Genomic DNA, 288,358 nt, shown 5'->3' with positions numbered 1-288,358 from the left:
GGGGTATTTTAGAATTGAATTATAATACTTTAGGGGTAATTAAAAAATAAAATTATGGAGTCCTAGGATTTTAAAAATTTAGGGATAACTTAGAGATATTTTAAATATCAATATTAAACCTAGAGATATTTTACTAATCTACATTCGAGTTCAGGGAATTATATACAAAACCCGTCCCCGCCCCGTACTTGATTCAGGGAAAAGTTATTTTCCCCGTCCCTGCCCCGTCCTTGTTTAGGGTCTGGGAAAACCCGCCCCATTCGGGGTGGGATGGGGTGGCGCCCCGGTTGTACAAGGAGAAATTGCCATCCCTATCCCTTATGCAAAATTACAATGCGTAAGTAAATGATCCACAATTTCCAAGTATCCATTGCAAAATACACAGTTTGTGCTATTCATATACGTTCCTATCTTCATTAGGTTTTCTCTGGTGAGGATTTTGTTCAAGAATGAAGTCCACACACAAAGAATACAACTTTGAAAGGGACGCTCTCTACTATATTAAAGTCAAACCACAACAAAAAATGCTTTTATTAGAGAGATACCATTGTATGAACTAAGTTCAACTAAGTTAATCAAAACCCATCTAGGATGAGCTACAAGGACCAAACAATCTGTTGGATTATATGCTCTAAAGTCTTTTAGCACATGCATCAACTTCCATACTGGCTTACCCCATGTTCTTTTTAGGAAAGGCCCACTATATTCTCTTCGAAGCCCTTAAATCAAATAAGAGAAAGATGTCAATCAACCTTTGATAGTATGAATATATTTCTCCATTGTCACATAGTATGCCATCTAAGAGCTAGGTCATTTGGACTATTTCTTCAAATAGAGAGCTCAACACCCCTGAATTATGTTTTTAGAAGATGTTTATGACTGTTTTAACTCAAAACAGTCTTAACCAAATAGAAAATTCACATTTAAACTCAAAACACCTAGGTGAGTAGGTGGTACTGATGTGGCAATGTTTCAAGTAGAAACAATCATGCTGCCAAAAATCACCTACATCTTCAAAGTGGAAAACAAATTTCATTATATTGATTCCAAAACCTTCATGCATCAAACAGGACTTACCAAAATTTTTGGAACCACAGTACTCCACATTCTCAGGGAAGTGAAAAAAATGCAACAAATATCATCCCATTTCACTAGATTGGTTCTCCAAATTTCATACACAAGCAATAGAAGATCACACACCACACTATCATTTTCAGGAAAGAAATAAGATGCAACAAACATCATCTTGTTTCATTCAAACTCAAATTAATGGAAAAGCCCAAACTTGCAACAGAAACTAAACTGGGAATCTTCAACAAAAATGTTGATAAAAAACAGGAAAGCAAGAGAATAACTGAGTACCTCTTTGGTCGTTCAAGTAATTGACTAATATTCTTGAAAGTATAAGAGAATAAAAACTTATTCAGGGACTTCACCTAACAACTTAAGCTTAAGTAGAAGACTCCTGTTATAGTCTTCAAAAAACCAAGGAAAAATCATATTCTTTTCTCTTCATAGAAAAAATTAAAGTGAAAATTCCAATTTGTTTACTTGGGATGCAAGTCTAGGTTACATAAAAAAAAAAAAAACGCAAGTCTGGATTAGTAATCAAGCGAGAGAACGAGTGAGAGTGACTGTGTTGAGTAGACAAGGGATGGAATCGAAAGGAAAGTGAGAATTGATGCAGGAATGGACAAAGAAATTAAGCAAAGAAAGTGCTTGAGTATGAATTGAAAAAAAAAGAAGAAGAAGAATAACAAAGTGCTTGACTCACTACTGACTTTGCATACTTGAATCTTGATTATGAAGTAAGTGTTAACTGTAATTCGTTAACCTTTATGGTGGCTCTTGCAGTAGCAGAAAGAACGGGAAAACCTCCACACAGACTTGGCTATTTTAAGCTCTCTTGTAAATGACACTTTACTTAGGGTCTGTTTGGTTCGTGATCGAAATTAGAACCACAATTGGCATTAGAATTGAATTCAGAATTCATTTTCAATAAATAACAGGAAATAAGTTACTGTTTTTGTTTACTATGATTTCATAGAAACATTTATGGCAATTGACACAGGCTTCAACTGAAAAAACAAATTATCTTTCTTTTTCAGATTTTGATATTTTTAATCAATACATTTTCAGCTTTTAATCAGAACAATGCATCCCCTGAAGGGTTACAATCTTGCATCCAATGGATTAAATCCAACCCAAGTACATCACAAAAGCAAAGGATTGATCTTTCTACTGTAGTTTGCCCATCTTGTGAGTTCTAGGATTAGGTTAACGAAGATTCTAAAGGGACCTAGTTGGACAACTCACATCTTACTCATTTTCCTTTAATTGCTAGATCTTGATAACATTCATTTCATTCCTATTAGTTTCTTGGTTATTCAAGTCTACTGTTCAATCAAGCTATGCAAAATTTGGGAAGCCTCAGAAATCATTCCACTAGGTAGGTACCGATCTAATATCAACGAGTACTTGAGAGCAATTTGAAGGTCCTATTGACTAAGAGTACTTGCCTTCTTCTTATGGATCTTTAATAATATTTTGCATTCATCTCCCAATTATTCAATATTAAGTTTTATCATCTTGAAAGGATCATTTCCTCATTAAATTATATTCTTCTCATTTCCACAAAATATCCCTGACAAAACGCTTCTGCCTTCATCGCTGATAATTACCAAGAGGTGGAGTGCTCATGACTTTTCCTTTTTTTTACTCCATAAAGTTGAGAATATCTACTCTCAAGATGAATGTTGATGTCCTTAAACTGTGTTCCAAAGAACTTTGTTTACTTCATATTCTTACTTACCTTCTTTCCAAGTGTAATTTATTTATTTTAAGAGGAAAGAAATGGAATTTTTATTGACAAATTAGTATTTCTCTGCATTCTTTGTGTTTATGACCTATTCATCCTATTGACCTTCATTAGTTTATGTTTTACATGGACATAGTTCAAGTAATATGTTATTGGTAAAAAAATGCTTATGGTATACCTTTTGCTTTTTTTGTTCCAGTAATATCTTATTCATCCTTTGACTATTCAGCTTCCTTATTTAAATTCTTCTACATGTGTCTTTTGTTATCTTCTCTCCTACCTCCACTTGTGACCCAACCCACCATCTTACCATCATCTTCAACCTTGGACCTTCCTTCCTACTATGTGCTTCTACTTTAGGCGCTACTAACATGTTGTACAAATACGATCTAAGAAGAGATCAATACAACTAGCGAAGAACTTTTGGCTTCGCTACTAAAATCCTCAAACTCGCAGCATGCATATCAAGAGCATTATAAGCTTCAAGAACACCTCCGAAGGAGAAGTAGTGAAGGTGAAAATTTCAAGCCAGCCAAGGGATACTTTAGGTGTAGGCAGGCATGTGAAGCCAAGATTTGAAAGGTAGGGAAACCTGGTTCAGGTAAGTAGGTGTAGACAGGCTTACCTAGGCCAGCATTAGAGAATCAAGCTATTCATTTAAATAAAAAAAAAATAACAATATATAACTTTGAAAGTTATACTTGAATATACAACATATTTTTCCACCTTGGGACTTTTAGAGCTTTGAACTTGGAAAACTAGACCATTCCAACAAATTCAAGAATTCATCTTCAAAGCATTTCCCATCAACTTGTTACCTACTTTTGCAGCTCATCCATATCTGCACCATGTTGGTATATCTGTCAATGTGTCCGTGTATTCAGAAACATTGATAGCTGGACGTACTTGGCCTTAGATGTGTAGGCTATTGTATTTATTTAAGTCTTTTGGAGGGATTAGTGTATTTTCATGTCATTTGAAGTCCACACACAAAGAATGCAAATTTGGAATGGATTCTCTTATTGTAGATTATTTTGCTAGGAACTTCTTGATTATTGGATCTAGCTAGATAACTGCACGCAGAGCTAACTGACTATTTGTCAGTTTGTTCCCAAGCCCATACTCATTTGTGTCTGCTATGTTAAAGTCAACCTGCACTACAAGAACAGACATATAGCTACAGACAAAACCGTAGCTATAGGTCAATAGCTATGGCCTAGCTACGGTCGAAAAATAGTAGCAATAGCTATGGTGGCTATAGGCAATAGCTACGGATGCTAGAATCCGTAGCTAAAACTAACCTATAGCTACGGTTTTGATCGTAGCTAAATGTCAATACAAATATGAATCTATAGCTACAGTTTAATGTGATTGTAGCTAAAAATATAAACCTATAACTGCGGATTCTGCTTACCCGTAGCTAAAAAATAAAAACTATAGCTACGCTTTCAGCAATCTGTAGCAAAAAATATAAATCTATAGCTACGATTTTTAATTGTCCGTAATTAAAATTGTTAATCTATGGTTAATGGCTAGATCTTGAAATTTTATTCATTACTTTTTTGAAGCATTTTTCCATGTATCGCATGCAAACACAACTTATTTCATTCATAATATACGATGAAACTTGAACGCAAATTTCCATTAAAAGATTATATAATGAAAAAAATGAATTGTATCTCAAGGTTCTTTAATACATCCATGGGTTTAAAATCTATTACAATTTAAGGTTCTAAAAACCAAAAAAAAAATTACAATTTATGGATCTTGAATACATAAAACTAAATCCATAAAAAACTTGTCGTATATAATTTGATCAAATATATCTCGCTCCATCCACCTGTGAGTATATCTTAGCAAACATAATTCTAGAGATATAAAATCATGTATAAAAATCTAATTATTAATTGTGCAATATAAACTTGATGTTATTCTGCAAATCCCCTCAATTGATGAATTCTTTTAATATTAGCACATGATCTGATATTACATATGGATTTGTTTTTATCCTTTAAGAATTCTATATTGAATGTTAAAATTGTTAATTGTTTTTCTTTTTCTTTTCTTTTATTTCTTCAAGTGTTAGGTATTCAAGGAATAAACTTAACTTGTTGAATGTTCCTGACAAAAAATGTGGAGACACTTATGTAAGTCTTGACAACTTATCTATATTATTCCAATTAAATGTGTGCTTTTTGTGGCTCCACTTGGTTGCCAAGGAAATATAAAAAAGTAAAACAATATTAGGAAAGATAGAAAATGAAAGAAAATAATTTTTCAAAAATAATTTAAAAATCAATTGTTGTTGGGCCCTACTTACCCATGTTGCAATCTGCACTAAATTTTGTTTTAATTAAAGATAGTTCTTGAGGGAAACATAAACATCATTTAAAGGAAAATTTTAGGAGCAAAGAAAATCCTATAATGGGCCAGACCTGCATTGTTAGACCAACTAAACACTTGTTTCAAAAGTTTCTTCACATACTTTCTGGGAAAACAAATGGAGCCTTTTTGTTTGACCCAATAAAGGTCCTACAATATGCATGTAGATCCTTCTTTTTTAAACCATCAAGGACTGAGATCACAAATAGTAGTAGCTTCAGTAGAACTCCCAAGTTTTATTTCTCGTACTTGCTTTCTTGTAAATATGTTGGTTAGTTTCGGAGTGACCACCACACCAAAATAGGAGTAGATTTAGTCGCATACTAGTAGTTCCCCTATTTTGTTCTTGCATAGAGTGATGGGTTATAGAAATCCAGTTTAAAATGGTTAAATTATCAAACTAACCAGCTTGAAAAATTTCCAACCTGTTAATATAATGCAATCAAACAGCCATTGTTTCATGCAATGGAAAAACCATAAGCTGACAAATATGAGAACATGAGTTTGAGACAGAGAGCAGACACTTCTTGTAGAAGAAATGTTGGAAGTTAGATGCATATCTAATCCACTCCTCACCCAGATAGGTGGGACCAGCATTGGATAACGTATTTAATGCAATTTACACAACTGACTAGTTTAGATACTTCTCATATCAGATGACATGAGCACAATTCAATGTTTAATTCAATCTTATATGACCATTAAAAATATACAACCGTCCACAAAACTCACTAATAAGACTACTATGAACTTGTCCTTGTTGCCAGCCATTCAAATGCATGCTTATAAAATGGATAAAAACAGAGAAATTAACTAGTAAATTGAAAATATAGTCAACTTCTAGAAACAAAGAAGACCAACTTTAAAGTAACAAGTAGAAAATTAATTGACAAATAAAATGGAATGTCACAACATACAAAATCTAAAATACAAAAGGTTCCTTTCTTAAAAGCTAAATACAAGAGTTTAACTATGTTAAGCTTGGTGGCAAAGGTAAATACATCTCAACTTAATAAACACTACCAGCACCATATTATTGCTAAACCACATAGGACAACCAAATGAATCAAAGAACTAGGTTATTTATCGGAAAAAACACTGATAGAAAAATCAAAGAACCCAACAGTATGAACATCAATTTACGACCAAATAATAAAAGGATCAGTATCTTTTATTTGTTTCTTATTGAGTTCAAATTTCTTCCATTGGTTGATATGTATAGTGATATTTCCATCAAGTAAAACCAATTCAACCGAACTAATTAACTAGTTGTTTTCTAACTCAAATAGATCATTAATCAAGCTTAGATTGTTAGGGAGGCCCCTCACCCATGCATTGAATATTCAAGCATCAGATCAAATAGTAAATATGTTTTTCTAACCTACTAAATGGTATGAAGGGACAAACACACAAACATCTAGGACCCAACAAATAAATAACTGAAATGGAGTTGATAAGTTATAGGAAGTTCAAGGTCAAGGTGTTCAATCTAGCGGGAATCATTTTCATAATGTCATTATTATGTTTAAGAATAGACAAATCCAAGTAGAAACCATGTGCAAAAAGAAGGTTGTGATAAAATTAAATTGTTAAATATTTGATTGCCTCTATAAATCACTCTTGAATTAAAGGATAGTGTGATGGTCCGAATTTAATCCGAACAAAAGTTGGAAGCCATCAAACTGCTATCTTCGCATCGATCTCCTTCTCCATGATCTCCGGAAAGTCCTTTGAAGTAAATAAAATAGAAAAACCCTAATTTCTAATGCTTACATCAGAAAATACTAATACATTCTTTATAGAAAAGTAAAAAAAAAATAATTATGGACCAAATAATCAAATAATCGCATGGTGGGTATACATCTTACAACTATCAAAGAATTTGATATCCATCACACATTCAGACCAAGAATTCAAGAATTCAGTATAGAAAATTCTAAATAATGTCAAGAAAAATAAAGATTAATTTTCAGATCATAGGCCCCAAATATGAGAACCAAATTCTCAGTTTTTCATGTTGATTATGTCAAATCAGCTAGATTAGTTCTTGCCGATTTGAACTTTCTTTCAAATCTGATTGGCTTCAATTCAAGAACTGAATCAAGTTCTCTGATACCATTGTTGGAAGGGTGTAGAATCCATCATATGGATGGCCAAACCATGCTAGATGGTTGGAAAAATTTTCAAAAAAAATTCTAACCCTTTTAGGAACCAATTTCTCAATAAATTTGAAAACTGAATTTTCAAGATTGATTTTCCACTGAAACAGACCAGATTTGAAACCAAACTGAAAGGGAATTATAGCTAATACAGAGACCACATGTTGAAGCTACCAAGGTGGAAATTCACACCCAATATTAGTTCCAAAATCGGCCTTCAACTAAAGTTGGCATAGTGTACAGGAGAAACTGATTCAACAACTCTAATTTTGACAAGTCTGCTATCCAACTAGATTGGATCCAAATCTGATTTGGATCAGATCCATACCTGGTTTTGACCCAAATCACATGACAAACTTGTCATGTGACAACTTAACTAATCATATTAGTAATGGGCCTTAGGCCCATTTCTCTTAAAGGCTCACGTCCCTAAGTGTTGTATGGCCACTTTGGGCCTGATATTGTATAGCATAGGACCCTACAAAGGTCTCACGTAAGTCCATAAGGGTTTGGTCCTATCCCTGAAAAAGGTTAGGCTGAATTCATTGCTTAGGGAAGTGAACCCCTGAGCCAATCAGTATGGGCTCAGTCTGGGCGCAACATTTATATCTAAATGATCATTGCTCCTTGTATTCAACCACCCTATGAAGACCCAAGGATAATGGACTTATGGGAAATAAAGTCCATCAGGTAATCAACCCAATAATGGTCTTTTACACTTAACCTTTTGGCCCATAATGATCAAAACATTGTCTGATAGGAAATGACCTCTCCCTTGGCTACAAAGCACAGTGTCACACTCTCTGCTTAGATAGATACTCGGGATTAAAACCTTTTTTATAAAATAATAGTATATAATATATAAATAAATTTTGTAAAACCAAATTTCAGACATAGCTGAAATCCATTGCTAGCATTTTAGTTTCCATCAGGGAGAGTATAAACCATGATATTTACTTTGTCCGACAAAGGGAATGATCCTATCACTATGATCAACCACTTAGGTGAATTCTTATACTACCCCAACATACCTTAGTATTTAATCCTTGATGGATCTCACTGGTTGGCATATCAAAGACAACCCAGTCCAATCCATAATGTCATACTATAATCAAGTCTAGGATTATGTGTAACTTTATACTTTTACCCATCTATCTCCAAGGTTCAAGGCATAAACAGAAATTGGTTCGAGTTCAATGCTTTTGATAAACACCCACTAGCTATGCATAGGGTCTAACCCTAGCAGCTAAGACATGTTGCTTATGAGCATCGGGAAAATGACTCACTTGGGTTGGATTGGAGTCGCACCCATCAAGTAAGTGAAATGGAGGTGATGGGACCAATAGGTGGGGCCTACATGGAATTTGAAACATGGGCAATCACAAATATAAATAAGTATTCAATAATGAACTTACCCTAATAATATTTTTGTTTATTTTATTTTCTTATATTTTTATATTTTATTTTTTATCCCCTTTCTTCTCTAGTGGATGGAGGGATGAATCTTCGATTCTACTTTTCTTCTCCTCTTTTATTTATTTTGCTTATTGTGCTAATTCTCTTTAATCAAGGAGTTATCATCTCCAAATCTGATTTTGTTAGATAACAAATCAAAATGCCTACCCCTATCCCTGACTCGAAGGCTTTGCACTTTCGAGTCTTTGCCGCTGGTTCTATAGATCAAAGGCGATGAACAGTAGAAAATAGCGATTAGAAAGTTTCAATGGAAGAAGAAGATAGAAGGAAGAAGAAGAAGATAGAGGGGGAGAGAGATTGGAGAGAAGAGGAGAGGCCGGAGGGAGGTTGTTGTCGGGTTTAGATCCGTTGTAGTGGCGGTGGTAGAATAGAGGAAGGAAAAAAAATGGGGGAGCAACAACGAGGAAGAAGAAGAAGAAGGAGGAGAAGGAGGGAGAAGGAGGGAGAAAGAGGGAGATCGGAAAGAAGATGAGAGGCCAGAGGGAGGTTATTGTTTCCATTCTGATCCGAAATTGTGCATCTTCGTTCAAACGCAAAAGAAGAGAAACCTCCCTCCTTCGAATTAGAAAGTTAGGCTTTTTTAAATACTAGGGTGCAATGGCAGTTTCATAAGTTTTGGGAAATGCAGGGGTATTTTGGTAATTTTTGGACAAGGGTCAAACTGGGGTCCTGGTTCAATGATGGGTGTTTTAGGTCAAGAAAGTTGAGGGTTGAGATGGGTCTGACCACAGAGAGAGTGGGTTTGTATGTGTGGACCCACGAGATTGTTCAAAACGAAATCATTCTAGCTTGAAGGGTAAATGAAGGTATTTTTGGCTAAAATTTCATAGGGTTGGGTTTTCGGACATTCTAAGTTGATTGGTAGGGTTGGATTGGCCCAACTGGGCCTAAATTGGGCAAATCTGGAAAGGGCTTGATTCGATTAATCTAAGGCTTTGAAATGAAATATTTGTGGGATCGAGGGACAAACAATGTCTGTTTTGGATGAAATTTCACAAGGTAGGATTTTTGGGTAGTCTGAGGTGATTGGTAAAATTAGATTGAGCCAACTAGGCCTGGATCGGGCATGTTTGTATTCTAATCAATCTGGAACCTTGAAATGGAATCTTAGTGCAATTGAAGGGTAAACGGAGATATTTTGGGCTAATGTTTCACAGGTGGGTATTTGGGGATGTCTAGAATATTATGAAGTGGTTTGATCTATCTTTGTTTGATAGATGGAAAAACGGGGGAATCTAGGGCTGAAACTTTATGGGCAGGTGTTTTGATGTGTCTAGAGTTTAATGATGTGGTTTGATCGGTTCGATGTGTCCAAATCAAGGGAATCTGGGTTCTAAGTGTTTAAGCTAACGAGAGGGGTCAAAATGGAATATTCGTTTGATGAAGGGGTAAACGGGGGAATTGTGATTTGAAATTTTATGGTTAGGTGTTTTGGGAGGTCCTAAGTCTGAGGGTGGGGTTAGTGGTTGAGGTGTAAGTGGGGGTTGATCGGGGCCATCGTATTGGTATCAGACAGGTTTAACGGTGGACTTGAGGGCTTTTGGGCTGAAAGTTGGGTTTTTCAGTTTTGGGGTGTTCTGGAAGAATCAAAAGGGTTTGATTGGGAATTTAATAGTAAATTAGAGGTTAAAGTGGCAGACCAAGCAAAAATCGGGTGCTGACAATTAACCCTCTTTGTTGTAAGGTAGGAGACTATGAAACAATAAAGACTAAAAGAAGCACATAGAGATTTTTGTGAAGGACAGGCTTGGAAGAGGGGAAGAAGGGGAAGGAGGATTGAGAACCTTTGGAATCAGGGTATATTTGCTGTAAAGAAAAACATTAAAAACAAGTAGAAAACAATGATAAAAGCAACTCAATGTATAAAATTTATTTAATTTTGGTAATAGTGAACTTTTCAATAAGTATTAGATAATCTTGTGGCATGAGGTCAGCTATTTATTGTGAGGTGAGAAAGCATAAGATTGACATCAATAATGTGCCATGCGGCAATGAAAGCAACGATAAAGCCATGGTTAAAATTGTGACGTGTTAGTGTAGCAGAAAATACCCATGTGCTATAAAGCGAAGAAATCAGTGATTTATGATGTGCCAAAGTGGTGAAAGAAAACTATATGCTATGCAGCGGAACTCATGTGCTATAAAGCAGAAAATCAGGTGCCATAGTGAAGAAAGAAAAACATATGCTATAAAGCGAAAATACTCATGTGATAGAGAGCGAAAAAACCCATGTGCAATAGCAGAAACAACTCATGTGCTAGAGGGTGGAAAGTGTCGTGTGCTAGGAAATGGAAAATGTCATGTGCTAGAGAGCGAAAAAACTTGTGTGTAATAGTGGAAACAATTCATGTTTTAGAGAGCGAAAAAATTCATGTGCAATGACGGAAGAATAATTGTGCGCTAGTGGAAAACTTACTATGCAATAGTGGACAATCTCATGTGCAATGACGGAAAACTGATGTGTAATAGCGGAGAATTTCAGGTGCAATAGCGGAAATTCATGTGCAATGGTGCAAAAGTTATTGTGCAATAGCAGAAAACTCATGTGCAATAGTGGAAAATCCTGATCTATTCTATGGTAGAGGCGAAAAACTTATGTGTAATAGCAAAAAATTTCATTTGCAATAGTGGAAAACTTAATGTGCAATAGCAGAAAATCTTGATGTATTCTATGCTAGAGGTAGAAAACTCATCTACAATAGTGGACAATTTCAATTGCAATGGCGAAAAACTCATGTGAATAGCGAAAAACCTTAATTTATTCTTTGTTAGAGATAGAAAATTCATGTGCAATGGCGGAAAATATTGATTTATTCTATGCTAAAGACAAAAAATTAATGTGCAATAGCGGAAAAATTCAGGTGCAATGGCGGAAAACTCATGTGCAATAGCAGAAAATCTTGATTTATTTTACGCTAGAGGCAGAAAACTCATGTGTAATGGCAAAAAAATAATTGTGCAATAGTGGAAAGCTCATGTGCAATAGCAGAAAATCTTGATTTATTCTATGCTAGAGGCGAAAAAAAATCATATGCAATGGCAGAAAACTTATTGTGCAATAACGGAAAATCTTGATTTATTTTGTGCTAGAGGTGGAAAATTCCTATGCAATTGTGGAAAATATTGATTTATTTTGTGTTAGAGGTAGAAAATTCATGTGCATTGGCGAAAAACTTATTATGCAATAGTGGAAAAATATGTGTAATAACAGAGAAATTATTGTGCAAAATGATGAAAATAATGACAAGACTGAAAATTCGAAAATGCCAATAACATGCAAAATGCGATAAAAAATCAGGAAATATCATCTCAACAAATTTGGTTTAGCTTAATTCTCATTTCTCACTTGTTCATTCTCCTTGTTGGGAATCATTTTCTTTGCATTTTTACCACACTTTGCATTTTCTTTTTATTACTTATGTTTTTTTATTTTGTTTTTTATTATTTTTCTTCTTTTTTTATTATATTTTTTTGGTGCACAATGAACAACTAAATTCACTTTTGAAATACTTTCGCAATGGTGCGGCTTGACATTCTTCTTTGAGACATATCTATGCTCGATTTAGGTGTCAAATGCTATAGGTTGCCCTCATTTTATCTCTCTTTTTTTTCTTTTTCTACTTCTTTCTTTTCCTTTTTTTTTGTTTTACTTCTCTTTTTTTTTGTCACTTTTGGAGTAGAAAGATAATACAACTCAAACATAAGGAGATGGAAATTTCTATTTACTTTTTTATTTTACATTCTTCTAGGGAGCTCTGAGATTAAAATAGGAGATGTCACTAGCATTGATTCATGACTGAACAATTATGTTCAAAGGGACCCATGTCACGCCTTAGGAAAAGAAAACTATTTTGCCCCTCTTCAAAAAGAAGCTAATCAAAACCATAGCAATTATAAAGGCATGTGCATCAAAAATGCGAATGAGACAATCATAAATTCACTTTGGGAAACACTCGGGTTTTATGATAAATTAATGCAAATGAGACAATCATAAATTCGCTTTGGGAAACACTCGGGTTTTATGAGAAATTTTCCCAATCTATGGTTAACAAGAAGATTTGTAATGAAAGATACTTGATTGAAGAAGGTTCAAAACAAAATCCTTCATCGCCAGCCAATTAGGCCTATTCTGTATTAAATTACCAATTTTTAATGGATCGAGGACTTAGTGAGTGGAACGAAAGGTGGTTTGGGATAGGGATCTAAAATGAAGGGTGAAAGGCTCAAAAGCATATTTACAATTGGAAATCATATGCTTGACCTTTATGTAGGGCTACTATTTCTCATCATCATTTTTTGTTTATATTCTCTTATTCCTTTTGCTTTTCTCCTTTTCTCTTTCTTACCTTTGCTTTCTTTTCACATACTCTTTACATCTTCAAATATGAGCCATGTTACTTCACTGATCGTGGAGGACTTCACATGTTAGAGAATCGATAAACAAATATTGAACCCAATTGATTCTAAAATGATTGGAACATATATTTGCCCTAGTTTTTTTAACCTTCTGCAAATATTTCTCTATTATTCCCTTTCACTTTTCATCTTCCCCAAATTCCCTACTTTGAATTTCTTTGACTTCCATTTCCTCAGAGTTTTCCAATTTTTCAAACTTCCTTAACCATTCCTCCATTCTATGTTGCCCTAGTTTCTTCTTCATTGCTAATTCCTCTTTCTTCTCTTTTTTTATTTATTTTCTCTCTTTTTTTGGCCCTATAAATGGTGCACCGGGAATTTAACAAGTTCACCAAGGAAAAAATATTTATGCATTGGCTCAATTGTGTTGGCTAGCGGATTTTAAGAATTAATAGGGTCACTTGACAATTAAAAATGACCAAAGCGGCCTCCAGTTCTTTCCTTTACCAATTGGTGAAGCACTAGGTCATGATGATATCCTTACTCTGTGCTAGATCTGGGGAAATTGGTAGAGGATACTTGCTTAAATTGTCAAAACTTCCACAGTTTAGGATATTTGGTTGCTCATGAAAAAAGATTGGGATGTAAGCTTAGGGTTTTTAGCAATGTTCAATGAGGTGGGTATGGGTGGGGTCAGTGCTTTTATTTATTGGGCTATCCCCTTTTGTTAGGTATTTCTAGATGTGAGTCAATGATTGTTAGCTAGCTTTTTACAAAGACATGACTTTGAAATTCATTGCAAATCCCCGATTGTTTTAGGCTTAAATTATGCAACTTTCTTAGAAAGGGGAATCTTCATCTTTTTCTAAGGGTGACGAGACACAATGGGATTTATTGTTCCATCATGAATAAGTGATTCATGGAAAAGCAAATGATAGAAAAGAATTGAGGAAAATGGTAATTTTTTGAAGGAAGAGGCCAGACCCGTGAGATAGGCTGCTCTACATATCCCTATAAGAGGGATCAGGCCAAACATAATTTAGTGTATGTCTTTGAATGATACGGAAACAGAAAGGGATAGGGATTATGGACAATGAAGCAAAGATGCTCTTAATGAATGTGGAAGTAAGGTAGAGAGCATTGTCTCCCTACTCTTGAAGTTACATCTAAACTAACAAAGGTGCCCTAGTATTAGAAGCAGCATTTGAAATAGTCAAGCAAACAGACAAATTATTCTCAACTCTTAGCGAAACATCCAAATCGATCATAGACATGTCTTCCTTAGGTGGGCTCTCAATAGCACATTCTGCAATCCGCACAAAGGTTAAGTCTTCAATTACCGATGATGGTTCAAAATTGGAATTGGTGACTTTGCTCAATCGAGACTGTAACGATATCAATTTTTTCTCCTCATTGTGACGACCTCCCCTAAGAGTTGGCAGAGAATTAACAGCATGCTTTAGTCAAGGCCAAGAGGTCAAACTAGCTGATGTCTTGACTCTAAGAGAATGGGATCAGGCCAAACATAGTTTAGTGTATGTCTTTGAATGATACGGAAACAGAAAGGGATAGGGATTATGGACAATGAAGCAAAAATGCTCTTAATGAATGTGGAAGTAAGGTAGAGAGCATTGTCTCCCTACTCCTGAAGTTACATCTAAACTAACAAAGGTGCCCTATTATTAGAAGCAACATTTGAAATAATCGAGCAAACAGACAAATTATTCTCAACTCTTGGCAAAACATCCAAATCAATCACAGACATGTCTTCCTTAGGTGGGCTCTCAATAGCACATTCTGCAATCCGCACAAAGGTTAAGTCTTCAATTACCGATGATGGCTCAAAATTGGAATTGGTGACTTTGCTCAATCGAGGCTGTAATGACATCAATTTTTTCTCCTCATTGTGACTACCTCCCCTAAGAGTTGACAGAGAATTAACAGCATGCTTTTGTCAAGGCCAAGAGATCAAACTAGCTGATGTCTTGACTCTAAATGGAGTATTAAGAATGCTAGGATCTTAAAAATGCTAGAAGTGTCAAATTTTTCCCTTGAATCAAGCAGTAGGTTTTGGGGGACTTGGTGTTGTTGGATTTGTGATTTGGGGCTTTATGTGCCTATGGCGCTTGACTTATGACTTAATTTGACATGTATTTTAAAATCAAAGTGATCCTGATTGGATGATCATGATCAGTCTCGACTTTGAGTCTTAAGATGAAGGGGTAACCGATGTTAGATTTGGGTGATCTTTGTATCGTAGGATTTGGACTTTTAGGCTCTCCATACTTATGGTGTTCAATTTATGATGTGATGTGAGATGAGGTTTAGGATCAAAATGATCACAATCAGACAATTGGAATTTGATTCATCTTCGGGTCCTAAGATGAAGGGGTAAATAATGTCAGATTTGGGTGATGTTCATATTATCGGATTTGGAATTTCGGGCTGTACATACCTATGGTGTCAAATCCTAGAGGTCTTAAATTTTGTAAAATTCTAATGAAGGTTGACAATTAAAGTATGTTATCCAATGCCTCATTGATGATGGCCAATACAACTTTAAGCTCAAGTTTATGGACATGTTGCCACCTAAAGCACCTTCGCATTGAACTTTGTTTCATTTGTACTCAGTTTTTTTTACTTAACAAATGTTTGTTTTTTTCTGTCTTTTGTTAATCTATGTTTGTGTCCCAATATTTACTCCCTACAAAACAATAAATTTAACTAGGACCCATTTATCCTTCTAATATATCTAGATTTGATGATTGAAACTGAATTTAATTAAGGACTTGCAACAAGTCCTGTGGATGTGTTCTAGTGAATAGTTGGTTATTTATTGGAAATTCAAAGAAGGAAATATTCAAAGAAGGGGACAATCCAAGTAGCATAGGCACTAAAGGTATAAGGAATATCGGTGCCAATTGTTGATTGATCAAAGAAAGGACTGGAGGCCTTTCCAGCCAATCATTTCCCCTTGGTCCCTCATCATTCATCCAAATGATAGTTAGTCCATTTGAGCCTTTCGTCAAAATCCTCCTTTGACAAAACCTATTAGTTTACAAGGTTGTATAAATCAAAGGGCAAGAAAAAAAACCAAAAAACAAGAAGGAACATGGAAAGAATACACATGAAGAAGAAACTAGGGGCAGGCTCACTAAAGAACCCCTAACATTTTCAAGAGTAATAATTATTTCATCCCATGAATCATGCGTACAATCAAGAGATAAAGGGAGGACACCTATTGGTCGTTTGTCTCACCGTGTCTATTCTAACACCTTTATTTAATCCACTAGTGAACCCTTTGAGCCTTTATGTTATTTATTTGTCTTTGATTAAACCCTTTTTCAAAGTGATGGATGTCAAATGTTTGAATGCCCTTACATCAAACCAAAAAAGGAAATAAAGTCAAAAGTAAAAAATTAGGGAAATAAAGTACGATTTTGAAAGCAAAAAGAAAAAAAGACAAAAAAAGCAAAAACTGAGGTAGTGAAGTTAGCAATGTTGAACATTTATTCTCTGATTTCATTTTAATCCCACATTGTGAACATCCCATTGAATTTGGGTGCCACTTCATGGCTATGAAAGGAGCCGCCACCCATCAACAACTAACATAAGGGAGTGGTGGGCCTCCCAAGTTAAAAAACAAAAGACAAGAAAGAATAAAGAATCTCCCTAAACCATTGCAAAGGCATGATTCTAAGCACCAAAGGGAGGGAAAGGAAAGGTTTTAGGCACCCCTCTCCCCTTCATCTTGTGAATGCCAATCCAAAGCCCCAGTGATGAAATACAAAACCAAATCAATAGACAAATGGCTTCCTCTGATTCAATGAGGATGTTAATTAGCATAGAGGAAATGTTCTCTTACATGGTGTCTACAAATCAATAGACAAATGTTCTCTTAGGAAACCCTTAGAGGATCAAAAGGGCGGGTGTCCACAAACCCTACCCCCTCTTTATCCAATGCCTCCCACATTCCTACTTGATGTAGAGAGAGAGAGAGGGGACCATGAGGAGCAGAAAACCCCACGAGCTTCCCTCCAAATTAGATTGATAAAACTAAAGAGGATGAGATCCGAATATGCTACATGCATTTTTATGAGACATATTCAACAACACATGATAAGAATGAAGAAAAAAATAAAGACAATGATCTGATTACTTAAACCAAAACAAACAATTACTACCTACAAGAAACCTAATGAAAGACATTTGATTTCAAGGAAATATGCTAAGATAAATTGACTAAACATATTGTCCAAAAGTAACATCCCAGAAGGGAGTAGAGTAAGGGCCCAATATGCATTAGTCTAATACCAAAAGGAAAAAAAAGAAAAAAAAAAGAAAAAGAGAAAAATGAGTAGACCATCATGGTAGAACCGAATTCAAACTGTTATTTCCATTCATCCTCCAAACGAAATGAACGATAAGAAACATTAAAATACATACAACATAAATATAAATTCAATCTAGGCATTTTATCTATGAGAAAACATGGAAAATAAAAAAACAAAGTGCAGAAAATACTGTTGGAAATTCGGTCGGAGAGGTGAAGGCCGAATACTTTTGCTTGTGGCTTTCCTTTCAAAGCTCGGGAGGTAATGGATGAATGTTGATGGTCCGAACTAATGGAGGCTGTTATGATGCTTTTGAACCTTTGACAACACTAAGTATCATGGGAAATGTGAGGGCAGATTCTCCAAACTTTAAATTGGACCATGTTGTCTTCCTCCTCTTCCTATCTCTTTTCTCCTTTCTCTTCTTCTCACTATCAATCTTTTAACCGCTGGTCGAACTCTACTTTTTTTTTATTTTGTAAAAGTGCAACAATGGTGAAGAAGAGGGGAGAAGGGTGGTATTGGCGTTAATGGGGAATATGGAGGAGAATGAAGAAACTAGGAGGGGAGAGAGAGACAGAGAGAGATTCTGGTGGTTAGAAGCAAAGAGGAAGAAGAGAGGGAGATGGAGCTGTGAGTAGGGTTCAGTTCTTTAATGGGGGAGGGAGGGAGAAGAGATGAAAATGAGTTAGAAGGGAGGGTCTAGTGGCTAGCAATGGGAGATGTTAGGGTTGAGATTGAGTTATGTGTAACGTGTAAGGGAGATTGGAGGAAGAAGATGGTTCATGGAGATGGGAGTGAGCTAGGATTCAGTTCGGTCATGGGGGAAGAAGAGATTGTTGGTTTGATGGTGGGTGAAGAAGGGAGAGGGGAGAAGGAAGAGAATGAGTTGTTAGGGTTCAGTGCTGTATTCAAGTGTTGGAGACCTTTTTTTTTGTGTGGGAGAAGAGAATATGGAGAAGAAGAGTTTAGTTGATAAGTTTAGATCAAGTTTGGTTCTATGTTGGCATAGATTTAGGCTTAAGCCTACTTGGTCTCAACCTAGCTTGGCCTAGGTTTGATTTTAGGATAGGGGAAAGTTGAGCATAAGTCTACATGCATGGTCTTGGTCCAAATTTGGTTCTAGGCTAGGATAGGGTTGGGCCTATGTCTACTTAGAATTGAATCAAGTTGAATTCTAAGTTAGTGTAGGCTTCAGTCATAGCTAGGTTGAAATCAAGTTGCTTGGGTCTAGGCTTGCCTCAATGCTAGGTTGAAATTGGCTAGGGTCTAAACTTGTTTGGATTTGGGATTGAGTTGGTCCCTAGGTTTGGATGGGCTTGGGTCTAAGCTTGCTTGATTGCTAGGTTAAGATGGGCTTAGATGTAAACGTGATTGGTTTGGGATTAGGTTGGGCCTAGGCCTAGATGGGCTTAGGTCTAAGCTTGCATAGAAGCTTGGTTGAGATGGGCTTGGATCTAAACTTGTTTGAATTTGTGATTAAGTTGAGCTGTAGGTTAGGATGGGCTCGGGTCTAAGCTTGCTTGGGATCAGGATTAGGTTGGGCCCTAGGTTAGGATGGACTTGGATGCTAGGTTGAAATCGGCTTGGATTTAAACTTGCTGGTTGTACTATGACTGGATGGGCTCGGGGTAGGACGTGTGACCGCCTTAGAGAAACTATGACTGGTTGTACTTGATGTTCATGCGGACATGAGTCACTCCTTTAGTGTCTCCCAAGAATGTGGTTTAATAGCTTTGTGGTCCCTAGGACACGTCTTCAGGAAGGAAAAAGTGGGATCTTCTTCTCGTATGTTTGTTAAAGTTGAAGAAGATTCTGGAATGTACAACCAATGCATGTAGTATGATTCCCTGACTGTATAAATAGAAAACCATAACCTTGAAGGGTACGAGGTCTCAGACTAAGTTGTTTTGCCCTAATTGTGAAAACTTAATCACTTTTCTCATCTAAGATCTTCCCATCCTTAGACCTTTCCATTTTCCAACTTCAAAACCAACAAACAATCCTCATCCGGTAGAATAGGCTTACAATAGGAACTAGCTGAACATTCCAATGAGGATAATTTGTATTAGTAAGTTTAATCGATAAGTAATGTTGATGTTGAATATTGATGCAATAGAGGTGTATATATTACTCATGGAGTCAATGGTTGAGCTAGGAAGGTTAACGACAGAGGAAGGATGGTTTATGTTCCATCGTCAATAGGATTCCATTGAATCTAATACCGTGTGGTGAACATCTATGATAATTAAAACCTGTTTAAATGAGTATTCAATGGTTGAATTCACCTCAATACTTTACATTTATATTGCTGGCTATTTGTTCCCTAAATTTTTATTTGTGGCCTGCTCCATGACCTAACCCAACATTTGTGGAGAAAACCCTAAGGGCCCATTCCTCTTTTGGATTTTGAGAGGGGGTAAATTGGTTAATGAGATTTTGGTTCTTATTGACAAAGATACCCATGTTCTTTTTCCAGATTAATGTGGGGTTCATGGAAAATTTATTTTCTCTCAGTATCACTTACCTGGCCTTCCAGGTGGGTAAGTAACTTTCCCACTTAAGGGGAAAATTGCCAACACTTGCATGGAACAAAATTTTTCATTCTATTAATGGAATTTTATGGCTAAAGCAATCCATGCCTTATTTACTTGGGAAATAAAATAACATCGATAAATGCACTTATTCAGGTAAGTATTTCCCAAGAAACACTTACCTAGATAAGTGCATTTACCTAGGTAAGTAACTTCCTAGAAAGCAAATGGGGCCTAAGGGAAAATTGGTATGTGGTGCATGAGTCCGTCACAGCGGTATGGACTTGATCAGCCTGTTTCTATTTATGGATCCAACCCAAACATAATTGTGAGCATCAGAAAACGGCTCACTTGCCACTTGGGCTGGATTTGGAATCGCCACCCATCAGTTATACAAATGGAGGTGATGGGACCTCCGAGAATTATATCAAAATCATTTTGGTTTAATAGTTGCCCCAGTAGCCCAAGGCACCAGTAAAACCTGTCTGGGTAAAAGTCAGATGGGAGAGGGAAGGGGTTAGGCACCCCTCTCTTGGGTCCAATAGGTGGGGCCCACAAGAGGTCTCAAACGAACAAACACAAATAAACAATTATGTAATTAACTAAGAACAAAAGATAGTAAGGCAAATAAAGAATAAAACTTCCACAAAATATTCTCCACCAATTATTTATTTTTTTATACTTTTATATTTACATATTTTTTCTATGTTCTTATGGAACCCTATTTGTCTATTGAATTTTATCTTTATATCATACTAGTAGGGACCCGTGCGATGCACGGGAAAATCTAAAAGATTTAATAATTTTATTTTTCATTTAATATTGATTAATAATGCACGGGAAAATCTGAAAGATTTAATAATTTTATTTTTCATTTAATATTGATTAATAAAAAATAATTATTGTTAATTGAATATGAACAAATATTTTTTAATAAATTTAGTTTTTTTTAATAATTTTTATTCTTTTTATTATTTTTAAATGAAATTTTAATTAACTTTAAATAAATAAAAATAATTATAAAAGCTAAAATTTTTATTAATTCCACTAATAATTAATAATTATATAGGAATGACAATGGGGTGGGTTTAGGGTAGGGCACCCCATCCCTTTCCCTACCCCATAGTCAAGACACTCTACTCCATCCCTACATCATCCCCAATGTCATGTGGGTTCAGGCAAGGTAACCACTCCTCAATGTTTGGCGAGTTCAGGGGCAAGGCACCCCACTCCTCATCAACGATGGAGAATCCTGGAATTTTCTTGTCCTGTCTACAGTATTGGGTGGGTTCAAGTAGAGGTGTAAATTGGGTCATGCTGGCTTGGAACGACATGACCCGCATGTGTTCCGCACAAAATTTATTGTACTCATGTAATTTTGAAAATTTATTCAAATTCATTTAAATTTTTATTAAATAATTTATTTTCTTTTGAAATGGTTTACTTACAAAATTATACTAATTTATCTTATAATTTCTAATATAAACTAACGAATAATTTCCTTTTTCCAATATTATACTAATTTATCTTAATAATTTGTGTAATTATTTGTTCAAATTATAATTTTCCATTTCCCATAGTCATTTATCTTTAATAATTTTGAATAGTTTGCAATGAAAATTACATGATTTTTTAATGGTTTTCCAAAATCTATCAAATGTAATAAATTTTCCTAAAATTTCCAAAACATTCTAATAATTTTCAATAATTATTTAATGCATTTTAAATAAGCTTTCAAATACTTTATATATTTTAATTTCAAAAATTTTATTTTATGAAAATGTAGTTTTATGAAAATTTTTGAAAAATTTATTACATTTGTGTAACTATGGGGATTTATTGAATTTTTTTAAATTGTTATTAAATATATATTTTTACTTTTTAGTTTACTAACAAAATTACACTAATTTTTCTTTTATTTTTCAATATAAATTAATTAATAATTTCATTTTCTAACATTATAATATTTTGTTCCCCCATTTGTATTTGGTTATTAATCATAATAATAACAATAACTAAAATTTTATACTTTTGATATTTGTTAAATATAATTAATATAATTCTCAATTTTATAGAAATTAGTTAAAGAGTTTTCAATTTCTATAAAATGTTGTTAATGGGTTAATTAATAACATTATTTATTAATTTTTGATAATTTACTAACCTTATTTATTAACTTTTGATAATAACACTATTTAGTACTCATTGAATATGGGTGGGATTGAATATTAACTGTATTTAACTATTTATTAATTAATATGAATGTTTTAAATGGGGCAACATGATTAGGGGGATGCATTTTAGGAATTGATTAGGGAGTCGGGCAAAATGATACTTTCCTATTGGTTTAATTGAGATACCTTAGGAGAGAGGTTATAGGGATAGTTTTAGGTAGTTGGGTGACATGGCTTAATGGGAGTGGTGTGAAGGGGAGAGGAGAGAAAGTCAAAGAGAATGTAGGGTGGGGATAATGGAGCAAGGAGAGGCATGGTGACGGAGACCTCGTAGGGCTTTGTTAAGCAAAACTTAAACAATAAAAATACATAAGAGTATATAATTGTTTTATATTTTAACTTTTTAATAAACAATCCGATCAAACTACACCCGAGTTGGTCGGTTTTCTACTATTTCAGATCGGCTTTGGTTTATTAAATATATATTAATATTATATATTTTAAATTTAATTTTTTAATACAGGAAAGTAGGAAAAATCCCATATTTCTTAGTCTAAAATATTTTATATCATAGATTTAATTTTTGTAATTTATTTTTTAATAATATAATTGTAATTTATGAAATTTAAAATTAATTTTTAAGTCTAAATCTTTTGAACAAACAAACTAAACCGAAAATAGAGCCAAATCAATACAACTCGAGATTGTGGATTTTCACTAATGGTCAATCGGTTTCGAGTGACAAACTGTGGATTTGACCAGATCGATTTGGTTGGCAAAACAACCTTGAACTGAACTACACCAATCATTGAACAATCATAATTTCAACTAAATTTATAGTCTAATATCTAATAAATAACAATAATTTAATCTCCAATAATTATTGAAAATTTACAGCAAATGTACACAATCATTGAAACTAATTTTATAATGAAAATATAATAAATACATAATAAAAATATAATAAATACTGAAAATATACTAAATTAGTCAAAAAATAGTTTAATATCAAATAATAATTTAATCTCTAATAAGTATTAATCTATAAATTATAAAAAATATATAATTACTAAAAATAAATTTATAACAAAAATACAATAAATACGATAAATTAAATTTCAAAAGTTAAACAATAGTTGTTTAATCTCCAATAGTTATTGATAATTTTCTATTAAATAACAAAATAAAATTGATTTATAAATAATTACTGAAAACATGCTTATAATAAACAATAAATAATTACTGAAAATAAAATAAATATTAATTATAGTATATATAAATATATAATGAATATACACTATTATTGTAAAATTATTACTAATAAATATAATTTTGTTGATAGTTATTTTCTATAATTATTAATTGATATACATGAAATTATTTATTTACAATATTATTTGGTTATTGAAATAATATTGTTATTTAAATTATTAAAATACTAATTATTTATTGAATTTAATAATCCATAAAATTATAATTGTACTATTATTACACAATTCGTTATTAATTTTGTAAAATATTAAATTACTAGCAGAGACCTGTGCGATGCACGAGATTTATTAAGCAAAAGATAAATAATAGAAAGGGTCATTTACTAAAATACCCTTATAGTTTCATGGATTTACTAAAATTGACCCTATAGTTAGCATTTTACTAAAACACCACTTATAATTTGAAACGGATTTAATCAACCTTCCATTAAATGATAACGAAAAATGATAGTGTTGACCCTAATGTTCATTTAAATAAATTTATTAAAAGAAAATAAAAATAAAAATACCATTTTTGCCCTTAATAAGACACATTGGCTATATTTGGTCAATTTTGTTTTTTATACAAAAAAAGTGTTAAGGGTATTTTTGGAATAAAAAAGGGCCTAATGGCAAAACAAGCACTCCTTAATGAAAGGTTGATTAAGTGAAATTGCTATCCCTAAAGGTGTGTTCTAGTAAATGACCCTAATAGAAACACATAAGAGTATACAATTGTTTCATATTTTCAGTTTTTTAAAATAATTAATAATTAATCATTTTTTATATACTACTTTTAATATAATTTTATAATACAAAAATAACAATAATTAATATCAGTTAGGTTTTGATGTGGCGCGATCCGGACACTCCTAGCTGGCGGCTGACTGTCTCCTCGCTGGCAACGACCGGCACCTGAGAAGACGAAAGGAAGGATTCCCGGGGACTTGCCTGATGGGAATACTCCAATGCTTAAGTTAGTACTGTGTATGGGGAGAAAAGAGAGAAACGAAAGCTAAGAGTGGAGGTCGCGCTTTATCACTATGTTCCCGAGATTAGAGGTCTCAAGAGAGCCTTTCTCTTCTGCCCTGGGGGGCTCTTATAGGAGTGCTCTTGCGAGATCGGGCATAACCGCCACTGGGTCCCTGCCACAGCCGTTACCTGCCAGGGCTGCGCAGGTGGCCGTTGGGACGTACTCCTTACCCGGGCGAGTGACACGTTCCCAAAGTGACAGGCACGCCTCCGCCTACTGAGAGATGTGGGCGCAGACTGTCGAAAGGACAGGGACTACGCCGTCAGTTAAGGACGTGGCCCAGTCTGACTGGTACGGCCTATTAAATAGAAGCTTCTTGTGGAATGCTCGTGCGGCCCATTCACGAGCTACTTTGCAACGAGCTTCAAATACTTCAGAAGTACCCTTAGTAGAATTGGTCCTCGGTTGACTTGCCTTGTTCGGGAGCTCGGGCGAGCTGGCTTTCTTAGCTCGCAAGTTAAATTTTGCCTCGGAATATCCCTTGAGGTAGCTCGGGGAACCTAGAGCTCGCATTGTGGCGAGCCCCTCCTTTACCCCGCTACCATGTAGTGAGCTGCTTTATGGGCCTATCACTTAGCCGTACTGGACCACAATGCTGAGATGTCGCTTACGTCGAGTCAGCGTCCACATGTCACCGTTTTATAGGTCGGGCCAAATCATCCTTCATCAATTGCCCCCCACTCCTCGGGCTAAGAGTGCTGCCTTAGCGCGGGGAGTTTATGAAGCGCGATGGACTGATTTGACCGAAATTCAAACTTGATTGACTGTCTTCAATAAATGCATTTGTGGGAATCATGAGATCTTCTGACTTCTCTGACTTTTCGGATTCCAAAAATGTTCTGAGGTGGCCTTTAATTCCGAATGTTGTGCGAAGGCGACTACCTTAATCGTGGAAGATGTGCCGCCAATCACCTTCGATTTTCAGAAGGCGTGCAGTCAGGGCGTCCGTGGACCATTGGATTTGCTTTGATCCGGGCCATCGGTTTGAGAGGGCGAGGGCTATAAATGGGGAGCCCCCCTCGGCCCTATCTCCGTCCACGCCGTCTTAATTTGGACTCTGAGGTCGCGTACTTCGCCTAGTCTACTCGAGTTCCTCAGTCTGCTCCATTCCGTCTACTCTGGTGAGTCCCAATCGCCGTCAGCCATGTCTAGGTACCCACGCCATACCTACCACAGGGGCGATAGCCAAGATGATGATGCTCCCTCGAGCTCGGGGGGAGCCTGGGAGCATATCCCGGAGGCTCGGGAGGCCTCTGGCAACATGGCGTCCACTTCTAGGGGGAGGGAGCCTGATACCTTTGGCCCTTCCTTAATGATAGCGGAGAGACTCAGGTCTCTGATCCGCTACCTTCGCCTTCCTGGGGACCTGGTTTACAGCTTCCCTATTGGCAACTTCCCTTGGGAGCATGGTCCCAATGACATAGTGATCTTTCAGGAACAGCTCGAGGCTGGCCTGCGTCTTCCCTTACACCCCTTGATAGTGGAGGTGCTGAACCATTTCAACATCACCATTGACCAGCTTCACCCTAACGCTGTTCGAAACATGGTTGGGACTATATCCCTATGTCACGAGTACTGCCTCCCCTTGGACCTTGATGTTTTCGCCTCTATCCTTTGTATAAAGAATGCTGCTCCTGGGGTTCCTCCAGAGAGGCGCTTTTACTACCTCTCCCCCCGTTGCAGCTACAAGCTCTTATACGAGCTACCGAATAAGATTCCCGCCTGGAAGCGGGACTACTTTGTGGTCCGTAACCCTGAGGGGTGGCCCTTTCCCACCTCTTGGAGGTGTGCTATCCAGGACCCGGGGGCCGAGCTGAACCCTGAGATTCGGAAAACGATGTTGTCTTGGGCGTCGGTAGGCTTCCTCTGCTCGGACTACTTGGCTGAGGAGAAGCTCGTGCAGGTAGGCTTGAGCCCGGGTAGGTCGGTCTTTTAAGTCGCGTAGCGTCTTGTGACTTGTGTTAACATGCATTTTGCTTCTTGTTGGACTAATATCTTGTGGTCTTTGGGCAGCCATCATGTCTAGTGCCGATTCGCGCCGCCTACTCTCGGGCAGCCAGAGGCGCCAGGTTAAGAGGACGCGCCCCGACCGGACTCCTCCTTTAGGAAGCACTGAGTTCAGGTCTACCGAGCCGGTCCTGCCTTCTCCACTCGAGGTCCCGACGCCCCCTCCTGAGGGGACTAGTGGGATCAACCCTAGGGGAAGCGAACTCCCTCAGCCGGGGGAGGTGCCCTTTAACCCCCTTCAGCCCCGACCTTACCCTCGATTCCCAGTGGGGAGCTGGGAGGGGGTAAATGATTATCTGGTAGCTCGTCGGAGGAGTCAGAAGGCAATCACCAATGATGAAATTGCTTAGTGGGGAATATGGAGCCCGGGGATCTCTCCGCATTCGCCTCTGCTCACTGCATGGTGGTAAGTGGCCGTTTTTCTCCTTTTTTCTCTCTTGTTTTGCCCTTTTCCGCGGTCTTCTGATCTTTCATTTTCGCTGATAGGTAAACTCTGCCATCCATGCCATGGCTCTCTAGACACGCATCCATCGCGTCGACGCCCTCGACCAGCGTGCAACCAACCAGAAGCTCCAGGTCGAGCTCGACTGGATCCGGGGCGAGCTCCATCACACCCACAAGGGGAGCGAGTCTCAGGAGCTGCTCGTTCATGACCAGGAGGCTCAAATCGCTCGGCTTACTGAAGAGAGTGCACGCTATAGGGAGGAATCGTCGAGGATGGCGGGAGAGAGGGAGCTCCTCAGGCAATAGGTGCGGGAACTGGAGTCTACTCTTCTGAATCGGACCCAAAACTTTGACCAGATGGTGGAGGCTGAGCGAGAGAAGCAGTCTAGGATTTTAAAGACTCCCAGGAGTTCCATGACCTCCAGGCGGAGTATGGCTCGGGTTCGTACCGCTCAGGGTTCAAGCTTTGCCAGTGGCTGGTTCGAAAGAAGTTCTCCGGACTTAACCTCGACGGCATTACCATGAGGGGTCTGTCCCCTGAGACAGCAGACCAAGCGGACAAAGAGGAGCCCGATTCTCCGGAGGATGAGGAGGCAGATCCTTGAGGTGGCGTTTCTCTGGGCTTCTGTGGCTTCCGGGTGCCGTAAACCCGGTCTTTCACCAGTTTCTTCCTGTTGGGCAGTTGTGCCCCATGATGACCAAACCTTTCCCGAGTTGTTTAGCTCGGTTGCTGCACTTGTTATTTTCCTTTACTGCATTTGTTTGTTGTTTATTGTTTTTCTTTTTTTTTTTGACAATGAAAGTCTCTCCCCTCTTCTAAGTATGATGAACTCCTTTTATTTTGCTAAAGCGGTCTCATCATTTGGGTTATTGAAGTTACCTACCCAAAGTAGGGCTCTTCGGTAGGCGTTCTCCCTATTGGTCGCGTTTAGGGCCTCCGTGGCATACCGCGAAGTGATTACTACGTACGCCCGAACTAAGCATTGGTTGGTTATCCCTTAGTTCGACCGACGTATCGAGACGAGCTATGCTTCGTAGGGTTTGAACCCGAGCTGCTTACGCCTTTAATATTTCATACTTTGCCTTCGCTATTGAGGTCGCTATCTTTCTTCATGCCGAGGTCTTTGTAGCTCAATGTTTTGGCCCTTAGGCTTAGGGAGGGACCCGTAGTCCGCTCTTGGATTCTCCCAAGCCGAAGTGGCGATTGGGGTCTTCTTGTGCCGAGGTCATGTTCGCTCGGTGTTTTGGCCCTTAAGCTTTGGGAGTAGCTCGCGGCCTACTCGCTTCTTATAGATAATATTGCCTCAAATTGACTATTCCATGCTCGAGGTACTTGTATCCCTTCGAGGGCCTCGAGCTCGTATGTTCCTTCCCCGAGCACTCGTTTCACTCTGTAAGGACCTTCGCAGTTGGACCCGAGTTTGCCAGTGTCGAGTTCAGGTACCATAACTTTACGAAGGGTCTAGGTCGCCAACGCGGAGGTTCTGCTTCTTGACCCTGGCATTGTAGTACCGAGCTACTCTCTGTTGGTAGGCTGCAATCCTAATGTACGCAAGGTCCCTCACTTCATCGAGTAGGTCGAGGTTGGTGCGTAGCTCATCTTCATTTGTTTGGTCGCTGTATGCTTCCAAGCGCAACGTAGGTACTTCGATCTCCGCGGGGATCACTGCTTCGGTGCCGTAGGTGAGATTGAAAGGTGTTTCTCCCGTGGCGGTTTTCTCCGTGGTCTGGTAGGCCCATAGAACACTGGGTAGTTCATCTGCCCACAATCCTTTAGCTCGATCCAGCTGTGCCTTTAGTCCGCGGAGGATGGCTCTATTCGTAACATCTGCCTGACCATTTTTCTAAGGGTGCACGATTGAAGTAAAGTTTTGCTGAATCCCCATGTCTCGGTTTGTCGTTGTCGGAGATCAATACCCGAGGTAATCCGAAGCGGCATACGATGTTCTTCCAAAAGAAGTTTTAGACGTTTTGGGCTGTTATTGCTGCGAGGGGTTCGGCTTCTACCTATTTAGTAAAATAGTCCACTGCTACCACTAAGAACTTTCTTCCACCCGTTGCTGGCGGGAATGGCCCGAGTAGATCAATGCCCCACTGTGCAAAAGGCCACGGACTGGTGAGGTATTTGAGGTCGGCAGCGGGTTGGTGGTGAACATTGGCGTGTCTCTAGCATTTATCACATTTTCTAACGAGTTCAATGGTATCTGCCTTCATTGTTGGCCAGTAATACCCTTGTCGAAGCGCTTTCTGGGCAAGGACCCTGCCCCCCAAGTGTCCGCCACACAGACCTTCATGAATGTCGCGGAGTATGAGTTCAGCTTCGTTAAGTCGCAAGCAACGCAGGTAGGGGAGCGTGTAGGATCTCCTGTATAGCTGCTCGTCTATTATGACATATTTGGCTGCTTGACATTGCACCCTTCTGGCTGCATTGCGCTCTACAGGGAGGGTCCCGTGCAACAAGAAGTTCATGAGTGGGTCAATCCAGCTTGGCTCTGCTTGAACGACGGGAGCGACCTCCTCTGCCCCCCCCCCCAAGAATGCTAGGCCGAGACAGGTCCTCTATGTATATGGTTCTCGTGGTGATGTCGCTAGTGCTGACTAACTTGGACAGGGCATCGGCCTCGGCGTTCTCTGACCTAGGGATCTATCTGATAAAGTGTGACTGGAAGTTGAGCAGGGCCTCTCTGACTTTGGCTAAGTAGGCGACCATGGTCGGCTTGCGAGCTTCATACTCGCCCGTGACCTGGTTGACCACGAGCTGTGAGTCACTACAGATAATGATGTGCTTGGCTTTTACTTCTCTGGCTAAGGCTAGTCCGGCTATCAACGCCTCGTACTCTGCTTCATTGTTAGATGCCTTGAACTCGAAGCGTAGCGCGTACTCTAGTTTCATGTCGCTTGGGCCGTGCAGAACTATTCCTACACCGCTGCCCTGTTGGTTCGAGGAGCCATCTACGTGAAGGATCCAGGGCTCCTCATCCCAGCTCGCGGTTGGCCGAGCTAGGAGAGGTGCCACACTGGCTACTACTTCGCGGGGTTCGGACTCGACCGACCTGGGAGCTTCGGGCTCACCCGAGGTGGGAGACTCACGCTCAACCGGCCTGGGAACCTCGGAGCTGAATGTGCATTCGGCTATGAAATCTGCTAAGCCTTGGGCCTTAATGGCAGTTCGCGGCTTGTACTGGAGGTCGAACTCGCTGAGCTCAATGGCCCACTTCATCAACCAACCGGAGATCTCAGGCTTAAGCAATACTTGCCTCAGAGGTTTGTCGGTAACGACGATAACAGTATGAGCTTGGAAGTACGGGCGGAGCTTCCGAGCTGCAATTATCAATGCATATGCTAGCTTTTCCATCTCCGGGTATCTTGTTTCTGCTCCCTGCAATACTTTACTAACATAATAGATGGGTCGTTGGACCCGATCTACTTCCTTTATTAGTACCGAACTGACCACCTCGTCGCCTACCGAGAGGTAGAGTTCTAAAACATCGCCCTCGTCGGGCCGGGTTAGGGTCGGCACGCTAGTAAGGTATTCCTTGAGCTCGTTGAACGCGAGCTGGCAATTTTGGGTCCACTCGAACCCTTTGCCCTTTATTTCCTTGAAGAACGGCAGACAGCGGCCTGCCGACTTAGACATGAAACGGTTTAAGGCGGCTATGCGGCTGTTCAACCTCTGAACCTCCTTCTATTTCCTGGGTGGTTTCATGTCTAAGATGGCCTTAACCTTATCCGGGTTGGCTTCAATGCCGCGTCGGTTAACAATGTATCCTAGGAACTTACCCGAGGTTACAACGAACACACACTTGTTTGGATTCAATCTCATATTAACTTACGCAAAATTTCAAAAACAGAATGCAAGTCTTGTATTAATTCATGTGAGAATTGAGTTTTGACGACCATATCATCTACATAGCATTCTACTTTTCTGTCGATTAACGGCGTAAACAATTTATTTGCAAGCCTTTGAAAGGTTGCCCCTGCATTTTTCAACCCGAAGGGCATAACCTTGTAACAGTACAGACCGAATTCACTGATGAAGGTAGTCTTTTCTTCGTCTCCCGGGTCCATCTTGATCTGGTTATAGCCCGAGCAGGCGTCCAAGAAACTTAGCAACTCATGCCCTGAGGTCGCGTCCACCAAACGGTCGATTCTGGGGAGCGGGAAGCAATCTTTTGGGCAAGCCCGGTTTAGGTCGGTGTAGTCGACGCACATGTGCCACTTGCCGTTGGTCTTCTTTACCAAGACGGGGTTGGCTACCTAGCTCGGGTATTGGACTTCTCTTATGAAGTCCGCTGCGAGAAGCTTCTCGACTTCCTCATCGACCGCTTTCCATCGTTTCAAGGCTAGGTTGCGTTTCTTCTGTCTAATGGGCCAGTTCGGATCGTAGGGGCTCCTGGACGGAAGCGCCAATCTGGAGTGTCCGAGCTGGGTCTGCTGTTGAGGTCGGGACCGCGACTGTTTCTTCCGTGGGCGCAGCTCATTCTTCGCCTTGCTCTGTGGGTCGTTCCAGTTCAAGATCACCAGCCACCTTAGTCTTCCCCTTTAGAGTGGCAACGTAGCACTTGCGGGACTCGAGCTGGTCGCCCCGCGCTACCCCCACACCGAAGTCTGTTGGGAACTTCATAGCCAAGTGGTAGGTGGAGACCACCGCCCGTAGGACGTGAGTGATGGGTCGACCTACTATGGCGTTGTAGGGAGAGGGGGTCGCTACCACTAGGAAGTTGTGTTCGAACCTGACCACGCAAGGCCATGTGCCGATCTCTACAGGTACTGTTATTTTCCCAAGGGGCCGGACTTCTTCTCCGCTGAAGCCTACCAAAGGAGTGTCTACGGGCTTCAGGTCGCTTCTCTGCAACTGGAGCTGGTCAAACGCAGCTTTGAAGAGTATGTTGGCAGAGCTGCCCGAATCGATGAGTATACGCCTAACCTCAAAGTCGTTGATTCTTAGCTTTATTACGAGTGCATCGTCGTGGGGGTAATGGACTCCTCGCGCATCGTCCTCTGTGAAGAAAATTGGCTCTTCTGTTCTCGGCCACTTCGGGGGGTTCTGCTCCCTAGAGTTACCCATTTCTATGCTTCGTCTGACGTTGATAGGGGAAGCCATGAGCGCTGAGTTGTGTTTAAGGAAGAAGTAATTGAGAATTTAACGGGGAAGGCCTTTTGAAGCGTATCCCACAGACGGCGCCAAATGATGTGGCACGATCCGGGCACTCCTAGCTGGCGGCTGACTGGCTCCTTGCTGGCAACGACCGGCACCTGAGAAGACGAAATGAAGGATTCCCGGGGACTTGCCCGATGGGAATACTCCGATGCTTAAGTTAGTACTGTGTATGGGGAGTAAAGAGAGAAACGAAAGCTAAGAGTGGAGGTCGCGCTTTATCACTATGTTCCCGAGATTAGAGGTCTCAAGAGAGCCTTTCTCTTCTGCCCTGGGGGGTTCTTATAGGAGTGCTCTTGCGAGATCGGGCATAACCGCCACTGGGTCCCTACCACAGCTGTTACCTGCCAGGGCTGCACAGGTGGCCGTTGGGACGTACTCCTTACCCGGGCAAGTGACACGTCCCCAAAGTGACAGGCACGCCTCCGCCTACTGAGAGATGTGGGCGCAGACTGTCAAAAGGACAGGGACTGCACCGTCAGTTAAGGACGTGGCCCAGTCTGACTAGTACGGCCTATTAAATAGAAGCTTCTTGAGGAATGCTCGTGCGGCCCATTCGCGAGCTACTTTGCAACGAGTTTCGAATACTTCAGAAGTACCCTTAGTAGAATTGGTCCTCGGTTGACTTGCCTTGTTCGAGAGCTCGGGCGAGCTGACTTTCTTAGCTCGCAAGTTAAATTTTGCCTCGGAATATCCCTTGAGGTAGCTCGGGTGACCTAGAGCTCGCATTGTGGTGAGCCCCTCCTTTACCCCGCTACCATGTAGCGAGCTGCTTTATGGGCCTATCACTTAGCCATACTGGACCACAATGCTGAGTTGTCGCTTACGTCAAGTCAGCGTCCACGTGTCGCCGTTTTATAGGTCGGGCCAAATCATCATTAGGTTTATTCATCAAACTAATGAAACCGACCAACCCGATTAACTCGACCCAAGTTGGTCGGCATTTTCTAGTATTTCAAGTTGGCTTTGGTTAAAAAATTTCCCAATACATCCAAGTTGGATCAATTTCACTTTGGCCATTTATAAACCGACCAAAATCGAATGACCTAACCATGGATATATATTAATATTCTATATTTTAAATATAATTTTTAATTTGGAAAAGTGGGAATTTTCCCATATTTCTAGGTCTAAAATGTTTTAAATCATAAATTTAAATTTAAATTTTAAATTTAAATCGGTTCAAGTTTAAATCTTTTGAACCGATTGATCAAACCAAAAAATTGACCCAAACCGATACAACTTGAGTGGGTTGGTTTTCACAAAACATTAGTCGGTTTCAGCAAAACAACCCCCTATCCTCACCAGGTCAATTTGGTTGGCCAAATAGCTTACAACCGAACCGAACCAACTCATGAACACTCATAATTTCAGATATCTCTAATAAATAACAATAGTTTAATCTCCAATAATGATGGAAAATTTATAGCGAAAATACAGAATTATTGAAAATATATTGTTAATGAAAAATACAATAATTATAGAAATTAAAAAAATACAATAAGTACTACAAATATATTAACTTAGTCAATAAATAGTATAATTTCAAATAATAGTTTATTATCTAATAAATATTAAACAATAACTTATAACAAAAATACAATAAATTAAATTTAAGAATTTCAATAATAGTAATTTAATCTCCAATAATTATTGAATTTTTTCTGTTAAATAACAAAAATAAAAAAAAATTTATACATAATCATTTCAAATACATTTACTACAAAAAAATAATAAATATAAATTTTAGTATATATAATTATATAATAAACACAGATTAAGAGTTTAAAATTATTATTAATAAATATTAATTTTTTGAAAGTTATTTTCTCGAATTATTACTTAATATAAGTGGAATTAATTATTTATAATATTATGTAAAAATATTAAACTATTATACATTTCAATATTATGTTATAATTATTTTTCTACTTTTTAGATTTTTTAAATTTATTATATAATTTCTTTAATTTAACTATTTACAATCTAGTTATGTTAAATATTTTGCTATTTAAAATATTTAGTTATTTAAATACTGAAATAATTTGTAAAATATTTAAATTTCAGATATTAATTATTTATTGAATTTAATTATCCATAAAATTATAATTTATACTATTATTACATAATTTCATCGTTAATTTTGTAATATAATAAATTATTATTAATTTAAATATTATGTTATAATTATTTTTATACTTTGAAGATTTTTTTTAAATTTATTACATAATTTCGTTATTTTAACTATTTAAAATCTATTATGATAAATATTTAGTTATTTGAATATTTAAATAATCTATAAAATGTTTAAATTTTTTATTTTAATTTCATTTATTTAAAGCTATTACATATTAATAAATATTACGAAAAAAACATTTAAATTGATAATCCAAAAATAATAATTTAAATTGTTAGTACATAAATTCGTGATATATTTTGTAAAAATATAAAATTATTTTTTTTGTGTTTTTAATAAATATTTTAAAGTTATTATATAATTTTGTTAGAATATTTAATTGATTCTTAAATTTTTTAATCCAAACTTTCTTTAGATAAATATAGATGAAAAGTAGGGGAGAGGATAAATAGGAATTAGAGATAATTTAGGAGAGAAATTATCTGCTAAATTGAAGATAATTTTGGAGATAAATAGGAATTAGAGATAATTTAGAAGATAAATAGGAATTAGAGATAATTTTGGAGAAGTGGGGGAGGTAGTTTAGGATAAATTTTAGGATTTGTTCCAAAAATAACATGGAATAAAAAAAAATTCAAAAAAAGGAGAAAATTTCTTGACTGCATTGTTTTAATATATGTATATATATATATATATATATATATATATATATATATATATATATATATATATATATATATTATTAATATGAATATTATGAATTCTATTACAATTATTTTTCTACTTTTAAGATTTTGTTTTTAATTTATTACATAATTTCGTTATTTTAACTATTTAAAATTTTGTCATGTTAAATATTTTTTTATTTAAATATTTAAATAATAAGTAAAATATTTCAAAATTTTCATTATTTAAACTTTATTTATTTTAATGCTATTACATAATATTAAATATTTTGTTATATTATTTAGCTACTTTTAATGTTTTTTATTTATTATTTTTAGTTATTAAAATATTTAAATAATATTTTATTTTTAATGTTAAATTTTTATTATTTGAATAACATTTAAATTGAATAATTCTTAAAATTATAATTTATATTGTTACTACAAAATTTCATGATGAGTTTTGTAAAAATATTGAATTATTAATAATATTAATATTATTAAATCTATTAATTTTTTGTGCTTTGAATAAATATTTTAAATTTAGTATACATTTTGGTTATAACATTTAAATAGTTCTGATTTTTTTTTTAATTGAAGCTATCTTTTGATAGATATAGATAAAAAGTGGGTGAAAGGATAAATACGAATTAGAGATAGTTTAGGAGAGAATTTCTCTACTAAATTAGAGATAATTTAAGAGATAAATAGGAGTTAGAGATAATTTAGGAGATAAACAGGAATTAGAGAGAATTTAGGAGGAAGTGAGGGAAAGTGGTGCCACTTGGCTAAACATTAGAAAAGCAAATCCCTCTTTCTTTATGGTTGTTAGAAATAGTTAAGCATTTGTGATTTCCTTATTCCTTTTTATTTTTACATTTTATTTTATTTACTTTTATTACTATTTCCTCTTTTTGTAGCTTAATCTCCCACAAGCATATCCTACTTCTCAAGCTAAAACCGAGATTTGTTGATCAAGTCCATTATTGTAAATCTTTAACCTTTTTTATATATTTTTTTCTTTTCTTATTATTTTTTAAGGGGTTTCATTTTCTGTAAACGGCATCCTCCCCTTTTATTTCCCTAATTTATTTAATGTTATTATATTTTTAACCTTTATTTTTTTTTTGTTTTCCCTTTGCTCCCCACCAATTGCTCTCTTATTCTATTCTATTAACACTTCATTCCCTACCATCCATTCTCTCTTTCACTCTAACCTGCATATTTCTCTCTCACTAGGTGACATATAATTTCTCTCTTCATTTCAGTCTTAAGAGGGATAACCCGACAACCAATCAATGTTGAAAGGAATAAGCATGTAATGCATACACCTTAAACATGGCAAGATAACAGACACTAGCTGTAGAGCAATCGAAAGACTAGGACTGAGAACAATTTCTATTCTATTTGAACCGACTTAGAATTTCAACAATGAAACCAACTATAGCCTTGTTAGACAGTGTATGCCCTTAGCTCTAATCAAATTGATGTACATTTGACATTTATTGTAAATGAATAAAAGTACATAATTGATTTATGTTATATCTGGTATGTTTTTGCATAATTACCCTTAAACTGGACACTTATGAGACTCGTGCTAGTTTAGAATGTTCTCAGCCGTTGGATAGACCTTGGGAGGTTTATCCTGCCAAAGCTGACACTAATGTGCTGCCAAGTCGGTTAGGGTGGTTTGTCTCAGCTGCCAGGGTTAGACCCGAAGCACATGTAGTGTGTGTTTGTTAGAAACACTGAACCAGACCAATTTTCGGTTGTTCCCTAGACCTTGGAGACCGATGGGCAAAACTGGAAAGTTACACCCAACCCCTAGACTTGATTATGGTATTACACTAGGTGTCTTTGAGATGTCAATCAGTGAGATCCTTAGCGGGGGTCAAAACTTGGGTATGTTGGGGCAGTCTAAGAATTCACTTGAGTGGGTGATCATAGTGACAGAATCAGCCCCTTTGTCGGACAAAGTGAATGATCGGGGATAATACTCTCTCTAATGAAAATCTAAACTGTCAGCAATTGATTTCAAACTTGTTTGAGATTTTTTTTGCAAAATATATATATATATATATATATATATATATATATATATATTATGTTTTATGAAAAAGGTTTTCAAAGGTTTTAATTCTCGGGATCCATCCGGGTAGAGAGTGCAACACTATACCTTGTAGCCGAGGGATAAGTCCTCTCTTGTCGGGTAGTGTTTGATCATTATGGGCTGAGAGGTTAAGTGTAAGACCATTTAGGGCTTATATACCTGATGGGCTAATCTCACTTAAGGCCCTAGTCCTTAGACCTTCATAAGGTGGTTGGACTCAAGGACCTTTTAGTGTAAATGTTGGGCCTGTTAAGAGCTCATACTGATGGGCTCAGGGGTTCATTATGTTTAGAAGTGAATTCGACCAAGCCATGTAACAAAGGATAGGCTGAACCCATATGGCTTTTGTGAATATCAATGTTAGGGTCCCACGCCATACAAAGAAAGCCAAGTTAGCCAACAGTTAAAAGGGAAGTGAGCCTGCAAGTTTAATGGGCCTAAAGCCCATAACGAATTGGACTAATTAAGAAAGCAATCATGTGACTTGGGCGAATTTGGGTTTAGATCTGGGTTTGGATCAGCAAGAGGATAAGATAAGTCTTATCCACTTAAGAGTTTAGATCCAAATAAAGATTTGGATCAAAGAACTCCTCCTAATAGGATTAGGAGAGCTGATCTTGAAGGCTTATAAATAGAGGGGGCGAACTGTTTTATTTCTCACATTTCTACTCACAATTCTCTCCCTCTGCTCTTGCCACCCTACCCAATTCAATCTCCAATTTCTTGAACTAATCAAGATTGGATCTTGATTCTGATTTTTGCTAGAAAAATTAGATTTAATTCGTGCTCACCATCCCTTGCTTTATCCTTACTGAAGGATTGTAGTTCTTGCTGAAGGACTGCACTACTGAACCTGTTTCATCTCAAGCTGCACCATCTTCAGTGAATGCAGGTTTTGGTACCCTCTTTGGGTGTGAACACCTATTTTGGGAGCTACACATGTGGATTCTGTATCGGGTATAACCCTCCATTTATTTTGGTCCCAAATCTGGTCCGATTTGTTTCAAGAATGATCCTTGAAAAATGTAGTTTTTCTAAAACTGGGAATACGATTCCCGGAAGGGAGAAAATAAATTTTTGAAATTTCGCCCAGCCACCTTGCATGGTTCGGCCATTCATATGATGGATCTCCCTTCCCTTCAGTAGTATTAGAGTTAGGTTCAAGTCTTGAACCAAATTTAGACCAGATCTGAAGCAGCACAAATCGGTAGAAATAGTTCTACCTGATTTGCGCAAATTTGCAGTTTTTCTAAGAATTCGGTTCTCAGATTTGGGCATTTGATCTGAAATTAATTGTTTATTATTCTACAATAATTATGGAATGGTTCTGTGATTATTTGTGCACCCTGCAATTTCATTCTATTCAATTTTGGTCTATAAATAATTTTTTTTTAGACAAATGTATAGGACCTGCTGGAGTGCGTGGAGGAGAAGAAGAAATTTTGCAAAAAAGAGATTTGTAATCTGCGATTTGCAAAAAGCAATTCTGCTATCTGCGATTAACCCTTTTCTTGCAAGTTTGTAGTCTGTCCATATCATCACACTTACAACCCCATGATTATGTTTTCTTGCTGCTCTTGATTGTCAATTTCGGCTGTAATTAATTTCAGGTCATAATCTTGAAACTTGGATCATGTATTGGACACTAAACCCTAGGCCGACTTTGTTCTTAGTTTGGTCCAAATTGATTGGACCAAACCCATGGTTTGATGGGGTTTGTTCTCAGCCCCATGGGTCACATTTTAGGTGATCCAAATTCAGTTATGGGCCAAGGGTTTGATGGCCCATCACATGATGCAATTCAGCCAACCCCTATAAATCCCTGTTTTGCTAAGTTAAAGCAACATCAACCCATTTTCAACATAACAACTATATGGAACGAACTACTTTTTGCAGTTTAGCCCATATACCTAGATGGTATTATTTGATGATACAAGAGCCTTAATAGACTGATAATATGTTAACTTTAATTAATTAGGGTTTTACAGATTATTTAATTGATTGGATCAATTTATTCATGTGAATGTGTATGATGTGCTGAATGTAATTCGTACATGGGCCATAAGCACTTGGCCCATGTTTAACCGTATGTGGCTCTCTACCTACATCATGGCTGAATGCACACAATTGCCATGATGCCCTTAAGATCATTGGATGATCTCCCTTCTCAATGGGCCCCAGATCAGCTTCCTTCCCAAGAGGGATCGTGCGGAACCCTAGCTCGTTTTGGGCCCATTTGGTACCTTGGGGTCCACGATATAATGGGTCAACAGTTACTGGATAAAAAGGTTTAGCCTAAAATGGCAATGAACCTTGTTTGGCAAAGGCCAAAGGGAAAGCTCATTTGATGAGTGGATAAGATCCTTCACAGAAAGTGGTGGGTTTTGTAGCTGAAACAGTTGGCTCCATGCACCTATGTGATTTCCCACATTTCTAGAGACATAACCACGTCTTCGTCACTGAGATAGGAGGAAAATCATAGAGTTGAAGAAATGAAAATGGAACATAGACAAAAGACCTTTATATGTAATTTGTGTTGCCTTTTATCAGAAATGACAAACGGACAATTCACCAAACTGTTGGATGATAACAAGCTTAAGGGACCCAATTATTCTAACTGGTTCCGTAACCTTATGTTGGTTCTAACGTCCGAGAAATTGGACAAGGTAAGCCAAAAACCCTGCACTGCAACGTCCGGGTGACAGGGCTTTTGAGGCCTATAAGAAAGAGTATCAAGAATGGGAGGAGAATAACTCTTTTGCCCGTGTTACATCATAGCATCCTTGGACAATCCGATACAGAGACAATTCGATAAGATTGAAATGTCCAAGGATATCTTGGATCGTCTGAGAACAATGTACGAAGAGCAGAATCGTTTTATTCGATAGAAGGTCCTCAAATTGTTGATGACCACACAGATGTCTAAGAGCCAACAGGTTCATGACCATTGTCTTAAGATGATGGGCTACATTAACGAACTGGAGGCTCTCGGCTCTAGGCTAGATGATGACACTAAAATTGATGTCGTCTTAAACTCTCTGCCTCCGTTCTTCAATCAGTTTATTATGAACTATAACATGAACAAGATAAAGGTTAGTCTTTAGGAACTCAACAATATGTTGTAGAGGGCCGAAGAACTAATTAATAAGGAGAAGCTGATAGCCATGCTTGTTGAAGCTGGCAAGTCAGGCGAGAAAAAGAAGGCTAAGAAGAAGCCTCAGAAGAAAGCTGACAAGCCTAAAAGGCATAAGAAAGACAAAGCATCAGATGCATGTCACTTTTACAAACAGACCGGACACTGTAAGAGGAACTGTCCTCTGTATCTGGAGACCAAGAAGAAAGAAGGTAATTTCGAATCTTTTGTCATAGAGACCAATATGTTGGTCACTTCTGCTTCCTGGTGTATTGATTTTGGGGCTTCTACTCATGCATGTAACACATTGCAAATGTTCAAAAGAAGCAGAAGGTTGAGTGACGATGAAGTGACACTTTACTTGGGGACTTCTGCAATAGTTGCAGCTACAGCCATAGGAACTATAGATTTGTATTTCAGAAAGGAACTGTTAGGCTTAAAGATTATCTTTATGTACCTACTTTGAGAAGAAATCTAATTTCTATTTCAAAATTGTGCAAGGATAGTTAATCTATTTTGTTTAGTAATATGCTTACTATTAAATTAAATAACAAATTCCTCACTTACGGAGAACTTGAGAATAGTCTCTATGTCCTCCGTCCTTCTCTAGAAACAAACATAACCAAAACTACATTGGAAATTATCCCCAAGAAAAGATCACGTGATACGGTTAATCCCATGTGCCTGTGGCATTACCGACTTGGCCACATTAATATAGATTGTATCACAATGTTGGTACAGGATGGTCCTTTGGATTTTCTAACTGTAGAAGATCTTCCAACTTGTGAATCTTTCCTTTAGGGTAACATGACAAAATGGCCATTTTCGGGAAAGCCTGAAAGATCTATGGGCACACTTGACCTGATACAGACTGATATATGGGGTCCCATGAATGTAAAGACACGTAACTAGCACGTTTATTTTATAACCTTTACCGATGATTTCTCTCGGTATTACGTGTACCTAATGAGACATAAGTCTAAATCCTTTGAAAAGTTCAAAGAGTTCAGACAAGAAGTCGAGAAACAGTTAGGGAGACAAATCAAGGCCCTTTAATCAGATCGAGGAGGCAAATATCTCTTCGACGAATTCAAGGACTACTTAAAGGACAATGGGATTGTATCATAGTTAGCTCCTCCTGTTACACCACAATTAAACAGTGTATCGGAGAGGAGAAATTGGACTCTATTGGATATGGTCTGTTCACTTCTCGTCCACTCAGAACTACCTATATCCTTTTGGGGAAACGCATTGGAGACTACGATATATGTGCTAAACCGGGTTCCAACCAAATCCGTTCCTAAGACTCCGTATGAGCTTTAGACCGATAAGAAACCAAGTGTAAGACACTTAAAGATTTGGAGTTGTCTAGCACATGTTCAAAGAATAAGTACTAACAAATTGGATTCCAAGACCAATCGTTGCCTATTTGAAGGTTACCCCAAAAGCTCTATAGGTTATTTATTCTATGACCCAAAAGAGCAAAAGGTGTTTTGCAGTCGAAATGCCTACTTCTTTGAAGATGATTACATCCTAGACAATCATCATTAGGAAATCGTTCTTGATGAGGAGAGTTCAGGACTAGTGGGAGATGTTCCACAAGCTCCAAATCATACCCAACTTAGAAGATCTACCCAGGTTTCTAGGCCTCCAGTTCATTACGACTATGATCAAGAAAGTTACTTGATAGAAGCCACAATCAGTGAGGAATATCCCATGACTTATACAAAAGTTATGTTGGACATAGATTCCTTGAAGTGGGTAGATGCTATGAAAGCCGAGAATGACTCAATGGAAACCAACAAGGTCTGGACTCTTGTAGACCCACTCCCTAGGGTGAAAGCATTTGGTTACAAATGGATATACAAGAGGAAGAAGAGCCCTGATGTGAAGATTGAGACCTATAAAGCTCGTCTTGTAACGAAGGGGTATACTCAGAAAGAGGGAATCGATTATGAGGAAACATTTTTGCTAGTGGTCATGCTTAAATCCATAAGGATCCTACTAGCTGTAGCAGCATACTATGACTATGAGATTTGGCAAATAGATGTTATATGACTATGAGATTTGACAAATGGATGTTAAAACCGCGTTCCTGAATGGAGATCTTACTGAACATATCTATATGCAACAACCACAAGGTTTCATTGCTGCAGGTCAGGAATACATGGTGTGTAAACTTAACCGATCCATCTATGGACATAAGCAAGATTCTAGAAGTTGGAACATCCTATTTGACTCTACCATTAAACAATTTAACTTTGAGTAGAATCTGGATGAGTCCTGTGTTTATAGGAAGGTAGTGGGAGATATGGTTACGTTCTTGGTTCTATATGTAGATGACATTATACTCATTGGGAATGATGTAGGAATGTTATGGTGAAGGCATGGCTTTCGTAGTAATCCTCCATAAAAGATTTTGGAAAAGCCTCCTATATCTTGGGATTTCGACTCTATAGAGATAGATTGAAAAAGATAATAGGATTATCACAGTCTACTTACATTGACAAGATTGTCAAAAGATACAGCATGGAGAACTCCAAGAAGGGATTTGTCCTTTTCAGATGCGAAGTCACTCTCTCCAAGGGTATGCCTCCCAAGACTCACGAGGAGATTGAGGGCATGAGAGAGGTTCCCTATGCCTCGGCTATAGGGAGCATCATGTATGCCATATTGTGCACTCGACCAGACATTGCGTAGGCTATGAGTGTAGTAAGTAGATACCAATCTAACCCAGGACAGGAGTACTGGACAATTGTGAAGAACATACTTAAATATCTTCAAATGACAAAAGAGTTTTGTCTGGTATTTGATGGTAATTCACTACAGATCCTAGGGTATACCGATGTCGAATTATAGTCAGACCCAGATGATAGAAAGTCTACATTTGGTTACATCTTTACGATGGGGTCCTGTGCAATTAATTGGAAAAGTAGCAAACAAGGGTCCACAACAAATTCCACGACCGAGGCCGAGTACATTACCGCAAGTGAAGCTGCCAAGGAAGAAGTATGGATGAAGAAGTTCATTCAAGAATTAGGAGTAGTTCCATCCAATACATCACTCATTCCACTGTTGTGTGACAACACTGGAGCTATTGCTCAGGCTAAGGAGCCTTGAGCCCACTCGAAGTTAAAGCACATCGAGAGAAAGTACCATGTACTGCGGGAGATTGTTGGTAGAGGGGACATCCAAATTTAGAAGGTAGCATCAAGGAGAATGTGGAAAACCCATTGAAAAAGCCATTGACACAGAAAGTGTTTGAGAAACACGTGGATAGTATGAGACTCTGGTTTGTACCCAATTTGACCTAACGGCAAGTGGGAACTGTTAGACAATGTATGCCCTTAGCTCCAATCAGATTGATGTACATTTGACATTTATTGTAAATAAACAAAAGTACATAATGATTCATGTTATATCTAGTATGTTTCTGTGTAATTGCCCTTAAAATGGACACTTATGAGACTCGTGTTAGTTTAGAATGTTCTCAGCCGTTGGATAGACCTGGGGAGGTTTATCCTGCCAAGACTGACACTAATGTACTGCCAAGTCGGTTGGGGTGGCTTTTCTCAGCTGCCAGGGTTAGACCTGAAGCACATGTAGTGTGTGTTTGTTAGAAACACTAAACCAGACCAATTTCCAGTTGTGCCCTGGACCTTGGAAACTGATGGACAAAACTGGAAAATTACACTTAACTCTTAGACTCGATTATGGTACTACATTATGGTAGTACATAAGTCTTATCCACTTAAGAGTTTAGATCCAAATAAAGATTTGGATCAAAGAACTCCTCCTAATAGGATTAGGAGAGCTGATCTTGAAGGCTTATAAATAGAGGGGGCAAATTGCTTTATTTCTCACATTTCTACTCACAATTCTCTCCCTCTGTTCTTGCCACCCTACCCAATTCAATCTCCAATTTCTTGAACTGATCAAGATTGGATCTTGATTCTGATTTTTGCTAGAAAAATCAAATTTAATTCGTGCTCACCATCCCTTGCTTGACCCTTGCTGAAGAATTGCAGTTCTTGCTGAAGGACTGCACTATGGAACCTACTTCATCTCAAGCTACGCCATCTTCAGTGGAGGCGGGTTTTAGTACCCTCTTTAGGCGTGAACCCCTACTTTGGGAGCTATACGTGTGGATTCCGTATTAGGTATAGCCCTCCCTTTATTTTGGTTCCAAATCTAGTCTGGTTTGTTTCAAGAACGGTCCTTGAAAAATGCAATTTTTCTAAAACTGGGAATACGATTCTCAGAAGGGAGAAAAGAAATTTTTGAAATTTCACCCACCCACCCTGCATGGTTCGGCCATCCATATGATGGATCTCCCTTCCCTTCAAACCTCACCAGTTCGATAACATATATTCAGTGAGAATGAAATTATCAATAAACTAAGAGAGGCTGATTTCATATCTATAGACAACAAAGCAATGCATGCACAACACGAAAATAAGCTATTCAAAATTGTGAGGATGTCCAACATTTTGTAGGAATTAATTTGATGGCTCTAGACTGGATATTGACCTGAATTCGGTTGATGCTGCAAGTGATAACTCGACTAATTCTGTTTCTGTCGTTTGTTTTCAGATAGTGGCTAACTCTGGAAACAGGATGAGAGAAACGTAGAAAGGTTGGTTGGGATCGGAAGAACAGTTCGGTAAACTCAAATCATTGTTGCCAATAACCGCGTCGTGTTGGTGAAGAATAGGGGCTCCCACTACGTTTAAGGAATCAACACTAACGAAGAAGGCCGATGAGGAGTTCTAAAGTATAATGCGCCCTGGAAAATGATAGCTAACCGCCGGAATCCGACTAGTAACTATTGAGATCACCCCTAGCGCTACTCTGTTCTTCGTCTCAAGGTGGGAGACGATGAACAATATTTCTTTGTCCCTCTCTATTTATTTCATTAGGAAAATGGGAGAACGGTGGAAGGAGATATGGAAAGATGATCGATGGTGAAAGGATCAGAGGTGTGGGTTCTTGAAGAACTGCGACCGAGGCTCGATAGAGGAAGAGGAGAAGAAAGAAGCGGAAGAAGAGAGGGAGAAAAGAGATAGAAACAATGAGAAGAGAGTTCAACGGAGGAGAATTAAGAATGTCCGTCGTTGGTTCACCTTCGGATGGAGAAGACGATGAACAGTAGTCTTCTCTAAGAAGTCCCCCAACAGTGATCCCTTCCGATTAGGTTAAAATGAAACAATCATTTTCTTTTAAAGAATGCAAGTGGTTTTTTTGTAATTTTATAAAAAATGAGGGTAATTTTGTAATTTAGGAAAAGGTTGGTTAAACCGGGTCTAAGGGAGCTCAAACCAAGATTCGGGATGGATGTCTGAGATTTTGGGGCCAAAGATGGAGGTTTGAGATAGGTTTGACTGCGGAGTGAGGTTGTGCAAGTGCGGGCCAATGAAATTGGTCGAAATAGAATCTTTTCAGATGAATGGGTAAATGATGGTCGTTTTGACTGATATTTGATAGGGCGGGGTTCTTGGGTAGTTTGAGGTGATTGTTGGGGTCAGATTGGCCCAACTGGGCCCGGATTGGGCAGATCTGGAAAGTGTTCGATTCGATTAATCTAAGGTCTCAAAATGGAATCTGTGTGATCGAAGGACAAACAAGGTCTATTTCTGATGAAATTTCAAAGGGTAGGATTTTTGGGTAGTCTGACGTGATTGGTAAGGATAGGTTGAACCAAATGGGCCTAGATGGGCAGATTTGTAATCTGGTCAATCTAGGACCTTGAAATGGAATTTTGGTGCTATTGAAGGGAAAACAGAGGTATTTTGGATTGAGATTTCACAGGTTGGTATTTTGGGACGTCTTGGGTCTGATGGTTGATTTCACAGAACTCCCTTGTAACCCCTCGAATGTATTTCCATTGCTGATCTGTTCGTGTTTGATTGGGTAGGTTGCATATGTACAGAAAAGATCTACATCTACAGAACCTCCACATTCGGCCAGTGGGAGAGAGAGAAATTAACATACTGTTTTTTTTTTTCAAATCTTAAATTGGTTTTTTCATTAATGTAAAAGATACAGAAGAACCAAAGTTTTGCTCAAGAAAAGTTAGAGTGGGACTGTGGGTCTGGGGGAGTACAGACGATACCAATTACTTTCACAGGTGAGGTGACATTTTGATTTAGATCGTTTTGTTCACGCAAAGCCTTGATCCGATTCCTTCAAGAAATTACGGATTCCATCTGATTATTTAATTTCCGGTTGATTATTGGTCCAGTATTCCACATTAATGGCAAAGTCAAGAAGATGCGAGTTAATGAACAATAAGAATAAATGCCAAATATGAATAAATAAATTGGTTCAACTTTCAAGCTTTCATTTGAATATTTAGGGGAAACAGAGTACATGAAAGTTGCACCATACTTAGATAGTTACTGCATTTTATTTTCTCGTCATCTCTTTTCCTCTTTTCTTTTACAAATCCTCCATTTTAGAATTTAACCCATTAGAATTCAGCCCAGGATGAGAAAAATCCCATTGCAAGGGCAAAGAATGCAGAAAATGCAACGCGAGTAGCAGAAGAAGCTGAAGGGCCTTCAGGGCCTGGTGCATCAGCGTCCCCTGTGGAATCACCAGCTGGTCCATCTGCAACGGGTGAAGGAGGAGAACTCGCCGGAGTGTCCGCATCACGAGATGGACCTTCAACAGGTGCTTTAGCATCGGATGGGGAGTCTGATGCTGGTGCGGGAGCCTTGGCGGGGCTTAGAGATTTTCTCGGTGCATTTGCGCGTGGGGGTGGCGGAGTGGGCGTGAACTTAATGTCTTCAATGCCCGTAGGGTAGATGACACTGCTGACTTGCAGAACTGAAAGGTTGTAGGGCTGAGCTGCAACCTTCTTGATGAGCTGTGCATCCAGGCTTGAACCTTTGACGGCAGACCCGAACCTCACCTCTCCTGAAGCAAAACGTGTGACATTCAAGAACCCTTGCTTGTTAACAGCTACGCCTGTGGACTGGAATAAGGTGGTGAGAATGGTCGACTTGTTTGATAGCTTCTTGATCTTATCAATGTCGTAGTAGTCGAGTATGACATGCAAGCTCAGGACCTTCTTGATCAGGTCAGGGGACTTTCCCGAAAGAGACGATACGGCGCCATTATCGACAGCGAGGACGGTAATGGTTTGTCGCCGGTTGATCGAATCGGCCAATTTGGTTTGAGTCAGATAGTCATTGAAGTTGCTGAAATCAGAGTACTGACTCAGAAGCCTGGTGATGTTAAACGCTTCCGTGGAAGCGAAAGCGAGGAAAAGAGAGAGGACGAGGATGGCAGCAGTGGCCATGGAGGATTTGGGATTCATCTTTGCAAATGAGTCATCGGTAAACGGGGACCTCATTGGCTTATATACGGATAATTAGGTCTAAATCTGGCTTCTCTCTAAACTGAATGTCCCATTTGGTGGGGTGGAGACGAGCCAAATTTGGCGGGGCTGTTGCTTTGTCAAAAACAGTTGGAAGTTCCTCTAAATTTGGAGGGACGGTTGCCAGTGCCAAGTATATTTGTTGTTTCTCTTATATTTGGGGTTACACCCGTCCGGATTTTTTCGTTAATTATGACCAAACCATCACTGAACGCTATTTTTATTTTGACAAGTAAAAGATAAACACAATGTTAATATAAATTATGGGAAAATGCAGCGGGAAAGAAAGCAACAAAAACTCCTTCAAACCATGGCCAACAATTGGACAGACGCATAAGCCTAGTGCGCAAGGAGCATTCGGTTTAACCGAATTTATAAAATATAAAACCGAATCGAAACTAAATTACTAAAAAGTTGAAAATATTGAAGCCAAATTTTTTGTTCCGGCTTTCGTTGTTTTTCGTTAAAATCGAATTTTGTTAATATTATACAAATGCATATTATATTATAATAATATATTTATATATATTATAATATATGTATATGTTAATGTTTTTATATTTTAATATTTTATATACATATTATAATATGTGTTACATATTAATAATATATATTATGTTATTTATATAATAAATTTTGGTTAATTTGGTTTTTTCGGTTAACCGAATTTCCAATCCTGAAAACCGAAATCGAGATGTTCTAAATCCAAATTAACCGAACCAAACAAACCGAAACCGAAAATTTTGGTTCAGTTTTTCGGTTTTAACCGAACAATGCTCAGCCCTAGCAAGTATCCATCTAAATGAAAATAAAAAAGGATAAATTGCTCAAATCTCCTTAAAGTTTTTGATCATTGCTGAAAATTCCCTTAAGTTTGATAATTGCAATCACCTTCTCTAAACTTTCTTTCTAAAACAGTTGCAAATTGACCCACTCCCTTAGAATCCTCCTCTAACAAGAGGCATGAAAATGCCCAAAATGCCCATAGTTAATTTTGACCAAAATGTTTATTTTCCAAATTTTCTTTTCATATCAATCTCTAACTCAAACCCTTCTCTTTTTCTAAATTGTTTTATTTTTCAAATTATCCCTTCATATCAAACACTCAAGGTAAAGTTCTAACTGTAAAATTTCTTTTTTTGATGATCATAACGTATTGTTTTTTTTTTAGTAGAAACCAGCCTCAATAGTAACTGTATGGGTATTTAATTTGGGCACTTTCATCCCTCTTATTAAAGAATTCTAACAAAGGGGGTCTACTTGCAACTGTGTTAGAAAGCTTAGAAGAGGTGATTGCAATTACCGAGCTTCATGGGAGGTTTCAGCAACGGTCAAAAACTTTAAGGGATGTTTTAGAAACTTACCTAAGAAAAGAAAAGGATGATCCTTTGTGTCAATAGAAAGGCTCTCACAAAACTTGGAAGGGTAGTGTAGCTTTTTCCTATTTTCAACTTATACCCTCCCATATTAAGGGTTATGATTTTTTATCTTGCTATATATATATATATATATATATATATATATGAAGACCCTAATGTCAATTTCATTCCACAAATAAGTTGAGTTACAAATCAATAAAGAACCTATGCCTCAACAAAGAGGAAGTGACATCACAAACATAGTGTACATGGGTGTGGATCGACACTCATAAGAATATGTGCTTGAAGGATAGTGAAAATGATAAACCTCGAAAGGGTGGTCACCTGAGATCCTAAGGAAAAGGGGATCTCATATTTGAGATGAGAGACAGAGAGATCTAGAGAGTATGTGTGTATAGGGGGGAGTGGAGTCTTTGGATACTAGAAGAATTGTAACCACTTGGGGACTCACGAGGGAAGAATTAGGAATGACAATGGAGTGGGTTTGCGGCAGGGATCATATTCTCCATCCCCGACCCTGATTTTGAAATAAATCCCCATCCCCGGCCCTGATCCCTGCTATGAGCTCTGAGAAGCGCATGGCCAGCTCAAAGAAGACGAAGTTGCCGCCCATTTTTCAAAGGAAATGGGCCCTCATTTCAGCTTCGAAATTTTGATTTTATTTCCTCAATAGTGACTCCATTCTCCAAGGGCAAGGCACTTAACTGGGGGGATTCCAAATTTGATAGTATTAGGGAGAGGGAAAAGTGTTAGGCACCCCTTTCTCCAAGTTGTAAATGAGAGCTTGATATGGGAGTTGTTTAGGCTCAATTTGTAGCGAAAAACTAATAAATTAGTAGCTAGGAATCCTTGAAATTTGGTGAAAATGCTATCATTTTCACCCAAATAGATTTGATGTGATGTTATTGGGCCTTAAGTATTGTTTTCACTTAGACCTTTGCATCTCTACCTCTTTATCTCAACTTAGAAGAAGAGGGAATGCAAGTTTCCCAAATTTTTGGGACTTCAAGCAACCCAAAAACAAAATAAACTTTCCTCTCATATATAACCTTGTCAATGAAATTTCAGCAGTTGAATTGGACAAAAAGAGTGCTTGAACGATCTCAAGAGAGGTTTGAAAAATGTCAAGGGCTTGAAGGTTTCATGCAAATCTTAGATGTAAAACATAGTGGGTAGTTTTGAAGTTTAAGGTTCAAATGCTTGGTGGTTTTTCACGAATGGGGCACTCATAGGGGTTGGGAATCCTTATTGGCTCTCTCCTCTTTTTGTCTCTTCTCACCCCATTCTCTTAGAGATGGAGTTAGTCTTTATTTATAGACAAAAGAAGGGAAACCATTCTAAAATTCGCCCAATCACAAAGCATGTGCTTAAAGGGAGTTTTTTGTGAAAAAAGGATAAAGATTTCAAAGAAAATTTTTTTCGGTCAAGTATTCTTTCTTAGTGAAATGATCCTCCTCGATTTGGGGTTGATTTTCATGGGTTTTGTGCATTCCATGAAGTTTGGGGTGTGTCTACCATTGCAGTTTCATATTTAGGGCTACCAGTGGCATAAAACATAAATTTAACTTACTAATGAATGTTATTTTTTCTTTTTTTTAGCTTTTGGTATATGTATCTTTGGGTATTTAGGCATTTTAAATCTATTAGGCTCAATTTTATTGGTCTAGATGTTTTAACAGTTCAACTAAGGGGCTGGCATCATCCCCCACCCTCTTGAGGTCTCAGGTTAGGATAGCTGATGTGGCAAATTAATATATTGCATTAAAATGAAATTTTTCTAGGTTAGCGTTCAAATGGGTGAATTAGACTGTGAAAATTGATGTATAAGGGTGTTTTAGGTCTCTAAACAAGGTGTCATGCTCTTATTGGTCAAATAAAACTTGGATGATGGAGATCCACTATTGGTATGCTCTAATCAATGAGATTTGTTGAAATAGAACCTTGGCTTGATAGAGGGGCAAACAAACAGATTTTGGAATGAAATTTGGTGGAAAGGCATTTTTAACATCCTAAATCTGATGGAAGAGATGAATTTGTGATCATAAATGTGGATTAAATGATTTAGTTCAGATCAAGGTCTTAGCTTATGGTTTATCAATTAACGAGAATGCCTAAAATGATATTTTTCTTGTTTGACGGTTAAACGAAGGAATTAAGTCATGAAATTTGACATACAAGGGATTTTGGAAAATCCTAATATGATAATGGGTTATGATTGATTAAATAAAGCTTGGATGATGATTGATAAGCTCTAAGCAATAAAATTTGTTGAAAGATAATCTTGACTTGATGATGTGTCAAACAAGGGAACTTTGAGTTGAAATTTTGTGTAGGGGTGGATTGAGGTGAGGAAATAGGTTTAGGGTTTGTATTTTAGAAAGAATTTATCGATCTTGATTGACTAGCTCTATTAATTTAGGGTCATTGAAATAGAATCTTGGTATTTTCAAGGTTGATCATCGTAAATTTGAGGTGAATTTGGTAGTTGATCGTATCTTAACGACCTTGAGGCAATGAAGGTGTTGGATTTGGTTTTAAGGAGTAATGGTTTGAGCATTGTGTAGATCGAGACCATTAGAAAAGAAGCTGGTGTGGTGAACAATGAATCTTTCAATTTTGGTCATAAAATTTAACGTATAACTATATTATAGTTTCCTAAGCCTTTGTGATGTTAAATGTTGATATCAATGTCCTCGTTAATTGAGTGTTTGGTTTATTAGTTAAGTGATTGATGTATAGATTATACCAATAGAGACAAGTTCCTCATGGGGACAGATTCCTAAAAGTTTTTAATTAGTAATATATTTTGAAAAGTTTATTTACTTAAAATAAAGAAAAAAAATTCAAATATAAAATTTTAAGGACTTCATTCCCCATCCCCAACTTAATTAGGTTGGGCACCTGATTAGGATGGGCAAAATTGTCATCCTAAAGGAGAATAAGGATTCGACTATACCTCTTCTCCTTAATGGATCCCTATTTATAGTTTTCTTCCTAATGACCTTTTTCCTTCCATGAAGTTCTTTCTAAGCTCCTTTCTAAAAGATTGGCTCAATCTATGACATTTGGACTAATTAGGGAGTTACCACGTTTCCTTACTTTCTCACCCTTTCCCATCGCATATGCGGGATGGCATGGGTTACAACACCGGTACCCAAGTATTTGATGTTTGCATGTTCTAATTGTCTACAATCTCTCTTAATGTTGGCCTTGGGATTTGTGATATGGACACATTAAGTGCTTTGCAAATAGTTAAGTATGCGATTGTGATGTGGTACATGAGTCATATCCCACTTTGGATTGTTATTCGTTATTGCTTAAGATTCTAACTCTACATTGCACTCCTTATGATGTGTGATTAGTGGTTACGAATCACATGTTCTTACATTAGGTCATACTTACTAATAGAATATTGTAGTTGATGTTTTCTTGAATAGAGTTTGTTATTTTGGACTACTCTCTTAACCCTTGCTTACTGAGAGAATTTTTTAATTAGTAAGCATATACTTTGAATTGGGATTAGTGTTATTAATTTGGAATTCTCCCTCTATGGTAGCCCCTCATTACAATAGGTAGGAAAAAGACTAAAAAAATGTTGTGGAGTTAATAAATTTGTGATAAAATCTTAGTTTCATAGGTTTCTATGTGATGGGAATGATGCATGAAAGATCAACCCCGAAATTATTAAAGAATATTTGAAAGATTAACCCACAAAATTTTGATGAAAGTTTATTATAGATTAGCCACCAAAATTTTGTAGAATTTTCTGAATAATTATCCCCAAATTACTAAAGCTTTTTCAAAATATCCCCAAAATTTTGAATAAATAGTTTGAAAGATTAGGTCACAAAATTATAAGGAAATTTCATGAAATATCAACTCCTAAACTATTGAAGATTTTTTAAAAGATTAGCCCCAAACTATAAAGAAATTTTGTGAAATATTAGCAACCAAAATTCTATAGAAATTTCATTAAAGATCAACTCCCATATCGCTATATGTAAAATTCCTAGCAATTAGAAAAGGTATAATTCATTTTTTTTGGTACCCTAATGTTGAAATCACATAACATGAAAATAAATCTCTCTTTAATTGTTTAGGCCTGTTGGAGAATGCAAGATCAAATCTTTGGATATGTAATGAGTATAGTGCTTGATCTTTGATGTCCACAACTGTAAAGATTGAAGTGGTAACTCAAATCCGATCTTTACTGCTCCTAAGAAAGTCAACACCAGCTCAAAGATGGCACAACACGAGGGTTTGCACTTCCAAACAATCTCTCAACAATAATGATGTACTGTGTACCACGATTTGGGTGGCTTTTATCACTCAAACAGTTCTAGAACAAAGCTATAACAAATACACAATAGGTCTGGTCAAATGGGGTTTTAGAACCTTAGGTAAGTCTCTTACAATGGATGGTTAAATTCAACTATGTAGAGAGAAAGAAAGCCTAGTTTGATTGTTGTTGGATGCTTGACTGGAGCACACCAATCTCTTTATAACATGCCAAAATCCTAAGAAATCAAATTTTAGCCCAAATGCCCATAAATTTACCGTTAAATCTACATGATTCTGTTTTAATAATCTTGATTATGCCACATCACCATACTCAATCCCCGATCAAAGTTCATCACAAGAAAAAAAAAATCCTTAAAAAACAAATCACACAAAATTTCAGCCCTAAATTCCTTGATTTAACCTATCAACAATCAAAGATTCCATTTCAACGTTCCTAACACTACGATGCTACTCGAGCCTAAAACCTGTGATCTATACGTATCTGACACAATCAAACCATCCCAACATCCTCATAATCTCAATCCACACCTACTCAGCAAATTTCATCTCAAAATTCCCTCATTTGACCCATCATCAAATCTTATATCTGTTTTGACGAATCTTATTGATCAAAAGCTTACCTGGCATAAATCTCCATCATCCAAGCCTTATTTGGACAATCGGATCCCACCAACATGTTCAAAAATCCAAAAAACCCCAACACGTCAAATTTCACATCTTAATTTTCTCGTTTGACCATTAAATTAAGAAGACGTCATTTCAATGTCCTAGAATGAATCACCACATCAAATGTCCAACTTAGGATTTCAGGAGAGTGGGGATTGATGTCGGATCCTTACTTTACCCCATTAAAACACTTGGACCAATGAATTTGAGCCTACTAGGATTAAAAAGCTCAAAATACCAAACATACCCCCACTTGAAACTAAGAAATGACAAAATCATATTCAAAAGTTCATCAAATTTATGTTTTTTGCCAATGTCAGCCCCAAATACGGGGCTGCAACATCTGGCACGCCCCAAACTCTCATTGGATGCACAAAATCCATAAAAAAAACCTTCCAAACTCAAGAAAATCTGTTGCTCAAAGAAGGAAGGGTCAATTGAAGGCCCTTTCATCTAAAAAACCTTACCTATTTCGGTGAAAGAGTTCTAGTGAACTCCAGACATTGTAGACAGACAAATTGTAGACCCATTTCTCTCTCTTTTCCTCTATAAATAAATGCCCAAATCGAGCCTGAAAAGGGGAGAGGAGCAGTTTCCCAACTTCTATAATACTCTCATTCTACCTAAAATCTCAAAATCCCTGAAGCCAAGCTCAAGCCTCAGATTTGTTTCCCCTGTTTTCCAAACTTAACACTAGAAACGTTCAGCCCAGCTTCGTACCTTGCTCAAGCTTCGCTTTAAGTCTTTTTACCTTCAAGAAAGTTTGTTTCAAGGTCGCACAATAGAGGTAAGTCTCTCATTCCACTATCTCACTGCTTTTAGTTTAGTTTCAGATTGCTTAAAGTCCTAAAACCATGGGAGACTTTCATTCCCAACTTCCTCCAAGTTAAGAAAAAGAGGTAGAGAGGCAAGGGTCTTAGGGAAACCAATACCTAAGACCCGATGACATCACCTCAAATCATTTCTAGGCGAAGTTGGGAACATTTACATCGGATTTCAGAAGCTTTGAGCAATCCTGTTAATTCGTGTTGCACAAGAATTTGAGCCTAAATTACCCCCATAATGGGCTGCTATACCAGCTTGGAGAGAGGGTGCCTAACACCTTCCCTCTCCCAACCTTTGGGGCTCAAAACCTTTTGGTTTAGTGCCTTCCCCACGAGGAATAGAGTCACTATCAAAGAGCTAAAGTTGAACTTTCGGCCAATTTCCTCTAAAAAATGGGTGGCAGCTCCATCTCTTTGATTCAGCCATGAGCTTTCCGGAGCTCACAACTGGTGACTCCACTAAGTGTTTTAAGGCCTTTATAGGGAGATGTTTGGGCTCAAGTTCACACTCAGTTGTTGTGCGTTGTAAGGCTTAAAGACTAAAAGTTGTTGGGTTACAATTCAGAATCGCACCTCAAGAAGGTTGGGCATGATAGACCTTCCCAGTGCAATCACCCGAAACCATTCCTATGCCAAAACCGCAGTTGAAACTACATCCAAATCCATTCCCATGCCAAAATCGCACCTGAAACTTAACCTAGAACTGTACCTTTGTCGAAATCACAACATAGTTCAGTCCCATAACAATCCAGAAACCCAAAATCGCAACTCAATTTAGTCCCATTGCAACCTAGAAGCCCAAAATCGCAACTCAGTTCAGTCTCATCGTAATCAAAAAGCCCAAAATCACAACTCATATCAGTTCCATCACAACCTAGAAGCCCAAAATCACAACTCAATTCAGTACCATTGGAACCCAGAAGCCCCAAATTGCAACTCAGTTCAGTCCCATTATAGAAAAGAGCTACAAAATTGCACTTGAGTTTAGTCCCATCACAGACCACAACATCAAAATTGCTTCCCCTTCAGAGCTTCATCACACCTCAAAATATATTCATCACACCTTCCTTCTTGATCATCACACTTCAGAATCTATTCGTTGCACCTTCGTTCATGCTCATCGCCTAGAACTTGTTCATCGCACCTTACTTCTTGCTCATTGCACCTTAGAACCTACCCATCGCATCTTATTTCAATCTTATCTCACTTAAATCACACCCATATACCTTTCCAATGCCCTGTTTTCGCATCAAACCCTCCATCACATGCATCCTGGGTCTTTATCATGAGTATTTTTTCCTTTTTTTTGTTTTTTTAGAGTTTTTTTGACTCCCCCCTCTTCTCCTGTGGTGTCCTCTTAAGAGGAAACTTTTTTTTAACTTCTCTATTTCTATTGACTTTGCTTAGCCTTATCTGTGAATAGTTGCAAGTTATAGTTGTTTGCCTTATGTTCTTTCCATCTTTAGTTTCTTATTTTGCTTCCTTTGGCAAGTATCAAAATAACTTATCTTCTCTTAGATCCCCAAATGTGGCCACCTAGAAACTTATAGGAATGTTTGCAAACTTAAACATGTGGCTACATTCTTCCTTTGTTCTTTGTTTCTTTTATATTCATTTCTCTTGCATACTTCACAAACACTCTCATGTAAATAGAATTAAATTTCATTTCACCTATTAGAGGAAGAATAGTAGGTGTGTGCCCCTAAATTTTTGTTGTTGAAAGCTCCACCAAAAACCTTCAAACTAGCCACCAACTAGAGAAGCCCATTTGTCTATAGGTGGAGGTTTGAAGGCTAATAACTTTGTTGGAACCTCAGAGTCTAGAACTCCCCTAACAACTTCATACATTGCACCTACATTACCCATATATAGGATAGAAGAATCTCACCATAATTAGGAGTAGGAAACTAAGACTGTTGCACCATGCAGTTTCCATCCTTAGAAGTAAGATCAAAATAAACCTTAAATCTCTTAAGAGAAAAAACCTATTCTAAAAACATCAAAGTACCTTTTAAGCTATCAATGTTACACCTAAGATTAAAGTTTAGTGATAGTAAAAATAATGAAAAAAATCAAATATGAAATCAAGATCAAAATCCAGTAAATTCTCCAAATCTAAAGCTCCCATTTGAAAGACTTAAAGAAGCCTATCTTGCCACTCAAAGTTGTTGTTCTCAAGGCTAAGTAAATGCATGCCCTTATGAGATTAGTTCTTGGGAAGTAGCATAAAAAGGTCAATTTTGACCTTTTATGTGCTTCATCTTGTGCCCATCTCAAGGCTAAGTAGATGCATGCCCTTATGATATCAACTCTTGAGAAGTAGCATCAAAAGGCCAATTTTGACATCTTTTATGCTTCATCCTATGCCCATCTTAAGGCTAAGTAAATGCATAACTCTAAGAGTTCAATTATTGAGAAGCTTATCTTGGTGGGCAATAGAGCATTCCAAACTAACTTGTACCAATCCACCGTAGGATGAGCATCCCTATAGAAGGACCAAGTTGTTTTAACAAAGAACTCTCTTTTCATTTCAGGAAGCCAAACTATCTTCTCTTGGCTGTTAGAGAGCTTCACACCTGACCTCTGAATCTGTCGGAGGGCCTCATCCTCAAAAAGCCCCCTAACCTGATCCAGACTCCAAATTCCTGCCTCATCAACAACATCACAAACTCTCAACTACAAATTAAGACCATCTAGCTGAATGACTTTCTCAATTAAAGAACCATACATGGTCCAATTATCCAACCAGAAGCTGATTTCGCCCCTTTCCACTAACCACCTCGAGAGAAGGACTAAATCACCTCTTAGTTCCATGTTCACCTTCCAAGTACGAGAAGTATAGCACAGAGGGATGGTTGTATAGAAATGACCACCCTTCAGCATCTTCAGCAATTTGGTCTGTAAATAATTTTTATTTTTTATTTTTAATCAAATTGTATAAGATATCGATTTGCAGATATCGATTCTGCAATCTGCGATTAACTATTCTTTGCAGGTTTGCAGGATATCCAAGAAAATCACAGTGTAGCCTCTGATTTTAGTTTCTTGATTATCTTGAATTAATTTATTTTCATATCATTATTCTTGAATTAAATCTTGAACTGGACACCAAAACTTGGGCCAATTTACACCAGATTTGGTCCAAACTGGTTGGACTGAATTGTTCGTTCGATGAGGTTGACTTTTCTAACCCTAATTCGATTTATGCCAAAGAGTTGATAGCCCACTTCATTCTTTAATTCGGCCCACCTCTATGAAACCTAATTTTAATATGATAATGACTGAATCAGCCCTAAATTAGCTACATGGGCCGAACTGCTTTTTGCAATACAGCCCATGTACCTAGATAATGTTATATAATAACATTATGGGCTCTGTTGGGCTGATACTGATTTAATCTAATTAATTAAGGTTTTTAATATTCTAATTGATTGGATCAATTTATTTCATGCATGTGATGTATAGATGTGTGATGTGCTACGTACATGGACCATAAGTACTTGGCCCATGATTATTTCGATAATGGCTCTTACGCACACCATGGCTGAATGCACATCATTTCCATGGTGTCCATAACATCATTGGATGATCTCCCCATTTGGTGGGCCCCACATCAGCTTCTTCCCCAAGGGGAACTGATGAGACTAAAATGTACCCTACTTTTATCCCCTAATATTTACTCTTTTACATCAATTTAGCACTTAAATGGACTCATTACTCTTGTATTTCGATTCAGGGCAAGAAAGAAGGCAATTGGAAGAAAACAGGGCAATTCGAATGATTTTGCACAGTTTCGGCAACAGTCAGTAATATGGGCATAACTCTCAATTCCGGACTCCGAATTGGACAATTCAAGAGGCATTAGAAAGATGAAAGGAAACCGATTCGGTCCGCATCGAATACGAAACCGAGACCGAAACCTCTTCCATCTAAGTCTTACCTGGACTGGTTGGACGGTGCCTCGGGTTTTGGAGTCACTATCAAACAAAAATGATTTTGAAAATAACTCTTGGAGGTCCCATCACCTCTATTTCACTTGAATGATGGATGGCGATTCCAAATCAATCCAAGCTAGCCATTTTCCGATTCTCACATGTGCCTAACACCTTACCTCTCTCATTCGAGTCTTGTCTAAACTAGTTCAACCCAAGTGAGCCATTTTCCGATGCTCACAAATTGGCAACCATACTAGAGAGTTCTTAGACCATGGGTGAAACCCACACGAGGGTTGTTTGTTTTGGATTTTTCTTTTTGTATATAAACATTCTTTTATTTTATTTTATATTTTAAACCCCAAACTTTACTTCAGATGGAGGGGCCCACCTTAAATTTTATTAATAAAGATCACTATAATAGTAATTAGTAGGGAGCACGTAGCCCACCTTGCCCCAAGCCCAAATACAAAGGCACTCATCACTCCAACCTATGAATTTTACATCAAAAAAAGTAACCAAGATGTATCTTAGGTAAATATAATAAATCATCAAAAATGAATGCTCTAATCGGACATGGTAGAGAGACAATAGAGTCAAATGCAGTTTACATTTTCCATTGAAGTAAATGAGATGCTAAAGCATCAACAACTGCATTCCCTTCCTTGGAGTGTGTAAGTACTATATGCTCATGGAATCCGAATTAATACTCCATAATCTCATCGAACCATGCTAAAATTTTCCAAGGTGCTTGGGCCTAATCATTGAGAATGTTAATCATATCATAGAATCACTTTCTACAAGCAATGAAGAGAATCCTAGAGCTGCAACAAATTTTAATGCATCCAACCAATGAATGAACCTAACCTTCTGTGAATGTACTTAGAGAATAGAGAGGATGATTATTTGTTGCTTTTCTTCAATGAAGCTTCATTTGTTGGTGAACTCCATTTAATCTCTTCTATCCATATAAGCATGCTTTTATGTTATCTCTTTGTTTTATTATACTAATCACTTATTTCATGATACTTATTGGATAATTATTTGTTGCTTTTCTTTTTCATTGTCTATCTTCTTACACACATTATCTGTCGCTAAAATTAGAATCCCATTGTCCTATAAGAGAAGACTATAAGCTTAAGTCATAGGATCAATGTACCTGTTGGCCAAGCTGAAAGATTTTAACTAGCCACCAATTTGAGAAGCCCATTTGTCCGATGGATGAAGGTTTAAAGGTTGGCAACCTTGTTAGAGCTATTGAGTCTATATGTCAAAGCATCCCCTCATGCATTACACTCTACATGCTAGCCTAGTCACCTAGGGTGTCAGTTACCTTAGCTTTGCTTTCTTGTGCATTCTCTATAGGGTCATCTTTACAATAAAGAAATAAAATAAAAAACAGAAAAAGGGTAAGAAAATAAAAAATAAAAAAATCAAATTCAAAAAAAGAGGAACAAGCGAAAAAAGAAAAATGATAAAAATAATAAAAAATAAATAAAATATATAAAAGTATAAAAAGTAGGTGAAAAAAGAAGGAAAATCAAATATAAAAAGGAGAAACGTGAGAAGATAATAATGAAAATAGGAAGCACTTATAGTTATAATAATGGATAAATGAAATCAAGTAAAAAAGAAATAAAAAAGGACAAGAGAAATTTTTCATAAAAAGATATAATAAAATAAATAAATAAAGTGAAGAAGCGATGAAAGAAAAGAAGGCAAAAAATTAAAGAAGTTAGAGAATGTTATGAAATTGAAAAATATAATAGTAAAAAACAAGAAAAAGGAAAGAAAAGATAAAAAGTGAAATAAAAGAATAGGGGAATTAATACCCTAAGAAAAGTTAGAAAAAGAGAAAAAGATATACAAAAAAGAATAAAACAAAAAACAAAAAAAAGGAATGTAAAAACAAAAAAAAAAATGAAGAAAGAAGACTATAATGACTATAATGTAAAAACTTTACAAATGCCCCTTTTGTAAAGTTTGAATTGGAAAACAAGTAAAGACAAAATTGTTATTTTACATATTCATTTAATATTGCCTATTTGATAAAAAGACATAAAAGTATTTCTTTTGTTCAATAATTGGGAAACAAGCTATAAAAAATGTCATTTTACATTTTTCATTTAATTTTTATCTATATACTATTATTAAAAGTGTGAACAATGGTGTGAAAATTTTGTTTGACTAAATTACCCAAATTTCTAAATTTAGTCATTGTCTAATTTTAAGGATGAAAATGTAATTTGAAAAACCACTTTTCTCTTCATTCAAATCACTTTCATTAAGTCTCATATTTAAAGTGGTAACTTCCATTAATATTCATTGAATCATTTTCTTGACTAGAATACCTTTGTTTTTGAATTTGGCTCCTTTCTAATTGTGAGACCACAAAATGTAATTTGAACTACTACATTTCTCTTCCTTCAATTCCCTCTCATTAAGTCTTATCTTAGGGTATTAACTCTCATTGAATTCTACATTTAAAATATTATTTTTATAAAATAAAAACAAATAAATTCTATCAATTAGATTTACATGCAACACTTTTAACGATATAAATACATGCTTTTTAAAATTTACCCAAAAATGGAACCATTTTTCTGTCTTGGTGGCAAATAAGCAATTCAACCATCTAGATCAAGTGGACTAATCCATGATGACATAAATAATTAAAGATATAAATAAATACAAATATAGAAAAAGTGGCCACATCTCTAATTTCTTATGCTTATTAATATTATTAAAGAAAAATAAGTGTGATAAATAATAATTATTCTTATTGATGTTGGAATGATATATAAATTTAAAACCAATCCAAAAATAAAAATTTCTTTTGTGGTGGTGGGTCAATAGTTTCATTAGATAGAAACTATCTAATATTTTAGATAGTCTATACTATCTATCATTTTTACTTTTTTTGTTTTCCTGGTGGTATGTCAATAGTTCAACATTTTGGTCATATGTGTCAACCATTGATTTTATAATTAAATAATAAAAATAAAAAAATCTAAACATACAAAAAAAGTAAAAATGATAAAAACTCTATAGGAAACATTTAAACACATCTCTAACATTTTATATTAATCATATTAAAAATTAGACAGGATAAGCAAACATTGTTTTTAACTTTTTTATTGATGATATAGATAAAATACAAAATTTAGAACTAACCCAAAAGTGAAATTATTTCTTGTTTAATGGTAAATCAATTCAACAATTTAGGTCAAATGTGTCAACCTGTGAAGTTACAATTAAATAATAAAATTTCAAAAAGGCAAAAACACAAAAATATATAAATTATGTAGAAAACATTTAGGCATATATAAATTATGTAGAAAACATTTAGGCATATATACCTTTTATATTTTGTAGACATCAAAATATAAAAAATTGTAAAAACTTTTGAAAACATATTTTATACTATCACCATCATCATCACATAATTTAATTTGCCATGTGCAAAGAACATACATGCACATACTAGTGTTAATAAAAGGAGAAAAGAGAAAGGAGAATAAATGAAAGAAAAAAAAAGAATGTTTTTGTTTTAATAGGGTTTAATTAGAGAGAAAGAGAGAGAGAAGGAGGAATCAGAAATAAACAAAATTGTATAATGAAAAAATATATAAAATAAACAAATAAAAAATAAGAAAAATAAAAGGAAAAAAAGAAAAAAGAGAAAGGGAAACCAAAAGGAGGGTGGAGTTTTGATAAGAATAATGATAGTAAAATGATAATATATATATATATATATATATATATATACAAAAATGTAAATTGAACAAATAAATATAAGAGATATAGTACTAGTGTTAAGAAATTGGAAAAATCAAAAGAAAATCTGGAAAGCAATTCAACAGAATTCAAATTCAAAAATCACCAAAAAACATTCTATGGGAAATTTGAAAGGTATTTGCCTATCTTTACCATTTAGGGGTTATACACTAAAGTATGGGGACCAATGAACCCTATGACTGCGCAGAAGGTTCTATAACCAATTACCATTCGAGGGTTATACACTAAACCTTGGAGATCAATGAACCTTGTGGCTACATTGAAGGTTCTTTAACCATTTACCATTCGAGGGTTGTATGCCAAAGCCCAGGGATCAATGAACCCTACGGCTACGCTAAAGGTTCTCTAACTATTTACCATCCGAGGGTTGTAGACCAAAGCATGGGGATTAATGAACCCTATGGCTGCACTAAAGGTTCTCTAACCACTTACCATCTAAGGGGTGTACATCTAAAGCTCGAAGAATAATGAACCCTTTGGTTGTGTTAAAGGTTCTCTAACCACTTAGCATCTAAGGATTGTATCTAAAGCTTGATGATCAATGAACCCTATAGCTACGTTGAAGTTTCTCTAACTGCTTACCATTTGAGGGATGCGCGTCAAAGCCCAGAGACCAATGAACCTTGTGGTTACACTAATGGTTCTCTAACCATTTTCTATTTGAGGGTTAGTTGCTTGAGTGTTGACCGCCTACTAGTTTCCTCAGAGTGCATACTTCGTTGGCTAGAAGCACGACCCTATTATTCACTTTATTCAACAAAGGGATGATCCTACCACAATGATTATCCATTTAGGTAATATCCTAAATTGCTCCAACATACTTTGGTATTTAACCCTAAAAGGATCTCATTTGTTGGCATATAAAAAACAATTCAATTTAAGACCTAATGTAGTATGATTATTAAGTTTGGTGTTAATTGCAACTTCCCACTTTGTTCATCTATTTACAAGGTCTAAGGCATAGTTGGAAATTAGTCAATGTCCAATGTTTCTTACAAATACCCACTAACTGTACTTAGGGTTTAAACCCATCAACTAAGACAAATTTTTCTACCAATTTGATAGCACATCAGTATTAGCCTTGTCAAAATAAACTCTCCAAGTTTATCCAATGGTTGGAACCTTTTAAATTAATATTAGTCACAAGGTATCCAATTTAGGGTATAAATAATAGAAATATATATATACTTATTTGAACATAAAACAATAATGTATTGATATTATTAATACATAAAACTCAATATACATCAATTTATTTGGAACTAAGGGCATACACTGTCTAACAACTATTACATGAATTGATTGGTATCTTTTTTGACTCAACTACCAAGCACGTAATTGGATGAGACACCGTTAGGATCTAATGTTTGGTGGAGCCTAATAATAATTGTATCAATCATTTACCTTTATTTGGTTGTAACTAATGAAGAAGTTTATATAATTACAGAATTGATAGCAATAAAGGGCACCAAACATTTTGAATCTTCTTTTCTTTTCTCTGTAATTCCTCCCTTGTGAGTGGTGAGTTTCCACTATAGGTTGGGGAAATCCCAAACTGTTCTCTCAAGAACAGGAGCTATCTAACACAAACCTAAGTAAGCAATATTGGATTGTGTAGAAAATGGTAAAAGCCTCCAAAAGGGGAATGGTGATTCAAGTAATTAAAGCATTTGTAATTCTCTTCTTTATTACTGCCATTTGTAATTTTTGCGGAAAAAATTGAGCGTAACTATGGTCCTCCATCCAAGTTATAATCTCTCTCTTCTCTCTTTCGTGTGCATGCACGTGCTCACTTGCTCTCTCGTTTGCTTGCTCTCATAGTTGGAAAAGACAAAAGCAAGCAAAACCAAAGGGTGGTGGCTTCTATGGTTTAGTATTTTTTTTGAAATATCTATTCTTTTGTAAGTTTTTTCTTTTATAATTTTTATAATTTCCTGTCATTTTTTATTTGTTTACAAATTTGTGTTGTTTTATAATTTTTGCTGTTTTTTTTTTATAATTTCTGTTGATCTACCTTTTTTGTTTTTATTCAATTTTTTTATTTTTCTACAATTTGTGTTTTTTTTGTAATTTGTGTTTTTTGTGCATTTTATGTGTTTTTCTTTTTTTATTTTTACATTTTCTAGAACTTTATTATATTTTCTGTAATTTTTACTGTTTACATGAAATATACAGTTTTTATGATTTTTTTGAATTTGTCATTTTTAAGCTTTTTTAATTGAAGTATATTTCTATGTTTTTATGCATTTGAAATACTGAATAGGTTAAAAAATCCCATTAATATTAATGGATCATATGGGTGCAAATTAATTAGGGTGAATCAGGGTCAGGGTGGGTTATGACCCACTTAACATGTAATAATATCGGTGGCAAATGGGGTGATGAATTATTGTGGGTGGGTTGGTAGTTGACCCTTATTCAATAGTGGGTGTAAGTAGATATCAGTATATCACATCAGCGCCCCACAGGTGGGATGTCCCCTCATGGGGCGCTGATGTAAACTCCGGAGGGTAGCCCATCCCCTAACCCAGGTGCATATAGAATTCGATCCCAAATCTCCACTAAGACCAGTAGAGGACCTTACCAACCAACTAGTTAGTACCATGCACTTAAACATAATATTGATAGTAGTGTTCACCCTTTTTTTTTAAGCCATCTTAGTGTTCACGTTAAATCCCATAACTATGCTTAGGCTTTATTTTGGTCTTGATTAGTCTAAGCTACAAGCCCGGATAAAATGCTTAACCCATGTATAAGCTCATTATAACAATCCGAGACAGTCTAAAGAACCGATTTAACTCATTTCTGAATTCTTTCTGATAAAAAATGACCATGGGAGGAGAAAAAGAATTTTTCAGATAAATTATTTCAGCTATATTCAACACATGAGAATTAATAATTTTTCTCACTATGTACAATTATTGAAGTAGTTCACCCATTACTCCACGCGCTTCTACGTTCAACTTAATTATTGCCAAAACAGCAATAAATTAGATGTAATCCTTTAATTTTTTATTTATATTTTAGAATATTGCTTAACAATAAAACAAAAGGTTCAATTCTTTATTCAGTTCCTCTAGATTTACCGAACCATCCAAATTCCCATTTAGTTCTCCCATTAGACATCATTTAACAACAAACTAATGCTTAATCTAAACAATAGACCCCCAAATCATACCAAGTGGAGTATTAAAACCTTACCAACAATAGACAAAATCAGAAGTTTTCTTTTACTTTTTTTTTATTTTTTTTCTTTTCACCCACCTCAGATGTTACCCATTTATAGTACCATTAAATAATAAACTATTCATGATATAATGATCTACCCCAACTTCAGCTTCAACCATCAAGGAAAGCCCCCTCTTTATTTAAAAGCTTATTTACTATAATAGACAATAGAATAGAATAAGTTGTTCAGTTCAGGCGTTCAGCTATATAAGCTGCAATTAAAACTACTGATCAAACCAAATGATGGTCCCATTAAATAATAAAATATTATTCATGAGTACACTGATGTATCCAACTTCAATTTCAGCAATTAGAGAGTCCATAACCTCTTTAAAAGCTTATATTCATTGAAAGACAAAACAATAAGCTGTTAAATTCAGCCACTTCCACCTGCTAGCAAAACTGATCACACCCAGTTACGGTACCGTTTTTTACGGTAGGTACCAGTTGTGGTACCATTAACTCTCACAAAAGTGACGTACAGTAGGATAAAAAACTGGGACTATTATTTATCATTAAAAACTTGTGTGGAAAATTTTGCACTGATGCACCACGTAACTTCAATCGTAACAGACACGTGGTTTGAATAATTATATCCAAGAGATCCACCTGTCTGCTGCAGTCACGTAGGCATGTGATCTGCCCATAAGCAGAATCTAATCCCTGGACGGTAGCACCAACGTTAATTGATAGCCCCCCCCAGCCCCACTTCTCTTCATGCAGCAGCCAAGCATTTAAAAAACACTCAAACGCCTCTGCCTCTGCCTCTGCCTCTGCCAGCCACTAATCCTCGACCACACAGCTTAGCTCTAATTACATACTAAAATGTCTCATTAGAGTGTGTTATATTTCGACTCATGGCAACCATGCAGATGACCTAGATCTATTTGATTCCCATTCCTCACAACATTTGCCACGTGGCAAAGCTTGTATAAATGAGGTTGGAAAATCAAGGTACGTCCAAACAAGGAAATCCCTACAAAGAACAATATAACACGTGGCGCTCTATGCATGCGTTTTGAAATGATTTCAGCCCATTTGTATGGGTCCTCGTGTCCCCTTCTTTGCTCTCTTGTTTCCCCTACACACATCTCTCTCTCCCTTTGATTCACGCTCTCTCTCTCTCTAGACTTAGAGTCTATACCTTCTCACTAAACACATTCGGTCAAGGAAGAAAGACCAAACGAAGAGAGAGGACCGCCGAGTCGTCCCATAAAAGCTTCCACTTGCAGCTCTCTACGAACATTATTTTTTATTGATAATTAGCAGAAAATAGAAAACAATTTCTTCTTTTTCTGTAACCTTCTCGATGATCGTGCAGGGCTTCAAATGAATCCCCCTTTTTTTTCTTACCACCTCTATATCTGTGTCCTCCCTTCTCACTGCTACTCGTTCACCTTCACCATTTCCTCGCCTCCTTGTAACTTTCAAATCTCTGTTTTATGCCTCTCTTCCCTTCTATTTCCCAAACTACCCCTCTCATTGTCACACGCACCAACACAACCAGCATGGACTCGTCTCAAAACTGGCTCGGCTTCTCTCTTTCCAACCAACAGCAGTTACAGCACCCTTCAGATTCGTCTCAGCTCTGTCTCTTTGAAGCTTTCGACACTAATCACAGTCAGTACTCAACGATTTTTGTATTTTTTTGTTTATTTTTCTTTGATCCCCGAAGATAAAAGAAAGAAAAAATGACAAGAAAACGCATCTGGGTTTTGGTTTTTAGTCTTGGTTTCTGATTCTCTTTTGTTTTTGAATGTCTTGGTGATCTCCCGTAGAGAGAGTAGATAGAGTGGAGGAAGATGGGGGTAGTGCAACAGCAAACCTGTCGATGTTCCCAGTTGGTCCAAAGCTTGAAGATTTCCTTGGCGTTTGCGGCAGTTCCGGTGCCGGTGCCGGAACTGCAACTGGGGCTTCAATGGGTCAGTTTCCCTGTGAGAACCCAGCGTCGGAGCCTGAAAATGGCATTTATGATTCCGAGCTAAAGACGATTGCTGCTAGCTTTTTGCGTGGGTACTCTACTGAACAGACCGAAACTGAGAAGCCGGTTGTTCCGGTGGAGTCGGCCTCAAAGAAGGCGGTTGATACGTTCGGACAAAGAACTTCAATCTATCGAGGAGTTACCAGGTAACTTTCCTTGGTTTTCGTTACAAAAACAATTTTTTTTTTGTGTGAATTTACAATAAAGGGTTTGCTTTTTGGTTGGTAGGCATCGATGGACCGGGAGATATGAAGCTCATTTGTGGGACAACAGTTGCAGAAGAGAAGGACAAAGTCGGAAAGGAAGACAAGGTAACTTTTTCATTAGGGTTTTCTTCTTTTCTCAATAAGAAAAAAAATAAAAAATAAAAGCAGAAAAGAAAAATGGTATCCTGCTAGAGTGCAAAGCCTTAACCGGAGCATGCGATCTGTTACTGAGGGGTCCTGATTGAAAGACCGGGATGATGGGCAAAAATGGAAAAGAACTTCAAGGGTACAAATCCCAACATGAATGGGTAGTGACACTGATCCAACGGTTTACGATTCAGATCATCTGGCTACCGATGATATTGCAATCACTGAAGACGCTCATTATATCTGACGTCGCTGTTTTGCTACCATCATACTCTTTTAATGTATCTGTTCTGTGACTTCGGTTCCTGATCTATAGTTTCTCTCGTTGTGGATGCATGTAAACGACGAATGATTGCTGCCATGGCTGGAAATCATCATCAGTTTATTTGGGTGAGTTTTCTCGGCGGTCTTCTCATGAAATAATCATTATTTTATTTTTAAGGTTTCAGTCTTTCAGATAATCGATACTGATGAAAAAGGGTTTTCAGATAATCGATTGCCTTCTTACTTGTTTTTTTTTTTTTTAATATATTTTAGGAGGTTATGATAAGGAAGAGAAAGCTGCCAGAGCATACGACCTTGCAGCTCTCAAATACTGGGGTCCAACAACTACCACAAATTTTCCGGTAAGTTGGTGTCAGATTCCGGCGAGTCAGAACTTATCTGGTTCTGATTAGTATTTAACGCGTTGTTACTTTCTTTAAGGTTTCAAACTATGAGAAGGAGCTGGAGGAGATGAAGAACATGACCAGGCAGGAGTTCGTTGCTTCACTTAGAAGGTATAGACTAGAGAATCCATATTTCCTGTTTCTTCATTAAAGTATTGGTTGATGCTGTTATTTAATGGGTTTTCTACTCTACAGGAAAAGCAGTGGGTTTTCAAGAGGAGCCTCTATTTATCGAGGAGTCACAAGGTTTGTTCATTGGACTCACTGTGTTCTCTTAATCATGGATGTTGGAATAGTTATTGTGTAGTTATAAAGATTGAACGGTTGTTATCATTAGATTTTTTCAATCTGTTTTACGAGCTAAAAACAAATATGGTTTTCTTCCTTCTGGGTTTTTCAGACACCATCAACATGGAAGATGGCAAGCAAGAATAGGGAGAGTTGCAGGCAACAAAGATCTCTACTTGGGAACCTTCAGTTAGTATTTCTATCGTTTTATAAAGATGAATATTGTTCTGTCGTTTGTGGGGTTGTGAACTGTGTACTAACGTATGGTTGAATTAAATTTCTGTCAATCAGGCACCCAAGAAGAAGCAGCAGAAGCTTATGATATTGCAGCTATCAAGTTTAGAGGAGTGAATGCAGTGACCAACTTCGATATGAGCCGATATGATGTGAAAAGCATTGCCAATAGCAATCTTCCTATAGGAAGCATCACGAGCAAAAGCAAAGCTTCTTTAGAATCAGTTTCTGATAACAAGAGTAATGAGGGAAGTAAGTCGGACGATTCGTCAGTTTCGTTTGCATCTCAGCCTTCATCATCTACTCTCAGTTTTGCCATTCCCATTAAGCCAGACCCCGCAGATTATTGGTCTATTATTGGCTTTCAAAACCCTTCAACATCATCCTCTCAGAACAATGTAAAGAACCTTGGGGTAGAATCAACAGCAGCAACCTTGTTTCAACCTTCAACAACAAATGGTGCTTCTGCATTTCAGAATCTGTCACCCAGCTTCAACATGGATTTCTCCACAACTTCATCTATTAATGAAACCAACGATGGGTTCTTTAATGGTGGGTTTCTTCAACAACAACATCAGAGCAATTCTATCCCATTGGCTACTCCCATTACTGTAACTGGGGGCAACAGTTATGATGGTTCTGGTTATGGTAGCTGGGTTACGCCTCTTCATGCATACCAATCTGGAAAGCCCAATCTTTCAGTGTTTCAGACACCGATTTTTGGTATGGAATGATCTCAGTAGTGGAAGGGAGGAGAATCTGTGACATCAAGGGCAGCAACATTGCTAACGTACGCAGCATAGCCAACTTGAACAGATGAGATGAACTGACAAATCCTTTCAGAGATAGCAGAGCTGACAGAAGACTAAACTAACAGAAATCTAAGTTACGGTTATGTTCCTTTTTTTTTTCTTCTCTTTTTTCCCTCTCGGGTTTCTTTTCCCTTTTGCTTTATTTTTTTCTTTACTGACATTATTCATATATGGGTATAAGGGGAAAGAGATCCTTTTGTATCTTTTATCCATCCTATTGGTATTTAACTATCTATGATATGAAGAGAGTCCAAATATTATTAGTTCCCATGCTTGTTTCTTTAATTATTATTATTATTATTATTATTATTATTATTATTATTATTATTATTATCTAACCTTCTATTCAGAGTTTCAGGCTAGGATCTATTAATAGATTTTACCCCTTTGCAATCAGAAAGTCTTGATTGGAATCGCTTTACATCTATGCAATGTCTGTCTTCATTCTCCCCATAACTTGGCTTCTAAATATCTAAGGCTCGCATCTATATATTATTTTTAGTTGCAGTTATATTTATAAGGCAATCTATGTAGCCTAAAAGAAAATATAGTTTAATTTGCTATATGTTGGAGTTGGACAAGCAAAGAAGAATTAAAGTGGAGATATTCTATTCGGCTATTGCTAACGCAAATGGAAAGAATTAAATATATGAAAGATGCAAATGCTATCTGCTTGTTTTTTTGTTTGTATGAAACTTTTGGGTGTCTTTATCTTTTCATTTATTTTCTTTTCTGAGATTCAATTCAAATCCCGTCTGTCTCTACCCCGCTTAGATGATGGCTGTCTTGCACCTTTCGGCGCTAATTTAGAATTAGAACAACACCTTCTCGTCCCTTTTCCCCACCTACACCAATTGCCTTTCTTTGACCATTCTTTGACTGATTAATCTAGTACTAACTCTCTCCAGCTCTACCTCATTAACTCAACTGATGATGACCCACTCTAATGGGTTCACACAAGACCAATTAATCTCCAGATCTTCCTCATTAATTGATCTACTGATGACCCTTCTCTAATAGGTTCACGTAATAACCAAATATATCAAGGCAAAGGCAATCTATGAAGACCTGCCTAATACAGTCAATCTCTCCTAGTTAAAATATTCTATGGTGATTGTTTAATCTGGTGTAGATTGTAACATCTAAATCCGATCCGATTACATAAATACATCATCCGGGCCTCAGATCATTGACAGGGCATAGCTGTGAAGATAGGGTTTGGGTTGGAGTTGGTAATAACACTGGTGATGACAACACAGAAAACAGACCTGCTCTTTTTGCCAGACCATTCACACTTAGTTTTCATCACTCAACCAAAAGAATTGCGATGGATCGATGAGATGGTTGAGCTTACATTTTGTATTGATAAACCTAGAGTATCATTAGCTGGGACCCATTAGAAAGGTGTGAATCCTGATTATGTGCTTGACCCTTAGGAATATTTACCCATCTTTTATGAATAGTTTTGGCCATTAATAAAACTTACTGTAAATCACAAGCTCCCTGCACATGCCATATCCTGGTCCTGCAAAGGCCAAGTTTTCAATGGCACGAGAAGTATTAGTCAAATATGAGACTGTAAAAGATCTTCCTTTTTTATTCTCTCTTTTAAAACAAAACCTGTGGGGACCCTCCTTTGTTTGAGCTTAGTCCCTATCAGTGTCTCGCTTTTGTTTGTTGATGAAGAAGAGATGTCGGCCACCCCATCTGCCCTCCTCCATTCTTTATATTATTATTTCTTCCTTTCATCTTCGTTCATATGTTGTTGCTTTGACTGAAGATTTCAAAATCCAAGTATCTTAGCAACCAAAGCTACTATTTGTTTACTTTGTTTCTTAATTATTTAGGGTTTAGCATAGCCTTCTATCAAGTAAACAATTCATCGTGAATCGAGGACATGGAGGGTTGTCTTCCAAGACTCATCTCTACTCTTTGTTTTCTTCTGTTATTTTAAGCTAGCTTAGAATAATAATATGGTAATAGTCGACCATATAATAATGAAGCCACACGTGCTCCTCTGACGAGGGTGCTCGGCGGAGCGTGCGCTCGGAGGAATCACGCCATTACCTCCCTGACGAAGAGGTGTCTTTAGCGAGAATGGAGGATGAGAGTTTTTTGTGCCATGGAGTGTCTGAGAAGGCAATTTGATTAGAAAATTGTTAAGCTTGACGTGGTTTTGTGTCCTTGGAAGTAGTAATTAAACTTGACGCGTTGGACCACATGCAGGTGCAAGGAGTGTTAACAAGAATTTCTCTTCATCAGTCTGGCTTACAAGAATTTTCTCTTCATGGTTTCATCCACAAAAAAAGGCAAGTTCATAGGCAAAATGATGATATGGGGTTGTCAGTAAAACGCGTCCCTATTGTCTTTCTAACATAACCAATGATAAAGAAAGAAAAAGGGTGAAGAAACAATGATGTTTGATGTATTTCTATTAATCTCTGTGCTCTGTGAAACCATATTGAAATCAATCAGAGAGATTCTATTTTCATTCGTTTTTTTTTTGGTTCTTTTTATACTTTGTTCTTCTAAAATTTGAATATGTTTAGGAAACCAAATTGAACATGGCTAATGATGAACTTCAATCGTTGATATCTAATGGCATTTCATGGATACAAATTGAATATGTCAACATTTACCTTTCTTTCTTTCTTTCTTTCTTTCTTTTTTTATCTATTTATTTATTTATTTTGAAACCCTCAGGCAAATTCATTTCATTCAAATTGAATACTACATCTCATCCAAAGTTAATGACCCAGAAAATTGGATACATCAGACCAGGTGATTGGTTGATCTTGCCTTCTAACTGATTTAGTAACATTTCAATAGGAAAAACTTATGACCAATCAACCTGTGTCATAAAAGTTGTTACCAATCAGGTATTCATCAAAATATAAACATGGTGGACAAGTAATGAAAGATTAAAAACAGATAATTAAAAGGAGTTCTAAAACTTCTATTTTTTTTTTTCTTTTGATATAACCAAAAGGGTCTACACAAGACGGCATAACACGTCCCCAAACATCAGCAAAACAAATAGAAAAAAGAGGGGAAGGAAGAGAAGCTAAACTAAGATTTACGGACTCTGAAGGAGCAGAAAGAGCTTCTATACTTTCATGTAATCCTAACTCCATTACAATGTTTATGTTGTCCAAACATATAACCAAAATAACCCATCTGATCAATAAGACATGTACGAAGTAAAACTTAATTATTTATTTTCATTTTCGTTTGTAAGATTGCCTTTAGTTTCTAAACCTTTTTCGTTTAAAACATTTTCAAATAAACTACCAAATTACACTTGGAAATGACTTATAAAGCGGGCATTACCCAATGTTGGTCCAGCTATCTGGGGTTGGGAGCGGTGGACTGGATATGGTTATAATCTTTAACAATTTCTTGAACAAAGTGTCCACTTCAAATTTTAACCTGCTTTTTCATTCGTCTGTCCATGATTTTACCTTTATGATAATTTCTATGCTATAAATAATATAATATGACTTAAATAATGAAGATAATATAAAACGTTCTTACAAAATTTTTCCACTTTGTTGTCTCAACTACAAATGCTTATACTTAATAATGGTAATTAATTATCTCATTTAGGCTGCATTTGGCATTCCTTATAGGGATTTATCTCTTTTTTGCTATTAAAAACTAAGTGTTCATAGGGGCATTTTAACTGCAAAAAATAAATAAATCCTTTAAGTAAGGAATGCCAAATGCAATATATATATAGAGAGAACAAAAAAGGAGATAATAGGAGGAGCTACACAAGACGGGTAAATCGGCCACAAATATCATATATTCGACAAAGCTTTATGCACCAGCTAATTTGCATCTTGTTTTGCTTCCCCTAAACAAATGCTAGTACTCCACACCGAGATCCAAAGTCTTGACTAACCTCGAACGTTCCTCCACGGTGGTCTTTAATCTTCACAGGGTCTAACATTAATTCCTGAGACACGAGATCATCAGCAAAGGGTCACCTTCAATGCAAACTAGATGATCCTTGAAACTGAGAGCAATACTATGGGCTTCCCAAGCTTCAAGATTAATAGAGTTAACCCCAATAAAGTAGGCTTTTACATCTACTAATTCCCTAAAATAATTTCTATAGCAATGCAAGCAATTGAGCAAGCCCCATCCTCATTCCAGGAAGCATCAAAATTTATTTTGAATCCCCCACTTTTGGGCATTTCCACCTAATATCTCTCCAACATTTAGGCATAGAAGGAATCAATTGAGGACTAACAACCTAATTAATCACATAAAAAAAAATTTAAAACACGTTTGACCAAAATAGGTGGAGAGGGACAATTTTTGTTGAAAATTTTATTATTTCCACTTTTCCAAATCATCAAAAGAATAATGCAACATTTTTCAAGTAAATTTGGTTTACCATTTTAATAAAACATTTCCACCATTGTAAAATATAAGCAACATACTCTTTATTTCAAAAAATTGTAGGGTTGGTGATTGACCATAATTCTTCCCTCCAAACCATTCTATCATGATTAATAATTTCACTCACTTTAAAATGATGCTCAACAAAAGAAGGGTCACAATTAATTATTTCAGAAATAGATGAGGCATCCACCCATTTGTCCTTCCAGAAATTTATAGATTTTCCATCTCCAACAATCCATCCAATACCACAATTTATCAAAGGTCTAGCATTGTAAATCCCTTTCCAAGCCCAAGAAATGCCTTTCGTAGGTTTTGCACTCCAAAAAATTATCCTTCTTTAAGTATTTATTTGATACAACTTGAACCCACAAATTATTTTTATCATTTAAAAATTTTCACCCAAGTTTAGCAAGATTTTCATCATTCACCCAATACAATTTTTTTAATCATAAACCACCCCATCTTTTAGGCATACAAACTTTACTCAAACTCATAAAATGTATGGGTTTCTTATTATTATTACTTGACCATAGGAAATTTCTCTGAGGCCCTATTTGCATTTCAGCAAGTTACTTATCCGGGTAAATAAACTTATCCAGCTAATTGTTCTCCAGGAAAGATTTACTCGGGTAAGTGCATTTACCCATGTTCTTTTATTTTCCATGTAAATAAGGCAATGACCATTTTATACACAAAAACCCATTATTACAAGGGGCATTTTTGTCCCTTTCAAGTGTTGGCAACTTTCCCTCAAGGTGGGAAAGTTATTAGTTATTTACCCACCTAGGAGATGGGTATCACTTACCCGGGTAAGTGATACCCAAGAAAATAAACTTTCTCTGGTCCCCACATAAATCTGAAAAAAGAACATGAAATTTTTGGTCAATGGAAATTAAAATCCCATTGACCAACTTTCCCTCCTTTCAAAATCCAGAAAAGGAACGCCCCCTGAGATTTATTTATGTCCTCAATAATATTGTTTGGGATTTTGAAGGATCTCATAATAAATTGGGGCATCATACTAGAAGTTTAGTTAATCAAGGTGGCTATTCTAGAAATAGAAAGAGAGTTTTATTTTTCCAACCCTTAGCTTACTATTAATTTTTTTTCCTTTAGGTCCTTAAATATTATCTTGGAAACACAACCATTAATGATAGGGACACCCAAATATGAGTGATCTCTGACCTGAAGATTTGGACTTTGACCTGAAGATTTGGAGAAATTGTGGAGAATTTTCAGGAAAGCTGGAATAGATGATTTTGCAAAGATTAAACAATCATCAACAAATTGAAGAATGGGAATATAGAGCCCACCCCTTAAAGCAGAACACACAATAGGGATCTCGGGATTATTTTCCTTAACTTCAAAGTTTTTAGCATGAACCTCAGTATATTACACAAAATATATAGGAGGAGAGAAGGTTACCTTGCCTAATTCCCCTAGTAGGACTGAAACTACTCAAAGGGGGGGGGGGGGGGGGCATCTATTAAGATTTTATGTGATACCGATCTATTACAAGCCATCACCTAATCAATCCATTTTTTCTGAAAACCAAATTTTATGAGGACATTTTCAATGAAATCCCACTTAAGCCAATCATAGGCCTTTTCAATGTCTACTTTGCAAGTTATAATATCCGAGTTACCCTTTCTTTTTCATTGAATGCATCATTTCATGTGCAATAAGAATATTATCATTTATTTCTCTATTAGTGATGAAAGCACTCTAGAAAGGAGAGATAATGGAGCCCAAGAAGGGTTTAATCCTATTAACAAGATTTTTTTTCAATAATTTTGTAAATAAAATTGCACAAACTTATAGGCCTATAGTTTTTAACCGATTCAGGGTTTTTTGATTTAGGGATCAAGGTAATAAAGGTTTCATTGAAAATCTTATTAATTTTACCTGAATGAGAAAGGCTTTCATTGCCTTACAAACAATACCTCCAATAATTGCCCAGGATATTTTGAAAAACAAAACATTTAGGCCATCTAGGCCAAGGGCTTTTAAATCTTTAATGGACTTATGTGCATTCGAGATTTCCTCATTTGTAACATCCTTGAAAATAGCTTTATTTTGGCACTGCATTGATATTACAAATACATTTATCAATATCTCTAGTCCCCTCATTCTTGAATCTCTCCTCAAAATTTTCAACAAAAAAGTTTTTTTTTTTTTTCATTTTGGTCATAAATCCAATCACCATTATCATTTTTTACTTTATATATTTTATTCGTATTTCTCCTAATATTGGTCATTGTATGAAAGAATTTATTATTATTATCACCAAATTTAATCCAATCAATTCTAACTTTTTGAGCCCAAAATATTTATTCTCTCTTGAGAATTTTATCAAATTAAATTTGAAGAGCACCTTCAAGATTGGTAAGAGCTATGCTATTTGGATTAACCACCAAATTTCTTTGAACCTCCCCTAACTGATTTATAATATCTTATTTTTTTCTTAAAAATTGTTTCCAAAATGCTCTTTATTCCATTTCCTCAGGTTTTGGATTAACAAATTTCTTTTTTGAATCAATTACATTGCCCTAGAACCTTTACAATTAAAGTTCTGCGAGTTAGTCACCACATTAGAAATAGTTGGGTCATCACACCACATAGCTTCAAATCTAAAAGGTCAGTGGCCCATAAATTGGATCTGGTCAGTAGAAAGGAATATAGGAGAGTGGTGAGAAGCAAGGAAGGGAAGATTGACCAACAAAGCATCCTAAAACACTCCCCTCCATTTATCATTTGTAAACACCCAATCCAGACTTTCCCATGTAGAGCTACTTTTCCAAGTAAAATGGTTAACCATCATGTGAATTCAAACAATAGCCATTTAAAAGTTCATTAAGTCTCTAATATATCGAGTTCAAATCAGCCCCCCGCAAGATTGCACCCCCCAACATCCCACAGCACATTCCCATCATGTATTGGGAGCATCTCCCGATGATGACATCATCGTTTATGGTATTACCATCGGGAGATGTTAGATGTTCCCAATACACAGTAGTGATGTGTTGTGGGATGTTGTGGGGGGCTGCTTTGATCTCTGATGTATCTATGCTGAATAGGACTTTCCCCCATCTTATTTTTATTTGAGTGCATTTCCTTAAAAACCCCCATCACACACCACACTCCATTAGTGTTGGGAGCTATATCCTTAATCCAATCCCAAACCATCTTTTGTTCAAGTTTCTTAGGGGGCATGCACAAAAGTACAGAACCAATGGTAAAAGCATGAACTAGTCTATCATTAGACAAAATCACATTCACATTACATATACTGTCCCACAAAATCCAAGGATCTCCAGCAAACCAATAGACTCAACAATAAAATATTCATAAAAATACATGTATAAAAAATAATACAAAATACAAGATTTTACACACTATACATGTTTGTATTTGTACTCCTTCCAAACTGAGCCATAGCTCCAATAGAGTTCACACGAGTTTCCATCAAAAAACACAAACCAGGTTTATGAGAATGAACTATTTCCATAATCGAACAACGAAATAGATGCCTACCAACCCTCTAACAAGAGTTCAAATCAGCCCCCCACAATGTCCCACAGCACATCCCTGCTGTTTATTGTGAACATCTCTCGATGATGACATCATCATCTCTGGTATCATCATTGAGAGATGTTCCCAATACACGGCGGAGATGTGTTGCGAGACGTTGTGGGGGGCTGATTTGATCTCCTCTAACAATATTCCAATTGAGCATCTTTATCTTGATTTTTATTAAAATTATCAGGACTGATGTTGTCCTCATCCACTTTCACATCAGCATTTTGTTCATCCATGAAATCATCAATCTTAAGATTCTCATCTTCATCTTCATGTCCATTCTGACCATCCCAATCTTCTTCAAATTCATCATCCCCTTCTACTTTCTCATCGTTATAATTTTCATCGTTTCCTTCACAATTAATCTCACTGTTACAAGGATTACAGTTTTGAATATTATTCTACTTGGTAATCACTATAGAGTCTGAGTTTGCAAAGGATCAAGACCCTTATTTTGGGGTTTTTCTAGGTCTAGGTTCTCGGCCAACTGACGCTTCGTACCAAGGCGTACAATGAAGCCGAGTACAATGAAGAACTTAGAACAAATCTACATCTACTGGAGGAAGTCCAAGAATAGGCGCAAATCAGAGTAGTAGCCTATCAATAGAGAGTGGCTCTTTACTACAACTCAAGGGTAAAAGAAAGACACTATAGGAAAGGAGACCTCGTCCTTAGGAAAGTCATGGTGCCCAAGCTCGGTGTAGGCAAGCTTAACCCCAACTGGGAAGGTCCCTAAAAAGTTAAGCAAGTCATTAGCCCTAGCACATTTTGGCTCGAACACTTAAATGGATGATTAGTCCCTCAGATATGGAACTTGGAGAATCTCCGAATGTATTACTAGTGAATGTAATCCCTATTGGCTGAACAGTGAATGCTAGTGCAAAGTTCCTCCCCCTTCGACTTAGTGTTTTAGTGTATAAGTTCCTATTTTTTATAAGTGGTCAGGAACCCTCGGCCACATGACTGGTCGACACGTACAACCTCCTCAAAGCCCCACGCTCAGACTAGCCTGTGGTTGGGACACATGGTTCTTCATGAATTGAACGTTCGCCTTGCCTTCGCGCTAAGGAAAGGAGTAATAGGGGCCTCGGCTGCAAGCGTTGGCTAATAACCTCGGCCTATAATGAACAAACACACTACCAATAGTCTAAGTACATCGCCGAGCAGGAAAAGATAAGCCAAGTTGACCAAGGTATAATACCCTTTGCCCCCATCCTCGGTGGCAACGGGCCACCTAGAATTCAAGCACTTAGCATGACAAAGGTCAGGTGGAACACAACCTTGAGCACCACGATGACTCACTCCAACCTCACCCAACCAATTTCTAAGGGGACAAGGAGCAGGCCAGGAGAGCCGAGGCAACTCCCTTCCCTCCCCGCTAAGGGAAAGGGTCCTGGCCACCTCGGCAACATAGCTGGGCCTCGGCCAACACCCTTTCATTTCCTAGGCGAGCGACGAAGTAATAGGCCACCCAGACATCAACTTTTTGCTACTTATGACCTCTCAGAAGGGAGCATAGGCCTCCGAGCAAAAAAAAAAAAAAAAAAAAACAAGAAGAAGAAAAAGAAAGCAAGCACAAGAAGCAACAAAGGCATAAGATATGCAAAAAGAATTTTCCATGTTTCATTATACGCATTCAGCCCTTACAAAAGAAGGCCTTTGCTGGGGAGACCAGGCCTTTTACAAAAAGAAGTAAGAAAGATAGACAAAATAGCAGAAAGGTATGTGGCCTACGCATTGCCATTGGCAAGTGGGACGACCGAGTCCTCAGCAACAATAGGAATGATGGGGACCTTAGGAGGAAGAGTCTCGACAGCCAAGGGGACCTTTAGCTCGTTCATCGGGAAGTTCGGAGCCAACCGCAACACCTCAAGCTTTGTGTCCTCGATCCCCTCTAAGTAGGAGTCGACCCCATAACTGGCAAAGGCTCGTTGATACTCCTCTGACGTCTTCTAGACGAGGACAACGTTCTTAGCATCCTCTCGGGCCTCCGCCATGACCTCGTCAAGACAGATGCACTCGAGCTCGAACTTCTTCAACTGCTCCTGAAGCTCAGTGACCCAAGCCTTCTTTGTCTTTAAGTCGTCCTCCAGTATCTTCTGTAGTTGTTTTTCATCCTCCATAGCTCAAAGGGTGTTGTCCCGGCTGTTCTCAGCCGAAGCAACCCACACCCCGAGCTGCTCATTCTTCTCCTCGGCCCTCTTCAGACGATCGAGGAGGAGCCCAACTTGATCACCCAAGCCGACGTAGTGCCGGCAGACCTGCAACGAAAGCATCTCCTTCAGCAAAATTAACTAAAGAAGCGAAAAAGACAACCAACAAAGCGATGGAAAGGAAAACATACCTCGACCAAAAAGTCCAAACCCAGGTCCCGAACGGCGAGGGGGTTTGCATTCATCATGGCGAGACGATTTCCCTGAGGAATCATCCCCTTGATCAAAGATCTACCGACCCCCTCGACATCAATAGAATCCCCGTCTTGGATGTTCCACCGAGGGTAGAACACTCGTCGTGCGACGAGCTCACCCTCTTCCAGAGTCTCCGTTGAAGAAGAAGGTCTGGTCATGGGCCCCTTTGTTGAAGGTTCCCTCAGGGTGGTAGCGGCCTCCCTCTCTTGGTCACCGCCTTTGGCCGGGCGGTTTTTGTGTGCCAACCTCTTCCCCGGAGGGGGATGAGGTACATCAGCTGGCCTCTTTTGGTCAATCACCCTCTGTCGGCTTCTTGCCTCGGTCATCCCCTCTGCCAACAACAGCTTGAGGCCAAGGTATCCTCTCGGCGGGAGTAGGAGCAGACCTCCTCGGCATCTGCCTCCCGAACGTGCCCTCGCCTGGGGCACTCTTCTTCACTTGGGCCCTCTCTAGCAAGAACCTCTTCGTGTTAACTGGCATCTTTGCAAGAAGGCAAAGTAAGAGTTAGTACCTCCAAGTAAAACAAAAATCGATGTGTTAAAAGCCGACAGCATGACTTCTCTTGGTCACTGCCTTTGGCTGGGCGGTTTTTGTGTGCCAACCTCTTCCCCGGAGGGGGATGAGGTACATCAGCTGGCCTCTTTTGGCCAATCACCCTCTGCCGGCTTCTTGCCTCGGTCATCCCCTTTGCCAATAGCAGCTTGAGGCCAAGGTATCCTCTCGGCGGGAGTAGGAGCAGACCTCCTCGGCGTCTGCCTCCCGAACGTGCCCTCGCCTGGGGCACTCTTCTTCACTTGGGCCCTCTCTAGCAAGAACCTCTTCGTGTTAACTGGCATCTCTGCAAGAAGGCAAAGTAAGAGTTAGTACCTCCAAGTAAAACAAAAATCGATGTGTTAAAAGTCAACAGCATGACTTCTCCTACCGAGGCGGGCTGGGCTAAGCCCGACAAAAGCTAAGGAAAAACTCCTCTGTCACTAGGGGCTTGGCCCAGATCATCCCCAACACCAGAATGTGGGTCACCATTGTGGCTTCACCATCCCGAAGAAGAGGTGTGGCCTTCTTGGCAGCTAGGTCCATCTCCCCCAGCCCGTCCTAAACGACTAACCCTTAGGGTAGGAGATGAAGAAGAACTTGCTCTTCTAGTTGTGCATCAACAAGGGGTTGTCTACAGATCGGCCTCTTCGGGGCTGGAAGTAGTATATACCACCCTCAATAGGGTGTGGCCTTGGCACGAACAAGGCATAGAAACGTTTTTGAGCCAGCTTCATGTCTCAAAGCCAAGCTACCACCAGCTAGTCAAGGATGGTCCTAAGGGCATTTGGGGCTAATTGGCTGATCATAATGCCGTACCACTTTAGCAGCTCAGCGATTAGAGGATGGAGGGGAAATCTGAGGCCAAAGTCCAAAAAATGTTGGTAAACGCAAATCTCCCCCTCCTCCAGCTTCCACGGCGAATCCCTAGTGTCGGGAACTCTAAGCCTATAGGACTGGAGGATGTGGTATCTCCTAGTCAGGAACTTCACTTGGTCAAAGTCAAGGACGTTGTCATGCTCTGAACGCAATAGACACCCTATCGACACCCCTCGGGCATTGTATTCAACCACCGTCCTCAGACTAGGCTTAGGGACCTCCTCCTCCTCTACCACTTCTAGGGATCCCTCGGCCTCCCTTGGCATCGCCGACATGGCACTCTCACAGGGAGAGTCATCACCCCTTTGGCTGCACTCTCACGTGGCTTGGACCTTGACCACCAAAGAATCTCGGCTAGGGCTGGCAGGTGACGGGGTATGGTAGGAGCTCACCCTCGAGGAGTTTGGGAACTCATAGCATTTAGGGTCAGAATTGGAATAAGACATGGCGGTGAGGTGTTTACCTAAATGAAGACGAAGGCTGGAAAGTTCTAAGAAGGGCAAGTAAGCCAAGGGCTCTAGGAAGCAAAGGTAACTCGAAGGCAAGGACACTTGGATGCAAATGGTAGGACGTGACTAAGGCCCCTATTTTAAGGAAAACGGATAGCCCAGATTGCCCCCAATCAAATAGCTGCACAACGTTTGCCTTTACGACCCTATTCACCGACTGACATGCATCACTCGCCTCAGGAAGATGAAATGACGCCGAGCGAGCTAACCGGTCCTCTCGCCACACTCACTGGTTTGACTCACGACGCTGAACTAGAAAGCACGTGCAACCTAACTCGCCTGACTCCCGTTCCACCCACGAACATAGTGCTACGACCCATCATTGGCACGTCCATGGTCAACTAGTTCAAAAACCTGTGTCGTGCACAGTCCGCATCCGTTGTCAAAACCTGTCTCCTTCACGGCTCGTAGACTGGCAGTGGTGATTTTTATCCTACAAACAACTAAGTCACAAGTGCGGGCCTCCTAGTGCCATGATCTCAGCACCCTTAGCTGAGGCCGAGACCTCCATGGACTTGTCTCTACACTAGCAAGAAAATCGGGTAGGGGGCAGAATTCCCTCTCGTCCATCTCTAGCACGGACACCAAAACCGAGGCTGAGGACTCCTAGCAGCAAGAGCCTCCATGGCATCCCTTAGGGAAGGAAACAAAGATCAAGTCGACGCCATCGCAGGCCACATCATGCTCATCCCGGACCAGCTGAGGCCGAAACCCTTAGAAGGCCCAACAACGCTTCCTAGTACAACCGACACACTCTCTTTGGCCGAAGCTTATGTCCTTAGCTTAGACCTCCACCACGGCCTCGAGAGTGGGGGAAAATGATGTAGACGCATGTCGCCTTCCCAATAATGGGCCTACATGTGTTAGGAGGTTGTGTTCAGAGTGGACTCAATTAGGGCGTGTATAGAACAAAGTTTGGCAGGCTTTCTAGAACTAGTAGCACAGAGTTACTTGGCGACCTCAGATGACTGCACTCCTCGCATACGGACCGCATCCGGACCGTCCGAGCCCACCTATCACCAGGCGGCCTCAAGTATAAATAGGGGGCAACCCCCTCAAGGTAAACATCTACATTTACTAGACTGGAACTTAGACTCAAGAACAAGCACTTGAGAACCCTTAGCTTCCTCTGTGGCTTCGTCTAAGTGTTCACACCTCAGGCCTTGTTCACCTTGCACCTCTCCTAGTACTAAATTAACCATCGGAGTCTCCGCCTTTGGTATCAACCCAGGGCCTCTAGCATTCTCCTTCCTTTACTCCGTGCAAGACCGGCCTACCAGTCCTCGAACCACTCAACAAGACCTTAGCTTGGGAGTAAATTTACAGTGTTGCCGTCAGCCCATTTTGATCGGCAACCATCAAGCATCAGCTCCATACACTCTTTTCCTTTCATCCATACGAGCTATCAATGAAGTATTCAAATGTGTCTCCTACATCATTTCACTGGTTGGAAAGATAGAGACACCCTAGAAAACATCAAATAGTGGCCTCCAAGTTTTACATGATTCTGCTTATATTTAAAGTGCTTAAAGATTTACATCTCACATCGGAAACCATACAATTCAAATCTAACAAATATAGAGGCTCATATATTCCACATAGAAACCCTTAGTTGTTTAATTATTAATTTAATATTTTCATACATATGTGATGCAACTATTTTCATTCCTAAAATTTCAAATTTTTTTAATGATAGGATATTTCTATTGTTTGATCAGTCTTTAAAATTTAATAAATGTGCACGTGATAATTTAAGATGATGGTGATGATGATAATAACAACAACAATAATAACAATAACAATAATAATAATAATAATAACAATAATAATAATAATAATATAATAATAATAATAATAATAATAACAATAATAATAATAATAATAATAATAATAATAATAATAATAACAATAATAATAATAATAATAATAATAATAATTGCAATGGCTTTATTAGGACCATAATAATGAAGGCAAGGAATCGAAGCATGGTGTAGTGGTACATTTGTTGTGTTTCAACCAAGATATATACCCGGTTTCAAATCTTCCTACTTATATTTGATATCAACACAGAGAGATGTCAATGGGCAAGTTTGCTACAGGTTTTCCTTCACCCTCCAAATATCCCACCACCTAAGGCTTCAATCAAATCAAGCGATGCCAAACTTCAACATATCTTAGCTCGGTTCAAGTAAAATACTCCTATACTCGATTTCAAGTTTGAGTATTATTTCGACTTGAACTCTACTTTCTTCATCATGTTTGGTTTAACTAAACATTCAAAAAGTTCAAGTTGAACTCTATGCTCGGTCTGTTACCTGAACCTCCAAGGTACCCCAAATACCTGATCAGATCCTTTTGATCCCTCTGAAACACCCAAAAAACCTAAAAATCCTGACTTTCACCCCGATCCCTTAGGTCCACCGTTAAACCTACCCAATACCTATTCGATGACTCTGATCGACCCACACTTACACCTCAACCATCAGATCAGACACAACCATCAATTCTCGGACACCCCCAAATACCCACCTATGAAATCTCAACCCAAACTACCTCCATTGGCCCTTTAATCGCACCAAGATTCCATTTCAAGGTTCCAAATTAGCCGAATCAAGCCCTTTCCAAATTTGCTTGATCTGGGCCCAATTGGGCCAATCTGACCCCACTAATCAACCCTGAATCCCCGAAAACCCCACCTTGCCAAATTTTAGCCAAAAGTACCCACATTTACCCTTCCATCTAAAATGATTCCATTTCGACCAATCTCGTTAGTCCATGGACACAAAACCCCCTCTGAAGTCAGACGCATCTCAACCTTCTAGGTTCTGACCCAAAAATCCCCACCATTGAACCAGAAACCCGACTTGACTCCCTTAAACCTGGTTTGACCCATCTTCCCAAAATTACAAAAATACCCTTCCAACCAAATTATCCAAATTACCCCTACCAAAATTACCAAAATACCCTTCCTACCAAAACTACCAAAGTATTCCATTTCCCAAAATTCCCAGAATACCCTTCCTACCAAAATTACCAAAATACCCCATTTCCCAAAATTCCCAAAATACCCTTCTCTCCAAATGCCCAAAAATACCCTTAACCAATTTACAAAAATACCATTCCTATGAAATGCCCAATATACCCTCTAATCAAATTCCCACACCACCTCTGATCAAATTCCAAAAAATACCCTAGACCAAAATTACCCGAACTACCCTTTAAATAATTCCTAAATTACCCCCGAGTCCTTGATTTAAATCCCAAAAATGTCCCTCTAAAATTACAAAAACACCCTTGATCATAATTACCCGAATGATCTCTGTAGCTAATTATCAAAATACCCTTGACCGAATTCCCAATCTCTTCAAGATTACCTAAAATCCCCCCTACCCAAATATGGCCCTAAATACACCTTCTCAAACCCTAAAGTACCGAGAATATCCCATGTATCTTGAAGTTTTTGGCAGAAACCACCCTGCCCTCTCCTTATAAATAGGGAGCATCATTCCCAAGAAGGGGGGTCGAGAGGGAAAAGCTTGAGAAGAAAAGGGGGTCTTTTAGAATAGAAAAGATGGAGCTCTCAGCGTTTGTTTCTGGCAGCTACCAAATTTGAGAGTTGGGAAGAGAGCTCTGAAAGAAGAGGGGTTTGAAGAGAATAGAGGGAAAAAGGTGAGATTAGGAGTAATGGTTGGTCGAGACTCGAGAGCCAAGAGCTTCGAGAGAGAGAGAGAGGCGGAAAGACCGAATAAAAGGAGGGGCGGCACTGTTGATCGTCTCCTCCCTTCGAACCCAAAACCGGAATAGTAGCGGCACCATTAATTGTCTTCTCACGTAAAAAGTAGCAGCAGCGGCAAACCTACCCGAAGCTCTCTCCTCTATCTTTATTCCTTCTTCTCCCACCCTTCTTCTTCTTCTTCATCCCAATTTCTCTGTCTTTGTTATGGATTGCCGCTACGACTCTTAGCAGCGGCGACCTGCCTAACAAACCCTCCTGTCCTCCGTTCTCTATATTAGCCCAGTAGAAATCATGCCAATACCCGTTGCTTGCGGCTGCCTTCTTCCCAGTCTCCGACCAAACCCCGCCCAAGCGATAGTTGCTTCATGCTGAAATTCTGCTTACTTGGCATCAATAGTGACCAAAACATCTCCATCGAAAAGCCATTTTTGACAAAAGTGGAACCTAGAGCTCTATTATAGCACCATCAACCTGACTCACAGACCACAAGAGGTAAAATCCGTTACCTCATCTTCTTTTATCCTTTTATCTACTTTATTTATTTGCTTATTTATTTCTTTTATTGTCGATTTGCTTGTTTCTGTGAGTGTCTTGCTGGTTTGGTTCTAGAATTGGATTGTTCTCCCGTAACCGAGAAGCTTAACTTGCTTCTTCACTGATAGAAAAGGGGTGAGGATCCCTCATCCTTTTGCTTAGGCCCCTGCATCTAAAAGGGACTGGCCTGCAAGAGAAAAAGAAACACTATGCTCCTTTGACTTGCTAGAGATCCTGATTCTTAGATATTTTATAAGCCAAAGAGGGAATTACAATATTCACACGACCAGAGAGAGGGGTGCCTAACCCCTTCCCTCTCTCTTTCTCAATTTACTTGGAATAGCCTTGTCTCGGACCGGCAGTCTATATATGCATATAATTTCTAAGTTGAGCTTATTAGGGGTTATTTAGCTTGGATCCCATTCACTAAAGTCATCATTGAACTCCAAAAGTTTAATACCCAATTAGACTTTGAATCTAATTATCTCTGATAATGTATGGGCATGGTGCGTACCTCAACTAGACCTAACTCAAAAGAAAATAGTTGCTTGAGCATGCAAATTTATAGATCTAATAGTTGCTTAAGTTATAAACGATTTGTTACTTTTTATTATTAATTATTAAAATATTACAATTATTAAATTATTATATTCATTTAAAATACAGTAATTTCTAAAAATTATCATATTTTCAGAAATATTGCTAATTTCTTGGTTAAAACTAATTAAATGTAATTTTTTGGTAATTAAATATAACTTTTTGTTAATTAAATGTAATTTTCTACTATTTATAGCTTAAATTATAATTATTGTTCATTATAGTTTAAAAATAATTACTGTTAATTATATTATTATTAATAATTAACTGCATTATTTTTTCATTATTATTTAGTATTTTTTGCAATAAATTACAATTAATTTATTTTTATTATTTTATTTAAGATTTAGGTTTTTCAGAATTTTTGGATTTTTAATTAATTTTTGGTGTTTTCTCATTATTATTCAGTAATTTTTTCATATGAGTATTTTTCAACAATTTTCAGCATTTATTTTTGTATATTAGTCACTACAAAACTAATTTGTATTTGCTTTTAGTAAAAATAAATTAAATAACTAAATAAATACCGTAGTTAATAAAGAACACAACTAATTTTCAATATTTTTCAATAATTTCTAGCTTGGGTGCTTTTTTTTAATATTTTTTGGTATTTTTATTAATAAAATACTATCAATTGTACTTTTTAATTATTTTTAGTAAATACCTTTATTAATATAAAATATTGTTAATTTTCAATATTTTTTAATTATTTTTAGTATTTTAATTCTGCTTAAGATTTTCAGAATTTTCTGGATTTTTAATTAATTGTTGGTATGTTTTCATTATTATTCAGTAAGTTTTGCAATTAAACACTATTAATAAAGGTCTCAACTCAATTGAGCATTTAATTAAAAAATATCTGCATTTTAAATTTTCATTACTTTTTATCATTTTTAATGAGTTCATTATGCACAATAAATGTCCCAACTCATAAGTTATCTAATAATATTATTAAAAGTTTAAAACTATCTATTAATATTTTTATATTTAAAATTTTTATTTTTATTAGCATTTATTAAGTTTGATTTTTAAGTGGAATTGAAACACATTTTTAATATTTACTAAGTTTTGTTAATATTTATTTTTAATGAAAGTTAGGTGGATTTTTAAATTAATATTTTTTGATTGTTTAACCTCAACCTATTTATATTATATTATTACTATTCTCTCTCTCTCTCTCCCTCTCTCTTGAATGTAATAATAACATGCGCTAAAATAAGAGGCCTTAGAAAACTCAAAGGTCTCTCTCTAATAGTGTACAACTTTATTAATTTAGTCAAGATAAGCAATGATTATTGTTTTATATATTTAAAACAAAAGAAAATAAGAAAAATTACAAGAAATAGAAAAAATAGATAAATAATTTCTCTCAAAGAAGAGACATGTTGACATAGACAGACCAATTTTAATATATATTAGGTTGTCGAGAATGGGTGGGATGAGAAACGAAAATTTCTTTTTGGTTGTTGAGGCCAAATATGTGAAAAAATTCATTTTTCAATGTTTGATTGCTGGGAAAATTGAACAAGATACATTAATTGATTGTATTTGGAGCCTTTGACACACCTACCAATATCCACGTCACTTAATGACCTTTAACTAGCTGACATGGCATATGTCCTGAGATGCACATAAAGATTGCCATATGGCAATTATAATTGGCCAATATTCCATAATTTTTTTCCACAATAATACTCATAGCATTTCATTGTTGATGATGCGGCATGCTTCAAGATATTTGTGATAGATTAAAATGCCACATGTCAAAATTTCCTTGTGGCAATCATGCTTGATAAACATGCAATCGTTTGGCATGCCACTTGTCGAAAAGTGAGTAGAGTATTTTTCATGTTTACGTGGTGGTCATATTAAGCTTAGAATCTTATTTTCATTTTTACCAATAATATAAAATATGCATAGCTACTAAGCTAATTAACCACAAGATAACTAATGATCATCCAACTTCCTTTGTGCATCAACATCTTTCATCAAATTTTGGTTGATGAATGGGAGGCTACCTTAGAAATTGATATATGGTTTCTTTGTATGTGTTATAGGAGCAATGGATATCTCCACTAAACCTATGTACTTGTGCATTACAATTTGCCCATGTGGATTCCAGGCTGATGACCTTTGAAAACAAGAAAACTAACTTCTAGCAGCGGAAATCTAGCAACAAACAACAAAAACCGATGCTTGAGGGTGGTTCATAGCAATAGATTTATTTATCTGTTGCAATTTGTCCAACCTTTTAATTTAGGATATGGCCACAGATACAAACCGTAGCCACGGCATCACAAACCGGAGCTAATACTGTGGCAATATATTATCTACAGACCCAAACCATGGCATAGAAGCTATGGTCAAAGGGTCAGGGCCATGAACAAAATACTGAATCGTATTGGTAGGGGTGTAAACAGATTGAATTTTAATTAAATTAGGTAATATCCAAGTTCGAATTCAGATATCGGATTAGAAAATCCAATATCTGAATTCGATTGGACATTTGACGGATATTGAAAAGTAATATTTGAATTCGAATTCTAACTTGATTAAATATTTGAATGTTAATTCGACCAGTTAATTATTTTAGGTAATTAATAAATATATAAAATAAATATTTTATTTATATAAAGTATATAAATATATAAGTTATTTATATAATTTATTTATTATATATATAAATTATATAAAGCATTTAAATATTATATACATATATATATATATTATATAATAATTAAATAATCAGTCAAATTCAGATATTTATCGAATCGAATCAAGTCATATCCAAATTCGAATCCGATCAGCTATACAATATGAATAGGATATTCAAATTTGACTAATTAGATATTCAAATTATTCAAATTTGATTCAATTATGTCAAATCTCGAATTTGAAATCGAATTTTTGAATACTATTCACACCCCTACTTATTGGGTCCCTCTTTTATTCAAAATAGAAAAAATCAAATGACATAGGTCTCAAATTTTTCCCATTCCCTTTTTGGTTGTTCCCTCCCTGCTCTTTCTCCCTCTCTCTCTCTCTCTATCGATCTTGGCATACCCCTATTTTGATTTCCCTTGCTCCGTACTCTATCCTTTTCTTATAAAACACTTGTTGCTGCTGGAACTTGCCTAAAATCGTAGTGGGAGACATTTGTTGTTGGTTTTCTAGTTGCTGTTGGTAAGGGTTTTCTAGTGGCATCACCACAGCACCACTGCCGCGAATCCTTTTAGGTAAGAGCTCGATTGAATCTTGCTTCAAATCACTTCAGTTTTCTTTTCTTTTCCTTTTTTTTTTTTTTTTGAGATACAAATTGTGCCAATGGTTCATGTACAATCGTACATATCAGCATGCATTAACTTCCTTTCTAATATCAATCTCAATATTCCAATGGGTGTTGCTTGCAATGTATTTGATAAAATACTCAAAAAAAGTGTGTTGTCTTGGACTGCAATGATTTCGGATAATGTAATGTTGAAAGGGTGTTTGGGTTTGTTGCAGTTCTTTTGAATGGGAAGAAATGGAATGTTGAAAGGAAGCGAGAGGGGATCTCGAGAATTCCAACCATCGAAAGTTTTCTTTTCTACTTGTTTATTAGTATTTGAAAAAAAAAAATTGTATATGGTGTAAACTTTTCGAATCTTCTTCCTAAATCCTACTTGGATTATTGATGATACCAAAAGGAAAATTGTAAATTATGTTCTCTCAGATGGCATCTTGAGTCTAGACCATCTGATTTCTTATTTCACAAAACAAGTCTACAGTTCCAATGATAAAATTATAAGGAAATTTTATTTCTGACAACATGGTTTTCTCACTTAGTCTTCTATACAAGGAGGAGGTGGGACTATGTTCCAACTTCCAAGTAATAAACTGAAATTCTTGATACAACATGATACAACTTCTATAGAAGGTGGATTGACTTTGCATTTCCAGTTGCTGATTAACATTTCACCAAATTCTGTGTAACATGATACAACAACAACAACAAGAGGGTTCCAGGTTCTGGGGTTAATGTGTGCATCTGTGAATGTTGGGTTTTAACTTTAATGGTCATTAATAAATTATGTTTTTTAATCATCCCAATTTAGGGTTGATGGTATGTTTCATTCTTTCATTAGTAAGTAGTAATTGGAATTTTTAATTAATTATATGGCACTTGTTAGAGTCAGATCAAAAGTCAGAAAAAGAGAGAGAGAGAGAGAGAGTGAGAGGAGAATATAGCCGAATGGTGGGTGTGACACCTTTTGTCAATCGACACCCTAAAAGATATATTTATATTAAAAGGTAAAAGGACAAATCTACCCTTAATGTACAAGAGAAAGAGAGTACAAAGAATAGTTATATAACAAAGAAGAGTAAAAGTAAAAAAGTAGCCCTACGGCTAGATTTCATAGTCTCTATACTCCCCCTCAATCTAATGCCTAGGAATAAGAATTAGTTTGTCCATGAGAAATAGATGTCGAGTTCGTGTCATTGCTTTAGTCAACAGGTCTGCTAGTTAGAGCCCGAAGGAGACATGAGGAAGAGATATGGTACCCTCGAGAAGGAGATTGTGGATAAAGTGGCAATTAACTTCTATGTGTTTGGTGCGCTCATGGAAGACGGGGTTAGAAGCAATTTTTATTGCACTGATATTGTCTACATAGAGAGAGACAAACAATGATGGCTCATTAAGTATTTCAAATAAAAGAGCCTGAAGCCATATGATCTCAGTACACACGGAAGACAGCCCTGTATTTAGCTTCAGTGGAAGATTTGGACACAATAGCTTGTTTCTTGCACTTCCATGAGATAAGAGAGTTGCCTAAGAAAACACACCATCCAATAATGGATTGTTAGGTATCAGGGCATCTAGCCCAATCAATATCCGAATAGGCCATAAGGTTAATAAGGGATGAGGAAGAGAAGAATATCCCATGTGACAAGGTGCCTCACACATATCTAATGATTTGATGAACTACAGATACACGAACTGGCTTACTATCTGAACTTCATAAGATATATCTAGCTGAGTCATGGTGAAATATATTAAATTGCCCACTAGTTGATGATAAAGGGTAGGATCTTCAAGAAGAGAACCGTAATGTTTACTGAGTTTTAGGTTTAGTTCTAGTGGGGTGTCCACAATCTTAGAGTCACTAAGATTTGCCAGTTTAACAAGATCAGTCGCATACTTCTATTGATTAACAAAGTAGCCCCGAGAGTTTCTGCTCACTTCAAGTCCTAAGAAATATGTCAAAGGCCCCAAGTCCTTTATTTTAAAGAACTCACTGAGTAACTGATGTAGCCTAGAAATTCCTTCTATGCCATCCCCTATAATGAGTATATCATCAACATAAAGGAGTATTAAGATGAATAACGAATAATTAGAAGAACTATGAGTAAAGCCAGCATCAGTGATGATGGATCTGGACTTCTCAAACCAGGCCCTAGGAGCTTGCTTCAGGCCATTGAGTGACTTCTTTAGACGACAAACAAGTTGCGGGTCTGTACAATATCCTAGAGGGGGCTTCATATAGACTGTCTCTTTCAACTCCCCATGGAGAAAAGCATTCTTGACATCCATTTGATGGATTGTCCACTGTTTGGATGTAGATACAGCCACCAGAAGTTGTAGAGTGGTCATTTTAGCTAAAGAAAAAAAGGTCTCTTCATAGTCTATCCCATATTCCTATTTATAGCCCTATGCAACAAGCCTAGCTTTATATTTGTTTAGGCTTTCATTGGATTTTAGTTTCACAGAATAGACCCATCGAATTCCTATGAGAGATGTCTTAGGTGGAGCTTTGATCAGGTCCCAAGTGTCATTCTTAAGAAGGGCTCGAATCTCAAAATCCATGGCATCTTTCCAATGTGCTTTTGCTATGACCCGCTGGTAAGATATGAAAATGTCTATGGTAGATAAAACAACAGAAAATGAGCTATGGTCTAGTGAATAACTATAACGGTTAAGTGGATGAGAAATTCTAGAGGAATGGCGTAAAGTGGGAGTAGTGGGTTCAGGAGGAAGGTTAGGTACACTTACTGAGGTAGTTGGAGTGACCGAATTAGTAAATGGAGGTAGAGCAGAGGGGGGGGTGGAGATTGAAGAAGGTTATTGCTTCCTAAATTAGGTCTGAAGTTGTTATAGAGGTCACAATGGAATATCTGAGGTATTTGTAGAATCAAAATTGTGCAGCAAGGAAATAGAAGGAGTTGGGAAATTCACAATATGTTCAAAAAAGGAAAAACTTTTAAGAAAAACTACATTATGAGAAATTGTAAGATGATGAACAAAAGGATCATAGCAAAGGAGCCCTTTATGTTTAGAACTATACCCCATAAAGGTACACAAAGTTGCTTGTGTAGTTAACTTTATGCATTCATGAGGTGGAAGGTGGACAAAACAAGTACAACCAAAAACTCTAAGCATGGATAAGTCTAGGGGTTTGTGAAAGAGAGATTGAGAAGGAGAGGAGTTATTCAAAACATATGATGGAAGACGATTTATGAGATACACAGTAGTGCTGACTGGCTCCATCCAAAACCAAGAGGGTACATGGGAATCCTATAGAAGTGTTCTGACTACACTCAAGGTATGTCCATTCTTCCTTTCTACTATCCCGTTTTGTTGTAGGGTGCTCATGCAGGATTTCTGTGGTTGAATTCCATGTTGTTTAGGTAATTTTGGAACTCCCCATCAATATACTCTCCCCTGGAATTCGATGATAGCACACTGATTCGAGCATCAAAGACCCTTAGCTTCGACATGGAACTAAAAATTATACTTCCATAATGCGTAGTTCGTACCATTGAACTTAATAGGAACAACCTCCATCCTTTCTGATGCCATTGGAAGACAAAAGGCAACAACACACACTTCCAGAAACCAAAAAAAAAAAAAAAAATTGAATCAGAGAAAGAAAAGGAGAATACCTTTTTGTTTATGTCCAAAAAAGGCAACTGTATAGTTCTGCCGAACTGAAGTGTGGATCAAAACCCCTTAAAGACAAAACTGATCCAAACCAAACCAAAGGGATTCAGTAGATTTGTTCTAGGCGACACCAGATCTAAAATTTTAGGCTAATCTAAGGTCTCTACGGGGAGATCTGAGAAGAAAGGTGAATCCGATGGCGTAACAGTCCAGGAAACAGATCTATAAAGTTCATATTTGTAGCCAATCCAGGAAGAGTATTAAAAGACACTGAAGAACTTCCAAATACTGTTAGGGAGTTCTTGAATCAGTAGTAGTCGGGATGTTAAGTGAAGTTCAGGTCGTGATCTGCTTTGATACCATGTTAGAGTCGGATCGAAAAGTTAGAAAGAGAGAGAGAGAGAGAGAAAAGAAGAGAACACAGCTGAATGGTGGGTGTGACACCTTGTGTCAGTCGACACCCTAAAAGATATATTTATATTAAAAGGTAAAAGGACAAACTTGCCCTTTAATGTACAAGAGAAAGAGAATACAAAGAATAGTTATACAATAACGAAGAGTAAAAGTACAAAAATAACCCTACATCTAGATTTCATAGTCTTTACATGACAATATAGTGATATCATACATTCATTTCTTTTTTACAAGAACATAGATTTCAAGTTACTTTCTATACATATACTTCCTATATAATCTAAGATTCCCTTGCCTTTGACTTCTACTTATGATCTTGAACTAAACTCTTTTTTTCTTATTATGGTTGCCCTTCTAGGTTGGAAGCTAGGAGGTTGTGTTAAGGGGTGACAAAGGGGTTGTTACTTAATGTTTTTCATTATAGTGGACCAAGAGGTGGATCTAATTAAAAGAATAATGAAGTAGAAATATCTTGTTGCTTTATTGTAGTATGAGGTTATGAACCTTGAGAGATTGTAGATTGTTGTTTTGTTGATAGTTGGTCTTAAGGACATGAAGCTAAGTTGTAGCAAATATCACCCATGTGTTAGACAGTGTATGCCCTTAGCTCCAATCAGATTGATGCACATAAATATTTATCAATAAATGAATAAAGTACATTATTATTCCATGTTCTTATTGGTGTTTTTTTTTTTGTGAATTACTCCTTAAACTAGACATTTATGAGACTCGTGTTAGTTTAAATATTCTCAGCCATTGGATAAAGTTAGAGAATTTTCTTGACAAGACTAACACTAATATGCTACCAAACTGGTGGAGTAGTTAGTCTTAACTGCTAGGGTTAGACCTTAAGCACAACCAATGGGTGTTTAGAAGAAACATTAAAACTAAACCAATTTCTATTTATGCCCTAGACCTTGGAGATAAGTGGGCAAAACTGAAAAGTTGCACTTAACCATAGACTTGATTATGATACTGCACTAGGTTTTGGACTAATCTGTCTTTGATATGCCAATTAGTGAGATCCATCAAGGGTCAAATATATGGGTATGTTGGGGTAGTTAAGGAAATTACCCAAGTGGATGATCGTAGTGATAGGATCGGATCCTTTATCAGACAATGTGAATATCATGGCTTACACTTTCTTTGATGGAAACTTAAACTACTAACAATGGATTTCAATTGTATTTGAAGTCTGATTTACAAAATGTATTTATATGCTATATTACTATTTTATAAAAAAAATGTTTACAAAAGGTTTTAATCTCGGGATCCATCTGAGTAGAGAGTGTGACATTGCATTTTCCAGTCGGAGAAGAGGTCCTCCCTTGGGTTTTCATAGGATGGTTGAATCCAATGATCATTTATGTAAATGTTGGGCCCAAATTGAGCCTAAGTTGATTGGGTCAGGGGTTTACTGTCCCAAAGTTTTGAATTTGTCCTAACCTTTACTAAAGGTGGGGCTGAAGCCTTATGGATTTATGTGAAACGTATGTGAGTTCCATGACATACAATATTTAGGCCTAAAATGTCGATGCGACACCTTTGGACGTGAAACATTAAAGAAAATGAGCCTAAGGTCCACTATTAATATGATTAGTTAAGTGATTACCTCATGTGATTTGCGTTGAAAATGGGCATGGATCTGGATATGGAGCACCTATTCTCTTAAGAAGAGAGTTCTTATCAATTAAAGATAAAGTCCTAATCCAAATTTGATTTGGATTAGCTCCTAATTCAGTTAGGAGACTGCTTTGTATAAGGGACTAAGAAGGGAGGGGTGAATTCATCAATCCTCTCCATTTCTCATTTTGCATCTCAGAAACCCTTATTCGACCCAATTGTGATAGAAGTTTATTTTCATCATTCATCTATTGTGTTTTTGCAAGAAAGACATCAGAGCATATCAGGTTCACATACCCACTTTGATCCAAGCAAGTTGAGACTGGTTTTTGTTGTAGTAGTGTTATAAAGTCGACTTCAAGTACACACAACGCCATCTCTAGTTAGATGTCAATTTTGAGACTAATATTGGGCATGAACTACCTGTTAGATAGTATATGCTCTTAGCTTTAATCAAATTAATGTACAGATACATTTATTATAAATGAATAAAAGTACATTATTGTTTCATATTGATATTGGAATGTTTCTGTGTAATTACCCCTTAAAATGGACACTTATGAGACTTGTGTTAGTTTATAATGTTCTCAACTACTAGAAAAGCTTGGAGATTTTATCCTACCAAGGCTGACACTAGTGTGCTGCCAAAGAAGTTGGGGCAGCTTGTCTCAACTGCTAGGGTTAGACTCGGAGTACATGCAGTGTGTGTTTGGATGAAACATTAAAGCTAGACCATTTTCTAATTATATCCTGGACCTTGGATATTGATGAGAAAAATTAGAAAATTACATATAATACATATACTTGATTATGGTACTGCACTAGGTGTTAGATTGGGCTTCTTTGATATGCTAATCAGTGATATCCATCAAGGGTCAAAACTTGGGTATCACTACAAGAAAATCCGCTTTTAGTAATGAATGAAAACCGTCACTATAGATCAGAAATCTGTCACTAAAAGGCTATAGTGACGAACAATCAACGAAATTACGCCTGCCACTATAGGCGGTGCCATTATAACATATAGTGATGAATTTAAAATCTGTCACTAATTTAGTGACAAACATTTTGATGCCTTAATGGGCATCACTAATTTAGTGATGGTTTTGTACATCACTATTATGTTTTACTTTAGTGACAAACATTTTCTGTTCATCACAAAAAATTATATATAGTGACAAATATGTTCATCACTATTATATTCTGCTTTTTTTATGACTATTTTGTGTTTGTCACTAAAATTTATGAAAAACTTTAGCTGTTAGAGATCAACAATCTCTACTGTTGAGAGAATTTTTGGGAATGCCGTGTTATTCTAAGAATGGGCAAATTAGTGATTACATGTTAATTTATTTTTATTAAATACCAAAGCATGGGCATGAATAGGTGAACTGCCTAGAACGTGCCCAGTGATAACTTTGTATTTTGATGCCTTAACGGGCATCAATTTAGGGTTACTTAGGCCTTAGAATAGTCAAAATGTGCCCTTTTCCCAGTTAAATTCAACATTGTGACCTCTGAGGGTCCCTATGAAAATCTTGGGGAAAACTGGAAAAGTTTCAGTGCTGAAATGCAATTTTTGAGAAGATGGTGTGAATTCCAACTGAGAGAGGGGGTGTTTCTATGAAAAAATGAGCATAGAAGGGCGCCTCCTATCTGCCAAACCAAGATAGGAACCCCTCCCACTAAATTAGCAGAACTCTATCTCCTCATTGAAACCCTTGGCACCTCCCCCTCATCTTTTTCTCCCTTGGCCGCCCTAGGCTATCAAATCTCCACCCTTCACTCTCTCCTAACCTCTAATCTCAACCATCCAAGCCTTAGCAACCTCTTGTACACTTAGATCTCTCCCTAAACATCATCCTAGCCTTACACATCACATCTTAAACCTCAACCAATCACCTTTGGGCACCACATCACATAGACCAATCACCTTTCTCCAGTTGTAGGTGCCCAAATCTGCACCCACCATTCTAGGCACCCAAATTTCAGCCCTACATAATATTGGGCACCCTCTCCTCCTCTTTTCAACCTTAGGATCTCATTAGAAAAATCCTAACCCTCCATTTTCAAACCCAAGGGCGCCCATATTTGTGCGTAAACCCAAGAGCTGCCCATCTCTTCCTCTCTAATCCCAATTATGTCCACCATTCTTTATAAAAAGGACCCAAGGGGCCCTTGAGAAGGGGTTGGTCAATTCACCCAATTTACAAGGCTAAGGTTTCTTGAGGAGTTCAAGAGTTGTAGAAAGGAAGGACGCACAAATCTTGTCAGGAGGGGTTCCTACAAGTAGTCTAGCCAATCTACAACTACCGCCACTGGATTTGATCAAACATCCATTTCGTTTTCTTTATTTTCTTTTATGTTATTTTTATTCTGGCAATCATCTAGATTTAATTTTGGTTGGATTATACCCCCAGGTGAGACGGAAGGCTATTCTTGAGAAGTTTAAGGGTAAAGGAAGAGGAGAACGCCCAAGCAAGAGGAGGGGTTCCTGCTTGTAGTTCGCCTAGCCACTACTGCCACCTCTGGATCCGGTTCCCAACTAGTTTCCCATAGTTTTAGATTTACTTTTTACACGTGTTTTTATTTTCCGTTCTTTAATTTCCTGTTTTTATTTTATTTCTACAATTTCTTTTTATCAAATTTAATTTTTGTCTTCCTTTCTGTAGATCTAAAATTTTGTCAGGTAAGATGGAAGGCCTAGCTCGAGGAGTTCGAGGGTCAAAGGATAGATCCAGAGCTTGTTACCTTTGACCAAGTTGCAGATTTTTTATTTTGTTTTTTTATTTCTGTTATTTATTTATTTTTCTACAATTTTTACTTTTAGCATTGTTAGAATTTTATTTTAATGGATTCTTGTTTAGTTAATTAAATTTTGTGTTTCTATAATCTCAAGTCTTGTTATTTTTTCCTGATTGAAGTACGTAACAATTTTTCCCTCGCTTCCCTGTGGATACGACCCCTTTCTCACCACTAACTGCATTTTGTAGTTATTTTGAGAATCAAAAATTTTATAAATATTGAAACTGGTGTTCTGAAGTGGTTAGCGATACGATTCTGGCACACCAAGTTTTTTACGCTGTTGCTGGAGAAGCAACGGAGAAAAAAATTTTATTTGCTTTGTTCGGATCTATTTCATTATTTTTTTTTTATTTTTGTTTGATTACTTGATTTGTAATCTCATTTTAATTCATGTTTCTCTTTGATTTTGCAGGACATAATAGCAAAAGAAGGGGTATCGGAGTGTCGCTAGACTGTTGAAGAAAATAGAAGACAAGAGAAATTGGGATTGCGATTCCGGTGTAGTCGTCCAATTTAATCTTGTTTTTTTTTTGTTTTTATTTTTGAAATCTTTTTGGTAAAGTAGTGTTTTTGAATTCTTAGTTTATTATTTTTATTTCTTGATAGATCCGATTTATTTTTTTCAAGATTATTTTTTTTCTTTCTTTTGTTCCGTCCTTGGATCTAATTAGTTATTTAATTGAGTAATTAATTGTTAATTAGGGAATTATTCAAAATTTCGAATTTGAGTTTAAATTTCAAAATTTGAATTTTAATTTGAATCTGAATTTGAATTTAAATTTAAATTTTTCAAATTTCAAAAATAAATTGTTTTTAATTGTTTGCATTTGCATTCCAACATTTAGGGTTAGATATGTTCTAGAGCATGCATCATATAGGATTATTTAATTGCTGAAATCTTCTTGTTAGTTGTTAATGTGTTAGGGTTTTTCATTTTTTAATTGCTCTCTTTGCTGAATTAATTTGTTTTATTATTTTATTGTTGAATTGCATATTAGAAATAATTGTTCATGCATTGTAATTAGTTGCATTTGTTTTGTTTTTTGTGCTTTTCCGTTAATCCATTTAAGGGCAATCCAATTTAAATAAGATAAGGTGAGGATTTCATCACCCTTCCTTGTTCCAAAAACCACCACCCTTTCATGTGTGGTTCACCCTAAACCTTAACTTAAAATTTGGATAGGAAGATGCTTTAGGGGGCCCCACACATTTGGTTCAAAAGTGTGCTATATTTTAGGAAAGCTTGTAATTACTTTCCATAACCGGCGGTTGGTGTCTTAGGAAAGAGGTTAACCGGCTAAGTCTAAGCGGGTTTTGTTGTTACTTAATTAAGTCCTTATGAGAGTAAGGGGAGCCTCCCACATCCCCACCTCTAACTTGGCTAACCAAAGGAAGTGGTGTAATTCCAAGTGAACCTAACAGGGTTCACATTGGTTGAACCACTAGTTTAGGAAACCTTAGTTTAGCCCCTAGGTCGTGTGTTTTACTTGTTTCTGCTTAATGAAAAAAAATTTAAAACAAAATAAAATGATTTCAATGGCTGGAGTTTGTGAAATAAGAAACTACTTCCAACCTAAGCCATGGATAGATTGGAACCATGTGTCTCAACAACTGGATAAGATTAATGAGATGGCCCAAAGACTTGATTAAGTCCTTGCATTTCGTCAACAAATTGGCCCATACCCAACCTTGTTATCCTACCCAACATGTTCTATTTGTGCTAACCCGGCCCACCAAGTTGGTGATTGTCCAACAGCATCCTAGTTTCTGCCATTTATGCAAGAACAGGTTCAAGCAGCCCAGAGTTTCTCGAGGCCTAATAATGACCCATTTTCAAATACTTACAACCCTGGTTGGAGAAATCACCCTAACTTTTCTTGGAGAACACACCAACCTAACACACATCCCGATTGTACCATCTATCTAACTCCATGGCCCAACAATTTCAGAGGCCACAAGTGTAGAGCCAATTCTAGCAGACTTACCCTATGAACTAGCCAGTCCAACCTTACCAGGTTTACCCACAACCTCCTTAGACCAGTACATTTGATGACAAAGTCATGTAGCTTTAGTAGCTAATTCTAACTTAGCAGCAGTCCATCACTATATTAGAGAGCCAAATAGGACAGTTAGCTGAAGCCAATGCAAGGAGAGAAGTAGGACAACTACTGAGTCAACTAGTTGCGAATCCTAGAAACCATCCACCGGATTTTCCTCCACAGCAAGTTCAACAACCTCCTAAGAACCCTCAGTTTGAAAATACCAAGGCTATTACGACCTTAAGGAACGGGAAGATTTTAGGGGACCCATATGGGAAAATGAAATTTGAAAACATCAGTGAAGAAGAAAAGGAGCAAGAAGACCATAAGTTGGGGGGGGGGGAAAGGAAAGGAAAATTTAGAAGAATAACCTATAGTGAACCAACCTGTAGTTTCCTTTCCAACTACACTTACAGCTAGAGGAGATCTGGGAGTTATTCGAGCAAGTCCATATTAACATCCCTCTCCTCGACGCGATCCAACATGTCCCGGCCTACGCCAAGTTCTTGAAAGAGCTATGTACTCAAAAGAGGGAGCCATGATCAACCCCACAAAAAGTGATGCTCTCAGCAGATGTTAGTGTGGTTCTCCTAAATCAACTCCCCTAGAAAATGAAAGACCCTGGTGCTCCACTAATAAGTTGTGTCATCTTTGGAATCAATTTCGATCGGGCCCTATTGGATCTTGGGGCCAATGTAAATCTGCACCCCTCTATTATTTATGAAAGGTTTAGGGTTGACGAGTTAAAACCTACCCCAATAATTCTATAACTCGTTGATCGGTTAGTCAAGACTCCTCGAGGTGTTATTGAGGATGTGATTGTTAGAGTAGAGGATTGTTTCATAGTGGATTTTATCATTCTAGGCATGACCCCAACCGAGGAACTAAACCATAACCCAATAAACTTAGGGCACCCGTTTCTAGCAACTGCCAATGCAAACATCAACTATAAATTGGGAGAAATGAACATTTCATTTGGGGAGCAGAAAGTCTGATTAAATGTATTTAGTGCTACTAAGTATCCAAACCTAGGGGAAGATGAGTTTAAGGTAGAGGTAGTGGACACCCTTGTAGATGCCCTGTCTACCCTTTGGTTAGCCCAATCTGAGCCTTGTCTATGTAAAGAAGAAAGCGAGTCTGGAAATGTAGATGCGAGAAGTAAGTGAATGTGTCTAGCTGAAAACGTTAAACTTAGCGTTGGTTGGGAGGCAACCCAACATAGTTGGCAGACCTTAAACCCCTTGGGGAAAACCCTATTGATTGTTCCCTTTGGCCCAAGTCCCTTTTGCATCATTCTAGTCATGCCATTGGAGACAATGGCATTTAAGTTGGAGGATAAGGAAAGAGAAAATTTTGAAAAATTGAGAGAAAAATTGAGAAGCTAAGCCTTTAAATATATAGAATTAAAATTTTCACTAAAAAATTAACAATTTTTTCTATTAAAAGAGATTCCCAAATAGAAAAAGTTGAGGAAACTGATAGAAGAATATTGAATTTTGTAGAAATTGGTAGCTAGTGATAGGAGTCAAAATTGGTCTTATTTGAATATTGTCAAAACCGTTTAGAAATTGGAAAATACTCCCAAGTTTGCCCCTAGTAGGATAAGAAGAGAAAGATTGAGAAATTAGACAAAAATTCTTCAAGTCATTAGAGATAGTGGAGTACCCTGAACAGTGTTTCCACAAAAAAAAAAAAGGTCAATGAACACCCTGGACTTGGTAACCGGGTCTCTTCACCTAAGTCAAGTGTCGAAATTCACGTCAAATGGAAAAGGGAATGCCAAAGTCAATCACCTAACACTTAGTAATCGGGTCTCTTCACCTAAGGCAAGTGTCGAGATTCACGTCAAACGGTGGAAGGTAGCAATAAAAATAAGTGTGCATCTCAAAATTCAAGGGTAGAAATTCATTGTTAGAAGTGGTAAGAAGAATACCTATCCGATTTTGAAATCAATCTCAGATTTTCTTGACAAACTGCAAATGGAAGAGTATACAAGATTTTTAAGCTAAGTTTCTTAAATATTCAAAGCAAGACAGGTTTACCCCTTAAGCCCAGTACTAATCTATACAACGTTTGAGAATTCTGGAATCAGGATACTGGGCTAATTTTGTCAAGGATGATCTTGCAATGAGAATTATCTTTTTATTCAGTGTAATTTTAAGACTGCCTTGCTAAGGAACTAGCAATGGTTAAGTTGGGGGGTGTGATAACTCTGTATTTTGATGCCTTAACAGGCATCATTTTAGGGTTACCTAGGCCTTAGAATAGTCAAAATATGCCATTTTCCCAGTTAAATTCAATATTGTGACATCTGAGGGTCCCTATGCAAATCCTAGGAAAACTAGAGAAGTTTTAGGGCTGAAATGCTGTTTTGGGGAAGATAGTGTGAATTCCAACTGAGAGAGGGGTGTTTCTATGAAAAACTGAGCATAGGAGGGCGCCTCCTATCTGCCAAACCCAAATAGGTGCCCCTCCCACTAAATTAGCAGAATTCTCTCTCCTCATTGAAACCCTAAGAGCCTCCCCCTCATCTATTTCTCTCTTCGCCGCCCTAGGCTATCAAATCTCCACCCTCCACTTGTTAGACAGTGTATGCCCTTAGCTCCAATCAGAATGATGTACCTTATGACATTTAATGTAAATGAATAAAGTACATATTTAATTCATGTTATTATGGTGTATTTCTGTGTAATACCCTTAAACTGGACACATATGAGACTCGTGTTAGTTTAGAATCTTCACAGCCATTGGATAGATTTGGGAAAATTTATCCTGCCAAGGCTTACACTAATGTGCCGCCAAGTTGGTTGGGGTGGCTTGTCTTAGTTGCTAGGGTGAGACTTGAGGTACATGCAGTGTGGGTTTTCTTGAAACCCTGAACCGAACCATAATTCCAGTATTGCCCTGGACCTTGGAGATAGATGGGCAAAACTATAATATTACACCTGACCCCTAGACGCGATTATGATACTACACTAGGGGTTGGATTGGGTTGTCTTTGATATGCTAATCAGTGAGATCCTTAGAGGGGGTCAAAAGCTGGGTATGTTGGGACAGTCAAAGAATTCATCTGAGTGGGTGATCATAGTGATAGGATCAGCCCCTTTGTCGGGCAAAGTGAATGATCAGGGATGCACTCTCTATGATGGAAACCAAAACTGCCGGCAGTCGATTTCAACCGTTGAAATTTGTTTTGCAAAATATATTTATATAGAGATATATATATTATGGTTTCAAAAAGTTTGTAAAACGTTTTAATTCCCGGGATCCATGTGAGTAGAGAGTGCAGCACTGTACCTTGCAACCGAGGAAGAGATCATTTCTTGTTGAGCATTGTTTGATCATTATGGGCTGAGAGGTTAAGTGTAAGACCATTGAGGGTAATACCTGATGGGCTAATCTTGCATCCGCCCACAGTCCTTGGGTTATTATAAGGTGGTTTGACCCAAGGACCATTCAGTGTAAATGTTAGGCCCATTAAGAGCCCATGGTGATGGACTCAGGGGTTCACTGTCTCCTATAGTGAATTCGGCCAGGCCTTGTAATAGAGGTTGGGTTGAACCCATGTGGCTGATGTGAAGATCAATTTTTGGGTCCCACGCCATACAAGGATATCCAAATGGGAAACAGTTTGGAGGATAAGTGAGCACATGGACTTAATGGGCCTAAAGCCCAATTCAAACTGGCTTAATGAGATTAATTAAAGAGGGGTGGTTCTAGGATTTAGATCAGCAGATAAGATAAGGGATTATCCCTATCCACTCAGAGAGTCCAGATCCAAATAGATATTTGGATCAGAAAACTCCTAATTGGATTAGAATGGTTGATCTTTATCTACAGACAAGATAAGGGATTATCTTATCTCTTAAAGAGTCCAGATTCAAATACAAGATTTGAATTAGGAAACTCCTAATGGGATTAGGAGAACCTCTCTTTAAGGCTATAAATAGAAGAGAAGGGTGAACCCCAAATCATCCTTCAGTCTTACTAATTTAAGAGAGAAGACAACATATAGTTGGACTGATGCCATCTTCTACTCTTGCCTTCTCCTGCTATTGCCACCATTACCAGTTCGATCTCCACCTGTAGGAGCGATCAAGAAGAGTTCTTGATATTATCTTTTGGGAGAAAATATAATCAGAAGTCATTTTCACCTACCCTCCATCGAGTTCTTGCTGAAGAATTTGGTTCTACGCTGTGTCATCTTCAGTGAGAGCAGTCTTTGGTATTCTCCTTGGCCATGAACACCTTCGTTGGGGGTTACTACTACTCCGTATCAGGTATATCCCTCTCCTACCTCTTGGTTTCAGATCTGATTCTGGTTTAGGTTCAAGATTGATTCTTAAAAATGCAGTTTTCTAAAATAGGGAATGTGACTCCCACATGGGACAGAGAGAAATTTTTTAAATTTCGCCCAATCTACCTATAGGGTTCGGCCATCCATATGATGGATGTCTCATCCCTTCACCACTCTCTCCTAACCTCTAATCTCAACCATCCAAGCCTTAGCAACCTCTCGTACCCTTAGATCTCTTCCTAAACCGCATCGTAACCTTACACCTCACTCCTTAAACCCCACCAATCACCTTAGGGCGCCACATTACACAGACCAATCACCTTTCTCCAGGTATAGGTGCCCAAACCTCAACCCTACATAATATTGGTCACCCTCTCCTCCTCTTTTTAGCCTTAGGATCTCCTTAGAACAATCCTAACCCTCCATTCTCAAATCCTAAGGCGCCCATATTTATGCATAAACCCATGATCTGTCAATCTCTTCCTCTCTAATCTCAGTTATGTCCACCCTTCTTTATGAAAAGAACCCAATGGGCCCTTGAGAAGGGGCTGGTCAATTCACTGAGTTCACAAGGCTAAGGTTTCTTAAGGAGTTTAAGGGTTGTAGAAAGGAATGACGCCTAGATCTTGTCAGGAGGGGTTCCTACAAGCAGTTCAGCCAATCTATAACTACCGCCACTAGATTTGATCAACCATCCCTTTTGTTTTCTTTATTTTCTTTTATGTTATTTTTATTCTAGCAATCTTTTAGATTTAATTTTGGTTGGATTCTGTCCCCAAGTAAGAAGGAAGACTGTTCTTGAGAAGTTCTTGATTGCAGTTCGCCTAGCCACTACTGCCACCTCTGGATCTAGATTCCAACCAGTTTCCCATAGTTTTAGATTTACTTTTTACGTGTGTTTTTATTTTCCGTTCTTTAATTTTCAGTTTTTATTTTATCTTTGCAATTTATTTTTATCAAATTTAATTTTTGTCTTCCTTTCCGCAGATCTAAAATTCGACCAAGTAAGACGGAAGGCCTAGTTCGAGGAGTTCGAGGGTCAAAAGATAGATCCGGAGACTGTTACCTCTAACCAAGTTGTAGATTTTTTATTTAGTTTTTTATTTCTGTTATTTATTTATTTTTCTGCAATTTTTACTTTCAACATTGTTAGAATTTTATTTTAATGGATTAGATCAATTAATTAAATTTTGTGTTTTTGCAATCTCAAGTGTTGTTATTTTGTCCGGATTGAAGTACGTAACAATTTTCCCTCGCTTCCCTATGGATACAACCCCTTTCTGACCACTAACTACATTTTGTAGTTATTTTGAGAATTAGAAAATTTATAAATATTGAAACTGCTGTTCCGAAGTGGTTAGCGACACACTTCCGAACACACCACCCAGCCTAGAAAATTGTCTCAATAGCCAAAGTTAACCCGAAATTTATATATAGTGACAGATATGTTCGTCACTATTGCTATATGTTTTAGTGACAAACATTTTGTACCCGTTACCAAAATATGTAATAGCGACGAATATGCTTGTGACTATAGATAACTATATAGTGACAAAGTTATTAATATTAGTCACTAATATAGTGGTAGTAATCCATCACGATTGCCACTAAATCTCTATTTTTTATACCTACCAAAATAACTTGTAATTTAATTGTAATTGGTTACAAATTTCAAATTATTAAAGAAACTTATAATTTTATTCATCCAAATTAAAATTAAGTGCAAAATAACTTGTTTCTTTTCTTGATAACCTTTGGAACTTGTCTTACAAGAGAAAAAAGAAAGAATTTATTCTGATTAGTCTACATGCACAATACACTGTATTTTCGAACTTTCTTCCTCTTCTCATCTTCTCATCTTGTGCCTCAATAATATAAGCACTACGTAAAGGTTTTTGAGGCTTGTTCAGGTTCTTCTGTTGGAAGTGAAGGAATCATGCTCTCCTTTTCTTCTTTCAGTTGTTCTTGAAACTTTTTGAGGGGCTGAGTAGTAACCTCCCAATTATACAAATTTTCCCAAGATATCTGATTATGTATCAAAAAGGTATCCAATCTACAAGCATTAAAATGAGAGAAGAACAAAAGACTTCTGGTTAAAATAAATCTATTAACACTAAAAACTTGTGAACCATGGCAGAAGTTCATGGTTTCCATATAGATTTAATGCCAGGAAACCTGTGGTTTGTGATGCAATTACATACATCAATGGAACTAAGTGGCGGAACCAGAAGGCTCTTTTCCAGCTCCCTAGGAAAACATATCTGCTGAAATACACTACAAGAGAATGACGCATTAGTATAAGGTAAGGCCCTGGATGTGGGGTTTGGATAATGCATAAAGAGGAGGAAATTCAGACAATAACATTGGCATTAATTTTACTAAAGTTGATGATTAGCACAATAGAGAATACAGTAAAAAACTGGTGGCTCCCTTAATGTAACCAGTAGATATGTTTTGGTTGTTAAAACAAAACACAACTAAAATCCTTAGATTGACTAAGAAGCAACTACAAAGAGATGTTTATGTCTTGTATCATCAAATTCACTTGGAAACATAAAATATTACATATAAATCATTCCAACACCAATGTGAAAATTCCAAATCCGACTGAAGAAATCATTCTAGTTTAAAGGATAATGGATCACTCCAACCACAAGGTGATGTCCAATTACGCACATGTTAACAAAAATTTGAGAGACCTCTTGAATGGTGTATTTCATCATTGAGCAGGTGTCAATGGCTTGGAAAAGGAGGAATGGTGCAGGAAGGTGCAATCTCATTGTCTCTTTCACACAAGGATTCAAGAATGTTAATTAGCACAAATCGAATCAAATTCACATAGGCTCAATCCTCTAGATCATAAATATAATAAAATGTGCAAGAATAGCAGAAAAGTGTCTTTATATTGGATGCTTAGAAATTAAACTCATTTGTTCATTGTTGCTCTCCCATGAAAGCCACTTAAAATGTGGCATATCTGTCAATGGGAAAAAACAGGATCAGCAAGCTCTCAAGCTTGAATTTCCGCAAGAACTTCTGGGCAACAATTATTAGTAAGCAACAAAGGACAAGATTAGAGGGACCTAAATATATTCTCAAGCCTGATAAAATCCCAATCCAAGAACAGGCTTATGGATGGAAAACAAAATGAACTGCCAAACTCAAGTGCATGTATATTTTGCGTAAGTCCCATTTGAGTAGAGGGTATGGGCATGAACTAATCATGTTAAGCCCATCACAGGCTTAGGATAAGGTGTATCATGCAATCGTATTTGTGTGATTAGGTATTTTAACATTTTGAAAGCCCCTAATATAGGTACATAGTGGTCGTTAAGACCATCAAAGTATAAAAGTTGTCAAACCAATGCTATACGGATGCCTGCGATAAATTTATAACCCATCGCACGTTTGTGATGAATTCATAGCTCATCGCAAATATGTGATGAACTCATACACAGGACAGGTCACAATGAACTTCGGTTAGCGCGAATCTGCGATAAGGCTTAGACACATGCGAACCTACGATGATCTATAAAATGTGTGCGGATTTGCGATGAACCCAAGATCATTACAAAACCATGGAATCACAGAAGATCGAGAATAAATGTCGATTACATGTGTGCCTTTAAATTACGCATGCAAGTTTAATGAAAGTATGCCTGCTAAATGATGATGTCACCTGTGCCATGTCAGTTTGATAGGGTTGCATACAGAGAGAATCCGAAAGGGATAGGATTCTCTAATAATGATCCTTTAATAGTCAAACGAAAGGAAATGTCTCATTTCCTAAAAGGAGAGATCCTCTTTCCTAACAAGAAAGAACTTCCTAATAATCTTAAATCTCTCTATAAAAGGGAGAGAGCAATTCTTCCCCAATGGGAGACAACACAATAATAACCTTGACCTAGGGTTTCTCACAAAGAGGAATTTCTCTCTCCTCTCTTCCTCTCTCTTCCTCTCTCTTCCCCGCTACCATCTCCGGACCTTCGAAGAACTGATCAACCTCCACCTTACCATGGTGCTTACACCTAGGGCCCATTCTGAGCTATGTGCTTGATGTTTTCAATGGCATATTTATCCTTGTAGTCTAAAGTGTTTTCAAAACTTTAGGAGGAAAAAATGTGCTAAAAGATTATTCTCGAGTCAATCATCTGTAACATGCCATTAAGTTATTGAACACGAGATGCTTCAAAATCATCTCCTTTTTCCAGTAATAGTTAAGGACCATACCTGACCTTCCCATCGATGGCTCATTTGCTTGCATGGAACATAGCAGAAAGAGTTACAAACACTTTCAGTATTAATCATTACTAGGACATTAGACCTAGTTTATAGGAAAACAAGCTATTTCCTAGTTATTTTATGTAAACCAAACATCTAGAAATTGCTTTTCCAAAAGCAATGAATATTTTCTGAAAATGATCTAGCTTTAATTTTTCACATCCATTTTTTTCTCTCCTCTGTACAGAAAAATGTAGCATAATATGGTTCAGTAGACTCATAAGTAATCACGTTGATGTATAGAATGTGGGTCCTTTCCAATCTAATAGAACATTTTAAATTAAATATATTCTCTAGATTAAATTCAATATCTAACTCAATAGAAAATAGAGGATGATTTATTAATAAAATAAAAGTGACCAAGGCTTCAAATTTTTCGATCCCAATATTAATTTAGACCACTCCTTACCTTTGTATAAAAGTCTAGATGGGAGTAGGAATCAAAATGTGCTTTCTTGAAATCCACATGCCACCCATCACCCATGCACCTGTTTTGTGACATGTTAGTTTTAATTATAGTTCATTTAGCAACAAAAATTAAATGTGATTTCAAACAATTCACTCACCTTCAATGTTTTCTTAACTGGAGACTTTACTTTAGGATCATACTCTCCATCCATCATATAATTAGGTTTTTTCACATAACCACACTCTCCATTGGCCCCGAACATCTTGTGCATTAACCACACTGATTTCCCATATCCCTGTCAAAGTAAGGCTAACAGATTGATTCTAGACATTGCAAATGTCAGAAAATAGTTTCTAAGTTAAACCTTAGAGAAGGATGCTGGAAAGTACAATTTCCAACGAAACAAAAGGTGAAAATTAAAATGCTAAGTGTATCATCTGATTTAACAGAGGTAACTAAAGCATATCAGTTCAAGAACAGATAAACAATGCCTCAAGAACAATAAAAAGTTTAACTGTTCTTGATTATAGTCATGTTAAAGCATTCATGCATGATGCATTACCACTTTCACTTGTTAGGCTTAAAATAGCTGGATATTGATTATAGATTCTAAACCATCCCAAGGCATTTGAAACACTTTTGACATGCTCAACCTAGAATGGATGGATTCTAAACATCCACCTTTAAATCTAACCATCTCTTTAAGATATGCTTTTGTATGAAAGGTAGCAAAGCAAAAAATGATTTCCGTGATTTTGTTCATGGAATGGACAAGTAGATTGCATGCATTTTGACCTAAGAATGCCATAACACATGCCATAATCCAGTACCTATGGCATCTAGTGCCGATGGTTGGTACCAGCTAGCAATGTCATGCATCAAATCACTTACATTCATGGTTCAGAGTATCAATACCTTGGATAGGCAAAAATTGCAATCCAGAGTTTTTCAATACTTGATTTTTAATTTTTCCCACTGTAGACTATATCCTTGTCAACCCCACTTCACATATCCTCTCACCTTTCTTCAGTCAAATCTACAACATGAAAATTCCTACAAACAATCCATTGAAATACTTACTTAACCCAAGTCCAACCCTACTTATTTGATCCAATCCAAGGATCAGATTGATTGAGGAGTCTCATGAAAGAGCCTTTGACTGATCTGGACTGTCCATCAAGTAGGCAACGCTATGGTTCAACCATGTATAGTAATTGCATATAAATAGATAACAGAAATTAAGTAGAATACAAAGTAACTAATTAGATTATGAGAATTAAGACATTTTTGAAGAAAGAAAAGAAAATTTATTTTACACAAGGAATTCATATGTTCATATGAACTAAATAACATGTTAACAATGTTATATATAACAATAAGTTTTAAGAAATGCACATCCTTCTACGTAAAGATAATAGTAATCTTTCAATTGGAACCTGAACCGAAACTCATTAATCTGAACCCAAGCTCACTAAATTGAAGAAAAGAATTACTGACACTACAATCGAATTCATTTCAGATTTTTGGTCTGTTGTTGATTGATTCGAAGCCAGTTGATCTTGATATTAGAGTTGGGTGTTGCTCATCTTTCTTTCTTGTGTTTCTCATGGAGCAAGGTGAGGTCTTATTCCATTTTAAGAAACTAGGGGAGGTTGTAGTATTCAGGGGAAGCCTCAAGGGAATTGTGTCAAGGCTTAGTCCATTTGTCTATGTGTCATAAGAATTGTGTCAAGGCTTGAAGTTTTGAGCAGTGAAGAGAATTCCACTCAACCTACAAGTTTCTTCAATAATAAGACTGAAGCATTGGAAGTAGGTCAGCTCTTTGAAAAAAAAAACTTGGTGTTATTTCAGAAACACGCTTGGATGGGAATCAATATTTATAAGAAGGTAAGGAACTAAATGCTGAACTTAGAGAACATTGGCATGTTTCAAAAACAGAGATGGTGATGTGTGACTCAATTCTGGAGAACCTTACAAGTTACAAGACAGAAATTAGTTTATTTATGTTTTACCAGACAGAATGCTTAGGATCCAAAAAAAATAACATACAGAGTAATCATGGTTGAGATGAGGATGTTGAAATGCCTGACTAATAAGACCTTTATGTATTGGACAAAAAATTGAGTTCATCCAGAGAGAAATCGGTCTGGTGTTTTGAATTTAAGTCGTCAAATGAACCTCGGTGTTTCTTTTGGGTTGGGAGGGGTTGCAAGAAAGTAAGAAACCATTACTTGACAATCAAGTAATTAATTTCGATAAGATCAAACCACTATAAGTAAGAAATATTACTTGATAAAATACCAATCAAGAACCACCCCAACACAAAAATAACAATAAAAGAAAATAGTGACAAACAAAATTGATAAAATACCTTGACCGACGCTGCTCTTAATGGTTGCAAAGCTGGGATTAAGTCACTCGAGATTCGTGGTTGATCTAGAAAACATAAAAACGAGTAAGAAGAAGAAGAAGAAGAAGGAGAGAGAGAGAGAGAGGGAGAGAGAGCTGAACACTTTGATACCTGGTTTTAGCAGCGACGACATAGGAAGACGAAGAGGGAGGGAGGGAGGCATAATAGGGAGAGGGAGAGCTATCACCCATGATTGGTGGTGACATACCTTGCCGGAGGTTGGTTCTTCAGCTGTTGGAAGAGGGGCACTAATCTAATTATATATATATATATATGTATATATATATATAATAAAGGAAGGCTTTCAGGCTACAGCCCCCACCATTCAAACACCTAACTTTTCCAAATTTAAACACGACATTTTCTGAGAAGTTGTTGTTGAAGCCCACCGACCACTACCACCATTCAAACAAGTGGCCTTCTCATTTTCTAGAAAGTTAGACATGTGGCAAAGCTAGACATTGCCTTCCTGCTAAAGCCCACAACCCACTACCAGGCTACAACATTGCCTTCTCATTTTTCAAACACCATTCAAACACATTGCCTTCTCATTTTTCTACAAAGCTAAATACATGGCATTTTTTGAGAAGTTGTTGCTAAAGCCCACAACCCACTACCAACATTTTCAATCCATATTCTAATAATTATTGAAAAGTTATTTTTTGAAATAAATATTTCTTGAAATTTTAATAATTATTAAAAATATTAATAAATATAAATTTAACATTACTAATTCCCCGTACTTAGTACGGGATCATTCACTAGTTCTTGATTGACAAGAGAGTGAGGGAGAGGGAAGGCCAAATTTGAGTTTTGGAGTGCAAGTTTTGGGAGCTTTCCAAATGTTTTTTCTTAGGGGTAGGACCGAACTCGGTTATAGTTCGGCTGGTTCGCATACGAATCGAACGGTTGTATGTTTTTATAATTTTATTACTTATTTATTAATAAATATTAAATATTTATAAATGATTAATCTGTAGGGATGGAGGATCCACCATATGGATGGCTGAACCCTGTAGGAAGGTTGGGCAAAATTTCAAAAATTTATTCTCCCATCCGAGAATCCTATTCCTAATTTAGAAAACTACACTTTCAAGGTTCATTCTTGTAACCAAACCGGACCAAATCTAAAACCAAATTAAGAGAGGGATATACTTGATATGGAATCAACACAAGAATGCTCCTCCCAAGTAGGTGTTCACGCCCAAAGAGTGTAAAAATCTTCCCTCCACTGAAGATGACACAGCTTGGGACGAGGTAGGATCAACAGGTAGTTCTTCACCAAGAACTAGTGATTCTTCAGCAAGAATCGAATGGGATAGTAAGAACAACTTCTAAATTGTTTCTTTTGGCAAGAAACAATATCAAGATCAAATTTTGATCAAATCCAAGAACTAGAGATCGAATAGGGTAGGGCGGCAAGAGCAGGAAGAAAAAGAGCTAAAGGCAAGATCAATCTAACTGAGTTGTCTTCTCTCTGTATTGAGTGAGTGTGTCTTCAAGGTTCGCCTTGCTCTCTTATTTATAGCCTTAAAGAGACAACTTCCTAATCTCATTAGGAGTTTCCTTATCCAAATCTTTTATTTGGATCTGGACTCTTTAAGTGATAAGGATAATCCATTATCTTATCTATAGATAAAGGTCAGCCTTCATAATCAAATTAGGAGTTCCTTTGATCCAAATCTTTATTTGGATCTAGACTCTTTAAGTGGATAAAGATAATCTCTTATCTTATCTATTAATCAAAATCCCAGATCCGCCCCTATTTAATTAATCTAATTAACCCAGTTCGAAATGGGCTTTTAGGCCCATTAAGCTTTCAGGCTCACTTCCTCTTTAATGCTGATTAACTTAGCTCTCTTTGTATGGCGTGGAACCCTATCATTGATCTACACATCAGCCATAAGGGTTCAGCCTAGCCGAATTCACTGCTGAATACAATAAACCCTTGAGTCCATCACTGTGGGCTCTTAATGGGCCCAACATTTACACAAAATGGTCCTTGGGTCCAGCCATCTTATGAAGGCCCAAGGACTGTGGGCAGATGCAAGATTATCCCATTAGGTATAACCCTCAATGGTCTTACACTTAACCTCTCAGTCCATAATGATCAAACACTGCCCGACAAGAGAGAACCTCTCCCTCGGTTACAAGGTGCAATGTTGCACTCTCTATTCACATGGATCCCAGGAATTAAAACATTTTGCAAACATTTTGAAACCATATATATGTATATCTCTATATAAATATAAATTTCAACGGTTGAAATCAACTGCTGGTAGTTTAGGTTTCCATCAGAGAGAGTGCATCCCTGATCATTCACTTTGTCCAACAAAGGGGTTGATCCTGTCACTATGATCACCCACTTAGATGAATTCTCAGATTGTCCCAACATACCCAGGTTTTGACCCCCTCTAAGGTTCTCACTAATTGGCATATCAAAGACAGCTCAATCCGACACCTAGTGTAGTATCATAATCGAGTTTAGGGGTCAGGTGTAACATTCCAATTTTTCCCATCTATCTCCAAAGTCCAGGGCAATACTGGAATTTTGGTCCGGTTCAGGGTTTCAAGAAAACCCACACTGCATGTACATCAGGTCTCACCTTGGCAGCTGAGACAAGCCACCCCAACCAACTTGGTGGTACATCAGTGTTAGCCTTGGTAAGATAAATCTTCCCAGATTTATCCAACGGCTGTAAAGATTCTAAACTAACACGAGTCTCATATGTGTCCAGTTTAAGGATATTACACAGAAACAAACCATAATAACATGAATCAAATATGTACTTTATTCATTTACAATAAATGTCATAATGTACATCATGTTAATTGGAGCTAAGGGCATACACTATCTAACATAATCAACTATTTATTATTAGTACCATACCAATGTTATTTATTAATATTAATTAATAATATATTAAGAATCTATAATTGTTAATTAATAATAAACTATATAATATACTAACAGGCCATTGTGCGATGCACGATAAAAAGGTGTTAGGGTTTATTGGGATTAAATTTTATTGCTCTATGGGGCTACACAACCTGGGGTGGTGGAGATGGCAATTTTCCCGATCCTCATCGAGTACCCAGTCTCCTTGATCAGGCGGGGATGGGAACAGAGGCTACCTTAGCAGGGACTTGGTAGGGATGCTATTAATAGGAATACTCGATTAGGGACAGGGATCGAGATGGGGAGTGAAGTCCACATGGACAAGACCCCACCACGATCCCGATTGTATACATACACAGATATATATATATATATTGAATATTTATATATTATATTAAATATATAATATTATTTACGCTATTTATAATATTATTTATATTATATATATATATATCAAAATATATTTAAAATATTATTATTTAATTTTTACTTTATTTTAAATAAACACCTTTCTGAAAACAAACATTTAATTAAAAAAGTTTGGGGATTCAAGTCCCCGATGGGGGACCCATCTCCGTTGAGGACTAAGGATTTTAAATTAAATGGAATTTTAAATGTTATTTTTATTATTAGAAAAATATATATTTTAAATTAAAACCATGTTATAAATATGCATTTTCAAATGAAAATTGTTTTATTATTATAGTGTTATTAATGTTTAAACTTTTTTAAAAACTTAAAAATTACTATTATTAATTAGTTATAATATTATTTTATTTTATTGTATCTACATAAAATTTTAAAATCTTTTAGTAATCAACTTCAAATTTGAAATCTTTTACTAGAAACAATGTCATTTTTGACCAAATCTATTTAAAGTTGTGAGTTGTTGATTCTCTAATTACATATTCAACTGACTCATACCTTGAACTTGCAGGCAATAATTATTAGATTATTGGAATCAATGGTACTTGATCTTTAGAGAATGGAGTAGTTGAGAGCAATGTTTTAAAAATCAACCTAGAGGTCTAATAGTTGCTGCCTTTGAGTTGTACTCACCAATTTGATCGTTCATGTTGAATGGGTAAGTTTTTTATTTTTTATTTGTAAAAATGTTAATATTGCAATTTGAGGCTATAATAAGGGTATTTTTGGAAGAAAATAACAGGGCAAGGTGCCTTTAGCATCTTGGGGCACATAGATCTCGAAAATGTACCCAGAATAAAACATAAATCTCCCAAATTGGGTTTATCTAATCACAAAGTAATGGCCTTCGGAAGTTTGCACATATATTAAGTGTGGTGCAACCCATGACATAGTGATCAAGTCAAATGGGTCAACAATTTAGTCGTTTGGGTTAAAAGGGTTTTTAACCATGTCAAGGGGTTTTGACTGTATCCTAGGATTAGCTAAACCAAACCCGGAACCAATGCCAAGTGACGATTCAAACAATTCTTCAGTCTGGGAAAATGATGGATTGAAAGTGTTGGTTGGGATACAAAGATAGAACTAAAGATGATCATTTAGTACTGATTTAAGCCAAGCAAACCCTTAAGTGAAGGAAGGGTTAGGATCCATCATATGGATGGCCGAACCATGCTAGATGGTTGGGAAAATTTTCAAAAATTTCCTAATCCTTCAAGGAATCGAATTCCCTATGTTTTGAAAAACTTCATTTTTCAAAATCAGTCTTGCACTGAATCGGACCAAATTTGGAACCAACCAAAGAGGGAGATGTATACCTGATACAAATACCACAAACATAGATCCCAAGGTGGAAATTCACACCCAAATTAGTCCTAAAACTAGCTTCCACTGAAAATGGCACAGTGTACTCCTGAAGTCGGTTCAGCAACACAGTTTTCAGCAAAACTGCAATTCAACTGCTTGGATCGAACTAGGGAGGTGAATACAAAATTACTCTGGATTTTTTTTTTGCAAAAATCAGAGAAAAACTGATCTCTATCAGTCCCAAATAAGTTGTAGTCAAACTAGGGTTTCTTGGAAGACAAAAGAAGAAGAGAGAGAGCAGAACTGAGAGGTGTTTTAGTCTAGTTCACCCTCTTCTTCTTTTATCTCTTTATGGAGTACTTCTCCTAATCAAATTAGGAGATTATCCAAATCTAATTTGGATTTGGACTCTATTAAGAGATAAGCCTTATCCTCTTAAGAGGATAGGTGCTCCATACCCATTTCCAAACCCAGATTCGCCCCATGTCACATGATAACTTAAGTTGTCATGTGATAGCTTAATTAATCATATTAATTATGGGCTTTAGGCCCATCAGCTATAAGGCTCATGACCCAAGGGTGTTCCATGGCCAACCTAGGCCTGATTTGTATGGTGTGGGTCCCCATAATGACCTCACATAAGTCTACATGGGTTCGGCCCAGCCTCTATGAAAAGGCCTGGTCGAATTCACTACTAAACACAGTGAATCCCTAAGCACATCATTATGGGCTCAAAATGGGCCCAACATTTATACTTAAATGATCATTGAGTTCAGTCATCCTATGAAAAACCAAGGATAATGGACTTAAGTAAGATAAATCCCATCAGGTAATCAACCCTGTAATGGTCCCTTACACTTAACCTCTCGGCCCATAATGATTAAACACTACCCAACAGGGAATGACCTCTCCCTTGGATGCAAGGTGCAGTGTCACACTCTTTGCTCAGATGGATCCCAGGAATTAAAACCTTTTGCAAACATTTTTCTTAAAACATAATATATATATATATAATATAAATATATATTTTGCAAAACCAAATCTCAAGCACAGTTGAAATCAACTGCCGATAGTTTAAGTTTCCATCAAAGAAAGTGCAAACCCTATCATTCACCTTATTTGACAAAGGGGCCGATCCTATCACTATGATCACCCACTTAATTGAATTCTCAGAATGCCCCAACATACCCAGGTTTTGACCCTCAATGGATTTCATTGATCGGCATATCAAAGAATCTGACACCTAGCACAGTACCATAATCAAGACTAGGGGTTACGTGTAACCTTCTAGTTTTGCCCATCAATCTCTAAGGTCCAGGGCATAACTAGAAAATGGTTCAGGTTTAGTGTTTCAACCAAACACACACTGTGTGTGCTTTGGGTCTAACCCTAGAAGCTAAGACAAGTTGCCCCAACTTCTTTGGCAGCCCATCAGTGTCAACCTTGGAAGGATAAACTCTCTAAGTCTATCAAACTGCTAAGAATATTCTAAACTAACACGAGTCTTATAAGCATCCAATTTAAGGGGTAGTTTCACAGAAACATACCAATATCAGCATAAACAATAATGTATTTTTGTTCATTTATAATAAATGTATCCATACATCTATTTGATTGGAGATAAGGACATGCATACACTGTCTAACATTAAGTAGGTCAATGGTTGAACCACCTGGTGGGGTTTGCTCAAGTAAGTCAATAATTTTTAAAGTAATGGTGAAATTAAGGTTAACCTAAACTATAATTGTGGTTGGGTCACCATTTTATTAGTTTAACTAACCAGTTCAAGGACATATAGTTTGAAAAACATTGTATATACATATATACATACATATTTGTATATATATATATATATATATATATATATATATATATAAAGAGAGAGAGAGAGAGAAAAGGAAAGATATAAATATATAGTATAATATATTTGTGAACATACAAAATTTTACATATTTTTCTATATTTTTATTATAAAATTAAATTAACATTTTAATTTTTTTATACACAAGCTACCTAGCTTGAATACCAAACCCTAGACATATATTATCAAGCCAAATGTATGAACCAATCAAGCCTCAACAACATTCAAAGCTATAAATGGTTTATAAAAACTTGACCTAAGAGTATCCTTAGCTAGGGCTTAAATAAAATTTTACAAAAACTTTCTTTAAATATTTGAATGTATAACATATTGCCCATTGTTCAAATATATCAATTCAAATTCAAATATCCAATTCATTAGATTATTTTAAATGTACCAACCTTTAATTAAAAAGTATGAGAAAATGTCACTAGAAAAAAATGTCCCAAAAATAAAGATATTATGATTTTAATTTGTAAAAGACATTAAATTGTTCATTATTAAAGATCAAGATTTTGTAACAAATACTTAATCACTCATCATTATAAATAAAGATTTTGTGACAAAGATTAAACTATTCATCACTATAAATCAACTTTTATGATTTTGTGACAGACATTTAATTGTTTGTCACTATAATTAACCATTTAGTAGCATTGATTCAATTGTCTGCCACTATAGCTCAATATTTAGTGATGATGATTAAGTTGTACGCCACTATAAGTCAATTAGTTGTGACAGATGACAATTATTCGTCACTATCAAGATTGCATCCTTTGGTGATGGACAATTAAATGTCTATCACTATAAATCACAATTTGGTGATAGACCTTCAACCATCCGTTGCTATAATTTTTTATAGTGACATAAAATCTCTCTATCACTTTTTCGTCACTAAATATTGTATTTTTAGTGAAGGAGCTTTAAATTTGTCACTATAAATAATTTAGTGACAGACATCATTGTCCATCACTAAAACCCATTTTTATTGTAATGTATGTTGTGACAATCTGAGAATTCACTTGAGTGGGGGATTATAGTGATAGAATCGGCCCCTTTGTTGGACAAAGTGAATGATAGAATTTACACTATCTCTGATGGAAAGCTAAACTATTGGCAATGAATTTCAACCGTGTTTGAAATCTGATTCTGCAAAATATATTTATGATATACATATATACATGCATACATACGTACATACATATATATATATATATATATATATCTTACCAGGGGAGAGGTACTTCTTTGTCGGGTAATGTTTGGCTATTATTGGCCGAGAGCTAAGTGTAAGAGATCATTATAGGGATGATTACCTAATAGGTTATCTTACTTAAGTCCATTATCATTGGATCTTCATAGGATGGCAGAATTCAATGATCATTTAAATGTTGGGGTCATATTGAGCCCATAGTGATGTGCTCAGGGGTTCACTGCGTTTAGTAGTGAGTTTGGCCAAGCCTTTACACAGAGGCTGGGCCGAAACCATGTGGACTTATGTGAGGTCATTTTGGGGTCCCACGTCATACAAATTAAGCCTAAGATGGCCATGAAAAACCCTTGGGTCGTGAGCCTTATAGTTGATGGGCCTTAATTAATATGATTAATTAAGCTAGCAAGTTGTCATGTGCCATGGGGTGAATCTGGATTTCGGGCACTTAATCTCATATGGCGGTAAGGTATATCTCTAATTATAGTCCAGATCTAATTTAAATATGGATTATCTCCTAATTAGATTAGGAGATAGCTTCATAAGAGATATAAAAGACGAGGGGCAAACTAGTCCAAGACAACTTCATATTTTTGCTGCTTCTGATTCTCTCTGTACCCTTTTATCTCCTAGTTTTTCTCAGTTCGACATCAGCTATCTAGGACTGATATGGAACAGTTTTTCCTCTGGTTTTTGCAAGAAAAATCAGAGGATATCAGGCTCCTCATCCTCAGTTCGATTCTACAATTTAGATCTCAATTTTGTAGAAAACTGTATTGTTGAACTGACATCAGGAATACACTGCATCATCTTCAGTGGAGGTTGGTTTTGGAACTAATTTAAGCATAAACTTCCGTCTTGGGATCTACATTTATTGTATTCATATCAGGTATACATCTCCATCTTTGTTTAGTTACAAACCTAGTCTGGTTCAGTGCAAGACCGATCTTGGAAAATGTAGTTTTTCAAAACATAGAGAATTCGATTCCCAAAAAGATAAAGAAATTTTTGAAATTTTGCCCATCCGTCTGGCATGGTTCAGCCAACCATATGGTGGATCCTAACCCTTCCAATAGTGGTATCAGAGCACTAGGTTCAGCCCTTGGGCTAAACCAAACTCAAATCGGCCAGAATTAATCTGACTAATTTGAGGAGTGGGCAGAAATCTCTAAAAATTTGGTTCTCAGAGTGGGCCAATGATTTGAAATTTATATTTATATATATATATATATATATATATATATATAACTGATATATTATAAAATTTTTCATTTACGGATTCTTGAATTCTAGGGTTGAAAGTGTGATGAAGATTGAACTCTTGATAGTGGCAAGATCTGTGCACATCAAATTTATTAATTTGATTATTTGGTCAGTAATTAATTATTTTTATTTTCTATAAAGAACGTATTGGGTTTTCTTATGTAAGCAATAGAAGTTAAGGTTTTTCTATTTTTTACATCGGAGAAATCGCCAAAGCTGGTAGAGAAGACAAAGATTGGCACATGGAGATCGATTTGCAGATTACAGTTTTGTAGAGAAGCAATTTTTGTTTGGATTGGATTCGGACCATCGTACTATCATCCCTACTCATTTATTTTTGATTATTTGTTATTTATTTTCTGATATGATTGTGAATCATAACTGAGAATTTCATATTATTACCTATGTGAATTGATGCATATTTTGGACACCAAACCTAGGCCGATCTGACTTAGCTTTTGTTCAATCTTATTGGACTGAACCTATGGTTCTTTGAAATATGATCACAACCCATTAGATCATTGTTAAAGTGACCCAAAATCGATCTAGGCCAGGGGTTTGATGGCTCATTGCATGGACCAGTTCGGCCCATACTTGGAAATCATTTTATGTTAGATTAAAGCAAGATTAGCCTATTTCACCATGAACTACTATATAGGCCAAATTACTTTTTATAGTTTATCCCATATACCATGACAAAATTTTTAGATAATTTGGTCCATTGATAGGTTGATCATGTGTTAATATAAATGGATCTAGGTTTTACAAATTTTAAATTGATATGGATCAATTATGTATGTGTATGTGATATGCTAAATGGATGTTATTCATTCAAGCCATAAGTGCTTGGCCCATGTATTGACTTATGTGGCTTTCTACGAATATCATGGCTGAATCCACATCATTGCCATGATGCTCATGGATCGTTGCATGATTTCCTTACCTAATGGGCCCCCTTAATAGCTTCTCCCCAAGAGGAACCTCGCAGGAACCCTAACCCATTAAGGGCTCATTTGAATTTGACTTTATAAAAGTCGGTGTGATCCACTATGGTATGACCTAAATCTGACCTAGGGACTGAATTACACGTACCCTCATGATTAATATAACTGCAATGAGATAAGGAATTCCATAAGATAATATTTCTAAAGGCCTTCTATTATTAGCATGAAAGCGGGTTGAATTGGGAGGGTGGAAAAGCACCATACAATTGGGCCATCCATTTCACTGAGACAGATAGTGGGATTGTTTCATGAGATGATGAGGAATCATAGACTAGTGGGAGGGGCCTGTCTTAAAGTGGAAGACTCTTCCATGGTACCTTGGGGCTCCCGATAAGATAGGTTTGCACCTATCAGTTAGAAAGGTTTAACCTAAAATGGAAATGAACATAGATGGAGACCAAAGGGAAAGCTCATTGGATGGGTGGATTTGTGATCCTTCATAGAAAGTGATAGGGTTATGCAGCTAAAACCGTTAGTCCTATACACCTATGTGATTTCCCACATTTTCAAGGACATGAACTGTGTCCTCATCATTGAGATAGGAGGGAAATCCCAGAGGTGAACAAATGCAAATGGGACATAAATAAAAGTCCATTCTATGAAAGATAACTTCAAATAATATTAAGGTTGTGGACTAATTAATCGTGTCTTTTATCAAAAATGGCACATGGACAGTTCGTTGAATTGTTAGAGGACAATAAATTGAAAGGACCCAACTATATAGACTAGTTTCATAACCTAAATTTGGACCCAACTATGTAGAGGACAATATTAAGGTTGTGCTCACATCCTCGAAATTGGACAAGTTTATTGAAAACTTTGCACCGGAACATTCGAATGATAGGGCTTCTGAGGCAAGAAGGAAAGAATATCAGGAATGGAAAGAGAAAACTTCTCTTGCCTAGTGTTATATCATAGCCTCATTGGATAATTCTATCTAGAGGCAATTGGATAAAATTGATATCTACAAAGATATCCTAGATAGTTTAAAACCCATGTATGAGGAGCAGAATCATTCTACAAGACAAAAGGTCCTCAAACTGTTGATAACCACGAGAATAACCGAGAGCCAACCAATTCATGACTATATCATGCGGATGATAGGTTATATAAATGAACTGGAGGGTCTTGGCTCCTAACTTGATGATGACACCAAGATTGATGTCGTCCTGAACTCTCTACCCTTGTCCTTCAATCAGTTTGTCATGAACTTCAGCATGAACAAGTTAATAGTTTGCTTGCAAGATCTCAACAATATGTTGCAAAGAGTTGAAGAACTGATTAAGAAGGATAAGCCAATATCCATGCTTGTTGAAGGTGAAAAATCTAGCAAGAAGAAAAGAAAGGGTAAGAAGAAACCTTAAAAAAAAGGGAGGCAAATTAAAGAAGCAGGAGAAAATCAAGTCATCTGGTGAATGTCACTTCTACAAACAGATTAGGCACTAGAAGAGGAATTATCCCTCGTATCTGGAATCTCGCAAAAACAAAAAAGGTAATTTTGAATCTCTTGTTGTGAGTATGGTGATAAGGCTACGTACGGGTGTTTCCTTGAAAGAAAAAGGAAGGCAGAGGGCAAAGGGTAGGCTAAAGGCTTTGATTGACAACATGTTGTGTTTGTTATGAGTCAAATCTCCTTTTATAGGGAAAGATCTTGAAATCTTGGAAGGAATAAGCTAAAAGAGTTTGATTTCCACTTGGAAAGGGAATCTTTGATTTGGTGTCAGTTGTCAAGGGGACACCGCTAAGGTTCCACCATGTGTCTTACGAGATCTCTCAAGGATGAGGTTTCCTTTCGTTTGAAGATTCTCATAATACACATATGCTACTTCCTTTTGCAAGTCTCTTAAACTGACGTAGCATGAATGACTTCAATACTAATCTTACGTGTCTTTCTTAATCCTATTGGGCATCCTGTCATGAGTGACATTGGTCAATCGTCGAGTTCGTTTGTTCATCACTAATATTTGTGATGGTTGTTAGCTCATCACAGATTTGTTATAGTTCTGAGCTCATCACAGGCTCACGATGGCTTTACGCTCATCGCAGATTCACAATATCTCTTAGCTCATCGTAGGCTTGCGATGGCTTCGTACTCATCGCAGATTCCTAGCAGCCTCGGATTCATCCTCGGTGCTATAGCTTTGAATCTATTGTAGGCATGTGGTAGCCTTGAGCTCATTGCAAGCTTGTTTTAGGCTTTAAGCTCATTACAAGTCTGTGTAGGCTCAAAGCTCATTGCAGATTTGTGGCAGGTCATGAATTCATCACGAGTGTGTCTGTGGCATCGGTTTAGCACCTTCTATGCTATTACAGTTTTGATAATCAACATGCACCTACACTTGTCATAGAGACCAATATGTTGGTCACTTCTGCATCTTAGTATATTGGCTTTGGGCTTCCACTAATGCATGTAATACATTGCAAGGGTTCAAGGAAAGCAGAAGACTAAATGATGACGATGTTGTGCTTTACTTTGATATAAATGTAACTATTGTAGTTGTTGCTATATAGTAGATTTAATTTTTAGAGAATGAATAGTTACATTAAAATATTATCTTTATGTACCTTTACTTAGAAGGAATTTGATTTCAATTTCTAAGTTATGTAAGGATGGTTATTCTATTTTATTTAGTAATAAGATTATAATTAAATTAAATAACAAATTCCTTACTCTCCATCATTCTCTAGAAACAAATGTAATCGAAACCGTAATAGAACACATCCCTAAGAAAAAAATACATGATACAAATAATCTCACATGTCTATAACATTATCGACTTGGCCATATTAATATAGAATATATCATAAGATGGGTGAAAGATGGTCCTCTAGATTTTTTCACTATAGAAGATCTACCACATTATGAGCCTTGCCTCCAAGGCAAGATGGAAAAAAGTCCATTTAAAGGTAAGCTTGAAAGAAGTACGGGCACACTTGACCTCATACATACTGATGCATGTGGTCCCATGAATGTTAGGACACAAAACTAATATTGTTATTTTAGAACTTTCACTGATGATTATTCTCGGTATGGTTATGTGTACCTAATGAGACATAAGTTTGAATCCTTTGAAAAATTCAAGGAGTTTAGACAATAAATTGAGAAACGGATGGAGAAATAGATCAAAACCCTTCAATTAGATCGATGAGGTGAATATCTCTCCTACGAATTCAAAAACTAGTTAAAGGACAATGAGATTATATCATAGTTGTCTCCACCTTCTACTTAAACGGTGTGACAAAGAAAAGATATCAGACTCTATTAGATATGGTCCGACCACTCCTTGTCCATTCAGAGTTACATATATCCTTTTAGGGGCATGCATTGGGAATTGTAATTTGCATGTTGAATCGGGTTCCAACCGAGTTGGTTCCTAAGACTCCTTTCGAGCTATGGACCGATAGAAACTAAGTGTAAGACACTTAAAAATATGGGGTTGTCCAGCACATGTCAAAAAGACAAGGGCGAACAAATTGGAATCCAAAACTAATTGTTGCCTATGTGTAATCTACCCCAAGGATCCTATAAGGTATCTGATCTATGACCTATGAGAACAAAAATTGTTTTTTAATTAAAATGCCTACTTTTGGAGGAGGACTACATCCTGTGAACAATCATCATTAGGTAGTTATTCTTGATGAAGATAGCTCAGGAGTAGTGGGAGATAAGCTTAGAAGATCTATCCAAGTTTCCAGACCACCACTACGTTACTGTTATGATCAAGAAAGTTGATGGAAACTACAAATAGTGAGAAAGATCTCGTGACTTATATGGAAGCTATATTGGACATAGACTCCCTAAAGTGGGTAGATATCATGAAAGTTGAGATAGACTCAATGAAAATCAATAGAGTTTGGACTCTCATAGACAAGCCCCTTGGTGTGAAAGTGATCGGTTACAAATGGATCTACAAGAGAAAGAAGGGCCTTGATGAAAAAGTTGAGACCTATAAAGCTCGACTTGTAGCGAAAGGGTACACTCAAAAAGGAGTCGATTACACGGAGACCTTATTGCTGATGGCCATGATCAAATCCAAAAGGATACTATTAGACATAGCTGCACACTATGATTATGATATTTGGCATATGGATGTCAAGACTACGTTCCTGAATGGAGATCTTACTGAAGAACATATGATGTGTAAGCTGAATAAATCCATTTACGGGTTTAAGCAAGCTTCTAGAATCTGGAACATCTAATTTAACTCAATAGTCAAATAGTTTGATTTTGAATAAAATCCAAATAAACCCTGTGTTTACAAAAAGATAGTGAAAGATAAGGTTAAATTTATGGTTCTGTAAGTAGGCGATATTCTACTCATTAAGAATGATGTAGGAATGTTGACTACGGTAAAGGTATGTCTTTTACAGCAGTTCTCCAAGAAAGATCTTGGAGAAGCCTCTTATATCTTAAAACTTTGACTCTATAGAGATAGATCGAAGAGGATAATTGGACTATCCCAATCTAGTTATATTGGCAAGATTGTCAAAATATACAACATGCAGAACTCCAAGAAGGGATTCTTTCCTTTTAGGCATGGAGTCACTCTCTCTAAAGGAATGTCACCTAAGACCCTTAAGGAGATAGAGGACATGAGAGAGGTTCCCTATGCCTTAGCCATAGGGAGTATCATGTATTATATGTTGTACATACGGCCAAACATTGCTCAGCCTGCCAATGTTGTACGTAGATACCAATCTAAACTAGGATAAGAGCATCGGATAGTTATGGAAAATATACTAAAGTACAGATGGAGAATTAAATAATATTATATTGTCTTTGATGTGTGCGCACGCTGCACATCATTTTTATTGCTTTATACAGGGTTTTGATGATGATTTTCAATTATTTTTACTCTAATTGAGAAAGATTTCAGAAACCAAGAGTTTGGAACAATCTAGGGTGAAGAGAGCATGAAGACATGTTGATATGGCGAAAAGGGAGGCAGTTCAGCCCACCAAGAAGAGAGGCCCAACTGCAGCCCAACCGAAACCCTATGCGAGAACAGTAGTTCGGCACACCAAGGAGAAGTGCTGGTGAAGGAGAGCAGCCCAACAACAGTTCGACCCATCAAGAAAAAAGACCCAACTGAAAATCAAAAGGAGAGCACTTCGGCCCACCAAGTAGAGAGGCCCAAAGGCAGCCCAGCCGCAGCCCTAGGGGAGGCTCCAAAAAGGCAGCTGACTTTAGAGAAGAGGGAGGCTGAAAGGAAGAGTATAAAAAGAAAAGAAAAAGAAGGAATTAGGGTTCAGACCCCTGAAGACAAAACAGAAGAGAATAAGTGCTGGTGAAGGAGAGAAGAGGGAGAAAGGTTGTTGAATGCGAATTGAAGAGGAAATCGAAGGTTGATGCAGAAATATTAGGTTGTCTTCTTCTTTGATTCTCCAAATTCGGTAACCTAGATTCGATTAGGGTTTCTTGGTTTTCTTTATTGAATCTTTCTTCTCTTCTTTCTATTATGCGAACCATGATGGATTTTAATTCTGATATGTAATTAATATTTTAAGCAGATCTGATTGTTTGTGATTCATTCTTGTGATTTCTTGATTAGGGTTTTCGATTAGTAGAATAATCTTGGCCGAATTATTTTTGTTTCTTGGATTGCTTGAATTGCTTGAGAAAGGGTTTAGGTAATCAAATCAATTAATCAAGAAAACGGATTTAATGCATCTTAAAGATAATATGCATGGTTCGTTTGGCATCCATTCATTCCCGAATTGATGACCTTCGAATTCTTTGTTCTTAATGCATCTATGGCGATTAAATTTCTGATAGAGATATAGGAATTATTGCTCATAGATAGGCTGGGTTGTGCTCGAGAGAGGCTTCTCATACAATTAGGGTTTCGCCAACCCAAGACTGAATTCACTTTGGTTGGATAGCTTAATGATTTAATTGCTAAAATCGGTTCTAGTAGTTCTTGCATGCAGTAATTCTTCTTATCATTAAAGGTGGTCTGATCCGAAACTGCTTAGGGTAGTTTGCTAATTAGGAGTTAGGGTTTTCTTTGTTTAATCTTTCGGTTTATCAGATAACTAAAGGTTGATTCAGTACTAGTAATTGTTGGATCAATCCCCATGGGAACGATACTCTACTCATCATTATATTACTTGATCGACTAGTGCACTTGCTAGTGTAATCTCTACGCATCAAGTTTTTGGCATCGTTGCCGGAGATTATCACAACAATATTAGGAACCATCTGTCATTGTTAACCTGATTTTGTACATTATGTTTTTTATATTTGTGTATTAGTCTCTTTATGACTTTGACTGGTACAGTTTATGACACGTAAAAATGAAAATGAGAGCATCACCTACGATCCCGAGATTGAACGAACTTTCCGTCACCACCTTAGAGCTTCTAAGCAAGGGAGAGCTGAAAGTGCAGAGATGGCCGAACAAAAGACCATGATGGGTTATGCCAAACCGACCCTCACTGGGGCAGCCTTGAGCATTGTAAGACCAGCAATAACTGCCAACAACTTTGAAATCAAACCAACAATCATTCAGGTGATTCAGAATACAGTTCAGTTCTGCAGCTTGGCTCATGAAGATGTGAACACTCACATCGCCAACTTCTTGGAAATATGTGACATTCAAGCACAATGGGGTTAGTGATGATGCAGTGAGGCTCTGATTGTTTCCGTTCTCATTGAAGGACAAGGCTAAGACTTGGCTGAAATCTCTACCAGCTGGATCGATCTCTACTTGGGATGAAATGGCCAGCCGTTTCCTATCCAAGTATTTCCCTCCGTCCAAGATAGCAAAGTTGAGGAATGATATCACCACCTTCTCTCAACAGGATGGGGAGTCATTGTATGAGTCATGGGAGCGTTACAAAGAATTACTAAGGAAGGTCCCTCATCATGGACTTCCCGTATGGCTGCAAATTCAGACATTTTATAATGGGTTGACTGAAGCAAACAAGACTGTTATGGACGCTACAGCTGGGGGATCCATTAATAACAACACCCCTGAAGTTGCCCATGCACTCATTGAGGAGATGGCTGCAAACAACTATCAGTGGCATTCCGAGAGAGCCCAAGTTAGGAGACAGCCCAAACTTCATAATGTAGACACCTATACAACACTATCTGCACAAATCGGTGCCCTCAGCAAGAAGATAGATGAAATGTAGTTGGGAGCCATGCATGTTCAGATCGTAGTTTGTGAATGGTGTGGGGGAGGTCATATCAGCACCGAATGTTAAGTTGGAAATCAGTTCATGCAGTCCCCCGAGCAAGTAGATTTTGTTGGTAATTTGCAAAGGCAGCAAGACAATCAGTACCCTCGTGCATTTAACCCTAAATGGAGGAATCACCCCAATCTGTCTTGGCAAAATCAAAATGCGGTGAAACCATTCCCTCAAAATTTCACACGGCCGAAAAAGAAATCTAATCTAGAGGAACTGATGACCAATTTCATATCAAGTGCGGAAATAAAATTTCAGAACCAAGAAGCATCGATCAAGAACTTGGAGACTCAAGTGGGACAGTTGGCACAGATGATATCTTCTAGAGTACAAGGCACTTTACCCAACAATACCAAAGAAAAATCCAAGAACAGGTGCAGGCCATTACCTTGAGAAGTGGTAAGGAGCTGTAAGAGGTGGAGAAGAAGGCAAGGTGAGTGCAACCCTAGAAACCGAAAAGGAGGAAGATCAATCTAATTCAAAGAAAGAGAAAAGTCAACAGCCGCAAGTACCATTTCCGAAAAGCTAAAGCAACACAAATTGGGAAAGAAATTCGGTAAGTTTCTTGAAATTTTTAAGAATTCACATATTAACATTCCTTTTGCAAATGCCTTAGCCCAGATGTCACACTATACAAAGTTCCTGAAGGAAATCTTGTCGAACAAAAGGAAACTGGGAGATGTGGCTACAATTGCACTAAATAAAGAATGCTCGGCAATCCTCCTCAACAAGTTGCCTCAGAAATTGAAAGATCCAAGGAGTTTTACTATTCTTTGCACTATAGGCAATTTGAAAATTAACAAGGCATTATGTGATTTAGGAGCTAGTATAAATCTGATGTCCTATTCGGTACCCCAACCCACTAGAGTTGCATTGCAGTTAGCTGATAGGTCCATAAAGCATCCTAGGGGAATCATAGAAGATGTTCTTGTTAAGGTTGATAAATTCATTTTTCTTGTGGACTTCATAGTGTTAGACATGGAAGAGGATGTTGATGTCCCACTTATCCTAGGGCGACCCTTCCTAGATACAAGAAAGGCAAGGGTTGATGTCCAACAAGGACAACTCAGCCTTAGGATTCAAGATGAGGAAGTAATTTTTAAAATGTTTGATGCTATGAAACATGCACCCTGTAGTGATGACACATGTTATATGATAGGTGTCATTGATTATGTGGCTGGTGATGACTTCATAGTGTTAGACATGGAAGATGATGTTGATGTCCCACTTATCCTAGGGTGACCCTTCGTAGCTACAGGAAAGGCAATGGTTGATGTCCAATAAGGACAACTCAGCCTTAGGATTCAAGATGAGGAAGTAATTTTTAAAATGTCTGATGCTATGAAACATGCACCCTCTAGTGATGACTCATGTTATATGATAGGTGTCATTGATTATGTGGTTGGTGGGTGTTTTCAAGTCAACGGGCAGTGCCTCAAACCATATGTAGCGGATGGAGCATTGCCTATCCCATCAACTGTATACCTAGATATTCATTGATTACATTGTAATGTCGAGCTTCGGACAGAAAACAAGCGCTTATTGGGAAGCAACCCAATGCTGATGAGTAGTTTCTTTATTTTATTTGTTTTTCTGTCGAGCTTCGGACAGAAAACAAGTGCTTATTGGGAAGCAACCCAATGCTGATGAATAGTTTCTTTATTTTATTTGTTTTTCTGCTTTTCTTTTTCCATACCATTCGATGTTTTCTTTTCTAGGATCTTAATTTTGTAGATTGTTGATCTCTCTTAGTGTTTCTCATTCTCTCCTTCTAGTTTATTTTGACCTTAGCAGCTAGAGGGTCCAACGGAAGAGCCAATTCAGAATTTAGCACTTTCTTCAGGGAAGTTCTCTAAACCCCTTCAAATGCTTGAAGTCCCATTGCTCACATTGCTGAATTCATCTTAGCACTTTCTCTATATGAACATTGAGGGCAATGTTCATGATAAGTGTGGGGGAGGCTGTAGCTATGCACCTCAATCACCCCAATACATAAATGCATTGATAGGCTGCATAAACTGAAAATTCCCTCAACATTATTGTCGTCTATAGGGTGAATTTTAGGAAGGAATACGATGAAGTCGAAGGAAATCACTATAAGTGCTAGAATGTGTTACTGTGAAGTATCCAATTTTATCACAATACATGAGGATGAGGAAGTCAAATAGGACTTTCATCATGACCAGCACTAACTCTACTCATGTGTATAGTACACTTGATTGAAATCTTAATGATCATTCGAGTTATTAGTGCATCATGGACTGTTAATGCATGAACTTCAACAATTGGTTCAGGAAAAAAAAAAGACAAGAGAAGAAGAAAGGACAAAGTCCGAATTACTCCACTATCATGAACTGAATAGTAAAACTAGTGGTTCATGATATGAGTTCAGTTCCAACTCCGCTATTCCAAGTTGAATAGTAAAACTAACAACTTGGAATATGAGTATTGTTATCTGCCTCTAGCTTGTGACCCGTGTGAGATGGAGCATAAAATGCACTCACACCAAAAAATAAGAAGAAAAAAAAAAAGAGAAAATAATTCAATGACAGTTGAGGTTCAAGGGGACAAAAACATAGTTGGAAATTCAATTGAGTGCATTGACAGGATTTGAGACCAAGCTCGAGGTGGTGGTTAATTATAGCGGTCAAGGAGATGCTATACACATTGAACGGAATTGAGTGCTAGAGCATGAAGAATCTCATGTTCTCCTTTCCTTTGTTCTCATGTATGTGGTAAGAGTGACTAATCATGGGGATGAATAAGAATGTTTATGCAGCATTCCCGACCACTTAATGCATTCTTATCCTACAATTCATTCGGTAGATGGTAATAATCTAAGGAATGATTAGTTTATGGGTAATATATTTGCTTGAGGACAAGCAAAAGCTTAAGTGTGGGGGTGTTTGATGTGTGCGCATGCTACACATCATTTTTATTGCTTTATACATGGTTTTGATGATGATTTTCAATGATTTTTACTCTAATTGAGAAAGATTTCAGGAAACCAAGAGTTTGGGACAAACTAAGGTGAAGAGAGCATGAAGACATGTTGATATGGCGAAAAGGGAAGCAGTTCGGCCTACCAAGAAGAGAGGCCCACCGGTAGCCCAACTGAAACCCTATGGGAGAACAGTAGTTCGGCCCACCACGGAGAAGTGCTGGTGAAGGAGAGCAGCCCAACAGTAGTTCGGCCCAAAGGCAGCCCAGTTGTAGCCTTAGGGGAGGCTCCAAAAAGGCGGCTGACTTTAGAGAAGAGGGAGGCTGAAAGGAAGAGTATAAAAAGAAAAGAAAAAGAATGAATTAGGGTTCGGACCCCTGAAGACAAAACAGAAGAGAAGAAGTGCTAGTGAAGGAGAGAAGAGGGAAAAGGCTGTTGAATGCGAATTGAAGAGGAAATTGAAGGTTGATGCAGAAATCTTAGGTTGTCTTCTTCTTTGATTCTGCAAATTCGGTAACCTAGATTCGATTAGGGTTTCTTGATTTTTTTTATTGAATCTTTCTTCTCTTCTTTCTATTATGCGAACCATGATGGATTTTAATTCTGATATGTAATTAATATTTTAAGCAGATCTGATTGTTTGTGACTCATTCTTGGGATTTCTTGATTAGGGTTTTTGATTAGTAGAATAATCTTGGCCGAATTATTCTTGTTTCTTGGATTTCTTGAATTGCTTGAGAAAGGGTTTAGGTAATCAGATCAATTAATCAAGAAAACGGATTTAATGCATCTTAGAGATAATATGCATGGTTCGTTTGGCATCCATTCATTCTTGAATTGATGACCTTTGAATTCTTTGTTCTTAATGCATCTATGGCGATTAAATTTCTGATAGAGATATAAGAATTATTGCTCATAGATAGAGTGGGTTGTGCTCGAGAGAAGCTGCTCATATAATTAGGGTTTCGCCAACCCAAGACTGAATTCACTTCGGTTGGATAACTTAATGATTTAATTGCTAAAACCGGTTCTGCTAGTTCTTGCATGCAGTAATTCTTCTTATTATTAAAGGTGGTCTTATCTGAAACTGCTTAGGGTAGTTTGCTAATTAGGAGTTAGGGTTTTCTTTGTTTAATCTTTCGGTTTATCAGATAACTAAAGGTTGATTCAGTACTAGTAGTTGTTTGATCAATCCCTGTGGGAACGATACTCTACTCATCATTATATTACTTGATCGGCTAGTGCACTTGCTAGTGTGATCTCTACACGTCAGTTTTCGATAGTAGTTCACTACAAATGGTTGGATATACTGATGCCGAATTTCAGTCTGACCTAGATAATAGAAAGTCTACATGTAGATACATCTTTACAATAGTCTTGTGTAGTTAGTTAGAAAAGAAGCAAACAAGGGTCCACAATAGATTCAATGACCGAAGCCAAACACATTACTAGAAATGAGACTACCACATAAGTACTATGTATAAAGAAATTCGTTTAGGAATTTAGAGTCATACCACATCACCCATTCCACTGTTGTGTGATTTCAGCGCAACGTCCAGGTACGGGTACATTGGTCTCGAAACAAATGGGCTTCTCAAGTAGGTGGTTGATTGAGGGATTTCAGTGCAGCGTATGGGTACATTGGTCCTGAGGTTTAAGCATACAACCCTCTCATATAGGACAATAGAATGTTAAATCTAATGCAGGATGATGAGTAGAGTGTGCATAAGCAAATAAAGAATAATAGAAATAAAGTAATAAACAACTATCTAATAATTAACAAGAAATAAGCAGCTATTATTCTAATAAAATAAAAGCAACATAGAGGCATGCATATATACAAGAAAAGGCTATCAAGCCAAATGGGCCCCATGTAAGCCTCACCTATGGTTCAAGAACTCTCCGGTGGAGTCGCCAGTCTATGAATGTCGGGAAAACGGCTCACTTGGGCTAGATTTGGAGTCACCACCGACTAGTTTTAGAATTAGAGATGATGGGACCTCTAAGAATGGCATCAAAATCATTTTTATCCAAATAGTGACTCCAAATCCCAAGGCACCGGCTAACCAGTACGGGTAAGACTTGGATGGGAGAGGGAAGGGGTTAGGCACCCCTCTCCCGGGTCGAATAGGTGGAGCCCACATGAGGTCTCAAGCAAACAAACACAAATAGGCAATTATGCAATTAACTGAGAACATAAGATAAACAAATAAAGAACAAAACTCCACAAAACATCCTCCACTAATTATTTAATTTTTTGTATTTTTATTTTTATATATTTTTTATGTTCTTATGAAACCCTATTTCTCTATTGGATTTTATCTTTTTATTATATTTTTTATTTTTTTGAATCCTTTATTTATTTTATCTTTATCCTTTTTTTTATTCTTAGATTTTTTTACTTTTTATTTTTTTATTTTCATCACTATTTCCCCTTTTTGCAAACATATCCATCTCCATTCCTCTAATTTACAAAAAGGTCGAATTACCCCTATTTCCCCCCCTTTCTCATTGCAAGTATACCCATCTTTGGATCTATCATCTCTAATCCCAGCATCAAGGAAGCATTGAATAACTAGAACAAAAAAAAAAAGAAGACGAACAAAGAGGGCCTCAGATCTCGATCTTAAGAGGTCGAATTTAGTAACTATTCATCCTGAAGCATATGAATGAAGAATATCAGGCAAATAAATCATGCGGATTAATAACCAACTAAAATTAACCGCATATAGTTGATATCGATTGGATTCAAGAATAGAAATCATATGCGATGTCAAAATCAGATAGGAAATCATCAGCTAAATCATATGGATTCAAGAATAGAGTAAATGATAGGGAACACACCAATCAAATTATTTCAATCCCCAGTCTGAAATAGGAAAGAGAAAAAAAAAGTAAATAAAAAAAAGGTTGGAGAAGGTGCCGAATATTTCAGGAACTGATTTCTCTAGTTCTGTCGACCTTCTCCCCCTTTCCTGAGTCCCTATTGAAGCAAGGTTAGAGAAAAAAGGGATGAGAAGAAACAAAGAGAAAAAGAAGAAGAAAAGTGAAGAATCCAATCATGGAGAGGTAATAGTAGAACCTACCTGAGATGTTTCGGCCTAATTCGATCAAGAGAATAGGGGAGCTTCGGCTAGATTATGGTTTGAAGTAGATGGCTGCAACTAGGGAACAACTTCTGTTCAAGGGAAGCCAAAGCAATGCTGACTGATGTCCGACTAATGTGTTGAAGACGGTGATCTTGCCGGCGACGGTGAAGAATGGGAGGCATCGTTGCTGAACTACTTTGGGAAACTATAGACGAAGACATCAAAACAAGGCAGCCCTGCTGAAGTGTTCGTGAGGGAAGCAATCTGGAGAATAGGGAGGAGGTGATTTGATGGAGGGTAGGTTTAGTGTAAAGAAGGGGTTTGGTGGATTAGAGGAAGAAGAAAAAGAGAAGTGGAGAAGGAAGTCGGGCGTGGGTGGTTTGTCTCTGCCACCGTCGCCCCTATTCGGTGCGAATGAAGGAGAATGTGAACAGTATACTCTGAGTGATTTTTCAAGTTTCAGTTCGATGGAGAGAAAAAGAGAGGGGAATGCGGTGGGGTTGGAGAAAACAGTGATAGAGAGAGGGCGAAATGAGAGAAAGAGAAAGAGAAAGAGAAAGAGAGGGGCCGAACCGCTGCTGCCAAGAGTTGCAGTGGCAGTGACAGAGAAAAAACGGAGAGAGAAGAAGAAACAGATGGAAAAGGATAGAGAGATATCGGGAGAGAACGGTGACAGAGAACTCGGTCGCTGGTTCGCCGCCGCTGCAACTCTATTCGAACGAAGGGGAAGAGGAATAGTGTCTTCCTTCGAATTCTTCTGCATAGGGACGATGAAGAGCCTAGGTTGAATTTATAATGAGCAACATGGGCATTTTCATCACTTTGGATAATTTGGGGGGCATTTTGGTAATTTTCGATAAATTGGGCAAACTGGGTCCAGGGGTTGAACCGGGGTTATAGTCCAATGGTGGGTGGTTTTGAGTCTAAAAAAGTGGAGGGTTGAGATTGGTTCGACCACAAAGCGGGGTCTTGTGTCTGTGGGCTAGGGAGATTGGCCGAAACAGAATCGTTTTATATGGAAGGGCAAATGATGATATATTTGGCTGAAATTTTATAGGGTGGGGTTTTCGGACATTCTGAGTTGATTGGAAGGATTGGATTGGCCCAAATGGGCCCATATTGGAAAGATCGGGAAAAGACTCGATTTGGTTAATCTGAAGTCTCGAAACAGAATCTATGTGTGATTGAGGGGCAAACAATGTCTTTTTTGGATCAAATTGCACAGGGAATGATTTTTGGGTAGTTTGACGTAATTGGTAAAGTTAGATTGAGCCAATTGGGCTTGGATCAGGTAAATTTGTAACTCGGTCAATCTAGAACCTCAAAATGGAACCTTGGTGCGATTGAAGGATAAACAAAGGTATTTTGGGCTGAGATTTCACAGGTGGGTATTTGGGGGTGTCCGGGATTGATGATGAGGTCTGATCAATCTTAGAGGGTCAAGATCGTAGGAATTTGAATTAATAGGATAGGATGTTTTGGAATGAAATATTGGTTTGATGAACAGGCAAACGGGGGAATCTAGGGTTAAAACTTTATGGGTAGGTGGTCAAAATAAAATCTTTGCTTGATTGATGGGTGAACAAAGGAATCTTGAATTCAAATTTCATGGGTAGGTGTCCTTGGGAGATTCTGGGTCTAATGATTGTGTTTGATCTAATGGTTGAGGTGTAGGTGGGGGTCGATTAAGGCCATCGGATAAGTATTAGGTTGGTTTAACGGTTGATTTGAGGGTTTTGGGGTTGAAAGTTGTGTTTTTTTTTGGGTTTTTAGGTGTTTTGAAAGAATCAAAAGGATCTGATTAGGTGTTTAAGGTAAATTAGAGGTTCAGGAGGCGAACTGAGCAAAAATTGGATGTTGACACTAACGTTGATCCTTCATCCTACCTTTCACTCATTAATGTCTGTTGGTTGTCAAATCAAGACTCATTGATAGGTGGTATAACAATCCCACTTATTCTCTCTGCAAACAAGACCATTAGTAGGTGTTGGTATGTGGTACAGCAATCAAGACTCATCCTATAGTCAAGTTGTCTTCTCAAAAAATCTTACAAATGAGTGTAGTTTATTCATAATTTCACATAGACCCATAGCATATACCAAGTGGCCACCTCATTTGGATGGCAACCAAGAATTTGGGCCATAAGTAAAAATAAAAAAAAAAAAGATAATTGAAAAAAAAATAGTTATTCAAACTAAGAGAAGGAAGAAGGTACAAAAGAGAAATAAATAAATAGTATATAATAAATGAAAAATTGAAAATTGAAAATAGTTAGTGGACAATGAATCCATTTTTCTTGTTCTTTTTTTAATTTTCTGCTCTTGTGTGATGATTTCCAAACTACCCATACTCTTCTCTCTTTTCTCTGCATCTAATTCAGTTGCATGGTAAATTCAACAACCATCCTCCGGCCCTCCCAAGTCTAAACCTACCTGACTTTGCTGTTTTGCTTGCTAACTTCGGTCCATGCGCAAGCCACCATTTGATGTGGCTTGCTAACTTCATCCAAAAAGGTAGTGATGTGGGCTAGCCAGGCCCAGCCCACTAACGCCTGATAGCGCTAGCCACAGCAGAGGGGAGTCCTATTACTTTCGTACAAAGCCAACTATGGAGCAGTTAGGCATACTCATAAGGACTTGTCGCTTGATTTCGTACGACTCTCATCTGGTGCGTTAATCTCCACTTGCCTTCAGTTCGCTCGAGTATAAATATAAGATAACTCTCCCTTGACAAGGGATCTAGTTCTCGCATTTACTTCCAGTGCCTTGAATTAAATTCTTGCACCTACCTTGCTTTATTAGTATTTACTCCTGGGGATCCAGTGCATCCGAGGACTACCACCGAGACCTTGTCTGCACCTTCCCCCACCTGGCACCTTGTACTAATGTGAGCGTCGGATCTCCACCCGAGGCCTCTGACATCTCTTGTTTTGCAGTACTTCGGATCTCCAGGGACCTCATCACCAAGCCGACGATCTGCAGTCCTCAGCTTCTACCTTACTCAGAAGGGAGCATCTCGCCTTGGCCTACAGTCCTCGGCCTCAGCTCACCCTCCTCTGTCTGAATCCTCAAAGCCTTTGGCCTGCCTTCAAAAGTTGGGAACAAAATTCCCTTATTGCCCTCGGCTAATACAGGCAGCTAACAGGTAAGAACGACGGTTGCCCTCTACTCAAATCTTCGTTGCATGTCACAACCACTTCCTCACTGTTTTTTCAATTTCTATACCCTCTCTCTCTAGATCTCTCGTGCGTGCCTTTCTTGTAGAAAATCGTGTCCGTTATCGGTTTCCATCAATTGCATGACGGAGAGAAAAACCACAAACCATCTTCCACAAATTTACTCCAAATACCAACATATACCTATCTACCAGAGATAATACAACATATACCTGTCTACCAGAGATAATACAATATATACCTGTCCAACAACAAAAAAATGTCACAATAACAATGGAACATAACCAATTCAGCCTTGAATCAAAACCCCAACTCACAACAAATGAAAGTCAAATAAGAACATAATGAATCAAAACCCACAGTCGACGGTTACAAGGTATTTTACTTGAAATTACTTAGGAAGATAGTGATCAAGCAAGCACCTAGTGGAAGGATGCAAGTTGTTTAGCTTAAAAAATAAGAATCAAAGTTATAAAAAACAAATCGTATTTATTAACTTTTTATAATTTACATTAAAATTTCATGAGTTAATTAATAATAATATTCATTAATTTTTTGTAATTTACTAATCGTATTTATTAACTTTTGGTAATAACACTATTTAATACTTATTGGATATGGGTTGGATTAAATATTAATAGTATTTAACTATTTATTAAGTAATATGAATATTTTAAATGAGAGAGTAGATATAGATTGGAGGGGAGATTTTAGGAATTGATTGGGGAGTGGGGTAACAGTTTCTAATGGCTTAAAAGAGATACCTTTAGGAGAGAGATTCTAGGAATATTTTTAGGTAGTTGGGTTGGGAATGGTGATATGGCTTAATGGGGGTGGTGGGAAGGAGAGAGGAGAGAGAGTAAAGAAGAATGAGTAGGGGGTAATGAAGCAAGGAGAGGCATGCTGACATTGATTGTCTTGCTATATATATAGATAGATAGCGGAGACCCGTGCAATGCACATGCTTTGTTAAGAGAACAAAATTATAGAAAGCACAAAATTACATAATTGACCAATCTCACCCACTAATTTTAATAATTTTTTACAATACAAAAATAACAATAATTAATTTCATGTAGGGTTGTTCATGAAATTGAAGAAACTGATTAATCTGACATAATTTAACATGAGCTGGCCGGTTTCTAATATTTCAGATCGGCTTTGGTCGGTTGGATCAGTTTCGGTTTGGCTATTTGTAAATCGACCAAAACCGAACTAGCATGACCATATATTTGATATTTTAAATATATTTTTTAATAGGGGCAAGTCTGAAACTCACATATTCCTTTGTCTAAAATATTTTATATCTTAAATTTAAATTTTTAAATTTATTTTTTTTAAATACCACTATAATTATTTAAATTTAAATTTAAATTTTAAATTTAAGTTTAAAAGTTTAAGTTTAATTTTTAAGTTTATCTTTTTAACAACCAACCAAACTAAAAATTGACCCAAACCGTTACAACCCAAGTTGGCTAGTATTCACTTTTCACTAACAGTTAGTTTTGGGTGACCAACTCCCCAACCTGACCAAGTTGATTTGGTTGGTCAATCAGCTTACAAACCAAACAGAACCAACCAATGAACACTCCTAATTTCAGCTAAATTATTAGTCTAATCTCTAATAAATAACAAAAGTTTAATCTCCAATAATTATTAAAAACTTATAGCGAAAGTACACAATTATTGGAAAAAAATTTACAATGAAAATACAATACAGAAATAATAAAAATACAATAATTACAAAAATATAATAAATACTAAAGATATATTAATTAGTCAATAAATAGTGTAATCTCAAATAATAGTTTGATCTCTAATAAATGTTAATCAATAAATTATAACTAAAATACATAATTACTAACAATAAATTTATAAAAAATCTACAATAAATTGAATTTAAAAAGTTAAATAGTAGTAGTTTAGTCTCTAACAATTATTGAAAATTTTCTGTTAAATAGCTTGTCAAAAATAGATTTATACATAATTATTAAAAATATGTTTATCCAAAGAATGTTTGAATTAACAAATTTAAAAATTATAAAAATTATAAATTACTTTAAAATATTTATTAAAAACACCAAAAATAATTATAGTAGATTTAATAATATTCATATTATTAATAATTTTACATTTTTACAAAATTCATCACGAAATTATGTAACTAAAATAATATATTTTAATTTTACAGATTATTCAATTTAAATGTTATTTAAATGATTAAAATTTAACAATAAAAACAAAATATTATTTAAATATTTTAATAAATAAATTTCTTAAATAACAACATATTAAGAATAGCTAAATTATTATATAACAAAATATATAACATTATGCAATAACTTTAAAATAAATAAAATTCAAATAACAAAAACTTTTAAATATTTCACATATTATTTAAATATTTAGATAATAAAATATGGGAGGAGATGATAAATAGGAATTAAAGATAATTTAGGAGAAAATGAGGGATAGTGGTGCCACTTGGCTAGACATAAGAAAATCAAATCTCTATTTCTTTATCTAGTGGTTGTTATAGATAATTTAGCCTATATTGTTTTCTTATTGGTTTAACAGACAATTATGCAGAATTAAAAAAATAAGAAAAATAAAAAAAAAATAGAAAATTAGAATGGGGGGTTTCCTGCAAGGAGAGCTATGCTGACATGGCAGGACCGAGTTTAATATATATATATATATATATAGATGCCATATATATGGATAATGGGTAATGTGCTGCATAGAATGACTGATAAGGTGGGTCGGTGTATGAAACTATTCCAAACAAGGGCATTGAGTTGGGTCAGTAGGGTTTAAGGTAAGCATGCCCAAGTTTCAGCCCTAATTTAGTGGAACTCTGCTTCAATCAGTGTAAGGCCCCGTTCAGACAGTCTTTATGGCCTTGCATTGGGAATATCTCCCCATTAAATAAAGTATATAGGTAGGGAGATGTTCTCAATGCAAGGCTATAAAAGTTGTTAGAACGAGCCCGAAGCCAATCTCAATTTAGTGCATCCATTGCAGAATCCATAATCAAGCTCTACATTGAAATTTACAATTATCATCCAATTAATTTTTGGATAAAAGACTTAAACCTCCCTTGAGATTTCTCCTAAATATTGAAACTATCCTTGTCGGGTGATTTATCAACAAAGACCTCCCCTCCTCTGGGCAATCTGTCAAAAGTCCGTTTGCACTTGTTGTTAACGATCTAAAACCAACAATTGCGATTGAGGATTTATTGAAGTAAGTCAAACTTGCCTCCTGATCTACATATACAAAACGGTAGGTGCCATTGATATCTTGCCGCTATGCTCGAGAACGGGCCAAATTTGGTTCAGGATACAAATTTACTTAACATCCGTCTCCTTTTCATTCTGTTATTGTCCTCTAGGTAGGGGTATTCACGGTTTGATCAACTGAATTAGTATACCGGTTTCTGAAATTCCCTGAATCAAAATTAAATCGATACGGTTCTTTGGTTTTTTATATTTATAATATGTAAGTTATAAATAAATATATGAATAGTCTAAAGATTTTATTCTCATTACGAAGACCCCAATGTATTATGGGTTCAGTGACAAATACCCCCTATACTTCAATTTACAATAAAGTGTTAAATTATCAAAATACCCCCGTAACCTTTCTCTATTCTCTTTTTTTTGCCATATTCTCTTGAAACCTAATTGACCCAAAAATATCTTCATTGCTTCTCATCGGAAAATATTTTTGTCATCTCACCAATGCATTTAAAAGGATTATTCCTTTAAGAGATCATAAAACTAGGGATGGCAATATTAGAGGAAGTTTCGGGTATCCTACCCGTCCCGACCCTAGTAGGACCCATTTATCAAAACCCTATAGGGTTTGGGATTTTAGATAAAAATCCTATCAGGTTTGGCTTTTGACTTTAGGGTATCTGATAACTGATACCCGGGATGCATAAATACAAACCTATTATATTATATATCATGCACAAATTTATAAATTTTAAGTATTAAGATAATTACTCTATTACTAGTATTTTATTTGTATAATTTTTTGGGGATTAAAATCATCATTTGATGTAAATTTGGATTTGATAGATTGCTTATTTCATTTAGTTATAAAATGCTAATTTTAAATATTGTTTCTTTTAATTTTTTGTTGGAATTGTTAATCATATACATGTATTGATTGTTTTGATGAACACAAAAGCTAACAAAATCTATTTTATCTCATCAAATAACACAAAAGGTGAGATCAAGGTTCAAAGTATCGACACGTATTGGCCCATATCAGACAATATGTATCATTCCGAGACCTCTCCAATACACCCCTATAGTGGGTGTATCAGGGGTCTGACCGGTTCAGGGGATGGAGGAGACCTAAACCGGCCCCCCTGAACTAGTTGCGAAAAAAGCAAAATAAAAAGTATAAAAATGCGGTATTGATTCGCTCGATACGCTCCTACTGACGTATCAGGTGTATCGATATTTTGAACCTTTGATGAGATGGCTTAATGGCTTAAAGTAGTATTAAGAGATTTAGCACTATCATTAATTAATCTAGGTTCAAGTCACACTAGAAGCATTAAGAAACTTTTTTTATTAGAAAATGTTTGGTCAAGGGGTTTAACAGGTGGGACGAGTTGGGATGGGTTTAACAGTTTAAGGATAGGACGGGTTTGGAAAATTGAGAGAAAAAGTTAGATGAATCAGGGATACATAGGCGGGTTCAGGAATGGGTAGGGTAATTTGCATGGGTACCCTACCCGTTGCCATTCCTACATAAAACGAAACCGATAAATACATACATACATACATACATATATAAATACATACATACATACATACATACATACATATACATACATATCTATCTATCTATATATATATATATATATTCGTTTTCCCCCCTTCAGAGGTCCAACTGGTTCTATCCCCTTCTTTCCATTTTCCCCTGTTCTAGACCATGTTGGGAACTGGGGTCACTAAAACTTGGAGGAGAAGCTCTGAGGTGTGTTTGAAGACACTATCTTTAGAACGTTATTTGCCCCCACTCAGTTTCGCTGAGTTTACTATTGGGTTATAGGCAAATCCGTTCACAGGATACAACAGAGCCTTAGGCGAGAATCTACAACCAGCAAAGTTGAAGAGTCTTCGAAGAAACCTTCTATGAGACTGTAGTAGACTGGATTGAGAGAGAGAGAGAGAGACAAAGTGATTTTCAAAAATGTTGTGTGTGAAAGCTTGATTCACACTCCTTAAATAGTTTCTAAAGAGTTATGTAAAAGAGGAAGGTGTTGATTCAGAGAAAGGCACCTTGAACAGTCACAATTTCAAACATTGTGACTGTTTAAAAGGTAGTTAACAATTAATGACTATTAACTTTGAATTGTGTCTCTTGGTCACACCCGATCGAATCATGGCTGTTGATCACATCAATGGTCAACATTGCAACAAAAAATGCTCCTCTAAAGTGCCTCACTGTGCCGCACACACACGCGCATGCATGTGCACACGTTGCGCAGTCACAAGCCTCCATGTTCTCCTATTCTATTTCTAAGGAGTGTAAATCAGCTCCTATTAAAAAATTCAAAACAAAACTTGTAATTTTCCAATGTGGGACAAGTTCAAAACTGGTTTTAGAAGAGAAAAACTATTTTCCAAAGCAAGTATTCAAGTGTAATTTCTCATGTAATTGACCAGTCAAACCCATTGGATTTAATCTCTAATGAGATTAGAACCCAATAATCCCCCACATTGATTGATCAATTACATAGGTCTCTTTCGATCCAAACTACTATGACATAGTTATGAATACAAAGGGTGTTTAATAACTTAAACATTTTATTAGTATAGATATCTCAAAGCCTTGTCAAAGTTATTGGTGGTAAGACCTTAAACCAATTACTCTCAAGACAGATCAGAGATACCTATACACATAAAATATCCAGTCTCTGCAAGAGTTTCAAGTTTTGCTCAACACTATTATGGCCATATGCTTCTTTTCTGGTTTTCACAAACAATCCTAAGAGCAAATCCAAACTCTCATGAGAAGCGGCACCACTTCTATGTTCACATAGGTAAAGTTCCACTATGTGTTCCGTTATTTGACACATTTTAGAATTTCATAAAAGTTTAACTCAACCTTTCATCATAACGAACAACACTGTTTATGTTGTGATGGAAAATTTCTCAATGTCAATGCTAACAATCACATTGCTATAACTTGTTGTTACCCATTAAACCCAATACCAATTTTCTAGCCAAACCCTTGGTAATAGGATCAACAAAGTTTTTACTAGACCTCACATAAATTATAGTGATGACTTCATCTTGAATCAATTGCCTAACAAATTCGTATTTCAGACTTATATGTCTAAACTTACCATTGTAGGTACTACTATAGGCTATTGACAAAGTTGTCTCACTAAATGGAAATTGGAGGCATAGGACTAGGCCAAAGTTTTTTGTGGTAGAAAGCCTCCATATTCTCCTCTTCTATTTCTATGGAGTGTAAATCAGCTCGTATTAAAAAACTCAAAACAAAACTTGTAATTTTCTAATGTGGGACAAGTTCAAAACTGATTTTAGTAAGAGAAAAGCTATTTTCTAAAACAAGTGTGCAGGTGTAATTTCTCATGTAATTAATCAATCAAACCCATTGGATTTAATCTCTAATGAGATTAAAATCCAACAGACCATAACCATTTCCTCAAACTTTTTGAGTCAAACCATCAATGCCCTATCCGTCAACTTACATAGAATATTTAATTTTGATCCTTGATCCCTAGAGGGGATGACACTTCAGAGGTTGCTTTTTGCAGGGATATTAAGGCCCTGTTTGAGAACACTTTTAATAAGCACTTCTTTTAAGAAGTACTTTTAAGACATGGGACCACACATTAAGTGGTTTTTAAGTACTTATGGGTGTGGTAAAAAAGTGGGGAAAAAATACTTTTTAAGAAGTACTTCTTTTAAGACATGGGACCACACATTAAGTGGTTTTTAAGTACTTATGGGTGTGGTAAAAAAGTGGGGAAAAAGTACTTTTTTAAAGTACTTTGAAAAAGTGACTTCAAGTTGGCTTTTTTTTAATTACTTCTTGAAGAAGTACTTCTCCAAAATATTGGGACGAACCAGTCCCTAAAAAATTTGTATAATGACTAAAATACCCCCACGAGGTTATACCTCCCCCTTCTCCACTCATTCAATCCTCAAACCCTAGCAACAACGGTGCATCAGTTGCAGGTCCACCGGCGACGATCGACGGTAGGGAACCGTGGTCGGTGGACATGCTGTTTGGCCTCTTTCCTCTACGCTTTGAAGTTAGATCTCTAAAACATAGCTCGTAGCTTGATCTCAGATCTCTGAAACAGAGCTCGTAGCTCGATCTCAGATCTCTGAAACAGAGCTCATAGCTCGATCTCAGATCTTTGAAACAGAGCTCGATCTAGTTGCCGCCACCGTTCGGGTGTCAAAGAACCGAAAGAGAGACGTTCAGCCGCCGTTGGTTCTCTTTTGAAGAGGAAGATGAACAGTGTCTTGTTCGTGGTTCAGTGGTTATAGAAGAACAAAAACAAAGGAGAAGAAGAAGAAAAGGAGAGAGAGAGAGAGGGAGAGAAAGACTAAGGAGAGGTTGTTGACGCTCTCTGTCGCTCGAAGGGAGAATAGGGGAGTTGTAGCGGCGACAACCTTCCCTCTATTCATCGTCTTATTATTATTATTATTATTATTATTATTATTATTATTATTATTATTATTATTATTATTATTATTATTATTATTTATAATCATTATTTATATTATTATTATGATTATTTATTATTATTATTATTATGATTATGATTATGATTATGATTATGATTATGATTATGATTATTATTATTATTATTATTATGATTATGATTATTATTATTATTATTATTACTATTATTATTATTATTAATATTATTATTACTATTATTATTATTATTATTATTATTATTATTATTATTATTATTATTATTATTATTGAAAAGTATTGTATATATGTATGAGAGAAGTGAGGGTAAAATTGTCATTTAAATAATATAAGCACTTATGGGAAAAATAGCTTATCAAACATTCCCACCCCAATAAGTACTTAAAAACATAATAAGTGATTTGAAAATGTGGGTTACCAAACAGCCTAAAAGATTGTTAAAACAAGTACTTCTAAGAAGTACTTGTGAAAAAAGTACTTTTAACAAGTATTTAATCATCAAACAGGGCCTAAGGATCCACTGATGACACCATAGCCGACATCAAAGATTCAGTAACCGCATTATTACTGGCATCACGCAAATCCGCTAATGGCAAAAAACTCTTGTTTATATCTACCAATAATATTATCAATCCATCGATAATGATCCTTCTTACAACCAAATCAGAAATCACCGGGAATCAATGGGTGAGCCGAGACAACAGATCTCCTCTACCACAATTGCTAGCCATGATCACTTGACCTCAATCTCTTGGCCTCATCGAAAATGTCTTTCTTTTCATCTTTCTCTCTGTTCTTCTTGTTTTGTCATGATTTTCTCTACTTTCCACCGTCTTCATTAGCATAATTTCCACACGAGAAGCAATGTTTTCTTTTCTTCTACTGATCCTGCATCAAGATTCCATTCGGGTATTTTGACAGGGAAGGCCAATAGAATCGACTGATCAAGTAATCATAGTCACATGAAGTCCTTATCAAGTATTCAAGTGGTCATAGTCACATGATCAGTCAGCTTCAGTTCAATAATCTAAGTTAAATGTGTATGGCTTTTCCATGAAAAATTAATTCAGAACTTGTTTTTGGCTGGCTTGTTCCAACATGCGTTTTTCTTCCTAAATTATGTTTAGCCTAAGGCTCAGTTTGGAAGCAGTATAAGGTTTTGCACTCTACATATTTACATTTCTACTCCTCCCAAACTCAGCCTAAGGAGCAAATGTTCGTCGAAGATTTGAAGCTCTGGTCTTGTTGCACTGGCATCGGAGTCAGGCTTGTCTATGAATTCCATCATGGCACCATCAACCAGCTTGACTATGGACTATGTCGTTGCATTTCGATCGAGAGATGTTGGAGATCCGAAACTCTACTCTTGTTTCTAGAACAAAGGTTGAAAGAAAGAACAAGAAAGTTTTACCTGAATGAAACAATCATGAAAGACAGACGTAATAGGGCCAATGCAACATTGGATGAGAAAGGGGTAATTTGGGCATTTAGAAAACTTTAAACAATCGGATGAGAATCTTTTTCAAAGTTAACTGACAGAACGCTAACAAAAGGGGTCTTTGTCTAATGGCTAAAGTTTAGAAGGGTCTTTGTTGTAAATTAGAGTATAGGGGTCTTTGTCACTACAGGGGGACTTTGTAATTTACCCTATTTTCTTCTCAATTGACATAGAACCACCACAACAAATCCACCTCTAGTTTTGAGAGAATGAAGAAAAAGAAAAAAAAAATGCACACAATGGATTTTTAGAAAGAAACAGGGGAAAGGAAGAGAATAAAATTACCTGTAACAGAGAGAGAAACCGGTGATGGTAGAGTTGGAGAGATTAGTGACATCAAGCAAATGGTGTCATCAATGCTATTTCTTCTCTGAAAAAGGAGTCATTAACCTATATAGTTACTTACAGTATCATATAACCAAGTCGAATTTTTCTAGGTTAACAAAAAACCAAATCACCAATTTGGTTAGCTGGAATTCAGTTTGATTTCATCAGTTGATTCGGTTTGTTTTTTGGTTTTTGATGATCACCTCCACCTCTAGTTCCAGCTAATAGAGGCATGCTATCGTCATCAAAGAAAGTTGGCAGATTTTAAGCATAAGGGAAGGACAGACCTTCACCTTATAGTTCCAACTTCCCATCCCCATCCCCAGGTTTTTGTCATTTAAATGCATGGTTTTCAAAACCGGACCGGTCGGACCAGAAAAATCGGGAATCGGTCAGGTGACTGGTTCCATTTTACTCCAAAACTGTTATTTCCCCAAAAACTGTTGATTTGGCCAGTAAACCGCTGATCCGGGTGTTTGAAACATTCAAACTGTCCAACGGTTTGGTGGTTTTTTATTTTTTTGGTCAGAATGGGCCGTCTGTTTGGTCCAAATGGTCAAACCAGAAAAACCAGGAACCGGTCTAGTGACCAGTTCCATTTTACCCCAGAACTGTTATTTCCCCAAAATGTTGATTTGGTCAGTAAACCGCTCACACAGGTGTTTGAATCATTCGAACCATCCAACGGTTCAACAATTTTTTATTTTTTTATTTTTTTGTCAGAATGGGCCATTCATTCAGTTTGAACGGTCGAACCGTTCAACCTAGAAACCGGACCCCTGACTGGTCCATTGGTCGTTCAGTTTTAAAACACTTGTTTAAATGTACTTCTACTGGAAGCATTTCTTTTCTTTCGTTAACTACACTATTTCAAGGTTTCAAAATCGATGGCAGTGAAGCAGGTCTTGGGGAGAAAAAATTTGAAAATACGCACATAGGTGAAGATTAATATGGGAACAAATGGATCCATGAAAAGAAATGCTGCATAAAAGTGTTAAACAGAGACTGAAACTAAGTTTTAAGATTAAAATGATAAAACCTCATTGTCATTGATTCCCATAGATTTATGCAAGATGGTCATCGTGAATTCAATGGGTTTACACAAGACGACGCATAGGCAACCAAAGCATGTTAACAGATGATGAATATACAATGAAAAAATCACCGACACTAGAACAAAGTTTCATAGGTGGATTTCTTTGGGTAGGCAACACAAGAACCATCAACACACGCCCAGATAGCAACAACTAGCTTGGGCGAAACTGAAGAAGAGGGGCAGGTTAATGGTTCCGATCACAAGCACAGAGCCCATCAACACATGCCATCGAAACACCACTCATGCGCATCGCATACACCTTCAAGCAACCACCCCCCAAACCAACGACGCATCAATGACATGTAGAATGGCCGAGAAAAGCAGCACCCAAAGGCCCCACTAAGCACAGAAAGCAACCACCAACATTTACATCCGAAAAGGGTCACCAAGAGATAACAAGAAATGCGAGAGATACAGAGCCCATCAACACATGCCATCGAAACACCACTCATGCGCATCGCATACACCTTCAGGCAACCACCCCCCAAACCAACGACGCATCAATGACACGTAGAATGGCCGAGAAAAGCAGCACCCAAAGGCCCCACTAAGCACGAAAAGCAACCACCAACATTTACATCCAAAAAGGGTCACCAGGAGATCACAAGAAATGCGAGAGATGCCAATCGTGTTGCACCATTCCCACTCATGTGAGGTCCCCATGGGGGCCTATTATTTTGAGAATTTGAAGAATCAACAAGGATAAAAGAGACATTTTATTGATTCTGTTAAGCATAACTCTGAGAGGGGAGGTTAAAATCCAATTCATGGTTTTCAAAACTGGGCCGAATCAGATGGTTGGACTGGAAAAACAGGGAACCGGTCAGGTGACCATTTCTGTTTTTCCCGAAAACCAGATTTTTTCCAAAAATCGTTAATTTGGTCAACAAATTGCTAACCCGGGCGGTTGAACCATTCAATAGTTTTGACCTTTTTAATTTTTTTATTTTTTTGGCAGAACAGGCCGACCGTTCGGTTCAAATGGTTAGACCATTCAACCTGAAAACTAGACCCCTGACCAAAGTTCAAAGTATCAACACATATTGGCCCGTATCGGCTAATACGTATCATTCCGGGACCTCCATGATACACCTCTACAATGGGTGTATCGGGGTTCTGACCAGTTCAGGGGGTGGAAGAGCCTTAAACCGGCCCCCTGAACCAGTTTTGAAAAAAAAAAAAACTATAAAAAACAATATCCAGGCATATCGATATTTTGAACCTTGCCCCTAACCAGTTCATTGTCCGGATAGATTTTAAAAACCTTGGTCCAAGGGACCAGTATCCATGATTGAAAAGCATAAGGGAGGTTTAAGTCTTTTAGCCTTAATTTTTATTGTGTCCCCCAAAGCCTTGCGACTACAGTCTTAGGGATCTAAGGTCATACACTAATACCCTTAGCTTAAGAGTTAGCTCCAGACTTATTGGGCAGTTTCAACTGTTAGCATCATCATCATAGGGACTATAATATATTATATGCAATATAAACAAAATGTACTACATTTATCCAAGTAGAATGTGACAAACAGCATATAATTGAAACATCAAGAAAAAAATAAATGAATAAATGAAACCATGATTTCCAATGGGAGTTTATGTAGTGTTTCCTATGGCTCAAGAAAAAAATGTCACATTTATTTCCAATGCACTAAGTCAGCTTCCTCCATATAGAGCCTTTGAGAGTAGTAGTAGTAGTAAGGGACTTCACCCTTGGGAAGACAAAACCTGCCTTTGGAGGGTTTCCATCAACAAGTGAGTTCTCATATATTTCCTTGCACTCTTGTACAACCTACACATATAAGGTTACCAATAAGTCAAATGTAAACCTCGGAATCCTCACTGCCTCTTAAGAAGCAAGGACAAATTAAGAATACCTTCATACTTAATGAGATAATTATAAGTTTTGAATTTAATCAATAATATAACATCTCTTAAACTTCTCAAGGAACAGAAAACCATAAATTCTTTAAGACCCTCTCTTAATTACGTCAATTGTAATCAACTAACCGCAACCCTGTAATTTATACAGCAGCTTAAAAAGACGCTATTAACACATAAGGCATAAAAGTCCACTTAACTAGTCCAATAGAATTATAGAGAGATAATGCAGTCATTCTACCGAGCAAATTTGCAGATGATAAAGTTGTTATTACCTCTTTGGCATCCTTTCGTGGTATGCCCTCTCGCAATCCCACAAGCTTCTCTACAACATCAGGCTGCAATCCAGGGTACAAACCGAGAATGAAAACAAGCAAAAAAAGTGCAAATATGTAAGTCCTGATTCAGTGTAATAAAGTATCCTCATGTGGCAATATTTCACAAATACAAATCACAGAATCCAAATGAGCAAAAAGATAGATAAGTGCAAGTACGCGAGTCCTCGTATGGTTTAATATACTATTCTCATACCACACATTTTAAGGTGACAAAAAGTACATAGTAACTAGGGCCACACTGAAAATGATAGGATTTAATCTAACTCAAATTTGAATTGAATCGTTTAGGTTGGAATCCAGATATCCAATATAACCATAATAGGAAAGTATCAGGATCTGAAAAGGCGATATTTTTATTAATTGAATTAAACCAGATATTGCTTCCTCCAATCATGTAGGATCTGATATATAATGATATAATTTGTATACATGTATATAATTTAAATTTAAGCTTCTTTAGGATTAAGTGGGAATTCAGGTTTAGATAAACCTATTTTTGTCTATTAACTAACGTTGCAAGTCAGGTTGCTAAAGAATTTCAACTACATTGGGCTCAGGTAAGGGTTTGGGCCCATTGAAAATTTGATAAATTTCCAACGTACTTGACTTGAAGAGTTTACACATATACGGGCCAGGCCCTTTCAAATTTTGACAAATGGTCAACCAGAACCCGTCCAAGTTGCAGCCATACTGTTTATGATATATAGTTTTTGTCTTATATTTAATTTTATGGAATTATGTTAGTTTTATACAGGTTTACCGAGTTTCGAACTAAACCAGATTGAATTGGATATGCGGATATATCAGTGAATCAAATTTGAAAATATGTTTTACATATCCGTTGGATTTCAAATTGAATATATATATATATATATATATATATATACCCATATCTGAATTCAATCAGATCTGTTTGTAGCCTTCTAAGCCAGTTTTCTTAGTGCAACAGTGTTACAAGCTGCATCTTTGTTGAATACCAAGAAGTATGACGGGCAATTTCCAAAACAGATACAAGTTGTACTAGTCATTACTACTTACAGGGCAGTCAGGATGATGCTCGAGAATATTTGTGTAAATGAGTGTGAAGCTATCCAGGCTTTCAGCTGAAGCAAGCTCTCTTAGGTCACTCAGGATTTGGATTCTATTTTCAACTTTCTGTATCAAAAATAATAATATTCAGAAAGAGGAGGCATCTGATCCAAAAGGATAGATAAATAAACATTCTAACCATAGATAAAGAAATTATACAAACAGAAAATGCACATCAGCGGAAAGAATTCCCTTGATCACTAGGTGATTTCCAAGGGCAAAAATGTTAAGTTAAAAGATGTTCTAAGAAATTTTAGTTATGGGGTTACGGTATGGTATTTGCATTCCACCAGGTACCATTCAGAAAGTAGGGTGAGAAATGTACATTTGACTCTTCCACACAAAGTTTAGGCTATGTTTGGTTTGAAGGAAAATGTAGGGAAAGGCAGGGAAACCTGTACAAAGTTCGTATAGATTTCCCTACCTTTCCCTTCCTTTCCCTACATTTTTCTTCAAACCAAACACGGCCTAAGGGAATGGCAGTATGGATATGAGAAATTGGAATTCCAGGGAGCCATTGCTTGGTGTAATGATAAATGTCAGGCTGACAAGAATGAGAACACAAGTTTGAATAGGAAAGCAGCAATCCCAAGGCCCCAGATAGCTGGTACCAACATTGGCTAATGTTAACAGTTCGGTTAACACTGGTTTCAGAGAGAGAGAGAGAGAATTCAGTATAAGCTAGAGAGAATTCACTCTACCTCTCAGCTGACCAAATCTTATTTATAGGTTCGTGAACAATATACAAAGACACTTATGCGCCTAATTAAGTATGAGACACTACTTAAACTGAAACAAAATAGATTAAACACCTTTTTAATAAAACAAGCTACAAAGACTAGCATACCCTTGACTGCCAACTCTAACACTCCCCCTCAAGCTGGTGAGTATATGTCATAAAGTCCCAACTTGTTACATATCCACTCTTCCCAGACGCAACCCTTTTGTAAACAAATGTTACAAATCTATCCACTGACTCCCTGAGTTTACATATTCTGTACTTATCACTCCATTACGCAGTTTCTCTCTTATAAAGTGACAATCAACCTCTATGTGCTTTGTTCTCTCATGGAAGACTGGATTAGCTGAGATGTGAACTGCAGCTTGGTTGTCATAGTACAACTTCATGAAACAGTTAACTGAGTACCTGATCTACTATAGGAGGTTCTTCAACCACACTAGCTCACAAGCAGTATGTGACATGGCTCTATATTTAGCTTCAACACTACTTCTAGCTACCATTATCTATTTCTTGCTCTTCCATGTCACTAAATTCCCTCTAAGAAAGGTACAATACCCTATAGTGGATCTTCTGTCAGATATTGAACTAGCCCAATTTGCATCTATATAACCTTCTATTATAAGACTTCCTCCAAGCTTGTACAAGAACCCACAGCCTAGAGTTCCCTTCGAATACCGCACAATTCTTAGGACTGCATTATAATGAGGAACCCAAGGGTTCTGTATAAACTAGCTAACAGCACTAACTACAAAAGAGATATCTGGCTGGGTGATAGTCAAATAGTTCAGCTTACCTACTCTTCTTTACCTTCTAGGATCATCAAATTCTTTACCCACATTAGTACTTAATTTGATTCAGCTAATTTGGCACCCAACAATCCTGTCTCCTTTAACAAGTCAAGCATATAGTTCATTTGGCACAAATTGATGTTGTTCTTTGACCTTGCAACTTCTATTCCCAAAAAAAAATAAAATAAATTGATGTTGTTCTTTTGCCAAGATCTTTTGATTGGAAGTGATCATGTAGGAAGGCCTTAAATCTGTAAATCCCCAACCTATCACTGCTAGTTATAACAATGTCATCTACATATACCACCAACAAAATCTTCCTAGCTTTAGAATCTTAGTTGAATACTGAGAGATCAACTTGACATTGCCTCGTACCAAAGTCTTTTACTCGGTGTTTGTCGATAAGTATATACTTGCTTCACTAGTGGTCATTTAATAATAACTTGCATTGGAGGAGGTGAAACTTTGAACACAACTAGAACTATAGGAATGGGGTCATCAATCAGAACTGAAAGAGAAAGCATGGGGGGTGAAGGAGGAGCATCAAGACCAGTGAAGAAAGAAATAGATTCAAAGAAAGTGACATTTGGACAAACAAATGAAGGTTGAAAACTACGATTATAGCATTTATACCCTTTTTGGGTGCTAGAATAGCCAAGAAAGATACACTTTGTAGAATGTGCATCCAACTTGTCCATCCCAGGTCCTAGATTATTAACAAAACACACAATAAAAAATTCTGGGAGTAAGAGGAAAATGAGACAGAGTGGAAAACAAAACTAAGAAAGGAGAATGACCTTCAAGGATAGACATGGGCACCCAATTAATGAAAATAGGATGTAAGTACAACATCACTCCAAAACCATTTGGGAACATTCATATTATGCAAAAGGGACCAAGTAGACTTGAGTAAATGGTGGTTCTTCCATTTAGTCACCCCATTTTGTTGGATGATGTAATTTTGATTTGATTGGTAGAAGTGACTGAAAATGAGTTCATAGCATTAGTGTTACTTCAATGCTTAAATGTGCAAGAATCTTAAAGCACATACTGCAATAGTGGAGGGAGACTAGTTAACAACATTGATTGGGACATCTGGTAAAAAATGGAAAAGAAAAAGAAGGCTTTGGATAATGTCATATGATAAAGGAAATCCACTTCTTTCCAGTTTCTTTAAACATCTCACTCATTAGCCCAAAGATAATGGAAAGGATGATCCTTTAAAGACATAACAGGATCACCTCATTTTTCTAAAACAAATGGCTGTTACTTACAGATACATTTATAAAATCCCTAAAGAAATCCGTAATAAGCTCCTCATCTAGCCTCATACGTTCAATAGTTTCTTCCTTGATGTAGTTCCTCTGCCAAAAGAAATGCCATTGAGGAGCCAAGTAACACAAAAAAGAATGCAAGAAAAATCCACAATGAATATCTTTCTCAAAAGAGACATTGTAAAGCATATTTTCAATGAAAACCTGTGTAAGGAGATGATCAACATAGACAACCACAGTTTCCTCCAAACAGGCTTCAACAAACCTCCTGAATGATCTTTCTTCAATGTACCTAATGAAAACAGCAAATGTTAGAAATTAGCCATGGTATTTAAATTCAAAAGGATGAGTAAATCTTAGTTTCAACTGGAAGAAGCATTATATAACACATTATTTCTCCCTTCTTTGTTTCTCCAGGTGAGATTTATGACATTCCAGTTTTAAATTTTATTGATCGGTTACTATTAAAAATTTTATTGATTAATGAGAAAACTAAGTGTAATTACAAGTAAGAAAGGTAATTAGCCTCAGCTAGCCACCTTTTAGAATTCTCAATTATAATGTCCCCATTGAGGTAGGAGACCCCAAAACATCTCTCTTGCTGCCCCCTGCTTTGCTAGTCCATCTTCTAGGTGTTGTCTTGAGGAGGATGAATCATCAAAGGCTTTGGCTCTGATTGATTTTCTAGAGGGGGTGTTCATTGATCACACCAACATGAATCCAGGTTTTGGACTCTTATCTCCTTGGGTTCATATTCTTGTGCATCTTTCTTTTAAGGGATTTCATTTGGCCCTACCCACACCTTTGACTTTTTCCTGTTAATGCCATTTGCCCCTTCTTGACATTCCATGGGTGTCATTGCCTACCCAATGCATTTCCAAGTATTCTTCTTACTGACAGTAATAAATTTGTTCACTGCATCTCAGGTCAATCTAAATGTTTGGATGTGCCATGCATGGATAAGTATTGCACCTACAACAATCTAAACTAGGTTTGGGTACCTATTATTCCTGATGCAACCAGCTAATGGAAACCAGCAATTTAAATGAAATTAAAGTAATCTTGTTGCAGTATTTCCCATCTGAGAACATTACTAGTGTCTCTCTTTGTTCTCAGGCAAAAAAGAAACAAATCCCCACCTAACTCTCTAACAGCAACTTTATATCCTAAAACCCATTCCTGCGACATCCATTTGGAAACAAACAACTCCTCTGGATCTGCATTTATAAACCTTCCCACCAAACAACTATCCAGTAGTTTGAATCTCTACTCTAGACAACCCACTTCTTTTATGTCAATAACTTGCACAGCTTCCATCATTTGAAACTAACTTCCTACACTTCAATGACTTATATTGAGACACGTGAATATTATGCTAATATGATAATAAGAAGGCAAAAGTAAATTCTTTGAAATGAAATCAACAAGCAAAGTCTATTGTAATTTCGCATTCCACCTTGACAAATACTAGTATTGAGATGATAGAAAACTCTCAACATTTCAACTATGAAGGTAATATCAATTCTATCAACAAAAACACAGATCGATGTCTCATGTTGTGTCAAAATGGATGCAAACATAAACTGAAGGAATAAATTAACATATTTAGACTTAATATAGATTCCTTTAGCAGAAGCCATCTCTTTGTGGGATTAGCACTGCATACTAAAAGAGGAAAACTTACATCTTCACATCCGTAAAGTAATCACCAAATGTAGCAACAAGATATTCAGTCACCATTGCTTCCAACCATTCTGAAATTTATAGAAGAGAAAGACACACTGAGAAGTCAATAAAACATTTCTAGAAAAGATAACGATTTGGGAAAACATAATTTATTTGATATCAATGTTTTAAAGGTGACAAGCACAATTTACATGCAACAGGTTCTTCGAGCCTGAGGTGCAAGGTGCTAGGCACAAGCCTAGATGAAGTGAAGCGCCAATTATGAAAAAAAAAGTAAAAGAAAACATAAATATATAACAATATGCAAAACTAAGTTCACAGAGAAATAAAATCTTGTTAGCTCAATTGGTTAGAGTATTGTCTTAATAACAAGAAGGCAGTAGCCTTGGAAGTTCAAGTCCTATATGGGCTAAACTGTTTAAACTCTAACTTATCTGAAGTCTGAATCACTTTCTAACCAGTTCCCTTCTTTGCTTAATCTTTTCCTAACATTCTTTTAGAGTTCATCACAGAAACCATTACAGTGGCATCCAATCTGAGCTGCTTGTTCAGAACTTCAGATGGACATTTCAACTCACAAACTCAATAGCTGATGCTTTGGCTAAGACATGTGACTAAGGAACAACTTATATGGGAGATTCCTGGTCAGGGCACTAACTATTGTGTGTATTCTTGTTATTAAATCTTTGTACCCTAATGGCCTAATCTGTTTGAGTTTGTTGCAGTGTCAAGTCTATAGTAAGCAAATTGTTAATTGGCTAAGCATTGCGAATATTCTCATTGCCCAATTAAGAAAACATGTAATTTTTCATTTGATATTGTGCATACCAATGTGTGTGAACCATATCATATTTCTTTTATGGGTTGACACAATACTCGTTGCTATTTGTTGATGATTTTATTTTATTTCTCCTTTGTACATTTGATGTATTCTTAGGATAATGTTCTTAATTTGGTAATATTGACTTCATGAAATTTTTTTAACATAGTTTAGTGTATTAACCAAAGTATTTTATTTACTAATGCTAAAGGGCATTTTGACAAGCACCTTGCTTCTTATCTTTTAGACTACAGCATTATTTGCTAGAGTTCTAATGCTTATACTCCATAGAAAAATGGGTGGCAGAAAGAAAAAATCTTCATATCCTTAAGGTGTCCAGGGACATTATATTTAATATCCATGTTCCTTTTCAGTGATGCAATCAATGCAGGTACTTATCAACAAGGCACCATCTCAAGTTTTGGAATTTAAAACTCTATTTAATTTTTGCATCCTATTGATACTTGTTCCTTTAAGAGTTTTTAGTTGTACATGTTTTTCCCAAGTTCATGGTCCATAAAAGGTCTACATTTGATCAAGATGTACTTAAGTATTTTTTTTCTTGGATATGCATAAAAAAAAAGGATTGTTTGCTTCACCCTGTTTTAGAGATGGGATTTGTTCTATGGATGTTAGTTTCTTTGAGAATACTTCCTTTTAATTTTGTGTTTCTTTTAGGGGAGAAAAGAAGTGAAGAGAGTTTTCTTGTTTTTCTTGTGCCTCTTTAATTGTTGATGCTATGTCACTTCATGTTCCTGAATCAATTCTAGTTTCAATTCCTTTTCCTTCTCCTCTTGATGTTGGCAGTAGTCGGGAAAATGAATGCTAGGTTCTTCAAAGAAGGAAGAGTGCACTTGCTGCCTCACTTCAGCCACTTCTATTTGACTTTGAAGAAGAATGTCTCAGCCTCTTATGTCAGGTCTTGACATTCCTATTGTTCCACATAAGGGTAAGCATCTCTACTTCACACGGTATCTCAAAGTTTCATTCATATGATCATTTATCTCTTGCATATTGGTTTTTTCTTTCCATTTCACTTGAATATATTCCTAGGAGTATGGCAGAGGCCATGGCCAAACATGAGTAAAAAGAAACAATGCTAGTAGAGATGGATGCCCTTTCAAAGAATAAGATGTTAGACATTGTTAACTTACCTAGAAGGAAGGCATTAGTAGGTTGTAAAATAGTTTTTTTTTTTCAATGAAATACAAGGTTGATAAAAGATGTAAGGTTATTTACAAAAGGTCATAATCAAACTAATGGTCTAGATGATGAAAAACACATTCTCCACAATTGCTAAGATGACTTCAGTCAAGGTACTATAGTCCATCGTTGTTCACTATTTCTATTTATTATCAGTTTGATGTGAAAAATGCATTCTTGAATAATGATTTGCATGAAGTATATACAGTATTTCCCCTTGGTTTTTATTGCAAAATTGAAAAGGGTTAGGTATGTTGGCTCAAGAAGTCCTTGTATGGAGAAAATTATCACCCTAAGCTTGATTTGATCATTTAAGAGGTGAACTATGGAAACTTAGGTTCACTCACTTTCAATCTAATCATACATTATTCATTTGAAATGGTGAGTTAGTGACATTTGTTGATGACACAATCTTATTCAGGGAAGGAGGAGATAGAAGGTAGGTTAGGAGTTTGAAATTAGCAATAGAACTCTTTGAGCAAATGTCAAATCTGAAAGTGATTTTTGATAAGAGTTGTTTAGTGGGAATTAACTTGGAGGAAAGGGAGTTGGCAGAAAGTGCAAGCATTTTAGGGTCTGTGGTGTCTCAATGGCCTTTAAAATATTTGGGTTTACCTTTGGGAGACAATCCAAAGAGGAGTATATTTTGGGACCCTATTGTAGAAAGGTTTGCTAAAAGACTTGCCTCGTGGAAGAAAAGTTACCTTTCCTTGGGAGGCAGGATTACTTTGATTAGGTCCATCCTAACTAACCCGTCTGTGTATTATATGTATGTCTTTAAGATGCCAGAGGGGGTGGGAAAGAAACTGGAAAAGATGATGCCGGATTTCTTATGGGATCCAGATGGGGAGAAAAGGGATCATAGAGTTAGATGGGAGGTAGTTAGTTGAAGCAAAGAATAGGGGGATCTAAGGTTAGGAAATTTGCAAAAGAGAAATGTGGCTTTATTAGGCAAATGGCTTTAGAGACTACCTGATAAGCAGGGCAAATTATGGGCAAAGATAATTGTAAGCATTCATGGGATTGCAATGGATGGTTGGGATACTCTAGTACTAATTAAGGCCATAAGAGCTTCTCCTTGAAAGGCCATCCATGCTGTTCTACCTTCTTTCTTGCTATGTATCAGGTATGATCCATGCTTTGATAATTTGATAAGATTTTGGGAACATGTCTAGGTTGGGGATCTTGCTTTGAAAGATCAATATCAATTCCCTTCTTTGTTTGCCCTCTCAAGATACAAAGATGAGACTATTTCCACTTTCCTTGTTTCGTCTAGTTCAATAATTGGTTTTGATTGGAATTTGAGCTTAGAAGGGATCTAAGGGATTCGGAATTAAATAGTGTCTTGGCTTTGCTTCATATCCTTGAAGGGGTTCTCTTGGATCCATCCAAACCTTCTCTTGTGCTTCCTTCTTCAAGGTCTTAACTCAACCCTCTAATAGCTTGGAGCAATCTTTCCTATGAAGGGGGTTTGGAGTAACCTATCTCTCCTAGAATTGGAGGTTTCCCTGTTGCGATGTGTTCCCAAAAAGAATAAATACTTGCGATTTGCTCCAAAGAAAAAGACCCAATTGGTGCTTATCCCCAGTCCCCACATTGGTGTGTTCCCTATAAGGCTAATGGAGAATCTTGCTAGCACTTGTTAATCTCCTACCCTCTTGTAAATTCCATATGGGAATAGTTTGCTCCTTGTTTGGGTGTAGGTAGAACTCCTCACCAAATGTGCAAAGCTTGTTTGCCTCAACATTTTTAAGTTGGCCAAAGAAGAGGGGAAAATTATTTAACTAAAACCACTCTGTAAAGCAAAAAGAACCTGCAGCATTGCTTGGTATAATGAATATACCTTTCTGGTAAAGCTTAGCCAGTAAATCCTGCACTCCTGGATCTTCAAAGATAACACTAACAGTTTGGCGCACAGCTTCCTGCCATCAACAAGCAAACTAGTGGTTAGAAAAGTTCTCATGACACAAAGTAGGCGGTGCCTTTAGATTTCAGAACACAAAATTTGATTAGAAATGCATGTTAAATGCAATATCAAAATCAAGTTCAACTTACACACATGAGGACATAAATTTGAACTTCAAGATTCAGAACACCATGGGGACAAACAACACCCCTCATCTAAATATTTGTTACTTTCAATCTAATGGAAGCTATTTGAGAAACAACTTTCAATTGTTAATAGGAAGAATCATTTGGAAAAAGTAATAAAATAAAATAAAACTATAGAATGACCCTCCAAACTAAGTACGGGGCCAGTATTCTGATATTTTTTTATTTCTGTATTCTTATAAATTTTGTTTGACACCCATTTTTTATGCTGTAAATTTAGGTTATTATTTCATTTGACTTTTTATGTAATAGATTTTTTATTTAATTTAAGAGATTAAATGAAGCTTTATTTCTAAATAATAACTCACTTCATGGATCCTACATCATTTGAAATGAGTTTTTCCTTTTTTCTTCTTTTTCTTTAGTGGATGTAACTACCACTTTTGTAGTCATTAGAGGCAGATCATTTACCACAGCTTCTTCACCATCTAGAGATTATCCTCATCAGTTCTGGTCTCCCCATCTCAAGGGGTAATGAAGCTGAATATTTATGCTTACTCAGAAATCAGGGCCCCTGAGGAGCAGATGGAATCTTCAGAACTCAGAGGGGGAGCTACTATAAGTGATTCAGGCCCCATAGGACAAGGTGATTCTATTTGCGCATAGACACACTCCCTTCTAAAAGAGCTGTTTTCCCTACGATTATATAAGAGTAGATGGTGATTGGCTGAATGAGGGACAGGATAGAAGGAACTTAGCATCTTGAACAAGCAAATACAGATGTTAGATCTTTGTCATCCAGTGTGAATATCTCATTCCAGTGGATCATAAGATCTACTACTAAAACCATAAGATTCTTTAGCAAGGGATAGTGTTACTGAAGTGAGATGTATTGGGCATCCAATCTAGATAAAGATCTACTAGTAATGTAAGATTCTTTAGCAAGGAGAGAAGGAACTTGACATCTTGAACATGCAAATACAGATGTTAGATCTTTACCATCCAGTGTGAATATCTCATTCCAGTGAATCAGAAGATCAACTACTAAAACCATAAGATTCTTTGGCAAGGGATAGTGATGGCGAACTGAGATGTATTGGGCATCCAATCTAGATAAAGATACAAAAACTTCTCCAGTCACCTGAGGACAACTCCACTCTTTTATTACTTCGTTTAGCAAAGGGCATTTGGGGACAAAATAACCTCCTCTCAACTTCAAAGCAAAGGCCAACAAATTTTCTTATTTTAATCAAAATAACTTTGAGAACAAACATACAGTTGCCCAATTCTACATCAGTAAAAAGGCCATCAGCCAATGGTGGTCCCATCTATCTGGATACAGACCTAATCTTTGACTTTTTTTTTGCATGAAGTGGCTGCTCTCAGATTTGAACTGCTTTCTCAAACTTGAACTGTATTCTCCCAAAGGTTAGTTCACCTTCTCCATATTATGCACCACACCACCACAAAGCATGATAATAGAAAATCTAAATGGAACTTCATGGTTCCCTTCTAAAGACACTGCATAAGTGAACTACACCCCTTACCCAGCCAAAACGAGCCACCCTGTGAAATCACACCATGTACCACCACCCTTCGCCAAAGAGCATCATTCTCCTATTAATGCCTGATGCCTTCATAAATGCTTCCCCAGCAAGCACTAGCGAAAAAGGATGCCTAAATGGAGAAGAGAACTCTTTGAAAGCTGAAACATTAGCACTTCTCCATGGTCTCAGACTCTCAGGCTGAGTAGAGAAGTTGGCTGGACTGATTTATCCATTGAAGGTGACTGCCAAGTTGTGATTGGATGGCTTGCATCAGAATATCAATGCCCTTGGAATCTAAGGCATTTGATAAGAGAAATCAAGCAACTGGTATCGACAATGAACAACTCGCGCAAATGGACTCCCCGATCTGCAAACAACCTAGCAAATCTTCTAGACAGGGAGAAAACAAAGTTTTAATGGACTGAGGTTTGCCTAGTCTTGACAGGGACTTGTACCAAATCATCTTTAAATGCATACAATCCTCTTGTCAGCACCAAGCTGTTTGTACAGGTCCTTTATCCTACATTATTCTCCGGGATGTATGGTTCTTTTACATATTAATAAAATTTCTTGTTACTTTTTTAAAAAAAAAACTCTTCCCAAAAATAAAGCCTATTTCAATTTTTTCATACACATACTATACAAGACATCATAGGAGCAAATTAAGAAATTTCAAATTGTTAGAATGCTCGAGTCAGGGGTATTTTGGTCATTCTGGTTTATCTTCTTGAAAGTGAAAGGTCTATTGTATCTGAGTTTAAGTTATGTGTCCCATCTTATATGAGGGACAAAACTGTCTTTCTTGTAACTCTAAATTTTATGAATAAAATTCAAGTGGGTCGGCTAGGAGAGTGATTTTTTCACATTCTCTCTTCTAGTCTGGCTGAAGACTCTTCTTCTTCTTTCTCTTTTCTTTCTTCTTCTTTCTTACTTTGACCTAGAATCAACTAGGGTTTATTCACATGGTATCAGAGCTGTAAGGTCGTATCCTTATTTCTTTCTTGTTGCTGTTCTCTTTCTGGGTTCGCCGCCAACTTTCACAGTCATCTTCTTCTTTTTCGACTGACCTGAGTGGAGGTTCGATAAGGGGCTGAAAAGGAGCTGTCGTTTTGTGGGCCTGGAGGTGAGAATGCCTCCGGTCGTTGCTGTGGTGGTCGTTGAAGTGGTATACTAAACCCTCTATTCAGTATCGAAGAGGGCTGAATGTGGACAGGTATGAACACTATTGTTGTTTGTCCAAATAAGGGACTGTGAATGTTTTCTTTTTGCTTCAAAAGTTGGTTGTGGTGATGCTCGGTGTGACTGATATGCATTTCAGTCGTGTTTCTCTGCATTTCTGTTCATATGTATGCTGAAAGAAGAGTTGTCGATTGCTGAAGTTCACAACAGCAGTAGATTGGTGGAGGTTGTGTCGTGGTGATTGGTGGTGGTGGTGGTGGTTGTGTCCTAGACTTTGTGTGCAATCAGTTATGCAGTGTGCAGCCCAAGTGTTTGATGTGAAGACTGAGTGATTTCAGTCTTAGTGTGTTGATGGTGAATGGTTCTGCAGTGTGCAGCCCAGGTGTTTGATGTGAAGACTGAGTGAATTCAGCCTTAGTGTGTGGTGTGTAATGTGTATTTAAAGAAGCTAGGGTTGGTGGTGTTATAAGTGAGATAAGCCTTGTGAAAGAGTGTGAGGTTGTGTTGTATATTTGAAGGTGAAATAATTGAGATGGATTCTTTCGTAGATGGGAATGACAACAAAACCAGCATCATGCTTTCTTCAGATTATATAAGTGTTCAAATGACATCCATCAAGTTGAATGGTGAGAACTATGTACCATGGGCAAAATCTATGGAGGTGTTCTTGAAGGCCAAGAGGAAAGTAAAACATGTGAGGGAGGAGAAACCTTCCTCTAATTCCCCAGGGTTCAGTGATTGGGAACAAGATGATGCACAGATAATGACATGGCTTTGGAACAGCATGGAACCAAAGATTAGTGTGAACTTCATGTTCCTAGATACAGCCAAAGAGATCTGGGATCATGCTAAAAAGTTCTACTCTGGACAAGACAATACAACTAGGGTATATCAGTTATACCAAGAGTACTTCAATTTGAAGCAAGGAAGTCAAAGCTTAGAGGAGTATTATGCAAGTTTGAGGAACATCCGTAATGAGCTAAATGTGTATCACCCTCTAACATGAGATGTCCAGATCCAACAAAAGCAACGTGAACAGCTTGATGTGACTAGGTTTCTTGTGGGCTTGAAGGTTGAGTATGAGCTTGTCAGAGCACAGATATTGGGGGGATCAGCTCTCCCTTCACTTGAAGAAGTTTTTGCCCGTCTTAAAAGGACATCCATTGAGTCAGTGGAACATTCTTCCTTCTCTGATAGATCTGGTTTGGTAGTGACTAAAGGGAGTGGCCGTGGAAGAAGAAGTGGTGGTGGCAGCAGTGGCCCTCCAAGCAACCATGGTGGACACATGTTTAACCAAGCTAGTGGCCGGACTGGAGGCCGAGAGTCAGGGGGAGGTCGTGGAAGAGGAAGGAGTAATGCTCAGAGAAAATGTACACATTGTGGCTTAGAGGGGCACACAGTTAATTTCTGCTATGATTTGCGTGGTCCACCCAACACTTGGGCTAACCATGCTACATCTAAGAGTAGTAGCACAATTACTGAAAGCCAGCAAACTGCCTCAACCCCCTCCACACCCTCTTGTGCTTCCAGGCAGGAAATGGTGAGTGTACCATGGGTAGTATATGAGCAGTTCCTTCAAACATCTCAGTAGAACACAACTACACTTGCACATTCAGGTATGACTTGCTTAGCTTCCAAAGCCTCACCCTGGATCATTGACTCCGGAGCCTCGGACCATATGTCTGGGACTCTTGATGTATTTTCTTCCCTTTCTCGCTCCTCCACATCTCAGTCAGTTACTCTTGCTAATGGCTCTACATCTCCTATTTGTGGTGTTGGTGATGTTGATTTCTCCTCCTTGTCTTTAGCATCTGTTTTATATGTTCCTAAGTTTCCATTTAACCTTATGTCTGTTAGCAGATTAACCAAGTCTCTTAATTGTTCTGTAACCTTCTATCCTTCTTCTTGTGTGTTTCAGGATCTCAAGACGGGGAAGAAGATTGGTGGAGGGCATGAAGCAGGTGGTTTCTCTTAATTGTTCTGTAACCTTCTATCCTTCTTCTTGTGTGTTTCAGGATCTCAAGACGGGGAAGAAGATTGGTGGAGGGCATGAAGCAAGTGGTTTCTCTTAATTGTTCTGTAACCTTCTATCCTTCTTCTTGTGTGTTTCAGGATCTCAAGACGGGGAAGAAGATTGGTGGAGGGCATGAAGCAGGTGGTTTGTATTACCTTGATGGTGGTGGCCCCCCCAGAGGCTTTTCAGTCATCTCTTACTCCTCTCCAATGGCACTGCAGACTCGGTCATCCCTCTCTCAAGGCTTTGAAGCTGCTAATTCCTTCTTTGAGTCATCTTTCATCATTAGATTGCGAGTCATGTCAGTTGGGAAAACATCATCGAGTCTCATTTAGTCCAAGAATTGATAGTCGTGTCTCAAGTCCTTTTGCTTTAGTTCATTCTGATGTATGGGGTCCAGTTAAAGTTGTGTCATACAATGGGTTTAAGTACTTTGTAATCTTTGTTGATGACTTTTCAAGGATGACATGGATCTATCTTATGAAAGACCGTAGTGAATTGTTCTCTATTTTTCAGAAATTTCATGCTGAAATATGCACACAATTTGGTGTTCATATGAAAATACTTCGCTCAGATAATGCCAAAGAATACATCTCTTCACCATTTCAGCAATACCTAGAACATCATGGAATAATTCATCAAACTTCTTGTGCCTACACCCTGCAACAAAATGGTGTAGCTGAACGGAAAAATAGACATCTTCTTGAAACTGCACGGTCCTTGATGATCAATATGCATGTACCAAAGCATTTTTGGAGTGATGTTGTTCTTACATCCTGTTTTTTGATAAATCGGATGCCCATGTCAATCCTTGGAAGCCAATCCCCTTTCTCCGTGTTGTTTCCCACTTTGTCTCCATTTCCTCTCACCCCAAGAGTCTTTGGCTGTGTTTGTTTTGTTCAACACTTGGGGCCTGGAGTAGACAAGCTAGATGCTCGAGCTACAAAATGTATTTTTCTTGGCTACTCGAGGACTCAGAAAGGGTATAAGTGTTATAACCCAAAATTTCATAAATCGCTTGTGTGCTTTGATGTCACCTTCTTTGAATCAATTCCATTTTTCTCAGATACCGGGGTCTCTTCTTCTCCCTATGTGGTTCCTCTTCCTGTACCGATTATGGACCCTCTCCCCGTAGCTCCCATTCCTACTGCAGATGCACATCATATGCCTGTTACTACAGAGAGGCCGCCAATTACTCAAGTGTATACCCGCAGAAGTGCTTCGGCCCCTCCTCTACTTCAGCACCTGTCGATAGATCCTACTACTGATCCTTCTCCCTCAGATCTTAATCTTCCTATTGCTTTGCGGAAAGGTAAACGTACTTGTACTTCTCATCCCATTTCAGACTATGTTTCCACTGCTCACCTTTCTGCTTCTCATTGCAAGTTTTTATCATAACTCTAATCGGTTCCCATTCCCAAGATTGTACAGGAAGCCCTTACCTCCCCAGGGTGGCGGCAAGCCATGGAAGAAGAACTCACCACCCTTCCTCCTGCTAAGCACACTGTTGGGTGTAAATGGGTTTATACAGTGAAGCATCTTCCTAATGGCAGTGTGGAACGATTGAAGGCACGGTTAGTGGCCAAGGGCTATTCTCAGTTATATGGTGTGGACTATATGGAGACATTCTCTCCTATGGCTAAAATTGGTTCAGTTCGGGTGTTGATCTCATTAGCTGCTATGTATGATTGGCCTCTCGTGCAACTTGACATCAAAAATGCCTTCCTACATGGTGATCTTGTTGAGGAGGTGTATATGGAGCAACCACCAGGGTTTGTTGCTTAGGGGGAGGCTGGTAAGGTGTGCAAGCTCAAAAAGGCAATCTATGGACTGAAACAATCTCCATGTGCATGGTTTGGCAGGTTCAATGAAGTGGTGAAGGCCTTTGGGATGAAACAGTGTCAGGTTGATCATTCTGTGTTCAGCTACAACTCAAAGGATGGGACAATCTTGCTAGTCGTGTATGTGGATGATATTGTCATAACTGGAAGTGACAGCAATGGCATTGACAGGCTGAAAAAATTCTTACAGGACCACTTCAATACGAAAGATCTGGGGAAGCTAAAGTATTTCCTAGGAATTGAGGTTGCGAGGTCAAAACAGGGGATCAACCTATGTCAGAGAAAATATGTTCTTGATCTACTTGAAGAAGCTGGGTTGTTAGGTGCTAAACCAGCAGAGACTCCTATGGAACTCAATGCCAAGTTAAGTGTGGATGCAGGTGAAGAGTTTGATGATCCTAGAAGATACAGAAGGTTGGTGGGAAAGTTGAACTATCTGACCATTACCCGACCAGATATATCATTTGCTGTGAGTGTGGTGAGTCAGTTTATGCAACATCCCCGGGTTCCTCACTGGGAAGCTGTTCTGAGAATTGTTAGGTACCTAAAGGGTGCTCCAGGTCGTGGTTTGTTATACCAAAAGGGGGGAACTCTTGAGTTAGTAGGGTACACAGATGCTGACTGGGCTGGCTCTATATCAGACAGGAGGTCAACCACAGGGTATTGTACCTTCCTGGGTGGCAATCTTGTAACTTGGAAGAGCAAGAAGCAAACAGTGGTGGCAAGAAGTAGTGTAGAAGCAGAGTACAGGGCTATGGCCCATACCACATGTGAACTAGTATGGCTGAAGAACTTACTACAGGAGATGGGGTTCTCAATTGACAAATCCATGAAACTATACTGTGATAACCAAGCTGTTGTTCACATCTCATCCAATCTCGTCTTCCATGAAAGAACTAAACATATTGAGGTGGATTGTCACTTTGTGAGAGAGAAAGTGATAAGTGGGGTAATAACTACATCTCATGTGAGCGAGGGAAATCAGTGGGCAGATCTCTTCACAAAGGGATTGTCTCAGGGAAGAATAGATTACATTTGTAACAAGCTGGGACTATATGATATATACTCCCAGCTTGAGGGGGAGTGTTAGAATGCTCGAGTCAGGGGTATTTTGGTCATTCTGGTTTATCTTCTTGAAAGTGAAAGGTCTATTGTATCTGAGCTTAAGTTATGTGTCCCATCTTATATGAGGGACAAAACTGTCTTTCTTGTAACTCTAAGTTTTATGAATAAAATTCAAGTGGGTCGGCTAGGAGAGTGATTTTTTCACATTCTCTCTTCTAGTCTGGCTGAAGACTCTTCTTCTTTCTCTTTTCTTTCTTCTTCCTTCTCTACTTTGACCTAGAATCAACTAGGGTTTATTCACACAAATGAATAATGAAAACTAGTAGCAAAAAAAGAACAATGGATAAACCATCTACCTTCTATGCATTAAAAGCAGCAATAAACCAACTAGAAACAGAAACACAGAAGACAACTGGAATGAAAAACTTCTAAATTCACAGGAAAAAAGTAAAATATAGGGATCAAGAACCAATCTGATAAAAGAATAAAAATGAAATTAACAGTTGGAGCATTATTTTGATGAAAGAGAAAAAAAGGTTCAAAATTTTGCCATGAAATAGAAAACAAGGTTCAAAATAGAAAGCATTATTTTGGCGCACACAAAGACAACATATAATTAAAAAATTCCAGTAGTAGTAAAACTAAGATGAAGGAAACTTAAACAAACCTTTGCAACCTCAAGGAAACCTTTGCAAGTGTCCTCAAAATTAACCTGCAAAAGAAGCAAGGAAAACAAAAATCTAAAAATTAAGGATACATGCATGTCTTTATTATATGAACTCAAATCCCCTATTCATCTCAAAGACAAAAGAAATAAGCCAGATTCTAGAACTGTTTAACTTCATTACTTGGTAATAAGGATCTAACACATTACAATTAGATCTGGGGGATAAGTGTTTACCCTTTTTACAAGTTATTCTCTTTACCGATAAATGTACATGTGCATTCATGTGGCAATTTCAGATAACAACAACAATAATTTTAGTATTTTTATCAAAACCCATGTAACAAAGACAAGTTCTTAAAACATGTTTGTAATGGTAGATTTGTTGCTTTTTTACCTAAAGACCTTGCATTAAGTCTTCTTAGTTTATATCAATGTTTTCAACTAAAATTTGACTCATCCAGTCAGACTAATTGGCGTATCATCCAAACAAACTTCTGAGTCTATCTCAACCCAAATCACTTTATTGCAAAAAACCATTTGGCTTGGTCAACAACTAGATGACCTAACTAATTGAATTGTTAACCTATTTGCTAATCATCATTTTTTTTTGTATTTTTAAACATTTTCATAATTAATAATAATTCACATTTTCACACATTTTTGCTTAATATGATGAACATATGATATTATGGAAATTATATATCTCCATAATATATAATTTCAATAATAACAAGTTCAAATCTTCTACAAAATTCATGAAAATTTCTATATTGTCTTTTTTCAATTTTTTATTCAATTTAGAGATGTGCATAAATTGCAAAAGTTTCTGTATTTTTATATTTTCTATGTTTTTATTTTTACTATTTAACTATGAAATCATGGGTTGACCCATTTGACCTAGATGGTTGAACTGTTGACCCATTTCCCCATCCAGGCGGTGGGTCAACAGTTCAACCATCTAGGTCAAATGGGTCAACCCATGATTTCATAGTTAAATAGTAAAAATAAAAACATATAAAATATAAAAATACAGAAACTTGGGTCAACCCATGATTTGCACAAGTTTCTGTATTTTTATATTTTCTATGTTTTTATTTTTACTATTTAACTATGAAATCATGGGTTGACCCATTTGACCTAGATGGTTGAACTGTTGACCCACCGCCTGGATGGGGAAATGGTTTCATTTCATAGTAAATTTTAAATATTGCATTCATTTCCATCATTTATAAAATATATTTCTTATTTGTCATACTTAATTTTTGTTTAATATGATAAATAGAAGAATAAAACCTTATATTAAAAGGAGAACTTTATAAAACAGTTGTAAGGCTGACTATGTTGTGTGGAGCAGTGTTGGGCAGTCAAGAAACATGTCAAAGAAAAAACAAGTGTGGCAGAAATGCATATGCTAAGATGGATGAGTAGAAAAAATAGAAAGGAAAAGGTTAGAAATGAAATCATTCTAAGGAACCTAGGAGTAGCTCCCACCTCCAATAGGTGATAAAATGAGAGGAAGTAGACTAAGATGATCTGGTCACCTGCATAGAAGACCTTTGACAACACACATAAGAAGAGGTGATTTGTTGCAAGTTGAAAGGGCTAGAAGGGGTAAGGGTAGACGAGGACATGGGTCAAAGTAGTAAGAAATGATTTAAGTGCTAACAATTTAATAATGGATGTGGATGGAAAAGGTGTGGGATCTTGTAGACTAGGCATTTTTAATTGAAATTTTGAGAAATTGTGGTTTTGGGGAGATATGGTGCAAGTGGATTAGAGATTATTATAGACCTGTCATTACCAATGATTGTTAATGGAGTTGTGAAGAATTCTTTTGGGGCCATTAGAAGCTTGAGACAAGGAGATCCACGATCCTCCTTTCTTTTCACTCTTGTAGCAGATGTACACCTAGCAATCGGGTCAGGTCAGGTTGGATCAGATCAAAGCATTTTCGAGTCATTTTAGGTCAGGTCAGCTTTCGGGTTTGGTCAACAAAGGCTAGACCCTAACCCTAAATATTCAGGTTAGGGTGCCCCATGGGTCAAACAGGTCAATGTTGCAACCACTTGGGCCAATTGGTCTTCAACCAAACCAACAGTTTTTACCAAAAATATGAGTTTAACTGTCTGGTTCAAACAATTTAAACAGTTCGACTGTTTGGATCAACAGCGATTTAAAAACTGGTTTGAACATAGGTGACTTAGTGATGATCGGGCCACCTTCTACCTCGGGTCACTACATAGGGGATCCTAACCTAATGTATTAAGCAGACTCATCTGAAGGGTGGAAAGAATGCATTTGGATAGAGGGTAGAGAGTATGAAGGGATAGAGCTGTAGTGACACATTTGCAATTTACAGATGATATGATTCTGGTTTTAAAGCTTGTGGTAAAGTTAAATGGGACTAAAAGCATGATAGAAAGTTTAAACATAGGGGGAAATGAATTAGAGTCTTGGGCAGCAGCCTTGGGGTGCATATGTAGTGAGTGGCCAGTGAATTACTTAGGGCTCCCCTTGGGTGCAAACCCTAAATTTGTTAGCTTCTACAACTCAATAGATGAGAAAGTGGAAAAGATATTAAAAGAAACTATATCTCTTAGGGATAGGTTAACTTTGATAGTCCACCATGGATAATCTGCCTCTATACTCTCTCTCTCTATGTTCAAGATGCTTCAAGCGGTTGTGAAAAGAATAAAGAAATTGATGAGAAACTTCCTTTGAGAACCAAGAGAGGGGAAGAAGAACAATTTGGTTAGGTGGGAGATAGTGGCTAGAAGAAAATAGGATGAAGGCCTGGGAATAGGGAACATTAGCATGAAGAAGTGAGCTCTCCATGGGAAATGGTTGTGGAGGTTTTCGTTTGAGATTGATAAGTTGTGGCATAAGGTTGTGACTAGTATTCATGGGCTCTCACATAATGGATGTCAGATAATGGCTTATGGCATAGAGCTACCCTTGCTTCTCCTTGGGAAGATTTGCGGATTGGGGAGTCTCCTTTGAAAGGTTTGTTTCCCTCTGTCTTTACCATCTCTAGCCTTAAAGGTAAACCCATATATGACTTTGTCATCCCTTCTTCCTTACCGCTTGGACTTGACTAGAGTTTGGGCTTCAAGAGAAAACAAAGAAAATCTGAAATCCACTCCGTTTCTTGCCTTCTGAAATTGTTAGATGGAGTGGTTCTTGAAAATTCTAAGGGGGACAAATGTCTTTGGGCTCCAAATCCTGAAGGAAGTTTTCCTTGTGCATCATTCTTCAATTCATTGGTCTTGACTAATTCCCCTATTGGGTCCTTTCCTATTAAGTTTGTGAGCCCCTATTCCACCTAAAGTCAGAACCTTTTTTTGGGAAGTCTTCCATGGAAGCATCAATACTTGTCACATATTGCAAAAAATGAGACCCGATCAGCCCCTTCTCCCCCTAAGTGGTGTATATGTGCAAATTGAATGGTGAGACTTCCTACCACCTACTTATATCATGTCCTTTGGCATGTTGTATTTGGAATTGGTTTACTGCTCTTTTTGGATGTAAGTGGACTCCTCCTACTACCTTGGGTGGATTTTTTTATGCTTCCTTGATGAGGTGCACAAAGAAAAGGGGACAGTAAATGTGGAAGAGAACAAGGGCTGCAGTGATATGGACTCTATGGGAGGAAAGGAATGCAAGAATTTTTGAAGAAAAAGAAAGGAGTATAGAAGTGCTGATAGAAAACATTACTATAAGTGTAGCACATTGGAATTGTTTTCAGATTTCACACTTGATGACATACTCAACAATTGGGGGGCGGTTGCAACTTCTTCCAAAAAACAAAAATTGTTAGAGTAGACAGCACCAGGTAGAAGTTGGTGGAAGTTAAATTTTGATGGGAGCAGTGTGGGCAACCCAGGTCATCTGGTGTTGGGGGAGTAAATAGGGATGAGAATGGTAGTATTCTTGCAATGCATTTAAGTCCAATAGGTGAAGGGGATTCAGTAAGGACAGAGATGAAGGTAACAACCATTGGGGTGCAAAAGGCCAAGGAGATGGGAGAACAAAGATTGATTGTAGAAGGCAATTCTAAAGTGGTTACTGGTTGGCTATTAGATGGGATGGAGACAGCTTGTTGTTTCAAAAATGAAATTAAGCGGTTTAAATGGTTTTCAAAGGATATGCAGATTGAGGTCCATTGGGTGCAAAGATCAGAAAATGGCTGATGGTTTGGCAAAACAGGAAGTTAATAGGCAACAGTTCTTTTGGGAAATGCTGTAAAATGTTGTAAAATGCAAAGGATGAGTGGGATAGCAGAGGCTATATTTGACTTCTCTTTGATAGTTATCACAACCACTTGTATCTCTGTCTAATTAATGAATGAATCTCTTCTATTGTTGCCAATCAAAAAAATTACTTATGGATACAGCATTAGAAAGATGGAATGACAAAACATGATTCATGTAGCCAACCCCAAATAGTTGGGATAAGGCTTGGATGATGATGATGATGATGATTTATCATACTTTTGTTTAATATGATGAATATATAATTTTAGGGGATGGGAATAGGGTTGGATTCTCAACTGATGCTTGGTCTGATGACAGATCCTCGAAGGATAGTTTTCCTTAGCTGTTCAACGTTTCTCAGAACATAAATTGGTTAATGATGGAGAACCATTAAATCTTCAAAGGCAGAACTGATTGGAAGCCCTTGTTTAGAAGGCACTTGAATGACTGGGAACCTTTGGTGGTCTTCTCCAGAAGTTGGAGTTTTTTTTCAGATAAATCTTCCAACAATCAGATTGCAAGGTTGAATTCTGGTCATTTTAGTGCTCCACAGATTTGGTATTCAATAGCTCCTTCCAAGGTATCATTTCTTGTTTGACTTATCAATCTGGTCAATCGGTATGCTGTTACTTTATTATACTAAAGTAAATTAGTACTTCAAAAAGAACAAAGCATGGAGTTTATTCAAACATAGCCTTAATCTTCTTCAAAAACATATATAATATTAAAGGTCTGCCAAAATTTTATTTTCAGCAAACCTTCTGTATTTTCTGTATCTATTTTAAATTTTTACTATTTAATTATGGCATCATGCATAGATCCATTTGACCTGGATGATTAAACTGCTTACCTGCCATGTAGATGGAAAAACAGTGTCGTTTCCAGGTCAGTTTAAAAAATATAGGTTTAATATTATTGAAATTATTGGGTACAGATTTGAGTAGTGGAATTTAATGGTGAGAAACCAAAATACCTTAGATTTAGGATTTAATGAGAGAGATGGGAGTTAATATCAGTGACAAAGTAGTGCAAATTATCTTTTCTACCATTGCAAGAGACTGAATCAGCCCCCCACAAGACTGCCCCCCACAATGTCCCACAGCACATCCCCGCCATGTATTAGGATCATCTCCCGATGATGGCATCATCATTATTGGTATTATAATCGGGAGATATTCCCAATATACGGTGGGGATGTGATGTGGGATGTTGTGGGGGGCAGTCTTGTGAGTGGCTGATTTGAACTCCCATTGCAATAGATAAGGACCAAATTCAAAAATATGGTCTTTTAGTCAAGATAAAAGTCCAGAAACACAAGGTCCATTCCCACTTTTTGTATTAGTATAGATATATATTTTTTTACTAAATGGAATACTTTTAAGCTTGGAGATCTTTTATTAATAAATAGTGAACTTATTAATGATAAAAAAAGTGGAATACAAGGATGAAAAGAGCCTAAAAGGACCCCATAAGAATGGAACCCAACCCAACCCAAACAAACAACAAAACAATAGCTAGTCCAAAATCCCCAAATGTATCTTGTAGAGAGACTGGGCTGAATGGGTCTTAGTTTTATTTAGTTGTTTCCCCTCTTTATTTTTGCTGTAGTGGGCTGGCTCTATGGGTCTTCAACCTTTTTATTTCTTAAGTTCTTTGGGTTAGCCACCTAACTAGGGGCACCCATGTAATTTTTTCTTTAATTTCATTTCAGCATATATATGTATATATATATATATATATTGATTAAAGGAGTGAGAGAGGGACGATTCACGATATTGTTGGATTGATTTTCTACTTCGTATCAGAGCAGGTTTCCACTTCTGCTTTTCTTCCCTTGGTTCCATACACAGTGTGTATGGACAAGTAAGCTGCTGATCGATTGAAATTTGATGTTGCCCAGTCGGGGGAGATGTTTAGAGAAGATTTATCACTTAGATTGAGGCCCAAGGCAGGTTCTTGAAGATTTTTCCCAAAAACCCTACCTGACTGGAGAAAGCATACTAAAGGGTTTAAAGTTATTTTGAAGCTGGCGCTTGGTGGTTAAAAGGGAGTTTGCTGACCTATTTGGAGGATCGACTCTAGCTGTAGAAGATTAGGTTGGTGTCGGGTGCTGTGAAACCTTAGTTTTTTGCTGCAAAGAAGCTCAGGTTAGTGTTTTTCTATTGGTATCTTAATTTATTTTTTTTGTTTGACTCCGTTTGATCAATGGGGCCAATGTTTTAAAACGTGGAGGCATCATGCGAGGCATTCCACAACCTAGTTTCTGGGCCAATGTGTTTTTTTTCTTTTTTTTTGTCTTTTTATATGAGGTGTGCATGACGCACAAAAAAGCATATAAGGTGTATGCCTCTTGCACCTAAGGCATACGCATCAGAGGTGTTAGCGCCTCTGGCCTATGCCACAGAGTGTTTTGGGGGCACCTCACCTAGAGGTACACCTCAAGGTGTATGCCTCCTACAAACTTCTGATGTGACCAAGGGTCTACAAAGAATCTTTGTGGGACACTGACTACTGTGAAGTTAGATGGGACAAACTATTTGGCATGGTCTCAATTAATAAAAGTTCATGTTTGTAGTAGAGAACAATGGGGGTATATCACTGGGTGTAAGGCAAAACCCAAGGTGGATGATCCTACCTATGAGAAGTGGATGCAGGAAAATTACACTATTGTAGGCTTGTAGGTGAATTCTATGCAACCTCATATCAGCCAAAACTACTTGTGGATGGAGACTACTAAGAAGGTATGAGATATTGTTAAAGAGACCTACTCATATAAGCTAAATGTTGCTAGGGCCTATAAATAGAAGAACGATGTAAATAATTTGAGATAGGGGGAGAAGCCCTTAGCTTTCTATTTCTCAATATTGAAGTCAATGTGGCAGGAAATTGATTTGATGGAGATAGTTCAATGTAGATGCACAAAAGATGTTGAAACCCATATGAAATTGGTGGAGAGGATCTGGGTGTTTGTGTTTGTAAATGGGCTCAATCTTGAGTATGATATAATCAGATAGAATGTGTTAACTAAGGATGATGTGACCCTTTCCCAAGCTTATGCTATGGTCAGTAGTGAGGAAAGCAGGAGACAGGAACAGATTGTGAAGGTCCTAGTAGAACACTTATGCTAATGTTGGGACGAAGCTGAAGACGATTATTGAGAGAGAGGAGGTTGTGTGTGAATACTGCAAAAGTCGAAGAACACAAAAGACACTTGTTGGAAGTTGCATCTAGAGATCCTACCTCCCAGATTCAAGAATAATAATAATGACAGAAAGTGTGGGAATGGGAAAGGAGGCAAGGCTAATTTTGTCACCTTCTTTGATGGTGAGAAGGGGCAATGTAATGAGAAGTTTGTAGGGGAACAGCTTGTAGCCATCAAAGCTAAATATGAGAAGTATGGTTGCATCATCAGTCATATTCAATCTACTTCTTCAGCTTCTACTCCACCCAATAACAACTTCAGCTTTGCCTGTGCTCACTTAGGTATTCGTACTCCTACAAATCATGTTTTAGCACAGGTAATTGTAGGATCCCTTGGATAATAGATTCTAGTGCTTCTGACCATATGACCAGTGTTTCCACTTTATTCTCTATTTACCAAATTTTATATGGTTGTGACAGAATATACCTTGTTGATGGCTCTCTTTCCCCCATCTTAGGCAAGGGAGACATCGAACCACAAACTCCCTTACTTTGATAGTTTGACCTATGTTTTTCATGTACCATAGTTGTCAAGGCGACAAGGCACCCTTGGAGTCTCGCCAAGCAGTTTTCTATAGCGTGTTATAACGAACTTTTGTATTCTTAATTTTTTGAGGTTATAATTATAAAATAGACATTTTTAACTAAAATATTCATTTTGTGTGTTTATATACTAATTTCTTTTTGTTATTTTCTTATTTGTTAGGGTTTAATCAACACAAACATTGCTAAATTCTGTATTGAACCCTCAAAGATTTCAAACCTGAACCAATAAGTAAGAAAGAACATAAATTCTTGTCCAGTCAACACATTTTCTTCTTTTCTTTACTAATTTTGTGTTTTTATATACTAATTTCTTCTTCTTCTTCTTCTTCTTCTTCTTCTTCTTCTTCTTCTTCTTCTTCCACCTTTTCTTTTATTCTTTAGCTATAACAGAAATAGGGGTTTGGCCCCTATATTTTTCGAATTTTCTTTTCTTTGTACTTTTTATTAAGGAAATATGATTATGGAACCTAGGGAACTACCCTAGGATACATGTTTTTACTTAAAAAAATCCATCGCCTAGCCTTGCCTTGGCGCCTTGAAAACTATGTCATGTACCTAAACTTAATAACCTTCTTTCAATTAGTAATTTGACTAAATCTCTGAATTGCATGTAACATTTTTCCCTTCTTACTGTGTTTTTCAAGACAAGAAATCTCAGAAGGTGATTGGGAGTGGCTATGAGGCGAATGGGATATATCTGTTAGACATGCCTGAGCAAAGTTGAGTACAACCTTAGAAATCAGCTTTTGGATCTACAGTATCAGAGTCAGCAAATTGTGTCATGTTATGTCACCATCATTTGGGTCATCTTTCCTTTTCTTCAATAAAGCTTTTGTTTCCTACAACATTTGAAGGGGTCAATTTGTCGAGTCTACATTGTGAGTCCTGTTAGTTTTCAAAACATTGTAGAAAACTCTTATAATATAAGTAATATAAGATCCACTTTTCCTTTTAACATTGTTTCCTCTGATGTGTGGGGGCCTTACCATTGATGCGTTCACGTACTGAAGTACCCAGAGTTACATTTTGCTTTAAATCATTTTATCATGAAGCTTTGAATCTTAAGTTTTATAAAGCAACTTCAAAACGTATTCTTTTGTCTATAACCTTAGTTTCTTAGCATTGTTTAATGACTTGGGTCAAGATAATAATTTAAAAAGGTGTGCCTGTGCTTCTTTTATCATTTCATAAAATATCAATCTATATTTTGCATATTTTAAAATGTTTCCACCATGTCTATAACTTTTACAATATTTCCAACATGGTTCTTATATTAGGATGACTGACATCTCCACTAACATTGACATTTTAAACCTTGACCTTTACTAGCTCTAGTTGACTCTTGTGCTAGTTCTTCTTCAACTCCTTTGGCTCCTATTGGCTCTTTTGGATCCCCCATTCCTGCTTCTCCTGCACCTCCTCATAGTCTTCCTATGTTCACTACATCCCCTCTTCTTTAGAGGTGGTACCAACGACAAAGGCCAAGGCATGGACAGCTTGTTCCCCCATCTCTAGGTGAGCCTCTAGCACCTACAAACATTAAAGAGAGGACAACTCCTATAAAACCATCACCAACACCTTCACTCCCAGACCTTGACCTACCCATTGTTGTAAGAAAAGGTAAATGGATATGTACTACACACTGCATTTCGAAACACCCCTCTTACAATTTGTTGTCCCCTTCCTACTATTCCTTTTCAGTGTTTTAAAAGGCGTGGGAGGCATACACCTAGAGGCACACCTCTAGGCAAGGTGCTCCCAAAATGCCCTGAGGCATATGCTAGAGACGCTAACACCTTTGAGGCATACGCCTCAGGTGCAAGAGGCATATGCCTCATGCGCTTTTTTCATGAGGTGTGCTAGAGGCGTACACCTCATGCGCTTTTTTCATGAGGTGTGCTAGAGGCATACACCTCATACGCCTCATGCACATCTTACATAAAAAGATAGATAAGAAAAAGAAAAAAAGGAAAGGAAAGGAAAGGAAAAGAAAAGAAAGGGAAGGGAAGAAAAAGAAAGAGAAGAAAAAAAGAGAAAAGGGACTTAAGCAAGCTCCCAGTGCTTGGTTTGATAGATTCCAGACTGCACTTATTCAATTTGGTTATACTCAAACATAATTAGGCCATACTCTTGTATGACATTGCTGTCATAAGTAGTGATGCACAAGAAATTCATGATCTAAAATGCCCCCTTAACTCTGAATTTGAGATTAAAGATTTGGACGAGTTGAGGCATTTCTTAAGCATTGAGGTTGCTAGATCTAAAGAGGGGCTTTTCATCTTGTAGAGAAAGTATGTGTTGTATCTTCTCACTGAAACCGAGAAACTTGGTGCCAAGCCTACTTCCACTCCTATTGATGTAAATCATAAGCTCTCAACTAATAATAGAAAACTCTTGACCAACAGGGGAGTGTTTCAGAGATTATTGGGGAAGCTTCTATACTTATGTACAACAAATGTAGACATTTCCTATGTTGTGAGTGATTAGTCGGTTTATGCATGCTCCTAGAGACACACATATGGCTGCTGCAGAAAGGGTATTGTGTTAAGCATGGTAATATGAAGTTAGAGGTATATGATATGCTGACCAGATAGGTAGTATAGAGGACAGATGATCCACATCTGGTTATTGTTCCATTGTGTTGGAAATATTGTCTCCTAGAGTAAGAAGTAGTCTGTTGTTTTTTGATCTGCTGAGGCAGAGTATAGGCCTATGGCCCATGGGGTGTCGGAGTTGTTCTGACTCAGATCTATCTTAGAAGAGATGGGACTTCATTATGATAGGCCATTGATGTTGTATTGTGATAATCAGGTTGTCATCAACATTGCTTATAACTCGGTTCAGCATGACAGAACCAAATACATTGAGGTAGACAAACATTTAATACGAGAGAAACTGGCCTCAGGGGAAGTGTGTCTCCCTCTCATCTCTTTAGAGGAACAACTAGAAGCTATCTTGACCAAGGGAGTACCTAAGGTGAAGCTCCAACACTATGTAAGCAAGATGAGCATGATTGACATCTATGCTCAGTTTTAGGGGGAGTGTAGAGAGATTGGGCCGAATAGGCCTTAGTTTTATTTAGTTATTTTCCCTCTTTATTTCTACTGTAATGGGTTGGCTCTATGGGCCTTAAACTTTTTATTTCTTATGGTCTTTGGGTAAGCCGCCTAACTAGGGGCACCCATGTAATTTTCCTATTTATTTTATTTCAAGCAAATATAATGATTAAGGGAATGAGAGAGGGAAGATTCAGCTCTCTTCTCCTCCTTTTTATTTCCACTTCCTTCTTCCTTCTCCTGAACAGCCTTTTCTTATTTTTTCCTTGTTATACATCAAGATATTGTTGGGCTGATCCATCCACCCAGCCAATCTTGGGATCCATCTGAAATAGGGGTGGCAATTTCTGACCCAAGCTACCTTACCGATCCATTTCTTCTCCTTTTTTCTTCCACTTCCTTCTCCTGAACAGCCTTTTCTTATTTTTTCCTTGTTATACATCTAGATATTGTTGGGCTGATCCACCCACCCAGCCAATCTTGGGATCCTGAAATAGGGGTGGCAATTTCTGACCCAAGCTATCTTACCAATCCACCCACCCATTTAGTTGGCAGGTCAGAATGGGCTGTATAAGCAATTGGTAGATTTAAGTCGGTTGGCTTAGGTTGGGTCATCAGTACCTGTTTGGGTCAACCACATCTCTCTCTCTCCACCACCTTTTCTCCCTCTTCAGATTTTCTCTCTCCTCTATCCAACTCTCTCTTCTTTCATTCCCTCCTTCATATTCTCTTTACTCTTTCCTCCCCTCTCTCCTCCCATTCTCTTTTTCTCTTCTGTCTCCTCATAAACACTCTCTACACTACTAGTAATAATCATTGTTCTATATACAGAAACTTTGTGGGGAACAAAAATTCCCTAGTCACTAATAGCAAATACTTCTAGATGGAAACGAAGCATTGTTCATGTTAAAAAAAAACAAAGGTGATTAAATAGGATGACAAAGAGAAGGAAAAAGAATGCAGTTATTGAGATTTTTCTGTTTGTAGAGCAAGTTTTTGGTTGTTGGTGGGGAGGAGTGCATAGTGTCTACATTTCTTTAGTCTCTACCACCTACACCCTTGTTAAACTAAATTTTGATGGGTGTAATTTGGAGTTTGGACAATCTAGAAGCTTCAAGCATTGAGGAGTTTTTAGGGACCATAAAGGGGAAATCCTGGTGATATATTGCAGACCTATTGGCCAAGAATATTGAACCAAGGCTGAATTATATGCACAACTCCATGGTTTGAGATTAGAGAAGGAAATCAACTACAACAATTTCATAGTGGAGGACTCAAAGGTAATTATTTGTCGGATCAAACATAATAACCCAGGACCATTAATGAATAGGCATGCTTTGAGAGAAAAAAGACATATAGCAAAGGAACTGCACACCATTTTCATGTGGACACAAAGGTGGTCATAAACAAAATGGGAGATGCATTAGCAAAACAGGGCATCAACAGGGATCAGTTATATTGGGGGTTATTCATAGGGACCCGATTGTTATATGTAATCAAAGAAAAGGAATCTTTAAGTTATGTAGCCAGTGTTTGTATATCTTGGCAGTGTGGCCGGCCAGAGATAAGAGGAAGAGAAGAGAAGAGAAGAGAAGAAGAAGAGAAGAGAAGAAGAAGAGAAGAGAAGAGAAGAAGAAGAGAAGAGAAGAGAGGAGAGAAAAGAGAAGGTTTTGCAATGTAACAGTACTGACAGCGCCAGTCTTTTATTTTACTATATATAGGGCGACAGAAATAACAAGGGAAAAGACCCTTGTACCCCTGAGTACAATAACAGACATAACAGAAATAAAAAACGAAATAAAAAACACTTTAATTAGCCAAACAGGCCCTAACATCTGCAACTAAGTTATTTTAACATTATTCTAACACTCCCCCTCAAGTTGGAGCATAGATGTCAATCATGCCCAACTTGTCACACAAATCTTTGTGCCGCACATGATGAAGACCTTTGGTGAAGATATCTGCAAGTTGTTCTTCCGAGCTGACATATGGTGTACACACTTCTCCACTTTCAAGTTTCTCTTTGATAAAATGCTTGTCCACTTCAATGTGTTTTGTCCTGTCATGCAGAACTGGATTAGCAGCAATATTGATGGCAGCTTTATTGTCATAGTAGAGTGATGTAGGATTGCTTACTGCGAAACCCAGTTCACCTAACAGATTTCTTATCCACATGATTTCCGCAACCCCATGAGCCATCGCTCTATACTCTGCTTCAGCACTGGATCTAGCCACCACACTTTGTTTTTTGCTTCTCCATGTGACCAGGTTTCCTCCTACAAAGGCACAATACCCACTAGTAGACTTTCGGTCATTGACTGCTCCTGCCCAATCTGCATCAGTATATACTTCAACTTTTAAGTGACTGTGTTTCTGGAACAACAAACCAGCTCCAGGAAACTTCTTGAGATATCTCAAGATCCTCTCTACAGCCTCAAAGTGAGTTGTCCTCGGGCTGTGCATGAATTGACTAAGGACACCCACTGCATAGGCAATATCAGGCCTGGTCATAAACAAATACAAAAGTCTCCCCACGAGTCTCTGGAACATCTTTACATCTTTCAAAAACTCTCCCTGACTGTCTCCCAGATGGTGATTAAGTTCAATAGGTGAATCAGATGGTTTTACCCCCAACTTGCCTGTATCTTCTAGTAGATCTAGTACATACTTCCGTTGGGAAATAAAGATGCCCTTGTGAGATCGGGCAACTTCAATTCCAAGAAAGTATCGTAAGGGGCCTAGATCCTTCACCTCAAATTTAGTGTCTAAGAAGTTTTTTAGTCTCTGGATTTCAGCCTCCCAATCTCCTGTGATCACTATGTCATCCACATACACAATAAGAGCTGCAATTTTACCTTCACCTCTTTTCACAAACAGGGTATGACCTGACTGGCATTGTTTGAATCCCATCTGTTGGACTGCTAAATGGAACTTACTAAACCAAGCCCGAGGTGATTGTTTCAACCCATATAGAGATTTTTTTAACCTGCACACCTTTTGTTCACTGCCTTTGGCACAGAACCCTGGGGGTTGGGTCATGTACACTTCCTCTTCCAAGTCACCATTCAAGAAGGCATTCTTGATGTCCAATTGGTGAAGATCCCAGTCAAGATTTTCTACCAAGGAAAGGAGAATCCAGATAGAGTTCATCTTCGCTACTGGAGAAAAAGTCTCTGCATAGTCCACTCCATATATCTGTGTGAAGCCTCTTGCTACCAGTCTAGCCTTGTACCTTTCAACAGTTCCATCAGCTTTGTGTTTCACTGTGAACACCCACTTGCACCCCACTGGTTCCTTCCCTTCAGGAAGATCTACCAACTCCCAAGTACCATTTTTGTGTAAGGCATCAATTTCTTCCTGCATTGCATCTGTTCATTCAGGTTTTGACAAAGCTTCTGCCACGGTCTTAGGAACGAGGACACTATCCACAAAAGAGAGAAAGGCACGGTACGAAGGTGAAACATGCTCATAGGACACAAAATTAGAGATAGGATGATTAGTGGTACAAGATCTAACACCCTTTCTATTAGCAATAGGAATATTAAGATCATTGGTGACAGGGGAATCAACATTTAAAGGAGCAATGGGAGCAAGTGTACCTGGCTGATGAGACGGATCTGCCTCGGGTGAATCCGATGATGTTGGTTGCATAGTGTCCGGCTCCACGGCTCTTGAACTCTACTGGCTCTTATGGCGACGGTGAAAAACCCGGAACGGAGGAGGATCGAGTAAAGGAGGTAGTTGAATCTGAGTCGTCGCCTGTTTCTCCTCAACCCTACTCTCCCCTTGAGGAGAAACCGAGAAGAACGGTTGACTCTCAAAGAATGAAACATCAATGGAAACATAGTACTTGCGAGCAATGGGATCATAGCAACGATACCCCTTTTGAGATGAAGGGTAACCAAGAAAAACACAAGGAATAGCCCGAGGGTCAAGTTTACCACGAGTAGGTGACAGGTTGTGGTCAAAACAACGACACCCAAAAACACGCATCGGAATGGTGGACAGCGGGGCTGTAGGGAACAAGAGTTGATGTGGGGCCTTATACTCTAGTAGCCGAGAGGGCATGCGATTGATGATATATGTCGCACACAATACTACATCCATCCAGAACTGTCTTGGCACATTCATATGAATCAGCAAGCCACGAGCAACTTCAAGAAGGTGATGGTTTTTTCGTTCAGCCACACCATTTTGTTGGGGTGTCCTGGCACAAGAGCTTCGCTGAAGTGACCCACTCGAAGCAAAGAACTCTGTGAGATCACTATGGAAATATTCCTTTGCATTGTCCGACTAGAAGATATGAATTTCCGTTTGGAATTGAGTGAACACCATGCGTTGAAAATCTTTCACAATTTGTGGCACTTCATCTCGAGATCACATAGGGTAAACTCAAGTGTATCGAGAATAATCATCAATCAAAGTAACAAAATACTTATAGCCAGCCGCAGTAGGTTGAGTAACAGGGCCCCAAACATCAGAATAAACAATATGAAATGGAAATTCAGATCTTTTATTTCGTAAAGGTAAAGAACTTCTACAATGCTTACTCAACTGACAAGTTTGACACTGTAACTGACTCACTGACAAGGACTCAAACAACTTGGGGAACATAACTTTTAATGACTCAAAAGAAAGATGACCTAAACGACTATGCCAAAAATAGGCCTGACTCTCACTTGACGAACTTGTGGACTCAATCGCCACTAATCCAGCATTATTCTCCAACACGTAGAGACCACCCACCATGCTTCCTCTACCAATCGTCTTCGCCGAGGTCAAATCCTAAAACACACATGAAAACGAAAAAAAAGTGACTGAGCAGTTCAAAGAGTGAGTAAGACTACTAATGGACAACAAATTAATAGGTAATTTCGGAACGTGCAGGACATTAGGAAGAGTAAGGCCAAGTGGGAGAGGTATGGTGCCTCGGCCAGCTATGGTAGAAAAAGAACCATCAACCAATCTGACCTTATCTCTCCTAGAGAGAAGGTTATATGTCTGAAACAAATTTGACTTACCGGTCATGTGATTTGAGGCTCCGGAGTCAATAATCCAAGGAGAATCAGTAGTATGAGATGACACATGGAAGGTTGTGGCATTACCTGATGTAGACGCAAATGAGGTAGGAGTAGGCCCAGAATCCACCTGGCGGAGAGTCCTACCATACAATTCCAAATGTTCACGGAAGGAGTTGATAATATCTTCCTTAGGGTCAGAACCGGGATGTCTCTCCTGAGCTACGGAAGGACTAGTCTCTGTCGATGCCATATTAGCTGAGTTATACCTTTTTTTATTCTGCTGGCCTGGTTTCTTGCCCTGATCCAGTGCTGACTTCTTACCCAAATCCTGTGCCCATTTAGGTTTTCCATGGAGATCCCAACATGTATCTTTCGTGTGTCGTGTCTTCTGGCAGTGAGTGCACCAAAGCTTGCTTTTATCTTCTGATTTTTTCTGAGTGTCACCCCTTTTAAAGCCACCTCCAACATTTGTATCTGAATTTCCACGGACAGCTAGGGCAACTGACTCCCCTTCTACACCATTCATCACACTTCTTCTGCTTTCTTTTGACTACACCAAGGCATACACCTCCTGGACTGATGGCAAGTCTTTACTACCCAAGATCTGTACCCCGATGGCCTCATATGACGGATTCAGCCCTAGGAGGAAGGCAAACACTCGTTGTTGTGATACAAGTGACTTATAAACCTTTGCATCTTCATCACACTTCCAATTCACATTCTGATAGTGATCAAGTTCTTTCCATATTGATGTCAAATCAGAATAGTACATCGAGAGACTCCTCTCCCCCTGCTTGCAAGTAGAAGATTCAGCTTGTAGTTGATATATCTTGGCATAGTGTCTCTGTTCTGAATAAGTGGACTTCGCTTGTTCCCATATATCACAAGCAGTTTCGGCCCACATAAAGGTCTTCCTTACTTGTGGCAGCATTGAAACCAAGAGCCAAGACATCACCATACTGTTCTCTCGGTTCCACCTATCATGCTCAGCACTTCCATACTTCGGTTCCTTTACTCTCCCATTGATGTATCCTATTCTCCCCCTAGCAGTGATGTAGAGTTTTATTCCCCTAGACCACTCAAGGTAATTCAGACCATCAAAGGGAATAACAGCCATGGGAAAGCTCATATTCATTCCCCCACTCACTCCATTGTGGCTCCCTGAGATCTCTGAAGTAGTAGAATTCTCAGTCGACATGGTCAAGCAGTTAATCAGTCCCAAACACCGGACTTAGGACCCCTCCTTACTCCACAAAACAATGCTCCACTCAGTTCACACCCACACACTTGGGTTTAACAACCAGGTTGAGCACAAACAGTACCAAATTCCGGACAAAAACTGAGGTAATATTTGGCAGATTTCAGACCTGTATAGTTTTAACAGTCCCCACCTACCAGAATTCCAGAATGTCTAACAGCCACTAATCAGCAGGAGAGATCCTTCTTACTTATAGTCAACTCAAACCATTGAGAAGACAGGTCATCCTTGACCTACAGTTGTCTTAACACATGAACAGGATCACACGATCCAAGAAAACTGGGGTTACACAGGTTCGACAGCATTCAGCTGCCCCAGATTCATAGGGTTTTCCTCGGCACATGACCAAGGAGGGTAAAGAAGAGAAAAATAGGGAGAACTGTACCAGTTATAGCTATTTTGTAGTCCAGAATCAGATTTCTGTTCTGCTAGTTTGTTCGATCTGTTCTTTGGGTTGATCGATCTTCTCTTGACAGTAGGGTTGATCGATCTGCTCTCTTTTAATCAGCATTCCCGCTCTGATACCATCTTGGCAGTGTGGCCGGCCAGAGATAAGAGGAAGAGAAGAGAAGAGAAGAGAAGAAGAAGAGAAGAGAAGAGAAGAGAGGAGAGAAAAGAGAAGGTTTTGCAATGTAACAGTACTGACGGCGCCAGTCTTTTATTTTACTATATATAGGGCGACAGAAATAACAAGGAAAAAGACCCTTGTGCCCCTGAGTACAATAACAGACATAACAGAAATAAAAAACGAAATAAAAAACACTTTAATTAACCAAACAGGCCCTAACATCTGCAACTAAGTTATTTTAACATTATTCTAACAGTATACATCGCCTTTCTTTTTATAAATTAGTGAAGTATTACAGTGTTAACAATTAAAAGTAAAATTTTAAATGATTTATCCATGAATAAAATTTAGAGGAGCTTAAAAATTGATTATTGACGACGTGAACTCATGAAACATGTGAAAAGGATAGAAATTCCAAGACCTGCTCAGCATAGTTCTGTGGAAGAGATTCTGTCGTGCTATTACTAAGCTCCATTGCAAGGTCATAACAGCGGAGGTTATTGTTAATCTGTCACAATGCAAAAGGCATAAAATATAGATTGGTTTATTCATATTAAATCACCAACTACTCTCCAAGTATGCTACAGATTCAAGAAATCTACAAACCATTGCACACAATGGCTCTAAACCAATTTCAGAAGCTGGTTCTTCTAGTCTCTTCCTTTCAGCTGCTTGAAAATCAATCATTACCTGTAGATGAGCAAGAGACAAAACTGAGAGAAAATCACGAGGAAACAATATGACAAGTTTCCACACGATTGAAATTGAAAATACATGAACTTAAAATTGAACAAAAATCAAGAGCCCATTTAGACATAATCAAATGTGTAATTTGGAATCTTGAACTGTACATCCAGAGTAAAAGCAACATATACTAAAAGCACATGAAAATATCATAGGGCAGGTAAATACTAATGCACAAAATAGGCATCAATCTAGTAAACCTGCACTTACCTGAATAAGTGACAAAGCAATCCGGTAGAGCATGACATCTGTGCTGTTATCACGAACAATTTGGACTTGCTCTCCTAAGATCCTAAATAAATCAACAGCAGCTGGGGTATATAGCTTCCCATCTTCTGTTTTCTTTGGTGGCTGTACCTTGTCAGCCTCCAAAATATTTAAGTACCATTTCTACAACAGAAAAGGAAATAGTTGATAGTTGAATAAAAAAAGATAACACAATATGTGCATTGATCATACACAAGCACAATCAATTGGATAAAATGGTTAGCAGTTACTCGTGTTGTGGCTTGCATTCGTTCAACATATGAGTTCATCAGGGGATCCATTGCACCACTCTCAGAACAAACTTGTGCTAAAGAATCGTCAACTCCAAGCCCGATCAAATTTTCTTGGTATTCAACAACCCAACCAGTTACCTGCAAGCAAGAATAGGGTTGAATAAGAAAGGAAACAAAGTAGTCAAGAAGCATCTGACTAGTAATGCAGAAACTCTAAGGGCACTCAATATATAAGTGCTCAATATAAGATCATAAAGTCTAATTGAAGGAACTTGAACCAAGCATTCTTAGCAAAAAAAATAGTGATGCCGAAATAAAAAAAAAAGAATAATAAAAACAGTGCAGAAACAATCCAACTTAAAACGAATTAGTCAAGAAGCATCTGACTAGAACTAGTGAAAGAAAAATGTGTTGTTAGGTGGATGCTTATTGCCTGATAATTAATCATCTAAAGTAAATAAACCACTTCCAAACATAACCTCAGGTGTTACTCTAGCACTATAGCCCTTTTTATTCCCAGGAAATTTACCTTCAATTTCAATTCCGGCCATATTAATCCAGTTAAACCCATCCATTTTGTTAAGACCTATTCTAACCTCCTCTAATTGAAACCCGAGCCTTTGAAGACCTTCAATCACTAATGTGCATTAAGTTTTGCTCACTTTTTGTGCCAGTCCTTCATTACATTCTTTTACCAAGTTTAATCACAGAAATATAAGAATAATGCAATTATCACATCCTCACCAATTGAAGCATGAAGAGATAATGGGACAAATGGGCCTTACTTCCTTTATATTTCTTTAAGTTATGTTTATGACTTGTGTTAGTAGGTAGTGGGCCTTAGTTATGGGCCTGTTTTCTCTTTTTTTATTCTTTTCTATTGCTGTCTTTAGTGATGGACGCCCTACTAAGGGAACTCATGTAATTGTCCTTATTTTTTACAACAAAAGAATAAAAGAGATCATTGGGGGCTGAAGAGAGGTTTTGAACTACTCTCTTCTTCTTCCTTTTCTTCCATTTTCTTCCTCCATCACTTCTCTCTCTTTCAATCTCCTTCCTTTCTCATGTTTCTTTTCTTTTAATTCAGATTATTTCAGGTGTGATTTACAACAAAAGAATAAAAGAGATCATTGGGGGGTGAAGAGAGGTTTTGAACTACTCTCTCTTCTTCTTCCTTTTCTTCCATTTTCTTCCATCACTTCTCTCTCTTTCAATCTCCTTCCTTTCTCATGTTTCTTATCTTTTCATTCAGATTATTTCAGGTGTGATTTTTTTTTTATCAATAACACTTTCATTAATTCATCAGTAGAAAATTTACAAGTGGAAGACAAACACACTTATCTTCCAAGAGTCACAAAGAGCTTCAAGAAAGGAAAAAAGAAAATACAAAGACACTAACGTTACAGCTTAGCCCAAAACAATGAATCCCTTTCTGCCCCTTGTTTAGCTAAACCGTCAGCTAGGGAATTATTTCAGGTGTGATTTACAACTGGCAAATGGACTTATACCAAATCCAAGAGTTGGATGTTATTGTCAATGCAAGTAATAATATATCATTACCACTAAGAAATCAAGCACAATGGAGGGCCTTTGGAGGAGAAATATTGCTAATGAAAGAAATCTAAATATAGGGTACTATGCTCTAAGATGCAACAAAGGTATCATTAAGGATGTTCACTCATTTGAGAGCAAGAATTTATTGTGCATCTGTAATGCTTACAGACACTGCTTAATTGATTTAGGGAAGAAAAGAACAGAAGCTGTCCCTCAGGGGACTAATCCTTGTCAGTTCACATGTTTGACATAAAAAGAGGATTTATAAGTTATAACATAAGCAAGCATAAAAAAAAAGCACAGATAGGAATACCTTCAAAATTTCAATATTTGACAGTGAATTTGCCCTATCACTAAGCAGTCTGAGCATCTGAATAAACCTTTCTGTGTAAAGATTAACCATGAGCTGGAAAATTTCATATCTGCCAGCATGAGAAAACAAATCAAGAGCAAGCAAAACAATATCAGATCATTCATGCAGGATGATTTTAATTTTATGGTTGATTACCAAGATTCAATTATGGTATAGAAAAAGTGTATGAAAACTGGAACAGAAGGCTGCCTTTGTGATAATAAATAAACATTCATTAAAAGAAAAAAAAAAGTACAATAAAGGGTGATAAGAAATTAAGAAATCACCCAAAGAATAAGATAAAAAAAAAGTGATCTCCACCACCATCCTTATTGACAAGGAAGATGTAAATTTTGGCTTCTTTCCCCTTTTTTCTTAATCCATGATTAGGCTAAGAGAATGGCCAATCTTCCCAATTGTCCCAACCAATTTGGGGATCTGCAAACTTTTTGATTGGTAATATTCAACTTTATTCTGTTTTTTCTGGATTTGTCTAAAGCCAGATGATCGCATTTGGACTCCTCATCCTAAGGGAGTGTTCTCCTGTGACTCTTTCTTCTCCGCTTTCTGTTCCAACCCTACCCCCTCAGCCTTGTCCTCTGAAAGAAATTTGGTCCAAACACATTCCTCCCAAGGTTGGAGCTTTACATTGAGAAGTCTTTCATGGAAAAATTTAACACTATGGATGTCTTGCAAAAAAGGCCTCATCTGTGTATCTCTCCACACTGGAATACCCATTGCAAAGAAAATGGAGAAAGTTGCTAAAATATTCTAATCTCCTGCCCTTTTGTTGTAGGCATCTGGGAAAAGAGTTTTGGTATTTTTGGTAACAGGTGGAGTGTAACCCTGCAGATCGGTAGCCTTTTTGACCCTACAACCTTCAATTGGCTGAAGAGAAGAGGTAAAGTTATGTGGAGATGTGCTTGGGCTGCACTGGTTTGGACGGAATGGGAAGAAAGGAATAGCAGAATTTTCAAAGATAAAAGAAAGAAGAGGTAAAGTTAATGTAGGAATATGTAGTAAATAGGGCTATAGATTGGGCAAAATCTTCTGAAGTGAATCTGGTTTCTGGTAAGTTCTTTTACCAAATGGACGATTGGTGGCCAAGGCTCAGCCATAAAATAAAATTCTAAGTAAATGAATCCTGACAGCAAAGAAGAAAACCAACCCAAGACACCATGCACCCCTGATAACAGTGACTTTTCCAAGCCACTGTTTCTGATCCTTTAGCCATGCCACTATCAATTTAGAGTCACCTTCAATTTGCAGTCTGTCATAGTTTAGGCCTCTAGCAATTTGTAACCCTTGCAAAACAGCTTGGAGCTCAGCATTCACCGAATCCTCTACATCAACAGGACCTGAAAATACAAGAATGTTTCCTTCAGTATTTCTGATCACTCCTATATCACGGCTTCCATCAAAATTTAGCTCAATAAAACCTTCTTCTGGGGAGCTCCAAACTATAACTGGTTTGTAGTTCACAACAGAACTTCTTGCTACACTTTCCCAATTTCTCCATATATCATCAAAAGAGAAGTTTGAAAAGAGTTACAAATTGCTAGGTGTATGCTGAGCTCCAAGCTGATTTGCAAGGGTTACAAATTTCTAGAGACCTAAACTATGACAGACTGCAAATTAAAGGTGACTGTAAATTGATAGTGGCATGACTAAAGGATCAGAAACAGTGACTTGGAAAAGTCACTATTATCAGGGGTGCATGGTGTCTTGGGTTGGTTTTCTTTGCTGTCAGGATTCATTTACTTAGCATTTAATTTTATGGCTGAGCCATGGTTGGGCTTTGGGCCAATCATCGATTTGATAAAAGAACTTACTAGATTAAACTATTCATAATGCACATGAAAAAGGATTAGTAAAGGCAAAAAAAAATCTAATGATAAGATGGCAATTTATACTGTGGTGACACCACATTGAAACTTTGAAGTGAAAATAAAAGTTCAAATGAAATTAGAGAAATTCTCTCTCAGATGAATGTCCAGATCCAATGGATCCCAAGAGAGCTTAATCTTATTGTTGATAGTGTAGAGAGACTGGGCCGAATGGGCCCTAATATTTGTTTTATGTTTAAGCAGTGTTCTATTTGTTCTATTTTTTATTAATGGGCCTTTTCTTCATGGGCCTGTTAACCTCTTTTTAATTTCTTTTAAGTTCTTGCTTAGCTGGCCGCCCACTTAAAGGGTGGACATGTAATTAGCCTAGTTAATTAAGATTAATAAAAAATTAGTGAAGGGCGAGAGGAAACCATCAACTCTCTTCTCCTTTCTCTTCTTCTTCTCCATCTTCTTCTTCTATTCTGCTGTAATCCTTTTTTCTCTCTCTCTTTTCTGTTTTTAATCAGTTTTTATATCAGGTTTGAAGGATAGATTTACATCTTGGTAGCAGAATCAGAACAGTTATTCCTCCTTTTGTTTTTTCCTTTTTTTCCCATACACCCTTTGATAAGAAGAGTGTATGGAAAGATAAGTTGCTGATCAATCAAAGAATTATTTGCCTAGTTGGTAGAGGATTGGAGAGTTAGAATCTGGCTGAAAATTGCCAAGTGAAGCTATAATTTTTCTGCCCAAAACCCTAGCCAACTAGGGAGTTGTCAAGTTACAGGTTAAGGAGAAGGATTGGGTGTGGCGCTCAGGGCTTGGGAGGTGTATTTTGATCCCCAGAAGTGTGCAGTTCAGATTTGAAGGTTGGGAAGCTCTAATAGGAGCGAATACCTCTTCCCTCTTCCTCCCCCACAACCGAGTACAATGAAACCCTAGTTTTTGAGTCTTCAGGTACTGTACTGACCTCAGTTAGGTCTATAAAGACTGAAAAACTAGTTTTTTATTCATTTGATCAATGGAGCAATCTGGATGTGAAATGAAGCAGATGTCGGTATTTGGGGTTGATCCAATAGATTCCTTTTTGACTGGAGTGACCACAATTAAACTAGATGGAACCAATTATCTAGCATGGGCACAGTCTATACAGATTTATGTTTGCAGTAGAGGTAAACTAGGGTATCTCACAAGTAGTAAAGTAAAACCTGCATATGAGAAATGGATGTGGGAGAACTACACAATGATTGGATGGTTGCTCAACTCTATGCAGCCCCATATAAGTCAGCTTCTCTCCAGTAGAGAGAAGATATCCCTTGCTGATGGGTCTCTTGCTCCCATCTCTAGCAAAGGAGATATCAACGCCTCTAACACTCTTGTCATCTTATGTTCTTCATGTCCCCAAGCATAATACCAACCTTTTATTTGTTAGTAGCTTGACTAAATCCATGAATTGTAGCATAACCTTTTTTCCTACCCATTGTGTTTTTCAAGACCTGAAACCTCAGAGGATGATTGGGAGTGGCAATGAGGCGAGTGGAATATATTTGTTAGACACACCTGATAGGAGCCTTGAACCACCTAATGGAGTAGCCTTGGAGTCTGTTTTGTCAGAGCCTATTGATAGAGTCATGTTATGTCATTTACAGTTTGGTCATTTACCTTTTTTTGCTTTGAGTCATGTGAACTTGCGAAGCATTGTAAACATTCTTATTCAGTAAGCAATAAAAGATCTATTTCTCCTTTTCATATTGTGCACTCCGATGTGTGGGGGCCACAAATCATTTGCCTACTATGGAAGGTTACAAGTATTTTATTCTCTTTATTGATGATTATTCTCGTTATATTTGGATTTACCTCATGAGATCCCGGGATGAAGTACCAGCTATTGTGCAAAAGTTTCATGAACTTATGCTTACCCAGTTTAACACCCGAATCAAAATATTCCGATCCAACAATGCTAAGGGATATTTTCAGAAGAACTTTTCATCCTACTATGAAAACTTTGGGGTTATTAATTAGAGTTCATGTTCCTACACTTCACAATAGAATGGAGTGGCGGAAAGGAAGAACTGCCATGTGGTTGAGGTTGCTAGATGCCTCCTTTTAGCATCTCATGTTCCTATTAAATTTTGGGGGGATGTTGTCCTTATTGCCACATATTTAATTATCCGTATTCCTTCTTGGATTCTGGGTTTCACAATCCCGTTTAGCCTTTTCTTTCCAGATGAGGATCTCTTTTCTCTTACTCTCTAAGTTTTTGGGTGCACCTTCTATATGCATGTTCATAATCATCAGACACAAATTTGAGCCTAAGGCACATAAATGTGTCTTCCTAGGATATGCCTCCGCACAGAAGGGATATTGTTGTTTTGATCAATTTCGTGGCACCCGCTTTCTCTCTAGGGATGTCACATTAGTTGATTCTACTCCTTTGGTACTTCTCCTGAGGGGGAGCATTCTAAGGAGCCATTTGCTATGTCTTCAGTTGTTCCTCTTCTAATTCCTTTTGAGTCTTCTGTTGAGTCATCTTCTTCTGTTGCCTCTCCTTCCACTATGCCTACCTCACATGTTCCTACTCCCCTTTCTCCCATAGCTCATCCTCCTCTATTTCCTTCCCATCCTATTGTCCAAAGGTGATATCAAAGACAAAGATTCAGGCATGGGCAAGTTATTTCCACTCCTTCAACAGAGCCTCTTGCACTGATGTGTGGGGACCATATCATATGCCTACTATGGGGGGTTACAAGTATTTTATCCTTTATTGATGATTATTCTTATTATATTTATCTCATGAGATCCCGGGATGAAGTACCAACTATAGTGCAAAAGTTTCACAAACTTATGCTTACCCAGTTTAACACCCGGATCAAAATATTCTGATCTGATAATACTAAGGGATATTTTGATATGAACTTTTCATCCTACTTTGAGACATGTGGGGTTATTCATCAAAGTTCTTATTCCTACACTACACAATAGAATGAAGTGGCGAAAAGGAAGAACCGCCATGTGGTTGAGGTTGCTAAATGCCTCATTTTTGTGTCTCATGCTCTTATTAAATTTTGGGGGGATGTTGTCCTTACTACCACATATTTAATTAACTATATTCCTTCCCAGGTTCTGGGTTTCACAACCCCATTTAGCCTTCTCTTTCCGGATGAGGATCTCTTTTCTCTTCCCCTTTGAGTTTTTGGGTGCACCTGCTATATGCATGTTCATAATCATTAGAGACACAAATTTGAGGATAAGGCACATAAGTGTGTCTTCCTAGGATATGCCTCCACACAGAAGGGATATTGTTGTTTTGATCAGGTTCGTGGCACCCACTTTGTCTCTAGGGATGTTAAAATAGTTGAGACCTTTGGTATTTCTCCTGAGAGAGAGCATTTTGAGGAGCCATTTGCTATGTCTTCAGTTGTTCCTCATCTTCTTTTGTTGTCTCTCCTTCCACTATGTCTACTTCACATGTTCCTGCTCCCCTTCCTCCCCTAGCTCATCCTCCTATATTTCCTTCCCATCATATTGTCCAAAGGTGATACCAAAGACACTGATTTAGGCATGGGCATGTTATTTCCACTCCTTCAATAGAGCCTCTTGCACCTCGCATCACTACTGAGGTAACAAGCTAGCCTTCATTTGACCAATCTACTACCTTCCCAGACCTTGACCTTCCTATTGCCCTTCGCAAGGCAAGCGGAAGTGTACAACACATTATATCTCTAAACACCTATCCTATAGCCTTCTATCCCCTACCTATTATTCTTTTCTTGCCACTATTTCTACCTATGTGATTCCCAGGTCTATACTAGAAGCCTTGTCCAAACCTGAATGGAGGGATGCTATGATGATTAAGCTAGATGCTTTGCATAAGAACCATACCTAGGATATTGTGGACTTTCTTGAAATGAAAGAACCAGTGTTGTAAATGGGTATTCACTATTGAGTATCATTATGATGGCACTATTGAGAGGCTTAAGGCTCGATTGGTTGCTAAAGGCTACACTCAGATGTATGATATTGATTACTTTGAGACTTTTGCTCCTGTGGCTAAAATGATTTCGGTTCGAGATGTCGGTTCGAGTTTTGTTGTATCTAGTTGCTACTTTTAATTGGCCCCTTCACCAGTTTGATGTTAAAAATGCCTTCTTAAATGGAAACCTACATGAAGAGGTTTATATGTCTTTACCTCCAAGGGTGTATGGAAAGGAAATGCAAGGGAAGGTGTGTAAATTGAAAAAGTCTCTTTATGGTCTCAAACAGTCCCCTTGAGCCTAGTTTGAGAGATACAGAGCTGCCCTTATTTCTTTTGGTTATACACAGACTCAATCTGACCATACTTTGTTTGTGAAGAAAAATACCTCTTTGGTGACCTTTCTAATTGTTTATGTTGATGACATTGTGGTTACTGGTAATGACACTCAAGAAGTGATTAAACTCAAAAGATTTCTTAACACTAAATTTGAGATAAAAAATTTGGGGGATCTCAGATATTTCTTTGGAATTGGAGTTACTAGATCTAAGGATGGTATCTTCATTTCTCAACGCAACTATGTTCTTAACCTCCTTGCAGAAATGGTAAACTTGGTGCTAAACCAACTTCCACCCCTATAGACCTAAACCGTAAGCTTTCTGCTATTTCGATGGTGAACTGTTGTCTGATAGGGGAGTGTTCCAGAGACTACTTGGGAAGTTGTTATATCTCTGCATGACTCAGCCAAATACTTCCTATGCAATGAGTGTTATTAGTCAGTTTATGCATTTTCCCAAAGATACACATTTAGCAACTATAGGAAGAGTTTTGTGCTACTTGAAAGGCACTCCAGGGAAAGGTATTATGTTTTCCAAGCATGGACACATGAAGCTGGAAGCATACACTGATGCCGACTGGGCCGGATGTATTGATGATAGGAGATCCACCTCAGGATATTGTGATTTGGTGGCAAGGAACATTGTCAAATGGAGGAGTAAGAAAAAGTTTGTAATAGCTAGATCCTCAACTAAAGCAGAGTACAGGGCAATGGCACATGCAGTGTCAGAATTATTGTGGCTGAGATCACTTTTGGAAGAGTTGGGTATTGACTATGAAAAGCCAATGATACCCTACTATGACAACCAAGCAACTATCAACATTGCACATAATTCTGTTTAGCATGACAGAACTAAGCACATAGAGGTTGATAGACATTTTATATGGGAGAGAGTTGCTTCAGGGGAAGTTTGCTTGCCATTTATTGCTTCAAAAGAGCAATTGGCTGATGTTTTGACCAAAGGTGTTCCAAAAGGAAAGCTAACACCCTATATAAGCAAGTTGGGCATTGGACCTATTCACAGGCCGGGCTTCAGGCCTGACTTACACTGTGTCGGGCTCGGGCTTCGGGTCGGGCCCCGTTCAAATTAAAGCGAAGCCAGAGCCCAGTCCATGAACAGGTCTACTAGGCATGATTGATATCTATGCTCAGCTTGAGGGGGAGTGTAGAGAGACTGGGCCGAATGGGCCCTAATATTTGTTTTATGTTTAAGCAGCGTTCTATTTGTTTTATGTGTTAATGGGCCTTTTCTTCATGGGTATGTTAACCTCTTTTTAATTTTTTTAAGTTCTTGCTTAGCTGGCTGCCCACTTAAAGGGCAGACTTGTAATTAGCCTAGTTAATTAAGATTAATAAAAGATTAGTGAGGGAGAGATGAAGCCATCAGACTCTCTTATTCTTCTCTGTCTTCTTCTATTCTGCTGTAATCCTCTTTTCTCTCTCACTCTTTTCTGTTTTTAATCAGTTTTTATATGACAGTTGAAGGACAGATTTACATCTGATAGTTTAAATAAATTAGGGGTTTTAAGGTCTTTTTTTGTGTAGTAACAACATTATGCCCAAGAAGACTTTCAGTTGGGCTGTTTGTCTATTTATTCTTGTGCAGCTTGCTTATGTTCTTAATGAAGCAACTCTTTCTTAAAAAATACATGTTAAATAATGGAAAATGATATTTTCTTAAAAGCTTCCTATAAACCTCTAGAAATGGATAAGGAATAGCTAATTCAAACCATAAAGTGAAAAGTTATCCTAATGTACAAACCTTGGAGGAAAACAAGGAGCCACATAATCGTATATATCTCCAAGTTCATCCCCAATCTAAGAGTCAAAGCATCAATAAAATGGAGTTAGAAATGAGTATGGAGAGGCTTGTAAGGACTTGTTGGAATAAAGATCTCAGCTAATGGCCTATTCATATCAACAGTAGAATAGTAAAGCTATATTACTTAGAAAAATGGAAAGGAGCAACCTAGTTGTCATCAAATGAGAGATTTGACATTATAATCCAAAAATAAATACAAACAAACCAAGAACTAGATTATCCTTCCCATTCCTTTGTGAATGAAAGTCACCTTTTTCTCAAAAAAAAAAGAAAAAGAGATTTGAGGGGGAAATTCAATAGTTGTATCAAATCTCTAGCAGATTCTATCACTGACCATTACTATTTTCAGCATCTAAAATCCAGATGATATGCTTGTCATTTGAAGCACATTTCCACCTCTAAGACAGCTATATGCAGTAATGGCTAATCCAAATCCAACAACAGCATCTTACATTGTTCTCCCAGTTTATGACCTTTCTTATTCAGAATCAAGTAAATTTTTAAAACAACTGAGCAATTACTCAGAAGAATACCCTTTGGGAGATTAGAGATTCTCACAGAAATCAAGTGATTAAGCAGGAGAAAGTGTGGAAAAATCTTATAGAAGGGGTTTGGACCTCAAATGAGGACCAAGGAAAGAGAGAAACCTGTCATTATTAGGCAAGTAGTCATTCTGACATTTTTATGAACTTATGGCTTACAACGATTCAGAGCATTTATGATTCTACAAAAAAAAAATCTTCCCCGGAAAGAGAGTTTGACAAAAGAAAATACTAAGCATTTTTGGGTAGCAACTGTGCTTACCATTCGAGCTTCCTCCAAAGCAGCTTTTAGGTCCTCAAAAACAAGCTGTATGGATGAAGCACAATTAGAAAAAAAAAAGTAATGCCAAACTAGGAGACCAAAATATTTTTCCAATCAATAACACATTGCAGATTAAATGTGAACAAAAGGAGAAAAAAAAACCTCTGTCAACAACTTGTTAAATCGTTCTTCAACTGCTTTCCCAATGTGCTCATAGCATTTATCCTTGTAACCTTTCCCCTGAATTTTCGATTTATGTTGTGTCAAGCTTTTAGAAGAAGCCATCTGCCTTGTTGATTTTCTGCAGAAAATAGAGTAACTATCACCAAAACAAAATTGGAGAAGCTCCAGACACTATAACATTCAGTATAAATATGTTAAGGATATCATCTCCAAGAAATTACTTGTCAGATCTACGAGGATTTGCAATTGCTGCCATGTCATCTTCCCCTTCAGCCTCAGCTGCTTCCTCAGCAACCTGTTGATCAATGATCTCTTGCATTTCAACTACCCTGGAATAAGGAATTTGGAAGACCAGATTGAAAACAAGGCAAACAGAATTAAACTCCTCTGTAAATATTAAAGCTATCCAAACAAATGCCTCATATTAACCAAAATAAGTATGAAAGAAGTACTTTTGGATTTATAAGAATCCAAGCAACATTTTAGGTCTTAGACTTGTACAGAAGTACTTCCCAACATATGTACAGAAGTTTGTTTTTCCAATGGATTTTTATGTTCAACATGCTATTTCTCAATAAACACAAGCAACATTTTAGGTCTTAGACTTGCTATATTGAAAATAGGAGCAATCTGTCATCATGGACCATGCCAGACCGGGCTGGGCTTAGCACCTATGACAAGGGGCTATAGCCTGGGCCCAGGCCTGAAATATAGTCTTGGGCTCAAGTCTATGCGGGTCCAAGCTGCACTTTGGGCCTACATCACTAAATACAATATATTTAATATATATAATAATTTACATTAATGTATAAAATATATATTATAATTTACATAAATATAAAATAATAGTATATATAATATTTTATGTGTCAGTTTATAATATTTATATATTATATATCATGTATTATAAAATAATATATGTAACATATAAATACATTGTAGATTTGTAGGCCGGACCAGGCCTGGGTGGGGCCTAAAGTGTTGGGCCTAGGCCGGGCCCAGAAATTTTCAGGCCAGGCTAGGTTTGTCAGCCAATCTAGAAATAATCACCCCTAATAGGAAAATTACGTGAACGAGAGATGGCTTTTGTGGAAGAATTTGGAGGACCTTTTATTGAAAGAGGAAATAAGTTGGAAGCAAAAATCAAGTGGATCAAGGAGGGAGATAGGAATACTATATTCTTTCATGTGTTGGCAAGTGGGAGGATAAGAAGAACTTTGTGTCAAAATTGGAGGTGAATGGGGTGAGTGTCTACCAACAGAGTGAGATTGCTCAAGCCTTTGTGGAACACTTCAAATCAATTTTTAAAAATCCTTTCAATGATAGAAATTGGATTGATGGGTTGGAGTGGCCTAAGTTATCAAAGGAGTCTAAGAGCTGGCTAGAAAGAAGATTTCATAGAGAAGAAATAATGAAAGCAATCTTTTCTATGGATAGAGCTAAAGCCCCTGGCCTTAATGGTTTTACTATGGCCTTCAACCAAGACTGGTGGGAGAAATTAAAAGATGATATCCAAAAGGTCTTTGATGAATTTTTGGAGAGGGGTGTGATTAACTTAGGTCTGAATTCAACCTTCATTGCTTTGATCCCGAAGAAAGCTAAGGCCTTGCATCTCAAAGATTCCAGACCAATTAGCGTGGTTAATAGCCTTTATAAAATCATTGCTAAGGTGCTTTTTCAAAGGATTAGGGTTGTACTCCCAATTGATTTAAAAGGCGTGCCTAGGCACACTGGTGAGGTGCATTTTAAGGTATGCACCTCGCCTAGGCCCTAGGCGCAGCCCTTTCAAAAGGCACACACCTGGTGCCTCAACCAGTTTCATTCGCTTCCCTTGCTCATCGAAGCTTCAAGAACCCCCTATTTGCTAATGTTGTTCATTCATTCATCCTAATAAAATATCTTCTCAAAAGGCAATTAAAATACAAAATCGTTATTTTTTGTGTGAGAACTAAGAATTTAAAACCCAAACATAGATTTGTTTGGGTTTGTCTCGAGGGGCGTGGCAAAAAGGCAACTTGTAGAATCAGGAATTTAATATCTTTTACATCACATTAGCTACTTGAAGTAATGCAATTGAGGAAAAAAAGAGATTGTGGATTTTACATTCTTGAAAATGTTTTATATGTTTGATTTTATTTTGAAATTTTCATTTGAATATGATTTACATGTAATATTTATGAATTTTAATTTTAGATAATAGGTTTTTTAAAACATTTATTTTAAATTTTAAGTTGATATTTTTTATTAATAGTATGATTAATATTTTTTGCATTTTTTTAATTTTTTGACTTTTTTTCATTTTTTAGCGTTTTTTGTATTTTTGCACCTTGCTTCAAAAAGGTGTACACCTCGCCTTGCACCTTGCGCCTTGCACTTTTAAAACACTAGTACTCCCTTTCATAGTCTTAGGGGGCTTTTGTTAAGGACGAGCCAATAACTGATCAAATTCTAATTGCTAATGAAAGTGTGGAGAATACGAAGGGAACTAGAAAGAAAGGGTGTTTGTCTATAAGTTCCATTTGGAAAAGGCAAATGATTTAGTTGATTGGATTTCTTAATGGATGTCATAGAAAGTTTTGGATTTGGTGACAAATGGTGCAGATGGATAATGGAGTGTGTTAAGACTAGTCATTACTCAATACCGATAAATGAGACAATGATATATCATTTCCTAGCCCTTTGAGGAATTAGACAAGGGGGCCCATAGACTCATAGATAGGGCAGATTCTAGAAGTTTAATAAAGGGTTGGAGGGTGGGGAGAGAAGAAGTACCATTTATTCACCTACAGTTTGTTGATGATACTATGTTATTTTGTGAAAAGGGTGAGCTTAGTTGGGTGAGAAACTTAAGGGCTATGGTGCAAATCTTTGAAAAAATGTCTAATCTAAAAATTAATTTTGATAACAGTTGCTTAGTGGGGATGAATATGGTTGAAAAAATGTCTAATCTAAAAATTAATTCTGGGTTGTCTTTTTTATGAGTGGCCTATGACTTACTTGGGTACCTTTGGGGGATAATCCGAGGAGTAGTAATTTTTGGAATCTTGTGATTGAACCTTTCACCAAGAGAGTGGCCTCATGGAAGTGCAATTACTTGTCCCTATGAGGATCACATTAATCAAATCTACAATAGCCAACTTACTTGTGTATTATTTGTCAGATTTTAGGATTCGGGCTGGGGTAAGTAGAAAATTAGAGAAGTTGATGAGGGAATTTTTATGGGAGCAAGGGGAAGAGAAGATGGATCATAAAGTAAATTGGGAAGTTGTTTGTAGATAATAAGAAGTATGGAGGGTTAGGTCTTGGTAATATCCAAGAGAGGAACATTGCATTGTTAGGCAATGGTTATGGAGATTGCCCTTGGATAGACATAAGTTGTGGATGAAGGTGATAATTAGTATTCATGGGCTTGCAGCCAGTGTTTTAAAAGGCATGGGAGGCATATGCCTGGAGGCATGCCTCTAGGCAAGGCGCCCCCAAAATGCTCTGAGGTGTATGCCAAATGCATTGACACCTCTGAGGCATACTCCTCAGGTGCAAGAGGCATGCGCCTCATGTGCCTCACACACACCTCATAAAAAGACAAAAAAAAAAGAGAGGGAAGGGAAAGAAAAAGAAAGAAACAGAAAAGAAATAAAAGAAAAGGGAAGGGAAGGAGAGAGAAGGGGAAAGAAAGTAGATCAAGGACTTTGCCCCCAAACCCCTTTTCCAACGAAGCCCAATTTGTTTTTTTAGAACCCCCCTTTCAGCTAGTGTTATGCATCTTCATTTTGCTTAATATAAAGCTTTTTATTAAAAACAAAGAAAAATGAGATCCCCCTTCTACTTGTTCCTCCTCCCCCTCCTCTTAAGGAGCCATAGGCTTGTGCTGCCTTGTGTTTGGGAAGCTTACACCTCTTAAGGATGCACATGTTAAGGTACCAGAGGGTGACAAGGTCCAAATCCTCCTAACCCTTTTTCCATCTTCCAAAAAACACCCCTTCCAGTTCCAGGCCTTGTATTGGATTCCTGACATTGCTTATTCCATACTCACGTAGCTCTCTTCTGAACCCCAAATCCCAGTCGTACTCAAAATTTGAATTAGATGGCACCATAAAACAGGAAATAGGCTCCTCCCTTCGGTTGGAGATGGCATAAAGAGAGGTGAGGTGTCTTTACTCTTTAGTGGTTGGTTGCTTGCCTAAACATGGTTCCGGAATTTAACACAAGTTCCAGAACTGGGACTATACCTGATATGTGGTAAGAAGAGAGGTAGAATGTCACAAATAGACTTCCAAGGAGAAGCTCTTGTAGCACTAGTAGCTGAAGTTCCAGAATCTAGCCATTAGTTGCAAGCAAAATTTTAAAACGCAAAGGTGTGATGTGAGGCATTCCACTACCTAGAGGCGTGAGGTGTAGTTCAGAATATTCAGCCCAGTGACAATAAGGGTTTTCTTTTCCAATTAAGGAGATTTGGAGTAAACCTGCTCTGCATAGGGTGGAATGGTGGATGGTCTGTGCTAGGAACTGTATCTGGAAAGAATTAATACTTGTGGTCTATTACAAAGAAAAAGACCTAATTGGTGCCTTTCCCCCATTAGTGCTCCCTCTGCAAAGTTAATGGTGGAACCCTCTGCCTAATGTACAAAGCCTGCCCGCTCCTACTTTCATAAGCTGGACAAAGAAGAGGGCAAGAATGTTTTGGAGGTAAACATGGGCAGCAGTCTATTGGACAATTTGGGAAGAGACGAACCACAGAACCTTTCTTGAAAGAGAAAGAAATAGAGAAGCTACCGTTGAAGCCATCACCATTGAGGTGGTCCATTGGATGAAATCATCAGATCTTTTCAAAGATATTTCTGGGGGTGAATTGAGAGGAATTGAAGTGAAGCAGTTGTTTCTTCCCCTTTTAAGGTGGTTAGGCCTTTTTCGATCCCAACCTCCTAGAGGATTTATAAAACTCAACTTTGATGGCAGCAATATAGGCAATCCAGGCCCATCTGGCATTGAAATAGTCTTTAGGAATGAGGAGGGAAATGTCATTGTAATCTACTCAGGCCCAATTGGAATAGGGAATTCCTTGAGGGCCAAAATTATGGTCGTCATGCAAAAAATTCAAAAGGCAAGGATCTGAAATCAGAATGTTATTAATTGAAGGTGATCCAAACTTTGTAATAAGCTGGATCCAAAAGGAAGAGGAGGCTAGATGGTGGTACTACATCTATGAGAAAAGAAAAGCCATGAAATTGTTACAAGGGATAGGTGTGACCTTTAATTGGGTCAAAAGAGACTAATGCTTTTGCTGAACACTTGCCAAACCAAGAGGTGGTGTCAAGACTGCTGGAACATACTAATAGAAGGCAGTTAATCAGTTCTACAAGAGGAGGCCACGTCAGCACAACTAACCATCCACTTGTAACAACTGTAACAGAAACTGTAACAGAAAGACGATCAAGATTGTAAAACTATAAGTAGTAGAGCAGAAAAGGAACAGGACATTGATTCTTTCAGCATTAAACTCTCTCTCTCTCTCTCTCTTCTTCCAAGAATTCAGGAGGTTGGCCCTGAGTTAGGCAGGTTCCTAACAATTTGGTATCAGAGCCAGCATGACCAACACAAGAAACACGTCAGTAGACACCCGAGTGGATCAGATGGAGGTAGAGATCTATCGAATGTCTTCAGATCTCAAAGAAATGAAGGAAGACTTCATTGCTCTCCTCCTTCGACTGGAGCAGGGGGCAACGAACATTGACAGAGGAAGCCAAGAAGAGTGCAACAATGAAAACAGCCGCAGAACAGAGGCGGCAACAAGAACAGCCAAAATCGACTTCCCCATCTTCTCAGGCGGCGACCCAACTCCGTGGATTCTCAGAGCCGAAAGGTATTTCGATTACCATGAAACACCGGGGCAAGATAGGGTAGCTCTGGCTTCTACGCATCTTGAAGGGGAAGCTATCCTCTGGTTTCAATGGTACCGAAGGGGGCACCCTCGTCAAACCTGGGCAGACTTCACAGACACCATGACTGTCCGTTTTGGATCATCTGGGTTCGAAGATCTTGATGAAAATTTTTTTTTTTATAAATAACACTTTCATTAAATCATCAGTAGCAAATTTACAGGAGGAAGACAAACACACTTATCTTCCAAGAGCCACAAAGAGCCTCATAAAAGGAAAAAAAGAAGAAAAAAATGCGACACTAAATTTACAGCTTAGCCCAAAACGGTGAATCCCTTTCTGCCCCTTGTTTAGCTAAGCCGTTAGCTAGGGAATTAGCCGATCTTTTAACCCAACATGTCTTAACTTCCATCTCCCGCACCAGCCATATGAATTTCCTCCTCTCATTGTTGTACTTCCATAAACCATTTTGATCTTTAGCCAGCCACCCTATCACCACCTCTGAATCCCCTTCAATTATGAGTTTCTTGATGTTCAACTCCTCAGCTTTCCGGATTCCTTCCATAACTGCAAAGATCTCAGCTCTAAGGGAGTCACCCACTCCAATTGGGCCTGAGAACATGGCAGAGATGACCCCATTTTCGTCCCTAAAAGCACCTCCAATCCCCGATTGCCCCGGATTTCCCCTACTGCATCCATCAAAGTTTAATTTCAAGAATCCACTAGGTGGGGGAGTCCAAGCCACATTCATTACTACCTTGGTCTATGTGCAATTTGCAATTTCACCCCACTTCCTCAACATGTCATCCACAGTGTAATCTGTGAATAGTTCCAAATATTTCAGCCACTGTACCGCCCTAATATGTATGACAGCCCTCGGATCTGCTGCTCCTCTTTGGGTTTCTGAAAATATCCTGGAGTTTCTTTCCTCCCACAATGTCCAACATACTGCAGCCCTTAGTCCTCTCTACATTATCCTTCCCCGTTTTATCTGCCACCTGAAAAAGGTAGGGGAGAAAAGGCCCTACAAGTCTGATGGGGGATTCCAACTGCATCCAAATAAGAAGGAAGCCCAATCCCAAATTGACCTTGCAAAGTGGCAAGACACCAGTAGGTGAAAACTAGTCTCCCCATCCGCTTTAGATAGGACACACCACTGAGGTGACAAGCAAGTATTGGGTCTCTTCTTTTGGAGTACATCACCAGTGTTGATTCTTTCCAAATAGGCTTCCCAACAAAAACTACCAACCCTAGGAGGTATTGCTTTGCACCAAACCTCACCAACAGGGAAAGGGGGGAAGGTAGGACTGGTGGACTGACTTAAGACTTTGAAGAACGAAGCACAAGAGAAGATGCCATTGGGGGTAGGTGTCCAAATTCTAGAATCTACCCTAGTGGGGTCTAAGACAACGTTATCAAGAAGTGCAATAAGGCTCGAAATACTGTCGAGGTCTGAGTCCCTCAAATCCCTTCTTAGACCCAAGTTCCACCCAATCCCAGAAGTGGAAGAGGACGGGGTGATGAAAGACGAGATCGGCTCATTTTTCAAATCAGAAAGAGCATACAAAGAAGGAAATTTATCCTTTAAAGGGGCGCTCCCCACCCAGGTTTGTTCCCAAAATTTTATGGAGTTACCGGAAATCAAGTCATACCTGATATTAGGGGAGAAAACTGGTAGCAGGTCATGAATGGGTTTCCAAGGAGAATTGTTTGTGGTCCTAGCTCTGATTCCAGCGTCCCATCCATTATGCTCCAGCCCATGTATACTTGCCACTATTCTAGCCCATAGCTTCTCCTTCTCCATAGGGAACCCCCACAACCACTTCCCCAACAGAGTCATATTCCTTCTCCCGATACTCCCAAGCCCTACGCCACCACAAGACTTACTCCTACATACTATCTCCCAGCTAACTTTGTGATCCCTCTTCTTCTCTCATGGCTCCCACAAGAAATCTCTCATAAGCTTCTCTAATTTGTTAGCAACCTTCACTGGGATTTTAAACACCGATAGGAAAAAGATGGGTAAGTAAGCAAGCGTGGCCTTAATTAGTGTAATTCTCCCACCGAGAGAGAGGTAGTTCTTTTTCCAGGATACCAGTCTTTTTTCAAACCTTTCCACCACCGGGTTCCAAAAGCTCTCTCTCATGGGATTATCACCTAATGGCAACCCTAAGTAGTTCAAAGGCCACCCCGAACCTTCACACCCCAACACTTCAGCACTCTCCCTGAGCTCTCCCTCCTCCAAGTTCACCCCCACTATACAACTTTTCCCAAGGTTAACCTTCAAGTTAGACATTTGCTCAAACAGTTGTATTACCAACTTCAAGTTCTTGATAAAGCTCACATTACCGCCATCACAAAATAGAATCGTGTCATCAGCAAACTATGAGTGAGGGGGGTTTCCCACCTCCCAACTCTCCAGCCTCTAATGAGCCCCCTAGAATCTGCTCTGTGAATCAGTTTCCCCAAAACCTCCGCAATTAGAATGAACAAGAAAGGGGACAGGGGGTCTCCTTGTCTTATACCCCTACTGGCTGGAAAGAAATCTACCACTGTCCCATTCACTAGCACTGAATAATGACAACTCCTGACACAACCCATGATCCACTTGCACCATCTAGCCCCAAACCCAAATTTAGTCAAAACTCTCCTCAAGAAATCCCAGTCCACCAAGTCATAAGCCTTTTCCAAGTCCAACTTACAAACCACTCCCTTCTTCTTATCCCTCTTAAAGTTCTCCTCACTCTCATTAGCAATTAAAATCTAATCAGTAATTTGTCTTCCACTCAGAAAGGTTCCTTGATAGTGTGCAATGATATCGGGCAATACCTTCTTCATCCTCAAAGACAACATTTTTGCAATGATCTTATACAAGCTATTAACCACGCTAATTGGCCAAAAATCTTTCGGGTGGGATGCATCTTTCTTTTTTGGAATTAAGGCTATAAATGTAGAGTTCACACCCAGATTGACAATTCCTCTCCTGAAAAACTCCTCAAACACCCGCAAGAGATCATCTTTCAAGATATCCCAACAGTCCTGATAAAAATCCATTGTGAACCCATCCGGCCCTAGAGCTTTTGTTCTATCCATAGAAAGCACAGCCTCCTTGATCTCTTCTAGAGTAAAGCTTCTTTCCAACCTTCTCCTGTTCTCCACCCCTACATCTGGCCAGTCCAAACCTTCTACCCACACCCTTCTACTCACAGGCCTTCTTAGAATAGATTTGAAGTGCTCCACACAGGCCCTGGCAATCTCCTCTTGTTGTACTAACTCGACTCCATCTACTACCAATTTGTAGATAAAGTTCTTCCTTCTCCTGCCATCTGCTAGAGAATAGAAATACCTAGTGTTTCTGTCTCCCTCTTGCAACCACTTACACCGAGATTTTTGCCTCCAGCTAATTTCCTCCTTGTGCAGATAATCCTCTAGCTGTCTTCTCAAATCTCTCTTGAAATCATTGTCTTCCTCTCCAAATTCTCCCCTTTCTTCTTTAGAGTCAAGGCTTTCAATCTTATCCATCAGATCTCCCTTTCTTTCTTCTATCCTCCCAAATTCCATCAAGTTCCACTCCTTGATTCTTGCTTTCAAGAATTGTAGTTTCTTATGAAATCTCATCCCCTCCCATTCCACCAGTGGGTTACAGTCATGCCGCCACTCCCTCACGTTGTTAGTAAACCCTGGATGAAGTAACCACATATTTTCAAATCTAAAGGGGGTAGTACCTCACACCCTTGGGAGAGCTCTAGAAGCCAAGGTTCCCCAATATTCTTCTCAATCCAAAGAGGACAGGAATCTATCCAGTTTAAAGCAAATGGGTCTAGATTGGAGATTTGACCATGTAAATGTCTTATGGGCTAGGGGAATCTCTTTAAGCTCAAAGGCATCCACAAAACTGTTAAACTTCCTCATGCTTTTTGTCACCCTCTAGTTAACCTTATTGGACACCTCCGAGAATCTGATCACATTGAAATCCCCACCCATGCAACAAGGCCCATCCCACAACCCTCTAACATCAGCCAATTCCTTCCATAACTCCTCACTCTCTCTCTATAGTCATTCGGTCCGTAAACATTTGTGAGCACCCATGTATAGTCATCCTCTTGCTACTTAAACTTCATAGACACCGAGTACTTTCCAATCAACTCCTCCAGGCCTTCCACCACACCCTTCTTCCACATTGTTACAATCCCCCCGAAAGCACCCCACGAGGGAGCAGCCACCCAGCTAATTCCCCTGGATTTCCATACACTCCTTGCCCATTTATCATTAAACTCCATTCTCTTAGACTCTTGTAGCATCACAATGTCTAGGTCACACTATCTTATTACCTCTTTTATTGTCGCCCTCTTCCTTGCACTCCCAATTCCCCTCACATTCCAACTAAGAATCTTCATTCCGCTTCTTTTTAAACCCCTTGCCACCTACCACTACTTTCCCCTTACCTTCTGTCTCCCTTTACCCCGAGCCTCTTGTCTCCTTCTACATCTCTCTTCAATCTCTCTACTTCACTCAATCTCCTATTCTTTATTCTGATCTTCTCCTTTCTCTTCTGTAAGTTTTCTTTCAGCACATTCAAATCTTTCAACCTACAACCTAGCTTCCCTACAAATTCTGCTATCATGTCTTCTCTCACCGAGTCCACCAGCCCTACCCTTCCTACAAAATCCCCTCCATCTCTATCCACCTGCCCTTTCTTCCTCTCCTCTAGTCCCACCCCTATTCTTTCTTCTCCATCCACCCTCCCTTTCCTATTACCTCCCTCCAACCCTGCTCTCTCCCCGTAGTCCTCTCCATCTCTACCCTCATTCCTTTCCCTCCTCTCCACTAACCCCTCCCCTCTTCCTACCTCCCCTTCCCTTCTCCAGATCAGCTCTCCTTCCACTTTCTTAAGCACTCTTTCAATAATTTCCCATACTTATTCACTCCTAAACCTTCCTTCCGGCACCTTCCCACCTTCCTTCCTTCCGGTCTCTCCCTCCTTGGAGAGCCCGTCTGCTGGCTCGGCTACATATTCATGGGCTACAGGACATGGAACAGGAACGGAATCTAGAACCAAAGACACAGGAGACACATTAGTAGCACAAACCGAAATCACTTGGTTACCTGGGACTGATGGACAAGCTGGAAAAGGACTGCTCCCTGCCTCCCTCTCTTGTTCCAAAGGTTGGTAAATATTTATCTCCCTGAGTTGGTCGGGAAGTACTTCTGTCCTTTGGTCACCCTGGTGATCTTTCCACTCTACCCCTGGTTCACCCCTTGATGGTGTGTTCTTGCTCTGCTTCCGGTTCTCCCGGTCTGCCCCTTCTGATACTCCTTGCACACTTTGTGGTCTTGGGAATGAGTTGAACCGCTTACCATCGTCACCCTGAAATAGACTTGCAATATTCCACCCATCCATGTCACCTGCAGCGCAACTGCCTTCATCGTTTGCTCTGCCCACACTAGTACCATCAACCAAACAGTCCTCTGAATCTTCATCACCTTCACTGCACTGCGCCCAGCCTTCATCCTTCTCTTCCTTCTCTTTAGATCTTCCCCTAACATAACTTGGCTTCGGCTTCTCTGAGGAGCGTCGCAACGGGTTAACTCCTTCAGCCTTCGTCGGGAAACCCACTGCAGATCGAGCTTCTTCTCTGTTTTCCGGCGCTGCACGCGTTCCCCCCCTGTCGCGCGACTAGGGATGATGGTAGACCATTAACATCGTCTATCTTAGTTGTGTCCCCAGTCACGTGAGTTATTAAAGGCTCACGCGCCTTCTTAAAACACTGGAACAGGCCCGCTGACCCAAATGTGCCTTTAAACGCACCCAAAATGTTTCGAATGGGCTTTTGCTTTGGCCCATTCTTAAGCCACCGCGACCTCATGTGACTTTTAAAAGGGTCATACACATCCGACCCCAGGCTCGGTTTGGTTTTATCCGGTCTAGATCCAGTTCTTCCTTGGACCGGCTCCTTTTCCTTGTTCAAACAGGTCAAGTTGGCGCCGGTTACAACCTGTGCAAAAGACCTACCACCCTCCAGACTGTTCACTGGTCCCACACGCATAAAACCCACCCCCTGAATGCTACCCTTTTGTTTCTCCAGCCTTTGTTTTTCCATTTTTGAGAAAGTTCTTTTCTTGTTTGAATCAACCAATCCCTTCTTGCCACGCAGTACTTCTTCTTCAACCTTCTCATCTCCCTCCCTACGAGCCTCCTTCCAGAGCACCGATTCAAAGGATGAGGCCAACCATACTGAATAGCAAAGCCCTTCAACTAGCACCTCAACCTTTCGAGGAATCTCCTCAGGTTTTACACCTTCTCATCTCCCTCCCTACGAGCCTCCTTCCAGAGCACCAATTCAAAGGATGAGGCCAACCACACTGAATAGCAAAGCCCTTCAACTAGCACCTCAACCTTTCGAGGAATCTCCTCAGGTTTTACACCTTCTCATCTCCCTCCCTACGAGCCTCCTTCCAGAGCACCAATTCAAAGGATGAGGCCAACCACACTGAATAGCAAAGCCCTTCAACTAGCACCTCAACCTTTCGAGGAATCTCCTCGGGTTTTACACCATTCAATAAAATGGAGGCTGAACAAAGGTCTCCCCAAAAGGCACCTCCTAAAGATCCTCCACACATCAAAGCAATGGCTTCAGCAACTTCCTGCTTCCACAAGCTAAAGGGAAGGCCTAAGAGACGCACCAGCACTCCATCTTCAACAAAGAAATCTTTGGAGTTTGATCCTGGACACCATCTTGATACTGTGATGTTTCCAAGATCAGCTTGGATATTTAATGCCTCAACTTCTACTCTATTATCAAGCAGATCCAGCACAGCCTTATCCTTCTCAAAGGGTGTTAAAATAAACGTACTCTTCAGCTTTAAACTTGCTGTTAATAGATCTGCAACTTTCCTCCAGTCTAGTATATGAGCTGAAGCTTTAACTATCAGCTTACTTTCCCAATCTCCTCTCTGTATGTTTACTCCCATTCTGTATTTGCCTGCCCCAGCTGTCACTAATAGAGTCTCTTGCTTATTATTTCTCACCAGACTAGTAGAAGTGCTTAAATTCCTTTTTACTGTTACTTCTCTTTTAGCACCCAAGCGTTGCAGCAGTTCACATAAGACCCCATGAACTGCCTTCCAGCCCTGACTCTTCCTTCCTTCAGGTAGGCAGACCATCTGCTTTCTTCCCTTGCCAAAAAATTCTGTCAAAGAAATGAAATAACCTTTAAGGTTTCTCTTACATTCTACAACAAACCTTCTTCCAGTTTCTAAGAGAAACTCTTTCCAACAATTTTGTTTGCCTTTGTTACTTGCACCTTCTACAAACTCCTTGAACCCTTCTATTACCCTCAACCCTTCTAACAGCACCATCCCTCTCTTTGCTTCCCTGATCTTCAAGCTCAGCTGACCATTTAATCTCAGCTCCTCAAATAGCAGCTCCTTAGTTTCAATCTTCAAGGCTTTTCTCCAACGGCCTACCTCTGCAAACTCTCCCATCTCTACAAACTCTCCCACAACTCCCACAAACTCTAATCAGAAAGTATCAATACCAACATTCAGAACCATGACTAAGTTCTTGAAGAAATAAATCTAGGAGTTTCCCAACTATGGTATTACCAGGACTATACAACCTCCTAAAATCTCTAGGGAGTTAGACTACCTTACCACATGAGTAAGTCCCCCTCTTCTAAAACAAAACAAGACAAAGAAAACAACAAATGAGAAAAGGAATACCAGATGGAGTTCGAAAGGCTGGCCGTGAGAGTCCAAGGGTGGATGGAGAAGGCGTTGGTGGGAAGCTTCGTCCGTAGCCTAAAAGAAGAACTGTGACTGGAAGTGAAAGCGATGCAGCCCACTTCGGTCATCAATGCGGCAGCACTAGCCAGATTGTATGAGGGCAAGTTCAGTCAAGCAAGAAAGGTGCAGCGACCATGGGGTCCAGGAGCAAGGAGCAAGAAAGGACGACAGCACCAGACAAGGAGGAAGGAGTACTGGGCCCAGGTCCATTGGTTCCTTTCAAACGGCTGACCTGGGCAGAGATGCAAGCCCGCAGAGACAAAGGTCTCTGTTACAACTACGAAGAGAAATTTGGGCCGGGCCATCGCTGCAAGAAACAACAAGCGTTTCTCCTCCAAATAGATGCCGAAGAGGAAGACGACATCACCAGTTGTGGAGAATCTAACCCAAGGTGGGAAATATAATCCAATGGCACGCCTAAAATATCCTTACAAGCCCTTACGGGACTTGCGTCCCCTCAGACAATGAGAGTTGCAGGGCTAGTCCTAGGACGCCAAGTGTCAATCCTCATAGACAGTGGCAGCTCCCTTAACTTCATAACTCAAGTCTTGGTGGATAAAATGGGACTTCCAGTTCAACCAACAACGGCCTTTACGGTTCATGTGGCCAACGGTAACAGCCTATCTTGCAATAGCATTTGCATGGGCCTACCACTAAAGATTCAGGGTCATCAGTTTGCGGTGGACGTATATCCTCTCCATCTCAGTGGAGCGGACGTGGTGCTAGGCATTCAATGGTTAAGACAGTTAGGACCCGTGGTCTATGACTGGGCCCGTCTCACCATGGACTTCACATCAGGAAACTCTACAGTCCATCTACAAGGGCAAACATGCAAGGGCCCAAGGCCCATCAGTCTTGCAACACTGACAAAGCAAAGAGGAGATCCAAATCAGCCCATATTCATGCACATGGACTCAAATTGGACCAGGCCATCCTTAGCTAACAGCAGCCCAGATGGGCCTAGAGACTTCCAAAGCTGCCTACAACAACTCCTTCAGCACTATGGCAACGTGTTCAAAGAACCCCGAGGACTGCCACCATGCCAGGAGCATGACCACCGCATCCCCCTCATGGCGGGATCAGCCCCGACCAATGTAAGACCCTACCGATACCCTTACTTTCAGAAATCTGAAATTGAGAAGCAAGTTCAAGATATGCTTAAGCAAGGGATAATACAGCCCAGTCACAGCCCATTCTCTTCACCGGTACTATTAGTCAAGAAAAAGGATGGGACGTGGCGGTTTTGTATTGATTACAGAGCCCTTAACAGCATCACCATTAAAGACCGATTCCCGATACCAGTCATTGATGAGCTGCTTGATGAACTCAGTCAAGCCACCATATTCTCAAAACTGGATTTATGAGCTGGGTATCATCAAATAAGGGTACATAGGGAGGATGTTCACAAAACAGCTTTCAAGACACACGATGGCCACTACGAGTTCCGGGTCATGCCATTTGGGCTGACCAATGCTCCAGCCACATTTCAAGCATTGATGAATGACATATTCCGACCATATTTATGTAAGTTCATCCTTGTTTTCTTTGATGATATATTGGTCTACAGCCCCAATTGGGAGGAACAATTGAACCATCTATAGGTCACCCTTGCAACACTTGAGGCCCACCAGCTGTTCGCTAAAGAGTCCAAGTGCTCCTTTGGACAAAACCAAGTTCACTACTTGGGACATGTTGTAGAAAAGGGGACTGTAGCGGCTGACCCAAATAAAATCTCCAGTATACTGGGCTGGCCGCAACCCAAATGTGTGAAAGAATTGAGGACCTTCTTGGGACTGTCTGGGTACTACCGCCGCTTCATCAAAAACTACGGCCTAATAGCTACCCCATTGACCCAATTGCTGAAACAAGACGCTTTTAACTTGTCAAACTAGGCCCAACAAGCTTTTGAGCAATTGAAACAGGTAGTTGCGAGTCCTCCAACATTAGCACTGCCCGATTTCACAAAAGATTTCATCATTGAGTGTGATGCCTCCGGTCAAGGCGTTGGGGCTGTTCTCATGCAAGAGAGGCGACCACTAGCCTTTTTCAGCAAGGCCTTAACATCACAAAAGTGGGCCAAATCAGTTTATGAGCGAGAATTAATAGCAATAGTCTTAGCAGTCCAACGTTGGCGATCCTACTTGAACGGTGGATGGTTCACAATTCGGACCGACCATCAAAGTCTTGAGTTCTTATTGGATCAATCAGTTCTATCCCCGGAACAGCAACGCTGGATATCCAAGCTACTAGGGTACGACTACAGAATTGAATACAAAGCAGGGGCTGCTAACCAAGTGGCGGACGCCCTCTCACAGCACCCACAATCATTTCAGTTACTAGTATCTTCCCCAACTTCTCCACTCCTGGATCTACTGCAAAAAGAAGCCCAATCCCATAAGGAGTTACAGCAGTTGAAGGCCCAAGTATTGGCAAATCCCTCGCTACACCCCGGGTACACAATAAAGAATGATCTACTCTTCTTCAAAGGACGCCTGGAGATCCCAGCAGCCTCTGCTCATCTCAGGAAGCTCCTGGAATTATTCCATGCCTCACCCACGGGTGGCCACTCCGGCATCCTACGAACACGAAAGCACATCGCCACACAATTTCATTGGAAAGGCATGCATACATCTATCCAGAACTTCATAGCCGGGTGTGCAGTATGCCAACAAAACAAGTCAGCCACTACAACACCAGCAGGCCTCTTGCAACCACTCCCAATACCAACCCAAGTCTAGGATGATATATCAATGGATTCCATCATGGAATTGCCTGTTTCTGACGGCAAAACAGTTACAGTTGCTGAATTATTCCTTCGGGAAATTGTGCGCCTACATGGGCTCCCCAGCTCAATTGTATCAGACAGGGACCCTATCTTTATGAGTCGTTTCTGGGCTGAGCTTTTCCGCCTACATGGGGTTAAACTATTCAAGTCAACTAGCTACCACCCCCAATCTGATGGACAGACAGAGGCGGTTAACAAGAGTCTCGAAACATATCTAAGATGCTTCACGGGAGATCGACCAAGACAATGGATGAAGTGGATCCACTGGGCCGAATGGTGGTACAAAACCACTTTCCATAGCGTCGCGGGGATGACAGCCTTCAGAGCTTTATATGGTCGGAACCCTCCCCCTCTACTTCCTTATGAAAAAGGAAGCACCACAGTAGCGGCCGTTGAAGAACAGCTAACGCAACGGGATGAGGTGCTAAGGGAACTGAGACATCATCTCTTACAGGCACAGCAATGGATGAAGCACACCTATGATAAACACCACAAGAATGTCCAATATGAAGTAGGTTATTGGGTGTTTCTCAAATTACAACCTTTCAGGCAGATTTCAATTGCAAACCGACAGTGGAACAAACTCAGCCCACGCTATTTTGGCCCATTTAAAATCCTGGAGAGAATAGGATCAGTGGCCTATAAACTGGACCTTCCAGCAACATCCAAACTGCACCCTGTATTCCATATCTCCTTACTGAAGGAGGGGCAGAAGTCAGGAGTCATTACAAGTGCGACCCTTCCCATATTTTCAGAAGAAGGACAAGTGCAGACTGAGCCAGCCCGCATCATTGATTTCAGATGGGTGCGCAGGGGAGGCAGAGTCATACCAGAGGCATTAGTTGGTTGGTCTAACCTTCCGGAAGAGGATGCAACCTGGGAATTCTACTTAGATCTGCAATCAAATTTTCCTACATTAGACCTTGAGGGCAAGGTCGCTCTAAAGGAAGGGGGGATTGTCAAGACTGCTGGAACAGACCAACAGAAGGCAGTTAATCAGTTTTACAAGAGGAGGCCACATCAGCACAACTAACCATCCACTTGTAACAACTGTAACAGAAACTGTAACAGAAAGACAATCAAGATTGTAAAACTATAAGTAGTAGAGCAGAAAAGGAATAGGAAATTGATTCTTTCAGCATTAAACTCTCTCTCTCTCTCTTTTTCCTCTCCCTTCTTCCAAGAATTCAGGAGGTTGGCCCCACGAAGAGCCCTGAGTTAGGCAGGTTCCTAACAGGTGGGAAGGAATAGTTTATTTTGGGCTATGTTGTAATTGAATTTTCTGTTGGTTAAGGCTAAGAGAGTTTATCTCTCCCCCTTTCTTTCTTTATCCATTGTACTAAGTTTCTTCCTAATTAATGAATTTGATTCTGTTATTGATCAAAAAATAAAAAGCCTCTCCAGAAAATAAAATATATAGTGAGGTGCCTCTAAGGAGTTTGCAGATAATCTTGCCAATTATTTGGGTAGGGATTGTTTCACTTTCTCTTCACAAGACATTTTATTTAAGTCCCTTCTTTTCATTTGTTTCAGATTGGTATCCTTTTGTGTACTCTGTCACTCTTGACTTTTCTTCTAATTCAGTATCTCTATTATTTACCAAACAAAATTATGCAAAGTTCCTCATTATTTCTAGCCTAAATCGGTATCATTGCCATGACTGTTGCCTCATGAATTTTAAAAATATTTTGCATAGATTAACAAAATAATACACTTCAACAGAAAATTCAAACCTAAATAACTCTCCAAACAAGGAATGGTTGTGCAATGGATCATACCTCATTGCTCGAACCAATGTCTGTGGGCTGCAGAAATCACAAAAACCGGCATCAGATGCTTGCAATATAATGCAAAGAAACTCATAAGAATTAAGATAAAGAAACATGAACAACATAGACATACATATCTATAAACAAGAACTGAAATAGACATGCGAATATATTTTTCCAAAGTAAAATAAAAATTTATTAAAAGAAATGAGAAAGTAATGCAGAGAATATATGAAAAGGATGATGAGGTGTTTGAGTTAATTGTCATTATTCTACACAAATCAATGGAGTTTTGAACAACTTCTTCAAGGCCAAAAGAGAGCTTAGACAAGGGGATTCATTATCCACATTCTTGTTTGCCCTACTAGAAAATATACTTAGTAAACTTATCTCCAGGGAAGATAGATTCGAACTACTTAAAGGGTGGAGGGTTGGTAGAGAGGAGGTGATAGTTACTCATCTCTAGTTTGAAAATGATTTAATACTCTTCTATGAGGGTAGGGATAAGAGGGTGCAAGAAATCTCCAGCTTCTTCTGAGAGGTTTTGAGAGAATATCAAACATGAAAATCAATTTGGGGAAGGGGTTGGGAATGGGGAGAATTACTTTAGGAATTCTTCCTTGTCAAGTGGCTATTGACATTCCCACTAGACTTAAATGAACAATGGCACAAAGTTATCAAAAGCATACATGGATGGGGTGGAGATTAGTAAGTTTGATTTTGTTTTGATCACTAGGTTTTCTTCGGCCTCTTCTTGGAAACCCATCTCAAGCATATTGAGTTCCTTTCTTTGGTACATTAGGTATGTTTTAGATGGGAACAAAACTAGACTCTAGGAAGACCACTAGTAGGGAGATAAAACTTTTAAAAGTCAAATACCGTAACATCTACTCTCTCTCTCCTTCAACAAAAACAAAATTGTACTTTATTGGGTTACTTCATATTCTGCTATATTCTCTAGACTTGGGTTTTAGAAGAGGACATAGTTTTCAAGGCACAAAGGTAAGGCTAGGTAACAGGGGAGTGCCTTGTTTCCAAGGCAATGGAATTTTTTTCAAATAAAAACAATTAATCCTGGGTTATTCCCTAGGTTCCATGACAACCGACAACCAAGTTGTAGGCTTTTTCTATTCCCTGGGTTATTCCCTCCCCAACCTTGAAAGCCACCCCTTTGGCAAACAAGTTGTAGGCTTTTTCTATTCCCTTCTACATAGAACAGTTGTAGGACATGTTTATTGTTCTGATCTCCTAGCAACTTGTCCTTGAACCAAATATTGCTTCCACCAGTTGTCCGGCTCAACAATATAACACCAAAACCACTTAACAAGAAAAGCCCCATTGACCAGATTTAGCCTCCTTACCTCCTTATACCCATTATTACTACTTCATGTACTTCTTCAGTACTTTTCTACTTGTACTTTAATATACTCATGTACACCAGAGGTCCAGAAATTAGACAATAAATTACAGCATGTGCTCCAATAAATTATCCAAACACTAAGCAACACTAAAAAATTGTCTGAACACTGGATCCTTTCAAGAATCCATTTTGATCATATAAAATAATAGGATTTATTGAGAAAATGAAGATAAGGGCAACATAATCCAAATTTAGCATAGTACTTGCCTATAAGAAGAAATACACTTCAACTGCATAAAAGACTAAAACCAACAAAAAAAAAATCTCAATACGAAAAATTAATACCTCTCTTTTGCGAGTTTGAAGAAGTTGGAAATATGGGCCCATAATGTCTTCTCAAATGTTTCCCAGGTCCGATCTACATCTTCAAAGTATTCTCTGAGAAAGTTCCAAAGTGGTAAATTCCATAAATACAGGTTAGCCAAACCCAACAATGCAGCTATCATGGTCAACAAACACTACAAAATCACAGGAAACAATGTAAATTTCAAATGAAAAACATGTTTTAAGTAACAGTAACAGATCACTGACAATTTACTAAGAACAGAAAAGAGTATAGACATACAAAGAGCTGACGTAAAACATTCTATTTGATGATTCAGAAACAGCTGCTAAATAACAAAAAATCAATTCACAACAAACTAAACCATTTATACGATATTAAGCAATTACATATCTTGAATACTCCGTTTGATAATTTGAAGATTTCAGCCAAATATCAAAAATAGATATAGGATCCTATGTATAAATGTGTTACCCTTAAGTGCATTAAACTCACCCAATTATAAAGCTTCTTTACACTTCAACTTTAAAGGCAAAAGCATGTTATCACATTCAGATGCACAAGGAAAGGAGGTAAGACTCATTGGAAATGTAACATAGCAGCCATCCTTGGGACAGTACAGGGAGGAAGACAATAGCAAATTTCCCTAATAAAGACAGACTTGAAAGCTTTAATTCTTTTGACAAGTGACCCAACCTAAAGGCTCTAACTGAGAACATCTGTTAAAATAGCCCACAGAGCCAACCACATATTCCTTCACTGTGATCTCTGCCCAGTTCTTTGGGCTCACTTCTACAATATTTTAAGTTTGGTGGATCTTGGTCCTTCCACTAACCACCAGGGACTCGTGCTGGAAATTGAAGAGCCCAAATAAAAGAGGAAAGATTCTCTGGATGTGCTTCGGTGACATTTTGGGTGATCTGAACTGAAAAGAATGATCACATCTTTTACAACTGCATTTCTTCTATGGAGCAAATCATGTCAAGATCTACCAGGGCAACATGCTCATGGTTTTCAGTTTGCAAGAGTTTAGGGACATACTCTTTTTACAGATTGTTACTATGAGTCTTTGTATAGACAACTCATGTAACAAGTTACCTTGTTGTACAGCTGCTGGTAAGCTGGTTGTACAGGGTAATATTTGTATGTGGCCTCACATGCATACTTGTAAAGAAATATGGAATAATATTACTTTAACATATATATATATATAGGATGGAAAATAGTGGTGAAGTGGATTGCAATACAGCCTCTAAGGAGTAAGGACATTCTAGGAGGGAAAAAAGGCTTACCACAATTGCTGATTTAGCAGAATGATTGTTCTGGGTTTTCTTTGGTATAAATAAAAGAAAATTTTATTAAATTAAAAGAAAGAGAGTATAAAGGAAAGGTGATAGAGAGATCACCCAATAAAGAAAAAACACAGCAGTACACTTTACATCATCACCCCCGCCCAATTCCAATTTTAAACACAGACCAAAACCCAAAACCAAATGACTCTTTACTATCCTCTGCAAAAATTGGAAGAATCAAGACCCGCTCCAAGATCCTTTTTTACCAGTAGTTGAAGCAAGACAATGTCTTCAAAATTGCTTCTATTTCTTCCCTTCCACAACTCCCAACATATTCCAAATGACACACAACTCCAAATCATCTATGCTTTTCTACTTCTATTTAAGGCTGATCAGCAAGCAAAGATTTCTCTTGGAGAGCTTGGGTTCCACATCTCCATCTTGAGTACAGAAAAAAATACCACCCAAATGATCTTCACATAAGAACAACCAAAACAAAGGTGAAGCACAGGCAAAGATAACATCTTCCTGCCAGCTGATTTTTTTATAAGTAAATACAAAAATTTCATTAAAAGGATAAATGAAATGCAAATTGGGTAGGTGTTAAGACAACACCTACGAACACAACAACAAAAAGGAAACACCAATTCAGAACAGATCAACAAGTTACCCGGTTCAAACCCAGTTGGTCCCCCAAATGTTTTCAAATGGCTATATATCGTGCTGATCAAAAAAACAAAAGAAAACAGATCAACAAGTTAATATTTGTAACCCCAAAAGCTATCCCCTAGAATCTCCTTTCTTGTTTTGAGAAAAGGTAACAGAATTTTATTAGATAAAAATAAAGAGTACATGAGGAGATGTACAACATAGAAAGGGAAAGCCCTGTGGATTACACTGGAATCAAGTTGTCACTATACATTACATTCAAGTGTGCCCTTAACTTAGCTAAACCATCCACAATAGAGTTTAGTTCCCTCAAAATCCAAATCAGATTAACACTCGGCATCCAGAGATTCTCTAGCTTCTGTCAAAAAATGACATCTTCTTTTTCTCTTAACCATTTGATAGTATTTGCTGAATCTCCTGCTATGGTTAAGTTTTGAATGCCCAGGTTTCTAACTATTCGGATTCCCATGAGAGCTGTCAGCAACGCCTATTGGACCACTAAAAGTTCACACAATAACACCCCTTTCATCTCTTACTATGCCTCCTATACCAGCTACTCCTGGGTTGCCTGACATGCTCCCATCAAAGTTTACAGTTGTCCTCCCTCCCTTCTTCTTACTAACACACGGGAACAGCAAGGGGGGAATCGATTGGAAAAAGAGAAATTGTGCACTTCTGTTGATATCATTTCTTATTATTTGTTGATGACCATACCCGTTTTTCATGGGTCTATCTTATGCACTCTCGAGATGAGGTCCCCTCTCTGACCCAAGCTTTCCATCAGATGATCCTAACTCAATTTGAAACCAAGACCAAGATTCTTAGATCTAATAATGCCAAGGAATACTTTGCAAAACCCTTGGCATCCTATCTCCTTGATCATGGGATCATTCATTAGAGCACCTATCCTCACACACCTCAGCAAAACGGGGTTGCTAAGAGAAACAACAGACATATTTTAGAGGTAGTCAAAAGCACTATTCTCAACACGAATGTTCCCATACGCTTCTAGGGAGATGCAATCCGTACAGCCATATACCTCATTAACAGGGTTCCTTCACGGGTCCTAAACATGTAAACCCCGTTCAATCTTCTATATCCAGATAAGGACCTATTCACTATTCCCCTCAAAGCTTTTGGGTGTACTTGTTTTGTTCAAATCTTGGACCTCATTGCTCCAAGTTTTGATCCCAAAGCCACTAAGTGTATTTTCCTTGGGTATGCACAAAATCAAAAGGAATATTGCTGTTATGAGCCAGTTTCAAGGAAGCGTTTTGCGTCCATGGATGTCACCTTCTTTGAGGATATGCCCTACTATCATAAGGCTTCTCCTCCGGGGGAGAATAGTGAGGAAGGGATTTCAGTTCCAGCTCCAAGAGTTCCTTTACCTGTCCCGGTTACTGAGGGGGGGAGTTGCGAAGAAGGTTGTCAAAAATGCAGGGTGTATCACAGAAAGTGGTGGAGGCAGGTTGATTCTCGTACTTAACAGCAAACCAAACCAGTCCCAACATCTTCTACAGCTCTAGATCCAGACACTACTACTGCTCCCACTGTTACAGAGGTTCAGTCTTCACCAACAGATGACCTTGATCTTCCAATTGCCATTCGTAAAGGGAAGCGTTGTTGCACCTCATCCACTACCCATTGCAACTCCAAGTTCCTTTCCTATAATTGTCTCTTAGAATCCTACAGATCTTACTTGGCATCTATTTCTGCTATTCCTATACCCAGAAAAGTGCAAGAAACTCTTCTGATACCTGAATGGAAGGAAGCAATGCAAGTAGAGATGGATGCTCTTGTCAAGAACAACACATGGGAACTAGTTAACCAGCCTGAAGGGAAGAAACCTGTTGGATGTAGATGGGTGTTTACTGTGAAATATAATGTTGATGGTACTGTAAAGAGGTATAAGACCAAATTGCTTGCATAGGGATTCATACAAACTTATGGCATAGACTATATAGAAACCTTTGCACCTGTTGCAAAAACGAACACTATCAAAGTTCTATCCATTGCTACAAACTTCTCATGGCCACTATTTCAGTTGGATGTTAAGAATGCCTTCCTCAACGGAGACTTGCAAGAGGAAGTATACATGGAGTTACCCCCTGGTTTTTATAGTACAAAAGCAGGAAAGAAAGTTTGCCTTTTGAAGAAGGCCTTGTACGAGCTGAAATAATCCTCGAGAGCTTGGTTTGATAGGTTTAGACTGGCTTTGGACGAATTCGGATACATACAAGCTCAGTCAGATACTCTCTACTTGCAGTCTATGTAGATGACATTGTGATAACAGGAAGTGACACTAGTGAAATTGAAACCCTTAAACAGCACCTTCACAAGGAATTTGAAGTGAAAGACCTAGGAAAGTTACACTATTTCTAGGAATTAAGGTAGCTCGATCTAAGCATGGCATTTTCATCTACCAAAGGAAGTATGTTTTGGACTTACTAGAAGAAACTGACAAGTTAGGAGTGAAACCAACTGATACTCCCATTGAGCCTACCTAACCATAAGATAAGTGTAGAAAGTGGAAAACTCCTTGAAGACAGGGCTATGTACCAAAGGCTGGTTGGGAAACTTCTTTTTCTCTGTCTAACCCGACCGGATATTTCTTATGCCATCAGTGTTGTCAGTCAATACATGCATTCTCCTAGGACCACCCATCTCCTTGCAGTAGAAAGGATCCTTGCCTACTTAAAGAGATGTCCAGGGAGAGGTATACTCTTCAAGAATAATGGTCATATGAAAATAGAAGTGTATACAGATGCGAATTGGGTTGGATGTGTTGATGATAAGAGGTCCACCTCTGGATATTGCGCATTTGTGGGGGGAAATCTTGTTTCCTGGAGAAGCAAGAAACAAAATATTATTGCTCGCTCCAGTGCAGAAGCGGAATACAGATTCATGGCCAATGGTGTTGCAGAAGTGTTATGGTTGAGATCCTTGCTTAATGAGTTGGAGGTTGATTATGAGAAGCCTCTAATGTTGTATTGTGATAATCAAGCTGCAATTAATATTGCCCACAACCCAATACAGCATGACAAGACTAAGCATATCGAGATTGATAGACATTTTATCTGAGAGCGAGTCGCATCTCAAGAAGTATGCCTTCCTTACATTGCCTCAGACATGTAGTTAGTTGATCTCTTCACCAAAGACCTCACAAAAGGCAAATTGGAGACAGATCTACGCAAGTTGGGCATGACAAATATCTACTCCCAACTTGTGGGGGAGTGAAGAAATAGTTGGTTAACCACGAGTGTGGGGTTCCATACCCACACTCAGGCTCTAGTGTGTGGTTTCATAACCACACCTAGTTGTTTCTAATTTCTTATATTAGTAGTTTCTAATTTCTTTTTATTAACTTCTAATTTCTATAATTAGAAGTTTCTAAATTCTGTAAAGTTGGGCAGGCTGGCCTTACTGTTTCTAATTTTTGTTTATTTCCAATTCTTATAAGAATCCTAAAAGCTATAAACAAAGGAGTGTATGGGGCAGCAGATCATTCACTACTGAACCCCTTCTCTCTCTCTCTCTCTCTCTCTCTCTCTCTCTCTCTCTCTCTCTCTTCTTCTTCTTCTTCTTCTTCTTCTTCCTCTCTTCAAACCTATAATACAGTAAACAGTTCTTCTTCTTCTTCTTTCAAGTGATTGTTTGCCAATAGATTTTTCCTCTTTTGCTAAAACCTCTGCTTTGCCATTGTTGGATGAAATCCTGGATACTTTCAGGGGTAACCCAACTATACCCCGCCAACTTCAGGAAGTGGTGTCAAATTTTCTTTGTCTCATTGCAGTAGAGTAAGTGATTAGTTGATTCCCCTGCACTCATGCATAAAGTTCAAGCATGGGGAGAAATGAACAGTCTTCCCAAGCTCTTCTTTTGGAGAAGGTCACAAGTGTTGATCCTTTGCAAGCTGGCTTCCCACATGAAGAAGCAAACTCTTGTGGGGATATGACTACTCCAAACCTTCTTGAACAGGAAGGGGGAGGTCTGATCACCTGCAGTCAGAACCTTGTAGAAGGACTTGGTAGAGAATTAACCAATAGGGTGAGGGGACAAAATCCTAGAGTCTTGGGAACTAGGTGAGATGTAAACCTCCTTTAGAGCTTGGAGTAGGCCTGCTACTTCAGTTATCTCTGGGTTTCTTAGAGGTCTTCTAAGGCTCAGGTTCAGGGTGTTCTCGGAGGAAGAAGCAGGAACGCAAACAGAAATGGTTGCATCTTGATCTTGGGTTAGATTAAAGAGTCTTGGGAGGTAGAGTGGCCCCACCAAAGGTCATTCCAGAATTTAAATGGAGATTTCTATCCCAACCATTTGAGCTTGTCTTTTACTTGCTAGAGATGATAACTGCCCATAAAGAGTTTGATTCTTTGGGAAATCTCCAAAGCCACTTCCCCAAAAGGGAAGTATTCTTCTCCTTGAGATGGCCAATACCCAATCCACCTTCATCCTTAGGTTTGCATACTTGATCCCAACTTACTAAGTGACTTCTTTTTTTCCCACCGCCTTCCCAAAGGAAGTTTCTTTAAGTTTCTCAATCTTAGATCTGACTTTCCTTGGGATTTGGAAGACCAACAAATAATAGATTGGCAGATTTGCAAGAGAGGACTTTAAGAGAGCGAGTCTGCCCCCTTTTGATAAATAGCAGCTCTTCCAAGTTGCTAGTTTCGTCTCACATTTCTCCATCACCAGCCCCCAAAAGCTGAAATTTTTCGTGTTCCCTCCTAGAGGCATCCCCAAGTAGAGGATTGGCAAGGATTCCACTTTGCATCCCAGAATGACTTTGAAAGATTCCAGCAGACCTGCTTCTACAGAATTTACTGCCACAACACTACTTTTGGAGAAGTTGACCCTCAAATCAGTTACCCACTCAAAACAATTAATCACCCTCTTAGCATTGGTTATGTTGTCTAGAGATGCTTCCAAAAATAAGATAATGTCATATGAGAACTGTAGATGTGAGACATGGAGAGCATTTCTTCCCACTTCAAAACCTTTTACCAAGTTAAGACATTTAGCTTTGTTGAAAAGCTGGCTGAAGATATCCATCACCAATGTGAAAAGAATGGGGGATCAGGGTCAACCTTGTCTCAAACCTTGACTTGCCTTGAAGTAGCCTTTTGGTTCTCCATTTATCAACATTGAGAACCAAGTTGATTCGATGCAGCCTTTAATCCACTTAGCCCACTTCCCACCGAAGCCTATAACCTTTAAAATTTGGTGAATACACTCCCAATCCACCTTGTCATAGGCTTTTTCAAGGTCTAGTTTAACTATGACCCCTGGGTTTTCATTTAGTTTTCTGTCTTCTACACAACCATTTGCTATAAGAATGCTATCCAATATTTGCCTTCCTTTCAAAAAAGCAAACTGATTTGAGGAGATTAGGTCTCCTAGAACTTCTTTTAGTCTTCTTGTTAGAACTTTGGCTAAAATCTTGTAAAAACTCCCTACTGGGCTAATCAGTCTGAAATCCCTTACCTCCAAGAGTCCCCCTTTCTTTGGAATGAGACAAATGAAGTTGGAGTTCAATCCTTTGTCCGCAATGGCCAAGGAGTTGAAGTCCCTGCGCCTTCCTTAAGTATAAGAGTGAAAGAATCTGGAGTTATTTTCTCCTTCTTTTAGCCACTTCGCCCGTGATCTTTGTCTCCAGTAAATTTCTTCCCTAATAATAAGCTTTTCCCAAAGAGTTCTCAGGTCAGGTCTTCTCCTTCTATCTGTTTTATCTAGGTTGCTGTTTTGATCTCTGAGGTCCAGCTCTTCTAGTTCCGCAAGAATTTTACCCTTCTCTTCTTCAAAGGCCTTAAACTCCTCTCTTCTCCCAAGCTTTTAACTTGCTTTTTAAGAACTTCAATTTCTGTAGCAGTCTGAAACCTGTCCAGCCTTCCACTTTACATTCCTCCCACCAAGAAGGTGTCCTTATGAGTGGTCCACATCTTTTCCAATCTAAAGGGGGCCTTGCAATTAAAACTCAGATCTGTTCTTAAGGCAATTGGCCAATGATCTGAGGTGCAGTGAGGGCAAAGTTCTTGAATCAGGTTTAGGGAATTTCTCTACGATTCTGAAGAGACTAGAAATCTGTCAAGTCTGCAACTTATCGCATTTTCTTGCAGTTTGACCAAGTGAATCTCCCGTTATTAAGGGGGAGATCATACAAGTTGTGTTTATTTACAACGCTTGAAAACTTCCTCATACTTCTTGTTGAAGTTCTGCCATTGGAGTGTTCATTGCTGAACCTTATGACATTGAAGTCACCACCTATGCACCATGGAATATCATTGGATTCATGTACTGAATCCAATTCTTCCCAAAATCTTCCTCTTTCTGAAGAGGAATTTGGCCCATATACTCCAGTCATTATCCAATTAAAGCCACCTTTCTTATTAATGAACAAGATAGAGATAGAAAAACCCCTTTGTCTACTTCTATACCTGAGACTTCTTCATTCCGAGCAAGAATAATTCCTCCTGACAAACCTGTTGCAGGTACTGCCACCCATTTTTTCCTCTGATTCCCCAAATTGTTTTAATCAGTTTTCTATCTACTACCTCTTTTTTAGATTCTTGTAAAATAATGATATCCAGGTTTTGTCTTCTTAAAGTCTTTCACTAGACACCTATTCAGCCGCCTTCCCAATCCCTTGACGTTCCAACTTAGAATCTTCATTAGGCCTCTCTTGTTGTCTTTCCCTTAGCCACCCTATTATTACCTGCTAATCTTTTATCTGTCAACCCCCACTGTAGACATCTCAATTCCCTCTTAGACCCCCTTCTTTCACTTCCTGATCTTTCCTTCTCATCTTACTTTCTTCCTTCAATGTGTTCTCATTTTCTGCTTCTTTCTCTCTTCTTTTGAGACTGAGAAGTTTAGCCATCTCCTCTGTACCACCACCTTCCAAACAAGCTTCCCTTTTGTTACTGTTCTGAACTTGTTCATTTGCCTTCCTTGCCACAGAATCTGGGCGAAGACTATCATTCTGTTGTGGTTGGGATTGCTCACCATTCGAACCTGGAAAACAAGAGGAAAAGTGGTTGCTTTGAGAGAAAGATAAAGGAGCCGAAACAGAACTAACAAACAAAGAGGGGGGAGAAGAAACTCTTGTATGTGGTTGAAGGCTGTAAGGAGCTTTGGGAAGGTTTGAATTCTAGCACTATTGCACCCAAACTAACACAGGTTTATCAATGGCTGCACCAAACCTTTCTTATTCCAAGCTTTATCATCATAACCACCAACCACCCTATAGGCCCTCCGTGTTCACCTCCACCCCCTCCCATTACTAAAATCCCAGACTCAATCTTCATGCTAAAGTCATAATTTCCACTGTCAAGTCTTGAAGCAAACTAAATCTGGTTTATGTATCTCAGCAAAGCATCACTAGAACTCTTCTCCATTCTTCTCTCAATTCCCTTACATTCCAAGACACTAATTTCATTTTCACCTTCAAACACCCCATCCCTCCCTGTCAATTGACTACCTCTACTCTTTGTTATGATCTTGGGTAAGAATGCTGTCCATAGCCACTAACAGCAAATACTTCCATCCTAGGAGGAATAGGATTGCCCCAACTACCTTTAACATCATCACTTTCAATCTGATTCCTTGCTAATGCCTTGTAGAATGACTTTACAGTAAGCATGCCTTTGTTACTCTCCTACCACCTTAAATCAGCCCTTTCCAGCAACTCTGCTGCCTGCACCTTAGCTAACAAATTAACACATTCTTCAATCTCACAGTCAAGGAGAGAAGCCTCTGAATTTTGGAAACCACACAACCGAACCTTGAATTACTTCATAGCATTGCAAAACTGGGATCTTTCTCATACTTAACCTATACAGTCTTGGACATATATCACATAACTTTCCAATCTCTAACCAATAATCCTCCCAAAACCTGATACTTGCTCCATTTCCAGCATTAGGAGACAAAATTCATGAAGGCAGAATGAAAATTCATTATCCCCAATGAAAATTCATTGGTGATCCTCTCAATAGGGATACTTGGATCATTTTGACTATCGTATGTGGCGCCCAAATTATTAGTTTGAACTATCTAGTCATAGGTTAATTGTGCCCAATTTTTTTTGTGAGTAAAAGAAAATTTATTCATAAAACAGAGAGGATTAGCTTTTACGTAGCCTTGGCTACCCCACAGGCCCACACAAACTAAATCAAAGGACATCAGTTATTAGAAATCTTTAACCTTCACATTACAAATTATCCCAAAAGCACTGTTCCCTGTTTACCCCTTGCTTTGCTAACTGATCTGCTAAACCATTGGCTGATCTTGGGGTCTAGTCTGCTCCATTCATTTCAGCCAGCTTAGGGCAACTTTAGAGTCTCCTTCAACTATCAGTCTCCTTACCCCCAACTCTAGCTTTTCCAATCCCAAATATCACACTGCCTTCAACTCAGCTGTTGTTGAATCCCCTGCTCCATGTGGTCTGGAGAACAAACCCAAGATTACTCCATTTTCATCCCTTAATACCCCTCCGATTCCTGAAGGGCCTGGGTTACCAAAATTTCAGAGTCATTTCTTAAGTAGTTAAGGAGATAATTTTCTTTGAGTTGGAAAGTGAGTGGCAGTTTGTAATTTTGAGTTCTCTTCTTTTCGTTCACGGAGTTTGGCTGACCCTAAATGGTTTAATGTGTATGTTTGTAAAGTTCCAAATATATGGCTAATGAATCTGGAGATCATTTTCTGCTTGTGTGACTTCTTCTGAGTGATTCCACAGCCCTAAAGTAGGGGTGAACCTGGGCCAGGCCCAAGACAGGCTTTGTGCCTAAGTCATTAAATGCATTATATTTAATATATATACATATATATGTATATATCAATTAATTTATATTGTATGGCATATAATATATTACATGTATCATTTTATAATATTTATATATAATATATCAATAATATGAAATAACACACACATATGAATATATATATATACAAGTATATTCCAGGACAGGAGACAAGCTTGCAGGCTGGGCTAGAAATGATTGCCCCTACCCTAAAGTGATTCCTGTTTCACTCTCTCTTGTCTTCTCTTGCAAGTTTTCTCAATTCAGACACCAACAGCCATAAAAGACCTAGAAGAAATTCATCAAAAGTCATCATCCAACATCAAAAAAGGACCTTATTTTGCTGCAAAAAAAAGACAATCAATTCCAGTTAAGTCTTCTCTCAATTTCCTTCAACTCTCAACCTTCACACTCAATGCACAAAAAGCACCATAATTTTCAATTTCCTTGGTAGCTCTGCTCCAAAAGCATCACTATTGTCAAACATAAAAATAAAAAAAAAAAATGAGAAAAAGAACTAAGAAATGCCAAGGGCCCAATATACAAAAGGCACATGAGAGATGCTAACCTTAGCCTACCAACCTCTTCCTTGTGAGACGCTGCTGCTGCTAATGCAAACCTCCTTTTTCCATCTAGAGCTGTTAATCTCTAACTCAACATAGGCAGGAAAAAAAAGAACAACAAAGGTAAATACAGAGTTAAATATCTATTAGCATAGATATGCACTCCAGACCTAGGAAAACACAAACTATTCCAACAAAAAATGCTCAAAGTTATACAATAAATCTGGGAAAGGCAGGCCATGATTCATGAGTAGGGTTAAAATCTTAAAAAGTAGGCAAAGATAACCCCTATTGCAAGTATCCGTCCGACTACCACATACACAAGAGTGTGTGCATTTGCACCTGCAGTAACCTAATTTATGGTTTTCCACCTTTTGGTTTGGGAAACCCATGCCATCATAAGATTAGTCTGGAAGCAACCAAAAAACGTCATAGGCATACCTCATAAGTGCTAATGAGTTCTTTATCATCACTCAAGGAAGCCCGTGCCTCAGCTGCCTCAACAGAAATGGACATCATCCCCTCTACATCCTATGTAAAACGAAGAAGCTAATTAGATAAAAGGTGACCCAGAAAAGCAGGTAACAGAGATCTCCATGTGTGCAATATCAAGATTCATATTTTTTTATGAATAATAAAGTATTTTATTAATAATAATAAAAGTAAACTGACAAATACATACAAAACTGAGTTCTCCCAGGAGGCGTGAGTTGCTGCCTTAAAAACAAAGTAAAACTACAATTGAGCGCAGAATAATTGATCCCTGTTCGCCCCTTGCTTAGCTAGTAGGTCAGCCAGCTCATTTTCCAACCTCCTCTCCCACTGAACTCTAAGGCTATGTTTGGTTTGAAGGAAAATGTAGGGAAAGGAAGGGAAAGGTAGGGAAACCTTTACAACCCTGTATTGGTTTTCTCGTCTTTCCCTTCCTTTCCCTACCTTTTCCTTCAAACCAAACATAGCCTAACTGTGAGATTAGAGGTAAGCCACTTGAATCTTTTAATTTCTCCCCTAAAAGACCAGGATACTGTCTCTGGTTCTTTCAGCCACCCAGTTACCACTTTAGAGTCACCTTCAATGATCAACCTCCTAAAGCTCATCTCTTTAGCAATTTGTGCTCCCTGTAAAGCAGCTTGCACCTCTGCACTAACTGCATCCCCCACTCCAATTGGGCCCAAGAATAAGGCAACAATCTGTCCCTCTTCATTCCTAAATACACCCCCAATACCAGAAGGTCCAGGATTGCCAAAGCAGCTGCCATCAAAGTTGAGCTTTATGAAGCCTTCTTCTGGGGGCTTCCAGTCTACAACAGGTTTGTCCCTAACCGAGGAAGAATCAGATTCCCAGTTTCTTCGTATGTCATCAAAGGAGAAAAGTGAGAATAAATCCAAAGTTTTGGCCCAACTAATAGCCCTTATTAGCAGACATTCCCAAACAGTATCTACATCCCTTTCTTTATTCTTAAAAATTCTGTCATTTCTTTCCTCCCAAACTGTCCACACTAAAGCAGCCCTAACACATCTCCATAAAATTCTACCTCTTCTCATAGGCCACCTAAAAGTTTTAGGGTCGAAAAGCCCCTAATTTGCAGAGGCATCACCCACCTACCCCCCAAAAAGACCAAAACTTTTTTCCCAAAGATTCACAACAAAAGGGCAAGAAATTAGAAGATGGTAACAGCTCTCTCCATTTGCTTTGCAAAGGAAACGCCAGCTTGGGGAGATGCAGAGGTTAGGTCTTTTCTTTTACAGGGTATCCAAAGTGTTTAATTTCCCAAGAGAGGCTTCCCAACAAAGGGCAACAACTTTAGGGGGAGTGGGTTTAGACAAGTCTTCCTTCCAAAAGAAAGGTTGAGGGTTAGGGACTGAGCACAACTGAGAGAATAAAGAGGCACAAGAAAAAAGACCCAGAGAGTTGGGAATCCAGATTCTAGCATCAGGTTTAGAAAAGTCCAAACAAACAATGTCTAGGGTTTTGATTAACAAAGCAGCTTGATCAAGTTTAGAATCTCTTAGATCTCTTCTAAAACCCAAATTCCAACTGAATCCAGAGGACTGGGAGAAAGAAACAAATTTTTGAATGGGTTTACATTTAAAAAGGGAGAGGGAATACAAAGATAGATAAAGGTCCTTAAGGGTGGAATTAACAATCCACGTGTCTTCCCAAAAGAGAATCCCATCACCAGTACACACATCATACCTGCTAAAGCTGAGGAATTGAGGAAGGATACCATGAATAGCCTTCCACGGAGAGATTAGAGTAACCCACCGAGACACTCCAGCATCCCAACCATTTTCTGCATAACCGTGAATACTTCCCACAGATTATGACAAAGCCTCTCTCTCTCTCTCTCTCTCTAATGGCCATCTCCAAAGCCATTTACCCAATAAAGCTTCATTCTTCTTTCCTATATTGCCTGACCCTAAACCCCCTTGCTCATTACTTCTACAAACTAGATCCCATCTCACCAAGTGATCTTTCCTTCCTTCACCAAGCTCCCACAAGAAGTCCCTCCTGATCTTCTCTACTTTCAATACCTCCCTTTGTAGCATTTTGAATATTGAGAGGAAGAAAACTGGAAGATTAGCTAAAGTAGATTCAATCAGAGTGATACGACCCCATAAAGACACATAATTCCCATTCCAAGTTGACAATTTCTAGGCACATCTTTCAGGAATTGGACTCCAAAAGCTTCCTTCCCTTGGGTTGGCTCCTAAGAGCATACCTAGATATTTCAAAGGCCACCTAGCGGTAGGACAACCTAAAGCTTTTGCAACTCCAGCCATCTCCTCCTCTCCCAAGTTCAGTCCCACTATGGAACTCTTTTCAAAGTTGATCTTCAACTTAGATACAAATTCAAACAGTTCGATCACCTACTTCAAATTACTTGCCTTTTGAGGATCAGCACCCTCACAAAAGATACTTGTATCATTAGGAAACTGCAAATGTGTAACAACTGTGCTCCCTCTCCCAAGCCTCCAACCTTTAAATAGTCCCAAGCCACCAGTTCAGTTCTTACAATAAGACTACTAAACACCTCAGTTACCAAGGTAAATAGGAAAGGAGAAAGGGATCCCCTTGCCTCAAACCTCTGGTTGCTGGGAAAGTCTCTGACCACTCCGTTAACTAGTACTGAATAATGACAAGTCTTCAACATCCTTCAATCCATCCACACCATCTCTCCCCAAACCCAAATTTTTTCAAAATGTCCAAGAGGAAGGACCAATCAACCTTATCATAAGCTTTCTCCAAGTCCAATTTACACACAAAACCTTTCTTTTCCCTTTTTAAAACATTCTACGCATTCATTAGCTATCAAAACTTGGTCCGTGATCTGTCTACCTTGAATGAACGCTTTAGGAGTGGCTTATCAAACCAAGAGGGGCTTGCTTTAATCTTAAAGACAACACTTTAACCAAGATTTTGTAGATGCTTGTTACTAGGCTAATTGGTCTGAAATCTCTTGGTTGATTGGCACTTCCCTTCTTTGGGATCAAGGCTAGGAAAGTATAATTTATTCTCAAACTAATAAAGTCTCTCCTCAAAGACTGCCCAAAGGTCTGCTTTAATTATCTCTCAACAATTTTGATGAAAAGCCATAGTGAAACCATCCAGTCCCGAAGCTTTAGATCTATCCGTTGAAAATACAGCCCCCTTATCTCCTTCAAGTCAAAATCCCTTTCCAACAGACTTGCCAAATCCGAGCTCAATCTTGGCCAATCCAGTCCTTCCAAAGTGGCACCCACATCCTTGCCTTTTAAACGTTGATTTGAAATGAGCCACAAAATAGCAATCTCTTCTTGATCAACCAAAGTTTCTCCATTTGCTTCTAACTCTCCACAAAATTTTTTCTTCTTCTTTTGTTAGCAAGTGTATGATAAAATTTAGTATTCCCATCTCCCTCTTTAATCCAAAGGTGCCTCGATTTCTGCCTACAACTGATTTCTTCCCTCGACAAAATTTCTTCCAATTCTTTTTTTAATGACCATCTCAGAGTGTTATCTTCCTCATTTAATGAACCTTGACTCTACTTAGCATCCAAGTGCTCAATTTGAGAAGTTACCAAAAATTTCCTCTCCTCTATTCTTCCAAAATGGTCTCTGCTCCACTCTTAGAGTTCACATTTAAGCCTTTGTAGCTTTCTATGAAATTTTGCACCTTTCCACCACACTCCTTGCACTTCAGCTCCCCACCATTCCTCTACCTTATGGATAAAGTTAGGGTGTGTAAGCCACATATTCTTAAACCTGAAAGGTTTTGTGTCACTCAAAAATTCTTTGGTTTCAATGCTAATCGGACAATGGTCAGAAGTAACTCACGGTAAAGCTCTTGACACCAATCCATTCCAATGTTCTTCCCAATCCAGAGTGAAAATAAATCTGTCCAGCTTTGAGCAACTAGGGGGGATTTGTAAATTGGACCAGGTGGATAAACTATGTTGGGTGGGAAATTCCTTTAGTTCACGCTCCACTATGAAATCATTAAACTTCCTCATACTAGTGGAGACTAACTGATTGGGATTATTCATCTCATTAGTGAATCTGACCACATCAAAGTCTCCCCCTAAACACCAAGGCTCATTCCACAGACCCCTAATATCAAAAAGTTCTTCCCACATTTCACCTCTTTCTTGAATTTTAGGGAAGGGGAGAAACGACCTATTAGTTCTTCCAAGGGCTCCACCATCTCAATCCTCCATACTGTTACCAGGCCCCCAGAAGTGCCCCATGACGATATAAAGGACCATCCTATATCTCTAGAGACCCACACACTTCTCACCCATCTTCTATCCATATCCACAACTTTTGTTTCCTGTAGCAACACTATATTGGGATTCTCCTTTCTAAGCAGATACTTCACTACTCACCTCTTCCTAGCATTGCCCAACTCCCTAACATTCATTCCAGCTGATTATCTTCATGTCAACTTGTATCGAACCACCCCTTACCCTCTTTCCCTCTAATTTTGACCTTTCCTTCTTCCCCTCTAGCACTGAAGTCTAGATCCTCTGCTACATTGGATTTCAACCTTTCTACCTTAGTCAACTTTTTCTTCTTTTGAGTCTCCTTCTCTCCCTTCTTTTTGGAATAGAATTTAACATCCTTTAACTCTTTCACCCCAAGACCCAACTCCCCTACTAATTCTACCAAAGGTTCCCTGTTCCCCTCCTAGTTAAATCCCTTTTCGCCAGACCATTTTTCGGTTTATCAAATGGCTTTTCTAAAGCTTCTCCTGTTTCTTCAATTTTATAAGTAGGTCCTCAAAGAATTCACACACTAGTTCGCAATTTTTTTCTCCCTAGTACCCACAAGTTTCCTCCCCACCCCCTTCTTCTATTCTGACTTCCTCATCCCTATTACTCTCCTCTTGCACACCTACAGCTAGTGGTTGGGACTAGAGTGTCTCTGTTATAGGCACAAAAAGACATCAGTAGCCTTGATGTTATTGACAAACGTACCTGGAAATATGGACACAACAAGGAAGCTTGGTTACTGAGCACCTGGATCAGCAAATGACCTAAACGAACCACTTTTCATCGGACGTGGAGTTGGAAGGGATGCTTGGGGCGGAACTTAAACATTCGGGTAGAGAGAAGAATCCAAAGTTGCAGTTCCTTTGCCTTGCGTAGAAGGAAGACTGTATACAAACTGTTGGATGCCCAGAACTTGTTGTGCATCCAAGAAAGAAATTGATCCCAAGAGGCAGTGATCGAGGCAAACTACCAGCCAGGTGATCTTCATCCCTTACAACCTCTGTTGGGGCTTCAGAGATCGCAAGAACAGTTTTCTTAGGGCCGAAATCCTCCTCGTCTTCCAAAAAAAGTTTCTCCGTTTCAAAGCGTTCGTTCTCTTGAAGTTCTACTGATCTTCCAAGACAATCACTGCCCAAACTTGAAGTTTCAGTGTCATCCGATTCGTACTCCTCACTGGTCGAAAAATCACCTTCCTCATCTTCAGCATGCCTAGAAGTGTACTTTTTCTTGCATCTTGGGTTGCAAAGATCCAATGAGAGCCCCCTGTTCGCTACTTTAGGCATCTACTAAATGGAGCATTCCTGCCCTTGGTCCCTGGACTGAGCCAAAGGTCGAGTTGGGGATGATGATAGACCCCGCAAACCATCTATCATCGACCGCTTAAGGCTTCCCACGTGACCACTTTTAAAGTCACATAGCCTATCTTTTAAACTTAAAAATGGGCTCGGCCCATTGATTTCCTCTCTAATAATCCTATTTGTATTTGATCCAGGATCTTTTGGGTCAGTGGGCCCACTTCATTTTCCAGCCCACATTTAATCAGTCTCAAATTGTTTGAAAGCCCAACTAGGTTCAACCTTTCTTCGCTAAAGCCTGGCCCAGTATTAGACAAAAGGCCTTCCTCATCAACATTATTTGTCCTACCATAATTGAACCAGGCACTTAAAAGAGCACCTTCTTTGCTGGTGCCTACATGACCCATGACCCGGATGTCACTACCCATTGTTTTTTTGGAGTACAGACAGGCCGAATGCAGATTTCTGGTTTCCACTGCAGAGCTATAAACATTCAAAATGTCAAAAACCCCCACTCTCCACACCAACGCCCGCCCGTGAATTGGCATCAATTCCAAGCTGGCACCCACCCCAACTGTACTTTGGGCCTAAAAATTCTGACCTGGGCCGACAGTTGGGCCTAAAAATTCTGACCCTGGGCTGAACTGTCATTCTCCCTTGTTTGTTCTTGCTGACTTGGTGGAACAAAGGAGCTTGGAGTCAGTCCACATCCCTTTGTAAGACTTTTAGCTCGCCTATCTAATGTAACCTGTCTATCAATTATCTGCCCAAGGCTACCTCCTGTCAGCACCTGTACATAAGATCTGCCACACATCTTTCCTTCAATTGGTGATTCCTTTTCTAGCTCGACTTCTGTTCTCTTTGCTTTTACTATCTCTTGTCCTGGACTTCCCATATTTGTGAAATTCTCAAACCAGTTTGAATTAGCCACTCCCTGAGTTGCAGGTAACCCATCTTCTTCAACCTTCTCATCTTCCACCTTCCTTCACACCACAAAGAAGCTTCAATGGCAGTCACCAACCAAACAGAGAAACACTCCATGTGACCACATATTTTCACCATTCTGGGGATATCTTCAGGCTCAGATAAACAGCTTCCAACCGCAAATCTCTCACAAAAAACATCTCAACGTGCCTTAATGGAAGGTTTAAGAAGGATAAAAGAGCTGGTTACAGAAGGACAGTGGACTATGGAAATATACAAATGAGAGAAGAGACGCTAAATGGCTAACTAGGGGGCTGGAGGTTCAGTTTCAGCGGGTGAAGAAGACTGCAAATGCTTTTGCAGATGCATTGGCAAAGCAAGGGGTGGGAAGGGAAAAGATGTTTTGGGCTTTATTGTAATTTTCTTATCTTTTCTTTTTGGGAGAGTTAAGCCTCTTTATCTCTTCCCGGAATGTTGTAAAAAATCCTACTAGCAAATGCACCAGAACTCTGTCTTTCACACTATAAGTTTTTGGAATTGGACTTAGGAGACCACCTGGACACAGCCACTGTACCTCAGTTCAACTTTAAGCACACAGCATCTAACCCAACCTCCTTCCCTTCCAATTCCAGCAGAGCCTTACAGTATTCAAAGGGTGTTAAAATAATGGTATTGTTCAGATTCAGCTCCTTGAAGACCTCAGCTACAACTCTCCAATCTCTAGGTGGTGCATTAACAGTCAGTATTAATTTCTTCTTCCAATCTTTCTTTGAGACACAAGTGAATATTTTACCATCACTTGCAGCCGGTCCTGCTGCCATCAAGGCTTCCACTTCCTCACCATGCCTCTGCTCCAAATCAATTGTCTCTTTACCTTTCTCCTGTTTTACCTCTGTGCCTTTCCAGGTCTCTTGCACTTCCCTTTGCTGACCGTGAAGTCCTCCAGCAGGCCTGAAACTTCTTTCCAGCCAGCAGCTGACTTTCCTTATGGGATACATACTATTTGTTTTTCCCCAGCTCCAAAAAAAAATCCACAAGCACCAGGAATCTTCCCTTTTCATTCTGTATTCTCTCTGCAACATACTTTCTTTCACCTTCTTCTAGTACCCCCTTGCACTCCTGCTTCCAACTCACCTGAGTAGCTTTCTTTTCGAAGGCCTTGAACCATCCAATAACCTCTTCCCCCAACCAGAAGCACCATTGCCCTTTTCATCTCCCTAATCTTGAGTACCGGTTTCCTTTTCACCGTGATGCTCTCGAGAAGGAACTGCTTTGCTTCAATCTTCACAATCCTTTTCCAAGAATCATGCTTCACAAACTTACCTGCCTCCATCTCCCAATCCACTGCTTTAAATCTATCAATTTCACCATAAAGATCCTTGATAAGAGTTGACTTCATCATTTTTTGGTTAACCTCAGGCTTGTTTTCTATGTGCTTTGCCCTGTGTTCATAGTCCAGCGTGCTCAAAGTCTCCTCAAGACAATGAACAGCTGGTGAAACATTGGCAATTATACAAGTTTTTACAACATCAAGACTCATATTTATAACCAATCTGTTAAAGCCAAAAGAGTAGGTATACTATTTTTCATTTTACCGATCAGAAGAGGAAAAAACAAAATCATACTAATAATTAATTTTGTTAATACATGTTTCTTTCTGGAAACTATGTAGGTATACTATTTTTCATTTTACCGATGAGAAGAGGAAAAAACAAAATCATACTAATAATTAATTTTGTTAATACATGTTTCTTTCTGGAAACTATGTATCACTGTCCATCAAGCATAAGAAATCAAACCTAAGCAGCAAGATTGGACAATAGGCAAACCTTTAGTGTTGTGTTTAAGTTGTTCCTTGCATTGCTAAGGAGCTTTATCTGATCATGGTTTTCAATTAGTGTTTGGCATTCTTGGCACAGCCTGATGAACACAATAGAAATAAACACACAAAAATAAATAGCTAGAAGATGATAATGTCAATGCTGCATGAAAGATCCTTTGTGAAAGATAATAAAGGCAATTTGCTCACAAGTTCTTTGTAAAATCTAAACAAACAATTCAGAACTCACTTTTCAATAGAAATAAAATTGTTGCGTAGCTGGGTTATTGTCTTCTGGGACAGGGAAAGGGCTTCTAGCCCAGCATGTGCTTGTTCAACCTGCAGGGAAGAGGAAACGTTGGTTTAATATATTCTACCCAGATACATGTATAATGGTGCCATATCATTTTGGATATTTCAATTTTGTGTAAACTTCATATCCAACGTCATACCAGCAGTGAAGACCTTCACACATTAATAAATATATGAAGACCTTACACAAGTTGGAGCATTACATTTGAAAAGCTCCATTAACAGAAAAAGAATAGAAGAAATTGGAAGATGAAGAGAGGAGAGAGAGAGTTTTTGGAGAGAGTATCTGTTATGGCAGCGCTAGAATATTTTATTATTTATAGGGCGTCACTTAAAATAAGGGAAAAGACCCTTATGCCCTTGTGGTACTTACAGTGTATAAACAATATAAAATTGAATATAAAACTGAACTATTTTAACATAGTAAACAGAATAATAAACTAAACTATTCCAACACTCCCCCTCAAGTTGGGACATAGATGTCAATCATGCCCAACTTGTCACACAGCTCATTGTGTTGTATGTGGTGAAGGCCCTTGGTGAAAATGTCTGCAAATTGTTCTTCTGAACTGACAAGTTTGTCCACTTCAATATGTTTTGTCCTATCGTGGAGGACTGAGTTGATTGCAATGTTGATAGCAACTTTATTGTCACAATAGAGTGACATAGGGCTATTAACTACAAAACCCATTTCGCCTAATAGGTTCTTTATCCACATGATTTCAGCAACTCCATGAGACATAGCTTTGTATTCTACTTCAACACTAGACCTAGCCACCACACTTTGTTTCTTACTTCTCCAAGTGACTAAGTTTCCTCCCACAAAGGTACAATACCCATCGGTAGACTTTCTGTCATCGACTGCCCCTGCCCAATCAGCATTTGTATACACTTCAATTTTCAAATGCCCCTGTTTTTTGAATAACAAACCAGCCCTGGGAACTACTTGAGGTATCTAAGGATCCTTTCTACAACTTCAAAGTGGCAAGTCTTAGGATTATGCATGAACTGACTAAGGACACCCACTACATAGGCAATACCAGGTCTGGTCATAGACAAATTTAAGAGTCTCCCTACAAGTCTTCAGAACTTCACAACTTTCAGAACATCCCCCTGATTGTCACCCAGTTGATGATTATGTTCAATGGGTGAATCAATTGGCTTCGCTCTTAACTTGCCTATGTCCTCTAATAGATCTAGAACATATTTCCTTTGAGAAATAAATATGCTCTTTGAGAGCGGGCAACTTCAATCCCAAGGAAATAGCATAAGAGGCCTAGATCTTTTACTTTGAACTGAGTGGCTAAGAATTTCAATCTTCCAATCTCCCGTGACCACTATGTCATCAACATAAACAATTAGAGCCACAATTTTTCCTTCGCGTTTCTTTACAAACAGAGTATGATCTGACTGACATTGTTTGAAACCCATTTGTTATACAGCTAAGTGAAACTTACTAAACCAGGCCCGAGGTGACTATTTCAACCCATATAATGATTTTTTTAACCTGTACACCTTTTACTCACTACCTTTGGCACAAAAACCTGGAGGTTGAGTCATGTGCAACATTTCTCTAGGTCACCATTCAAGAATGCATTTTTAATATCCAATTGATGAAGTTCCCAGTCAAGATTAGCTGCAATGAGAGAAGAATTCTAATAGAATTCATCATGGCTACTGGGGCAAAGGTCTCTGCATAGTCTACTCCATACACCTGAGTAAACCCCTTTGCCATCAATCTGGCTTTGTACCTTTATATTGTACCATCAGTCTTATGCTAATGAACACTCACTTGCACCCCACTGGTTCTTTTCCTTTAGGAAGATCCACCAACTCCCAAGTGTCATTTTGTGCAAGACATTCGTTTCTTCCTTCATTGCATCTATCCATTTAGGTTTGGATAAAGCTTCTACCACATTCTTAGGAATAGAAATGTTGTCAATGGAGGAAATGTACGCACGATATAAAGGTGAGATATGATCATAAGACACAAAGTGAAAGATAGGATGAATAGTAGTACAAGATCTAACACCATTTTCTTTTAGCAATAAGAACATCAAGATCATCAATAACAGGAGGATCAATATCAAGGGGATCAGGCATATCAATGGGAACAAGTGTACTTGGATTATGAGGATCTACCTCTGGAGAGGAGGTAATAAAACTTAGGCTTGGGTTTGTCCTAAACCCTACTCTCCCCCTGAGGAGAAACCAGAAAAAAAGGTTGAGTTTTAAAGAATGACACATCCATGGAGACATAGTACTTACGTGAAGCAAGATCATAACATCAATAGCCCTTTTGAGACAAAAGATAACCGAGAAAAACACAAGGGATAGCACGAGGTTCAAGCTTACCACGACTAGGGGACAAGTCATGAACAAAGCAACAACATCCAAAGACACACATTGGAATGGAGGACAAAGGTGCCTTAGGAAACAACAGTTGATGTGGGGCCTTATACTCTAGCAATCAAGACGGCATAGATTGATGATATATGCAACACATATAACAACATCCATCCAGAAGCATTTCGGAACATGCATATGGAGTAATAATCCACGAACAACTTCAAGAAGATGATGATTTTTTCTCTCGGCAACACCGTTTTGTTGAGGTGTCTTAGCACAAGAGCTCCGATGAAGAGAACCACAAGAAGCAAAGAACTCCGTGAGATCACTGTGAAAATGCTCCTTTGTGTTATCCGATTGGAAAATATGAATCCCAATTTGGAATTGAATAAAAATCAAGCATTGAAAATCTTTCACAATCTTTGGCACTTCATCTCTAGATCGCATAGGATAAATCCAAGTATATCTAGAGTAGTTATCAATTAAAGTAATGATGTACTTATATCCACCCTCTTCTGCAAATCACCCTTCTTAAAAGAGCCCCCACCATTTGTACTTGTACCTCCTTAGACTGCCAATGCAACTGGCTCCCCCTCTGCACAATTCATCACACTTCTTCTACTCTCTTCGGACTGAACTAAGGCATAGACTTCCTAGATTGAAGGTAAGTCTTTACTACCCAAGATTTGTACCCAGATAAACTCATACATCGGGTTCAGCCCCAAAAGAAAAGCGAACACTCGCTATTGGGAGACAAGTGACTTGTAAACCTTCCCATATTTCACAAGTTGTTTCAGCCCACATAAATTTTTCCTTGTGCTAACATGGAAACTAAGAGCCACGACATCACCATACTATTCTCTTGGTTCCACCTGTCATGTTCAGTACTTTCAGCCTTTGGTTCCTTAACTTTACCATTAATATACCCTATCTTCCCCCTAGCAGTAATATAGAATTTAATTCCCCTGGACCATTCAAGGTAATTTAGTCCATCAAAGGGAATTACAGCCATGGAGAAACTCATATCCAGCCCCCCACCCATTTTGGTTTGACTTCCGAAAACCCCAAAAGTTGTGGAATTCTCAGAAGACATGGTTCAGATCACTATTCAGCCTCAACACACACCTTAAGATCCCTCCTGACACCAAAAACAGTCCTAGAAACACACCAAAGATGCAGCCCACATGCAAACACTGCAATCTGGACACAATCTGAATACAGAGAAGCTTTAATTTTCCAAAAAGAAAAAATTTTAAGTTGATTTCAGTGCTGTACTGCCTTAATAATCACAATCCGTCAAACTTCCAAATCACCCAAACACACCGACTACCAGGAGGGGCTATAAAACTGTGTCATCACACCAAAAAGGTTGAAAAACAGGTCATCCATGACCTACAGGTGTTCTATTTTCAGGTACAGCATTCAGCAGCCTTGATTCATTGGTTGTTTTCTTGGTACACGACCAAGAGAAAAGGAGAAGGAATAAAAATAAATTGTATCAGTTGTAGGTTGTCTTTTCTTACTTCAGTCTGGAGAAGATAGTAAGATGGAGAAGAAAAAACTTGTTCAATCTGCTCTCAAACCCAGTACAACCACTCTGATACCATATTAAGAGAGAAAGAATAGAAGAAATAGGAAGACGAAGAGAGAGAGAAGAGAGATGGGAGAAGAGAAGAGAGAGTTTTTGGAGAGAGTATCTATTCTAGCGGTGCCAGAATATTTTATTATTTATAGGGCATCACTTAAAATAAGGGAAAAGACCCTTATGCCCCTATGGTACTTACAGTGTATAAACAATATAAAACTGAACTATCTTAACATAGTAAATAGAAAAATAAACTAAACTATTCCAATAAGCTCCAAATGTACGGAGCAATGTTTCCCCATTTCCCCGATCCCCATGGAGATCCACCCCGAATGGTGTGGAGATGGGGATGATTTTCCCCCTGCCCTGCAAGGATCCCTTTCTTAGTTAAAGGGTAAGCCCCATTACAGTAGGTAAGGTCAGTAACTGTACAAACAGAGAAAACACACAGTATTTCACATATTGTGATAATTAGAAAAAGAGGGCTTCAGTTGATAGATTAGCAGCATGAGCCCAAGGAAAAACTTTTGCTATCATATTTCGAATCATTTCATCTATTTGAAAGGGTTTGCCATCAAAAATTCTGCAATTCCTCTCTGTCCAGATAGTCCAAAAGGCAGCAGCAGGAAGCATGCAGAACACCAACTTGCCATTGCTAGAAATCCCTCCACATACCAGCCTTTTAGAAAAGGCCAGTCACTTTGGAAGAGCATTCTGAAAACTTATTCAACTTTCATAGGGGTGTGCTTTAAGGTGAGAAGAGGATACAGACTAGTTTCTGGAACAACAGATGGTGTGGGGATAGGTCTCTTCATGAGCTATTATTCCCCACACCTTTACTTGTTTGATGAAAATAAGGATGCTTTGGTATTTGAATCATTTTGTCCAAGGTGATTGAGTGATTTAGACCCCTAGATTTCTAAGGAATTTACAGGACTGGGAGGCAGAGAGAGTATTATCAGATTGAAGCAATTATTGGAGAACCAGCAATTAAGAGTCATCCAGGTGGACGAGTGAAGATGGAAGGGGGAGAATACAGGTTGCTTCACTGTTCAAACTTGTAGCAGATTTCTGAGAAACCCTGCTAGCTCTCCTTTTCCCAGTAATCTGATTTGGATATCCTCGGTGCCCTCCAAAATTGCCCTTTTGGTCTGATCTGCAGCTTTAGGAAAGTCTCTTCCGAGGGATACTTTGGTTGAAGAGGTGTTTTGATTCAGGATCAGAACTGCTCTATGTGTGACCAGGATTTGGAATCAAGCAACCACCGTTTCTTGCATTGTAAAGTTTCTGGGCAGATATTGATTCATTTCTTCAAAGCTGCTCACCTTAGCCAGTCGATGTCTGGATCTGTTCTGGACATGCTATTGGCTTGGACGATTCAAAGCTTTCGTTTCAAGGGCAAGCTAATCTGGGATCTGGTACCAGAAGCAATATTGAGGACTATTTTGAGGATCTCATCAACATGGCTGTAAGCAAAATTGGCTCATGGGTATCTGTATCTAATGAATTCCCTGTTGCAGTCCATATATTCATTTGATGTTGTTCTGTTCTGATGGATGTTGCCTGTCTAGGGGCTCCTTAGTTTGAAGCTCATACAAGTGGCTTGTTGTATCATTATCTCCTTTTCATCAATAAAATTTTACCTTAACTTTCTCAAAAATAAATAAATAAATAGGTCTTTACGAACATAGTTTAAAATGTCCATAAATTTCCCAACTTTTCCACGACATATTTCCATTTTCATGGCTAGTGACATGATTACTGGAATCGACATATTCTCCGATGAACACTACCAGCATTATGTGGAGTACAAGAGATAGTATTATAACATAAGTTGATGTCAATATTGTAGATATGTGGAGTAGCAATTTTATTGCCCGCCTAATGTACATGATTACCACTTTGAGCCAGCTCGATATTCATTTCAAACATGAAGTTAAATATTAGTTTTCGTTTGTATAATAGATTATTTGGTTGATTTATTTGCATCATTTGCTTTCTATGAGTTTAAATTTTGCTTCAACTCATTCTGTCATATAGTTTTGAATCTTAAGGTTTACAGGATAACTTCACAACATATTATTTTGTCTATAACCTAAGTTTTTTAGCTTTATTTAACGATTTGGAACAAGATCATAATTTAAAAAGGTGTGTCCATACATCTTTTATAACTTCATAAAATATCATTCTATACTTTTGCATATATTACAATGTTTCCACCATGTCTATAATTTTTACAACATTTCCATGTGATATTTCCAATATTTTCAACATGTTTCATTTATTTGGATGACCAGAATTTCCACCAATACCGACATTTTAAACTGTGGTTATGGAAGCAGATAGTGATATGAGAGGAAATAAATTACTAAGGTGGGGTGAGAGGGAGATAGTAGAAGACAAGTTTGAATTTGAAAGTGTATGAGAAGTGATGGTTCTAAAGGGGTTCACATACATGCCCACTCCTTCAAAAGTATTCTAAACCTATGATACATGGATACCTGTACAAGGGTGTTGTATCATGTTAGATGCTTTTTTATCAGTATGTTGGATACTTCAACTTCTAGTGTTAATTTCATATCTGATACGATGTTGTTGGATACTTCAACTTTTAGTGTTAACTCCACATCCAATCATGTGCCACTAACATCAAGGCTAAAACAGCTGAAAAACAATAAATCAGAACATTAAAGTTTTTTTATTTACCTGTTCTCAAAAAAAATATATATATCAGCAACAAAGAAGAAGTCTTTTCATTAATTAGGGAACAAATACAACAAGTGGTTACGATTTATAATCAAAGAACTTAATGTGAAACATTAAAGAACTTCTCTGAAAAAATAGTGAAATTAAGATTACATGATATTAACAATTATCTGGAATACAAGGATATACCTGCTCTGCAACCATTGTGCTGAGTTGTGCATCATTGGCCTGCCATTATAGCACAAGTGTAGCATCAGATAACGTTAAGATTATGATGTGTAGAGATGATAGGCTGAGTGAGCCTTAATCTTTTTATTTTATTTGTGCTGTTAATAATGTGTTATTGTTAGTTAGTGGACTTTAGTTATGGACCAGTTTTATTTCCTTTTTATATCTTCGTTGAACTAGCAGTGACATGGAAAGTGTTTAATAGAAAAAGAAATATGGAACAAAACTGCTAAATGAAAACAAAGTGAGTGAATTTGAAGATGAAGAGGAAGATAACCAGGAGGGCGAAGTGATGCTGGATGAAACACATGGAGTGGAGAGCTCTGTCAATTTGGAAACAATGGTGAACAAGGAGGTGGAGGTGAGCAAAAGATTGAGATTGTTTTTCCTAGGAGGAGAAGAATTTTCAAGGAAGGTGTTTAAGGATTTAGAAGAAAATAGTGAGAATCATTAAAAAATAAAAAGGAAAAGAAAAGGAAAGGAAAAAAGGAAACAAAAAGAAAAAAAAATGAGAATTTGCTCGTGGAACACAAGGGGGCCTAAACGACCCTAGAAGAGAAAGGTGGTTAGAAATGTAATGAGATGGTATAAAGTAGATTTGTTGATGTTGCAAGAAATCGCTAGAAGATATATCAGCAAAGACGATTTTATTAAATACTTAATTTAAATGAGTACAATAATTTGGGAAGGTTCGATCATCCCAAAATACAAAATGAGTTACACTTTTGCCCAAAACACTAGTTGCCTATTAACCCCTTGTTTAGCTAGACCATTGGCCATCCCATTTGCAGTCCGTTGCCCACTTAAAAGCAACATTTAACTCCCTTGATGGGCTTTCAATTAATCAATTTCCCTAAAGATGTGCCCATAGTCCAAGGAACTTAACCATTGCATCTTGTCCAGGAAATGACCACTTGGGAGTCCCCTTGCACTTCCAATTAATTGCTTCCAAGATGACTTCCGAACAAAAGTTCCCAATTCTTGAAGAGATAGGATTACCCCAGACCTCATCCACCGGAAACGGAATTCCCAAAGAATCAACAAGTTGAATAATGGCCTTAAAAAAAGAAGCATAGGAAAAGAAACCAGAGGAAGATAGGTTCCAAATATGACTACCAGGTTTCAATGATTCCAAGTATACCCCATCAAGGATGTTAAGTAAATCCAGAACCTCCTTAAGTTTTGAATCCCTCACACCTCTCCTTAAACACAAATCCCAATCTAAGCCAGTTCTTGAGCTTGAAGGAACCAGGAAAGAGGAGACAAGTTTATCTTATATCCTTATAGGGCAAAGACAGAGGGGAACTTATCTTTCAAAGAGAGATCACCCACCCAAACTTGCTCCCAATATTTTATAAGGTTACCAAAACAAAGGTCGTATCTAACAAAGGGCAGGAAAGATGGGAAGACAACATTAATGCCCCTCTAAGGAGAGGCTCTGGTAGCCCCGGATAGTATTCCAGATCCCAACCGTTAGCTATAAGCCCATGAATACCAATGACTATCTCAGCCCAAAGCTTGTCCCACAAGTAATCTCCAAAGCCATTTCCCAGCAAAGCCACATTCCTTTTTAAGTAAGTTGCCTAGACCTAACCCACCAAACTTTTTGCTCCGACTCACCATTTCCCAACTAACTCTAGGGTTCTTTTTCTCCTCCCCTAGCTTCCACAAAAAGTCCCTCATCAACTTTTCCAATTTTCTACTCACACTAACAAGCATCTTAAAATCAAACATAAAATACACAACAAATTGGACAAAGTAGCTCCTATCAAACTACTCCAACATCCACACTTCTAGTCGCTCGGGCTTTAGGTTTAGTTGCTCACTTAATCCAACCCCCCCCCCCAGGTGACAGTTCTTGCATCACATCATCATATTTCATTGTTATACCGCACTCTACATTCTTATATCTAGTTTTCATATCCATCTGATTATTTCTTACAATAACATATACATCGTAACCGGCCAAGTCAATTCATAAGAACCGTATCCAAAACCTAGTAACTGAATGGTCTTAATTAACTTTAAATCTAAGTTTACACTCCAACAGGTCGTACTTAAGCTCAAGAAAGGAAATGTTCATGATGATACCTGTTGGCGACTAACATAATCTGCCTTGATCGAAGAAATGGAAGACAAAAGTTCGGGAAGCGGCAACAGCTTTGCAACCTCACGAACTGCTGCTTCTTTAGCTTCGATTCCTAGATCTTCGACCATCATTTTGGCAAATATGGAGATCTATTGTATACCTGAAAAAATAAAATAAATAAATTAGAGACGATTTCGCTTATCACTTTGAGCAAAAATATATAGCTTTCTCTGTATCGAAAATTCAAGGAATGAAGTTGAAGACGGACGATTGAAGGAACCTGGAGAGCTTAATTAGAAGAGTGGATCGACTGAAACAAATTGTTGGTGACCAGCGAAATCGAATTGCATTTTACGCGTTTTGTATGGAGAATGGTTCTTATTTCCAGTGACGAAAATCAACGAAACCGCTTCACCCGGTGGAGTCCCGCACTCGAACAAAGGTAGTAGACTTTAGTTGTAGAGATGGCCGATGGTGGACCGAATGGGCTATGAAGGCACGGATTTGATGCAATCAGATGTAATCAGATATTAACGTTAATAAATAAAGGGTAAATTGCTGAAATCTACTCTCAAGTTTCTCAAACCTCAATCCACCTGTGGTAATTGCAATCACCTTTCCGATATTATGAAAACTAGCGGGGACGCGTGGAAATTTTAGTAATTGTTAATATCTAAAATTTTAGTAATTGTATTTTTCATTTAATATTAATTTATAGAAAATAATTATTATTAACTTAATATGAACAAATATTCTTTAATAAATTTGGTTTTATTAATAATTTGTAGTAATTTTAATATTTGTTATTTTTATTATTTTTAAATGAAAATTTGATTAATTTTAAATAAATGTTAATTATAGGGATGACAAGAGGGTGGGTTGAAGGCGGGTTACCCCATTCCTGCCCCATAGTCAAGACACTTTACCTCATCCCCACCTCATCCCTAGTGTCAACCAGGTTCAAAGCAAGGCAATCACTCCTCAATGCCAAGTAAGTTCAAGGGCAAACCACCCCACTCCTCATCAAGGATGGGGAATTTTCGAATTAAGGATAGGGAATCATCGAATTTCTCCACCCTGTCCCGAGTATTGGGTGGGTTCAAGTAGAGGTGTAAATCAGGTCGTGCTAGAACAACGAAATTTTCTAACGCAAGTCAAAACATAGAGGCTAACATGACCAATGGGATTTTCTTACGCGGGTCAAAGCATAGAGACAGACATAACCAGCGGAATTTTCTGACATTGGTCAAAGCATAGAGGCTAATATGGCCGACAAAATTTTTGACGCGGGTCAAAGCATAAAAGCATGACATGACTCCTACGGGATTTTTTGACGTGGGTCAAAGCATAGAAATTGACATGACTAAATGGAAACCGATTTGAATATCATCAATGAAATTGAGATTCAGATACTCTAACTAATAAATATTTAATTAAATTATGGACTCAAGAAGCAGAATACCAAAGTGTGAGATAAACAACCGAAGGGATTTTCGGAGAATAAGGCAATGATTCGCACAACAGAACTCAGAATAACCAACAAATAAGCAGGCAAAAAGGATATAATGTGATGGTAAAGCCAAGTGCATAACAATCTGAAGAGCGAACCGCTGGTCGGGCCTGTTCAACCGTCTAGCTCAACCACGAAATGACCCAGATCGCGTCCCGGGTATGCATGGATGTCACGCTGTTTATAGACTCCGCAGATGTCAAAGAGCGCACTCAACCGATTTCGTCCTCGGGTGTCGTGCAACCAATTTTCATGAGAGCCGTTGGATCGAGCAGGTCTCAGCCATTGATCACCACATAGTGAGCTATAAATAGGGGGCCGAGGGGCCCCTCTTCTTCACCATAAATCTTGTGATTGAGCTCTCTCGAGGTCGCGTCGGAGTCCTTCAGCTCGCCACTTCTTCCCTTGTGTTCCAAGGTCATTGTCATTTTTTTTTGTGAGTTTGTCTTTTCTTCCTTAGTTTGTTCTCCTTTCCTGTTCCTGTTTCAATATGTCTAGTGCTAGCATAGATAGGCTTCTTAGTGACTCTAGTGGGCTTGAGGGTGCAGAGGTGCAGTCCTCACTCCCCGCTGGCGAGGTCAGCTCCTCGCTAGGTATTTCCCCCCCTCGCCCCTTAGGAGAAACCTCTTTACCCGAAGTTGGGCCATCTTGGCCTGAGAAGCCTGTAGCTCGGGAGGAGGGACCGACCTCCAGAGAGGGGGTCCCATCTTCTTCTCGGGGTCGGGATCCAGATGACTTCGGGCCTTCAACTATGACTTTGAACAGACTGCTGTCCTTGGTAGCTCGTTATCGTCTTCCTGATAACCTAGTTTTCAGTATTCCTTTGGGTCGGTTCCCTTGGGTTCATGGTCACCATGAGCTCGCGGTTTTCGAAAGCAGATTGTAGCTGGGCTGCGCTTCCCGCTCCACATATTTATTATAAAAATAATTTAAGTTCTTTGACAACACCATCGACTAATTACACCCGAACTCCATCTGAACTATAGTAGGTACAATCTCCCTATTCCACGAGTATAATCGACCTCTGTCCTTAGACATTTTTAGCTCGATCTGTAAAATCAAAAAGAACTCCGCCTGCCTGCGCGGGGACATCCGAAAGAGTTACTACATCTCTCCTCGCCCCGGGTTCAAAATCCTGTTCGGTAGTCCGAACAAAATACTGGCTTGGAAGAGGAGATACTTTTTTGTCTGGAACCCTGGGGGATGGACCTTCCCAACTCACTGGCGAGTGGCCATTAAAGACCCCGGGGTGAGGCTAGAAGCGATGACCAGAGCGGTCGTTAACTCCTAGAGGGACCTCGGCTTGGAGATGAGAGATTTCTTGGCCGATGAGAAGCTTGTGCGAGTTGGGCTGAGCCCTCCTGGTAGGCCTCCACCTCCGTGCTCATATTCTTTTTTTATTTTGGATTTTCTTTAGTTCGCAACTAACCTTTTCTTTTTCTCTTGCAGTAGCCTTGTCGGAGGTCGATGCAGAGAACCTTCTGAGGAGCTTTCAGAGGGGAAAAAAGAGGAAGGCCTCAAAGAAGTCTCGATGGGAGGTCAGTCCTTCTGCTCCCGTCCTTCCCGACGTCGTTGCGCCGGAGTCGATCTCTGCTGAGCTTCCGGAGGAGGAGGTCTGTCCCCAACCTCCTATTGTGGACCTGGACGAAGACCAGGATGAAGGAGCTCCGCCTCGCAAACCGGAGAGAACTTCCACGCCCGAGCCTCAGCTTTCAAAGGAGAGCATAATGACTCCTCGGCTCAGGTTCCTCAGAAGTAAGGATGCCGTATTTCCCTCTGAAGTCACGGAGTGGGCTGACATGCCCACAAGCCAGCTCGGAGGTCGGGCTGCCTGTTATTGTATGGTGGTGAGTACTTTACCTTTATACTTTATTTCCTTGTTCGCTTTTTAAAGGTACTTACCTCTGCTTTCCTTTTGCCAGGTAAACTCCGCCATTCACTTGTTGGTCTACCAGTCCGAGGACCACCTAAAGCGAGCTCAAGAAGACGAGGAGAATGCTCGGAAACTTTATCGCGAGCTGGACTTAGCTCAGGGTGAGGTTCTTCGGGCTAAGAAAGGAGCTCGGAACCAACAGGAACTGACCCTGGCGCTGACTGAGGAGAAGGAGAAGCTCCAAACGCGAGAACAAGAAACTCGACGCGATGATAAAAGAACGCATCGTGATCTTCGAGACCGCCATTCAAGAGGTGCAAGCTGAGGAGAGAGGGTGTGCCATTGAAGGCTTCAAGGAGTCTCCGGAGTTCCACAATCTCCAAGTTGAGTATGGATCGAGCTCTTACCGGTCTAGCTTCAAGCTATGCAAATGGCTGATGTGGCAGAAGTTTCTCGAACTGGACCTCGGAGTTGTGTCCATGTCCGACCTCACTCCTGAGATGGCAAAGGCGGCCAACGAAGAACCCGGCTCCTCCGAGGAGGAAAGCGATGATGAAGTCCCCGAGACGGGCTCGTAAGGTCGAGAGGACGCGGAGGAGGATCGTATGGAGACCGACCTGCCCCCTAGTTCGGATGCATAATCCTTGCCTCTTTCCTTTGACCTTTTTATGATGTACCCCGGGCCTCTGAGCTCGGTTCATAGTGATAGTTTCTTCTTCTTCTCTTTTTTTTTGTACTCAAAACGTCACATTAATGAAATACAAGTATTTTGGCAATCCTTGTGTAAAAATTTTCCAAGTGTAAATAACTCCCAAACTAGCGAACTAAACCAAAAATAGGAGTAGATTTTTCTAAGTGTTGGTTACCCCGAACTGTCGAAATAACGACTTGGACTACTAATAGGGATAACTTCGCATCATTATGCGCAGACCCCAAGTAGGAGTAGATTTTTTCCCAAGTGTTGGTTACCCCGACCTGTCGAGCTAATGAGCTGGGCTACTAATAGGGATAACTTTGCATCATTTTGCGCCGACCCCAAGTAGGAGTAGATTTTTTTTCCTAGGTGTTGGTTACCCCAAACTGTTAAGCTAACGAGCTGGACTACGAGTAGGGATAATTTCGCATTGTTGTACGCCGGGGTGGGTGGACACTGTAGGGTATATATCCAACCTGTTTGCATACGGGCTACTCGCTTAGGTGTCGGCTATCCCTTAGTGCTGAGCCATTGGGCCTGACTTCCAATGGGATCAACCTGTTGTTATATGCCAAGGTGGGTTAGACATAGTAGGGTTTGTACCCGAACTGTCTACGCCTCAGGCGTAAGAACTGGTCTGCCTATGCCGAAGAGGCGACTAGGACTTATCGTAGTGTTGATCAAAAACATCAAGGAAATTGCTCATACATGATTCTATATGTACCATTTTTTGGTGTCTGTGTTGGATTACTAGTAGGGCCCGTGAGATGCACAGGTAATTGATAATGTGAAAGATGCCATTTTTTTCTTATTTGTGGGGTCAAAGTATAGGGGAGGCTTAAAATTTGTTGCTCCATGAGGCTACACAACAGAGCCTAGAGCCCAAGCCCGACACAATGTTAGTCAGGCTTTAAGCCCGACCCATGAACAGGTCTATACCTTACCAACCAATTGACACTTTGGCATGGGATGTTTAAAACTAAATTAATAAAAAATCTCTATTTATTGTTATTTGCACAATAGAAAAATAAAAAATAGAAAGAAAAACTTGAATATCCTAAAAATCCTTAGTACAAATATTGATATGAATAAATTACTTTTCAAAAATTTATGAATAAATTTCTGATTGACATGAATAAAAACTTTAGAATTTATTGATATTAATAAATTGATTTTTAAAAAGAAATTTTAATTTCTGAATAATTAATTACTTAAAATATAAAAAATTAGTAAATTAGTTTTTTAACTTTCACTAAATTAAATTACCAAAACATGAAAATTCGTTTATGGAAACCACTAAATTAAAATTTCTCAATAAATGCCAAAAACCAATGTAAATTACCGATAATTATGAAAATTATTAATAATTATCAAATATAAATTATCAATATTAAAATTTCCAAATAAATTCCAATTTAATAATTACCAAAAACCAATGTGAAATACCAATAATTAATTATAGATATTATTAAAAATTTCCAATTTAATAGTTTTCAAAAAATATTAAATTTTCTGAGATAGTTATGGAAATTATACATATAGTTAAGATTCCCCAATAATTTTCCAATTTAATATTTAACAATTACCAAAAACCAATGTAAATAAAAATATCAATAAATAACTTTTATTACCAAATTAATTTTCAAAAGCAATAACTTTCTGAAATTACCCAAAAATTTATGAAAATTAATTTTCTGAAATTTTTAAATTAAAAAATCACCTGAAAATTTTAATTACTAATTATTAATTTCAGATAATACTAGTATATAATAATTTCATATAATAATAAAAATTAATATTTAAATACTAAAATATGATTGTTCAATAATTATTGGTATGAATAAATTATTTTTCAAAAAATTATGTACTTTTGAATAATTAATTACTAAAAATATCAAAATAAATTGATATTTCTAATTATTTTAATTATCTTATATGTTTAATGTTTGGCAAATTTTCACCTTTTTATGGGAGTGAAATGGGAGGTAGGGTGACATGGCCAGAGGGTAAGAACTCAATGATGTGGCAAAGTGTGGGGCTTAGGTAAGGTGAAGGCATCCATACTGAACCTAGCTTTTTGTGTTTATTTTTTATTATTTTAAAATTGAATTTAAATTGAGTAAATTAATACTTTTTTACTTTTATTAAATTTCGATTTATTAGTATATTGTTATTGATGCATAATTTAAGTTATGATTTTATGCTAAGTTTATTACGGTTTAAAATTTTTAATATTTTAGAAATCGTTATTATAAATTAAGCATAATATTATTGCAATTAATTTTAACAATTGTTGTCGTTAAAATTAAAAACAATAATTTATTTGAAATTTCTATTTTGTTAATCTTGAACAAAAATGTTTACCTGATGGTGCTAATCATTTGATGAATTCCAGTCTCTTGACACTCTGGAAAGAGGAAACAAAATGGTTATTGGTTCAGAAAAGAGTATGTAGATTGGTGGTTATTCGTGTCTCAAAAGTTGTTTGACTATGGTGTATTGAATCTAATCAGTTGGAACTGTTCAATGGTCAGTCTCAACCATTATGCATGGACTTGGATTTCCTACCCGCTGTGAATGAGAGCCACACATTTCTATCATGAATTAAGAGATGTGTGGCTTTAATTCACGGCGGCTAGAGAATGGGTAGGAAAAGTTTGTAGAAAATCTGGGCTCTTATGCATGTGCCTCACATGTAGAGTGTAGGAAAACTGTTTTGGAAAATGTCCAACTGAATCAAGGAGTTTATAGTTTTTGATGATTACCTGTAGGATGCAAATTGTGATAACACCCTGCTGATTTCTCTTGATGAGTTAGTCAAGGATGGCTTGTTGATGAAGGATGAGCTTCCAGAGCCAATGCAAATTTCTTTTTTTTCCTCTTTTCTTTCTTTCTAATTGGCAAGCTTAATTTGTTGCTCTCATGTTTATATATTGTATACACATACTCTTTAGGGATGCTGAACGTGTCAATTTCTCAACTGTTGCTGAAATAAGGGACCCTTTGATAGCTAAGGTAAACTGTGGGAACATGTCATAACTCTTCTTGGAATTTACTCTATGATTATTGATTATGTGATTTATGAGGTAGGCTACCTCAGTACTCTTGATGTCTGTTTGGCATTGATGCCGTTGCTCCAGAAAATAGTGATATATCAGTGTCACATCCGAAAAAATGGTACTCTAAGAAATACCTGTTTGTTAAAATCATTTGTATGGAAATAATACCCATTTTCTTGCTTGAAATGTAAGTGAGAATGTATTCTGTGTTCTACCAAACCAAACACAGTCTTAAGGGGTAAGGGTTGGAGATGACAGGGATACAACTTGATCCGATTGGGTTGGCAGTTTTGTCAAATTTCCAATGGGCTCGACCCAAACTCGAGCCCATGAGTTAGGCAACCTGACTTACAGACTACAGCTTTAGATGGTAGTGGGACCCTCTTCCTCTCCTGGGTGATTCCTCTCTGTTTCAAATTTTCTATACAAAAGAAACGTTAAACTTGTAGGATTATTTAAGGCTGTATTTGGTTTAAAGGAAAAAATAGAGAAAGGAAAGGAAAGGAATCCATACCCTAATGGAAATGGATAGAATATCACAAAAAAAAAATCTTTAATTCATCTTTGCTGCTTTAGTTTTAGACTGCAGTAGTATATTGAATAGCGATATTGCTAAAGTATACACTTGATTGTTTATAGATTACCGAAAAGAGTTACACTAGACTGTGTAGCACCAAGAGTATCTTAGACTGTAAAATGGTTTATTTCCGGGGCCAGAGTTGCATGTCCACGGAGGAGAAACCGTAATAATTAATGTTTACAACAATGGAAGATATAATATCACACTTCACTAGTATGGTAATTCCTTCTTTATTTTTCTATTTAATTGAGTTACTGATTTTGATGAATTGAATGATTTGTTGCTTTGTAATTTAGTAGTTATGAGGGAAGAGAGATCCATTATATGGATTGTTGAACCATGCTAGATGGCTGGGCGAAATTTCAAAAATTTCTTTTTTCCCTCTTGAGAATCGTATTCATAGTTTTAGAAAAATTGCATTTTTTAATGGTCGTTTTTGCACTAAATCGGACCAGATCTGAAACCAAAAAAAAGGGAGATGAATACCTGATACGAAATCCACACGTATAATTCCCAAAGTAGGTGTTGACGCCCAAAGAGGATACCAAAACCCGCTTCCACTGAAGATGACGCAACTTGAGATGAAATAGGTTCAATAATGCAGTTCTTCAGCAAGAACTGCAATCCAACAGCTTGGATCGAGCAAGGGATGTAAGCATGATTTTGATATAATATTTTCTTACAAAAACCAGAATCAGAACTGATGTCTATTAGTTCAAGAATGGAGGTCGAATTAGGGTTAGGGCCGCAAGAGCAGAAGGAGAGAGAGAGAACTGAGAGTAGTGTCTAAACCTAGAGTAGTTCACCCTCCTCTATTTATATAGCTTAAATAATTGCTCTCCTAATTCAATTATGAGCTTCTTGATCCTAAACTTTATTTGGATCAGGACTCTTTAAGTGGATAAGACTTATCTTCTTATCCTTATCTACTGATCCAAACCCATATCTGTACACAAATTCGCTCATGTCGCATGACTACTTAAACTGTCATGTGACACCCTGATTAATCCAATTAATATTTGGGCTTTAGTCTCATTAAGGAGGTGGCTCATGTCTCTTATAAATTGCTGGTTAACTTGGCTCTCTTTGTATGGTGTGGAACCCTAATAATGACCTCACAAAAGACCATTTGGGTTCAACCTAACTTCTATGACAAAGCCCGGCCGAATTCACTGCTAAGTATAGTGAACCCCTGAGTCCATCAGTATGGGCTCTTAATGGGCCCAAGATTTACACTAAATGGTCATTGACTCCAGTCATCTTATGAAGGCCCAAGGACAATGGTATTAAGTGAGATTAGCTCATTAGGTATAACAACCCTAAATGGTCTTACAGTTAACCTCTCAGCCCTTGATGATCAAACACTGTCTGACAAGAGAAGACCTCTCCCTCGGCTGCAAGGTACAGTGTTGCACTCTCTGCTCGGATGGATCTCGGGAATTAAAACCTTTTGCAAACCTTTTTCCTTAAAACATAATATGTATATATATATATATATATATACATATTATGTTTTAAGGAAAAAGGTTTGCAAAAGGTTTTATATATATATATATTATCATGTAAATATATTTTGCAAAAACAAATCTCAAACAAGTTTGAAATCGACTGCCGACAATTTTGGTTTCCATCAGAGAGAGTGCAGTCCCAATCATTCACTTTGTCCGACAAAGGGGCTGATCTTGTTACTATGATTATCCACTCGAGTGAATTTTCAGACTGCCCCAATATACCTTGGTTTTGACCCCCTCTAAGGATTTCACTGATTGGCATATCAAAGACAACCCAATCTGACACCCAGTGCAGTACCATAATTGAGTGTAGGGGTTAGGTGTAACTTTCCAGATTTGCCCACTAGTCTCCAAGGTCTTGGTTATAAATGGAAAATGGTCCGGGTTCAGCGTTTCAAGCAAACACACACTACATGTGCTTCGAGTCTAACCTTGGTAGATGAGACAATCTACCCCAACATACTTAGCAGCACATTAGTGTCAACCTTGACAGGATAAACTTCCCTAAATCTATCCAACGATTGAGAACATTCTAAACTAACACGAATCTCATAAGTGTTCAGTTTAAGGGTAATTACACAGAAACACACCAAATATAAATGAATCAATTATGTACTTTTATTACATCAATTTGATTGGTGCTAAGGGCATACATTGTCTAACATGAATAAGCTGTTCAGTTCCACCACTTTACAAAGTTATCAAAGGGTTGGACCCATGGTTTTCAAAACTAGACCGGACTAGACGGTAGGACCGGAAAAACCGGGAACTGGTTAGGTGACTGGTTCCATTTTTCCCCAAAACCGGGATTTCTCAAAAGACCATTGATTTTGGTAAGCAAACCACTAACCCAGGCAGTTAACCGTTCTAACCGTTTGAATGGTTTTGCTCGTTTTTTATTTTTTTGTAAGAACGGGCTAACCGTTCGGGTTGAACGATCGAACAGTTCGACCCGATAACCGGATCCCTGACCGGAAACCATGGTTGGATCAAAGTAAGGTTAGATACAAATCCATTTTTTCACGACCTATTCAAGTTTGGCTCGTGAAAAACTTAATTCTGCTTGGTCTAAATTGAGCTTCAAGGCAAGTTTGAGTTCAATGAAATTCGGTTCGTGGGCTTGTCTACCTAATCAAACTTATATTTATATATAATATTTAATTTTTATATGTAAAACAAAAAATAATTATATATAAGCTTGATTCACAATCGAGCTCAAACATATATGCTTTTAAGTTAAGCCAAATTCGAGTTCAAGTCTCTATCTTGAATTGCACTTCAGTCTCAAGGTTTTTTGGCATGTTGAGCTCGAATAGCCAGTTATTTGGCTTGGCTTGGCTTGTCTCAAATCCACCCTTAAGATAAAATATATTGATTGTATAGTTAATAATATATAAGTGTTTCCTATTTATGTCTAAAAGGTTAAGTTTTATAGACTAAAATAATTTCGATTAAAAGCATTTATTTTTATCAACATATAAACACTTTAAATATTTATTGTCATTTAAATTAAGATTATATTATAAAATTGAGGTTCCAAATTGTTACTATTATTGGTAATTATAGATTTCAAGTATAATTGGGTGATCAGGTCAGACCCAATTATCTTGATTAACAGTAATGTGTGGATTGTTCCGGGTCTATTTTATAGAACGGTCTAACAATCAATCTGAGACTGATATAGCATATCCTAAACCAGACCCGACCCATTAACAACTCTAGCTACCACTTAATCTAGGGAAATTTTCACTCTAAAACATTTGGTTTATATCACAAATTATCTCCTTTGTAAACAAACATAAATAACAAATCACCTCTTAAGTAATTCTTATATGATGGTTTATTAGGCATGGAGTGAAACAGCCAAGGAATCCTTGGTCAGATGGTCCAGAGTATATCACATAGTGCCCAATTCAAGTACTAAGGAACTTCACTTACTCGATCAAATTCTCCGACGAGGAAGGAACCATTTGGTGGCATGCACATAGTGATTAGTCTAGAGCCACAGTCCACGGAGCTATCATTGTTCATCCCAAACGTGAAACCACTTATCCATTTTCTAAGCCCTATGCAGAAGTCCCCATTATCCTTGGTATGTTGAAATATTATTCTTATATGTTGAGACAGAGAGAGAGAGATGCAAATCGAGTATCATTGCATTGGGCCTGAATTTTCGGTTTAGGCCCATTCAATTTTTTTATAAAACCCCAACCTAAGTCCATCCAAATTGCACCCTCTAAAGAGAGGTCACTTTTTAAGGAGGCCTTATATGATGTTATTGAAAAATTGGGTGATATACCAATTTTAAACTAAATTGAAGCCATTACATCAAAAGATTTTTTATTTCAAGAAATGCAAATACACCAACAGCTTTTGCATTAAGGGGGTGTTCTTTTTTTGGATTTTGAGAGGGGAAAGTTGGTCAATAGGATTTTGGTTCCCATAGACCAATAACCCCATGTTCTTTTTTCAATTTTATGTGGGGACCAGGAAAATCTTATTTTCCTAGGTACCACTTACAACTACCCATCTCTTAGATGGATAAATAACTTTCTTACATAGGGGGATAATTGACAACACTGAATGGAACAAAAATGCCCCTTTTAATAATGAATTTCTCTCTATATGTTTATATTTATATTTTCCAGGTTTTTCAAAAAGAAATATATTTATATCTTTTATAAATTTCAAAGAGTAGACTTGGGGCAAATATTAACCTACCTAACTATATAGAATACTCTAATTTAATTTATTTTAGGTAAATTTATACCTCTGTTTGGACTTATGAGAAATTGGTAAAAGGGAGATGTAATGGAAATTATTGAGACAGCCCTTGCAAATGAGAAATGGAGAACCAAACACATCAGATGCTCACCTCATCAGCGGTCAACCAGGAGATCTTTTCCAGTGTTCAAAAGCTGGTAAACACGTTCCGTTTCAACTTATTCTATCACCCTGAAAAGAAATCACCGTCATCTAATCAGAATCGAAGTGTTGCCATCGATGAAAAAAGGATTTTTTTTTCGAAACATTTGTGTATCAGAAGTTGAAAAATAAAATAAAAAAAGAAAACAAATGTGTTGAGAGTGGGATTTGAACCCACGCCCTTTCGGACCAGAACCTTAATCTGGCGCCTTAGACCAACTCGGCCATCTCAACTTCAATGTTAAAATGACCTCCAATTCATATTAGACTATAAACAATTCCGGAACAATACCTCCGCATTATCGATGCAGGCATGAACGAAGAGCTCTTCTTCGCAGTCGCCGGACATCAGCTCACCGTCGTCGGAACCGACGGAAGGTACGTTAAACCCATAAGGACCAACTATGTCATGATAACCCCTGGACAGACCGTGGATGTTTTGCTGAAAGCTAACCAAGCTCCTAGCCACTATTACATGGCCTCGGAAGTGTTAAGAACCTCTTCCCGTTGCCGGGGAGAGAGCTTCGAGTTTCCCCGAGCTATGGTGAGAATCACCTCTCGAAGGGGATGGCCAGAAGCGAGACCCAAGAGAATACTAATGATAAGGCAAGTTATCATCCGCTTCTATTATTCAATCATTTATAATCATGGGCGGTCGAAGACCGTTACATTAATGATGAGACACTCGGCGCAATACTAACAACCTATACGGAGGATCAGGTGGTTGAAGCGGAATATTCAGAGTGGCTAACGTGGCTATGGTGAGGCGGTAACGCCCCGTATACCCCTCCTCCTCGGGAAACGCCTTGTCCTCAAGGCATGCTGTCGGGTAGCGACGTAGCATCTGGCTGAGAATTTCCCACGTGGCATCGACCGGGCTAGTCCCTTTCCACTGTACGAGGACTTCGGTGACTGCCCGGTTCCCCTGCTTTATCATACGCCTATCGAGCACTGCCTTCAGGTAAGGAAGAAGGTCTCCTCTAGGGGTAAGTGGTGGTAGTTCGGGTCGAATACGAGCCGGATCCCCGACTGAGCATTTCAGCCATGACACGTGAACCACTGGGTGTATCCGACTTTCTGCGGGAAGGGCCGGCCTATAGGCTATCGGCCCGATATGCTCGGTGATGGTGTAAGGGCCGTAATATTTGGCCAATAGCTTTTATGAGCGGCGAGTAGTGACGAAAGCCTGTCGATATGGCTATAGCCTCAAGAAGACTCCATCTCCTACTTCAAACTCTCGCTCGGTCCTTCGTCGATTTGCCTGCTTCTTCATTATTTCCTGTGCCTGAACTAAGTTTTCTTTTAACTTCATCGGCGCCATCTTCCGATCCTTCAACTCTTCTTCTACTGTTTGAACCTTAGTGGTACCGGGAATGTAGGTGAGAAGGTTGGGAGGAGGGCATCCGTAGACTGCCTGAAATTGGGTGGTGCGGATGGCGGAGTGGTAAGAGGTGTTATACCACCACTCTGCCAAGGCTAGCCATTTGGTCCAAGTTTGCGGGCTATGTCCAGCGAAGCAGCATAGATATGCCTCCAAGGTCCGATTTACCACCTCAGTTTGTCCGTCAGACTGGGGGTGGTAGGCCGAACTCATCTGTAGTTGCGTACCTTGGAGACGAAACAGCTCCTTCTAGAAGTTTCCGGTGAAGACTGGATCCCGATCACTCACGATATTGTTGGGCATCCCATGAAGCTTGAAGATGTGCTCCATGAACGCATGAGCGACCACTTGAGCCGTGTAGGGGTGTGATAGGGCCACAAAATGGCTATACTTGGTTAATCGGTCGACCACCACCATGATAGTTGACTTCTTATTAGAAGACGACAGTCCGCCAATGTAATCCATTGAAAGGCCTCTCCAAACGTACTTTGGTATTGACAGAGGCTGTAGTAGTCCTAGAGTGGGAATGTTTTCGTTCTTGTTCCGCTGGCAAGTGTCGCACTTGCGGATCTATTGACGCACCTGCCTTCAATACCCTTTCCAGAAGCAGATCCTTCCCAGTTGATGCATTGTCTTGTGGTAACCAGCATGCCCTCCCAAGGAACTGGAGTGAGCTTCGGTAAACAGCTTCCGATGGTAGGTAGAGGTTGGCCCAAGAACCACACGTCCCCTTCACCATACTAGTCCGTTCTTCCAAATGTACTTTGTGCTGGGGGCCTGTCCCTATTTAATCTTCTCTATCAGCCCTTTCACCCATTCGTCCCGCTCCTGTTCCTGGCGTAGCTCTTCCACCCATTGTGGCGATGGGCTCGAGATGGCTTGCACCTTCCCTTCAATGCAGCGGGATAGCGCATCCGCTGCAGCATTCTCCCGACCCTTCTTATATTGCAATGTGAAGTCATACCCGATGATCTTGTTGGGAAGTCGTTGCTGGTAAGGAGTGGTGATCCTCTACTGGAGCAGGTATCCCAAGCTCTGATGGTCACTCTTAACTATGAATTGCTGCCCTAGAAGGTACTGCCGCCACCGTTGGATAGCCGTTACAACTACTAAGAGTTCCTTGTCGTATGTAGATCTGGCTGCATTGGCGGGGTTTAGTGCCTGGCTGAAGAAGGCTATCGGTCTCCCTTGTTGTGATAGAATGGCGCCAATGCCAACACCTAACGCATCACACTCCAGCTCGAAGTGAGAATTGAAATTGGTAACGCCAATATCGGAGTGGATGTCAAGGCCTCTTTCATCCTTTGGAAAGCATCCTCGGCTTCCGGGTTCCAACTCCAAGCACCCTTCTTGACCAGTCTGGTCAATGGTCAAGCCGATTTTCCATGATCCTGGACGAACTTCCAGTAGTACCTTGTGAGTCCCAGGAATCCTTTGAGTTCTGTAGGGGAGTTGGGTCTGGGCCATTTCACCATACAGTCAATTTTACTGGGATCCACTTCCACCCCGCCGGCTGAAATCACATGTCTGAGGTAGTTTACCTTGTCCACCCCAAAGCAGCACTTGTTTCTCTTAGCGCGTAATTTGTGGGCCTTGAGGGTTGACTGAATAGATCGGAGATGCTTGATATGTTCTTCTGTTGATCGGCTGTAGACCAGGATGTCATCTAGGAAAACTAGGACAAATTTCCTCAAAAACCCCTGAAAGACCTCGTGCATGAGTTCTCGGAGGGTGGCCGGTGCATTGGACAACCTAAAGGGCATCACCAAAAATTCATAATGACTGTCATGTGTTTGAAATGCAGTCTTAGGAACATCTAAGGCATGTACTCAGATCTAATGGTAACCAGCTCGAAGGTCCAATTTGGTGAAAATCTGGGATCCGTGCAACTCGTCCAAAAGTTCGTCGATGTTAGGCATTGGATATTTGTCCTTTACTGTTACTGCATTCGGCTGCCTGTAGTATACACAGAATCTCCAACCTCCATCTTTCTTCTTCACTAGTAGCACCGGTGAGGAGAATGGGCTTGCGTTGGGCCGGATGATCCCATGGTTGAGCATCTCTTGGACTAGTTTCTCTATCTTCCCTTAGTGATAATGGGGATACCGATAAGGACGCACACACACTGGTGCCACCCCCTGATGCAGCGGAATGGCATGGTCCAAGGCCCGTGGAGGGGGTAGACCCACCAGCTCTTTAAAGACCTCCTCGAATTTTTTTAGTACCGATTGGACCCCAGGATCAATGGTGGGATCCGTCATGCTGTGGTTGTCTGATGTTAGTAACAGGAAACAACTCTCAGAATTGCGTACCTATCTCTTCATTCGATCCCCAACTACTGCTCTCAGCTCAGGGGGTCGGTGGCCATGCAGAAGGTGAATGCCGACTTGGTCTTGGTATTCTAGGGAGAGGCTGTTGAAGTCCCATGTGACTGGGCCTAAGGTCCGAAGCTATTGACTTCGAGAACGACATCCAATCCAAGCAACGATAACAAGAAGAAATCTGCAGTGATCTTGGTCTCTTGTGTTCGGATGCGGACTCCATCGCAACGGCCCTGTCCGGATACCTGATCCCCATTTGCTACCGTCACTCGGAACCTGGCGTCGGAAGTCAGCGCCACCGTCGCCTTCATCGCCACCCTCGGGTCCATGAAGTTTTGTGAAGATCCTGAGTCCATGAGAATGGTCATTGGAAGTGCCCCTACTGTCCCATTTAAGTGCATAGTCTGTGGGGTTTCAGCCCCGGAGATGGCATGTAGGGAGATGGTCGGTGTAGGCTCTAGTTCTTCTTACTCTAGGGTCGGACCAGGGTCTGCCCCTACTGTCCCGCCTCTCTTTCATTTCCGTTGGTGTGAGTTGGCAAATTTCCGGAAACCTCCATGGAGATGACCTACTCGCCTAAGGGTCGCTTGCCGCTGCAGGATGTGGTCGCAAGTGCTCCAGTCTAGCGGTCTTTCTTCGCGTTGCTCACTCTTCTTCCTCAAATAGCGCCAGGCAAAAGGCTCTAGCTAAAGTCATTGGTTCGAACTTTTCCACCCCTGCTCGTACCTCTATTTTGAGACCCGCAATGAAACACCCGACTAGAGATTCTTCATTCAGCCCTTTCCCTTGATTGGAAATCCTCTGGAACTCCTCCATATACTCATGGACGGTGGAGGTTTGAGAGATTTTCGCTAGCCGCCCCACATGGTTGCTTCCTAGGGGCCCGTTGAATCAAGCATCCAAGGTAGTGCTATAAATTGACGCCAAGTGGGCTCAGCTTGATGAACCTTGTACCATCTATACCACTCCACTGCCCGTCCTTTAAACCCAAGGCTCGCCACTGCAACCCAACTTTCCTCAGGTACCTCCTGTAGGCGGAAGTACCGTTGGATGAGGAGAAACCACCCGTCTAGCCCGGTGCCTCCGAACTTCGGCAATTCCACCTTCCAGAACTTTTGTGGGGAGATGAAGCTGCTTCCTGTTGTCCCCGAGCTCTCCATCCCCTTCCCGAAGCCACCATCAGCGGATGACCGGTGCTGGGACTCCTCCTGTTGGTCCATTCGTGAAGCGATGTAGTTTATACGCTCCAACATTTTAGCGAACTTCATATTCATTTCTTCATGGGATTTTTCCAGGCTTCCTATGCGATCCTCCATTGCCAGTATCTGAGCTGCCCAAGGAATCACTTGCTCTAATACCACGATGTTAAGAACCTCTTCCCATTTTCGGGGAGAGAGCTTTGAGTTTCCCCGAACTATGGTGAGAATCACCGCTCGATGGGGATGGCCAGAAGCGAGACCCAAGAGAATACTAATGATAAGGCAAGCTCAATCATCTGCTTCCATTATTCAATCATTTATAATCATGGGCGGTCGGAGACCATTACATTAATGATGAGACACTCAACGCAATACTAACAACCTGTACGGAGGAACAGGTCGTTGGAGCGGAATATTTGGAGTGGCTAACGTGGCTATGGTGAGGCGGTAACGCCCCGTATCACAGAGCTTACTCGAGTGGTCTCGGTGTGGTGTATGATAACACCACAACTATGACCATTACCCAAGAGGAAAAGAAGTCCTTGGAAGGATCAAAGAAAGAACTTGTTCTTCCTCCGTAAAGAATTCTTTCAACAATTCCGAACCTAATCTTTTCAAAAAAGCCCGTACAGTACTTTTGTGTTTACGAGCCAAAGTTCTAGCACACAAAAGTCGAAGTATATACTTTATTCGATACAAACTCTTTTTTTTTTGAGGATCCGCTGTGATAATGAGAAAGATTTTTGCATATCCGCCCAAATCGATTGATAATAAAATGGACAAATTCCTTTTCTTAGGAACACATACAAGATTCGTCACTACACAAAGGAAGGATAGGATAATGGTAACCCCACCATTAACTACTTCATTTATGAATTTCATAGTAAGACATAACTTTTACCAAAAGTTTATTGTGATATTTTTAGAATTACCACTGCTTAGCTTTCAATTCACCTCTGACCATCAAATGAAATGTGAATAACCCGTCCTCCTCTCTTTAAAACAAGGGGCGCTTCCGGTTCTGTCGGTGCTTCAAACAATTTTGTCTTCTCCCTGAGTTAGGCAGTCCCTAACAAGTTGGTATCAGAGCCAAGATGCCAAGCACAAGGTCATCCACAATGGAGAACAGAGTCAACAACATGGAAGGAAAAATGCAAAGAACATCGGCTGACGTCAAAGAAATCAAAGAAAGCTTCGCATCCTTGCTTGAACGACTGGCACAGGCACCACCTGCGCCAAATCAGGAAGAGCACAGTGATACCAATCATCAAAGCGGATCAAGAACAACAAGAATTGAGTTTCCCATCTTCGTAGGGGGAGATCCCACATCCTGGCTTCTGTGAACAGAAAGATACTTCGATTACCACGACATACAGAGACATGATCGTGTTCTATTAGCTTCTGCACACCTGGAAGGAGAGGCAATCGTCTAGTACCAGTGGTACCGGAGATGACACCCAAGAGCCACATGGGCAAACTTCACCTACGCCTTAACCATGCGATTTGGAGTCTCGGCTTTTGAGAACTATGATGAAAACCTCGCTAAGCTACGACAAAACGGCTCCATCCAAGATTATCAGATGGCATTCGAAAGATTAGTTGTGCGCGTGCAAGGCTGGACAGAAAACGCACTTGTTGGCAGTTTTGTTGGACTTAGGGAAGAATTGCGGTTTGAGGTAAAATCCATGCAGCCCACCACCGTTCTTGAAGCAGCAGCATTAGCTCGACTACATGAAGACAAACTGAATCGGGCAAGAAGGATTAATCAACCGCTGGGAGCTGCGATCAGACCAGGTATACCGAACCCAGAACCGGGTATCTTGGGTAAACTAGAGCCAGATCAAGAGTAGGAATCACAGGCAAGGACGCCAACTCTGGCTCAGGCCCCGCCTCAGCCAAGAGGTTAACCTGGGCTGAGATGCAAGCCCGACGAGAAAAGAGCCTTTGTTATGCATGTGGAGACAAATTTGGGCCGGGCCATCGCTGTAAGATCCCTCAAGTTTTCTTCCTCCAACCTGAAACCGAATGTGTCAAGCAATTAACAGACATTGAAGAGCCAATGGACAAAGGAATACCCGGAAGTATCCCTGCAAGCCTTGACCGGTCTTGCTTCTTCTCAAACTATGAGATTAACTGGACTGGTACAAGGGTGCCATGTGTCGGTTCTGATAGACAGTGGCAACACTCTCAATTTCATTACCCAAACATTGGTCAGACAACTAGGGGTTCCGATCCAACCATGTACAACCTTCCGGGTGCACGTAGCTAATGGGAGCAACCTGGTGTGCGACAGTACGTGCACAGAATTAAAGATGAAGATACAAGGACATGAGTTCAAGGTAGATCTGCACCCCCTGGAAATCAGTGGAGTAGAGGTAGTTCTCGGAGTCCAATGGTTAAGGCAACTAGGGTCAGTGATATGTGATTGAGCCCGTCTCACCATGGATTTTCAAGTGGGCAGCTCTCAGGTGCATATTCAAGGGCAGTTGTCCAAGGGTCCAGGACCCATTAGTCTCACCTCCCTAAGGAAACAGGCAGCAAACCCAGCCCACATCATATTAATGCAGAAAGACTCCCACATGAACGGCCCCATCCTAGCCCAAGGAAGCAGATCCGAAGAAGGCCGCACACAACTACAATAGCTACTTCAGAAGTTCTCAGTGATCTCCCAAGAACCTAAAGAACAGGTTTCAGGTGTATACACAAAGGGAATCACACCGAACCAGAGGCATTGGTGGTATGGTCAGGTCTCCCAATTGAGGATGCAACTTGGGAACCTTACTTGGATTTACAGAATAGATTTCTACATCTTGACCTTGAGGGCAAGGTCGCTTTCAAGGGAGGAGGGACTGTTAAGACACAAATAAAGGGAATACAAGTGTACAAGAAAAGGCCACACTAGCCTTTAAAGAATGTAACTAACAGCCAACCACTAGAACAAACTAACTAACAAACTGGACAAGTGGAGAGGCGGGTATAACAGAATTGTAACAGCAGTATATAAATAAGGAAAGGAAGCTAGGAGGGGATTATCAATTTGGGAATACAATCTCTCTCCCTCTCTCTCTCTCATTCAGGAGGCAGGCTCCCTCGAAAGAGTCCCTGAGTTAGGCAGTCCCTAACAGTTGCTGCCTCACTCCAGAATTGCAGTGGCAGCCTAAAGATTTTTACCCAATACTCATCACCTTAGGGAGTTTGCCCTGCCCTTCTGTGTAAAGATCCCTAAGTACCAGGTGCATGACCACCCCTTCAATGTTCATCGCTCCTGTCCTCCATACCCTACTCGCCTCCTCTTCTGTAGGTAAAATGAATAGGTATTTTTGGTCATAGAGTTTCCTAACCTTTACTCCAAACTCTACTATCCATTTTTTAACTATCCACTACCGGGCCACCGTATACAAGATTTCCACTGTTCCCACCAAGCAGGCTTTCAGAAAGGTTCTCCTCTTCTCTTCCCCTGCCCCACTAACTTCAATATCGAAGCCTTTTCTTCCTACTTTCAACTTTGCCTCCCCTTCCTTTGTCCATTCTAGACCTCTAGCTTTCTTAGCAAACATTCCCAAGAGCATGTTCTCTCCTTCTCCCCTTCACTTTCCTCCTTCGCCCCATGTTCCTCCTGAAGGCTGTATTGTTGGTTTTTTGCCAAGGAATTGGAGAAATTCTGACTTCTTCTTCCTCCTAGTAAGCTCAGCCTACCCCTTCTAACAAGTCCTCTACTCAGCATCTTGCCAGGGCCGCCAGACAGCATGTGACCAGTCACCAGTCGTAATACATCATGTCACCAGTCAACAGTCCACCCTAAGGAATAAAAATTAAAAGAGATGAAGGACAATATAGAGGTAAAGGGATCAAAAAGAAATTCCACTTAGTTAAGTGGGGGACAAGGTTTGCAAGGAAAAGAAAGAGGGAGGCCTGGGAATAATAAGATTGAAGATGTTCAATAAAGCTCTTTTGGGTAAAGGTTGTGGAGATTTGGTTTAGAGAGGGAGGCTCTTTGGAGGAGGGTGGTGACGGGTGATTGGATTCAAGTGGGATCCCAGAGAGGTGAAGACATCCGATAGGTATTGGAAAGCTTTGTGATCTTTGTCCTCGGTTGTATAGGTTGGAGATTAAAATAGCTCTGTTGTGGAGAATTTTGAGATTATTCAGGGTAGAGCTGTGGTACCCAAAGTTCAGGAGATCTCTCTTTGATTGGGAAATTCAAGAGTGTATGGATCTACTTGCAAGACTTCAATCGGCTGAAACACAAGTGGAACATAAGGATTCAAGATGGTGGAAAGAGTCTCAAAATGGTCTGTTCTCAGTCAAATCTTTTTATAAGACTTTGTCAAGGTCTAATGGAGGAAGCCCAGAGCTAAGAGGAATTTGAGGAAACCCTGTCCCTCCAAGGGTGGAAGCTTTCACATGGTTAGTGGCATTAGATAGAATTTTGGCATCAAATCATCTTCAAAACAGAGGTTTTCACATAGCTAACAGATGCTATCTTTGTGAGAATGCTAAGGAGAATGTCTATCATTCATTTGTTGAATGCTCCTACTCAAAGTTCTTATAGGGTTTCTTCCTTGGTATATTGGAGACTAACAGGAGGTGTCCTAGTTCGGTAGAAGAGAGATTCCCCAAGTGGCCAAGTGTAAGTACAAATGTCAAGGCAAAGATTGTTTGGAGCTGCATTCCTTTTGCTGTCTATTTGGAATTACGTAAAGAAAGAAATAGGAAAGTTTTTCAAGAGAAGGCTTGAGCAATGGACCATATCACCTTACTATGCAGCAAAGGGATAATGGACTGGGTGGTCATTTTCCCAGTGTTTGTCACAAAAGAAGACCTTTGTTCTGGATTTTGGAACATTCTGGAATTGGCATAAAGTTTCGCATGTCATTAACTTCTGTACTTTTTTTTTTCTTTTTCCATTGAGTGTTCTCTTCTATTTCTTGCTCTCTTGTGTGGCTATGTAGCTTTAGTGATACCTCATCACTATTTGATGTACTCTTTTTTTCTATTTATAATTTTTCTTTTTATTTATTACCAAAAAAATCTGGGGGTAAATTTTACACTTTATATGCTGAAACAGAAACTGCTGCTACCTCACATTTTACAGTCAGATTATTGTATGGCAGCATAAATTTATGATTTTCTTTATTGATACAACATAAAAGCAGAAATTTCAAATAATATTAAATATCTTAATCATGTTAGTTCTCCTTTAAGCTAAATTAATAACACCATTTCCCTGCTATAAGACCCAGAAAATACAGAGAGTTCATAAAATTCAGCAATATCATCAAGTTTGGAGGGACTATTGAACAATAAAAAATGCAAGGAATTCCCAATAGCTGACGGATATGTATTAAAAGAAGCCTTCATGAAATCATGAATAGAACCTTATTTATTTTATTTGACTAACCAGTGAAATGGTGAACTAATCTTGATTGACAAGGAAGATTTATACAGAAATCATGATCATTTGACAAACACCTAAAGGTGAAAATAACTGTGAAAACAAACTACAGAGTACAGATACAACAGCTGCGGGAAACAATATGTGATGCAATACAGAACACCAATGCAGATCAATAAGATGCACCATCTGGCATGCCTCTTTGTTGTCACAAGAAACTTATATCTAGGTTAGAGAAGAGGAAGAAACAACTCATCCTACTATTTTATCATATATCCGGAGAAGTGGGGAGTGTCACTTAACTAGCCAAGAAGAGGAAAATCATAGGCCAAAAATGCATGAAACATTGCAACTTATCATAAAGTATGAGAGGAATCCATAATAGCTTATGCACAATTTGTTCACAACCATCTGAAATTTTGACTTGGATCATCTCCTTAGTAGGAGCTATCAAATGATGGTGTTCCAAAATTTTTGCATCATTTTTGTGGAAGAAGCAAGAGGAATGACTTAATCCCATCAGCTTGGCCCAACTAATGGTTTATGTAGATTCAGTCTACAATATATCAATATCACAAAATTAAAATACAGATCAATTAAAGAGAATTAGCAAACATCTCACCTTTGTTCAGCTGGAACCTCCCCGTGGTAATTAACTGTGAAAATTTGATTTTCTCCAAGAAAATGATCCACAGCACGACTAGAACCCAACGTATTACAGAACACCATCACTCGGTTTCCTTTTGCCAAACTTGGTTCAAGAACCTGCCATGACACATCAGCACTCATCAGATAAGCCACATTCTCTGCACTTCTTTTTTCAGAACACTACTTAATCAGCTATCACCAACTACTTATCGGCAAATTAAAGGAAGTAGAAGTTTTTTTCCCTGATAAATAATCTAATGTCCTGTTACCACATTCTCTTTCTTCTACTCTCACTAACTGGTCCTGTTAGAATAATAATTAGCGAGTCATGGAAATCCAATGTGAAAAATATGTAAACCTCCACTAAGGTTTCTGATGAATATTACAACCTCTCCTCTGTTTTCCGAAATGACTATGACCTCCCCTGTTGGGTAACATGATTAGACAAATAGCACCCCTCTGTTAGTCGTTTTTTTGAGATAAAAGGATAACTTTCATTCGTCATTCATTAATCATTCATCATGTTCTGTTTGCATGTGACATCATGTGAGCCTTATATTAATCCAAATTTGCCCTTTGATGATTTAAAAGTCAATTCTACCCTTAACTTTTCTTCAGGTTTTCAAAACATGCTAGATTGAATAGAAAAGCTCCCTTCTCATAGTGGTGTTCCCTGCCATCAAACCATTTTTTTGGTCTTCCATCAGAACATCAACTAGATCTTTAAACTTTATGAAGATAACTTGCAGAATTTGGGATATGAGAGGAAAAGAAAAATTAGTTCCTCGTCTTATTGCTAAAATCTATGAACTCTGTAAGTAATGTCTTGTGCCCAATCTGGAGGTGTTGTCTTAACACCTGTCTAGGTTGTATCTTTTCTTCGTTTAATGAATTTTATTGTATTTCCAAAAAAATGTCTGGTGCCCAATCTCCCATATAATTTCAAACCTCTACCAAAGGAAGAAGCTGTAAAACTGTTGGGCAACAAGGTGTTCAAGTCACACCATGGGGAACATTGTTGTCCCGAACATCTGCAAACCTTGTTTAATGAATCCAAGAAAAAAATGTCAAGGTTTACTGCTTGCAATTGTGGGTATTGGTGAGGTCTTATCCAAGTTCGGCAGGAACCCACAAACATGGCAGAATCTGTTAGATGATCTTGTTTTCCCAGTTTCAAAGCAACTCTAGCCTTAAAATTATTGGAACCACATTAGCACTGAGCTATATGGAGAGCTTCCTATTAGATGAACAAGAAGTAGATTTGAGAGGAGGAAAGATCAATCTCCTAAGCCTCAATCAGGACCTGAGAGAGATAAGAGAGTCCTTCCATTCTGCAAATTGAACTACTACCTTGATCCTTCTTCACATGATAGAATCATTCAGTTCAATCCTTCAGTAGAATCCAGAGAAGCTCCTCCATTCTACTTCAAACAAGTGATCAAAATATTTGGCAACACTTATAACCCACCCTCTGCTCAACCCAGCATTGCCGTGGCAATTTTGCAGTACCAATACTGAAATAAAGCTTAAAAAGATAGAAAGATAGAAGGAATCATTGTTTTTCATATTAATCTTCCATTTGGAGTTTCTTTTTGTTCATCTGGGCTTATTGTATAACTTATTTTGTTAGGTTTTGATCATGTCTCCTATTCTTTATCTTTTACCTTTTGATTGAATTAGCCTGTTGATGCAAATTGCAGGGGACATCGTGCTGTCAGATGCTTCTTGGTGACAGACAGCTCAATAGAGACAATAAAGTACCTTCAAGAATGCAGGTGCTTGATGGGCTCTTCTGATATTTTGGTCCTTTCGATAGGCCAGGTTTTTGACCTTCTAGCTTCTACAAGGGGAAGGAGAGAGGAGGAGCTCTTGAAGTAAAAGTACATGTCAAGAGGGATGACAGGGTGACTGGCTTCCATTAAGTGAAGAAGGGATGACATCAATAGAAAGGGTGGTTTGGGGTTTTTTTCACCAGTGGTTTGAGGTTAGAAGGGTGGGTTTGCCTGCAAGGGAACAATATTCTTTTTCACCCTTCTGTTAGACATAACAGCAAAGACATCTGACAAGAGAGGTCTTAGTCATTTCAGAAAGGAGAGGGGAGGTTTTAGCATGTCGGAAACCTCAGGCTCCGTTTGGTTTGTGGGAAGATTGGGGTGGGATGGGAAAGATGGGATGGGATGAGAAAGTGTAAAAGGGGACCGAAGTATTGGAGGGAATCGACTGTTCATTCTCCTCGCCATTCGAACCCGAGGAGCGGCGGCAGCGATCTCTCATTCTCTCTCTCACTCCATTCTTTCTTTTATTTTCTATTTCTCCTCCCTCATCCGACTTCTTGTCACATTTGCCGTCCCTATTTCTTCCTCCCTTTTCACTGCCGCTACAGCTCTTAGCAGCGGCAGCCTTATTCCTTCAATTACTATCAATTCATTCCACATTTTATCTTTCTCCCACTCTCCTATCATTTCCAATCCCTCCAACCAGTTGTCGATCCCACCAATTGTTGTCGCCCCTGTTTTTCTTTATTTCCTGATCGCTGCCACTGCAACTCTTAGCAGCAGCAGCAGCCTTATCCTGTTCATCATTAGCCTCACCCGTACAGAGAAGATTGTAGCAGTCATCCCTTGAAAATCTCTCCTCTCTTGGCTTTCATTTGGCTTCAAGTCTCTACTATCATTGTTGTTGGAGAAGACAATCAGAGGCGAGAGGAAATCTCCCCTGTTTCATGGTTCGGTCTCAGGCCACATCTCATCAATCGTAGAAAGGAGAATCACAGTCACGAATGTCTCGCTTGTTATTACCGATCTGTGGCAGCTGAGCTGGTCGCTGTTAGAAGACATCATTATCAGCACCCTGCGAAACCAGCGAAGCTCGAAGCTATCGCAACACCAATCTTTTAGTTCTGTCAATTAAATTCAGGCCAGACATATTTAGGTAAGGACCCGATTCAATCTCTATTCTGTTTTTTCTTATTTTCGGTTTGTTAATTTTTTTTATTTTTTTATATATATTACGATCGGAGCTTGAAGGAGGGAAGGAGAGTCGACAGAGGACAAGGCATGCCGGAGGGTGGAGGAAGACGACGGAGGATTAGGATTGTGTTCATCAATCAACAGCTTTTCAAAGGGAGTCGAATGGACAAGGCATGCGGGAGGGAGGAAGGAGATGGAAACTCGAGTTTTCTTGAGTTTTCCCACGGGGGTCGCATTGTTTTGGTGTGACCCCGAATCCACGATTTTAGGATCTCACATTCCACCTTTTTCTCATCCCATCCCCCTCTTTCCCTCAAAACAAATATGAGAAAAGGGAATATTTTTGGAATATTCCCTTTTTCTCATCCCCACCCCACAAACCAAATGGAGCCTTGGGGAGGTTTAAGTATTTTTCCCAAATCCAATTTGTTGGCTAGGAAAAAATACATGGTAAAAAAGGTGAACACAGACCGACAGACGTGACCCTAAGCCTACAGACTCAATCTGAGAAGAAGCATCAACTATAATGCCATCAAGACTATGGCATCAGCAATGTCCAACACTTCTAGTCAAAAACCTGTTTCTTTTGAAAGAAAGCCAGCCAACTTTGCTCCAGAATGTAAATCCAACAATCTCAGCTTTATGTTACAGACGTCTACAGAATTTCTGGGTAGGCTGTAACCAAGATATTGCACTGATTCATCACCATCAACAATCTGTTAAATGGCTATGCCATGATTGGATGTAGGAAGGAAAAGGACAATGGGGAAATTAATAAATCAAGATGAATGGCTGGGGGAAAACTAGATGAACAGTTAAAAAGAAAGCTCCTATTTTTCTCATCCATAGGGCTACTAAGGTTCACTTGGGAAATACTGAGAGCTGGCCAGCCAAACACTTCTATTCCATGCTTGTAGGAGTTTAAGGATCAAGAATACCTAGTGTACCCGCAATTAGGGGTGAGCATTGTTCGGTTAAAACCGAAAAACTAAACCAAGAATTTTGGTTTCCAGTTTTTATAGTTCGGTTAATTTGGTGTTATTTCGGTTTTTCAATTGTTCGGTTTTCAGTTTTACAAGTTTGGTATTAATTGAGAGATCAATACTGATTAATGATATATGACGAAACAAGTGATTGGGAGTTTCATGAACTAAAATGAAAATTTAGTCTTTAATAATGCCATTGGATATGAATAGATACTGTTTCGACTGCTGCTACAGTAGTTCGAACAGGAAGAGGAGAAGAAGAAGAAGAAGAAGAAGAAGGGTCTGTCGAAAATCTGATGGTTAACCCATCCAGTCGACCCCCTTAATCTATATTAGATTCTAATAATGTTTACAAAGACAGAAATGCCCTTACTTAAGTGTGGGGTAGAGTAACTCTAATAACACTGCCACATAAGCAAGTTACTTAATAAACAGAAGAAGACTAAACTACCCCTATTCGGCACATCTTAACACTCCCCCTCAAGCTAGAGAATATATGTCATATAATCCCGGCTTGTTACATAGATAGTTCACTTTCCCTGAGCTTAGAGCTTTTGTAAACAAATCTGCCCACTGGTCATTGGAGCCCACATGTTCTGTATTTATCTCTCCAGTAAGAACCTTCTCTCTCACAAAGTGGCAATCAACCTCTATGTGCTTTGTTCTCTCATGAAAGACAGGATTGGATGAGATATGGAGTGCCACTTGGTTGTCACAGTTCAATCTCATAGGTTTATCCACGTGAAACCCAATTTCTTGTAGGAGATTCCTTAGCCACACTAATTCACAGGTAGTGTGAGCCATGGCCCTATATTCGGCTTCAGCACTGCTACTGGCCACAACCGTCTGCTTTTTACTCTTCCATGTCACAAGATTTCCTCCCAGAAATGTGCAATAGCCTGTAGTAGATCTTCTGTCACTCACTGAGCCTGCCCAGTTTGCATCTGTATACCCAACTACTTCAAGTTTTCCTCCTAGTTTATACAATAGCCCACGACCTGGAGCTCCTTTCAGGTACCTCACAATTCTAAGGACTGCATCCCAGTGAGGTATACGAGGGTTCTGCATGAATTGGCTCACCACACTGACTGCAAAGGAGATGTCGGGTCTCATGATAGTCAGATAGTTCAGCTTTCCCACTAGTCGTCTATACTTTCCAGGATCTTCAAATACTTCTCCTGTATCACTGCTCAACTTAACATTTGGTTCCATAGGGGTCTCAGCCGGTTTTGCACCTAACAGTTTTGTTTATTCCAATAGATCAAGGACATATTTCCTTTGGCACAGATTCACACCTTGTTTTGACCTGACAACCTCTATTCCCAAGAAATACTTTAATGTTCCAAAGTCCTTTGTTTGAAAATGATTTTGCAGAAATACCTTTAGTTTGCCAATCCCCAATTTATCACTACCAGTGATGACAATATCATCCACATAGACCACTAATAAAATCTTCCCAGCTTCGGAGTCATAGCTGAACACTGAGTGATCAACCTGGCATTGCTTCATTCCAAAACTCCTCACCACTTCGCTGAACTTCCCGAACCAAGCACGTGGCGATTGTTTCAACCCATAAATTGCCTTCTTCAATCTGCACACCTTACTATCCTCCCCCTGAGCAACAAACCCAGGTGGTTGCTCCATATATACCTCCTCCACTAGATCACCATGGAGGAAGGCATTCTTTATGTCAAGTTGAAGGAGAGGCCAATCATACATAACTGCCAAGGAAATTAGGACACGAACGGAACCAATTTTAGCCACCGGAGAGAATGTCTCCATGTAGTCCACAGCATACAACTGTGAGTAACCTTTAGCAACAAGTCTGGCCTTCAGATGCTCCACACTACCATCTGGCAATTATTTCATAGTATACACCCATTTATAGCCCACAACATGCTTACCAGATGGGAGAGTAGTAAGTTCCCACGTTTGAGTATGTTGATGAGCAGAAAGTTCCTCCTCCATTGCCCACAGCCATCTAGGTGAACTAAGAACTTCTTGAACATTGTTAGGTATGGAAATAGAAGACAAAAGTGAAACAAACTGGAGATGTGAGGTAGAAAGACGAGATAATGAAACAAAATTGGAAATGGGATGGAGTGTAGAACTACGTTTACCTTTCCGTAAGGCAATGGGTAGGTCAAGGTCTGAAGGTTCAGCAATAGGAGCTATGAGAGGATCCGCAGATGAGGTAGAAGCAGGAGGAGAGGCCGGTGTCGTTCGACGTGTATACACTTGTTAGATCGGTGGTCGTTCAGTGGTGACCTGCACTGGATGAGGAGATGAGTCTACTCCAACAACAGCCTCTGGAAGTGAATCATTGACAGGAAGAGGAAGAGGAGGTAAGGGTGAGGACAAGGGTGCTTCATGACTGGAGAAGAAGGGGATAGACTCAAAAACAGTGACATCAGGGCAGACATAACACTTTTAGACAATGGGATTATAACACTTGTACCCTTTTTGAGTCCGAGAGTAGCCAAGGAAGACATATTTAATTGAGCGTGCATCTAGCTTGTCTATTACAGGACTCAGATTATGAACAAAGCACGCACAATCAAAGACACGATGAGTTAATGGAAACGGAGATAAAGTGGGAAACAAGATGGAGAAGGGGGACCGACAATGAAGAATAAAAGAGGGCATCCGATTAATGAGAAAACATGCAGTGAGTACAGCATCACTCTAAAACCGTTTAGGAACATTCATGTGGTGAAGCATAGACCGAGCAATTTCAAGAAGATGACGATTCTTCCGTTTAGCCACCCCATTTTGTTGAGGGGTGAAAGCACACGAGGTCTGATGAATAATGCCATGCTATTCTAAATACCGTTGAAATGAAGTAAGAAAGCATTCACGACCATTATCTGAACGGAGAACTTTGATTGGAACACCAAATTGTGTGCATATTTCAGCATGGAATTTTTGAAAAATGGAAAATAATTCACTTCTTTCTTTCATTAAGTAAATCCATGTCATTCTTGAACAATCATCAATAAAGGAGACAAAATACTTGTACCCATTATAAGACTCTATTTTGATTGGACCCCAAACATCTGAATGAACCAAAGAAAAATGACTCAACATACGACTCTCAACTCTTGGACTGAATGACACACGACGGTGTTTACCAAATTGACATGACTCACATTGTAAAACTGACAACTCACTCAATGATGGAACCAACATCTTGAGAACCTTGAGAGATGGATGTCCCAGTCGGCAATGCCATTGTAGAGGAGTAAGGGAAGTCTGAAGTGCAATTGAAGATCCACCACCGTCAAGATAATACAATCCACCAGCTTCATGCCCCCCACCAATCTTCTTCCCCGTCTTGAGATCCTGAAAAACATGTAAAAATTTTTTGATAGTTTTTTATTTTTATTATTTTTTTATTTTTTACTGGTGGCCAAAGAGGTTAATTTTCCATGTCGGTTTTTAATACATTGTTTCCTCCTCCTCCTCCTTCTTCACAGTTTAAGCTTTTAGGATAACAATTTTTTGACAGTTTATTGGAGGTTCAAAGGTGGGATGCTATGATTGTGTGTATTGTGATTTTCTTCTTAAGGTTGTCATGTTAAGCATAAGGCCTTGTGTGAGGAGTGTTGTAATTCATGAAGAAAGGTTCTATAATGATAAGCTATACTTGATTGGTGTAATGATGTGTTTGATAACCCGTCAAACAGCCATCAAGCTCAACTAACCCTTCTCCAATCAAACATGTTTAATTAATTGCAGTCAATTAAGAAAAATTTTAATTCTTGTCAAAATAAAGGGAGGCAAATCGAATGACAAACTAACACCATATCTGGTAACAATACTCTTGCCACCCACGTTAATAAGAATTTTCATGAATTCTCGTTAGAAATCGATCATCACAAGAGCATATATACCAATAGGGGTGTCAATTGGACTGGATTTGGTCCAATCCGATCTAGTCCAATGTGAGTCCATTATAAATGGGTCAGGTCCAATCCAATCCAATGAATGTTTTAGATCAATTTGGACCGGTCCAAATCAGTGTCTAGATTGTCCAATTTTTTTAAATTCATTTTGAATTAGTTTGGTTTCAATCCAAACCTGGTCCATTGACACATATATTCTTATCTTATATCAATGGACCAGATATTGGCTTAATCCAATCCAATCCAATATAATTTGTTACGAACGGGCTAGGTTCAATACAATCTAATAAATATTTTGGACCGGCTTGGTCCAATCCAATATGTCTTGTTGGCCCATCCAATCCATCCAAATTGATTTTGAACTGAACGGGGTCCAATCCAAAACCGGTCCATTGACACCCTTATATACCAGATTAGCCAAACATTCATTCACTATAAGAGCAGCCAGGATATCCCAAGTTCAAGGTTTTGTGCTATGTTGTACATATTCAATAAAAATTCATCAAAATTCATATGGATAATTAGTTACTCTCCGATATCAAAGATTCTATTTGCCTCAATCACCTTCTAAAAAGTTAAGATTTTTTTTATTAGGCTGTGTTTGATTGCAATGTAAATGTGACGTAAAACTCTACCATCCGTTCGTATTGCAGCTTTGCTACCGCCTAGGTTTATTTCACCCATTTTGTTATGATGTGTGTGAATTGTTCATCACAATTATTAACCTTGCTAATTGTAGTTAGGTCATTGACCTCTCATCTCAGGCATTCTATGCCACTTTTTATGAAATATCTAATCGCATATGTGATCCCCTTTTTTGGACCATTGCGAGATAACTTGGACATCTCATCATACCTCAGATCGCTAAGTATTTGGGGTGTTTTATCTCGTTTGGAATTGCTGAGTGTTTTATTCTGTTGAAATATGCAAAGTACTAAGATTCATTGGCACACTTGGTGTTATTACGGCTTGAGCAGCTTAAGTACTGAGTTTACCAGGGCATGTTTTTCATTAACTTTGAGTTTACCTAGTGTTGCTACAGTTTTGTTGCCCTTGTTTGTAATCGACCTTGGGGTTTTCAAGGTCTTCCTGGGTTTATTGGGGCATGTTATATCGGGGTATATGTCATTGCTCCTAGTGGACTAGGGCCTTCCCGGTGGACCGGGGTATATTTCATTGCTCCCGGCGGACCAGGGCCTTCTTGGTGGACTGAGGTATATGTCATCGTGCCTGGCGAACCTGGGCCTTCCCGGCGGACTGGGGTATATGTCTTCGCTCTTGGCGGACTAGGGCCTTCCCGGCAGACCAGGGTATATGTCATCGCTCCTGGCAGACCAGTGCCTTCCCGATGGACCGAGGTATATGTCACCGTGCCTGGCGAATCAGGGCCTTTCTAGCGGACTGTGGTATATGTCATCGTGCTTGGTGGACCAAGGCCTTCCCGATGGACCAGGGTATATGTCATTGCTCTTGGCAAACTAGGGACTTCCCGGCGGACTGGGGTGTACTCTTTCTGATTGATGTGCGATAAGCCCAAAGTGTTTTGGGCAACTTTTCTGCCCAATCCTTTTGGTTCTCGATCACCATCTTGCTTAGCATTTTCAACATGGTCTTATTGGTTGCATACTGTCCCAATAGGTCCCGGACTTCCTGATTTTTTATTGATAACCCATTGTCCACCAAAATCCTCATCGGGACCCCAAACCGGTGGACTATGTGCTGCCCTAAAAAGTTCACAATGTTCTCTGCACAAATTCTCCTTAGGGGTATGGCCTCTGCCCATTTTGTCAAATAATCGGTGGCTACTATGGTAAAGCAATATCCCCTGGAAGGTGGGTGTATTTTGCCTATCAGGTTTACTCCCCAGGTATGGAAAGGCTACAATGTGATGATGAGGTGGAGGTCATTGGCTGGTTGATGTATCCTTTTGGCATGTTTCCAATCCGGGCATCTGGTCGTATGAGCAAGCAAAAACATCCTGGAATTCTGTCGATATGAGAGAAAACACAGTTCAGTTTCGTTTTAACAAATGTCCTAATTTTTGTGATGGGAAAAAGAAAAGTTTATATACCTTTCAAAAGATCTAATAACCTTACTTTTCCTCAGATTCTAATCTGGTTGAGATATACAACGGCCTTTTCTCTACTCCTTCTATGGCCATGTTTACTGATGAGTGCACAAATTACACATATTTTATGAGGCTTTATGCCTGGTTTTTATACTAGTTTGTGTGAGTTTTACCCCAATTCAGCTTAATTTCAGGAAATCTTCAAGGGAAACCAATTCAGGAGAAAGAAAGCATAAAACAAGGAAAAATGAGCTAAATTGAAGGTAATTCAGCCCAGCTGGAACAAAAGCCCAACTGAGTGGTCAAGAGAGGGTCATTCGGCCCATGCAGCCCATGCTGCACTCTTTGGGAGATGCCCAAAGAGAGAGCCTAGCCGCAACCTTCCAAGGGAGCCTATTCGGCCAAGCAAGGAGGAGGCCCATTAGTAGCTCAAGAGCAGCCCAAGAGAAGCTAGGGGCGGCAACTTCTAGAAGGTTCAAGATAGGCTAGGGGCGGCAACTTCTAGAATTCTTGAAGAGCTGAAGGAAAAACTAATTAAGGAGGCTTCTTGGAGGGAAAAAGGGTTCAACACCTTGTGATTCAAGACTTTGGGGAGAAAATCCTTGAGTTCGAATGCTTGGAGGGAGAAGAGAGAGATAGGCGCAAGAGAGGAGAAGAGAGGAGATTCAAGCAATTTCAAGAGGAGAAGAAGCTGAATTCGAAAGGAGAATAAGCCAATGGAGATCTAGGTTGTTTCTTCCTTGATTTCTATGCATTTGGTATTCGAATTCAGCTAGGGATGATATGTATTTTTCTCCATTAATTTTTCTTTCTTGCTGTAATTGAAGCATGATTTCTATAATTTCAGATCTGTAATTAGTTTTTGAGGTTCATTCGAATAGATTAGACGCAATCTTGATGTTTCTTGATTAGGAATTTGATTGTAGAACTGCTAGCTGAATTGTTGTTTTGTAATTTCAGATATGTAACTTCATATCTTGATTTTATAATGTCTGAATTGCTTGAGAAAGAATTCAGGCAACATTAATTCCGTTTGGCCGAACTGTTCTTCATTCTTGGAAGTTCTAGAGTGCTTAAGAAAGACTCTAGAATTTTGGATTTACTAATCAAGAACCGAATTGAGTGTGAGATTAGAGATAACTTGCACAATTCAGTTGGTGTCCATTCAGCTGAAATGATGCCCTAGAATTGTTAGATCTTAATGCATGCATGAGGATTAGATCCTTGATAGAGATATAAGGACCATCACTCATGCATAGATTGAACATGCGCTTGAGAGAGGCTATTCATTGCCTTGGGGTTTCACTAAACTAAGGCTGAATCCTTATCTACTCGAATGACTTAGAGAACTAATTGTTGAGTCAATTTTTGTGCATATTTATCTTGTCTTCTCAACTTGCATGCAAGGTGTTTGATCCAATTTCTTAGAGATATGTTGTTAGGTAGGATTTTAGTTTTGAAGTAGACATACAATTCGGTTAATCGGATAAGAGTAGGTTGATATACTACTAGTAGTTGCTACATAAGTCATCATGGGAAACAATACTCTATTCATCACTTCATTACTTGAGTGGCTAGTGCACTTGCTAGTGTAGCAAATACGCATCATTTACCTCTTTTAATGGTTCTTCCACAACATCAATGGAATCCTGCATGCGCTTAGGCGGTGTGTGGACTTCATCATAATATTCTACAACTTCTTTGTTTTGCCCCTATTATTTTAGTGATTTTTAGTGTTTCCTTATGTTATTAATTGTATGCACCAATTTATTGTATCGTGCCTTTGATTCTGGTGGGATCTGTTTTGCCCGTTCATAGTCCTTTTAAGACGAGGTCATCGCGATGTTCTTTTGCAGAGGTGGTACAACAAAATAATTCTAATTGAGGTGACATGCATGCATATATTTCTTTAATTGTGGAGGATTATATTTCACAATGATCATTTGATTTCAGTAATAGTAGTAAATGCTACAATGATCATTTGGTTTCAATAGTAGCAATAAATGCGTGTACAATGATCATTTGATTTCAGTAATAGCAGTAAATGCATGTACATAGATCACAGTGATCAGTTGGTTTAATTAATTATGGCATGTAACAAGTAATAATCATAAAGTCATACCTCATGGATGGCCTTCTTAGTGGCCGGTGCACTGGCATCCTTGTATTCCTCCATGATGGTGTAGTAACTCTCCCCATTTTCGTCGGTGACTCGTACACACCTTGTTCAATTCTTCTTCTCCAGCACTGTAGGGGGCTTGCTCGCTGGGTTCAGTAGTTGTATTCCTTCTACCTTGGCCACTCTAGTCTCACCTTCATCAACCCGCTCCATGTAGTAGATCACCTCCTATAGGTGGGTCTCTGTCTTGTTGAATGGGATGTGAGTCGTCGGGATTCTCACCACACGACCACTATGTTTGGCCTTGATGCACTGATGATATGTCGATGGAACCAAGGTCAAGCCATGTATCAATGGATGCCCTAACAAAGCATGATATGTTGTCCATCTCAAGATTACCTAAAACTCTTGGTGATAGTGAAAGGTATGATGGCAACTGGCAGATCGATGGACCCCTCTGTGACGGATGCATTGCTATTGAAATTAGTGACCTCCACGGGCAGTCCTTTAACTGTCCCCTTTTGTATATTCATCAACTTAAGGGTGTGGACCAAGATCAAGTTAATAGAACCTCCTTGGTGAATCACCGAGCGTCACATCTCATAGCCCCCTATCTTGGCTGTGATGTACATGGGCCAGTTATGGAGAGGGTCGATGGATAGCATGTTATCCAAGGTGAATTCCACATGCGATTTATCAGACCGATGGGGTTCTAGTGGCCTCCTGAATGCTTTTGCCAGTGCCCTAATGGTGAGCCTCCTTGTTGAGGCATTGGCTCCCTGTTTGCTGAAAAATTGCTACAACTCTGTGCTCTGCTCAAACTTTTGGATTAGCATGTTAACGTGGTGTTGGCTTGCTCCTACCACGTTGATGCTCCCTCCCTGGGTGTGTGTTGGGAGGGGGTTTGTCTCTACCTGAGTTGGTTTCCTCTTGATGAATTTGTCTAGCTTCACCTTTTGCACAAACAACCACCGAAGTGTGAAATAATCCATCAAATCATGGTTCGACGATTGGTGGAAGTTGCACCACCTCCCTCCATGTCTCTCCTTCTCCAGGTCAACCCCTGGTGGTGGTGGCGGCAGGTTGATGACACGGTCATCTACCAGCTTGTTCATTATCAATATCACTTTTTCCTTGATGCAAGCGAAAGGAGGAGGAGTTGGGGGCAATGTGCTGCTTCTCCAGTTCTGGTTGTTGCCCCGTTAGTAGGGCCCCTGTCTAGGCCCTCTATTGTTCTAAGGCCTCCTGTCAACAACATACGCCTCGCTCTTCCCATACTGCGATGATGTTGGGACAGCTTGGGGTGTGGTGCTCTTAATAGTGCATGTCATCCTCTCTGTGCACTTCCATTGTTGGCTGAAAGTATCAACCTCAATGTTCTCGATGCCTATCCTGTAGGCTGGTTGCATGCCTTGCACGCATTTTTCAACAAAGCTCTTCTCAGTCATGTGCTTGTAAAAAAACAGAATGAGTCAACTTTTGGAACCTCATGACATAAGCTAAGAGATCCTCACCTACGCGCTGCTTTGTGTTGCGTAGGTCTGCCATCGTCAATCTTCATTCCAAAGTAAACCATTTAGACAAAAACTTCTTCACCAACTATGCCCATGAGTCTATGCTACCCGTGGACAGATTGACAAACCAGGTGTATGCAGGGCCGGTTAGAGATTTGGAATATTCTTTAACCTTCAAGTCTCCGTCTAAGGCAAACAACCCTAAAGCGTCTTCGAACTTGTTTACATGCTTTTGTGGGCTCCCTTTCTACCCTTCATACTAGGGCCACTATTGGGGTGGGACATATCCTGTGGGGTAAGGTTTATACAGGATTTGGTCAGAGTAGGGATTTTTGGGGGCAAGTGAGGCTTGGGATCTGTTTTGATTCTCCACCATCAGGCCTTGGACACACTCCTTTAGTTCGTCACAGATGATGGATGTTTTTTTCTGTTGGGTTGGTTTGTGGGGTCGTACGGGGTTGCTCAACAGTGAAAAAGCGGGTTCTCTTTGCCATGTCTTATGCTAGCACAGGGTTGGCTCCGGCTGAGTTTTCACTCATGCTAGGGTTCGGGTTAGTGGGTTGGTGGTTGGCAGGGATGGAGGTGGAAGGGCCAACAAGGGTGGTCGGTGATTGTTCAGTCGCGAATGACTTTTGGAGGAGTAACTGTAGGGTGCTTCTCATCTTGTTCTGCATCTATTTTATGCGATCAAAATAAGACAAACTCATACACCTTACTAGAAAGGATTTCAATGTCTACTTGTTTGGCCGACTTCTGTCCAACCGGGGCCGGGTCTCTGGTTTACTGGTTGATCTTCTCCTGCTCATCAATATGCTCTTCAGGGATGATAGAAAGTTTGATCCTGTGTGCATCCATTCTTCATGATCTAGGAATAACTAGACATTCTAATGTGAGTAGAGAGGTAAGGCTATGTACGGAGGCCTCCTTGAAAGACGAAGGAAGGATGAGAGCAGAGGGTAGGCTAAAGGCTAGGGTGAATAGGATGATAGAATGATGATTTCGTTATGAGTCAGACCTCTATTTATAGGGAGAGATCTTGAGGTCTTGAAAGGAAGGAAACAAAAGCGTTTGACTCCCACTAAGAAAGGGAATCTTTGATTCAGTATTAGTTGTCAGGGAGCACCGCTAGGGTTTCGCCATGTGTCTTATGAAATATCTCAAGGACGCTCTTTCCTTTCTTCTAAGGATTCTCATAATACACGTGTGCTACTTCCTTTTGCGAGTTCCTTAGACTGACGTGGCAAGAATGACGTCAATATTAATTTTACGTGTCTTTTAATCTCACTAGGTGCTTTGTCATGCGCAGTGTTTATAAATCACATGCTTCTTCACTCACTTCTGACCTGCGATAGCCTTGGGCTCATCGCAGATCTGTGATGGATTTGAGCTCATCACGAATTTGTGGTGGATCTGAGCTCATCGCGTTCTCGCGATGGCTTCATGCTCATCACAAGTTCACAATGGCTCTGAGTTTGTCATTGTAGTCTCGGGTCTATAGCGGGCCTGTAGTGGTCTTGAGCTCATCATAAGATTATTTCAGGCTTTGAGCTCATCGCAAGTCTATGCAGGCTCTGAGCTCATTGTAGATGTGTACCGAGTTATGAACTCATCGTGGGTGTTCCTGTGGTATCGGTTTAGCACCTTCTGTGCCACCATGGTTGTGGTGATCAACATATACCTACATATCCATTATGTGACACATTTCCCATTAGCCTAAGTGATCAACATGACTCTTTTTATTTCAGCCCAAACATCCAACCCCTTCGCATGCATTATTCAACATTATTGAACCTAACATGTGTAATTTATTTCATCATAGAACCCCACCCCCAAAAGTTTATTTCCTTCAAGCATTGATTCCAATCAAACATGTGAGAATTCAAAATTCAGCATAGATGATTTTCCAAGACAAGATTCTCATGAATTTTAGCTTCCCAACACTAGCACTTAATCAAGGAACCATCATGCTTGTTATAAACATCAACCTTTCAACACTAATCAAGAAGCACGCCATTTCAGCATTCAAAACAAATCTTTAGATCAACACATCCATTACAAATGAGTTCAAAAAACTACATAGGACCTCTCATTTTAGCACAGGGATGCTCTTAGAATCATGCACCATTCAAATATTAGAGTCAAAGAGAAACCAAAAGCCAAAAATTTCACCACAGAACATGCTTTTAAATCAAACATCCTTCACATATTTAGATCAAAGATGACCCAAAACCCATAAATTTGAGCAATGTTATGATTCTAAAACATGCATTTTCACATATTAGGATCAAAGAGAACCCGAAACCCAGAAATTTCAGCAATGTTATGGTTTTAAAAACATGCATTTCTCACACATTTGGATGTGTATGCTTTGTCCATATTCTTGGATCTCATCGAGCAAAATTAGACCCTAGGCAAAAAATCGTATCTTCCTTGGGAATATAGGAAATCAAAAGGGATGTTTTTGTTATGATCTGTATTCTTTGAGCTCATGGTAGCTTAGACTTCATCTTTCGAGAAATTTATCAAGGATTGATAGCTACCTAATGCTTTCATACTATCTTTACTTCATTTAGCATTTGTTAATCCTTTTTAGCTCAATGAAAACAATTAACATTTTGGATAAATCATTAACATTCTCAATGAGTTTGTTATCATCAAAACATATAGGATCAACAACTACAACTATTCCTAAGTCCTTATTGAGAGTGTGATGTGGTAGGGTGCAGTGGGGTTGAGTGTCAATTTTTATGTATATGCAATGGACACACTAGGTGTGTTTTGTTGAGAGCATAATACCATAACGTGATACAA

General features: G+C 38.5%; 4 protein-coding genes, 1 long non-coding RNA gene, 2 other non-coding genes and 1 pseudogene across 13 annotated transcripts; 3 read left to right on the top strand and 5 right to left on the bottom strand.

Moving 5' to 3' along the window:
* Positions 1-46,477: 46,477 nt before the first annotated feature.
* LOC104603215 (fasciclin-like arabinogalactan protein 14) lies at positions 46,478-47,527 on the bottom strand. Its single transcript, XM_010267193.3, has one exon. It carries the CDS (start codon positions 47,525-47,527, stop codon positions 46,640-46,642), a length of 888 nt encoding a protein of 295 aa, XP_010265495.3. The 3' UTR covers positions 46,478-46,639.
* A 19,326-nt stretch (positions 47,528-66,853) lies between these two features.
* On the top strand, positions 66,854-70,284 carry AIL5 (AINTEGUMENTA-like 5). Its single transcript, XM_010267144.3, has 9 exons — positions 66,854-67,300; positions 67,459-67,807; positions 67,890-67,972; positions 68,396-68,404; positions 68,552-68,640; positions 68,720-68,793; positions 68,878-68,928; positions 69,083-69,159; positions 69,262-70,284. Exons 1-9 carry the CDS (start codon positions 67,123-67,125, stop codon positions 69,936-69,938), a joined length of 1,587 nt encoding a protein of 528 aa, XP_010265446.1. The 5' UTR covers positions 66,854-67,122; the 3' UTR covers positions 69,939-70,284.
* Positions 70,285-85,766: 15,482 nt separating this feature from the next.
* LOC148789839 (uncharacterized) lies at positions 85,767-91,006 on the top strand. The gene is made up of 2 exons (XR_016079633.1): positions 85,767-86,560; positions 90,704-91,006. It is a non-coding gene; the product is annotated as an uncharacterized LOC148789839 (long non-coding RNA).
* Positions 91,007-107,022: 16,016 nt separating this feature from the next.
* Positions 107,023-135,725, bottom strand: LOC109115078 (phosphoinositide phospholipase C 6-like). Of its 6 annotated transcripts, XR_002022993.2 has the most exons (7): positions 135,586-135,725; positions 135,344-135,482; positions 134,014-134,146; positions 112,358-112,422; positions 110,144-110,281; positions 109,987-110,065; positions 107,023-107,570 (listed from the first exon to the last, which is right to left on the bottom strand). XR_002022993.2 is itself a non-coding variant. In XM_088892538.1 (4 exons), the coding sequence occupies exons 1-4, from the start codon at positions 112,557-112,559 to the stop codon at positions 110,054-110,056; spliced, it is 267 nt and encodes an 88-aa protein (XP_088748664.1). In that variant the 5' UTR covers positions 112,560-115,651; the 3' UTR covers positions 107,581-110,053. The 6 variants fall into 6 exon arrangements, 1 of the variants encoding a protein (XP_088748664.1); XR_016079128.1 differs by having other exon boundaries at positions 134,014-135,482; XR_016079129.1 differs by lacking the exon at positions 112,358-112,422 and having other exon boundaries at positions 134,014-135,482.
* On the bottom strand, positions 129,133-129,239 carry LOC148789838 (small nucleolar RNA R71). The gene has a single exon (XR_016079926.1). It is a non-coding gene; the product is annotated as a small nucleolar RNA R71 (small nucleolar RNA).
* A 15,128-nt stretch (positions 135,726-150,853) lies between the features above and the next one.
* Positions 150,854-249,489, bottom strand: SEC6. Of its 2 annotated transcripts, none has more exons than XM_010267142.2 (26): positions 249,171-249,489; positions 248,893-249,050; positions 246,763-246,801; positions 239,872-239,960; positions 239,632-239,722; positions 231,275-231,364; positions 230,839-230,918; positions 219,517-219,609; positions 217,821-217,847; positions 199,818-199,925; positions 199,576-199,714; positions 199,414-199,458; positions 198,550-198,605; positions 190,610-190,718; positions 188,740-188,880; positions 188,453-188,632; positions 188,105-188,188; positions 187,920-188,006; positions 169,596-169,640; positions 161,074-161,152; positions 157,206-157,275; positions 155,726-155,813; positions 155,522-155,611; positions 152,667-152,783; positions 151,566-151,628; positions 150,854-151,201 (listed from the first exon to the last, which is right to left on the bottom strand). In XM_010267142.2, exons 2-26 carry the CDS (start codon positions 249,019-249,021, stop codon positions 151,061-151,063), a joined length of 2,280 nt encoding a protein of 759 aa, XP_010265444.1. In that variant the 5' UTR covers positions 249,022-249,050; positions 249,171-249,489; the 3' UTR covers positions 150,854-151,060. The 2 variants fall into 2 exon arrangements, with proteins under 2 accessions (XP_010265444.1, XP_010265445.1); XM_010267143.2 differs by having other exon boundaries at positions 249,159-249,352.
* A 2,220-nt stretch (positions 249,490-251,709) lies between these two features.
* LOC148789837 (laccase-14-like) lies at positions 251,710-266,524 on the top strand (annotated as a pseudogene).
* On the bottom strand, positions 261,196-261,276 carry TRNAL-AAG (transfer RNA leucine (anticodon AAG)). Its single transcript has one exon. It is a non-coding gene; the product is annotated as a tRNA-Leu (tRNA).
* Positions 266,525-288,358: the final 21,834 nt, after the last annotated feature.

Source organism: Nelumbo nucifera, chromosome 8, assembly GCF_055504915.1.
Source record: "Nelumbo nucifera cultivar China Antique chromosome 8, China Antique-T2T, whole genome shotgun sequence".
Lineage (NCBI taxonomy): Eukaryota > Viridiplantae > Streptophyta > Magnoliopsida > Proteales > Nelumbonaceae > Nelumbo > Nelumbo nucifera.
Note: the sequence above shows the minus strand (reverse complement) of the source record. Positions and strands in the feature narration are given on the sequence as shown.

Bases quoted from the DNA above. Each gene is read 5' to 3' on its own strand.
- LOC104603215 (XM_010267193.3), bottom strand. From the start codon at position 47,527: ATGAGGTCCCCGTTTACCGATGACTCATTTGCAAAGATGAATCCCAAA.
- AIL5 (XM_010267144.3), top strand. From the start codon at position 67,123: ATGCCTCTCTTCCCTTCTATTTCCCAAACTACCCCTCTCATTGTCACA. The intron at 67,301-67,458 runs GTCAGTACTCAA...GATCTCCCGTAG, and splicing joins AGCTTTCGACACTAATCACA to AGAGAGTAGATAGAGTGGAG. The intron at 68,641-68,719 runs GTAAGTTGGTGT...ACTTTCTTTAAG, and splicing joins CAACTACCACAAATTTTCCG to GTTTCAAACTATGAGAAGGA.
- LOC109115078 (XM_088892538.1), bottom strand. From the start codon at position 112,559: ATGCCTCCCTCCCTCCCTCTTCGTCTTCCTATGTCGTCGCTGCTAAAA. The intron at 112,423-112,507 runs GTATCAAAGTGT...TATGTTTTCTAG, and splicing joins GTCGTCGCTGCTAAAACCAG to ATCAACCACGAATCTCGAGT. The intron at 110,282-112,357 runs GTATTTTATCAA...TTACTTTGACAG, and splicing joins TAAGAGCAGCGTCGGTCAAG to GGATATGGGAAATCAGTGTG.
- SEC6 (XM_010267142.2), bottom strand. From the start codon at position 249,021: ATGATGGTCGAAGATCTAGGAATCGAAGCTAAAGAAGCAGCAGTTCGT. The intron at 157,276-161,073 runs GTATATTCATTA...TATAAATTTCAG, and splicing joins GGCTAAGCTTTACCAGAAAG to AATGGTTGGAAGCAATGGTG. The intron at 151,202-151,565 runs GTAATAACAACT...TTATATGTGTAG, and splicing joins CACGAAAGGATGCCAAAGAG to GTTGTACAAGAGTGCAAGGA.